At 41.5% G+C, this 288358-nt stretch overlaps 7 protein-coding genes across 16 annotated transcripts; 4 read left to right on the plus strand and 3 right to left on the minus strand.

The window, feature by feature from the left end:
* Positions 1-3267: 3267 nt before the first annotated feature.
* On the minus strand, positions 3268-7191 carry LOC127471378 (uncharacterized). Its single transcript, XM_051788213.1, has 2 exons — positions 4724-7191; positions 3268-4274 (listed from the first exon to the last, which is right to left on the minus strand). The coding sequence occupies exons 1-2, from the start codon at positions 4927-4929 to the stop codon at positions 3824-3826; spliced, it is 657 nt and encodes a 218-aa protein (XP_051644173.1). The 5' UTR covers positions 4930-7191; the 3' UTR covers positions 3268-3823.
* On the minus strand, positions 4830-10247 carry FOXD1 (forkhead box D1). Its single transcript, XM_051788205.1, has 2 exons — positions 8908-10247; positions 4830-4858 (listed from the first exon to the last, which is right to left on the minus strand). Exon 1 carries the CDS (start codon positions 10172-10174, stop codon positions 8930-8932), a length of 1245 nt encoding a protein of 414 aa, XP_051644165.1. The 5' UTR covers positions 10175-10247; the 3' UTR covers positions 4830-4858; positions 8908-8929.
* An 814-nt stretch (positions 10248-11061) lies between these two features.
* On the plus strand, positions 11062-23797 carry LOC127471323 (uncharacterized). Its single transcript, XM_051788085.1, has 3 exons — positions 11062-11122; positions 22242-23339; positions 23682-23797. Exons 1-3 carry the CDS (start codon positions 11062-11064, stop codon positions 23711-23713), a joined length of 1191 nt encoding a protein of 396 aa, XP_051644045.1. The 3' UTR covers positions 23714-23797.
* Positions 23798-24923: 1126 nt separating this feature from the next.
* BTF3 (basic transcription factor 3) lies at positions 24924-32292 on the plus strand. 3 transcript variants are annotated; one of them, XM_051788218.1, is made up of 6 exons: positions 24924-25065; positions 25403-25471; positions 28688-28801; positions 28999-29200; positions 31603-31659; positions 32202-32292. In XM_051788218.1, exons 2-6 carry the CDS (start codon positions 25403-25405, stop codon positions 32246-32248), a joined length of 489 nt encoding a protein of 162 aa, XP_051644178.1. In that variant the 5' UTR covers positions 24924-25065; the 3' UTR covers positions 32249-32292. The 3 variants fall into 3 exon arrangements, with proteins under 3 accessions (XP_051644178.1, XP_051644177.1, XP_051644175.1); XM_051788217.1 differs by lacking the exon at positions 24924-25065 and adding an exon at positions 25096-25114; XM_051788215.1 differs by lacking the exon at positions 24924-25065 and adding an exon at positions 25138-25297.
* Positions 32293-55893: 23601 nt separating this feature from the next.
* Positions 55894-64495, minus strand: ANKRA2 (ankyrin repeat family A member 2). 3 transcript variants are annotated; one of them, XM_051788207.1, is made up of 9 exons: positions 64386-64495; positions 63290-63678; positions 61146-61304; positions 59699-59764; positions 58208-58305; positions 57920-58045; positions 57460-57526; positions 57290-57370; positions 55894-56230 (listed from the first exon to the last, which is right to left on the minus strand). In XM_051788207.1, exons 2-9 carry the CDS (start codon positions 63576-63578, stop codon positions 56175-56177), a joined length of 942 nt encoding a protein of 313 aa, XP_051644167.1. In that variant the 5' UTR covers positions 63579-63678; positions 64386-64495; the 3' UTR covers positions 55894-56174. The 3 variants fall into 3 exon arrangements, with proteins under 3 accessions (XP_051644167.1, XP_051644169.1, XP_051644168.1); XM_051788209.1 differs by lacking the exon at positions 64386-64495 and adding an exon at positions 64337-64358; XM_051788208.1 differs by lacking the exon at positions 64386-64495 and adding an exon at positions 64178-64308.
* Positions 64496-64572: 77 nt separating this feature from the next.
* UTP15 (UTP15 small subunit processome component) lies at positions 64573-73005 on the plus strand. Its single transcript, XM_051788193.1, has 12 exons — positions 64573-64713; positions 65055-65147; positions 65232-65416; positions 66569-66747; positions 67501-67626; positions 68270-68405; positions 69505-69589; positions 70603-70752; positions 70935-71036; positions 71233-71366; positions 71831-71889; positions 72379-73005. Exons 1-12 carry the CDS (start codon positions 64624-64626, stop codon positions 72600-72602), a joined length of 1563 nt encoding a protein of 520 aa, XP_051644153.1. The 5' UTR covers positions 64573-64623; the 3' UTR covers positions 72603-73005.
* A 4936-nt stretch (positions 73006-77941) lies between these two features.
* On the plus strand, positions 77942-195902 carry ARHGEF28 (Rho guanine nucleotide exchange factor 28). 6 transcript variants are annotated; one of them, XM_051788153.1, is made up of 28 exons: positions 77942-78338; positions 78675-78740; positions 136479-136609; positions 139015-139280; positions 141981-142125; positions 144044-144155; positions 148930-148975; positions 149536-149659; positions 151032-151164; positions 151529-151584; positions 153050-153101; positions 153667-153814; positions 153916-154037; positions 154910-155050; positions 155511-155761; positions 156648-156770; positions 157160-157277; positions 158125-158379; positions 159289-159365; positions 160037-160215; positions 160867-160964; positions 161814-161996; positions 164480-164611; positions 165192-165277; positions 168757-168804; positions 170588-171067; positions 176011-176311; positions 192959-195902. In XM_051788153.1, exons 3-28 carry the CDS (start codon positions 136559-136561, stop codon positions 193117-193119), a joined length of 3888 nt encoding a protein of 1295 aa, XP_051644113.1. In that variant the 5' UTR covers positions 77942-78338; positions 78675-78740; positions 136479-136558; the 3' UTR covers positions 193120-195902. The 6 variants fall into 6 exon arrangements, with proteins under 6 accessions (XP_051644113.1, XP_051644111.1, XP_051644110.1 ...); XM_051788151.1 differs by lacking the exon at positions 77942-78338 and adding an exon at positions 86126-86169 and having other exon boundaries at positions 78612-78740; XM_051788150.1 differs by lacking the exons at positions 77942-78338; positions 78675-78740 and adding an exon at positions 108670-109068.
* The last annotated feature ends 92456 nt before the right edge of the window (positions 195903-288358 follow it).

The raw sequence follows: 288358 nt of genomic DNA on the forward strand, positions 1-288358 counted from the left end.
GGAGCATCCTGGCCGCTTAAAAAAGTTAGAGGACGGAGAGTCTACGCCTCCCGTCAGGAAAGCAGGGACAGAACATAACCCTTGGACAGGAAGACTTTGGCCTAGCGCCATTTTTCTGTCCTCCGTTTTTATAGCTGCGTTACCTTTTTCTCTTTTTTTTTCTTTTTTTTTTCTCTTTCTATTTTTTGGGGGGGGCGGGGGGGAGGGGTGGGGTTGTCGGGAGAGAAGTAATTCTGCTGAACAGAAAAGCCAAGCCTGGGAAGGAGTTCCTTTTGACTGCTCAGGGTGATCTATCCAGGCCCTCTAATTAGAGACGGATCCAGGGTGGCATTAGTTTCCAAACATTTTAATCGAGCTTTAAGCAGAGCTCTTTTCAATGGCAGGAGATAAATGTAGCAACTGTTACCGTTTCCCTGAATGGCCACCTCCCATGGCGGGCATTCAGCCTTCCTTTCAGAAGCCCTAAGCAGTTTAGTCTATGGACCCAGCAACACTCCACATATCTTCTAATTAGTCTAATTAGAGAGGTGGATTGATAGATACAGGGAAGACACAGTTAAGATACGAAGATGCTCAATGCACCAATAAGTGCCGGCGAATCTCTTGTTCTCAATGCGAGGAAAGAAGAAATAAAGGAAAAGAATAAAAAAAAAAGGGGGGGGGAGGATGGAGAGAGAGAGAGAAGAAAGAGAGAAAGAAGAAGAATCCCGGAGCCTGACAGGAAGAACAAGTCCTGAGGAATCCGAGGGGCAGAAGCTGCTGTCTCTTAATTGAAGGGAGACATAATTGAGGTGCCTTTCCTGGCCGGTTTTTCCCCCAGATTTTGACTGTTTTCCGTCCTGGGCTGGAAGCACTGCCCGCTGCACGGCGCAGCTCTGGGCCGGGACTCGCCGTCGGGCACCGGTCCAGCACCCGCCGTCTCGCCCCTGCGCAGCTGGGCCCCGCGATGGCACACGTGAGGAGGGGAAGGAAAAGAAAGGGAAGAGGCAGAGAAGCGGCTTCCTTCCCAGGTCCCCACTTCGGCCATCGCCTCCTGTGCTGTCGTCGGGGAGACGGCACCTGCGGAGACCCGTCGAACGGAAGCAGAGCGGCCGGTTCGAGGAAGGCTGAACATTTAAATGGGCGATAAATCAAGGAGACGAGCATAGGGCAGTGCGCGCAGGTGTCAAAACAAGAAAAGTCAGTCGGTCAGCACGACAGGGCAGGGCCTCCTCGCTCCCTCCCCCACTAGTGTCTCCCCGTTAACGCTGCTGCCCTCAGACGGGAGAGGAAGAGGACGGGTGGGGGACAAGGCAGTGCCCGCGGATCTCGAGTCCTCTCGGACCACGATAGGGAACGGGGCCGCGCGTGCGGTATTCTACTCGCCATGTCCCGGGCAACCTGTGGGATTTCCCCTCCTCTTTCTTCCTCCAGGTCGGCATAAAAGGCAGCAGGAGAAGCATGGGAAATGCCCCCACCTCTCATAACGTCAACCTGTGGCAACTGAGCCCCTATACCCCTCCCTTCCCGCTCTCCTTGCTCCTTCTTCCCCTACCTGACTTTCTCCGCACTTGCTCGATTTCTGGCAGATTAAGTTTATGGACCAAATAGTGAACTATTTCAAATTCAATACTTATCTCGGGGAAAGGGGTGTGTGTGTGTAATTAAGATCCAACTGTCAAAGTCTCTAATCAAACTGCTGGCGTAGGGGATTCGTAGACAAAAGGAAACAATGGAAGTCTCGTTAGATCATTTTTCTGGACACTGTTTATGGTCTGGAAGGGATCAATCGTTTCAAAATGTTACGAGTAAAAATGATCCTGTGTGGAATGCAGCTAATCCTTTTAGGTTCCTGTCAACTGTTTCCACTCAAAGAATCCGATTTTTCAAATCAAAGGTGCAGAACTCAATTGCCGAGGGATTTATAGCGTCGGCAGCGGGCTCCCCTCACCCCACACGCCCCCATGCGCCCCACAGTGTCTCCAAATGCCCTGCGTGGTTGCCGAAGGCAGGACCGGACCGGGCCGCGAGTTGTCCGCGTCAGGGCGAGTAATCAACCCAGGTCGCTCGCTCGACGGTGGCAGTGGTCTGCTCTGCCAGCGGGCGGCCCAGCGCAGCCCGGTCAGGACGGCAGCGTACCTGGGGCCGGGAGGAGGCACAGAACACGGTTCCTTCCAGCCGGTCTGCCGCAGGGCCCCAGGCTCCGCCCCGGCGCGGCCGCGGATTTTGCGCTGCTCACCCGGGCGGACCGCGCCGTCTTGCAGCCGCAGGCGCAGCAACATCTCTGGGACTGGTTTCAAAAGCTCTTGTGGGACCGCCAGGTTTGGCTTGCCCGCGTGTGTTAGCAAGTTTTTGCGGACTCCCTCTGGGGGGGAGGAGGCTGGAGGGGAAGGCAGTCTGTCTAAAAGCAGAAACGTTCACTCCGCGTGGCTTGTCGGTAGCTCCGCTTCGGTGTGGGGGACGGGGTACCTGCCTCATGGGCGGCCGGGTGGGACTAGGGATTCCCCCGAAAATGGTGTCCCGGCCGGCAGATGTTTGAGCACCCGGAGAAGAACCGTGGCGAGGGAAGTCGTGCTGAAAGCGATCTAAAGAGGTTAATTTCCAGAGAAGGGCCGCCCTTTGGCTTCTCGTACAGAAGCGGGAAGTAGAGGGGAAGAGGTCTGTGTTTGGTGTTAGCGGGGCCACCGGCTGCCGAGCGCTTGCGGGACAGTGCGATGATACACATTTGCGTGCGCTGCCCCATAGCCAGCGCCGTCTGCATGGAAAAAGACAAGTTACGGAATTCCAGGAAGGAGGGGAGGATGTTTGACAGAGACCACCGAGCTTTCCCAGACGGGATTTTGTGCAGTCAGAGGCAGGCTGCAATGAAAAGTTAAACTATTTTTTCCATGGTCCGTAATTTCCAATCCCGTCTACTTTAGGGCAAAGTCACCTGACATATCTGTCCCTCCTCACTTAGAGCTGGACATTATTTTTTCCTCACCAATGGTTCTTTTAATCGTGAGCTATTGATTCGAAGAGACTGTCCTCCTCTATCCCTCTCTTAGTGCAGCCGACAGGTGGAATTTCACTGTATACACGTACATTAGAAAGCTATCTGTTTCGTCTAGTGGTTGCTGAATAAGCAGACGTGACAGTGTTTATTTTACGAAAAGAAAACCCAGGGAAGACACCTCATTTATCTTGATTGTGTGTATTTCGTGTATACAGGTGTGCCTGTACTCTGCTGTAATGAAATTAGAGAAGCGGACCTACGACCACCGCGGTACGAAGAGACATATACCCGGGTTTTACAAGGACTTTCCAAAGCCTAGGAATTTGCCAGAGAGACCACTGCAGTGCTACAGTTGCTCGGGAAGGTGGCATCACTGGGTGAGGGGCACTCATGTCTGAATGTACACATGCGTTTCGATGCATGCAAATGGTTTTCTATTGTGCGGAGGGGACAGAAATACCTTCGGATTAACTGTCATTAAGGCTTTCCCCGCTCTTAGAAAACGAATTAATGCAAAAGCTGAATTATCTATTTATCCTTTTGCTTCCAACATAAATTGTATAATTTATCATCTGAATATGGTGTCCCGCAGACATCTGCATGCCGTTTGCTCCATCAGGGAAAGAGAAACTCAGAATCAATTCAACAGGTCTCTCATGACTTGGAGGAAGGGCAAGTTTAATTATTTTGATTGAAAAAAAATCCACAACTTTCCTTCTGAATTCAGCTCAGCGGTACAATTTCTGAAATCGGAGAGACTCAGCACTTAAAAAAAAGAGAAAGGAAAAAAAAAGTGCCTTTCGTACGCTCCAGTCCATATGTTTTTCTAGTTTTTGTGCACTCCGAGGCCTAGCCGGTAGGTTCCTCCGTGGAGCAGAGCGCAGTGTGTGCCTCTCTGTCCCTCACCGCGACAGTCCGCGGAGCCGGAGCTCTGCACTTAGAACACATCTTCTTACAATGTGCAGCTTCTGTGTGCCTTACGCGGTGATTCTCGCTGAGACGCCGCCGGGTGCCTCCCCGCTCCCACGGGCAGAGCACCGCCGAGGCCCGGAGGCCCTGCGCCGCTGCGCGGTCGTGCACAGCCCTCGGTGCCACCCATGCTGCTGCAGCCGGGCTGGTCTGAGGTTGCTGAGGTGTGTACCCCCCAAGCCCCACAGCCTTTGCCTCTGTTCTTCTGGAGCGTACTGGGAACTGAGCGGCGAGCTGGGCCGGGCGGCGGGGAGAGGTCCGGCGTGGCTCCAGGGCCGGTAGTTCACAGCACACCTTCGGGCGGGGGCCGGCGGTGGGGACAAGAGTTGTCCTGCAAGTGAAAAACAGGAACGAGAGGTTTACCAATTTGGGGCTCGCCTGCATTTCTCTGCCTGTCCCCAAAATCGACATGCACCCATCTGCATAAAGATGGCACTGAGATTAAAGAGGCATTGAGAATGGTTGTTGCCGCAGCATGGATCCGGCAGCAGCTTGTTACCTTCTGGAGTGACATTTGCCTGCACACACGTACACACACACACACACATACACACACACACACACTTGTGGCGAATGTCTCCTGAACATCTTGGTCGTGCCTTGCAGGGCAGGAACGGGCAGAGAGCAGAGAGCCCACGGCGGCTGCTCGACGTGGCTCTCACGGTGGGGGTTGCAGAGCAGAAAGGACTTGTGGAGAAGGGCGTAGAGGCTCTGAAATCACCTGTGGCAGATCATCGGAGCCTGGGGGTGAGGGGCGGCGGAGGCCGAGCAGACACCTACCTGCTCGGGGTGCGCCCGGCTGCGAGCACAAGGCGGCCGGTTCCTGCCCGTGCCCGGATTCCGATGGTGCGTGTGGCCGGCGCCAAGGGAAGTGGGAGGAATACTGCTGCGGATGAGGGAGCCACTGGCAACAAGCTGAAAAACGGATCTACATTGGTTAGCAAGTTCCAGAGCGGGGAGCGTTTGGCCACGATCATAATTTCCATTATTTGTGTCAAATACAATATTATCAGAGACTACTGCAGTACTTACTGTAAGTACTGCGGGAAAGTATTGCATACAGAGTGGAATCTCTGGGCCGTGCCAAGGGACAGTTAAACCAGATCTAGTTTCCAACAGATACCCCGTAGAGGCCTCACTCTCGATGGGGGCGACCGTGCGCTTTGCCCTTGCCACCAGCGCCGAAAGAAAGGGAGCAGCTGAGAGCAGGTGAGGGCCTCGCACCCCACTTGCATCCTCCGGAATCGGGGATGGAGTTGGTCCTGGGTACTTGAAACGAGCCTACAAAGACGGGGTGTGCACCAGCTGACACCTCGCTGTCCCCCCAGGGGTGCCTCTCGCGGCACCAGAAATACAAACAGGACCAAAGGTGTGGTCCGAAGGAGCTGCGGGTGGGGAAGGTTTGTGAGGAGTGCAACTTTAGGGCCGGGGATCTGTGCACGGGGGGCTCGGGGCTCGGCCGGATACCCGGGCTGTGCTACTCGCCACAGCCCACGCCGGTGATGACCGAGAGGGCACCATGTCCGGACCCTCTGTACAAGGCAGCGGGAATGTTCCGGCAGGAAGGGCACAGCGTGCAGACGTGCAAGCTAATCATCTTTGAAACCGGGAAGGGGAAACCTCTTTTATAGGGGATGTGGGAAGGGACTTAACACAGTCCTGCTTGAGAGAAACGTTATACAAGACGCTTGAAAAGAAATATTTTTTTTAAAACCTAATTAAAAATATATAAATCACCCATCAGAAACAAAGAAATATGTGGAAGGAAACGTTTCTGGATAGAGACACTGTGTGTGGCATGAAAGACGATTGAATACATAAGGGCTTCATTAAATTCCCAATAGATAACATTTGGCTAAACCTATCCCTAGATTAAAACTCCGCATAATAGCACCATAAACTAAAAAGTTTCTTTTTGTGTGGTCCTTCTGGAGGGACTGAAACATTAGCCCCCTCATAGAGCAATCCCCTCCTAATTCACATCCAGTAATTCGTGTCTCAGCCCTACTGGGATATGATGAGCAAGGAAACGGGTTAATGAATCCACACTTTTTCCGCTGGGAGGAGGAGAAGGAGGCGACACTATACTCCTTGTCCTACCAAACTGTTTATTAGGGCCCGGACTATTTCGGAGGAATTGTTCGTCCGGGCTAGGTCCTTGCGAGGACTCCACGTCCTCTCTCCCAGCCTTGAAAGCCGTGGAGACCACGGCGGGCCATTAGCATGCGAATGAGGCGCTGCGGCCCGGCGGTGCTGCGAGCTCATCAAAAGTCTGCGGGGCCGGTGCCTTTTCTGGCGGCACCTGCGCCGGGGCAGCGGCTTGGGAACAGGGACCGCCGGAACCGAGGCCGAGGACGGGCAGCTTCCCCGTCGACTCGAGGAGAACAGGCGAAAAGGTCCTCCACCAACGCCACAAACCTCTTCCCCGATCCCCTACACCACGTACTTCAAATTGTTCCTGCCAGCTTCCCTACCAGCTCGCAGGGGAAGGCCCTGCCCGTATGGGATGAAGGCAACCGGCGGAAAGCGCGGAAGAAACAAGTGGCCAAGCAGTTTGCTTGCCATGCACCTCTGAGAAGACCTGAGGGACAGGCGGCGGGCACACTCGACCCCGCGGCCCGCCGGGCCGGGCCCGGCTCCGCGCAGGGGAGTCGCTGGGCTCCCCAGAGTCTGCTGCGGGGAAGCCAACAGAAACAAACACAGGGTGGGTCGCCGGAATCTACTCTTCCCATGTAACTGCTCGTGGAGAGCGCGAGGACCCGAGAAGCCAGAATACGGACTGACGGCCGGCAGCGTCCCTTCCCGGGGAGCCGGGCATCGCCGGTCTCGGTTGCTACAGCTGCCTTCACCCCGGCAAAACCTTTTCCTGCTTGATTTTATCCGACTGTCCGAGGGGGGCCTCTGCCGAGCTCGGAACCCCGCGCTGGACCGGCCGTAGGCCCGGCGCATCCCCCTGGTCAGTCCCGGAGAAAGCGAGTTAATCGGTCTCTCGTGAAAAAGACGCGCAATCACCGGTACATACACGGTGCCTCTGGGGTATTTTCCCTTTAGTTTTAAAAATTAAAACGGACCCTACTTCGTCTTCTAATGGACCGGGGACACCCAAAAGAGCCCTCCAGTTGCAGACTGCAAATGGAGCCGAGCAGAGATCTTACGTCCACTCTTTCTGCTTTTTCAAAGCTACTAATTTAACACTGCCTTGCTACAAACCAAACAGAAAAGCGTCACTTGTCTATCTACGAAAACACTTAAAGCCAAGGCGACGAAGTATTTCGATATGTAAATGCATGTATTTACCCCACCTTTCCCTCCTCGCTTCAAAGAGCACTAAAAGGCATCCCTGCCCTTTATAATTCTTTTTATTAAAAAAATTCACATAATTGATCCCCGAGTCTCCTCAATTGTTATAAATACAGTCGTACTTGAAAAGAGCCTCCCTGGTTTGAAAAACGTGTATTCTTAGTCCACAAGTAACCACACCCCTACTCTTAAAATCTGTGTATCTCTTTTCCATGCCCAAGTTCTGAATATTTGAGTCTGGCTTTGTGGTTAAAAAATTTCTAGTCCATAAAATAGATATTGACATTATGCTGTTAAAAACGAGTGTTTGGAATCAGAAAAACTGCTTTCATGGTTTGTTCCATATACTTATATATCATTAATTCGACAGCTTATACACTTAATCAACTCATCACACAAGGATATTCCAAAGCTCATTTTATATTATATGTATTGAAAAGTAGAATCACTGGCCACTGTGATGGCCAGTGTTATCATCACAGAAATATAAGTGTCTAGGGCAAATCTGTCTTAAGTTCAGTACGTGCCTGTCAGTAGTAGTATTTTCCTTTGGGCCTCTTGGAAACAAAACTGTGATGCAGTTGTGATTTAAAACACACCCAAAAGTATAAAAATAGTTTTAAACCGGCTTTTTAATCAATCCCCTGATTGGTGCCTTACAGAGAGACCTATTTCTATTTATCTTCTCTTTTGTCCCTGATGTTTTTTGTAGTCTTTTGTTTAGGGTTCTTGTTTTTGTTTGTTTGTTTTGTGTTGGGGTGGGTTTTTTGTTTGGGTTTTTTGTTTGGGTTTTTTTTCTTTGTGGGGGGTGTCTATCATTCTCTGCTAGGGTTAACAGCGCATTGACTGCAAAGACCATATTCTGATCTTCTTCTTTATGATTAAATCCGGATGTAATGAATTTCAAGCTATAATATTCCTTGACTATTGTGCTATTAACCCCGAAGAAAACAATTATCAGTGTCTCAAAGAAATGAGAAATATTAAGGAGGGAAGGATCCAAAGCCAATTATTTGGCTGGAATCCTTTGGTCTTTGGGTTTGGTTTTGATTTTTTTTTTTTAAAATTAAAATTTTTATTTTTGAAAATGTGTAAAAATTTTACATTAAAATGGTACAATACTTGCCAGTAATTTTTAACAATATTCCTTGTAAAGAATAAGCATAAAGTACAAAATAAAAAACTCCGTAAGTCTATTATAATACAAAACACAGGTTAAAATAAGAAATGATAATCTTGACTTTCTTCTGTGTAAACACGTTAATCTTTTCTTTTATAAAAGTACATGAGACAAGTGTACTAAAATGAAAAAGTATTGCTCTGCTGTCCTCCCTCAAGCCTTTTTTTTCCTGTACATTACTGTTTTCAAGCTCCTAGACCTGAGAATCTCTGAACTTTAACGGTTTAGAGACATTATTTATCACCATTTTTTTTTTTACTTTTTAAGGAGTAACGAATAACTTTCCGATGTAGTTACCGCCTGCCCGTGCAGTATCTAGATCTAGACCTGGCTTTGCACTCGTGCAGGTCCCGGGAGGTCCGCCGCTCGCGGCGGACGCCCCCCGATCCCCGTCACAATATCCCCACGCAAAGACAGGCAGCCCCTGCGAGCGGCGTCCGCCGGGCGTCCGAGCGGCGGAGAAAGGAGATACCCCAGATCCTACCTTCGGAAAGACTCCCAAACACTTAACAGTTAGAGATCCGTGCCGCGAAGCCGGGGGCGGCGGGCAGGGCGGCGGCGGGGGGCACACCGCCCCCGGCGCTCCCCAGCGAGCGGGCCAGCCCCGGCGCCGCGGCCGACTGCGAGGCGCAGCTGCTGCCCGCGCCGGGGCCGGGACCCCCCCCGATGATGCTCTCGATGGAGAACGGCGAGCGGGCCAGCGCCGCGCCGCTGCCGGGCTTGGCAGAGTGCAGCGAGGCCGCCAGCGCCGTGCCCAGCGGGTGCGCGTAGCCGAAGGGCGTCCGTGCCAGCTCCGCCGCCGGCAGCAAGGGGCCCGGCGGCGCGGCGGCGGCGGGGGGCAGCGCCGCACCGGGGGCGCTGCCAGGGGCGGCGGGCGGTTGGCGGGGCGGCGGGGAGGGGTGGTGGAAGGCGAAGAGAGTGGAGTGGGGGTGGTAGGGCTGGAGCTGGAGACCGTAGCCGCAGCCGTAGGGTCCGTAGGTGCAGGGTGGCTGCTGCGGAGGCTGCGGCGGGGGCTGCGGGAGGAAGGCGGCGGGGTCCACGGCGCGCAGCAGAAGCTCGGGAGCCGGGAGCTGCTGCCGCTTGAAGCGCTTTCGGCGGCGCAGGAAGCTCCCGTTGTCGAACATGTCGGCAGATTCGGGGTCCAGCGTCCAGTAGTTGCCCTTGCCAGGATTGCCGGGCTCCCGGGGAATCTTGACGAAGCAGTCGTTGAGGGAGAGGTTGTGGCGGATGCTGTTCTGCCAGGCGGGGAACTTCTCTCGGTAGTAGGGGAAGCGCCCGCTGATGAACTCGCAGATCTCACTCAGCGTCAGCCTCTTCTTGGGGCTCTGCAGGATGGCCATGGTGATGAGAGCGATGTAGGAGTAGGGCGGCTTCACCAAGCTGTTCTTACCGCCGCCGCCCGCCCCACCGCCGCCGCCCGCCCCGCCGCCGCTCGCCGTCGCCTTCTGGGGGCCACCCCGCGAGGGGGGCCGAGAGCCGCCGGCACCGTCCCCGCCGCCCGCCCCGCCGCCGCCGCCGCCACCTCCGCCGCGCACGGACGATCGCGGCAGCAGGGCGGCGTCGTGGAGGTCGCCCACATCCTCCTCGTCCTCTTCCTCCTCCTCCTCCTCCTCGTCCTCGGCGTAGGAGCGGCGGCGACGGCGGGTCTGCGGCTCCTCGTCGTCCTCCTCGTCGTCCTCCTCGCCCACCACATCGATGTCGGTCTCCTCAGCCAGCGCCGACGCCTCGGACATCTCCGAGCTCAGGGTCATGGCGCGGCGGCGGGGCAGCGCATCGGTGGCGGCCGGCGCGGCGCGGCGGGCGGGCAGGCGTTCTCCCCGCCGCCGCCAGGCCTCCGCGTCGCTCCGCGAAGAGCCGCCCCGCCGCCGCCACGGGCAGGCGGGCCGCTCCGAGCCGCGCCGGCCCCCAGCGCCGCTGCCGCGCCTCGGGAGCGCTCCCGCTGCTCGCTCACAGGCGGCGGCTGGCTTGGGTTTTGTTTCGGGGTATTTTTTGCTGCTGTTTGGATTTCTCTGTCTGTCTCTCTCTCTCTTTTTTCCCTCCCCTCCCCCTTTTTGGGGATCCTTCTCCGCTTTTTTTCCGTTGGGGTCGGGGTTTGTGGGCGCAGGGGGACTGTGCCGCAGCTCCTGCAAGTCGGTTCCCCCTTCTTTCTCCTCACCTCAAAGCCCAGACATTAATGGATGGGGGGCAGGAGGGAGTGCGCCTAGTCCTGGGAGGAGGAGAGGGGAGGAGGCTGGCGAGGAGGGAGGGCGTAGGGGGTGGCTTGCCGGGCCTTAGGAAAGACGGTGAAAAGGCTGGGGCTTAGTCCCAGAGAGGGCGGCCTTCCTCCCCGCCTTATAGCGGGGGGGCCATCACATGGCTCCCAGCGTCAAAGCGCGACGGGGCGAGCGGCGCCGTGTCTCCCCCCACGAAGAGGGGCGCCTCGCGACCGTCCCGGCCCCCCGTCCTCACCCCGTCTAGGAGGGGCTCTGGGGGGCCGCGGGGCGACCAGGGCCGTCTTTAGTGGAAAAGGGGGGAAATAAAGATAACATATGACCCCTGCGGGGGGGAGAGGGGGGGAAGTGCAACTCTGTCAGAAAGAGCTGGAGCATCTTCCCAAGAACCGTTCGGAGCTCCGTGTCTTCCAGGGCTGCCCTCCGAGATGGGGTGCCGCTTCCCGTGGGAAGGAGGAGAAAAAAAAAATCAGGCCGGAGAGGGAGGTGGTGAGTTAATAAACTTCAGACTTCTGTCCGCGGAATGCTTTAGAGACATCTCTCTCCCCTCCTCTCCTCCTTCCCCCATCCAGAGTTTAACTTATTTAAGAATTAAATAAAATATCTCTCCAAGTCGACCTCACAAGCTCTCAAAGAACAGCCTCCGAATCACACCGCTATTCTCAGTATATTTGTAAGGCTTTTGTTTTTAAAGGGAGAGAAGCAGCTTTCTCCATTACGGAAAACACTAACAGAGACTTAGCTTACTTCTTTCGTTTGCAAAGGAAAACAATTCGCCGGCCTTTAAAATGCGAATTTTGCTCTAAGTAGGAGCAACATCCCTGAGAAAGTAACACAGAGGATTGTTAATTAATTGCTAATTAAGTCGCACGGGTTCCCGTTTCAGGTGATCCATGCGACGACAGAAGAGCGGGCCCCTCTTTATGTAAGGGCTAGCAGGGGAAAAAAACAACCAAAACCCCCACCAAAGAACCCAAACAAAACAAAACCCCCACAAACTTGGAGAGAAATGCAATTACTGTAGTCTTCAAAAGAAAAGCTTTGAAAAATCCCATCGTTCCCAGTTCTGGCAGGATAAACCACAATAGGATTCGATTGGGACAAAAGTAAGGGAGCATTTCGTTCTCCTGCAGAAATCATCGTGAGAAGGGTGGGCTGACGCATAGAGTCTAACGGATCAAATCTCACTTTTCAAACAACGCACAAACCCCATTTCTTGAAATACGTTTTGGATATATTGTCTTAACCCAAAATTACAAGCCACCCTGTTTCAAACCCATTTCCATGGATTTACAACATAATCCTTTCTACTATTTCCAAATAATCCTATTTACATTTTGTTCACTACTAAGACGCCTACAGGAGAATACCACCAAATGTTACAAAACAGGGGAAAAAAAGTAAAAGGGAAAAAAAAGGGAAAAAAGTACCCCAGTAATTGACTACTATTTTTTTTCTGTAGAAAAAGTGATGTCAATAGAGATTTACAGTTCATACAGTTCATAAAATGCCTCTTCGAATTAGTTTTGAGGTCTTAGGGCAAGCTACTAAAAGAAAGGTAGACAGAGGATTTTTCCTCTTCAAAAGGTTACTTCTCTTGACGAAGAGTTAGTATTTTTCCTTTTTACTCCTTCCCCCCTCTTTTATTCTTTGTCTTCTCCCAGTCTGAAGTTTAAAAACCATCTTAAAAACAAAAAGAACAACCTCTGAAAAAAAAAAGTATGAAGAACGGCGGAGTTTAAATGTCACATGGGGAAGAACCGCTGTAGCGACAAACCAAAAGAATCGGGTCTGCCCTCGGTCCCCTATTATCACCCACGCAGGATGCACGGGTGTTTCACTGAGCGAGTGGCACCGGTGGTTCTTCGGTAGCACCGGGTCTCCAGGGGCCCCGGCTGGGTGTGGTTCCTCCTGAACGTGGCCGACGGGGGTGGCCTCGGAGGATGATGGTGGGTACCCCCTTGAAAGACCTGGGCAGTAGTCCCAAGCCCTCGCCTATTGGTGCAGGGTGTGTGGTGTGTGTGTGTGCAGGGGGGGCTGCTCAGGGGATTCCTTTCTAGGGGTCAGTTGAGCCAGCCTCCAGTGTGGACAATTAAGACCTCGTGTTAATACAGCTCCTGATCGCGACTTGTCTTTGAGCATCTTCCAGTCGCTCCCGTCCCAACCCGGCAGGTGCCGTCTTAAAAGGGCAAGAAAGAGAAGAGAGAAGGCGAGCAGCGGCGGTACAACCATGAGTGGCATTTCCCGTGGTAAGACCCGCCGCTCCCGGGGCCGCGGGCTTTGCCCTGTCCCCCACCTCGCGGCCGGTCCCGCTCCGCGCCACTCCGCGCCCCTCCGCTCCCGGCGCTGCTCTGCCCGGACGGGGGATGCCATCTACCGGCAAGGAGCGCCGGCTGCGGTACGCTGTGCACCGGGGCAGGGACGTGTGCCCAAAGCAGCCCCCAGGAAGGGCAGGGTCGGGCAGAAACCCCGCATTCAGGTGCTGAGTGGGACCCCGAGAACCCTAAGGAAAAAGAAGCATTTTGGAGGGGCCCTGAGAACACCCTTTCCATGAAATGGCTGGAACTTCCACGGCCACCTTCCCACCTCCACCCTGGGGCCCTCCGTCCACACACCCAACCTTGAAAGGACCACTCGTGGCCCAGGACCTCGGGGGCTGCCCTCCGTGGCTTCCTGCTGGTTGTGAATGATGTGATGTTACATGCACTTAAAACCACAGTAGCACACTAGCCAGACCAGAAATATTCTGTTTCACATGGTATGTCCAGGGACACTGGGCAGAAGCCAGACTGGGTGGACCTGCCATGACTTCCCCTTGATGTCTCCTTTATTATGGGAGACAGCATCCCTTGGGACCCCCATAGCATTCCAGGCCATACACCTTTCTGCAGCTAGGGGGCCTGTTTCCAAGAAGGACACACAGGAGCCCGTGCTGGGACAAGGAATAAATGAGCCCATATACCTTCCCTGGTCTTTTATTCAAAATCAAAGAACACCCTGGGCACCATTTAGGGCATTTTCAAGCAGCCATACTTGCACACTGACACACTGGCTGAGGTCCTTCAAGTTTTCTAGAACTGATCCTGGCCATGCAGAAGGATGCCAAAAGCTTCTTCATCACCACATGAGTCAGGTGTCTGGTGGTGGTGTGCACCCCTGGGCAATATGTTGAGTGCTTGTCTGGGTGCAGCCAGTGGAAATCAAGCTAGAGCCTGGCCAGTAGTGACACATGCTGGAGCTGAAGAGTCTTTCCTGGGCCAACTCAGCCTTGAAAGTCTTCAAAACCAAAGGCTGCAGTTCTCCATACCCAGATCCATGTCTTACCTGCAGAACTAGACTTCCTGATATTATATAAATAATAATTTCTTTAATAATTTACTCTTTCTGTCTTGGGCCAAAGATTGGACTGAATTCTGAGCTGCTTGTGTCATGGAAAGAATAAATCTCCAGTGATGCCCTTGCAAGGATGGTTTTATCTGTCACAGGAACAATGGCAGTGACAGCTGTGGTTTTCTTTGCCCAGTATAACAGTGGACATTTTAGCTCCACTTTTTTAGGGGTTTACGCCCCTCTTCCCTTACCATGTACCTTTGGGGACGGTAACACTTTCTTTAAGGCTTCTGCAGAGGCTAGGATTAGAGTCTCTGTGTGACCACAATGCATTGGTGAGGGTTGGCAGCAGTCACCTGAAAAACTGAAGAAAAATCTGTGGCTTCCAGCCATGCCTAGTGCTGAAAAAGAGTTTGTCACCCTTGGAGATGACCCACCCCCTCTCCTCTTGTCAAACATATTTTTCTTCTTGACCAAGTTTGTTTGTTTGCTTGGTTGGCTGGTTTTTTATTTGAATTTGGTTTTTGGTTTTTGTTTTCCCTCCTTAGTTCTATAATTCTTATAGGTTGGTACATTTGCTCTGAGAAGTGAAAGTCACTTCTTTTCAGGTCCTTTGGGCTTTTAATTTCTTTTAAAATGTGTTTTAATGTTCTCACAACCCTTTTGAGCTTAAGGAGAGCATTCACCAGTTTAGACCAAGACCAGTGTAGCAGCATAAGCTGACTTCAACATCAGCCAAGACCCGATGTCTAGGGAAGAACATAGGACCAGAGTAAATGTGTAAAATTGATTCCTACTTCCAGAAATCTAGTTTTTAGATTTGGGTTTTTTTAAAGCAAGAGATAATAGCTGAATTTAACAGCCTCTGATGGAGTTTCTTCTGTGAATTTGTCCAGTCATCTTTCAAAATCATGTACTTTTACACCACTAAACATATTCTGTGGTGAAATGTTCCCCAGCTCTAACCATGTGTGGTATGAAGTGTCTCTTTTCATTTGCTTTAAGCAAGTCACCTGCTCATTTAATATGATGTGCTCCCATTTTTGTACTAGAAGAGAGAAGGAACAACTGTTATTAAACACCCTCTCCCTGCTGTTCATGACTTTGTACATTTTATGACAATTTTTTTCATTGGTTATCTCTTTTTCAGACTGAAGGGTTCTGCTTCAGAATCAATGGATTAGTACAGAAGTAATTCCGTACTCCTGACAATCCTTATAATTCTCTCTACCTTTTCTTGTTCAGCTCAGGCCTATTATTATTGCAATAATCCTTCTGAACAGCATGAGATGCCTAAATTTGCTTTTCCATTTTTAATTTCACTTTATTATTTCTACTCTTTTAAGCCAGTGCCTATGTCTAATGCTAATGGAAGGATATCAGATTTTCAAAATGGAGCACTGGCTGTCAGAACCAACATAGCAGAGTACTTTTCATATGAACAAATCATGGTTTTTTAGGTTACCTTTGATTTCATTACTTCACCAACTACCGAAAGTCTTTCTAATTTTTTCCACATAAGCCCTAAGTTCTTCTTTGTAGACAAGCTTTAGCAAACTAAGAGGGAGATCCCATAATTAATATCTAAAATATTTGAGATATTTTCCATTTCATTCTGTAGAGATGGAAGTAAGGTCCAAAGGAGTATGAACCCATTTGTAAATGCAGTGAATATTGGCAAGTATGCTCTTTTTTCACTTAGACATCCCTGGAGATAAGCTACACTGTGAATGAAGATAGAGAAGAAATTTTTTTCCATCTAGAACTAAGTGGGTGGTGGGTTCTGCCAGGACTTGAGCAGAAATAAGAGCTACCTGCTGCAGAAAGACGAAGGCCTTTGCCTTGTCCAGCCTTCCCACCTCTGGCCACTTCTGCTCACCACTTACTTCCTGTTGAGCACCAGCTGGACTAGAGACTTGAAGTCAACTCCAGAATAAATCACAACTTTGCAGCTGCCAAGGCATTAGTCAAAGCTAGCACACTGACACCTATTCTTATTCATCCTGAGGTAAATGTGCTATGCCTGAGTGGAACTATGCTGACTTTGGGTTATGTCTCAACAGCATTTCTGACTTTAAGTGTTAAGGGTTTAAAGACAATCCAAAGACCACTGTCTTAGCAGCAGTCAAAACATTTCTGTGGTAGTGGCTTAAAGGATCAAGTCCTCTTGAATTCTGTGTATAGGATATCTACAGCAATAAACTGTTTGTTTGAGTCTCTGACATCTGTGTATAAATTTAAGGTACCACCTGTTTGACAGTGAGGAATACGCTGACTTCTGGCTCTTACCTCTTTTCTAGCAAGATCTTCATTATTGTCAAAGATTAACAGGTAGACCTTTCTTAGCAACCTTTTACCAGTCCTATTAACATGAAATCCCAAGCATTCTGCAAAGCCTGTTTGAACCACGTACAGTGAAGGCAGGGGATTCTTGATATAGCACTTCCCTGACTGCTTTCCAGTCGGCCTCTGCAGGATGTTACAGAGAGAGGCATCCCACAGGTCATGAAAGGCTTGTGACGTGGCTTTAAGCCCAGTTATTTGGGTTGCTGAGTTTAAGAGCTACAGGCATGGTTGAGAAAAGGACACTGCTGAGGAGCACTCTCTCTTCCTTCACACTGCATTCTATTACAGATCACTCCATACAACTCATCAGCACAGGGTACAACATATGAGATGAAAACAGCATCGGACTTACATTCAAACTTCCCAGGTTCCTATTCAGTGTTTATATATTTAGTATCCCTTAAAAAGCTATGAATTCTTGAGTGAGTGTTATGTCCAGATATCTGGAGGTAGTTTCTTTTCCATTTGTCTCTCTCTGAAGAGTTTTGCTCTTCTTCCACATAATGCAGCTATTTTCCTCCATTAAATTACTAACATATATGGATATTTTCCCAAATAACTTAGTGCTTCTCCCCTCTTACGTCCTGTTGTTAAACACAGTATTCTTCTGAACAAATGTTTCCAAATGAGATTTTGACTATCAGACAGATTTCTCTCACTCCCTGAAAACACCTTTTTTAGTTTGTTGTCACTGGCAATCAGGACACTATCAGGACACTATCACCATAGCCCGATCACTTTTGTTTATGATCTGTGATTAGATACTAATTTAACACATCTCCTCAACATACCCTGTTGTTACTTATGCAGCACTGGCCATGGCTTTCAGAAGAGCTTTACCATTGGCATTTTGATAGCAAATGTTGTCATTCTTCTGTCTTTCAAATTTCGCATAATTTAGGTTTAATTTTCCCACTCCTATACTGCTTTTCTGCAGTTAATGAACTTTTCTTTAGCGATGTATATTCTTTGATGAGTTTGAGATCATAACTTTCACTCTTTTACAGAACTGAAAAGATGCTTACTGAGCTCAGGCTCCATTTCAGTGCTATATCTTTTGAATCTGTTTCATTTCTCAGTAGAAATTCTGCTACAACTAAATCCAGGTTTAGGGTTATACTTTCCATTATGCAGTTACACAAAAACAACTGAAGAAAACAAGAGAATACTGTTTAGCATTCTAAAATAACTTTTTCTCTGATGCAAAATTTGTTTTTTGAAGGTCTGCTGTTTGAGATCCACAAAATGTAACCAAATCTTAGAGTCTCTTGAACTGTCATTCTTGAGCTGCTTTAGTTGATTCCTGATACAACTCAGTGATGTGGTTTTCAGTATAATTTACCTTCAAAATCTTGCATGAGGGAATATGAGATCATACCTCTAGATCAGTTAATCCCAAGATGACAGCTGGAACAGCATTTCCTACAGCATCTATCTTGGAATAATCTTTCTCTGACTAATTTTCACTTCAGTATTTCAGCCTATTAAATAATTTTGCTTGTTTGTAATTATCATTTGGCCTAGTAACTCTAAAATCTTTCTTGTACCTTGATGGCAAATTGTGATAAATCAGAGGCTGATTGAATTTTACTTTCAATACCTTGCAGTGATCCTGGTTAAGTTTGGTTTTTTTTTCATTGTGGTTCTCTTCCCTTTTGCTGCAGGCACATTGCCAGTTTCATACTGCGATAAATTTAAAAGCTTTCTTTTTAGTTCATAACAAACTCTGTCTTCTCCAAACTATCCCCAAATACTCCCTTCTCTTGAATCTGTTTTTTTTTTTCTTTCTGAATTAGATACTGGGTTTGCTAGTTCAGGTACAGTAATACAGGTTTCTTCCCCCATCTTTTCTGCTCAAACTGATTCACTGCTCCAATTTTGCAGGTATGCTGGACCAAATTTTTAGAGGTCCCTAACCACCCTTTACAGTTATTTGATCATCCTTTAATTTTCATCTGTGATGCATCTGCTGGGAGGCACAGGTTGCTCTTCAGCAGCACCTTTTGAATTGTCACTTCCTTGAGATCTGTCACCACCAGATGGAGTAATTTCAGGGTTATCAAAAATTTTCAGAAATTTTGTCTCAATTTTAACACTCATCTCTGGAGCAGTGGAGAGATAACATAAGAGCAAATAAAATTTATAGGCACATAAAAAGCACTGCCTTGGCAAACCCTTGGCTCTGGGGATTACTAACAAGGGAGACTTAATATTAATCAACAAAATGTATAAATTATTAATATAGTTTTACAGAAACAAGAACAAAGAAATAGTTTATTGAGGATATTTCAGAGAAGAAGTGGTATAAAAGGCATTAAAATACAGTATGAGATGGCAATGTCAATAGTATTGACCTGGCACCTACTGATGCCAGTGGGTGCATTGATTTTGGTTGCAGTGGCGATTAGAGCAGGGTCACAGAGCAACAGATGCAACTCCTCTTGCATCACTCCGTGAGCACGTGTAGCACTGATGGGAGTGCCAGGCTTCTTCCCCCAAAAATCTACTCCTTCAGTCTGATGTGCAACAAAGGTCCAGACCCTGTAAAGACTGCGTAGCTTTGTGTTGGAGCCAAACATGCAAGTTTCTGATGACCATGAGATTAGTCCCACAAGACAAACGAGAGAGAGCAAACTCAAACACATTGGCAAACCTGTGGGGGCTGTGAATGATTGGTGCCCTGAGGAACACAGTCTGGGAACAGGATTTACATATATTCAAGTGCAACAGTACCTACTTGAGTTAGGGTCTGCGGGGGGTGTGTTTGGCTCTCAGAACAGCATTTGGATAACATAAACAGTACTGGAAAAGAGCACACTAAGGTCTCAGTGATGGAAAACATGGCTATAGGAGAATAGCTCTGAGAAGTCCAGCAGGGGCATGCAGAGGGTGTCCAGTGACCAGCAGCAAGCAGCCTGGTAACATAACAGATGAAGCAAAGCCACAGTGAAAACACCTGAGGTGGAAGGAACATGAAAGAGGACAAGGACTGACACATAAGTGGTGGTAACAGAAAAAGCCTCAGTAGTTTGGTTGGACAGGGGCAATGAGGGCGTCGGGGGGGGTGGTTCACCTAAGAGGCCCCACTGTGGATCTTTGTGATGGTTCACTGGAAGGAAGGAGGCAAATCACTAGGGGCAGTGGGGAAAAGCACATTCATGGGTTTGGGGAGGGGGCCTGCACTGCACAGGTGAGAAACACAATGATTACATATTTTCTAGGAAGAGAAATATTAATGAGGCCACATCTGGAGTACCATGTCCAGTTCTGGGCTCCTTGGTACAGGAAAGACAAGAAACTACTGCGGAGGATCCAGATGTACAAAAATGATCACTCTTATGAGAGCGAGGGAGTTGGACCTGTTTATCTAGAGAAGAGAAGACTGGGACAGAACCTCATTAATGCATATAAATATCTCAAAGGCAGGTGCCAAAAGGACAATTCCAGACTCTTTTCAGTGGTGCCCAACAACAGGATACGGAGCAATGGCCATAAACTAAAACACAAGAAGCTTCACCTCAACATGAGGAAGAACTTCTTTACATGGCAGGTGGCAGAGCACTGGAACAGGCTGCCCGGGGAGGTCATGGAGCCTTTCTCTCTGAAGACATTCAAAATCCACTCGGGCATGTTCTTGTGTAACCTGCTCTAGATGACTCTGCCTTGGCAGGGGGGTTGGACTAGATAATCTTCAGAGGTCCCTTCCAACTCTAATGATTTTGTGATGCCAAACTGGGGCTTGTTACACCTGCGGCAGGGAACTTCTCTGGCAAGGCTGCAGGTGGCAGAGCAGGTAAGAGAGCAGCAAAGTGAGGCATGGCACGGCAAGGCATGGTGAGTGCTGGATCCTGCCTTTGGTCACAATAACCCCATGCAGGCTGGGGCAGAGTGGCTGGAAAGCAGCTCAGTGGAAAAGTACCCGGGAATGATGGTTGACATTTGACTGAACAAGAGCCAGCAGTGTGCCCAGGTGGCCAAGAAGGCCAGTGGCATCCTGGTCTGTATCAGAAATAGTGTGGCCAGCAGGACCAGGGAAGTGATTGTTTTCCCTTATACTCGGCACTGGACAGGCCTCACCTTGAGTACTGTGTCCAGTTCTGGGCCCCCCGTTACAGAAAAGATATTGTGGTGCTGCAGGACATTCAGAGAAGTGCAGCAAAGCGGGTGAAAGGTCTGGAGCCGCTCAGGGGCAGCTGAGGGAGCTGGGGGAACTCATCCTGGAAAAGAGGCACATCGGATCCTCAGAGATACGAGGCCTTGATAGATACTGGAGCCCAGTGTACTGTAATGCCTTCGGAGTATAAGAGTACCGAGACTGTTACTATTTCTGGAGTGACAGGAGGGTCTCAAGAATTGTCAGTAGTAGAGGCGGACATGAGCTTGACGGGAGACCAATGGGAAAAGCGTCCCATTGTGACGGGGCCAGAAGCCCCTTGCATCCTTGGTATGGACTACCTAAGAAGAGGATACTTTAAGGACCCGAAAGGGTACCGGTGGGCTTTTGGTGTAGCCACGGTGATTGAAGAGGGGTCCAAGCAATTGTCTGCCCTTCCTGGCCTTTCAGAAGACCCTTCCATTGTAGGATTACTACGAGTTAAAGATCAAGAAGTGCCAATAGCCACAACAACTGTACACAGACGACAGTATCGGACAAACCGAGATGCTGTGATCCCTATCCACAAAATGATCCGAAAGTTGGAGAGCCAAGGGGTGGTCAGCAGAACCCATTCACCCTTCAACAGCCCCATCTGGCCTGTGCGTAAATCCGATGGAGAGTGGAGACTGACTGTGGACTATCGTGGCTTAAATGAAGTTACGCCACCGTTGAGTGCTGCCGTGCCAGATATGTTGGAGCTCCAATATGAGTTGGAGTCCAAGACAGCAAAGTGGTACGCCACCATCGACACAGCCAACGCGTTTTTCTCCATTCCTTTAGCGGCAGAGTGCAGGCCACAGTTTGCTTTCACCTGGAGGGGCGTTCAATACACCTGGAATCGACTGCCCCAGGGGTGGAAACACAGTCCAACCATCTGTCATGGACTGATCCAGGTCACACTAGAGAAGGGTAAGGCTCCCGAACACATCCAGTACATCGATGACATCATTGTATGGGGGGATACAGCAGAAGAAGTTTTCAAAAAAGGACAGATGATCATCCAGATTCTCCTCGAGGCCGGTTTCGCTATCAAGAAGAGCAAAGTCAAGGGACCTGCCCGAGAGATCCAATTCCTAGGGGTGAAATGGCAAGATGGACGACGCCAGATACCAACAGACATAATCAACAAGATTGTAGCAATGGCTCCCCCCACAAACAAGAAAGAAACCCAAGCTTTTCTGGGAGCCATAGGCTTCTGGAGGATGCATATCCCAGAATACAGTCAGATTGTGAGCCCTCTTTACTTTGTGACCCGTAAAAAGAACAATTTCCAGTGGGGTCCTGAGCAACAACAAGCTTTCAGGCAGATCAAGCAAGAAATTGCACATGCCGTGGCTCTTGGACCAGTTAGAATGGGACCAGATGTAAAGAATGTGCTCTACTCTGCAGCTGGAGATAAAGGTCCCTCCTGGAGCCTCTGGCAAAAGGTGCCTGGCGAGACGCGAGGGCGACCACTGGGTTTCTGGAGCCGAAGCTACAGGGGTTCTGAGGCCAATTACACCCCTGTGGAAAAGGAAATCTTAGCGGCGTATGAAGGTATACGAGCAGCTTCAGAGGTAATTGGCACCGAAGCACAGCTCTTCCTGGCACCCCGATTACCCGTCTTGAGCTGGATGTTCAAAGGGAAGGTGCCCCCTGCGCATCATGCCACCGATGCCACGTGGAGCAAGTGGATGGCTTTGATTACACAACGTGTCCGAATCGGGAACTTGAATCGCCCCGGCATCTTGGAAATCATAACCAATTGGCCTGAAGGTGGGAACTTCAGTCTGGCAGAAGAAGAAGAAGAAGAGCCAGTGAGCCGAGCCGAGGAAGCTCCGCCATTTGATCAGCTGCCAGATGAAGAAAGGCGTTATGCCCTTTTCACTGATGGTTCTTGCCGAATTGTAGGAAGGAACCGGAAGTGGAAAGCGGCCGTTTGGAATCCCACCCGACGAGTGGCAGAAGCCGCTGAGGGTCAAGGCGAGTCGAGTCAATTTGCGGAACTCAAAGCCGTCCAATTGGCCCTGGACATTGCTGAACGAGAAGGTTGGCCGAGACTCTACCTCTACACAGACTCGTGGATGATAGCCAATGCTCTATGGGGATGGTTAGAGCGATGGAAGAAGATGAACTGGAGGCGTGGAGGAAAACCCATCTGGGCTGCTGACTTGTGGCAGGACATCGCTGCCAGAGCGAAGAGTCTGAATGTGAGAGTCCACCATGTAGACGCCCATGTGTCCAAAAAGCGAGCTAATGAAGAACATAATAACAACAGAGAAGCGGACCGAGCTGCACAGATAGGGGTGTCACAAGTAGACCTAGACTGGCAGCAGAAGGGAGAGCTGTTTCTGGCTCGATGGGCCCATGATGCTTCCGGTCATCAAGGCCGAGATGCCACCCACAGATGGGCACGAGACCGAGGGGTGGATTTAACCATGGATATCATTTCTGAAGTTATCCATGATTGTGAGACTTGTGCCGCTATTAAGCAGGCGAAAAGACTGAAACCCCTGTGGTATGGTGGACGATGGGATAAGTATAAGTATGGAGAGGCATGGCAGGTTGATTATATCAAACTGCCACAGACCCGCCAAGGTAAGTGCTATGTACTTACCATGGTGGAAGCAACAACGGGATGGTTAGAGACTTTTTCAGTGCCCCACGCAACGGCCCGGAATACCATTCTGGGCCTTGAAAAGCAAGTCCTGTGGCGACACGGGACCCCAGAACGTATTGAGTCGGACAACGGGACTCATTTCAAAAATGGATTAGTCACCACTTGGGCGAGGGAACATGGTATCGAATGGGTGTACCACATTCCTTATCATGCACCAGCTGCTGGGAAGGTTGAGAGATATAACGGATTATTGAAGACCACTCTAAAGTTATTAGGTGAGGGGACTTATAAAAACTGGGACAAGAACTTAGCCAAGGCTACCTGGCTAGTTAACACCAGGGGTTCTGTCAATCGAGCTGGCCCTGCACAGGCAGAATCCCTTCACATTGTTGATGGAGATAAAGTTCCAGCAATCCATTTGAGGGGAATGCTAGGGAAAGCTGTTTGGGTTACCCCTGCCTCAGGCCAAGACAAACCCATTCGTGGGATTGTCTTTGCTCAAGGGCCAGGACATACGTGGTGGGTAATGAGGAAGGATGGAGTCATCCAGTGTGTGCCTCAAGGAAACTTAGCCTTGGGGAAAAACTAATTGTATGTCCTAAGTTGTGTTTTTACAGGAAGCCAGTCACCAGATGAGAGAGAGACCTGAACTAAGCTGTTGCTGGTATCCGGTGATGAGACAGTCCAGTGATGAAACAGCCATAAATCAGAACTGTAATGGTGACTGAGGAGACCAAAGACCTGGACTGAACTGACATCGGTATTGATTTTCCAACGACGAGACAACTGTGCCGAGAGACCAACAAGAACTATATATATATATATATATGCAAATGTGTATATATATGCGCGGGATGTAGACGAACGTGAGACATAGGTGTTACGTAAAGAAATAGTATGGAATAAGGGGTGGAGAATGTGGTGGTTTCACTCTAGGCCTTCCTGGAGACCAACTTGTAACCAGGAAGGAACTAGAAAAGTGATCACGGAAGTATTCCATGCTATTCCTTTACGTAACTTGAGGTATAAATAAGGCCAGCGGGAGGCATCTCGCTCTCTTCCTTTCCGGCGAGGTTCGAGAACGGCGGGTCCCTGTTTTGGTCTGGTTTATCTGGAGCCGAGGCCTACAGTGACTACCGTTATCTGCCACGCGTGAGGGGAGAGCCTTGGGCCGTGTCTAGCCATCCTGCCTGTTCGAAGGGAAGTGGTGAGATTTTTGCTAGTTTGCCTTCGGTCGGCTGGTTGGCTTGTTCGGTCCTTGCCCCTTTTTGTCCTTCTCCCTTCCCCTTCCCCCCCCCCCCCCCTTCTGTGTGTGGTATTCTCCTTTTGTGTATCTGTCTCATATGTAATATATATATATATATATATATATATATATTTGCTATAGCTTTGGCTGCTTGGTTTTTTTCTTTTCCCTCTCTGGGAGGCGGGTCCTTGTTGTCGAGTTTCGGGGACTTGGCGGGAAGCCAGCTCGAAACTTGCACAAGGCGGCTCAGGGGAGACCTTATTGCTCTCTGCAGCTACCTGAAAGGAGGCTGAAGCAAGGTGGGGATCGGTAAGTAGCCGACAGGAGGAGAGGACATAGTCTTAAGCTGCACCGGAGGAGGTGGCCATTAGGAGAAACGTCTTCACAGAAAGGGTGATTAGACGTTGGAATGGGTTGCCCAGGAAGGCGGTGGAGCCACCATCCCTGGAAGTGTTTAAGAAAAGACTGGACGTGGCATTAAGTACCGTGGTTTAGCTGACACTGTGCTGTTTGGTCACAGGCCCGGTGACCCCGGCTGCCGTTCCCACTCCACCCGCCTCCCCGATCCCGTGCTCCGGCGGCCCCGCCCCCCCGGGCGGAGGGAGCCCCCTGTCGGCCCCGGCGGCGGCGCACGCGCTGTCCGGTGCGCCGCTCCTTCCTTCCGGCCGCCATCTCGCTGTGTCCGCGTGCGAATCCCGGCCCCGCGCCCTGCCCGCCGCTCCTGCCCCGCTCCGGCGCCGCCTCCGCCCGCCGAGGTACGGCGGGGGCGGCCCGGTGGGGCGTGTGGCGCGGCCGGGACTGCGGGTCGGTGGGCAGTGGTACAGCGGCGGCGGTCGTGGTGGTTAGAGGAAAGAAAGACGGTTACGGGCTGGGCCTGAAGGGAGGCTCGGCTGGGCTGGGCTGGACTGGGCCTGGCTCGGCGGCGCTGCCCGCGATCTGAGCCCGCTCCCGGCCCTGTGACGGGGCGAGGGTGCCCGGCCCCTGAGGGTGCGTGTGGGTGTGCGGGCAGGGGCGGCTGCGGGGCCCCCTGTGCCCACTTGCCCCACCTGCGTGCCACACCCGCCTGTGCCGGCGCTCTTATTGCTTCCGCAGATGAAGGAGACCATCATGAACCAGGAGAAGCTGGCCAAGCTGCAGGCCCAAGTGCGCATCGGTGGCAAGGTAGGAGCGGCCACCTCGTCCCGCCCTGCTCTCGGGACTGCGTGTCCTGCACCCACACTGGGCCTGGCACGAGGGGTCATGGAAATGGAGTGGGAGCAGACCTGAGCATTCCCAGCTCGGCTGGACTGTCCTTAGAGATAGCGGCGCTGCTGCAGGGCGCTCTGGAGTCACATGCCTAGGGACAGTATGCAGTAGCTGAATCTCCAGCTATTTCACTTTATTTTTCTTATGTTAAAGCAGACTTAACACCCGATATTAGGGCGCACGGGAATCTCATGTCGTTTAATAAGACCAACTGCACGGTGCTGTACCTGGGTCGGGGCAAGCCCCTCTATCGATACAAGCTGGGGGAAAAAAGATCGAGGGCAGCCCTGCTGAGAAGTACTTGGAGGTGTTGGTGGCTGAGAGGTTGGACATGACCCAGCAGTGTGCACTCACAGCTCAGAAAGCCAGTTGTATCCTGGGCTGCGTCACAAGCAGTTTAGGCAGCAGGTCAAGGGATGGGGTTCTGCCCCTCTGCTCTGGTGAGACCCCACCTGGAGCGCAGCATCCATCTCTGGGGTCCCCAGAAAAGCTCCCTGTTGGAGCGAATCCAGAGGGACACTGAGTTGATCAGAGGGATGGAGCACCTCTCCTGTGGGAAAAGGCAGAGAGAATTGAGATTGTTCAGCCTAAAGAAGAGAAGGCTTCAGGGTGACCTAGTTGCAGCCTTCCAGTACCTGAAGGGAGCCTACGATAAAGATGGGGCAGGACTATTTATGAGAGCATGTAGTGACAGGACAAGGGGGAGTGGGTTTAAATTGAAAGAGGGTAAGTTTAAATTAGATATTAGAAAAAAGTACTATGGGGGTGGTGAGACACTGGAACAGGTTTGCCCTGGGAAGTAGTGGATACCCCATCCCTGGAGGTGCTCAAGGCCAGGTTGGATGGGGCTCTGAACACCCTGGTCTAGTTGAAGGTGTCCCTGCCCACAGCAGGGAGTTGGAACAAGATGATCTTTATGGTCCAGTCCAAACCATTCTATGATTTTATGATTATTGTATGGGCTGTTGTAGAAGACATGAAAGATTTTTAGTGAGTAGACCTTAGAGCAAGTGAGCTTGGGTATAGTTTACATAACAAATTGTAGAGGGATTTGTTACAGGCTCTTGTCAGAAATATTAAGGTTGCTCAAAGCTGGTTTTTTGTCTTTCAGCACAAGTTGGAAATTCTGTACTTGTCACATGCCTGTAGTTTTAGACTAATATGCTCAGAAGACATTTTCATTTTGTTAAGACATCTGAATATATGTACCTGTGTGCTTACTTATAATCTGAAAAGATAAAAGGGATGTTTAGTATAGTTGTATGGCAGTATATATTTTAATTACAGTGTGAGTCTTAATTCAGGAATTTGTCAGTAATGTTTTTATACCTGTGGGAGCATACACAATATTCTAGAATACAAATTATTCAACAGAACTCTTGCTGAGGAGTTTCCAGGAGCTTCCATTCCTGTGGGGTTTGGTTTTGTTTTTTCCTCTTTTTTGGCTGACCGCTGGAGATTTAGGCAGTCTTAAATCAGGATTAGTGTACTTATTAGTTGTCTTGGTGATTTTTGCATATTCTTTGTATGAGTTACTGGTTAATTAGAGTACTCCTGTATTATGTTGCTGATTTTGTGCATGTTAACCAGTGTATGTTGACTGTAGAGGCTTTTAATGTTTGTCACATAAGAGCATGTGTTCAGATTACAGCTCTCACAGCTCTCTGGTCAATATCAAAAAAGTCTTTTAGAGACATTAAGCAAAGCTTTGAATGGTGGTGCTGTAGTTTAGTTTTAAAATTGACCCGTGAAATATTTGGAAAGCCTGAACTAGAGTTTTTATTTTTTTTTTTTTTTATAGTTCCAGATTATACCTGGGATTCTTCATGGCATTGTTGCCATGTAAATTGAGATGGGTGTGGAGGAGGTACATGTTTCTACATAGTCCTGGAATGTTTTGAAATTTACTGAGTTCTTTGGTCCAGAGAGACTTAGCAAATACCTTATCTGTCTCAATTTCTGGGTAGACAAGGCACTAAAATGAAGCCATTTCTGTAATTTTTAATCATTTCCAAACCACTGTATGTGCTAACCTGACAGTAGCAGGGAATGAATATCAAGCTTTCTAGACAAAAACCTAAACTTCTGAGATGTAGTCTTCCAAGTGTTAGTTTCATATGAATTTGTCATTAACACTCCTTGTTATTGGTAACTGAGTTATGTTAGAGTTGTTAGTGTCCAGCCAGTTTTCTGACTTCTGACAGTAAACTGAAAAGGTATTCCAGCTATTTGTATGGCTGGGCAGCAACACATTCTCTTAGTGCTATCATGTGGCAGATGAGCAACTGGAGTAGGAGGACTTAGATTCGTAGTTACAGGATGTAAAAGAGGAGCTTAGTTTCACTTATTCCTAGACATTTTATGTCATATTTTACTGAACCCTTATGATTGTGCGAGGGAGTATAGAATGACATTTTGTGCTTTTTCATGGGTATAGTTAATCTTCTAATGTGGGACAGAAATTTCCCTGGAGAAATCTAGAGCTCTGGGTCTGTAGGGAACTTAACCTTTTCTTGTTTGGATTATAAATTGGGTTGGTCTGGAACATTTTTTACAAATGAATTTACAAAATATTTTAGAAAAATAGGTGTTCTTCAAATATGTAAGTCCATCAGATGGGACATGACTATCTGGAATAAAAATGGAGTATTTTGAGTTTTCTTATATTCATTTATTAATCATGTGTTTATAACTTTATGGCTTCTGACTATTACCAAAATTTGACTAATTTAAGAAAGATGATCTAAGGAAAAAGTAGTAAGCTTCAGAAATTACCTAAAGCTGTTCATTCTTTAGTTTTATGTCTGTGATAGCTTGGGTTAACAATGTGGTAAACTTGCAATTTCTCTTTTCTAAGATGTTGCAGAATACTGTAAGATTTGTGGAATAAATATTTTCTGGTACATTGCTTCCTAAAACCTCATGCTTCTCACAGACTGTGCAAATATTGCCTTGTAGCAAGGGAAACACTGCTGCAGTGCAGCTGGAGGGCGGGGTTGCGTGCACTGTAACAGAAACACAGTAGTAGAATTTTATATGTTGAGTTGATTTGTCGATGTTGTAAAGTAGTTACACAGCCCTGAGGATTCGAGTTTATGAAGAACTACTTAAGTTTTTGGTTTTTTTGCAAAGGGTACTGCCCGCAGAAAGAAGAAGGTTGTTCACAGAACAGCTACAGCAGATGACAAGAAACTTCAGTTTTCATTGAAGAAACTAGGAGTCAACAATATTTCTGGAATTGAAGAGGTAATTGCTTTAAAGGAAAAAACATTCTATATATAAATAGAAAATGTATTAAAATCAATTTTCTGGTAAGTAACATAGCTCCTAAACTTGTCTGTAAGATATCGATAGGTCTTCATAGGGCTTTAAGAACTTCAATTTCATGTTGAATTGAAAGATCTTGCTAAACTGCATCAAGTACTGGATTTTTTTTCTTGCAGGTAAACATGTTTACCAATCAAGGAACAGTCATTCACTTCAATAACCCAAAAGTTCAAGCGTCTCTGGCTGCTAACACTTTCACTATCACTGGCCATGCTGAGACAAAGCAGCTGACAGAAATGCTTCCTAGCATCCTAAACCAGCTTGGAGCTGACAGTTTGACCAGCCTGAGGAGATTGGCAGAAGCCCTACCCAAGCAATGTAAGTTGAAACTTGAATGCATTTCATGCTGGCAGCTGATGTGAGGCAGTGCACTCTTGCTGTTTGCAGGCATACTGTAAAATGCCTATAAAAAATGGATCTCCTTAGATCTTATTTATAGCTCAAATCCAATAACAAGTATAACTCCGTAGAGTCACCTGTTGGCATGTCTTGCAGCTGGTCTAGCACTGGAAAGCTGTAGCCAGACTTGATTTTGTAGTAGTTTACTTCTTGATGTAGGTACCATATTTTGATGTACCTTGTTCATTAAAGCTAGGTGGATGAATTACTTTTGAAGAGTTAGGTTTTAAAGAAAGATAAGCTTTGAGTATGTCTCTTTTGACACTTTGAATGGAAATATAAGTAGTGGGGAAAGGGACTTAAAAACATCTTGCAATTGCTTTTCTGCCTCACAGGTGTGGTGAAGGTATTTCTTGCGTGAGCTTTTTATTAAGTAGGAGGGAATTACACCGTATTTGTAAGGAAGTACATTGTCATTTCAGTATGCATAGAATAGTGCAGAGAATAGGACTGGCGTGAGCATCAAGCTAGATACACCAATTTCCTGTTCCATCCTTAAATTAGTAAAACAGCTTGAACGTTTGTTCTTTCTAAAACTATGTGGGAATAGTAGAGGAGGGAGTTGAGTATGTGGTGTTTGGAAAAGATGCTGCCACTAAGGATGAGAATTAGGAGTGAAAGACAGGCTTGTTGACACTGGGAACATTCCTTATGTCCTTCATGTACAGTCTTCCTACTTTCTGAAGTACCTTAAGCCTGTTCCTTTTAAGGTATGAAACATCCTAAATACAAAAAAAATTGAGGAATATAATTGTGTCCAGTTTCTGGTAATTCTAACTAGATTGTTAATTTTTTTCTTCCTCTTGCCAATGAAACCGCCTCTATTTCCATTCCTAAAGTTGGTGATCGTTCCCTCCTGTCAACTTCCCTCTGAAAAAATCCTGCTAGAAGTAACTGTCTTCAGGATGTGGGGTAAAGTGCTTCTTTCCCCATGGTCCTTGGGTCCCTTCTTCCTAATATCATCTGTGTGCAGCTTCCTTGTGATAGTAGTAGGCTTGAAAGAACTTCCCTCAAGTTCTGTCTTCTCATAACAAGGTGGTTATATTCTAAGATAAATTGTGTAGTTATAATAAGAGGGAGGTTTGTTTGAAGTGATTGCTTTGTATGACCTAGTTCTTTTCCAGTTAGGGTGGATGGCAGAATATGCACAAAACTTTCCATTCAGTATTGTCAGCTAGATTTGGAAGCCTAACATCAGCGAGTGAAACATCTGTGATGATTGCAGGTGCTAAAGTAAACATGGAGATGAGAGACAATGCAGGCAACTTAGGAGGAAATAACATGGTTTGCTTTTAAAATGTCCTGTTTGACACTAAGATGCACTTGAGATTTAAGAGCTTTCTGCTGTTAAAAAAGCAAATGAAGGTTAGTGGTGTCCTTATCCCGAGCCCTTTCAAACCAAAGTTTATACATTCATTGGCTCTGGTTGTCTAGAAATTATTGTACAGGTCTAGTATGAACCCGTCTTGTGCCTTATGCTTTTTTTGAAAACTAGGAAGGATGAATCAGAACAAAACTGAGGTGATAGAGGATATGAGACAGCTTACCCTTGGTAGTACAGCAAAGAGTAGCAGTAAAAGTAGTGGCACCTGAGATATCTGTTCTTAGTGTTATACTGCTGCAGTTCAGCAGATGCTTGTTGGTCTGCTACTGTGGATATGGTCAACTCTCTACCTCTTGTCAAATACAATGGGAATGGTTAAAGAAATTACTGAGGCAGCAAACTTGGGGACCAGAAGACTTGGTCACCTCAACCACCTAAGAAGTGTAAAACTGTGCATCCAGTTCCCTAATTCTCTGACTTTGCCAGGGAACAGTAGTGTCTTTTAAATACTTCTACGTCATGTGTGTCCCTGCAACTTCCCAATTGCACCTCAGTTTTCTTTGAATGTCTAGGATCATAAGATCCTTTCTTTTCCTTTAAAATGGATCATGTAAAATACATAAATCTTGAGAAACATGCAGTAATCAATAAACCAACCTACTTTTAAGAGAAATTGGTAAAATCAGTCTGTGCATCGTACTTGAAAATTACTATTGTGCGGGGCACTCAGTATAGTTAGATACAAGATGGTGACCAGTAAGCTGGTTTAGCACACATCTTCTGATTTCCCCGCTGGACTCTTTGAGCATTATCAGTAACAAAGGAGTGTGAACTTCCTAGGTTAGTTGAAGATTTTTGTTCAGCAGGGGAACTGGATAAAGCATTGTATCTTATCTCAGGGTCTTACATAATGCTTTCAAAAAACACAAAGCAAAACAGCTAATGAAGATGTTTATGGTGAGTTTGAATGACACTTTTGAACTTCTTGCTCTTGCAGCTGTGGATGGAAAAGCACCTCTTGCTACTGGTGAAGATGATGATGATGAAGTTCCAGGTAAGAACAAGCATGCAATGGAGGAAAAGGAAGTGAATTTTGCTTAGGGATCTCAACATAAGTAGAGCATATAAGATCAGGCTGGGGATGGTAAAAGTATTGACTAGTCACTTGCTGCCACAGAATTTCTGCAGGCAGATTATTTCCTTGAATTCAGATACCATGAGAGACTTAGTAGTTTGAGCTAGTATTTTGGTCTTGTGTAGAAGTAATAGCTATGGCTAAGACAATTATTTAATATTCCATAAGAACGGTGTGAAGAAAATACCTTCTCAGTATGATTTTGCCCAGTTGTGGGTATAGTGAAGTTAAATGCTTTTAAAATTGTGCTTTAAAATGAGTCATCAAAAACTTCCTTGGCTGAGCAAAGAGAATGAATCATGAAGCTCTTAGAGGTTATTTGGTCTGTATTTTATAAGCTGAAAGTTTTTATGTTGTAAAAACTTGATATGAAGTGGAACTTTGGACAGAAATCCAAATCCAAAATGTTTGGAAAAGGGAAAGTGGGTCAAATTTTAATTCCAAGAATCTTCTTTTTCTAGATCTTGTTGAAAACTTCGATGAAGCTTCGAAGAATGAGGCAAACTGAACTAAGTGTCACTTTCTGAATAAAACTGAAACTTGAAAAAGCTACATGGAGCTGCTGTTTTATATTGTGACTGCTTTGATTTCATTTCCTGATGAGATCTCAAGATCTGTCACATTTGGAAACTCCTTGAATCTGCAGCTCCTTAGTTAATGCTTGTACACAATATTATTTTTGTGGCCCGAACAGACATATGCTTTCAAATAAGTCAGATTGCTAACAAATTTCTGCCTAGACACATTTTTTGAGTAACTTGTATACAAGCAAAACCCTATCTTTAATGAACTTTGGCATACAATAAAAACATTAAAAAAAGTTTCTGGTGTGGCTTTTTTTCAGAAAAGCAGAAAGAAAAATGGCCCTAAGTATTAATCGTAAAAGGTTTTGCTTTTCTGCAGGGCATCTTCCTTTTGCTCTGTTAAAAAGCTGGCCTCTGAAAAAAGAGCATTCTGAAGCACTTTGTATTTAATCAATGAATTCCCAGTGTGTGCAGGTCAGAGCTACATATGCTGTAAGTCACTTTGTAACCTACTGAATTTGAGAAATAAATTTGTATTCTAGCCACAATTAGTGGTGGCTTAATATGAAGCAATATGAACTTCTCATGCAAGTTGAGAAAGAAATTTTGACCATGAAGAAGAGCAGCAAGCAATTGGCATCTTGGCGAACTTTGAGTGTTAAATTTTTATCTTCAGTGAGCGTTTAATAGATATTTGCAGGGCATAACTGTTAAATGCGTTAAACAGTACTTTCCTATTATTTTAATTTTACTTATCTGAAAATATCAGTTTTGTGGGGAATGAAGTATAGGAAGGGGGAAAAACCTTAATAAAATTAATAATGGCTCTTAATTAATTCTGTATTTATCAGCTCCAGATCTATTAACTAATAATTCTGTTTGAATGTTTCAGTAATATGTTATTGCTCTTGTGTGTTACAGAGAAAAAAATAACTTGGTTTTAGGGCACAGGAAAGACTTTTCAAATTCCATTCTGACCTTTGTATAGCTGGAGCTTCCAGGGATGAGGCTTAAACTTCATGTTTGTGAGTCATTGATGTTAATGATAGATCAGATCACTTGCATAACAGAAAGTAAGCTAGGATAGAAGAGCACTCAGCTACTGGCCTTCTAAGCTTATTTCTAGAGCAAGTACTCTTGGAAGTGGAAATTCACCCTGACTTATCCAGGATAAAATCCAGGTAGGACTTTGCTATAGCCATAACAAAAGTCTACTTGTGCCTGGGAAAAGGTGGGTCTGTGTCTAACTTGCCAAGCACGTTTATCATGGTGTAAGTCATTACTGTTGGGAAACTGGAGGAGCTTATTCAAGCTCCATAAAACTCTTGTGGTTTGAGGTCAGACACAGTCTGATGTGAGCATGACATGGCTGAAGTCAAGTGCAAGAACTTAGAGTAACAATATGAGTGCACTTGTCTCAGTTTGCAAGTACTTAATCAGTGAATTATACTTCTAGTATTGAATTAGTTAAAATTCAATTTGAATTGTGGAAGTATGGTAGAAAAACTAGACTTTGTGAATCTGTGTTTTGAAATGAGGATGGTGAATGTAATTGCCCTCTAAAAGGTAACCAAATTCTACAGAGTAGTTTACCAGACTTCCTGTGACCTGTCAAATCAATAAATGACATGCTGGGTTTTTCTTAGAAGTCAATAAATGTGTTACCTCTTTTGTGATTCAGATATGTAAGTCCTCATAAGTACTTTAAGCCACTGTAGCTGCTGTTAATGAAATACCTCATACTGGATTCCTATGAAGTGACTTAAGTGTCTTGTTTAGGTGTTCCAGACAGTGTTAGCGTTTTCCCCAGTAACAGACATACTTGATGCTTAAAAAATAAGATCGTTACTAAACCAGTGTCTTTGAAATGCAGAGTAAGGCTAATCTAGTGATAAACAGCCATGTGACATGTCTGGAAGTCTGTGTGCAAGGTATGCTCCCAGCACACTCCCAGTCCGGAAATACTGGCCTATCTGCATCCCCAGGCTCTTGACTGAGGATGGAGATGCGAGCAAAATGTGTTCTTGATTATTGCAGATTCCAACTGGAATCTGCAAGTGTGTAATAGTCTTCATGACTTAACTTAAATGCTCAGTCCTGGCCTCAATGCTGTGATGATTTCCTCTTGCTAAGGAGATTGGTTATGGTCTTCCTAGTCTGTCATTAACTGCTAGAAATTGAGAATAGTTGTCATGATGTTTCTCATCAGGTTGAACTTCTATGTAACTATAATGTAATTATGTCATTATGGATTCACATCTGTAGTTTTACTCAAGGAAAATGGCTTTGTATTTCCATTCCAAATATTTTGGACTATGGAGAAATGAAAACAGATGCCTGTGTTTCTATTGAAATAAAGGGTTTTTTGAGTTGCCTGTGTTTCTATTGAAACAAAGTTTTTTTTGATTTTTTGATTTTTTAAAAGCTAAGAGAATGTTCACGTTCTGTCACATTAAGCTCTGAAATAGCTCGATTCAATGCAGTAGTGGCTGCTAGTGAGATTTTTTTCATAATGTTTGCAACAGGTTTTTGGAAATATTTTCAAAATTGTTAATCGTGCTTCAAGGGCTTTGCACTGATTTAAAATTAGTATATTCTGATATTAAAAAAAACCAACCCTCTTGGAAGGTGGTGAAACTATGTATTTTATTAAGCTAGTGTGGTGCATATATAAAAATAAAAAGCTTCCTACTGTTGTTTTAAAATAATATTGTTTTTAAAGCTCTAGAACGCACCTTGTATTATTACAGGTTGGTTCGTTGCTTTTATTATTAAAGCCTTGTGAGTCTGTGGTTGTGTCTCTTAGGAAATCTAACCAGTGAGAATTTCACATAATTAGTAGTGCACGTTTAACATATGTGACAAAGGAAGAACACTTGGTTTAAAATATTCACAGCTCAGTACCTCAAATGCCAAATCAGTACTTTTGTATCTTATTATATTGATTTGCTGGGGATGTGAGGGAAGTTCAATGTAGTTGCTACCTTTGAAATTTTGTGCTGATGCTGTTTTGTGGGTGACACATCATATACCTGCTTTACTTTTCCTCAGATGTTTTGCTGTATCTGCTGAAAACCTAAATGTCATGTTATGGTACGGATAGAGTAATAAGCTATTCTCTTCTTGATACAAAGAGAGTAGATTGTATTTGTTATCAGAGGCAGTGGAGGAATGTAAGGAGAAATACAATGCAATCAGAGCAGTGGCTAGGGAAAAAGTTTCTGTGGTGGAAGGTGAGTGGGAGAAGTTAATATTTTTCAAGGAAGGCAGAGGAAATGATGAGAAGCCAGAACATAGAAGCTGTTTGATCATCCTGTTTGTGAGAATGGATTCAAACAAGTTAGGAAACTAGACAGTTAATATTCAGCACAGATAGGAAAGCCTATAGGGAAGTCCATGTTGATGATGGCTAAATTACAGCCTTAAGTGACTGGCGAGATGGTGGTATATGTAAAGAGGAGGGATTTCTAAGCTAGATATTTTAAAATATTAACAAATACTAACATGTCTTGCCCTTACCTAATACATGCAATGTGGCTTCTGATTTTTCTAAGCTATTCTTTATTCCTTTTCAGATCTATCATTTTAGCTGCATCCAGAAATTTGTGAGAACTGCTGAAAACATTTTCTAATGGATATGGTAATTGAAAGATCCTGACTAATAACAGAGATTGAACTCTGTTTTACAGAAAAGGAGCTGACAGTGCAGCTGAGCCAAGTTTACTTAGCTGAGGTGAACAGTCTATATCATGAGACAGTAAGATGATTAGTTTGACTGTGAGTTGAACTCAGTAACTTTAAAAATGGATAAAAAGCGGATGCACATTAAAGCTCTGAGAATCAGATGTATAACTTTCTGTGTATTCTAATTGACTTTAAGCTATGGTTCCGTGGTAACATATGATACATGCAGTCTCATAATGAAAGTTTTAATTGTTCTGTTAATATTCTGCCTTCATGCATGGATTATCGTTAGAATAAAATGTTATTGAATAGAAGGAAGGCAGCTTATGTGATACTGTTACTGTACCATCTTGCTGTAATTTTTTTTTTTTTTTTGCAAGAAGGAGCTATAACAAATATAACTTACTGCCTTTACATTGCACCAAAAATATCCTGGCAATGAAAAAGACATTCTAACAATGTTTGTGTAGTGCAGGGATTAGTACTTTTACAGACAAGTTACAGCCCAACATTTTGAATTGCTAATGAATCTGGACAAATCAGAACAGTTGTTGAACAGTTAGTGTTGTAATGCTATAAGCACTAATCATTTTTATAGCGAATGTCTATAATTTCTTACGTGGGCAGAAGGCAGAATTCTAGGACATCTTACTGCTATTCAGTTACTGGATTGGTTGAAGGTCAGTTTGATCTAGATGCAAAGTGCTTTTGCTGCTCAATAACCAACATTTGCAACATGTTTCACACAGTCAGGGATTTGATGTGCACTGCAGGATACTGGCAGATAACTGTGGAAGTATCTGCTCCACTTGAAATCCTTATTCTGCATTTCTGTTGTTTGTTTCTGAGTACTGAAAAAATATAGTTGTGGGTTGTATCCTACTCCTAATTTTTAGGACATACCTGAAGTTAAAAGTGCTTACATTCTCTATGTAAGCTGCCCCTGAGTTAATAATGTCTTTCAGGCTTATGCTGGAATCTCAAAAATTTCAGCCATGTACAGCTGATCAGTATCTTGTTTCAAAGCCAACATATAACTTGTGGCAAGTGTTTGCACCTGCATGTTATTGTTGAGTTTAAAATGATGCAATAAGATTAAGCAAGGTTTGGAGTTGTTGGAAGTATCTACTGAAACAGGAGGAGCTCTGGGTTTAGGCCGCAACTTCAGGAACTGTGGCTAATCCTGCTGTTCTTTCCTGTTATTTCCAGCAACATGCATTAGGCAATTACATAGGTAACTGAGTATGACTTGACAGTCAGATCTCCATTTTGTGGGCTTCTGTTTTGTGATGAAGTCCTAATAACTGTATAAGCCAGACTCCTGCCATCTTTAAGGGCCTAACTGAGATGCAGGAGGGCTTCCCAGGTGGCCAAGAAGGCCAGTGGCATCCTGGCCTGGATCAGGAACACTGTGGCCAGCAGGACCAGGGAAGTGATTCTTCCCCTGGACTCAGTGCTCGAGTAGTGTGTCCAATTTTGGGCCCCTCAGTTCAGGAAGGACATCGAGGTGCTGGAGCAGGTCCAGAGAAGAGCAACAGGGCTGGTGAAGGGACTGGAGCACAAGTCCTGTGAGGAGAGCTGAGGGAAATGGGGTTGTTCAGCCTGGAGAAAAGGAGGCTCAGGGGAGACCTCATCACTCTCTACAACTCCCTGAAAGGAGGTTGTATCCAGGTAGGGGTTGGTCTCTTCTCCCAGGCAGCTCTCAGTAAGACAAGAAGGCATGGTCTTAAGCTGTGCCAGGGGAGGTTTAGGTTAGATATTAGAAGAAATTCTTTACAGAGAGGGTAATCAGCCATTGGAATGGGCTGCCCAGGAAGTGGTGGGTTCTCTGTCCCTGGAGGTTTTTAAGATGAGACTGGATGTGGCACTTAGTGCCACGGTCTAGTAATCACGGCAGTGTTGGATCAAGGGTTGGACTTGATGATCTCAGAAGTCCTTTCCAACCCAGCCGATTTTATGATTCTTGTACTCTTAACTTGTGACTGTGCAGGACAAAAATAATATTAAGATCATTTTGGGGGGCCAGAATATATGCTAGATGTGTGACATTGGTGTTTGACATGACATCTGTGGTATTACACACACAATGTGACTGGGAGTCACAGTAGAATAGTGTTAAAATGCATGTGGTGATGAAGATCTTCCTTGTCTCTTCAGTATTGTTGAATGTGGAGGACTAGCGGGAATTAAAAGTGGTAATGCCTCATTAGAACCATGCAGGTGAGTAACATAGCAGTCAGCTGACTTGAGTGGGTAGGAATGACTTTTACAATACTTACTATGATCAACTACGTCTTTAGGACTTCTGCATTTGTGCTGGTTTCTAACATTATTTGGCTTCACCTATACAGGTCAGTTAACTCATTTGGTTGTGTTATAGTCGGGGAAGGAAATTCATCTGCCCCCCTAGGCAGGAGTCTTACCTAAACATACAGTGAGAGACAGCTACTGCCTCAAGGCTCCTGATCCTATAAAGATAATGTGAACATGAGAGTTTGTAGGATTCAAACGTAAACTAAAAATGAGATACTGTGAAAAAATCAAACAGTTTTGTTAGCACAGGGGTAGACTTATTGATTTGAGGCATCCAGTACAAGTTTTTGTTCCTGGGACAGTTGGTATCCAAAGAACCAGGAAGGAGTTAATTTCATAATTCATTTATTTTCCTTCTGGCTGCTTTGCACCAGTTAAGTGTTAGGAATCAGGAGATGGTACAGTTCTTTCTGGTTTAGGGAGGTTCCTAAACAGTGTGAAACCAGCATAGCCAGCTCATACAGCTGGGGTTTGCCTTTACCGTATGTTGGGGACAGCATTTGGATAAACAATCCCCATGTACATCTGCAGCATTTCATGCTCCAGTAATTACTACCCGGGGGTGATGATCTTTAAGATTTGTGTGTATGTGTGTGTGTGTGTGGTTTTTACTGTGTAGAAGCTAGAATAGCCTACAGGTCTCAGAATTCACTGACTCATCATCTTCCACCAGCATACAAAATTCAGACTTGCGTAGATGTGACCTTGTACACGTATACACTGGTGTCGAGGCTGACCTCTGTCAGGAACTGTAGTCTAGATGGATTGTAATTCTGCTTTAGTGTGTCATTCAGCCCTTGCGTTTGCAGAACAGACCCTTTACTCCCATTATATTTGGTCCTCATATTTTAGCATTGTCCTATTTTAATAATTTGTACCTTGAAAATTAGGTGATTATTTCAAAACATGGAGTTGTTTTTACTTTCCATTTTTCAATTATGTCCCACATTAATAGCACTCTGGTTTCATCAGGAAATACAGTATATTTGACCAACTATGTCAGCAGGCTGTAACTGAAATTTCAAGAGGGATGCAAGAGTTCAAGGATGCATCAGTATATTTCTCATATAGGCTGTGGACCTTCTTGAAACCTTTGCATTTTATGTGAACAGAAAACCATAACACTTCTAAACAAAAGCATTTTTGGAGACAATGGCAGTGTTGTTAAACTTGTGATCTTACCCTGTATTTGGGATAGACATGATACCACATGTGCAGAGTAGATAAGCAAGCTGGTTTTGCGATGAATTTTCAGAAACAACTGTGTGTTGAGTCGTATAGGTTGTAACATTTAAGACAGTCTAGATGTAACCTAATGGCTACAAAGGCAGGGTGCTGGGATTTATAGGGTTTAGGTAGAACTTGCCCATATTTCCATGGTTCTAGAAGCCTGAGTAAGTTCTGGCACATCAGGTTTCCCTGCAGATTGCATGTCATTCAGTGTCCTCTAGCTGACAACAACACACAAAGGTTGAGTCCAGTCTATGATAGGTCCTCCTAAAATGCTTGCAAGTGATATATACTAGAATTTGTGTGAAAATGATCCTGTCCTGTAAGCTCTAATTTCTATTTATGAAATAGAAATGCTGATGTACTAGAAAATTTTGTAGGCTGTGAAAAGCATGTGATGGTGATGTATTTGCTATGCTTTGATTTCAGTGCTAAAAAAAGAGCATGTACAGTTGATTTGCATAATGAATCAAAACAATATCTCCCACAATGCAGGTCAGGATTTTTTTTCAGAGGATTATTCGGGGATTACTTAGGTTTATTCTTGCACTAAAAGGATGAGCTATACAGTGCAGTCCCACAGCTGTAATCCACCTTGTTGCTGTGTCCAGTTCCCTTTCTGATGGGCTCTGCAACTTTCCCTGCTGATTTCTGCGTACATGGTTGGCCTCATGACTGCTCATCTGCTGAAGACTGACTGACGTGCTTTACAGTCCTATATGCCTGGAGAGTTGCTAGCTTAATTTGGTGACAAATAACCCTCAACAGAAAGATCTATTCAGACGTCATTCCTAGGACTAACCCCTAACAATATCTTTGATCTTGAAAGTTCCAAGTGACTGGATTCCTAATTCACCCAGATATACATTCATTGCCAGATGGAGCAGTGTACTTCCTGAAAGCATTATGTGCTGCACAGCAGGAGGTGCATGCAAGCGGAACTGCTATAACAATACTAATGATGATCATTCTAGTGATGGGCAGTGTCTGCACTCCAGTGATTTATACTGTTGTTGTAGAGGAAAAAAGTCTAGTCCACAGTATTCAGGAAAATCTCTGCTGGAATGTCCCTAACAATCAGCTTACTAGTGAAAAATGCAGAACATATTTGAGTCTATCATCCCAGTTAATACAGTCTTTTTTTTTTTTTCTATCCCATATTCTTTCCAGTTTCTTGAGAATATGGAGTTGCATCTGGTTGATGCTAGGGGTGGGCTAGAGCTGTGAATATGAACTGCTTAGGCAAAACAAGTTACCTTGAATTCAGATAAACTTCCATGTTTGCTCTGTTTCTGACATTTTTTGTTCCAATTAGTGTTATAAAACAGTTGTGTAAAATAAGTACTAGTTCTGGCTTTAGTTACAGCTGTCTTTTCAGGCTGAGAGCTAAGCAGCATCATCAAGGTTTAGAGAAGCAAGCTTCAAGATTGCTTAAAGACAGATTGTAGGACCAAGACACAGTGAAGTTGCTTTGGAAATGCAAAGCTGGTGCATGCCATAAGTAGAAGTTTGTCTCATATTGTTTCTCAGCTGAGTAAGTGGCTGATTTTCATCTTGGAGTTGTGTAACATTATTTCTTTCTCCAGGAATACCATTGGGATACCAACTGCTGAATTTTCTTGGGAAAAAAAGAGTGCCATGGGGCACTTCCATCATGGCAGTGGGACAGAGTTTACCTCTGGTACCAGAGTGGGGAGCTGTGGTCACCTTGCCTGGATCATGCAAAAGGTGAAGAGCAGAGGCCCCATCTTCCATCACTTGGCTCCCTGTTGTGGGCACCTGGTCCCTCTGTGGCATAAGGAGCTGTAAGATACTGATTTTTTTTTTTTTTTTTTTAATACCAAGGAAAAACCCACAGGAGGGCTGAAGGGAGATTAGGCTCTACCCTGGGAAGGTCTGGCAGGAGGTTGCTGCTTTCTGTAACTGTCTCAGAAATACAAGTGGGGAATTCAAAGTACAAGACAGATGAACAAAGAAGGCAACAGAGTGGAACTAGTAACAGCCTCAGGGAAAACCAGAGCAGACAGGGAAGAGTGTTACAAAGTGCTCATCAAATTTACATGCAAATAGTAATGCTAACATTGTACATGATTAACCAGAATCCCCTGCAAAGTCAAACAGGAATGAATAAGACAAAGACTTTGTGCAACTCTGAAGCATTTGGCTGTTACTGCTACATGAAACTGCTGGCAATCTGCTTTGTGAGCAGAGTTCATGGCATCTGTGATTACATGCTGCACATTGAATTTGGCAAAAATAATGTAGTTAATCAGGAAAAGCAACTTGTTTACTAACACTCTGAAAGACAGTATACTGTCATTCAAGTTCAAATGTAAAAGATTAACATTACTGTAAGAAATTAGATTGGCAAGAGTTTTTGGTAAAATGTTTGGAGAGAATCAGCTGGAATTAAGATGTTGACTGCAGAATTTTCAAACTCCTGGTCTTGTGGCAAGGAAACACTTGCTGCCTTTGGACACATGGGTGTGGTTCAAAAGGCAAGTCCTAATATCTCCTCACTGCCATCAAAGGCTACAGAAATCCTTCACTAAAGCAAAATCAGCAGACTGACATTTCAAAACACCAGTGCTGAATCAGGGGCTTTACAAATTTTACCACTGTAAACAAAGAAAAGTGAATACTGAGAAGTATTTACACCAAGAGAAACAAACAATCAGTGTTGTGCATCAGAGGAACACAAAGTATGTGGAGTGAAGCATGCTGTTAGTATTGCATAATCAACAGCTGTCTCTGCTCTTTTGGCAGGGATTTTTTTCCTGTGAGTGAAGCCGCTTCTTTGCATAGATTTTGTTTTTCCCCCTTCCCAGTTGCTAACTCTTGACTAAGTTTTCCTCAAGGTGTCTGAATCATATCTTATGAAATAGTGCTGGCTGATCCCTGCAGGGCCCTCACAAGACATACAGAAATCTTCAATTCCATGTTAGCAGCATAATGTTAAACTATACAAAATGGAGGAAACACCTTCTGAAAGATTACCATTTTCACCTTTGTACTCACTCTTGTGGCAGACGTGGTGATGACTATCTGACAATTGCTTGAATTTCTACAACAAAAAGATGGAAGAAATTTTACATTTTGTTTTCTAAATCTAGAATTCCTCTATTCCAATGTCTTTGCATATAATTAAAAAATGTATTTTCTAGGGTATGTTTTCAGGCAATAGTTAAGAAGTTTGATTTCTTATATGTTAACTCATTGCTGACTGAAATTCAAGACAAAATACAAAGCAGATATTGAAGGTTTATTTAGAACAAGTACTTTCCTGTAACACAAATAATTCAGAAAAAGGAAATTTTGTTCCTTATGCATACTTATGTAGCTTGTCTATATATGAGATGTCTTTAAGAAGAAATGGTTCAGGTTATGGTATTTCAAGAAAAGACAATTTGCATTTTATTTGCATTGCTTTTCAACAAACATGGCAGTTCAGCATTTGTTTTTAGAATGATTAAATCTCAGTATTTTTAATATGCAACTTTATGGTAATTGCCACTTCACGTTATTTTATTTTAAAATTACATATAAGAAAATGTATTTTTCTGGATTTTGATTATGAAACATTTTCCCTGTTGCTTCCAAGGCATGCCAGATTTGCTGTTTCTTTCATCTGATTTAATCATACAATAAAAGTGGTGTAAATGCTTGTCCTAGTTAGGACAACTGAGATCAGTTCATCATGGTGGGTGTAACCCAAAACTGTATTCTATAGCCTTCCATGTCATTTCCCAGAAACTAGACTATTGTTGTCAATAGACTATTCGCACCCTCTGCCCATAGAGCCTGACTCCTCAGGCTATAAACTAGGTGTTAAGAGGCCTGTGAGATAGGAGGATGTTTCTGTCCTCACACCCTTTGTGAAACTCCCCACCCTGAGGGGAGTACCAAGCATTCCTGCCTGAACTGGAGGATATATAATCTTGGAGTTTTGGAACATTTTTCAACCCACTCGTGGGATCCAGAGGACGGCTGCATCTCATCGCTCTCAACCAGACTTAGACCACCACTGGACTGCGACCACCAGTTCTGGCCAGACTGCAGCAGCTCTCCCACCAGCAGGTTCTTCCCCTCTCCCTTTACTTTGGACTCAAACAGGGCCCAAGGAACACCACTTTGTTCAGGCCCCAGGGTACTGGGTTATACATTTGGGTTTTTTGTGGGTTGAGACCAATTGTTTGTTTGTATTATTGTACTTACTGTATTATTTTAATAAATTGTTATTCTGACTTATAATCTCTCCTTTGAGTTGGGTTCATTCCCCCTGCTGGTTAACTTTTAAACCAGCACATTTTTGGCGCCCAAACGTCGGGCAGAGAGAGAGAAGTCAGAATCACAATTTCATTTTAAGCATTTGTCTATTTGAATATAGAAACTCCCTGATCACCATGTTGTTTGATGCACTCACATGGATGTTGTGTTTGAGCCTGTTCATATTTCCACAGATGGGGTATTATTTGCCTGTTTTGATGCTCTCTTTAAGACCAGGGAGAGGGATCCAAATTGCTTTATTAGTATATTATGTTTATGTCATTCTAACATCAGAAGCAATGAGTTTCATTGTAAATGTGTATTCAGTCCTGTTTGCCTGTCCTGGTTTGGGTTGCTACCTCTGGGGCCTCATTAAAAATCGTACCCAGCTTTTTGGGGGAACAGGGGTGGATGGTTTCCAGCCTCCCACCTCCTTCTTCCCCTTCAGACCTGCTAAAACAGTTTTTGAAAATATTGAGTTCCCTTTTGATGTTAAGGACAGCATAATGTTATTGTTAGTGTTGCTCTGTCTGCTCTGTACTGTGTACACCATGTTTAGGGTCAGAAAAGTGCCTTTTAGGGAGGTTGTTTGGACACCTGCCCTGGGAGCAGATAATGCTGAGTGGCACGGGAAGTGGGAGGACATCAGCCAGTATTTGGAAAAGTTTTCTCCTCCAATGATCTGGAAATTCACCCCTGAACAACTGCAGGATCCTGTTAGCATGATAAGACTGGTGAAGGAAAAATGCTCTGGCAGCTCCAGAGATGGCCAGCTCACAGCAACCTGCTGGGCCCTGGCCACTGCCTACCGGGCACTGCTTGACATGGTACAGCACTGTCAGGGCGAGGAGAGAAGGAGCAAATCCGCAGACACCACGTCCACCCAAACCACAGCTGAGTCAGAGGGAGAAAGAAATAAACCAACCGGCACCGTGTCCACACAAACCATCGGGGAGCCAGAAGAACAAGCAAAACCAATAGCAGTCGCCCCTGTCCAGAAAAGGAAATCAAAGACTAAATCAGTTCGCATAGCAAATGATGACGAAGAGGCGGGACCTTCACATCCACCAGAGGAGACAGAGCCAGAAATAATCACTCGGTCCCTGTCCCTGGGTGAGCTACGTGAGCTCCGGAGAGAGTTCACACGACAGGCGAACGAGTCCATTCTGACCTGGCTGCTCCGAATCTGGGATGCCGCAGCTAACGATACGATCCTAGATGGGAGTGAAGCCAGACAGCTGGGATCCCTGTCTCGAGATGTAGTCATTGATCAGGGGATTGGAAGGAGGCAGGAAACTCTCAGCCTCTGGCGGCGACTTTTGTCCAGTGTGAGGGAGAGATACCTTTGCAAGGAGGACCTCCACGTACAGCAAGGACAGTGGAACACGATGGAACAAGGTATCCGGTGCCTAAGGGAGTTAGCTGTACTGGAGATAATCTTTTCAGAGGATGAAAGATTCCCTAAGAGTCCAGATGGCGTACAGTGCACCTCCCAAATGTGGTTAAAGTTTGCACGACTCGGGCCAGAAGTGTATTCCCGCTACTTAGCAACGCTGCAATGGAGGGAGGGAGAGGACAAGGTGGGAGCATTGGTTAGTAAACTCAGGATTTATGAAGACACTGTCACCGCCCCATTACGAGCCCACGTCTCATCTGTAGAAACTAAACTGGCTGAACACGTCCGAAGCCTGGAAGAGAAAATTGAAGAGGGACACCAGAAGCTAAGAGAAGAAATTAAGGAAGGGATTTTCCATATCTCGCCAGGACAAACAAGAGTCTCTGCTATCAGGAGCCAGCGTCCCCCAGCTAAGGAGAGAAGGTACACTCCACGTGGCGATCTATGGTTTTACCTCCGTGAGCACGGAGAAGATATGAGGAAGTGGGATGGGAAACCCACCTCTTCCTTAGCAGCCCGGGTACGTGAACTGAAAAGAGGAACAAATACCATAAAGAACTCTTCAAGAGTAAACGTTGCTCCAGTCTCTCGTGGGCAAGACTCCAGACGGTACAGGAATGATCCTCTTGAAGGGACCTCCAGGTCATACCCACAAGAAGAGCACAATGAGTACCATGATCAGGACTAGGGGTGCCCTGCCTCTAGCCAGGTAGAGGAGAGGGACAATCGAGTCTATTGGACTGTGTGGATTCGGTGGCCTGGCACATCAGAGCCACAAAGATATAAGGCTTTAGTGGACACTGGCGCACAATGTACATTAATGCCATCAAGATACGTAGGGGCAGAATCCATCTCCATTTCTGGGGTGACAGGGGGATCCCAACAGCTGACTGTACTGGAAGCTGAAGTGAGCCTGACTGGGAAGGAATGGCACAGACACCCCATCGTGACTGGTCCAGAGGCCCCGTGTATCCTTGGCATAGATTACCTGAGGAGTGGGTATTTCAAAGACCCAAAAGGACTTCGTTGGGCTTTTGGCATAGCTGCTGTGGAGACGGAGGAAATTAGACAGTTGAACACCTTGCCTGGTCTCTCAGAGGACCCCTCTGCTGTGGGACTGCTGAAGGTTGAAGAACAATTGGTACCGATAGCCACAGCAACAGTGCACCGTCGGCAATACCGCACCGACCGAGACTCTGTGACTCCTATACATAAGATGATCCGTGAACTGGAGACCCAGGGGGTGGTCAGCAAGACTCGCTCACCCTTTAATAGCCCTATATGGCCAGTGCGTAAGTCCAGCGGAGAGTGGAGGCTGACGGTGGATTACCGTGGACTCAATGAAGTCACACCACCCCTGAGTGCTGCTGTGCCGGACATGCTGGAGCTCCAGTATGAGCTGGAGTCCAAGGAAGCCAAGTGGTATGCCACCATTGACATAGCCAATGCCTTTTTCTCCATTCCTTTGGCAGCGGAGTGCAGGCCACAATTTGCTTTCACTTGGAGAGGTGTGCAGTACACCTGGAATCGACTGCCTCAGGGGTGGAAACACAGTCCCAGCATTTGCCATGGACTGATCCAGACTGCACTGGAAAAGGGTGAGGCTCCAGAGCACCTACAGTACATCGATGACATCATTGTATGGGGGAACACAGCGGGCGAAGTCTTCGAGAAAGGAGAGAAGATAATCCAGATTCTCCTAAGAGCCGGTTTTGCCATTAAACGGAGTAAGGTCAAGGGACCTGCTCAGGAAATTCAGTTCCTAGGAGTGAAGTGGCAAGATGGACGCCGCCTAATTCCAATGGAGGTGATTAACAAAATAGCAGCCATGTCCCCACCAACCAGCAAGAAGGAAACACAGGCTTTCCTAGGCGCTGTGGGCTTTTGGAGGATGCATATCCCCGAGTATAGTCAGATTGTAAGCCCTCTCTACCTTGTGACACGTAAGAAAAATGATTTCCAGTGGGGCCCCGAACAACAACAAGCCTTTGAACAAATTAAACAGGAGATTGCCCATGCGGTAGCCCTTGGGCCAGTAAGGACAGGACGTGAAGAACGTGCTCTACACCGCAGCCGGGGAGAATGGCCCTTCTTGGAGCCTCTGGCAGAAAGTGCCTGGGGAGACCCGAGGACGACCGCTGGGATTCTGGAGTCGGGGATACAAAGGATCTGAAGCCAGCTATACACCAACTGAGAAAGAGATCCTGGCTGCCTATGAAGGAGTTCGAGCTGCCTCAGAAGTAATCGGCACCGAAGCGCAGCTCCTCCTGGCACCCCGACTACCAGTGCTGGGCTGGATGTTCAAGGGAAGAGTTCCTTCCACACATCATGCCACCGATGCCACATGGAGTAAGTGGATCGCTCTGATCACGCAGCGAACCCGGATAGGGAATCCTAATCGCCCTGGGATTCTGGAAATTATCACCAATTGGCCCGAAGGTGAGAGTTTCGGACTATCCTCTGAAGAAGAGGAGGAGAAGGTGACACGGGCTGAGGAGGCCCCACCATATGACAAGCTACCCGCAGATGAAAGGCGATATGTGCTCTTCACGGATGGCTCCTGCCGCATTGTAGGGACAAACCGAAAATGGAAGGCAGCTGTATGGAGTCCCACACGGCGAGTTGCAGAAGCGACCGAAGGACAAGGTGGGTCAAGTCAGTTTGCAGAGCTTAAAGCCGTTCAGTTGGCTTTGGATATAGCTGAACGAGAAAAGTGGCCAAGACTCTATCTCTACACTGACTCATGGATGGTGGCCAATGCTCTGTGGGGATGGCTGGAGCGATGGAAAAAGGCCAACTGGCAGCGCCAAGGGAAACCCATCTGGGCGGCGGAGATGTGGCAGGACATCGCTGGCCGGGTAGAGAAGCTGAGTGTGAAGGTCCGTCACGTAGACGCTCATGTAGGCAAGAAACGGGCTAATGAGGAGCATCGTAACAACGAGCAGGCGGACCGAGCTGCCAGGATTAAAGTCTCTCAGGTAGATCTGGATTGGCAGCACAAAGGAGAATTATTTCTGGCTCGATGGGCCCATGACGCCTCCGGTCACCAGGGGAGAGATGCAACATACAGATGGGCTCGTGACCGAGGGGTGGACTTAACCAAGGACATTGTCTCACAGGTCATCCATGACTGTGAGACATGTGCTGCCATCAAGCAGGCCAAGCGGGTGAAGCCTCTATGGTATGGTGGACGGTGGTCGAAGTACAGGTATGGGGAAGCCTGGCAAGTTGACTACATCACGCTCCCCAAAACCCGCCAAGGCAAGCACTACGTACTGACCATGGTAGAAGGAAGCACTGGATGGTTGGAGACATACCCCGTGCCTCATGCCACTGCCCGGAATACCATCCTGGGCCTTGAAAAACAAGTCCTGTGGCGACACGGCACCCCGGAGAGAATTGAGTCTGATAATGGGACCCATTTCAAGAATGGCCTCGTAGACACCTGGGCCAAAGAGCACGGCATTGAGTGGGTGTATCATATCCCCTACCATGCACCAGCTGCTGGAAAAGTTGAGCGGTGCAACGGACTGCTGAAAACCACCCTGAAGGCACTGTGTGGGGAGACTCTCAAACACTGGGAGCTGCATTTAGCAAAGGCCACCTGGTTGGTCAACACCCGAGGTTCCATCAATCGAGCTGGCCCTGCCCAATCAGAACTTTTGCATACTGTAGATGGAGATAAAGTCCCCGTGGTACATATGAGAGGAATGTTAGGGAAGACTGTTTGGATTAGTCCCACCTCAAGCAAAGGCAAACCCATCCGAGGGATTGTTTTTGCTCAGGGACCTGGTTCCACCTGGTGGGTAATGCAAAAAGATGGGGAGACACGTTGTGTACCACAAGGGGACCTAATTTTGAGTGAGAATGGTCTGTAATGTTTCATTGTATATATATATATATAGATAGATGTATATAGTTTTAAAGGGATATAGTTTTTAAAGGGGGTTAATTTGGGCATGACATGGATGGCATAGAATAAGGGGTGGATAATGTCCTAGTTAGGACAACTGAGATCAGTTCATCATGGTGGGTGTAACCCAAAACTGTATTCTATAGCCTTCCATGTCATTTCCCAGAAACTAGACTATTGTTGTCAATAGACTATTCGCACCCTCTGCCCATAGAGCCTGACTCCTCAGGCTATAAACTAGGTGTTAAGAGGCCTGTGAGATAGGAGGATGTTTCTGTCCTCACACCCTTTGTGAAACTCCCCACCCTGAGGGGAGTACCAAGCATTCCTGCCTGAACTGGAGGATATATAATCTTGGAGTTTTGGAACATTTTTCAACCCACTCGTGGGATCCAGAGGACGGCTGCATCTCATCGCTCTCAACCAGACTTAGACCACCACTGGACTGCGACCACCAGTTCTGGCCAGACTGCAGCAGCTCTCCCACCAGCAGGTTCTTCCCCTCTCCCTTTACTTTGGACTCAAACAGGGCCCAAGGAACACCACTTTGTTCAGGCCCCAGGGTACTGGGTTATACATTTGGGTTTTTTGTGGGTTGAGACCAATTGTTTGTTTGTATTATTGTACTTACTGTATTATTTTAATAAATTGTTATTCTGACTTATAATCTCTCCTTTGAGTTGGGTTCATTCCCCCTGCTGGTTAACTTTTAAACCAGCACAATGCTACATAAGAATACAGGTGTCAAAGCCTAGGAGACACATAATACTCAATGCAGCAAGGATTTCACCAACACCTGCAAGGCCAGTTACATTTTCTAGCTTCATCTCCCTTAAGGTTCATTCCATTTCAGATTTCATCTTCATGAAAGAAATGGATCTCTGGACTGGCTCTCACACAACCTTTCAGAGGTTAATTCTGACCTGATGTAAACTTTCTATGCACCACAGATATATCAGTACAGAGTCAGAGAGAAATTTAGCCAGAAATTCAGGTTTAATCCATGTAGGTTTGGGGTTTTTTCCCCACATTTTCCCCTATTATATATTCAATCACTCTGTTATTTCAAAGTTAACATTTTTAATTCATTATTTCTCTGGCCCTGACTCAGAGAACCTGGCTGGATTGTTCTCCAGCCTTCCAGTATCTTTGGTCAGGATCACAGTGCATGTACTTTAAATGGTACTAATTTCTTTTGGGTATGGAATGCTTTTCAAATACAAAAACAAGCAAGGCAGAGACACTATAATAGGAATATAGTAACTTGGGTTCAGTTATCTATTGTGAACTCTAAGTGAGAGCAAACTGGAGATTGGGCTCACCACCCATGGACTGGGGAAGAACGCAGGGATTCGGGGTGTATGGTTGTCAGTAGATTCCAGACCTCTAGTGGACACAATGGAGAAATGCTCATGGAAAAGTGAATACTGCATAGGGAAACCCTATGTACTGTTGGGCAAAAGCTGCCAAAAAGTATCTTTCAAAGGCTTATCTATTATTTGTGCAAAACTGCACAAATATCATGTCCCATCATTCACTGTAACTTTAAGTGCAGGGGTTCCAGAAAATCTGTTAACATTACCTGATTTTTTCAATTAATTTCAAAATCCTAATTGCTGTTTTAACTAAACAGCTATAGTGAGACATTCCTGAAACTGGAGGACAAGAAGCTGGAGGATGGCCTTGCAGAAAGAGATCTGAGGTTTTGGGCTGGGGGCAAGTTGAATATGAGTCAGCAGTGCCCTGGCAGCCAGGAGGGCTGGGGATTGTCCAGGGAGGGGATTGTCCCGCTCTGCTCTGCACTGGGGTGGCCTCACCTTAAATACCGTGTGCAGTTTGGGCAGCACAAAATAAGAAAGATATTGAGCTCTTAGAGAGTGTCCAAAGGAGGGCAACAAAGATGGTGAAGGGCCTTGAGGGGAAGCTGTATGAGGAGCAGCTGAGGGCACTTGGTCTGTTCAGCCTGGAGGAGACTGAGGTGACCTTATGGCAGCCTACAGCTTCCTCGTGAGGGGAAGCAGAGGGGCAGGCACTGGTCTCTCTGGTCACCAGTCATAGGACATAAGGACATGGAATGAAAGTGCATCAGTGAAAGTTTAGACTGGACATTTGGGAAAGGCTCTTTGCTGAGAGGGTGGCTGATCACTGGAACAGGCTCCCTAGGAAAGTAGTCTCCAAGCCTGTCAAGTTCAGGGAGCATCTGGATGATGCTTAGTCATATGGTTTAATTTGAAGTAGTCATAGAATATCTCAAGTTGGAAGGGACCCATAAGGATCATCCTATAAGGAGCAGCGAGTGTAACTCAGTGATCCTTATGGGTCCCTTAATCATATTGTATAATCCAAAGGACTACACTGTGGGTGAAGAAGGCTGGAATGCAGTAGACTGTGGCTTCTCTTCCTACACAGCTGATGCCTCCTTTCAGTCACTGCATGAAAGATATTTAGGAGCTAAGAATTTCTGTAATTGCAATTAGGCTTTCTTATACCAAGGAAATTTCTACCTAAGATGCCAGGTGTTGTCACTTTGCTGCCTTGGCCTCCAGCTCATACTGAAGTGTTGCATGTTGGGCACAGCGACACTGAGTGGAGGTGTGACTTTGTTCAGGCCATGATAGTTCACTGTCAGTCTCCACTCTCCACTGGACTTACGCACTGGCCATATAAGACTGACTATTAAAGGGTGAGCGAGCCTTGCTGACCACCCCCTGGCTCTCCAGTTCACAAATCATTTCATGGATGGGGGTCACAGAGCCCTGGTTGGTGCAGTATTGCTGATGGGGCACTGATATGGTAGTGATTGGTACCTGTTGTTCTTCCACCCTCAGCAGTCCCACAGCAGAAGGGTCCTCTGAGAGACCAGGCAAGGTATTCAGCTGTCTAATTGTCTCCACAGTAGCTATCTCAAAAGCCCAAGAATGCCCTTTTGGGTCCTTGAAGTACCCTCTCCTGAAGTAATCTTTGCCAAAGATGCATGGGGCCTCTGGACCAGTCACAATGGGGTGTTCTTGCCATTCACTCCCAGTCAAGCTCACTTGAGCTTCCAGTACAGTCAGCTGTTGGGATCCCCCTGTCACCCCAGAAATAAAGATAGGTTCTGCCCCTGCATATCTTGATGGCATCAAGCATCTTGATGGCATTGTGTGCCAGTGTCAACTAAAGCCTTATACCCTTGTGGGTCTGATGTGCCAGGCCACTGGAGCCCCACGGTCCAATAGATCCAACTGTCCCTTTCCAGTACCTGGCTGGAGGCATGGCCTCTCTAGTTCTGGTTTATAGTACTTATTGCTCACTTCTTGTAAATAGGAACTGGATGTTCTTTCAAGAGGACCGGAAATAACATCAGCCCTTCTATTCTGTCAGAGGACTTGCCCACTGGAAACTGGAGCAGCATTTATCCTTGAAGAATTTCCTGCCATAGTTGTTCTTCCTCTCAATTCATGTACCCATCTGCTAGGACAGAGGTGAGTTTTCCATCCCACTTCCTCGTGTCCTGTCCTTGGTCATGAAGATAAAAACACAGGTTACCTCGTGGTGTGTACCCACTCTCTCAAATGGGGGGTGCTTGTTCCCAGTAGCAGAAACTCTGGTCCATACCGGTGGGGCATGGGACATTTCCTCTCATTTGTGCAAGTCTTTCAAATCTGTCCAGTCTTGGACAGTCTTTCCACAGCCAAGGTACAGATTGGTAGGGAGCAAAAAAGACGATCTTCATACTGCTGGAGTCAGGTAGTCACTGGAGCACTGTTTTTCTCCTTCTTTCACTGATATTGTGAAAGATGGAAATGTTAATGGTTAATGACTCAAAACAATCAGCCATTTGTGGAGGTGGCAGGGTGTTTTGCTGGGCCTGGGTTTGCAGCTCCCTGCCGAAGGGGAGAGGAGAGTTTTGGGTGTGTAGCAGTGAAACCTCTGATGCAGAGGGCATGGGCAGCAGAGGATAATGATGACAAATCAACCTTTGTTTAGCAAGAAACAGCGTTTTAAGTCAGATAAGGGAAGAGGCTGATCCTTCAAGGTGGGATGGTGCTTTTCATCATGCCAGTGTCCTCCCTTCTACAATTGGCTCAGTTGTAAAACTCTCCCTCAGGGGAGATATTGGGGCATTCATATATGGGCCTGAAGGTATTCATCCCTTCTGATGGGGCATAATTGGCTCAAATACACTGACATGAGAAGCAGCTGTCATGTCTTAGAAGATGTCATAAACCATCAAAGACCCCTAAAGCACCCCCAGACTCATTTCTGGATCTTTCCGCCACAGGACCGCACATGATCTACACTGCTGAATCAGAGTGTAAAGCTCCACCCCTGGGGGAGTTACTAGGGCATTCCCAAGTAAACCTAAAGGTATATTAACCCGCTGAACTCTGTGTTTTGTGGGCTTTCTCCCATCCATGATGGATCAAGACTGCAACCATCACTTTGACCAACGGACACTGAAATAGCAACAATCAAGTCTTGTCACTGGATCCACGGATGGTGATATCTTTCTGCTCTTATCCTTCCTTTCTTTTCCTTATATTTTCTTAAGTGATATTTTTATGCTTTTATATTATTATATTACTTTAGATAATAATAACTAAAAGGGCTACATACCTGCTCTCCATTGCAACCAGACTGTTCTAAAATAAACCCTACATACATATATATATACCTACATATTTATAAACACTGGTCATTCAGTGTCTTTTCACTCTAATCTGCCCAAAGGGATCTATTAACTTGAATTATCCTTGTCCTCAGGGGTGGGTTGTAACAGACATGAATGCAAATAAATTGTTGTACGACAATGGTGTGCTCCATACAAACTTCCACCACATGGATTGTGTACACCTCTGCTCATTATTTGAATCTCTGTAGCTTACCACCAGCACAGCTGATTCTCTAAGGACTGGATACCTTGTACTGGATACCTTTCTTCATAGTCTTCCACCTGCTTGGGTGCACTATTAGACCATCCTTGAGAAAATAACCTTCCCTTCTGCTTGACAGGAGTTGCCTCCAGAGGCTGAGAGATTCCTCTTCCCAATCCTCTTTTAATTCCCACATCCCACGACAGGGATCCCAGTTTCCTGGCTACCATCTAGTGTCATATCGTGGGCTGGGATATCCCAGCATTGGAGCAGCCAGGTCACCAGGGGCTCACCCAACTGGTGACTGAAATATTTTTGCATACCTTACAGCTCACCCAGGGATAGGGATTGGACAGAAATCTCTAGCCCTGGCTCTTCCTCCTGTCATGAGGGCCCTGCTTCCTCTTCATCCCTCACCTTGTGAACTGATTTGGTCTTGGATTTCTTCTGTGTAGGTGGGACTGCTACCGGCACTAGTTGTTCCTGTGGTTCAGCTGCAGTTTGAGTGGCTACAGTGCCTATTGTTCTGCTTTTCCTCCTCCTCCCCCTGAGGATGCCATCTAGTGACCATCAGTGTCTGATAAATAGTATCCAGGGCCCAGCACATTGCATAACTTTGTGCCTCTTTCAAGTTGCCACAACATTTTTCCTTCACATATTCTACCACTTTATCAGGGTCCTGTAATTGGTCAGGGGTGAACTTCCAAACCATTAGAGCAGAGTAATCCTCCAAAAGTTGGCCATTTTATCCCCATGTCACTCATGACTCATTGCAGATCTCTGAATGACCTTCCTAGAAATCTCTACCTTGATTCTAAACATGATGTGGACTGCACTGAGGAGACCTGGCAGACTTAGCAACAAAACCATGCTTTCCTCAATATCCAGAGGCAATTCACAATTCTCAAAAGCTGTTGTAACAGGCTTGAAGTAGAAAAAGGGGGTGAAAAGCTGGGGAAAATCATCCTTCCCTGTTCCACCCACAGACTGGGTACAATTAGTAATGGGCTCCCACAGGCAGCACCAAAGGTAAGGATAGGAGAGCAGCACTGGATACATATCCCAAATGACCCTCACTGCCCTTGATGTTATCGTGCCATAAACTGATATCCCACAGTACATTAACAAAGCAATCCTGATCCCTCTTCCTACTCTAAAAAATATCATCATGAGGGGCACAAATGAGAATATATACAGGGTTAGGTACCCCAGCCACATGAACAGACTAAGGAATGTTGTGACCAGTGTCTCCGCACCCAATACAACAAATGCTTAAATCAATTTTATTTCCAACCTGCTCTGGCCAGACCTGTTGTTATCTCAACCCTTTGTGCCCCACACTGGGTGCCAAATAAGGCTGTCCTGGTTTAGGAAGGGTACTCCCCAATGCAGTGCTCCTGATGAGACCCTCCAAACCATGCTGCCACTCGCTCACTCCCCCACCCTCTCTCCCCTCCCTCCAAGGCCAGATGGAAAGGGGAATTGGAGGCACAAAAGGTAAAGATCACAGGTTGAGAAAAAAAGCAATTTACTAGAAACAGCAATGAGATACGAAAACGAACAGTAACAGCAACAATATTAATAACAAAAGTATACAAAAAAAGTATACATGCAAAAATGCTCACCATGGAGCTTGACCCGACTCCACCGCAGCCACACCACCGCAAGTGAAAGGAACCCCTTCTCTCTGAAAGAGACTCCCCTGCGCCCCTGGCAATGATGAAGGGTCCCAGCCATGCCCCCTCCTGCCTACTGGAAAAATTAAACCTGTCCTGGCCAGAGCCAGGACAAATATGAACTGAGAATATCACAAACTATCACACTAGTTAGTATTAATAACAATAAAGACATCTATCTTCTGTGGTGATATACCTCAATACCTAAACACATTTCTTCATGTGAATATGTATCAGTGATGTCATGAAGTAGGACACTTGGCACAGTGTCACCCATTGCATTCAGTGTAAACATTTAGATGGTCAAAACTGGATTTATTTACAAAGATTTTCATGCATGGCAACTGACTTTTTCTTCTAAAATTATATAAAATATATTAAAGAAAAGGATGACATTGCATATTTGCATGAATAACAATGAAAGAAGAGGAAGAATACTAAATAGCTTAACTAAAATCAGCAAACAGTTGAACTGAGGTAAAGTTACAAAACAACCAACCTTTGTCACCGATTACAGGGCTAAAAAGCAGTTCAAATCTCCAAGCCAAGAACTGACACCTGAAGAAGAGCCAACCCTTATTCCTTGATATTTTGAAGTAGCCTTAATAAATGAGACTCAATAACCTGTTGAACTAAAGCAGAGAAAAAAGATGAGGTTAATCAGTGTTCATTTTTTTTTCATTTTTTAGGGTTGTACTGTTTTTTCTGCCAGATGCCTGCTTGTCCTGTATAATGATTTATTAAAAGCCAGACAGGAATAATTTACTCTGTGAAGAGGGTTTGCATCCCTTCAGAAAATAAAAGCCTTATATTACGCAAAAACAATACATCCAGGAAGGCAGATGATGGGTTTTGGGGGTCCTCATCTGTTCTGTGGTTTGAATAGGTTGATAGCATATGGAAAGCAAATTTTTAGCCTACAAATGGAAAGTAGGGAAAAAAATTATTAGGAATGTCTTCTGTGGAACATTCTGAGATTGAGCTTTTGAAGCAGTCCTACATCTAGACATCTGTGAAGTTACTGCCTCATTCGTAAGCACAGGGCTCTGCTTGGAGAAGCAGCACATCCAGTGCTGGGAGAATTTTTTGGTTCAGTTCATTTCTGTGATGGCAGACATTTCACAGCTTTCAAAATGAAGGCAGCATGAGGAAAAACACCAATGAAGAGTCACTTGTTTGCTTCTGTTTTCCATAACCAAGTGAGGTAGTATATTCACTACTGATCCTATTACTATGTGCCTCCAAGACAAACTAGAGATAAAGCTGGTCTGACAGGGGAAGAAGGTTTTGCAAACTACATCATTACATGCCAGTCAATCAGAGTGAGGGGTTCAGGACAGCTGCAGGCCTCTTACAATTGTCCAGTGCAACACACTGCTTGTACAGGGATGGGGGAGCAGCTTGGCTCCCCTTGTCTAAATCATGGCTGCATCAGCCCTAAACACTGATATTTGTGCCCACTGATGCAGATCCAGGTCAGTGCCATTTTCTTACTAGGTACCTGGCTTTCTGAAAAACGGATGGAAGCCCCTACCCATTTTGGCCTGATTCATTTAGGTGTACTAAGACTTGTAGGACAGGTAACATGTTGAATGCTGCAAAACCTCTACCAGGCCATTACAGCAGCTACATATACAAGGAGCTGTAAAAACTAAAATTTTTTTAGAAGAGTTTACATTTGCAATACTCACCACTCCGATAGCCCAAGGCTACAGCCAAATCCATGGAATTATAGCCAGCATCTGTTTCGATAGTTGGATCAGCACCATTTTCTATGTAAAATAGGAACAGACTTGTATTTCTGACAATGACAACTGATAGTACATTATTACTGGTAATTCTGTTTGGACAGTCTGCTTACCAAGGAGAATTTTTACACATTTCACATGGTTCCCATGTACTGCATATAGTAAGGGTGTGCCTCCATTCTGCAAAAGCAGAGAAATGCCTTAAGACACTTAGTGATTAAACAGTCCGTGATTTTAATTCCCTAACACACCAATATGCTTCTATGTATCAGTAAGAGACTTCATAGATTTTATGAAAATGAGGTTGTTTTGGATCTTCACAACTTCCATCTTTTTTTGTCTATTTTTTAAACTTTAAGCTCACACTTCTACAAGGAGCCAGCATTAATCTCATTCTCTTTCTCCCAAGAGGTCAGACCTAGTAGAACCAACTTCTCTTATCCTATGCAAGTTTTGAAACTCTCAAATATTTCAGAAAAAGTAGAACAATTTTTAAATCCAAGCCAGTGCTATGTCCTGCTTCAGTTTTCTGACCAAAGCACCCTCTGACATAAATTTAAGCTAGAGTCTTACCCAGTCATACTCATTGACATCAACTCCACAGTCGAGCAGCATTTTGACAATATCTGTGTACCCTTTACTGCAGGCCAGTGAGAGGGCACTTTCTCGCCCCTTCCCCAGGATCTGAGGATCTGCACCCTGAAATAAAAGTATCAATTTAAAAACAAGAAGCAAATTTGAGGTTTTACATAGAACTTAAATTTAAACCATTTAACTCTATAGCAGCATTGACAAATTTAAAAAGGCAAAATGAACTAATGGGTAAATAAATTTAAAATGTAGTGTGGTTTTTTTCCTTACATTCTGGAGGAGAAATTCCACTACTGCTATCTGCCCATGAGCTGCAGCCCACATCAGAGGGGTAAATCCTTCTTCATCCTTATGATTGATTAAATTTTCTGTTTAAAGAAAAATATATAACTTAGTAATCCCTTTCACTAATGCACTGTGTGAGCTGGTGAAATGTGTTGATGTATCCATGGTGAATACCATATATTCACCAGGTACCAGGTGTGGCCTAAAAGTCATTCTCATCTCAACTTTAAAAACAAATTTCTCTCCCATTGGTGGTGGAAATATCTTTGTCCAAGAAAAAAAAACCACATCCAACTGACCGCAGTAAAATTTAAACTTTTAGTTTAATAGTTTAAAATTTGAGTTTTTAAACTTTATAAACTCTGTTTTTATTTAGAAATGTTACAAGTTCTTTGTAATCTGGGCTGTATCTTTGGAAAGAAGAGAAAGGATAATTAAAAAATAAAAAGGTACATTCTGTATTATACTGTAGGCAGTGTTTTTTTTCAATACAGTGAGCCACACAATCTTGTAAAGAATGCGCCTATACAGCAATATAGATAGAACAACTTCATTCCCCTCAAAGTTCATGTAATCAATAAGGTGGTCTTTGAAAACAATTAAGGTCTACATTTAGTGCAGCTAGGAAAAAAAAAAAAAGCTTTTTTTAACAATTGGCTGACTGAAATAGTTCAGCTGGATTTTTTAAAAATTACCTATACTTTAAAAATCTCATGCTTATAGTAACAAAATAAGCATTTTTAATAATTACCAACACTCCAGAATTGATCTGCTTTTCATATACATGGCTCATTACAAAGTATATAGACTTAGTGACTCATTATCTCCTTTCCAGTAAACACGTCAACGAGGATGCACTGAAAGTATGGCTAATTACTATCAGTACAACAAGAATATACTATTAACTAAACAGTACTAAATTCAATATGTTATCTGGAGTTGAAATTTTGTATATGTGTTGTGGACAACAAATGCCACACTGAAGACTACCACACAACTCAGAATGTACAGTACTATGACAGTGCAAGTGTGAGCCATGGCTTAAATTAGCAGCACACAGGTCTTTATGCTGATTGATTAAACAGAATTGGAAAACCATCATTAGAAGAAATGTGTTTTAAATTACAATGAAAATCTAAAAATAAAGTAAAATTAATTCCTCTAATAGAACTAAGATTCCTTTCTCATTTCCATGGATTACCTATATAGCTTGAGAGGAGTGAGAGGAAAGGATTTACCTACTACTCCTATTAATTCTAATGTTTTAATTTAAATGCAAATCATAGCACTGAGTGAATAACAGACTGATGTGAAACCACAGTCCACATCTGCAAAGCACAGATATGTCAAATATCCTTCAATTCGTACCATAACTGAGGACTTATTTTTTTAATATAGCTTTAAAGAAGGGTCAAATACAACAGCATATAAATGGCCCAAAGGAAAAAGAAGGCACTTAATCTCCCTCTGTCTTACCTTGTTCAATACGTGTGGCCAGATATAACATTTCTCCCTGAGCAGCCAGCTGATGGACTGATAAAGCTGCAGAAAAGGAAGCAAAAGCATGTGTTACACACACCAGTTTTCATTCTACTCTAACTGAAGCTGAGTATAACATATCTGTTGGCTCGAGCACTACTGAACTTGGATTTGAGAGGGTAGATAGGTTTCTCTGAACTGAAATCACTCTCTTAAAAACTGAAGTTTTCAAAGAGTTCTATAGGTTTAGGTAATTTTTTAATCATTGTAGAAGTCATACTTGAAAACAAAGATACATACTTCCCACACTGACTTTTTACAAAGCAACATGATCTCTTCTCTACTGCTTGGTCAGCAAACCAAGATCATATTAAGACCATTTATCAAATGAAAATAAATGTATTTTGATAAATTAAGGATGTGTAATTTAAAAATTACACCTAAGACACTGCATATCATCAGGAGAGCTCTCCTGCTATTCAACAGACAAAACCTCTAGTGTGACTCTCACTCACTACAATGTGGAATAGATCAGACGTTACAAAACTGTATGCAACCTGATATACAAAGGGGAAGGAAAATATTGTGGGATTTTTTTTAATTCCTTAATATAAGGTACCATGTCTTAAAAGCAGAATAATTCTTAAGAGATTATGAAGAAAAAAATCTCCAATCCCACAGCAAGCTGCATGGGTTCATGGTTTTCCTAACTGCAACTTGGAGCAGGCCTGAAAGATTCTCAAGAGGGAATATGTAATAAATTATCCACACTATATAATAATGAAATCAGCTAACGTTACATCAGTTGTAAATGTTGACTGCCCTCAATCGCTACATGAAAATTTCAGATAGACATCATATTTTATTCAGAGGCCTACACTGCAGCTCCAGCTTAATTCTTCCCATGCAAGTGGCTTTTTGAAAAAAAAAGGCCTATCATTTATAAAGGAAATAATTTACAGATAAAGTAAATTACAGCAAATTAATTTATAAAGAAAATGCTTGAAAATTCAGAACCCCCCCCCATAAATAATACTACTTTCTTGATTTTCAAGATCCATGACAATCACGATATTTGCAGTATTCTGTAGCACTTACCAATCATCTAATTTTAATAAATTTTACAAGACGCACAAATTCGGAAAACGTGTATGAGGCACATTAACTTACAGCTTAGAAAAAAATTAGAAAAATCTTTACCTATATTATTTAAATCAATAATTAGATTCTTTCCGGAAAGTAAGCTTCAGTCATTAATTCAATACAAAAGGTGGATGATTATTTTGTGGTTGAAACCATGTGATATTAGACAAGACTAATTTAAGTGTTTTCTTCCTGTGTTGAAGTTCATTGCAACACCAAAGAAAAAACTGGAAAAATCTGTCAAGCATTCAACATACAGTTCACAAAATAATTATTAATAGTAAGGCAGAAGGATACTTACAGTTTACAAGCAGAGGTGTTGTAGAGACTTCGTTTCCCCTGTGTTTGTTAGTTAGGGTAGTTGATTGTTTTATTGGTGAGAAATGCTTAGTAGTTGACGGAGTATAAACATGTCTTACTTGGATACCAGGGGAAGGAGAAGTGTGGCTGTTGCATTCGGCTACATTGAACAAAAAAAACCAGACAGGATTTCAGTACTAATAAAAGCATTAAAAGCAAACCATAGGTTCTAAGTCAAACTAGAAAGCACCAGTATCACAAGACCTTTAAAATCCATCTTAAGAAAGCTTTTGACATGTGCTTTTTCCACTGTGTATTGTGAAAGTTGAATAAAAGGCTGCATTCATTTCTAGCATAAAACAATGCTGCTACCACACACATTCAGTATGGTATAACGTCACCCAAAGACAAGTTGATCTCTAAACGAGATAAGCCTTTGTCTAGATTTTTCAACACGCCTGCATTGGATTTATCTGTAGGAGGGCTCCACTCAACCTGTCATATCCTTATGCAGACTCCAACACAATGACATGATGCACCTCTGGTCAGACATGCAGTCTGGTAACTGCTTAGATCATGCCTCTGCCTGCTCCTAACCAGTCCACTGCCTGGGTGGAGATGACCTTCACTAACTTTCTTTACCAGGGCTTTTCCCACTCCTGGGTAATATTTTGACAGCATTATGAATGCCTTATGAATACTTATCCAGCAGGAAAAGAGATGTTCCACACTAACATATAAAATGCAACGGCATTTTATGTTCACATGTTCACATAAGTTCACCACTTAGAATTCAGGAAGTCATTCAGTGCTAATGTGTTCCTTCATACTAACTTACCTTGCTTTCTCTTGGAAGCTAATGGCATTTTACTACAGAGTATATTTATATGTTGCCTTGGCTTCTAATTCTCAAAAGCTGCTTTTGGTTTTGAGAAGTAGCTGAGAAGCCAAGAAATTTTTAAGAAGCTAACTGATTAAATATTGGAAAGACATTGAAGGATTAAACTCCGTATAGATTTGACACCAGTGTGAAGAAGTAATTAATGCCTGGAAGCTAATTAACACACACACTGAATTAACACCATAGAGAACTTTGTGATCATAAACCCATGCACAAATTCTGGGAAAGAACCAACTAAAAGGAGTAGAGCTTCACAGGATAAAAATTAAATTACATTTTGTTTGCCAATCAAATAGCTACAGCTGACTTCACTGAATTAAGTGATTTTGACCTGTGGTCCCTGGATCTGCAGGACTACTTCTAAGACAGTAACCTGCTTATTGCTGACAGATCTACATTTGCCGCTCAGACCTGCGGGTCTGCTGGTGAGCACTTAGGGCCTCCAAATCAAAAAAGTCTGAAAACTACAATGGTTGAACTGCAGCCCAACAATACCAATCAGTGAAACCATCAAAATTCACAATAGGCCTGTGTTTGCATTTGTTTCAGGAAATGGGTGACATTCAACCTCATGAGAAGACACACCATTAACAGTCTGAGACATGACAGCAAGTGCCAGAAACCCCAGTTGTTAAGAGGAAGTAAATGAAAGACTTAATTTTGTTCTGTATCAATATCCCCAGCTGTGAAAAAGCATGGATCAGTTCTGATGAAACTGCCCAGCAATGGCTGGATTATCTGCAGGCATTCAGAATTGGAGCAGCTTTTGCTTTCAAGTAGCGTGAAGCTGAACTGACAAGCCCATTTCTACAATCACAGGCCTTGTACAGCCACACTGATTAAACAAGCAACCACAAGACCTACATTATTTTTTCCTCATACTAGTGAAAAGATAAAACATGCTGCTAAAAGCTACTGAAATTAAAGTGACTGCACAGTGCTTTCAGTAGTGTTTTGTGAAGATCCATACTGTTGTAGGACATGCTACACAAATGTTCCCATGATCAGCATCAGCTCTTGTTAACTTGGGCTTTTTGTGCCACTGCTTTTTCAATTTAAAAGAAAAATTGAAATGTGATTTAAAAAATAATCTTGGTGGAAATTAATTTTACATTAATAATTCATTAATCATATAATAAAAAGGGGAATACCACATATAAGGTAGTGGATTTTTTTTAAAGAAAATATAATAGTTTAACAAGATGACACAGTCCACAGATAACAATTTGTACCATAAATTCAACCTTTAAATAAGACAGATGCAACTTCAAGGTCAGAGTTGACTTGGTCTTGAATATTTTTACTGTCCTCCTCATTCAGAGATTTCACAAATCGTGAGCAGACATTCATATCAAATCTATTGGGCAAAATGAATTTCATCCCCATGGTGACACTCTGAGCTGGGCCTTCCTCTGTGCTGGAGTCTAGCTGATGCTCCACTTTAATGTCTGGCATGGGTGGCAGGCTGTAGCTCGTGGTACATTCTTCCACAATTAACTGGGCCCCAACATCTAAGTTTGTTGACGATGCCATGGCTTCAATCACATAAAAGCTTCATGCAAAATGCTTCTTCACAGTTTCCAGCTAAGTCCAATTCTGTCCGGCCAAGTCCAGTTTTTTGAACAAGCTGCAACTGAACAAACGTAACACAGGTTAAGAACGTTCTGGTGAAACAATGCATAAAAATACACCAAATTTGGCTTCATTTCATTTTATGGCATTTAGTTTTGGCAGTCAAAACATAGGTGAAATATCAATCTTGTTGCTATCACAAGCTAGTGACTGAATTCTCCACTGACATTTTATCACGTGGATGTTTAAACCAAATTCCATAATTAAGCCAGTAGAAGTTTCATCTAAGTGATGCTTCAGAATATTTGTCTGGTTGCAACAAAAACCCCCTCACCACAACCAATCTGGTTTATACCAAGCCACGAACAAGCTCATAAACATAAAGATGATTTTATTTCCTAAAAACATCAGACTTGAATGAAAAGCTAAATGATTTTAAGCCCCTTTGTGTCTTTTTGCAACCTGCGTAAAATAAACGGCTTCTACTACACACACAGGAAAAACCCCAAATCCCTTCCACACCGACGGCAGACACCCCGGGATAGCAGGGGCTTGCTCACAGGACCGCGGGAAACCTCCGATCGGGCCGGGATCCGCCGCAGCCGCGGGCACGCCTGGAGCCCTCCCTGCTCCCTGGAGGGGGGCGAAGCACCCGCCACCCAGAAACCGCTCCAGCCGGGCAGCCCCACAGGTGCCGGTACCTCCAGCACCGCTCCCACCCTCCCGCTACCCCCCATCCCCTCTCCCGCCGGCCCGTCCCGGCCTCACCCGGGCCGCGCTCCCTCGGCCGCCGCGGGGGGGAAGTGACGCGCGATGACGCGCAGCCTGTGCGCCGCGCTGCCTCTCCTCGCGGCCGGCCCGGTGCCGCCATAGCGCGCCCGCGGCGTGTCCCGGTCCCATCGCGCTTCCCGAGCCTCTCCCAGACAGCCCCCGCCTGACCCGGAGGGGTCAGGGGAGACGTGGCGGCAGCCTTCGCCGTGCCCGGAGGCCCCGCGCCCGGAGCGCCATGGCCGCGTACAAGCCGGTGGTGGTGCAGGCGTGCCCCAAGCTCGGCGAGAAGATCACGCAGGACACGCTGTACTGGCGAGGGTACAAGGTAGGAGGCGGCCCAACAGCCTTAGTTACTACCCTGGAAATTTTTTTTACCGTTTTCGTGCAACTAATCGAATTATTTTGTAAAGACGCGTGAGTTAGGTTTTTTTTGTTTTTCATGAAAACACGTAATGAATGGGTCAGTTGTTATGAGTGTATTGGAGAAAACCTACGAGAGCCGGAGTAGAGACTGGCAGAAGTGAAATTCGGTATCGTTGTAATTAAGAAGTGATTTGGTTCTAAAGGAGTTTTGAACTCTCTGTAGGAAGTAGTTTTTATTTTACTGTTTTCCTATTTGATGGTGTGGTAATGTTTTTTTCATGATCTTTACTACTGTTGTTTTAGACACCCGTTCAGATAAAGGAATTCGGTGCAGTAAGTAAAATTGACTTCTCCCCCGTCCCACCATACAACTATGCTGTCACAGCCTCCTCGAGGGTAAGTGGCTTTTCTGAGGTTTTTATGATGCTGTTCTTGTGTTGATATGATGCAAGAAAATTTAATGCCTTGTTGTTTTTCCAGATCCACATTTATGGCCGTTACTCCCAGGAGCCCATCAAAACATTCTCTCGCTTCAGAGATGCCGCATATAGTGCCACGTACAGGGACGATGGGCAGCTGCTTGTTGCAGGCAGTGAGGACAGCAGCATCCGCCTCTTCGACGTCAGCGGGAGAGCACCACTGAGGCAGTTCGATGGGCACACTAAGTAAGACAGTACTGGCTTTTCCCTCCATAACTTTCCTGTCCCACTGCCTCACCAGCATATAGTATTTATGTGCCTGCTTTGCATGTTGCTGAAAGTCTGAGTAATACTGTTACATGTTGCTTGCAACTGTCTCATGCAGATCTTAACTGAAAAGTAGATTTTACAGTTAAATTCTAACTTGGAGGGAGGTTTTTTTTTAAAATGCTAAATATGCATAGAGTATAGAGAAGAGTAAATACATTTTCTGATTCCAGTAGGTGTCTGTTAATATGTTGTGTAGATGCAGTTTTGCGACTACCTGGCACTGATAAGTATCTTATATTTGATGCTGGCAGGAAAACAGTTCTAAAAAGTGTCTAAACAAAAACAATGAAGAAATATGCCAGGAAGAGAAGGGATCCCTTAAAAAAACAAAACAAAACAAAACATAAAAAGTTCATTATGGTGGGGTGGGTAAGGAGTTAGAAGTTCTGTGTATCAGTGAGGAGAAGACAATGCTTGAACAGGTTACTGTGCTGTGGAAGACCAATGTGTATTTCGTCTATGTGGAACAACAACCCCCCTTTCAGTGGAAATCACCCAGGTTGATGTTGTGACTGTTTCTGTTTGAGGTCTGTGTTTGTAGATCAGGTGTTACGTTCTAATGACGAGGTTAACTGTAGTAAGATCTGTGTATCTGTGTTTTCCGTAAAAGTCATTCTCTGTTGGGATGTTATGTGACAATAAAGATTTAAATAGCAATTTTAAAGGATGGGAAGATTGTCCAAACCAGTTGTACTGAAATTTACTATAATAAATTTTTCTTAAAATTCACTATTGTAAACGTTTTCTGAAGGACAGTGCTAGCGCACAGACCTGTAAGTAACAAGTGCAGAATTTAGAGCTTTTGAATGAGCTTTCAAGGAGACCTGTAAAACATTTAAAGCATACCATATCAGTGCTTAGGTAAGCATCTGTCAGCATGACCCTTTTCTGCCTGGAAATACAAAACCTAAAATATTTTAACCTCTAAAGTACGGCTTTGTAACTTCTGATATAAAAAACCACCTTGCACTTCTAAGTTAACATACTTTATTAAACTCTTCATACAGACTAACTCTTCTTGAAACACACTGTATTTTGACTTTGGGTATTGTGGACTTTGTTTTCTAGACCGGTTCATCTAGTGGGTTTCCTGTCCGATAAATACAGGATATTTTCTGGTGGTGATGATTATTCAACAAATTTGTGGGATATTCCAAGTGCCACAGAAATTGTCTCATATAGTGAGCATACTGACTACGTGAGATGCGGCTGTGCAAGTAAAGTGAATGCGGATGTCTTTATAACAGGTTCAATTTTATTCTCTATCTATGCTTCTTTTGGATTGAAGAAATATGCAGAAAGAAAATTTTTCATTGTTTATTATATTTTCATAGTGGAGGGTTAGTCTTCCTACGCAATGCCTACTTTGTTGTTTCCTTTTTTTGCTTGGTTTTTAAGCTTGACACTGACGTTTTGGGGAAATTCAACATGAACTGAGTTTTAACATCTTTTGTTTTAGCCTATTAGGGTTAACAGAACTGTTCTAACTAGCTTTTGAAAGTTAAGAAAATACTGTGAATGTATCCTTTGGCTGGGGTTGACTGAGGTATTTTATCAGGTTTCCAGAGCAGGACAGTAGTTCTGGCTCCAGAATGAAAGGTCACGTGAAGAGTTCTTTGAAACCATTCCTTTTGGTTTTCTTGGCAGTAGCTTTCTATTAATCTGTGGTAAGCTGCTGTGAAAAAACCCTAATATTCCTTACATCCGGAGGCACAAGAGTCTAGGTTTCATCAGGTTGCCTAGTATTTATTGTTGTAAATACACTTCATTAATGGAAGTGAAATAAAACTAAAGCAAATTACTTTTAAGGGCTGAGATGAAGCTAGGGCTAGAATTAGAAAGTTTATGTTGCCTGAAGGCTATAAAATAACCAAGGTAAACCACATAGAGTTTTTAAGTACTATTAACCAGGAGCTCCTTTAGATTGTAGAACATGGCTGTTTTAGTTCCTGAAATAATTGAAATTATGAAATTGAAGCCGTTTATGGTGGTGTTTCTAGGTTCCTATGATCACACTGTGAAACTATTTGATGCACGAACAAAAAGTAGTGTCATGACAATAGAACATGGCCATCCTGTGGAGAGCGTGCTTCTGTTCCCTTCTGGTGGACTTCTAGTATCTGCAGGTAATTCAATAAAATGAAATAAATCAAATATCTTTTCTGTGGTCGTAATTTGAGAAATACTACAGCTACTTATTTTTTGTGTGGTGCTTTTATTTCGTAATGAAGTGGTAAGTGATGTAACAGCTAGATTTCTCAAATATCTTCTTTAGGAATCTGTGTTTATTTGGAGGGTGTGAGTAGGGGTCTTTTCTTTTTGTCTCTGTTTTGATATTCTTGTCGTAGGCCCACCCAAAAAAAGACATTTTTAATGACAAAATACAGACTTTAATTAGCCCAGTGCTGAAGTGAAGGAATAAACATACATAAGAAGTTTTGAAAAGATGGGACTGTGTCTTTCTCTTAATGTTGACGAGGTTTTTTAGTCTCTTCTTGCCACTGCATCATAAGTCCTGTGACCCAGTGGTTTACAGATTTTTGTTGTTTTGGTAGGGAGTATGTTGAATCATTCAGCTCCATTTAGAATGGCCTAAAAAGGAGGAGGCTTGTAGTGTGTCTTGTCCCAGGAGATAGTCATAATGGAAGGGATGGTGAGTAGGTACAGAAAATTGTGACATGAAGGAGGTACTGTATTATTCTGTGAGAACTTCAGAGAAGCGTAAACATGTACATATGTAAGACTGTTTTATGTGCTTCCTTTTCACAGGAGGTCGATATGTCAAAGTTTGGGATGTACTAAAAGGTGGACAGTTACTAGTTTCACTTAAGAATCACCACAAAACTGTAACTTGTTTATGCCTGAACAGCTCTGGACAAAGGTTATTGTCAGGATCCCTGGACAGGTTAGTACATTTTGTGGCTTTTTGAGATTTAAATTCTTTAGAAATTTTATTCCTTTGAAAGGAAAGGATTTGTGAATCTGTCCATGTTTTTTGGGATTTACTTGAGAACAGGTTTTGGGGCCAAGGTATGTAACTAATGTCCCTGCTTATTACAGGGGGGTTGGTCTAGATGACATTTGAAAGGTTTCTTCCACCTTGAACTGTGCTATGATTCTATGATATCCCTTAACCTTTTCTTCTTACTAACCTGAATGTCAGTAAGGATTGCATGTACCATATGGGAATGCACATGGACAACTTCTGAATAAGTGTTTTGTTTTTTTTTAATTTCTGAACTGACCTTTGCAGTCTCTGTAAAATAACTATTCTTTAATACAGTTTAAATAGCTGAAGGTGTATTAGTATTCACTTTTAAAAAGCCTGAGTTTTCTGTCTCATGCTGTTGCTTTTTGTACCTGAGATGACAGGTGAAAGATGACCTCCTTGCTTTTTTGTTTGTTTGGTTTAAGTTGGTGAATACTGATACTTGGTCTGTTGTCTCCAAAACATTAGAAATATGAAGTGGTCTGAAATGACAGTGGTCTGTTTCCCTCCTCCCTCGTGTATTTCCTAGGTTACCTCAGGCTTTATGATTACATAACACTACAGTTCATCCTTGTAAGATAATGTTTTGTTTTCCCATTTTTTAAATATTTGATACTTTCAATGAAATCATTAAGGAGGAACTGGATACAATATCTGTGGATTTACTTCCAGAAATTGCTAATAGATCTTACATTTAAAATTTAAGAACAAATTTGAAGTGATGCTGTTTCCTAATAAGCATTTCTGAAGTCAGATAGTCACTACATCTGCTTTCAGTTTCTTCTCTTGTCCTTACCCCATTTTCATCTTTTCTGGGGTAAGAGCAATCCCATCTTGACTTGTGGATATCTTTTAATAGTAATAATTAAGAAGCTCAGTGGTAGTCTGGGGAATGCATCGTATCAATACTCAGTTTTCTTAAATGATCTATAGAAGTTGAGAGGGATGAAATTCCTGTGAAGTGACTATGATAAGGCACTACTAACAATAGTTCTATCATTACTCTTCTGTATAGGCATGTGAAGATTTACAGTACTACATCCTACAAAGTAGTCCACAGCTTTAATTATGCAACATCCATCCTCAGTCTTGCATTATCGGTAAGTGCAGTAGACATCTTCCTAGATAAGGTAATTACTGATACCTTTTAAGTCACTAAAGTAATTAATTTTGCTTTCGTGGCTATTGGAAGTGTTTCAGAAGAGTGCTGTTGGATGCAAAGTGGGATGACTGATTATATTCCTCCTGAGTAATAAATACATGAGAAATTAGCTCAGCAGAGTGTGATTTCTGTGCAAGTCAAAGAATTTCTCTTACATAAGCCTGCTCAGTCTCTCTTTGAGCTTCGGCAAACTTGAAACTTTGCCTAGATTCCTTGATGAGGAGTTCCACATTTCTCATACTTGTTGTGTGAAGAATTGCTTCTTATTGTTCCACTTGAACCTTCATTATCTTCAGTTGATGCCTTTAAATGAGACATTGGCCTGCTGATCTCCATCATACCTGCCATAATTCTATAGCCTTTTATTATATCATAGTGTGGTTTGGCTTGAATGGTATCTTAAAAAATCATCTAGTTCCAGCCCCCCCTGCCAGGGGCAAGGACACCTTCCAGTAGACTAGGTTGCTCAAAGCACCATCCAACCTGGCTTTGAACACTTAAAGGCACAGAGCATCCACAGCTTCTTTGCGTGAAATTTATACCTACTTTGTTATGTAAGTGACCAGTGTTTTGAACAACTTTCAGATGTTTCTCAAAATTCTACTGTTCCATGATAGCTTTGCTTTCTCCTAGGTGGTGGTCATGCCTGTTGTATGGCATGTAATAGCCTAAGGCAGTTGTATACCATTGAAAAAAACCAAAACCTCATACTTGCAGAAGGATGTTAATGCATAATTGAGCTCGATTCACTAGTTAGTCTGTAATACTGCTTATGAACATAGCCTTGAAGCTGTCCCTGTTTTGAACAAAGTATTTGATCACGGGACCTCGAAGAGGTGTCTGTCACACTGTTATTTGAGCCTTATCACAAAGCATAAAAATTTAAAAATCTCCATGATAGAGCAGCAAATAAAATACTTGGGTCCTAACTCTGTGATTTCTTTGTTCTAGCCTGAAGATGAAACTATAGTTGTAGGCATGACCAATGGGGTGCTAAATGTTAAACACAGGAAACCTGAAGAAAGGAATGAGAAGTCACAAAAGAAGAGACAACCAGCATATAGAACCTATGTGAAAGGAAGAACTTACATGCCAAAACAGGTATGAGGTGGTAAGAAAATATGTACTGAAGCCCTTGTCAAAAATTGTTTTTTTGGAATGTGCTGGGTTGGAGAAAGGGAAGGGAGGAAATATATAAAGACATACAAGCTTGTTCATGGTAATACGTCTAATCTATTATGTGTACGTATTTGTCTAATTCTGAACTCTTCTTTGAATCCTAGGAAGATTTCTGTGTCAGTAAACCTGTAAAACGTGTTTTGAGGAAATATGACAAGCTGCTGAAGAGCTTTGAGTCTTCCAAGGCTCTTGATGCAGTCCTGGAGGTAAGGCATTGGTTTTTCTCATCAGAGTTGTGTGATATCACCTGATGTGAATTTTTCCTATATGTCAAACTAATTTTATCTTAGTGTGTAACTAGAAAGGAACCAAACTTGGGTTCCATTTTGGTTTTGCTGATATCAACCCTGTGTTGTGTGTAAAGATACTGCTTTGGTACTAAACTCTTCTATATATGTCCAGCCACCCATCATGCTTCATACTCCTGAAGTTACGGTTGCAGTTATGCAGGAACTACATCGCAGAGGAACATTGAGGAGTGCACTTGCAGGCCGAGATGAGAAGCAAGTTAATCTCCTCCTTACCTTCGTGGCAAGGTATTATTTTAACCTGAGTTCTCTCTAACTATTTTGACACTTTTATTTTCTAATAACTTGTCACAGAGTTTCAACAGATCACAGGTGGAACATTGTTGCTCTCACAAACCTTTTGCATTCTGATCGCAAGCTGGGATAGGTCTGAAACAGTTTACCGATTAGCACAGAACAGTTTTGCTGATAGTATGAGATATTCTACTTCTTTGACAGACATTCAACCCTTGATCTGTTATGTCCTCATGTACCTTAGACTTTTACCAGTCCTCCAACCCCCACTGTCTTCCCAAAAGGAGAAGGGTGAATACCACATATAGGGGTTTTTTTTGACCTGCATCTGTGACTGCTGTTCTGTGCTGTGTCTTCATGGAGAAGTTGTCTGTATGCCTGTGTGAAAAAGCTGCTTGTTGGTGGTAGAAGTGCAGTGGATAAAAGCAGTAAAACTAGAATGTCTTCCAATTTTGCAGGCGTGTGATTGAGCCACGATTTACTCCTGTGCTGGTCACTGTTGCAGATATGATCACTGGTAAGGACAACACAAAAAAGATTCTCGAAGTTATATAGCTCGCTTGGAAATAAGGTTGAAAGTGCTACATTTTAAAGAAAACAAACTTTTATGGGTTTGTTTATAAGTATGAAGTCTTATAAATGATCCAAAAAGAGTCACTGCCAGATAACTCTAACCGCAGTCAGTATGTGATTTGCACTGGCTGCAGGAAGCTCCTTGTGGTCTCTAAGTACCTTTAATACTTCATGTTTCTATGCTTACATAGTACAAGTAACTTCTTCTGTGAGGTAAAAATAGTATTAGAGGTCATAAAAACATGTTTTTATTAGTTTGACGTACTGTTCCATTGAGTACATATGACTACTGTTTACGGAACACCATTAAAGTTGTTTTATTTGTCCACAGGGTTGGACTTCTGCCAGATTCCTTAAAAGCATGTCTAACTAGCTACTATAATTTTCACCTTTTTATAAATATGTGGATTTTTAAGTGATTTTTTTTTTACAGATATTTATCAACCTGTGGTTGGGCAGTCAGCGATTGTTGATAAACAGTTCTTGAAACTTCAGGAAGCTATAGGAAAAGAGATTGACTATCAAGAGGAACTACTAGAAGTTTTGGGAATGATGGATACGCTGTTTGCTACTTTTACTGAAAAAAGAGATACATATCTAGAAGAGAACAAAAGTAATAGTCTTGCAGAGACCATGGAAACAAATAGGAATGACTGACAGCCATCACAGCAAATTGTCACAAAAATATTGTGGACTTGGAATATATGATCTGTTCTCCTTGTAACTTTTAATAGTGACTGTCAAAATAAGCCTTTCTAGGTTGGAGATCTGTCTTCCAAACTATGTTGCTGAATAGGCTTGATTGCTGAAGACAGAGAAAGAAGGAAGTTTTCAAGATTTTCCTTGCAAAATTTTTTGAACAATTGAATTTTAAAGTTTTATTCCAGAGTTATGTAACTTTTTAAAGTGTGTGTTTGGCATCCAGTACTATAATGATTTGATTTTATTTACTAGAAAATAATTGAGGTTTGTCTAATTTTAATGTGTCATTGCCCTTATTTAAGGTTAGTATCCTGTCTCACATCCTTGGAAACAGGAATAAAACAGCATATGCATTTGATACATTGTGTTTTCTCTCCCTGCTTCATCTTCATTTCAGACTTCCATGAATTCATCAGAAATCGCTAAATGACTCAAGAAGAGAAGTACATGCATATGTATATTGAAAAATATGAATTATATAGAAAGTAGATAATACTTCTAAAGGGAAATTAATTCAAATTAAATTATTGTAATAAGGAAAATACACAGCAGTGAGAAAATATTCAGTTAAATGTCAGAACTCAATTTTTGTGTAATTCTATCACTTTCTGTCTACATTGTTATCAGTATGTGTTTGAATGCTAGGGTATGGTTTATTTTAACTTCAGGCAGTGCTGTATCACTATGTACACATTGGAAACAGAGGTGTGCTAAAGGCTATTGAGTACATTTAGGATGACACTAGGCTCTTCCTAGAGCCGCTTTATTCTGTGAACCAGTATTGCTTGGAGTTGAAGGCACACATTTGTCTTGGCAGCGTAGTGTTCCATGGCTTGAAAACTACTAAGCTTGACATAAAACGTATTCTCAGTTCTTACTGACAATATTCATGTCTAAGATATGTATCTATTGTAGTGTCTCAAAGTTTGATGTGTGGCTAGCAGAAGCATAGGAAGAAGTTGGATTAAAATAGTGATTAGTTTGATCTAAGTTGGAGAGAGAGAGATTTGATGGATGGACTGTTCAGTGGATGAGAATTTGGTTAGATGGTTGCATCCAGAGAGTACTGGTCAATGGCTCAATGCTCAGATAGAGATGAATGATAGATAAGTGGTGTCATTCAGGGGTCTCTACTGGGACCAGTATTGTGCAATGCCTTCATCAATTACATTGACAATGGATTGAATGCACCTTCAGTGGGTTTGCAGATGACACAAAGCTGAGTCGTGCAGTTGGCAGACCTGAAGGATGGGATACCATCTGGACAGACTTGAGAAGTGGGCCCTTGTGAATCTCATGAAGTTCAACAAGTCCAAGTGCAAGGTCTTACATCTGTGTCAGGGCAATCTGAAGCACAAGCTGGGAGCTTTGAGTCAAAAGACTTGGAGGTGTTGGTGGATGAGAAGCTCAATGTGACTGGAGCTTGTAGCCTGAGGTGTTGGATGTGCTTGCCTTCAGCCCCTGGCCTGGGTCGCCACTCTGCACATTGTTAACAAAGCAGACTGCTGATTGAGCCATAGCCACCAATAGTCCAGTGTCTTACAGTGCCTGGGCAGTCACTATATATATGGTCAAATGTTTGAGTCAGTAATCATTAGCAGTTTGGTCTCTTTAAAGAAGGAAAAACACCAAAAAGAAAAAAAAAAGGACACATTTGGGGAAAAGAGAAAAGAAAAGGTGGATACCAGAATCTGTGTAACCCAAGACAGGTGCTCAGTGCAGGAAGGATATGGACCTATTGGAATGAGTCCAGAGGAGGACCATGAAGATGATCAGAGGGCTGTGGCACCTCTTCTAGGAGGACAGGCTGAGAGACTTGGAGGGTAGAACATTGGGGTTGCTCAGCCTGGAGAAGAGAAGGCTCCAGGGAGACCTCATGGCCTTTCAATACTTAAAAGGACAATTACAACCTTTTAGCAGGGCCTGTTGTGACAGGACAAAGGGTAATTTTTATAGTCTTAAAGAAGGGTAGATACAGACTAGACATAAAGAAGATTTTTACAATGAGAGTGGTGAAACATTGGAACAGGTTACCCAGAGAACTGGTAGTTGCTCCATCCCTGTAAACATTCAAGTAGTTGCAAGGGGATTGGACTAGATGACCTTTAGAGGTCTCTCCCAACCCGAACTGTTCAATGATTCTCAGATCTTAGAGTAATTTGATGTGTTGTGATGTTTACCATTCAGGATATTCTTCCAAGTGAGTTTGCCAAGGTAGACATGAAAACAGATGTTAGATATTGTCTACACAAATGGAAATCTGATGAAAACATAGAGAAACAAATGCTATTTAAGATCTTGATGTCTAACAAGACTAGTAAAATGAAATTTGGAAGACTTATTTGACTGACCAGTTGTATTATGAATTCTACTGGATTTACTACCTCCGCATTGAAAGCTAGTATTTTTTCAGGTGACAAACTTGCCAAAGTTGTGTCTCTGTTATTTTCTGTAATGAAAAGTAATAACTTCTTCTTCCCATTTAATAAGATTTTTTTACATTATGCAAGCTTTTCTTCAGTACCAACATAATCAAGTTATCAAGGAGCTTGCATAAGATACTGTTATTACCACTGTGGTGCCTGTTGCTCATGTTCTCATTTTATATAATACATAATAATTATATAATGCAATATAAAACTTCAATTTCTGGCTTTTTTTGACAGGTTGATGGTTGAATAAAATAGGAAAAAAAGTTCCAGTTCGTAGTGTGCTGGTGCATGTTTAAAATGCTTTACGGCAGTGCTAAGCACACACGTTTTTGTTCTACAAGTGAAAAAGGAATTTATTTTTATGAAAAAGTACTTATTTTTTCAGCAGTCCATTACCAGAATCTAATATTTTGAAGTATTTAGATAGACTGTTGTGAACAGAAATAGTTGAAATAGGTTATTGCGCATTAGATTGGAGGAGATGTAATGCTGAGTGTCCTGTTTTGGGAAAGCATATTATTCTACTTATATGGAAAAGTGGGCATTTATTGCATACGACATGTTCCTTTACTTGTGGGTCATTTGGGAATAACCAGGTTGATTTGTGTTTAAAATATAGTTAATAAATTACCTTGCCCCACAGCAGATAGTTACCTACAAAAGCATGTCTGTTATTAGTTTTTTTAATATACTTTTCCTAGGAAGCATTTTTGTTGGAAAGAGGGAATAATCACTGAATGTTGGGTTCAGGAGCACAGTTAGTGTGGAGGCTTCTCTAATGCACCTAGAATTAATAGTAAACACTTCCCTTTCCTGTGTTTGGGCACCTGAATTATGTGGGAGAAATGGAGAGATGGTCTGGTTGGTCACTGTTGATTTTGTCAAGCCTTCAACTGAACATTCCCCAGGGAAGGCATTGATCTCTCTTCCCTGGACTAATTCAGCTAATGAGTGAAACTTTTATTGCTAGATCACTTACATATTCTAACTTCTTGAGGGTAAATACCTTTGTATTTCAACAGATTTGCATGATAGAAATGCAAGAGGTGGTTTACTCTGGAACTGAGGCCTGTCAGTATCTTATGGTAATACTACATCCTGTTGGAAATTATGTTAATTCAATTACAACCTTTAGATAGTAATTTTTGTATCTTTTTCAATTGTGAAAATTTGGAATTGAAATCCTGAGTCTCCAGCTTCTGCAGATGCACCTATATTTGTCTTCTTTTCTAGGATAACATACACTTGGATAGCTTGCTATATTCAGTGGTGAGTGATTATGGCAACTGAAGTAAAGCAATCCCTCTGTATGTTTTCAGTAAAGTATGCTGGGGCTGGATGTAAAGGAAAGGTGCTCTAAGATGGTTGCAAGCCACCCTTAACCTGGCTGCACTCCGTCAACCTGTACCTTTTCCTTCTGGTATGTTTAACTTTCCAAAGTCCTGATCACACCGTAACCAGCAGGTTATCTCTGCTACTCAGAGTTGTGGACTTGTTCTGACAAGGACAGCACAAAAGTCCCTGTTTCCTTGTACTATGCAGAGATGTTTTTCTGTGTGATCAGCTACCCGGAATAAAACACCAAAACTTTTAAACTTTAGAGATGAACACACACCTATGTAAAGCCATGAATCTCTTGCTGAAACAGTCAGGGTGGTAATGGGGTTCTACTGGCTTCTGTCTCTCCTCCAGGGCAGTACCTTTGTGACCTGTGCTCTGTTACAGCAGTCTAATATACTTAATTTTTAAAAATGCTTGTGAAACTATAATGCATTTAGATGGTTCAAGGTAAGTGAATTAGCAGAGTTTAATTGTGTTAAGGACATCTGGTAAGAATATATAACTGAGAAGCTTCAATTTTTTATTATGAAATGTGAGTCAGGTTGTGATCTTGTGCTATTAACTAGGGTCTTCCAGTGCATTTACCAGCTAACATATTATTCTATGTTCAATTTTTTTAAACTGTCAACACACTGTTAATGTGCTTACTATTCTCATTGCAAGTAGTTTTCCGTTTAAAAGTCAGGAGCTGCAAGAATCCTTGTAGGTATGGGAAAAGAGTACAGGATGGAAAAGTATGGCAATAGACCTTTGATCTCAGATGACAGCACTGGAGGACTTGGATAACATTTTTAGTATTGGCTTAGTCCGTTTTAAAGTGGTAGCATTGCTCAATAAACTAATACTCAGACCTTACTTAAACTCTGCTTCTGGGCTGAACAGACCCAGCATTCTTATGCTTTCTCAGTCTCTCTCTTTCTCTGATTACTTTTAGTCTCCTGTGTTTCCCAGATATTTGGGCTACCAAGGAAATACACACCTTTGTTGTGTACCAGCCACCCTCTCACAGTAAAACACTAATTCTTTCATACACTGCTTACAGCACTTGGGTAAACCTTTTTTTCATCCCCATGACATTGTGCTGAAATGCTGCTGTTATGAAGAAAGTATGCTGTCCATCAACAGCAAACAGGTCACGAATTCAATTACAGTGCAGTAAGAGGGAGCTTGGGAAGTCCTATCCGCAACCTGGTACTCACAACCCCACATCTTCAGTGCTTCACCGTCATTACCATTGAAACGGGTTGACAGAAGAGGCTTAGGGAATCAACATAAGATGATTTTAAGAACAACTGAAATTATGTATTGCATATGCTTGGCAGCTGAAAAGCCGAAATGCGGTGTGGTTTATCGGGATCAATGCACTATGCCGCACGAAACACGCCTGGAGCGGCCGGGAAGCAGCCTGATCAGCCAGCGCCTTGCGTGGGCAGATCCCAGCCGCGTACTGCCGATTACGGGACCGCCGCCCGACGGCCGGACCGGAGCGGAGAGGACGGGAGGGGAGGGGAAGGCTCCGGCTGCCTTGAGGGAGTGCCGGGGCTGCCGCAGCTCCTGCCCCGCCGGCGGGCTCACACCCTGCGCTCCGGCCGGGAGAGGGCAGCGCGCCCCTCCGAAAGTCGCCGGGGCCTCCCCGCCCGGCACCGGGGCGCAGTCGGGAGCGCAGGGCTCCCCACCGGGCTCCCGCTGTCCCTTCGCTGTCCCTCCAGCTGCCAGTGGGGAGCTTGGGCGGCTGCCCCGGAGTCTGCTTCTCAGGAGCCGGGCACCACCCTGCCGTTGCCCGGGGCCGTCACACAGCTTTGTTCCCTCGCCCCGAGGGCTTCCGAGGCCCAGGGGCGGCGCAACCGCGGGGTCGGGCGCTCCCGCAGGCGGCTCGTCAGCGGTGGCGGCGGAGCCTCTCCCGGGACGCTCGCTGTAGGTAAGGCGGCCTCTGCCTCGGGCGGAGCGGGGAGCCCAGCCCGCGGCACCTGCTGCCCAGCAGCCCCGGGGCCGCCGCGTTGTCCTGAACCTTCGCCGGGGCGCGACGTCGAGCTCCAGGGAGCTGCGCGGATATTCCCCGGCCGGGACGGTGCGCGGCGCGCCCGGCCGGGCTCCGCCAGTGTCCTGGCAAAAAGTGTGCCTGGGCTGTCATTTGCCTTTCAAAGCTCCAAAACGGGGGAGAGGGATTTGTATGTTGTGGGATTTTTTTATTGTTGTTTGTGGGGTTTTTCGTTTGGTTGGTTTTTTTAAATATGTGTTGTGTTTTTTTCTTAAGGTCATTATTTTGCCGTAAAAGCCACTCGTGGTTTTTTTTTCAAGTTCTTGCCCCAGCGTGGACAAGGTATTCAGTTTTGATCATAAATGTGTTTGCCTTTCTCAGACAGAGCAAAAGTTTTTAACTTATTTACTTTAACTTCTTTAACACCCAAAAAATGTAAAGGAAATGAAAGCTTTTCTAATGGTAAAATAATAAGCAACTTTTGAAGCAGTTCTTGGGTGCATTTTGTTGGGACACTGGTTTGCAGAGCTTAGAGATGGACCAGTTTTCAACCTGCACAGTGATTTTTCTATAGAAAAAAGGCTCTAAAATTCTCTTTCATTTTTATGGATTTATTCCTCTCTCTGTGTCTGGTCCTGTACAAAAATGAAGATAGTTCTCCTCATAAGTCATTATAAGGCACACAAATGTGATTGAAAATCTAACAGATGTTTTCTTTTACAGAGATAATAGCTCTTCATGACATATTGTGGGAGTAGGATTTGAGTAAGAGGGATTTTTCTACGTAGGTAAAAAATTAACTGTATTCTGTGAATTCAGTATGAAAAATTGACAGGATAAAATGGTGAAAATATTTTAGTACTTAAGTGCTTTTATTTTTCCAGAGTGGTGTTTGAATATTGACTGTAACTAAGAAAGTGATTGTGCAGATGTATCTTAATAGTCTACCAGGAAACTTATCTGGCCTTCTTATTTGACTTGCAAATTAGACATTTATGCCAACATTTTCTTCTGTAATATCATGAATGAATATTCCTTTTGCTTGATCTGAAGCTGCTGCTGTTATGCAGCAGTTCCCATTCTCTCCTCCCAAGAATAGTTCCTTTGTGGGGTCATTTCAAAAGGGTACAGTGTGTAGTGGCCTGACGTTCTTCGGATCTGAATAACATGTTGAATTTGCACCATGATATAGGAAGGATACCCTATGACTGATGTAGTGACTCAGATTTGCCCAGATTTTGGCTTTACCATCCAAAAAGCAGCTCTTTGCATAGGTACACATCAGTCAGCACATACATATCTTGATTTCCCAGTTATACATGGGAATCTCAAGGCAGGAATATGTGTTCTGTGTACCTTCTGCAAATAAGTATTTTAGTTTCCAAGATGGTGCCCAGAACAGGAAGGAGAATTTTTATCACAATGCATGTTTGTGCCCAAGTATTGAGGCTGTTTGTATGTATCTTTGCTTGTATGAGGGGTTTTTGTACTTTTTGACTGAAGTGCTCCTTTTAATTTTTTCCTCTTCTGTATTGGCTTGAATATTACTACATCTGTAGCATCTTCTCACCACCTGTCTAGGAATGTTTATGGAATTTTCCTCAATGTTGTCTGTTGAAATTCTTCAAAAATTACAGAAATTTCAAAATTTTATAGATTTCTGTACCAACTAGTTGAGCTCTGTGAGTTGTATCTTTCAGGTTTAGCATCATAAAAACAAGTACGTACCACCAAACTACATGAATAGTTAGAAGAGGGCTATAAGGTGGAATAGTTGCCCTTCTCAATAGAAGCTGCTTCCTTGAATATCAGAATTATGTTTAATGACTTTTGGTATCAAAAATTTTTTTCTAGCTCTTAATGGCTTTAGAGTTTGTGGCACAGTTCTAACTGTCCACGAAAGTGGAATACAGGTTACAAAAGGGTCATTAAACACACAGAATATTCCCTTACCTTGTTAGTTATAGCAGTTTGGTGGATGGCCAAGCCTGAGTAATGATGAAGCATCACAGATAGCACTGCAGCATGCATTTGAATGCCTATGTAGAACCAAATATTTCTGATCCACTTTTCTGCCTTGCCAGTAAACTGTACAACTGTGCTACATGAACTCTGTAAAGAGTTTACTTTTCCTCTGGTCCCACAGTTTCATAGGGCCCAAACTATGGAGTACTAAATTCTAAAAGCTGTTAAAACTTTCATAATTAAATAACTACTATCTCTGTCAAAATGGGTGTTGAAAGGGTAAGGGAGGTAAGACGGTTATCTGGCAATATTATCAAACATATTTTATTTTGTTTCAGTAACCTTACAGATACATTTGGGAGTTTTTTTGTCTTTCAGTAATGTATAACCAACTTTTAAATTTTTAAGGTTTCTAAAATCTAGAGCCCCATTTCATTTTTAGTTGAAATGAAAATGCTACATTAAGAATCCTAATTCAGGAATGCATAAAGAATGTATTTTGCCAACCTCAGGAGCAGGCTGCTGTTGTAAGAGGCATTTTTTCCTAGACTTGTTTCTGTGTTTTAAAACCCAAGCCTATTTTTAAAAGGTTAAAAAATGTGATCCTTTTTTGGAGACTCTTTAAATATTTTCCCTTCTAAGGAACACAAAATGGCTGTCCCTTTAACAAATTAAAAGAAATGTGATAACCATGAATGGGATGATGTTGGTTTGGAGAAAGATCTAGGTTTCTTTTTTCCTCCAGTTGTTGAAAAGAGCGATGTTTTAAAACAGCTAAAAATGTGTTAAGCTGCATTTCTTCTGTTCCCTTGCTTCAAGAGCAGCTAATGTCTGGTGAAGTAATCAACACTGCTTCATGATAAATTTAATAGGCAAAGGCTTATTTTACCTCTCAGTTTGAATACTGTCAGAAGGCAGTAATTGAATGTGCTTGTGTAGCTACTAGCTGAGGGTTTTGCTTTGTCCTCTCTCTATTCACTATGCTTTAGATGTTCAGGAAACCCAAGTGTAAAAATGATGTAAAAAGGTCATGTCAAAATCTTTGTCTGTAAAGTTTAAAACTTTAACATTAGGAATGTGGTATTTATTATCCATGTGTTTTCACCTTGCTACTTTTTCCTTTAATTTATTTCTTCCAAAGTCTGTTAGTCAGGTCCAAAGCAAGGATCTGCACTTAAAAGAACATTCTGTACCACTTTTATCCCAGAGGCAGTTCCTGGTTCTTGGGAAACTGTGAGCGAGCCTTCAGTGTACTAATTTAATGTAAATCAGATGGAATCTGTAAACTCAGAAACATAGTTTGGTTCTGTTGCTGCGCTTGTTTAGAGGAATCTGTGGGATGAGCATTATTAATAGAAACTGGCTGGTCTTAGAAACTGGCTGGTCTGTGAGCACCACACTGAAATGTCACTGGTTTTGAAGAGTATTAAGATCTGAGAGATATAGAGAGAGTATTTACAGTAATTCGTGTCCATCTTAGAGGCTGTCTTTGAGGTTAATGTAGCACCTACCTCCTATAGACTATTGCATAGTTAAAAATAATGAAACTGTGATAGTGGTGACTGTAACACAGTCAACAAGCAGCAGAGAGCTCAGTAGACCTCTTGATATGCATGTGCTGCTAGCTTTTACAATGCACAAGACATTTTCTTAGACAAAGTTGTTACGTTTTAAAGCAAGCAGGATGCTCTGGGTATTCCTGCCTGCCTCTGGGTTCCTATTGCTTCAGATGATCAGAAATAAAGATTTAATGTGCTTGTCTTGATGGGTGTTGTAACACTAATCTTCAGTGTTTTATAGACATGAGTTTCAATGTGACCATCACCAAAAAGAAATATAATTAAAGAAAGGAAGAATTGAATTCCAAGCCATCTGTGAAGCATCACTGGTGGTTTATTTACATAATATGACATTTTTGACATTCAGTGAGTTGCTTTACAGTTTATGAAACAGCAGGTCTGTGGCACAGAGGTGTAAAATTATGGTGTGAAAGGAGAATATAGTGAGCAGAGCACGATCAAAGACCTCATGTTCTGTTATCTTTGAATTGATCCACGGAAGTATGAAATACATGTCTTGTACTGCTGCTCTTGCTTTGCACCTGCTTGCAAGCTTGCAGAGACTGTGGTCTGGTGCTGCTTAACGAGCCATGGAGGCTCGTTCTGGCAGCCACAGGGCCCTGAGTTAAGTGAAGTCTGTAGGGGTGACTGCTGGATCACAGAGCAGCATCAAAGCCAGAGTCCTGTCTTCACCTTCTCTGTCTCTTTCTCCCACAGTGATATGCTTTATTTACAGGGAAGAGGAGAGAGTCAAGTTGCAGGTTGTGAGCTGGGTTGTTGTAGGATCAAAAAGTGTTCTTTTGTGTTTAGGAAAAAGCTGATGATGGACAGTGGTTGCTAAGATAGCCAAAAAGTAGTCACAGTGTTGGCTGGAGGGTCACCTTGTCAACTGGTAGAAATGCCTTTCTGCTGAGATAATGCTTCCCCTTATCTAATTTATGTAGTAGGTACAGAGTAAAAATGTTTGATAACTCGCATCTTAAAATGCATTTAAACCAATAATGGGTGTTTTTATTTTCCATTGGTTTATTTCCATATATCCTTCTAACATATCTTGATAATCAGGGACACCATGCTGTAAAATGCTAAAATTTGTAATGTTGCAAAAATCGGATATATGACAGTCCCATAGTTGACAACCAATAAATAAATTATTGGGTGAAGAAAAGTGTTTGAGGGATTATTGAAATCTCTTGCATCTTTGATAAAATCTAAATTACATGTTGCTGTTTGTCTTAATAACTTGAGCTGGTCAGGGACTGGCAATAGCATTTACCACTAGGTTTTTGTAGATTAAAAAAATGTTTAGTTAAATAAAATTATAGATTTTTTGTTCATTTTTATATATTTACCTTTGCTTGAATGAAATGTCTGCTGGGAGTCTCTCCAGTTTGCAACACGTCACAGTAAAAGATTCCAGTAAATTTACTGCTAAACTGGATGCTGAAACGGTTTTTTTTCTGCTACTGCTGTCATTGGTAATGTGGGCAGTGCCTGAAACTGGACCTGTTTGTCTGTTAGATGCCCATCCTGCTGGTTTCTATGTCAGAGATGCATATGTGAGCGGAAGGGATCAGGTGTCGCTCTGTGAAATTACATGCACTCATGATGCCAGGAGCTCGACCCTCCCCTTGCTGTGTGGAGTACAACTACTCATTACTGGAGAGCATTTGTCTATGTGGCACCTTGTGTGCATTGTGGACCCCGCTTTTTGGGGACCTGAGCAGCATTTTGCGGTACAGAGGAGGTGAGTGGTAAGATGCATGCGATGGTGTCTCCTTCAGTCCCTCGCTCTGAAGTGGAGTTTGCACAAGAGCTGCACCACAGCCAGAGCTGAGTATTTCCTCCCTACGGGCATCCTCTTCCTACCTCTCCCAGCCACTTCCAGCAGCCAGGCTGAGTTACTGTAATCCCCAGCTGGAGGAAAGACTGAGCCATTCATGTAAATTTTTTTTCTAAACAACAAGGATACTGTGAGAAAAGCAGAAAAGACCACTCAGTGCTGTGTGTGGACGTTTTTTGATTCTTCTACAGGAAGCAATGAGTACCATTAGGTACCCCTTTGTATTCAGGAAACACCAATATAAGCTGGTTTGTCAGGGCATTACATGTGGAAAGTACTGATTGTATTTCAACATGGTTCTAGTCAGTGCTGTATAAATAACATTGAGTGCTTCTGATGAGCTAAATCTTCAGGTTATTTATCCTCTCAGGATTCACGTTTAGCTAGGCACTTACTATTTCCAATTGCACAAGCTCCAGGGGGATCCACAGTGTGGCACAAGCAAATAGTGAAGAGAATAGAAGCCAGGATGGCACCATCTCTCCAATAAGTTGTGTTTGTATTACCCAACACAAAAAAAGTTTGTTGTACTGGTGATGCAATGATTATCCTCCAAAGGAAGAGCTAAGTTATGTTTTCTTGTGAGCACTTGTTGTAGAATAGGTAGACTAGACTGATACTTGCATTTCTTATCCTTGCAGAGGAGGAAGATGTCATATGACAGAAGTAATCAGCAGTACTTCATGTTCTCTTCGCGTGGCATAATGATTTGAATGTGCTCATGATTTCTTGCAGTGGAGATGGTGGAGTTTAGTTTGCATGTGTTCCATTAAAGATTGAGAACCATTGTAGGTGAAGGGATTTTATAGAGTAGAATAGAGCAATGGTGTAAGACAGCTGACTGACATGTCTTGTTTTAGCCAACCATGAAGAGATGCCCTGTGAGTAGCAGTAATGGTGAGGTCTGGGATAGATATTAATGTGCTTCACTGGTTCTGTAAGGTAACACTTATGAAAAGCTCTACTTTAAACTACTCCTTGCAGAACTAACGTTACTGTTTCTATGAAAAGCTCTACTTTAAACTACTCCTTGCAGAACTAACGTTACTGTTTCTTAACTTACACTGTAACCCTGTTTTCTTCTGTACAGACGAGTCTGTGCTACCCGTGCTGCTGCTTTTAAGGTTGAGTTCAGGATGGAGCTGCTAGAAACTGCAGAGCTTTGTCTGGTGGTGTGAAATGCCTTGGAGTCAGCTGCAGGATACTTCCTCCCTCCACAGAAAATAAGAAACTCTTCTCTCTCAATTTTACTGCTGACTAGACTGGCTGGATTAGTGTTTACCTTGATACTCTTTTCGTACTAAATGGAAGCTTTGGGATTTTTTTGGCTGAACAATTTGTGACCAGTGATTTTGTAAAGGATTTTGCCTTCTGTTTCAAAACTGCAAGAATGTATGTCCTTGTGAATGTAGATAAATTGATGGGCACTAGGAGATGAGGATTAACAAATTCACGGTTTTAAAGGGAGTGTATACTGGGATGGTGGGTGTGTCATTGTAGGCAGGGAAATTCTCAAATCCTATCTGACTCATAGAAGGCTGTACCTATGCATTAACAAGCAATGAGCTGAACAACTGTGTTGTTCTTGGAAACTTCAGCTGTAAAAACAAGGCCATATCTGAGCTGTCTCTTAAGACAGATTTTTTCGTGGCCTGTTTTAGCAAGTAGAAGACTTGTGCATAGCTGGTGAGCTCAGACCTTGCTACTGTAAAGATGTGGAGTTTCTTCTGGTATGCTCTTCTTATTTGAAAGGAATACTACTTTTAGACTATGAATTTAGAGGATGTAGCGCATCAGAAGTATAATAGTAGAAATCAAAGTTGCTATGATGACTATAATTATATTAATTCTAGTGATGACTTGTATCAGTAGCTTGCTGTTTAGTGTGGTTAAGGCAACCTGCCTTGGGGATAACTTCTATGAAGTTGCTAGAAAACCAATACCAGACACTTAGGATATTGGTGTGGAGTAAAAGTTGCTACAATGTGTTTTGTGGTCAAACATAATTTTTTTGCCTCTAGAAATAAGAAATTATGAAATTCCCACTACTTCATTTGCTGCAACTACCAGTGTCTCATGCTCAGCCTGATCTGTTTTGTTTATCTTGTCTATTATGTGAAATGCACACAGAATATTAACTAAGACCAGCCACCCCTCCTCCAGCCATAACATAGACATTACACCAGTGTTTCCACATTCTAGGGACATCTGGGGCAACTGGGTAGCTGATAAGCTTAATATCCTTTTTTCCCCCTAAATCTGAAAGATGTTGACCTAGTTTACAGACACGAATCATGTATAATGATATCAGTACCTCCTGATGGGTGTGTAATAATTCCACTGGTTTATTCTGTTTGTAGATGCTGTGACAATTGAGTTAAACTGCGCTGAACTACCTCTTTATGTAAGTCCTACAACACTAGGCTTCTACCTGAAGAGTCGCTTTCTTTTGGGTAACAGCTCATTCAAAAGCAGGGTGAATGAAACCAAAAACCATTCTTTGTTTTTTCTGAGACTGGAGGCTGTTGAATGTTGCTGTCTGATGCAGGGATGTCTGGAGGTGATAGTTTTCAATACTGTGACTCAGGTCTCTGAAGGAAGTTTCAAATTTTTCCCTTCCTTGTGATCATTATTTTCTTCTCCTTCAATAGTCTTAATGCCTATGGATTTTTTTTTGATTTTTAGCTTTTTGTAGATTTTAGAAGTAGCTGTAGTTAGCTCACCCTTTAGCACAGTAGTTGACACATTTACCCAACCCTATTACCTCGTTTCGGATCTAACTTTCTAAATTCCTTAGTTTGTTTAGACTTCTCTCAAGGTAAGCCTTCTTTCTGTTTAAGAACATTTGCACCCTGGCTTGAACAAGATACCCCACAGACAAAGCATCCTTCAAAAGTCAGAGCTTTGGAGAAGCTTCACGGACTGGACGTGCTGTGACGAAGAGGAAAATGAGGAAGAGGGGGTCCCAGAGCCCCCTGCCTCAATTCCCAGAGAGGCGTGCCAGGGGGAGGATGTGGGGGCTGGATAGATCTGGAATTGGATGGACAAATACCTTAAATTGTGGAAGCCCCAGGACATGGGCGCGTGTGTCTGTACTCCTGTGGTAGTTGAAGGCATTCTATTAAAACTACTCTCTTATCTCTATAATAATTGCCTGGTGAGTAACTTTTTGGCTCCTGGTTGATCCTTTAAGGCAACAGTCTCATTTGCAGTTTTCAAAAGCAGAGCCTGTGTAGAGACACCTTTCACCCTCTTTCCCACACCTTATGGCTGTTTTTTCCCTATAAAATCCCAAATTACCATTCTCCCTGCTTCCACAAAACAGGAACTTGTGTGTTATGTAAAAAAAGAAGGGGAAGTTTGCAATCAAGTGGATTCTTTTTCTGCAAATCCTGAAGTGATTGCTTAAAAGAGGTGAACTCACAGTTAAAAAAGAGGTACTAACAGGAGTGAGTTTTTTAGCTTTGTTTACAAAGAAGGTCTGAGGTGACGTAAGTGCAGCAAGTGTAAGAAAGATGTGGTGAAACACAATGCCATCCAGGTTTCTTAGATCCTAACCTAGGATTTTAGGATGGGGAAGCATCCCTCCTTGGTAACCTTTTTGGAAGTAAAAGATACCTGTATGAAGAACATTTTTCTGTGCAGTAGCTTGCTTTGCTTTGACAGCAAGTGGAAGCTACTCCTAATTTGGTTTGCTCTTGGCATGCCCTATTATCAGAGAAGGTGCGTCCTGTCTCATTTACTCTTCCAAAGAAAGGAGTGCAGCTGCTTTAGATGGAGGCAGAGAGGAGGAGGTGCATTCAGTCTGCATTCACAGCTCTCTCCCCTCTAAGAATAAACGGGATCCGTAGGAACCATGCTGCCAAAGCTCAGGCAGGAGCAAAGGAGGAGGAGTGAGTGCAACCTCGTGGCCATGGTTGCCCTTCAAGGTACTCTGCTCTAAGCAACTTGAGATGACAGTGTAGCTTCCCTGCTGTTTCCACATTAACTGCTGACCCAAGAGGCTGGCTCTCATGAAAGACAGTGGGAGTGCAACTTGGAAATTAAGTGCTGTTGTGGACACAATCTGGCCACTTTTTTATCACATCCAATATACCTGTAGCCTATCCCTACAAAGGCATGTCTGTATTACAATCTCAGTTAATTGTCCCTTGGATCCACACTGTTTTATTTACTTTTGCTACTAAATAACAATTTTGAAGTTCTTTTGATCTTTTGTTACTTTTTCACAGGATATACTCTCTCTGTAGCAGTTTTTTGGGCAAACACCTGGCTACAGCCATCTTCATTAGCATCTTCGCTGTTTTCTTAATCTGTGATCTTGTAGTTTCTCAAGGATGGGCTGACATAATACCTCAGGACTCGGTTGAAAATCCACCTATGAATTCACAGGTACCTTGGGCATAGAAGGAGTTTGTATTTCCATACAGAGAAGAAAAAGTGAAACGAGGGATGTGTTTCACACCTGGGGGGTGCAGATAACAACAGCAAATTCCCGGTGTGATTTTTAATGTTCTTAAAAACAAAGCCTGCTGTACTGTTCAGCTACCATCTACCTGGATTTCCATAGGTGAGAAATGTGGTGAAACAGAGTTAATTCTAAAATGTCTTAGTTGACAAATAAGTTAATTTTATTATTCATGGGAAAAAAAAGACATAAGCCAGTTGACATTGGCCAACGAATGAAGCAAACCAGCAGCCAGAGGCCATCTTGCCTTGCCCCATTGCTGGCTTTCATGCTCCCTTAGTGTTCTGTCTGTACACTTGACAGCAGTGACATGGAAGGGGAAAAATAATTGCAGAATTCCATAGTGGACATCTGCATAAACTACTTCCAGGTCAGCTTCAGAATACAACAGCATGGCTGTCATACAGTGGAGAAAATTAAAGACGAAAGATTCAGTTTAGGAGTCAAAGTCCTGTTGTAAAGATCAGAAAGCAAAAGGTGGTAGAAAGTTCAAATTGGAAAGAGGATTTTAATGCATATGCAGGGATTGGACTAATTTGGTACTCTGTCAGTAACTTTTAGTTGTTTGGGCTGTAGTGTGATAGTCTTCCAAAGTGCTCCAAGTTGGTTGATATTGTTCCAGCTGAAGACAGGGTTAGAGTGCACTGTAATATTCATGCAGTCCTGGACTCTTCTGAATTCTTCAGTTCTGCACTGAACTCCATGCAAAAGGTGGTTAAATAAACAGAGTTTTATTTGTACTCTAGCAGTGTGTCTGGGAATAATTTGAGCATATCTGCTGAAAAATGTTCAGAGGTTCACAGGCAGAGGGACTCTGAAAACACCTAGTTAGGCAGTTAAAAAGTTGTGAATCATCTTGTTTGACAGAAAGAAATTCCAATTTTTTTCTAAAATATGTTATTTGTATGGCTAGTTAGAGCTAGAGGGACAAATAAGCAGTAATTGTTGCCTTCCTCACAAAAACATGAGAGAAACAGAATGAACAGAAATAATTTAATGATGTTATTCTGTTTTCTAAATGATTGAGATTCAAACTGATACATGATTCCAGTGTGGTTTTGCATGATTTGAGTAGGAAGTGGCAGTAGGACTTATTGGTTCTAAAGTGACTAATTGATTGTCTACCTTGCCAAGATGTTTGCCTTCCCACTTCATCCATGTTGAACTAAGAGTTGCTGTGGGAAGAAAGGATAGTTTTCCATGGTCACATACAACTCTTGTACTTGCTGCTCTTGCCATGTGTTCAGTGTCTTCTGGCCAGCCCTTTGTGGAAAGAAGACAATTTCTAGCCTATCTTGTCCATTCTGTGCTTTCATGTTCTTTGCTGTTGCAGTAGGGTTGGCCATAATTCTTAGCTCATCTGTGTGTTCATCCAGGCTGAAATCACTGAAATTACTTAGAGGGTAATTTCATAACACAGAAGAGAAATGTGGTTTAAAATGTAAATATGTGTTGGCCTTTCAGCATGCATTTGCTAATGCACAGAGCTGTGTTCACTGGCCTGATCCAGCGCTGGCTGGGGTCACGAGTATTTTGTTGCTGACCCCTGTGGAAGCCTGGTGAGGTCTGTCATGGGTGGTTTGCATGGGGACACACAGCAGAGCGTGCATTGGCTTGCTGCCAGAATGAGACTGAGGAAATATATGTGAAAGAATAGGATCTATTTTAAAAGATACGAAGGAAAAGAACAGGTGCTTCAAATCATATCCATCAGCAGGCAGATAATTTTTGTTCCCATGGTGTATTATTTCTCCTCCACTTTTTGTTTTCCTGTTCAGTCCCTAAATTGAGATTTTTCTGGGCAGGGACTTTGTGCTTACATGTATTTGTGTAGTGTCTGCAACAGTAGAGCTCTGATATCACATGGGACATGAGAATAATAGGTAGATTTGTGTATTTTAAATCAAGTCAACTGAAAGAGATAATTTCTTTTAAGTCAATGGTTGCATGTCAGAAGGGATGGTAATTTTCTATTAATATGCCTTATTGCAGAAGTTTTTTTGACCTGTGTATGTTAAGAGCTCATTCCCAAGCTTTTTAATTCCTCTGTATTATTTTATGCATGGAGATAAATTGTGTTGTTGTTGTTGACAGCAAAACAGTGAATGATATTTTTAACGACAGATCAGCAAGAATGTTAATATATGTTTTGGAACTGGGCTTGAAAAAAGTTTTTTTAGTTCTTCCTTCCCTACTCCTCTGCTTTCTGATAAAAACATGCAGGATATTTTCTCCTCATTTTCTCCCTTTGCCATATGGGAGACTGAAAACTTTTCTCCACCTTACCTGTTGTCACAGTTTGATGATGGGCTAAACACAGCTTTAAGATTGGTGGTGATAAGTTAAAAAAATAATGTCAGTTTGATGCAAAGTGCTGACTTGCTGTATGGCTCAAATTGTTTAAAAACACTGGTAGATTAATTCTGTACCAGCAGTCAGATCCATGACTGTCTCTTATCCTGCTGCTGACATACAGCAGGCATAAAAAGCACAAAGCCAGCATAAGCTCTGTATCATGTGCTAATTCAACAAAAATGAGATTGTGTTCCCAGGTCTGGCATGGGTCATTAGTGTGGCTGGATGTTGCTCATGGTGACATCTAAAAGGTCTTGCTGCCAGCTGTACCTTAAACTGAGCAAAGGGCTGACTGAGAGAGTTAAACAGAAGAAACAGGACTGAAGAGGACAATTTTTTGTGATAAGATGATGCCATAGAAAATAAGAACCTGGGCATATTGCATGTGCACTGAATGAAGTGCATCAATATGTGTAATACATGTTTCTTTTTAAAGTGGGTAATATTAGAGGCAACTTAGCCTAGAGTGGAATAGCATAGAGACTTGCTGACATATGCATGTTATTACCCGTTACTGTGGTTTTTCTTTTTAGAGGAAATATATCTATTTTGCAGTAAATGAGAAGAATTTGAAGTATTTTAAATGGCTGCTGCTGGTGTTTGTTTGTTTTTCCTGGAGGCAAATCTTGCAGTTCTCAACAAAAAACTTGTTCTTCTGCCTGTGTCTGTGAACAGAGCGAGCCTAGGTTGAGGCTAGTGATGAGGCAGAAGGTGTAACTTACTTTGATGCATGAGTTTTGGGAAAATCACAGCGTATGCAATTTCAGAAACTCCCAATACGGCACATGTATTTGAGTGTGTCACTGAGGGAGGAGTGTTGCAAGAAGCTTGACTGAAAAACCACAAGGTTTAAGGCTGATCTCCTATTAAACCCCAACAAAGTAAACCACAAGCCTTCATCTCTCCTCTCCTTCAAAACAAAACGAAAACCATCCGGCTTCTAAGTAATCAACAGGCTGGAGCTCAGCTTGTGGCTGAGAACAGCTGTGCAGAAATGGAGGCAGTGCATAATTATTTAGTGTAACATTCTGGTACATCTCTGCCCATTTTGTATCATTTGGCTACTCTGTTATCAAGGCCAAAGACTTGTTAAGCCCTTAAAGAAGCACGAAGTATGTACCAGCTGCAGAAGGTGGGAGAGGCCAGATGGGTATTGTTTGGGTGGGAGGAAGTTCCCTGTGTTGTGTGTTAGGAGACCATGTGAGGGGTGCTTTCAAACAGGGTGGGTAAAATTCATCTTTGAGGAGTAGCTTGGGCACTGTTGATTCTGCCTTGAGGCAGGGGAATCAGCTAGTTAACATGTCTGGATCTCTTCTGTCCTTGTTCATCTTTGCTTCAAGTGTGCTTTTGTCATTGGTTTGGGTCTAACAGAGTGCTTAATTTTTTTCCAGGTTATGTGGGCTACTTAGCAGTCAAAAAGATGGCTGTAGCTTCTACCAGCACTTCCTTTGGAAAAGGCACCATATCTAAACCAAAGTGAGGAACTTGCTGATATTTCATGTCAAAAGAGAGCAGCTTATCTGTCTTCATTAGTAAATTTCTCTGTTAGTGCTTTTCTCTTCAAGGTTGTGCTGGGACCTTTATAGAAGCATCTTTCAGATTATATCCTAGGACTCAAATGGTCACGGAATGCTTTTTTCTTCACTCTTTTGACATCCTCTGCATTTCTGAAAAAGCTGCTTCACACTGAGAAAGTACCTACAGGTAGTTGGTGCCTAAAGCTGATGTGTTTTGGAGAACCTACCATGGTGTATTTCCCACGTGCGGTCAGCGTCTTGTCCACAGGTTCAGAGGCTGAAGAGTGCAAAAGAGTGAGGTTCTCAGGGTGCTGCTGGAGTTTGGTAGTGTAAATGAGCAGAGGACTGGCTCTTCTCCAAGCAACTCTGCGTGTCCACTTAATTTTTATAAAAGTGCGTGTATAGGCTTTTGGGCAATATGTAATACTAAATATGACCCTATCATTTGTCTCCAGTCTGTACATGGAATTCTGCTTGCCTTGTTACTCTGAATAGAAAAAACTTTAATCATACTCAGTTGCTTTTTCTCTCAAGTCATTAAATAGGGGGAAAACCACCCTATTTTTACTTTGAATGTTATTAGCTATACCATTAGAAAGCTAATGCTTCTAGAGAAAAGTTCAGGTTTTTTCTCATATCTTTTTTTTCAGTTTTTTATTCCTTTCTTGTGTGTAGATGCTGTTTCATTGTGTGCTGAATCCCATTGCATTCAATTCCATTAGGGTACATGCTTTCTTAAACAAGTCCATTACAGTGCTTACTGCAATCTGTCAACAAGAAATGCCTAGTGGACATTATAAAAATATCACTGAACATTAGAAAGGCATGTTTAAAACTGTTTCCGTGTTATTAAGGTTTTGAGTATGGTTGATTTGTGTTTATTTAGAATTTCCCTACTGCTTTTTTTGCATCTTTTGTTTAGAAGTGTTCTAAGTTGCAGCTAAGTTGCAGCAAAGGTCATTAAAACTGTATGGCTGCCACTATTCTTGTCTGAGCACAAGTAAAATATAAAGATTTTCTGAAGCGAGACTTCTGAACAGTGAAAAAATAATGGTTAAATTGTAGTGGCTGGTAGCAGCTGACATAGAGGAAAATAGCCCCATTATTACTGGAAATACTTGGCTATTTGCATTTACTTCGATGTGTTGGGTCTTGCATTGTGGGAACAAATAAGCCATTATTTTACCTGAGCACATAAATATTTTTCATGGAGCAAGTAAATACAAATGCGGTGTTTGTTTATACCATTACATTTACAGATAATGTAAATTTTCATGGTAAAAGTTTGGGAAAATAGAATTATCCAGGCTGTGTATGCAAGAATAGAGAACAATTGTTGAAATGTGAGTGTTAGGCAGCATGGTGGCCTGGATCTGGAAGCCCACTAAAGGTCTTTTCGTACTGCCCTTGTTTTGCTGGGGCAGGTTGCTGGTGAAGAAGATGGTGTTATCTAAATGATTCTGAAGTGGAAGAAACTTAGTTTAGGTTAATGGCCAATAATTAAGGCATGGGCTGTCTTGCTTTAGAGTAGTGATCAAGCACATTGGAAGTGCCATGGTCATCTCTTCAGCTCCTCCTGCCTGCCTGGGTGCCGCCATGCTTCAGCCATGAGGGATTGCTACCTACCTATCCCTCTTCTCCTCATGAAGAGTCAGTCCCTTACTGGGATGCAGAATAGGGTCAGACTGGGTGGAGACAGGAGCTCTTGTCCCAGGGCTTTGGGGAGTCAAGTCTTTTCTGCTCCCCACCCAGGATGTGAGGTTCAGGAGACCCTGCTGCTGTGTGCTGAACACTGTCAGCTCTCAAGTGCTCTGGAGAAACCAAGAAAAAATATATCTGAAAACCTGTTTTGTTACATTAAAAGAGCTCATAGACCTATAAATTCTGTTAAAAATACAAACCTTGCTAGTCTCCTCCCTGGTGCAGTACCAGGGCAGTGTTTTCACTGGTAATAAAAGGTATAATTTACTTTATGGATCACAGAGAGGTAAATACTAACTCTTGCTCAGCCACGGGTTTAATGTTTTTAGAGTTGGTTCAGCGGCTCTCTTAATGCTGCCGTAGCTGCAGCCTCCTCTCCCTAATCCTCCAACAGCAAAGTCCTCTGGGTCCATGCTCTCCCAGCTGCCTTGTATTCAGTCCACTTGACCAGTTTTCCAAAGTCACCTGTGTGACTTATCTGGTTTGAGTTTTGGTACCTAGAGGATAACTGTTAAGCCTAAATTTTGTATTTAGAAATGCAGAAGAAATATGCCAGTTGGGATGTGTTTCCAGCTTCAGTGTCTGGAACAAACTCAGAATAAACATCACTGTAGAAGGACAGCGTTCCCGTTTCAGATAGTGTGTATATTGTAATTTATTTCTGTTGGTTTTGCTGTTTTGAACTGATACGTGAATTAGGGTTTAATTACATACTTTTAAATGCCAATAACCATAATTTTAGTTTCTTCATGCTTTTTTATTAAAATTACCTGCGAATGCCAGAGTTTTTTGCAGACCAAAGTAGCCATCCACATTATTACTCAACAGACCAAAAGGGTTATTTGCAACTAACATAAAAAGATTTTTAAGAAGATGATGAATTAATAACAACAACAACAACAACAACAACAACAATAATAATAATAATAATAATATATTCTGGTTACAATAGTGCAAAACCCAAAGAGAAATACGAGAAAACACTTAGCAATTATAATAACACTTCAGGCTACTAAAAAAGAGGTGCATTATCAGTTTCTGGGGATGACAGGTATGTTTGCTCTTGATATTGAACTCATAATGTTGTTTACACCTGTTCTTATGGAGACAATCCTATCTGAGGAAGATTCTGTGCTGGAAACTAGCCTTTGTCTCTTCACCCCAGTTCATTAGACTCACTTATATTTAAGAGGAAAACAAATGCAGGATTCACATTGTTATGAGTGACAAGAATGACGTCCTTGGGGAAGGCAGGCTAAGATGTGATGTTGGGGGGGTGGCAACAGTCACACTGAAGTGAAGTGTGTGTTTGCCATATAATGAATAAGGCAAGGACTGTAAGGACTGTCAGGGACATAAGTGGGTGTAGTGGGTTTCTGTGTCTGGGTTTTGGTAGTAGGGGGGCTACTGGCATGGCTTCTGTTAGAAGCTTCTAGAAGCTTCCTTGAGCTGGTAGAGCCAATGCCAGTCAGCTCCAGGATGGACTTCCTGCCGCTGGCCAAGGCCAAGCCAATTAGGAGTGATAGTAATGGCTCTGTGATAATATATTTAAGAACAGAAGGTTTTTGTGCAGATGAAAATTCCAGCCAGGGAAGAGCAGAGTGAGAACATGGGAACAACAATGCAGACACCAAGGTCAGTGCAGAAGGTGGGGGAGGAGGTGCTCCAGCCGCTGGAGCTGAGGCCCTGCAGCCCGTACAGCTTGATCTACATTTCCTCCCTCAGACTTGTCAGACATTTGTTATTGTTTGCTGCTTCTCAGATCCCTTTCCTGTTCCTTTTTGAAGCTATTGTATGACAGATTTTTCTTGGCTGGTTGCTTTCTATTTACTATAAAGAAACCCATAAACAGACATCTGGGAACTAGTATTCTTTGAAAGCAGCATATTCATTTGTAGAATTACATTGGTGCTTTTGTTTTGCAAACCGAGTCCAAGATCATTTAAAGCACTTTTGAATTTTTTATTTTTTTAAAACAAAACTTGCTTTAATATTTGGGTTCACTGACTGAATTATTGTGATGCATTTTAAATAAAAAGTCAGTTACATTTTTGTGGGTCAGGATGAAGGGAATTAGTTGAAAGACATTATTTAAAATGCAGTTTTTAAAATCAACCTTTGCTTGAGCAGGCATAAAACCAGCATTACTTTCTAAGTGGAAGTAGAAAACTGCAGGTTTGTCATTGTATCATAACCTCTCTGTAGTAGAGTTATAAAGGTTATAATAAACTTGCATCTGAACTGGACGTCAGTGGATTTGTTGAAGATGAGAAATTTAGTAGATGTTTCTCAATGCAGTCTCCTTTTTCAGGGACAGGTGACTATACATGCAAAATTTGACAAGGACATTTACCTCCCAGAGGACGCTGAATTTTACTTTGTTTATGGCGGATCCCTGAAAAGATACATAATGTTTGCTGAGCGATTAGTGACAATGCTCTTCAGTCCATAGTTCCAGGTGAGCCTCAACTCCTGTTTACATTTTCCAACTCTTTCCTAAACTCAAACCCCCTTTCAAAGCTGCACATAACCGGACGATTTGGTATAACTCTTTTATGGCTCTGTATTGGAGAAAATGCAGGAGTTCGAATGATGGCCTTTGGGATCCAGGGGTGATCCTGCCTGATGGCCTTTGACCAACCAGGGGTGATCCTGCCTTTTGTAGCAATCCACGCGAGTGCAGTATCAGATGTAGACAATGTTACTGGACTTGCATATTTAGCTATGCATTAAAGTGCAGTCTTCAAGGGTGGCATAATTTTTAATGCGTTAATTCTATGCTGTACCTGTTTGCCTGTGGGCATCCTAACACCTGCAAAAGTCCTGTTTTTCCTGAGCCTTCTCTCAGTGTAGCAGTCAGTCTGGCTTGCAAGATCCTTCTGCTGGAGGCTTGCAATGCTTGGAGCTCTGCTGGAGCTGGACATGGTACAGAGGTGTCTGCGAAACCATTCCAGGGCGCCTCACTGCAAACAGGGGGATATGTGTTGCTTCTCAGTTGGCTTTATGCCTTGACATTGTCTGCTTCACGGATGTAACATAAACCCTACTTGTCACCTCTGTTGTGTGCTTTGTGACCTTTTCATTTGTGTGAGTAGGTGGCTACAGATGTGATGTACCTGTGCAATAGGATCTTCTTGTTATTTGTTCGTGTGTTCTAAAGGGGATTTAGAGTATGAAAATAAGAGCAGAGTATAAAAAAGGAAAGTTCATCACCATTACGTGGTGGCTTCTTTAATCCTGTAAATGGCAAATGATTGTCATGGATTACAACTGGAGAAAAGGCAATGCTAGGCTCGTTCCAAGGCTTTTTAAATTTTTTTTTAAAGTGCCTGAAATGACATTGTTGAATGGTTGCTTCTGGGCTAGTAATAAAAACAGAGGGCTGCAGGCAACACTTAATCATGGCAGAAGGCATGAACAGATGAAAATAAAATGTGAGGTTAAAATATAGCCTGCTGATGTTAGTATTACTTTGTGGTGGCCAAATTAAACATAAGGGACCACAGAGCACTTTAAAAACAATTGCAGTTGTGGTAAGTACTGCTTCTTTCTGCAGTTATTAGATTGCACATATACTTGTAGTTATACAAGGGGTATACAGGAGTATGTTGGAAAATATAGATTTGTACCCTTAGTACATTATGGTTAGCTCTCTAGTGAGACGTACAGCTTGCACCTTTTTTAGATATATGACATCCACCCTCCCTTAGATGTCAAAGCAGTAGGAGGGAAATACAAAGTCCTGAAGAGGTTTGAGAGACAAACTCCCTCGGACTTTAAGGGTCCCAGCTGTAAGTTAGAGAGTTGATACAACATTTAATCAAGTCTGCCAAGAGCCTGAAACATGCATTAGTTAAAAGCTTTTGGGTTTTGGCCTGGATAGGTACAAAAAAGGATGTTAATAGATATTTTACTTAGAGTTCATGTTGCAGGCCACTCCCCCACTCTTCTCATGAGCATCATATTTTTCCTGATGTTTATCCAAGAACCTTCAGTTCCTTCTGTTGTAGTTAAAGAATGCTCACCTAAAAAGACTGGTTCTAGAATTAATCATGTTGGTATAATTTAGAGGAATGGCATTTCACAGTCTAGTTGAGTCCAAGTTCATTGCTAGAAATGGTTGGTGGATGTCCTATGACAAATAAATGTAATGAGAGGAAAGAATAAAATAATTCTGAATGAGCAGTCACAGCTCTTAGAAGTGAAGTGGAATAAAAAACAACATGTCTTTTCTGAACATAGTGATTTCTGAACATTAGTGATTAATTTAAATTAAAATTACAGGCCATGGATGCCAAGAAGCAGTTTCTGTCTCTATTAATGTACACAGGGAGTTACTCACCTCTGGTACTCAGCAGCTGTCCCATCACTTACAGAGAGAATCTGTCTTGCAAGTTGTCTTGCTTTCTGGTCAGTCATGCAGAATGTCTCACTGCCACTAATCAAAAGCTGTTGCTGGATAAATTTGGGCTAAGGATGAAAGATCTGCAGTTGCTGGATGGCCATTGCTTATGAAGAATTGCCATTGACCTGGAACACCCTTGGACACTGCCCAGAAGGTGGTAGGGTTTTATTTTAAGTCAGAAAGCTTTTAACAGTGGTTTGGTGCACAGTTCAGGGCAGAGTATCTCACTGTTTTATCCGTGTTCTCAATCCTTGTGCTTTATTTTTTGGTTAACATGAAAAAATTGTTCAGATGTGAGAGGGGTAATCAGAGATTTGGTTTGTGCCTAGAGAGTTAAAAAGGATAATAATGGTTATTGTAACTCTGTCTCTCCAGGAAGTTTTTCTGCCTTGACTATCTGTGAATGTAGTTCTTTATTTATAAATGGACTCTGCCTTTGAAAGGTTAAAGAGCTTTAAAAGCTTTAAAGGGCTGCTTAAAAAAAGCAAAAGCTGTAACAGTGAAGTTTTGCTGCTGTGATTCTAACCAAGTGAGATATTTTATCTACACAGACAAAAAGGAAGTGGTAATAAAAGAGAAGACTATGTTACTGTAGGCATTCTGATATACAGAGTAAATGTAATTTTTGTCACTGTTTTGTTAATGTTTATGCTTTATTTATGACTATGATCATTCTTTGGGGAGCATATCATTAAACAAGGTTTTTTTGTGGCTTTTTTTTATTGTAGAAGAATGGGGTGAAAATATATGTGAAACTTTACATTAGGGTATGCTTTTGAAATTTTTGTAAGAAAACCACGTGAAATTTTCCAAGTTTCAGGTTTCATCGCAAACAAAAAGCTGTAGTTATGGTTTGCTTAAGAGTATAATTTTTTTTGCAGACCCAGCTGATTTATAGCTGAGATTGGAAACTTGATGGCTTCACATGTTTTTCATTGAATATTTGGTGCTTTTAGCTGCTTTCCTTTTAGTATTTTAAATTGCTAAAAATTGGAAGACAGGCTGCTTCCATATGAGCCAAACAGGAATAGATATTCATGCAAGCTTTTGGGAAGTAAAAACACAGCACTTAGCCCATTTCTTTGGGTGAGCACTTTTTTTCTGTCTTAAATATTTCTAATTCTTAATGGCATATAGCTTGAAATCTGAAGGATGCTTTTTGTCTGTCTGTTGTAAACCATTCTTTAAACAGATGTGAAAACAAGTACCAAGTCTCATTCAAATATTGTTTAGACAGGAGAGAAAAAAATAAAAGGCCATTACTTGTTTCATTTTGATGTGTAGTAAATATTTGTTCACATTTAGTCAACTTCTGGAACAAGTGTTGGATCTTAGGAATGAGTACCTTAAGTCAAAGCCTGAAGAACTCAGCTGTAGTTTTGTTCACAAGCTTGGCTAAGTTCTTCATCAAAACCAGTTGAAACCCAACCCAGGTGTGGTAATGAGAGATGCTTGGGCATAACCAGCTGGGTACCTTCTTGCTTGAAACACAGGCAAGAGTTATCCTCGGTGTGTTGTGAGTGCAGAGAGTCAGAGCGCATCTCAGCTGATACCAGAGTAAGCTCTGCCAAGGCAGCTGCTATCCACATAGCAAAATTCTCTAATTTTTAGTTATGCTAATTGTTAATTTTCAGGTTTATAACAACATTTTTATGGAAAAAGAGTATGTTGCCCTTGTGAGACTTTTACAGGTCTTGTATTTTTTTGTTTCCATGTATTTTTCATACTTTTTCACTTTTCAGATTTAAATATATATATATAATATATATTACATTATATATATTTTTATATATATACATACATAAACAAAATTTGAACACAGTGAAAAAGCTGAGATGTGTGCCCCAGTTACAATACAGAGCCTCTCTGAACATTTGAAGTGTTAGATGAGCATGTCTTCAGCATGCTGCATTGGGTTTGCCTCATGGGCACTGTTGCACTTGAAGAGATGACATCTCCTTTTGTACATTGCTGTTAAATTAATGCTATTAAATGAAGGTGCAGTCTTTTGCCTTCTCTCTGAATAAAACAAAACCTGATCTGAATTCGTGGGGCCTGGAAGCCAGCTTTGCCACTATTTAGTTATTTTCAAGGGGAAGACTGCTCTTTTAGGTTTTTGGCTATTAATAGAAGCAATACAATTAGAACCTGAGTTATGAAAACAAATTGTGGATCTCAGGGAAGGGAACAGTGTCTGTACATGTTTAGTTCCCTCTAATGAACAAGGAGATCTTCCATTTTATTTCATAAATGCATTGTAATTGTTTTCTGGGAATAGATCTTGTGGGGTGAACTGAAATACTCAAAGTTGCTGCTTTATAGTCTGCCTTTGGAGGAAACCTTCCCTTTTTCTATGGCATTTTTCACTTTATAGCCCTCTCCCTGTCCTTTTCGTTGTAAATCGCATTACTCTTTCCACTTGGTGTTAACACATTCCTGCTAAGGTACATAAGTTCAAACCTGACTGATGCATGTTTTTGATGTAAATTAAAGAAAATTCTGTCTGTCTTTTCCTTAGTGAGAATTTTAGATTACTTTTTATTCCTGTGGAAGGAAAGGGAGAGGACTGCCTGTTCTCCTTCATGGAATTAGGAAAACAGTGGGAACAGTGGATAAGTATGTATAGGTCTGGTAAGATTTGTGAGGAGAGGTAATTGTTTTGTGGTCAGAATGCTCAGGGAGTTAGAGAAACAGACAAATCTTTGGCCCAGTATGAATTTGCCCTTTTGGAAGCTGTGCATGGCAGACAGAGCAGGATGCTAGCCTGTGCATTGGGAAGTAGATGAATGTCTTTCAATGCTTGCTGCTGACCCAGGAAACTGTGACATGGGGTAAGATATTGGCAAGCATGTTTCAACCTGTGGGTCCCCAGCGAGTGTATGATTCTCGTCTCCTGGTCAATGGTAGTAACAGCAGAGAGGAGGCATTTGAGGTTCCTCTGACCACAAAGGGGCTTTTTGGGAAAAGCGCTGAGCACTTGGAGATGATCAGAGTGTTGAGAGCAAGTACTGTAAGAGATACAAGAGATAAAGTTTCCTATTTAAGACCATATATAAGTAGTGGACTCAGAAGCTGGCTCTGTTGCTCAAGAGACCAGATATGAAGCTGTGGTCTGACCCAGCCTCAACTTTCAATCGGCACTAGGTTGGAGAAGCCTGCTTTTCTAGCTGAAAGGGTGTCCCCACCTGGCATTGGGTGGTGCTCAGTAAACAAGTGCTTAAACCAGACTGCTGGAGAGAGCATTTGGCTGCAGTACTAAAGAATGAGGAATACCCCTCCAGAAAGAGTATGCTGTGGTGTTTTGCATCTTTGTTGGGGTCAGTAAGCAGCAGAGTCAACCGAAACTTCACATGATAGTGTAGGTGGGGCACCACAGGCAGCCTTTCCTGTGTGGAGCTGGTGGATGGGAACCTTTTCTAACCCTCCTGCTGCTAGAACCGCTGGAGCAAAACTCCTTTAAGCCCACCTTTGTGATGGAGCTTAATCTTCCCTCATCTCCTTTTCTTCTGTAGATTGATGCCAGCCTTTGAGCGTTCACACAGGTGTGCTCTCAGATGGGCTGTCACAAACCTGACTTCACGTGTCGAAGTGGGGTGTACCGAAGACAGCTTTAAAAATAATCTCATAGCTAAGGGAAAAATGGAAAAATTAGCAGTAATGCATAAAAGTATGAAGCCAGAAAAAAATGGAATTTTTCAGCCAGCTTTGATGTCTCCCCCTGCATGTCAAGCCTTGAGGTTTTTAGTCTGCCTCCAGGAAATTAATGAGATTCAGAGCCTGGAACAGGCTTAGTCATTTCTGTCAGAGAGAAATACTTGGTTTTAGTTTATTTTTTTGGACATAGGAAGGGATTCAGGTGCAAGGAAGAACAAAAGGATTCTTTTAATGTTTAAAACAGACTGAGTTTGGCTCAGCTCTGTGTAACTCAAATAGAATGTTTTGGCTGGAGAACTGGGATGCAATGTAAAACAACATCTTGATAGTGCAATTTACAGCACCACCTGCCTTGCAGTAGTCAGCCTTGTATGAATCAGCCAGCAGCACTGGCTTTCAAATCTTAAGAATTGTTGGTTTTGTGTATTGATGAAAAATGGCATTTTATACCATATGAATATGCTGTAGAAGCCTTGTGTTTTCCTTTTTTTCCTTATTCTGTTCCAGCTTTGCAAGAGTGCAGTTAAATTAATTACATTGGATTTTTTCCACTATTGGGGGTGGTGTTGTCTATTTCTTGACGGTTTTCTTTCTTTTTGTTAGTTTTTTTTGTTTGGATTCCCCCTCCCCCCCCCCCCCCCCCCGCCGTTGTGCCACATTTGAAATCTTCCTCAAGGGAATGGAAAAATAAAGTGAAAAGTGTGGGGAAAATGCCATTTATTCTGTCACAGTGAGGAGCTATAAGAGGAGGTGATAAAAGAACTGAAACTAGAAAATGTTTTTAAGAAAAAAAGTTGCTAAACCCCTGTTATTTCCAAACTTTACCATTCTTTAATGCAAATCTTTTCTTTATAGGCAGATCTATTTAAAAAGCTTATTATCAATATCCTGTCTTTTTTGTTCTTTTACTTTGATATTGCTGATCCTGGAATACAACTGCAGCAGATTTTGGGTGAAGGGATCCCTGGTCTTATCCTCCACTTAGAGCAGGGCTTGCTTCAAGGTTGTATCAGGTTGCTTAGGATCATGTTTTGAACAATTCCACAGACAGACAGTTTGTAACCTACCTGGGTCACCTGTCCCAGCATTTGACCATCCTTGTGGTAAAAAATAGTTTGCTTGTGTTGAAAGAACATGTTTACTTTTCCATTTAGACTTCTGACTTCACAATTTGTATTTCAGATTTTAGTATCATGAAGCTATTAGTTATCGCTTTATGTCATCAGGTTCTGCTCACTCTTGGGTAAGCCATGTGGGAGTAGTAAGAAGAGGGTAGCCCAGCAAACACATCATCTAGAGAAGTAAAGTGTGGGGAGGAGTGTGAGTGCTGTTTTTAAGTTCACTAGAGGTGAAAGCAGCCAGTGAAGCTTCTTGGTGGTTTCACTACTATGTGTGTTCATCTGGTCATAAACAAATCTAGTATAAAGTTAGATGAAGGTTGTTAGGGTGGGCAGATAAAAATCAGTTACTAGACTATTTGTGGTGAGATAATAGAAATTATTGTTGTAGATGGTGTTTTCAAATGACAAAGATTAATTACTATAATTTTTAAAACTCATTTCTTTGTAGCAGGCTTATTCATACTGCCACCAGATTTGGCCACCAGAAGGGTAACTTTATCTGTTGCAATGTCAGAGCAGAGGGAAGGCTATCCCTCATCAGAGAAGGCTTCCTACAGGCTCTGTTTTTGCTGAGTGAGAAAGTCCTAATCTTATCATGCTCAGAGCAAGCTTACCTGGCTTTTTTTTGTGATGTTACAATATACGTTGAAACCCAGTGGCCCCAGGCCAAAGTTGAGAGTAAAGTTTGCCTTTTTGTTTCTGTGTTTTTAATCCAAGTATCTGCTCAGATGTTTAGTGTGTTTGATATTGGTTGATGTTTGAAGTAGATTAATTTATCTGCTGTCTCATCATTGACAATATATATATACAAATATATAGTTAATATATAGTTGGAAGCATCTAAAGAGCCCACTTTGGTGTCTAAAGTTGGACTTCAGCAGAATTTAAGTACTCCAGATCAAAGAGCAATCCTGAAATATTTTTTTTAGTGAACATTTTAATCTTTGAATGCATAATGTTTGCTCAGGGTCTTGGTTCTGGATCACAGCATTTCCTGTGTATTTCAGCTCCCTAGTGTACATATAAATGCATGCTAGGGAGTGCTAGTGACTTTCATCACTGGCTGGTGCTCTGCTGGGGTCCAGACTGGTGGCATAGAGTTGAGCCTGCTACAGTCCTTGTGAGGGATAGTCTCTGAAGTACAGAAATAGCACTGGGGCCAGTGCAAATCACAAATGGTGTTATCAGTCTCTATTCAGAAATATAGCTTGGGAAAGGGAAGACACTAACAAACATTTTCATACTGTAACTGAATGTTACGTCATTCTCTGAGCAAGTGAGACATCCAGGCTTTGAGCATCCTTTTTCACTTCTGATGTGTGTCATGAGAAAGGCATCCATGTCTAAACAGCAGAGGCTTCTCATAGCTGATTGATTGTAGTCAGTCTGCTGCTTTCTTGGTCTTCTGCTTTGCATCCCTTGGATTTCCCTCTGCACCATAACCCATTTTCAATTACTCTGCAACAGAGGGGCCAGGGTATGCTTCCACTGGAGGAATGATCAGAGGAAATTTGAAGTTGTGTGTGTTCAAATCCCATCTAGCTGAGGAGGAAGTTGTACTGAGGGCTCCCATTTTTTAAGTGGCACATCAGCCACATGTTTTGGGAAGCCTGAGCCCTGTTCATTTAAATGTTCTTCCATAGAAGAAGGTCTCAGATCCAGGCACATCAGGATGTTTGATGTGTAGTGCTTCGCTGGGCTTTGAAGCTGTGAGTTGGAGTCAAATCCTCTGGGTTGAATTTGTTCAAGGGCAGGTTGGATAGTGCTTTAAGTAAACCTCATCTAGTGGAAGGTGTTCCTGTCCTTGGCAGGGTCTTTGGACTAAGTGGTCCTTGAAGGTTCCTTTTGACCCAAGGCTTTCTGTAGTTCCATTTAGCAAAGCATTCGGCAAAGGCTTGAGTTGGATTCAGTGGACTTTAAGGTTGCACATGCTTGAAAAGTTTGAAACATAATGCTGTCTCGTTTAATAGTGGTGTAAACACTATAGTTCATATTAAAGTTGGTAACTAAAATATACCAATGATCATTGACTCCAAAAACTGAAATCAGAAATATTCTGTAGACCTTGGAGGGAAAAACCCCTGTGGCCCTGGATCATATGCCCAGTTGGATGTATTTTTACCTAGAACATGAAATGGGAAGACCGAGAAAAAATTTTATTGCCCAAAACCTGGGGAGAAAATTGTTGCATAGGCAGGCTAATGCACCAGGTCGCATGTTGGCTAGCCACAAGTAAGAATGAGTTTGAACGTGATTTTTTTTATAAATAATGACATAACATTTTGTATGTGTGTTCTAGAAATACTCAGGTACATTTTCTGTATATGTTTAGGGATATTCTGGTTTAAAGAATTTTTCCTGCATCTAAATGTTAATGTTCTGTTTCTGTTAGAACTGCAGTGAAAAATGGGTTTCAGATAATACATGCCGGTTTGCTGGCTGTTACAGTTCTGTTAGAGTCCGTGTCCTGAAGCTCCCTTTTACTCTGATGTCTGGATTTTGTTTTGTTTATTGGAGGAAGTGTGGCCTGGTTTTCTGGGATTTGACTATCTGAAACTTTTAATTACGCTTGAAATGGAAGGTAAAACATCTGGATGGCTGTCATCAAATACTCAGAGCAAAAAACTTTATCACCAGTGGAGATCCTACAGTAATTTTCTCTGGGGAGTGGTAGAGCAAATTCCTCAGGTTCCTTGCCATTCTGGCTTTATGCAATGCGGAGATAAAGGATTCTTTTGAATATAATAACACTTTAAATCCAGCATTTTCAAAAAGGGGTTGATGACTTTCCCCCTGCCCTCAGAAAGGTCTTTGCAGAAAGCAGCTCTCCTGTTAAGATGTTAAGAGGATGTACTCAGCTGAGACATGACAGCAGCCTTCAATTACGTGAAAAGAAACTGTGAAGGGAAAGAAATGAAGTATCTTTCATTCAAATGGGAAAAGAAGCAGCAGGCTTATACTGAGAAAGGGTGAGCTAGATGATTGTTGTTATGGTGAGGGTAAAATTTTCCCTGGTGAATATTGCCCAAGGAAGTTATGTTGGAAGGTGTTTAGAAGAGATGAGACAAAAATTAGGCTAAAGGCAAAGAATGGACTAAAGACCACTTGAGGATTCTTCAGGATTTTTTAAAAAATTAAATATACCTGACACTTTCAGAGGGAGTACTTAAACTGAATAGGAGTCTGCTGTAAGCTACTATATTTGAGTGTAAGTAGATGACAGCTTTGCTCAGTGTATAAGTGTTTCTGAAAAAAATGCTTATTGGCTTTTTGACTGCATAACTAGTCTCTCTGCTAGGGGATTGCATTCTGTCAGACAGTTTATCTTGTAAATATTGATGTAGAGAGGAAATTTGGCAACAATTTTGCTGTTGACTTCAATTCTTATTATTTACACCAATGTGTGCACATACCTACATATGCTTCGTGAGCTTCACCTTGCCATTGCCTCTGGAGTGTATAATTTTCAATTACTTCTTCTGAAGTGGTTGGTTACAAGGGAAGAAGAAGTCTGTTGAATAGGGATCATAAATTTCAATGAAATTTTATGAATAACTGGAAACCTAGCAGATTTCAGATGATTGTTCTAAGATCTGTAGGGTAACTCCCCTTAAATACTTGACCTTGTGGAAGCACTCTCATATTTAATTTTATACTAAAATATCAGTGTATAGAACAGGTTGAGTGGCACTTGAGAATATTTTATTTATCGCTTTTAAATTGCAGAGACTTTTTGTTTGAGAATATATGTAGACAGATAAATCTTTCTTTGAATAAAGGCCAGGGAATGGCTTGAATGGTGATTCATGATCTAGTGATTAAGTAATTGTTGTATATCTTATTTTAAGCTTCATCCCATTGCACTTCATGATTATTTGCTGAGAAGAGAGGAGAGGAATGATTGGTGCAGGAGGTCACCTTTTGGAGGGGAGAGAAACAAGAATTTTGTGGCATATTTTATGCATGTGGGTGTTAGCTCAGCTTATAGCTCTCTCTGCTCTTACCATCCTGATAAATAGCCTGCCTTTAAAAATCATACCACCTTTTTTTTCTTTTAAATTTTTTAATTTAGATACTTGGCTGTGTTGCCAGATGTTTTGTGTTGTTGAGACAATACAAAGCAGCAGGAAAATTGCCCCTTAACAGTCTTCTGCAGTATATTGGGGCATTTACTGGTGCTGAGTACTATACTATATATAAAGAAAGAAATAAATAATGGATTATCTAATTCAAACTGTTTTCTTTGACTGATGAAATTAGATGGTATTTGGATATCCTTTAGCTCCGCATACGCAATTAAGTATCTAACTGTTGATTTCAGTGAAAGACCAAAAGTGTTTCTGCTGAAGTAATTTTTTAAGTCTGAACCTGAGCTGTGATACTTCTGCGGATGATAACAAGTGTCTTTTAATGCCTCCTAGCAAATAAAATACTGGTTTTTGTTACTGATGATTTTGTTTTGCTTGCTGTGTTTTTTCAGAGTCTAAACATAAAGAAACTCTTCTCCAGCTTGTGATCAAATTGGGCTTGGTTAAGCTTTTGCTGTTCCTGGAAGCCCAGCCTGGAGGGTCATTGGCATTAGCATTATCTAGTGAGGAGGGAGCAACACCATTAGATTTAGCTTTTCAACATGAACACTCCAAACTAGTTGAGCCCTTCACAAAGTGAGTAAAATGGTTTGCTGCTTCCTCTGAAAATGTCCTGTCAGTTAAGGAATGTGGGTAATGCTGTTGTTTATCTTGAAAGAGTTGCCTATTTTGTGCTGGTTTCTGCTGCTTTTTGCCAGTATTATCATTTTAAGTGGTAAACTTGTATTTACAATTAAAGGAAGTTTGTTATTTGCATCTTTCATTACATTTGCAAGTCAATTAATAGTCAGTTAAATGACAGAGGACCAGCTGCACCATCAGGTACCTCTCCCAGAACTATTGCAGCTGAATCCTGATGCATTACAAACAAGAAAAGACATTCCTTAAAAAATATACATAGAATTCTGCTATAAGCAGAATCATAGGACCTGACTTTCATGAAATTTTGGCAGACTGCGATCTCTCTAAAGCTCAAGTTTGAACAAATAAAGGAGAGTCAGCAATAAAGACAGTGCTGCATTTATGACTGTTTTGCCAGAGAGCTGCCACACTGATAAATGACTTACAGGACAAGTGTTTTCTGGCACCTTTCAGCTGTTTGGAGTTCCGTCTGTACAGTCCTGAGGACCTGCACGGGGGGGGTGTGTGTATGTGTCTTGGGATACCAAATATTCAGCATCAGACACCCCTTCTCACTCTTGGCTTTTCTTTGCAAATAGATATACACAAAAATTGGGATACATTTTTACTCTAGTATATGGCTCTTTTGGTTCTGGCTCCATGCAGCCTACAGTTTATGTGAGGCTAATCTATACTTCAGTATGGTGCATTCTGTTATGACTGTCTCATTTGTTTGTAATGTCCAAACAATACCGTATTCCCTTGAGATACTTTGTTTTTCACTGTTATGGGATAACAAATCTGCTAGCTGCCAGTTGTGTCCTATGGCTATATATGGCAACATTTACAGGAAAAGGTACTATTGCTCACTTATAACAATCAGGAGAAATAGGTGTTGTCACAGCTTGCTCTTTCTGGCTCCTTTTACTAGTGAGTAACCATCTAGAGCTAATATTGTTTTTTCCCAGTTGTTAGCTAGAAGTAGCTGTGTGTTCTTAAGGCTCAGAGGAGTAATTGGTATTTGTTTTTCCAGCTGTGCTTTCAGTGAATGTTTCGGATTTTCTGCCTCTGGTTTTTGCAGTGGGTGTGTTGGGGTCCTGACGGGTTGTGCCGAAGGTGAGCAGGAAGCTCACTGGGGCCATGCTTTGCTTCTACCTGTGCACAGAGCACTTTAAAGAGTGATTCATTCCAGCTTCCAGGGCAGTCACTTGCTTGACATTGCAAGAGCAGAGATCTGCGATGGTGCCTGCGTGCAGTTTGTTCATGCACTGGGAGCTCTGATGCTGACATTTAGCCACACTGCACAGCACTTACTGGAGTTGCACATTAAGCTCTTCAGAAAATACTTCTGGGACAGACCTCCTCTTTACCAGGTACTATAGCTTTTCTTCATAATTTCCAGCTCTAAACTTTTCGGGCTGGATTTGTTTTTTCTCAAGTAGCCCTTTAGTTTAAGCTGCCCGTGTCACTAATCACCAGCATAATGGCATGATTAATGTTGTGGGCTTCTATTTTGTGTAAGTGTAGCACACTGTATGACTGAAGCTGGAGCATAAGAGATGTTGAAGCTTTGTCAAAGCCTCCTTTGCCTCCCAAGTTGTTTTTTAATTATGGTGGACTCTATGGTGAGTATCTTTCCCTGAAATCTCTATGTCTTCAATGGCATCACCATTGTATTCATTTTAATACTTTGAAATATTTAATTTAGTTCAATTTTTTTGTTTGGTACTGTAATGCTTGGGAACCTTGATCAAGAGCCAGCCCTGGTCTATTATTTACAGCAGAAATAGAGTATAGACTTTTGCTATAGTGTTTAGTTATGATATGGTTGGTCTTATTTCAGTGTAAACTGTCTGAAGCACTGTTATGATATCCTTCAGGACATCTCAATTTCAGTAAAATAAGGAGGAGAATGCTTGCATGTACAAGTTCTTTAATAGCAGTACAGAACTGAGATACAACTATATAAAACTAGTGAGCTAAAAACATACTAAAAGTTGGCTTTTTTCCTGGTCTTGAAATTCAGCTTTTCTTTTTCATGCTTTGCTTCAGGTTTCCTTGTTTGTGCACTGATTTTCTTGAGTTATCTTCATTGCATTCTGTATTTCTTTTTTTAAAATTAGAAAATGATTTGTATATAGTGTAAAACAGAGAAACTTAATGTGTGGTATGTTGTATAGTCCTTATGTATAATCTTGTGTAACTAAATTGTCAAGAATTTGACTTGTTCCAATACAAAGAAGTTGTTCTGTGTAACTTGCAGAATCTCTACAACTGTGTGTGGCTTTTCCATTGAGACAATAGTAAACCCCAAAGGAAAATCAAGACTATAATCAAGAATGCATTCTTATTTTTATAACTGGATTTTTCTTGCACTCATAAAAATCTTCATTTTTCCTTCAGTCTGTGAAATGGGGAAAAAAAGTGTGGTATGTTAGATATTCTCAAAGACAAAGACTCTTAAAGGCTAAAAATTCTGCACCTGGTATTTTCAGGAAAAAACCTACTGCCGTGGATTTGTGAGTTCCCCTTTTGCTAATTCCTCTGGTCACAGCAGTCTAGATTCTGTTGTGGGGACCCTGCTCCCCTTCTGCTCAGCATCGGTGTTGCACCACTTTTAATAAAGCAGAAAGAAACCAAAATAATTGGGAAGATCACACGTTTATTTAGTCAATTTCTTATACACTAGATATCATCCTGGATTATATGTGAGATGATCAAACTGTCATGTTTAGACTATGTATTATGTCCTAAAGGAAAGGTAAAATTAATTTTATCTCTATTGTAAACAAGGGTTTTGAGCACTTTAGTTATATGCAAAGCACTGGTAGGGAATTAGAGATTTTTGGTGGGCATTAGAGATTTCACAATACATAGTGTTTTTAAAATAGAGGTAGAATTTATTGCTGTACTGGAGTATTTATCTCATCTACAGCAGACTAAGGCTGTATAACTGGTATCTTGAGACTGTATAAATGACCACATTGCTATTTTATGCTTGAGTCAGAGAGTCGTGAACTTAAGCGAAGGAGCTCGTCTCATTTATGGTGGCATGCAGCTGTGGATTTGTGTGAAATGGCTGACTTAGGGAGGAGCACAAAATATTTTTGCATTTATTCCTGCAATAAAATACTAATTTTTCTCAAGTGTGTTCTTCATTCTCTGCTCTGTGGGCTCTTTTAGTTCCTTGAGTATTCCTTAGAAGTCTAAAATGGTAATGGAAAAGTTAAAACAAGCAAACTGTCAGTAATCTGCATTCACCTATAGGGGAGCCATGCCTCCACTAAACAGTTCAGAAAGGGAAAACTAACAGGTTTTGTGGCTGTGCTAGGCAATACAGAAGAGAGATTTCTGAAGATGGTGAGGAACAACGTGAAATTACTTGAACTCTGTGTGACCTCCTTGGGGCAGAGATTGCTGTGGTGGTAGTGGTGCCCATCAGTGGGGCTGTGTGGTTCATTATGCCAACCCTGGAGACCTAGACAGGGTGTAAAGGTGATCCACTTGGCTGTCTCAGCTGCTGGGCAGCACAGCCAGTGCAGGGGAGAGGTCAGAGGAAGAGAGATCTGGAGGAGAGATCTGGGGACTGATGGACACCTTTGAAATGGTGTCAGAGTAATGAAAAAACCAGAAAGGTCAAACCAGGATAACAATCTGAAATTATTAAGATAATTTATGATAATTTAAGTAATTTTATTACATGGTGGTGAACAGAGTTAGTAGTTTCACAAGGAGGAGATGACTTCTGCCTGGTAGGCATGGGAATAGGAAACTGCCTAGCACACCAACAGATGAGCAGAGAAAAATGCAACTATCCCCACTGAGGTGGGGATCATAGATAGCTTGACAGCTTCATGGCTTTCAAATCAGTTTGGCTGCAATATTCAGCCCAGGGTCATCCCTGACTGCTTCTTTTCTGGTTAGATTACCACGTCTTTACTCTGCTACTCTTGGTAGGTGGCAGATACATAGGCAACGCGCACTAGGAGCAAGCGGAGCTGTAGAGGAAACCACACAAAAGGATACATTATTTCTTCCTGTTGCCTTACTTGTAATCTCCGAGGGTAATTGCTGAAATAAGAGTCTGGATCGTAGTCCCCAGTTTCTTTTGAGTAGCGGTGATATAGGCAGTGTGCATATGAGTGAGAGGGCAGACTGGCCTGGGACCACAGACATGGGAAGAGAGTGGCTCCTGCCTTCCAGGCTGGGTTTACCATATAGCTAGTGTATAGACCTGGTTTATTCTCTTTATATTGCCTATCCATCAAAACTGCTTGAGGATGCTTTTGACATAAAGTAGACTTCTGAACAGAGCTGTTGTGCAAAGGCGCAGTGCTGCTTTTCTCATAAAGAGGTTCTAAGCAGTGAAGTACAAATGTTAAATCTGATCCTTTATATCCCCTGTGTATTGTAAGCAGGAGGTAACTTCTCTCTGTGGTTAGAAATATTTTATTGGTTTCCCTCTTGAGGAATTGCTGTTGGTTTCCCTTAGAAGGTAGCCAATAAAATATTCCTAGTGGAATCTCTATCAGTGATTTTAGTATTGCTTATAACATATTGATTTGGTAGTCTTTGATATTATTCTTGAGTTTTCAGATAATGTCATGGGCATCAAATACAGTTACTGTAATTTTTATTTTTTTTTATAGAGTATTAATTCCAACCAAGTTGAGACAGTGGAAGGTCCAAAAATGCCCTGCAGTACAACAAGCTCTGTAGAAGGTACAGATTTTTTTCTGTAATGTTGCAGTCTTTAAAAGCTCTAGAAAGTCGGCACAGATTTCTACACCATTTATTTACCCAGGAAGATCACATTTCACATGATGTTAGAGACCTTTAAGTAAAGAACAGTGGAATATGTATGTCATACATTATGAGAGTTGTGTAAGTCGTGATATTCCTTACAGAGCATCGGTTTTCCAATGTCAGACTGAAATTGTTCACAAAATATTATGGCATTTATGGTGACTGGAAAAGCCTTAACTGATTTCATTTAAAGAGCCAGAAAAATGTGAGATAGTTCCAGGAGAGGGCAGTATTTAACTGAATGAATGCTCCAGCCTGTAAATTCCAGTAAAGCCAAATAAGTTAATAAAGATAGGAGCAGAGTAACGTTTTGTATGGGTAGTTTTGGAATCCAGCCCAGACTTCTTAATGTGGCACAATTTTCATTTGTTTCCATTAGGCATTCAGTATTTTGGTGAGTGGTTTACCTCTAAGGGTTGCAGGACGGTACTTGTGAGAAAGCTCTTTCATTACCAGAATATCTCCATGTGTACTTCAGAGCAAGCATGTCTTAGATCTGAGGAGAAAATCTCAAAAAAAAAAAAGTTCATTCTTCAGTGTCAGAAGTGCGAGGCTTGGGGGTTTACATATGATAGTTAGGAATGAATTAAAAGTTTTCATCAGTTGTCCTTTTGCTTATGTAGCTGGCACTGTATATTTGGATGAAGCAACAAACTGAAAACTGAGAGCTCTGTGAGAGAGAGGCTCGATCTTGCTTCACTTACTGAGCGCAGCAGAAATGTGAGCACCTGCATAAACTACTGACAGGACCAGGACCAGACTGAGGAAAAGAAAAGTGACTGTAGATCCAGGTGTCATCAGCTAGTAACTTCAAGTGAATGGGCAAAATAGGGACATAGTCATTGTGTATTTAAATATGTATGCTGCTATTGTTAGTATTGGAAAAAGAGTTTTACACCCAACTTCTCTGGCAGTGTTCAGGCAAGTGTTCTGCCATTAGAAGTTAAATTTGCAAAGGAATGTTAAGCAACTGTTAGCAATTACATCTGTTATTGTAAGTGTAAGTGACTATTTATCATATGAGGTTTGTGAATGACTTTGGTGACACAGTGTGTAAATGCATTGATTCTGGGTGTTCATCTGAGAGCTGTGCTCTGACCAGTGTGATCTTTATGCTGCATCTTGGGGATAGAAAGTGAATGGCTTGCATTGGTAACACTATATGTGGTAGTACCTTGGCCAGTGTGACTCCTAGGTGATGATTACTTCAATATTTTTCAAAAAGCAGTTTTAATTCAGTCTGACTTGATGCAAGCAGAGTGCAAACATCAGTGAATATTCATTGCCCAGAAAGAGAATTGACAGTTCAGGATGTCTACTCTCATTTTGGGTTCTGGTTGTAAAGCTGCTCATCCTCTTTGCCAAATACATTTCTCATAGAGGATGAGCAGCAAAGATATTTGGCATAGACAGTGGCATAGGCACACCCACCTGTATGTGTTTTTTGTGGAAGCTATATGCTTTTGTGCCTTCATGCATCAGACTTATTTTGTGCCTAGTTTTAAAAAGAAAATACATTTCAATTCAACAGCAGGAAAAGCATGCCACGTTTTGTTAGTATTCAGGACCTATACAAACAAATGGTAGTAAGCATACTTGCATGTTTTACACTTTGTTATTTACTTGTAGACATAAGAAGCCTGTAACTACTGTTAGGCAATGAAGTTTTTCATCTTCTTGCATTTTAATATTGTCATAGGTTACCATATTTCTGTAAACAAGACTTCTCTCTAGCTACCACCAAATCAAAAAACTAAAAAAACCATGAATGGTGATTACTGGCAACTAGTAGCTTGTTTTACACTCTCACTGGCCAGCATTCAGGAGATCAAAAACCCCTTTGTTTGAGATTGAGTTAAAATTGTTGCTTCTAGAAGTAGACATTTTATGAAATGACTGTACTTTTTGCTATGTTCTCAGTTACATTCTCCTTTATAAAGTGACTGCTAAGCTCAGGACTTTATTTTGGCATATTCATATTATGAAAGTATCCCCCTCAGATTTCAAAACTGCTGCCATTCCTAGAAGTAGTAGCCACTCGCTTCTAAAGTCAAGATCAGCAGACCTTTAGAACACAATGCTATCAGAAGCCCTGAGCTGTTATCTAGAGGAGGTTGCTACAGCAGTATTTTGCTTCATGTGAAATGCAATCATGAAAGCAGTGGGTCAGTGTAAGGTGGTGCTGCTGGCTTAGTGGTGAATCTCCCATAGCAACTTAATTAAATTCAAATACATGGAGTGAAATATAATCCAGTGAGGATGCAGCATAAAAGGTGAAATAAGGTGGTAATTCTGTAGTTTGTGTGCTTTTTTTTTCCTGTTTTCTGAATAAATTTCATTATTTAAAATAGATTTAGTAGATAATGTGTTCCTGAAAGCCTGAGTGATGCTTTTGTTCATTTGCATTCCTGTAACCAGGTAGCCAGATTACTCCTCTTTGCTGTTTCACAGTAGTCCTTCAGGGTGCATTTGAGCAAAACTTGGAAAGCATGGGGGATTTTTTTGGCATATACTGTGTCCTTCCCCACAGCCCTTCGAAGAAACCATAAAAAAAGGGGGGCGGGGAGGAAGAAGAAAAGTGACAGAAGTGAAGTTATTTTTTATTTTTTTACTTTTTGGGGTTAAAAATACAAGGTCTAATTTCAGAAAAACTGCATGAAACCTCTGCAGAAGAAAAGCAGAGCTCATCTGCTCAGCAGTGTTGGTATAAGGCACAGCACTGGAACTGTTGGTTTTCTGAGCGTGTGGGGGTTAATCAGCAGCTGGCTGACAAATTGCAGTGCTTCATCCTTGAGACAGCATGGTTTATTACATCTGAGCAGTTAGTCTCTGAGAGAGACCTTGTGGGTAACTGTGAGTCCTTAATTGGACTTAAGTGGGAAAAATGCTTGATGTAAAAAATACGGCAGGTCCCATTGTTGGCTTCTTGGAGGTATCTAAAGAGTTTTGGGAGAGAATATATGTGAGAAGTCCCATTACAGTTAGTCAGTCATATTTGATCTCTAGTATTATATTCTGCTTTTTGTTTATAGGTATCTGTTTACAAAACCAGAAGACCTCGGTCTTGGTATTTTTTAATCACCTGTTAAAGCAGTAGCTTAGTTATTACCTGGGTATGACACTAAAATAGTAATTCAGTAATTGAGAGAAGCAAAATCTAATCAAATCTGGAAAATTTGGTGAAGATTTCTCAATACCAAGTGACTGCTGCTTTTTCTTTTTTTTTTTTTAAATGTCTGAATTTAGTGAAATATTGCTGAGTGACACTTTTGTTAGGTCATTTTTATAAATGTGGTGATGACTGTAAGGTTTTTGTTTGTTTTGGTTTGGTTTTTTTTTTGTTTTTAATTTTAATTACCACCTGTGTGGAAGATTGATCCATTTGTTCGAGATTCACGTGTTTCTCTGCAGTATGCACTCATTTTTGGTGTCTATGTTGAAAGTGTATATTGAAGCAGAGTGTTGTAGCTGAACAGTCTTGTTAGGGGAAAAGATTCTGGTTCTGTATTGACTGCCTCTTGTTTTGATCTAACAGAAAGGCTGTAGCTGACTTTGTAAAGCGTGAACTGAACTGCGACAGATGTGAGCAGATCAGGCACTGGAAATAAGCATCTTAGAAACACATTGCTGTTTCCTCCAAAGCACAGTATATTGGCTAGTCAGAGTACAATTAAACTTGTAAGAAAACAGGCTGAAAATTGAAGTTTGTGGTGCATATCTTAGAGTCTGGAAGTAACATACCATGTCAGTTGCATTTATGAAAATGGCTAAAATGAAGTGGCTGCTGCTTGACAGTGTTTGAACTAAATTCTGAAAGCCTATAGGACAGCTTACAGCTAAGCACAAATACAACTATATGTCTTCAAAGATAGAGCTCAAGTTTTCTGTTCCTAGCCTTTCTAAGACTACGTGGTTCCTTTGAAAGAAAATGAAGATCATGTCTTGTTGGGCATTGGTAAGAAAGAATTAATAATTTTGACTTCCAAAAGCATACTATGATGCCAATTACACATGAGGCAATTTCTTTAAAAGAGGTTAAGGTAATTGACATTGCAGCTTAACTTGGCAAAGGATCAATCAACTATATCTATGTCAGTGGGGGAGCATCTTTCAAACTGTCTCTAGCACACACTGGTGGTGTATCCGACAGTATCATGATACCAGGATTTTTCAGTAGTATATTAGCTGCTGTAGCAACAATAGTCTTGAAAATACTATCTGATAAAGCCATGTATGTGACTGAAGGTGAAACGAAGCATGTGGAAATGTTTTGATGCAACAGTGAGTTGTGGGGCTGGTAGGAGAATAAAGCCAGTACATATAGCCAATATAAACAGTACATTTAGAGACTGAAACTCAACTGGAAAGGTGTTTTCAAGTTTTGCGGAAAACTCCAAGAGCAATATGCAAACATCAGCTCATGAGAAGCACGAGATGGAAAAAGATGATGAGTAACTAAGCTCTGCTAGTGGGAGCTGCTGTGCCAGGCGGAGACTGACATCACTGGCCTGTGGTTCGGTGTTGAGCTTAGAAAGAGCAGCCCAAATGGTGGCATTCAGACAACCTGTACACAGACTTTAGTGCTGCAAAATGAAGATTTGCTCTGTGTGTGCAGAAAGGGTGGGATATATGTGCGTGAAGGGGGGTGGCATATGTTAGAGGGAAATGAACTGACATAGATGTAAGATAAGAAGCTGGTAGATAGTTATCTCAGTAAAATCAGCATCTATTAATCAAGTTTTTTAGTTATTATGGTAAATACTTGTACTCCAGCCATTTAATTGTGTTGTCTCAGTGCTTGTCTTACTGTCCCAGCCAGGGAATATGAGAGCTACATAAGGGAATTGGGGCTAGTAGCAAAAATGTCAATATTCACAATTAGCCTAACTTTAGTGCTTTTGAGAATAGGACACTATCCTCAAAGTGTCACAAGGAAAGAAGTCCTGTCTTGCTCCATAATGTGATGTACATGAGATGTTAGTGCCCATATGTTCAAATCTCTTTTGTCAAGCAAGACAGAAAGGATTGGCCTGTATCTCAGTGTAGGAGGGAGCCACTTGGGGGTGATTATGGTTTGTTAATCTGAAAGCCACATTTGCTTCAGTCTCTACTCCATTTATACCATCTGGACAGAACATATGGTAGCTTAGAAGCTGACAGAGTGGAAGTTCTCCACCCTGAAATTATAGCTGATACTTCTTTCTTCTTGCCCCTGAAATGCCTTTTCCTTCTAAGGCGTTATTTGCACAGCACTGCTTGTGACAGCTGGAACAGGAGCCAGGTCCCTTGGCTTCAGACCAGCTTGTTCTCTGATGCTTGTTCTCTGATGGTGGGCAGCTGCATCAGATCCCGAGTCCTCTTCAAGGAACAAGCAAGCGACTTTGGCCACAGTTCATAATGTTAGGAGTGGTAGAGTGTACATTCTTAGAGGAGATTTTTGGTAAAAAAAGAATGGTGACTTTGCCTATGACATGGACAAAACTTAGGCGCTTAAAACTTGATTTAAATATATTTTCTTAGATGTCTTAGTTATATATAAATAAAATTATAAATATATACATAAATGTGTAAATACACATGTATCTGGTTATGCACCTGTGTATATGAAATGTGTCCTGAGCACAGGATCATCTTGTATTAAACTAAGGAGAATTCCTTGTTGTAATTCCTGTATGAAAAAGAACCAACTCTCTGTCTCTACCCCAAATTCTAATTACTTTATACTACAATCAAGAAGTCGTTTGTGGAAAAACTGCAGTGAAATTTGGTTCTACTTGTTCTTGAAGCCACTGTAACCGAAAATTTGGCTGCCCTTTGTGGGGGTTGGAGCATGGACTTGCTGCTGGCTGCACCCTAGGCCCTCCTCGCCCACTGGGTGCGTACTCAAATTGGTCAAAACACTCATCACATAGACATCCAGTGGGATTTTGCTATTGACTTCCGCAGGGCCTGGAGGGCTTCCAGTCAGTACTGTGTATGAGATCTGATGGGGCTGAAGTGCAGGCTGGGAGGTAACTGGGCTGTTGGGTGTGCAATAAAAAGTGGAAGTGGGGAGGATGAAGAAGAATGGATATAGAGTTTGATGATAGCCAGAAATTTGTAAGTTGTCCAGAGCTGGTTTTACTGGGTTTTTTTGACTGTAAAAACGAGCATATATTCTAACCTGACTCGTTTAACCTTATTGCAAAATATCACGGTGCCCTTACCCTGGATTGTTTTGAACTATTTCTAAAAAATTGTTCGTTTGGCAGCGTTGTTAAATGGCAATGTTTTTGGCAGAAAAGCACACAGTGGGGGATAAGGAAAGAAAAAGAAATAGTTGTCAGTGGGGGAGAGGAAGAGAGAAAGTAGCTAAGGCGGGTTGAATGAAAAAGAATGAATAGAAACAAGCAAACTCTGGAATCTCACTGGTAGTTGGATGTGTAAATTAAAGTGGACTTCTAAGAGTGACAATGTGAATGCTCTTTGAATGGGTGCAAAGTCCCCCACTTCTGTTTCTCACTTCTTTTTCCATGTGGCTTTTGCTTTTAGATTCTGTACCAAGAATCAGTGTTGTCATGGAACGGTTTTTGTTGGCAGGGACCTTTGAAGAAGTAGTGGCTCCTGGAAGGACTCTCCTGTTCCTACTCTCTTCCTTTCAAGCATCTGGACTGTTGTGGCTCTTTCCCCACACTCAACAAAGTTTGGGGATTATCTTTGCACAGGGTGCTTGCAACATTTAGTAGGATGCTAAAAGGGCACAACTCTCCTTGCTCCTCGTCTTCTTCATCTTTGTGTTGGGACCTGGCTGCCTTAGGCATCAGATTTAGTAGTGAGTCTTGTAGTTCAGTTTTGAGAATTGTAGTTCAATTATTTGTGCAGGAGGATCTTTGGAAAGCCCCTGGAATCCCAGCCCTGTGAGTGTGATGGGCCAATAAGATACCAAGAAGATGAGGGGTTTTGGTTTTGCAGTATTCAAGAATGGAAGCAATAGGAGTGGGGTACAACAGGCTGCTAGACCATGCTAAACAGGAGGCTGTACAGAGACATCTCAGTGCTGATCACACTTGCCAGTGTTCTCTCCCCTCTCTCAGTCTCCTTTGAAAGTAGTTAGAGATCTGTTTTATGTTTACAAGAGAGAAAAAAACCAAACCCAACCCAAAAAAATCCCAAAGCTTTTTCTTTTTCATTGAAGGGAAGCATTGAGAGAAACACTGAGAGAAACCCAATATCTAGTTGGAGAGAATAAATAAAAGAAATAAGCAGAAAGCACACACAAAAAAGGATTTCTTTTCCTTTCAATGTTATGCCATATGTATTATTGCCAGACATTGTCATCCTCAGACTCAGCAACCCTGTACATTTTGAAAGAGAGTCTGGGAGGTGACAAATGAATGCTGTTACTGTTGGGCATGTGACAGTGTGAGCTGGGTATGTGTTTTTAAACATTTATAATTCCTTCCTGCTTTGCCTGGCTGGTTTGGAAAGTGGATGCCCACAAGACCATTATAAAGCTGCAAAAGTTTTTCTTTTCTGATAAGAGAAATCTAACCCCCTAACTTGTTTTTCCTCCAAGTACATACAACTTTTTTTTCTCCCCTTAAACTTCAGGAAGGCAGGATGATGATAATTTTCCAAAATATTTTCCCTGATCTCCTAGTTACAGTGCCAGTGACCTAGTGGTGTCTGTCTTAATCTATTCTGTTTGCTCTGCCAGTGGTGAAAGACTTCTGCAAGCCATGTTTGTGAGAGATAAAATTACCCATGCCAAATTTTTGGCAGTTCACTCTATGTGACCAGGCAGCTACAAAACATTTTTAGTAGAGTCTGCCCTTTGATTTTCATGGTTCCACAGAAATCCAAGTTTAACCACGGATCAGTTTAAGGAACAGAACATAATGATCATAATGATCTTCTCTGTAAACCAGTGGGGCTGTACTGTAATCTGCATAAAAATCTGGTTTTGATGTTGCTGTTTTGTTCTCTTTTTTGATTATATTCCTCAGCATGGTTGGTAAGACTTCAAAGTGGTGGGGGTTTTTTGTTTGTTTGGTTGGTTGGTTTTTTGTGTTTTGTTTGTTGGTTTGGTTTGGTTTGGTTTGATTTTTTTGTGATAGAAAAAAACCATAGTCCTGCTGCCTCGAGTCCTACCTTTGTGCAGTTTTTGTTAGGTCTGTAAAATTATTATTTTTTTTGTACTTACTGCTGTCATATCTTTTGCTCCTTTTGTTGGTGTTTGTTTGCTTTTGAGGGTTTTTTCTGGACGTACTTTCAGTCAAGTGTGGTTATATTGACATTAGAACTATAGGAAATAATTTAATGGTTATTGATAGATAAGAGTGAACATTACCTGTTAAGTGTTGCCTATCTGAGATAGTTGCAAGAATCCTGTGATTCAGGCCATGCAGATTTTTTCTTCGTGGTCATTTTTTTATTTTTCTGGCAGCTTTCAATCCTATTGTTCCGTTATGTATGCCTTGGGAGAGGCTGGGTGATCCAGCATAGCATCTCTAGTCCAGGAACTGCATACTTTTGCTTCAGTTTCTCTCATTAATGGATTTACAGCAGGACTTTGGGTATGTCATTTATCTTTCCTCTGTGACTCAGTTTTTCGCTTGAAAGAAGTAGGAGCATAGAGAGCAAGGTAATAAAGAGGCACTGCAGTACTTGGGTGATTGGAGATGTGCAAATATGCTGACTGGTTGTGCCAAAGAAGCTCAGTTTGTGGTAAAGGATGCTTTTTAAAAACTCATTTTTAGCCAAAGGGTAGATGATATGAAAGTTGCAGAGAAAAATAATAACAGAAGAAAACTGCAGGGTTACTGCTGCAGCTAATGACTGTGGCAATTGTACTCTGCCCTTTTGGGCTGCAGCTTTGACATCTTTATACTACTGCTTCTACTCTTGCAAAACCTTTGCATGGTTCCCCTCACTAGGGAGACTTAACTTGGGGTTGATCTGTCAGAGTACTGCTAGCAACAATCTTTAAACAACATTTAAATGTAACAGTAGTTTATTTCAATAGATAAAAATTATCCTTTTCTTTTTTTTTTTTTTTTGAGTGTCTATAAACAACTAAATAGTTATTTGAAGACTGCCAAATAGTTAAGAGCTACAGAAGATGTGGGAAGTAAAGTCTTCCTGGGATGTGAGCCTGAACTGAGCTTAATTAAAAAGCTGTGGAGAAATCTGGAAGAAGCAACATTAGGCACTAAAACAAGCTTGTTCTTGTTTGTTGGGGTTTCTTCCACTCTTGATTTTCTGAGACATTATAATTCAAGTTAATCTCAAAAGAAAGGCGGCAAGAAAAATGAACAAGCTACAAACACATGCTGTCTGCCTTCCCAGAACTTGTTCTCTTCCTCTGCCTGAAATCCCAAACAAATTTGCTCAACAAAATAATCCTTCAAAAAGAGGCTCTCATTCCCCTCCCAATGTTTACATAAGCTTTTTTGCTTGTCTTGTGCCCAGTTTCATTTCATGTTAACATAAATAAACAATCTGGAATATATTTAATGTCAAGTTATTCTTTAAATGTGAAATATAATCCAGAAATACATTGTGAAAAAAACAAGTTGTAGTCTTGAAAGTACACACAAGAAAACATTTCTCAACTTTCCTCCTCCTTGAGAGGCAGCCTTCCCCTGAAGTCTTCACTGAAACATAGAAAATTGAATATTTAATTAGATCGTTCTTTGGTGAACTTTTTGGCATCAGAGGCTGCCAGTGTGAGTGCAGATTCAACAACTAAGTCATTGGCACAGCTTTAGTAGGAGCGAGGTCCAAGTAAAACCTGGGTTTGCTTTTGCATGGGGAGATATGTATGCTCCCAATTGCTGCTTGCACAGGCCTCCATGGAGCCGAAACCAGGAAGACTAGCCCCTTAGTTCTCAAGCTTTTGCAAATAAACTCAAGGGAGCTTTTCATCAGGGTATTGGAAAAAAAACAACGAGCTTTCCATCAACATTTGTGCGGTATATCCCAGCTAGTCTTTTGATGTGAATAGATACTGGTCAAGGAGAGCATTTAGGCAAATTATTTCTTTATGTACTTTGTTGGAAGCACTTAGAGGTTGTTTCAAGGGTCAGGGCATACTGACCGCTGTCACGTGAAAGTAGTATTAATGAGCTTGTTATCCTAAAGTGAGCTTGCTTGTTACCCTAGAGTGAACTTGGCGTTGTATAAAAAGGAAAAAAAAAGTTAATATCTACCATCAGACACGAACCAGACATCAGAAAGGTCTGATTTGGAGGAACACTGTGAAATCCTGACAGCAGGACAGTGAACTGGACAACATGAAGAGTTTGAGACAAAGCCCGAGATAATGCAGTGTGCATGCCCACAGGATCTTTGGAGTTACATTTATGCAGGATTAGGTAGAGGTCATGTTTTTGCCTCGCTTTTGTAAAGATTTTGAGACTTTCTTTATCCCAGTCTGATGGGTGTTTTCCAAGGATCTTGTAGCACTAGTATAGTTTTTGCAAAGATGTTTCTCTTAATTTTTTAAAGATATGCTGCTTTTTAGTTTACTGAAGAAACAAAATTTAAGTACCACCACTTACTAACAGTTACTTTTCAGAAGAGATACCTATAACTGCTAGCTCTTAGTAGGATAATGCATAATTCACTGAATATCGCAAAGATCTTTTTAGCATGAAAGCATTATTCTCATTATAGCTGTTCTAATTGTAGTTGTCGCCCTGATTTTGAAGAAAGCATTAAGAGAATGGTCTTAACAATTCATTTAATAATTCACATTACAATTAGAAATATACCTGCTGGGGAATACTAAGGAGGTAATTATAAGTTTAGATAGCATGGTCTTCTCTCAGTCTGAATGGTATGCTGTAATACTGTGATCCTATGTGCCTTGTCTGGGGTTGATAAAAGGGTATATCCATGTGGAAGTAAGTGCAGTGAAGCAGAAAAACTCTTGAACTGGCAGCCTAGCTTAAAGCAATCCAGAAAGCAGTGCATACAAACTGTCTCCGCTTTTCCTGCAGCCTGCCATGACTGTAGAGTGTTTCAGTAAACTTGCTCTCTGTAGAACAGCATTTTCAGAGACTGTAGGGTGGTCTGCTCCTCCCAGCAGAGTGTCTGTGAAGGCAGCAGCTGTTCTGTGTTCCTTTCCAGGCTAGAGTCCCAAGAAATTCCACAAATAAATCAATGAAAAATTCACCCAAATTTATAGTACTGTTTGTTACATTGTATTTTTCATTAATATTTCTGTTATCTGTCTACACAACACCTGTAGAAGACACTTGTTAAGGAAAAAGGTGTCCCTAATGTGGGTGAGTTTTGTCATCAGCTATTTGAATGGAAGAGCGAAGAATGGAGTGTGAGGTGATGTATGAATGGGAGATTTGTGGGCTGGGGGTCAGGGCCATTTAATCTCATGTCAGAATGTGGCTAGGTTTGATACCTAATTCACCCAGGAGTGTGCTTTTCTGGGTGTGCAAAATTTGCTGCTTTAAACTTGTAGTTAGAGGAAGACATCATGCAATGCTGAATGCAAATGATCCTTCACTCTGTTCAAGCCTGTGGCTTCATCAGGGTTGAAATAGTAGAAAGCAGGTGTGTACTTCATTAATGTGCATAAATACCTGAAGGGTGGACGTCAAGAGGATGGAGTGAGGCTCTTCTCAGTGGTGCCCAGCAATAGGACAAGAGGCAATGGGCAGAAACTGATGCATAAGAAGTTCTGCCTTCTGAAGAACTTATTTACTGCGCAGGTGACTGAGCACTGAACAGATTGCCCGGAGAGGTTGTGGAGTCTCCCTCACTAGAGATATCCAGGAACCATCTGGATGCAATCCTGTGCCATGTTCTCTAGGGTGACCCTGCTTGAGCAGGGAAATTGGACCAGATGACCCACTGTGGTCCTATCCAACCTGACCCATTCAGTGAGTCTCTTTGCAGGCAGTACAAGAAACCCCCTGTTCCTCCTTCACCTGCCCTGCTCCATGCCGTTCCCAGAGCTATCCAGGTGATCGCCTCCAGGCGATGCAGGATGGGTAGCCTGCCACAGGTTGTTACTGAGGGAGATGGGATCCACCAAATACTGCCATAATGTTGGGCAGTGATGATGGGCAAGTGACTGCTTGCCTGGATCGTTTGGGATCTACTGCTGAACAGTTTAAATCCCAAACTGTCATGTTACTTGTGGGAGGCTTCTGTTCACAGAACAGGAAAATAATGGGCCACTTCCTTAAACTAAATATATGAATCACCCGTAAGAAATTTAGCAATAAGGAACATCGTAAAAACAAGTGGAGGACGTCATCTACCAAGATCTTAAGGATCTGGACTTGGTTCTGTGTTTTTCAGTGATCACTTTGTCAATGATTTGGGAAAGGAAGGGGGAGAGAATAGCGATGTGGCAAAGTTTTTCTGACTATTCCTGCATAAACTTTTAGTAAGAAATACCTAGGTCTTTGGCAGAGAAGCGAGGTGGTAAAAGCAGTAAAAAAGCAAGGTGGTAAAAGCTGTATGTGACAAGCCATCCTACAGGACCTATGAGGCTGTTGCCAAGCTCTTGTCTGCACAACCATCTCATCATTTCTGGGGGCAGATGGAAAGAGTATTAGAGCTGGAGGGTGCTTGGTGTGTAGGATCTGGTTGGTAGTGTTTTGCTTTTAATTGCCTTTAGTTCACATTTGCTGAGATTTCAACATGATTGTTAACTCTAATGTGGGGTAATGCAGATAGTTTGTCCAGGTATATTGGTTGATCCTCTCTGTGGGAAGAAATGCTCTAATTAGTAAGAACAGTGGAGTGAAGAAGGTAGGAAAGCCACAAGTGCCTGTGGACCACAGAGGCTGATGGTGAAGGTCACCTAACCCTTTCTATGCCACCTTACCTTGTCAGAGCCTTCTCAGTGCCTTGGAAAAGGATTGCAGGCCCTGCTGGGCGTGGGCCAGAATCAAGCTGGGGCAAATCAATTTAATCTCTAATATCAGGGGAGACCCTGCCTAGAGCAAACTGAGCAGGGTGTTTTTGGCAGGGTTGTTGCTCAGGCAGCTCTCATCCTACCTGTGACCAACGATGACCTTCCCCAGCCCCATTTCTGGGGTTGGTAACCCCCTTTTCTGTCCCTTCTCAATCTGGGGAGGTGCACTAGGCCCAGCAGGGTTGTTTCCTTCTGATCTGCCTGAGAGAAAGAGCTGCTAGCCCATGATTTAACAGTGTGGGGAAGAGGAGCTCACTTGCTTGGTAGCATGGTGCTGTCTGCTGAGCGTGCCGGGGAGGCAACAGTGCTTTTCCATAGAGACTGCAGATGCTGGTGACATAGCTCTGCTTCCTTCCGTCTTGCCACAAGCCACAGGAATGGTCAGACAATAAACAATAGACTATGCTATCTCTGAAAAACATTTAGATTTTATGGATGTGTTTTGGCAAGCATTAGGTGAAAGAATTTAAGGCATTACATTATTTATCAAAAGCATTAGCCTTAGTACACACAACCCCCCCATTTATTCATTATCTTCACATCTATATCTTGGTATATATAATTGAAAACATTTTTTCAGTGGCAAGTGAGGTTAATAATTTTCAACTAGAAAGCACCTTTTATCTCGTAAGCAGACAGATCTCTGTGGCAGCTGCTTGCAAATGCCTCAACTTTGGAAAGGAAGAGTGGAAGGTGAAAAGTGAGTTGGATGATCCTACGAAGTGCAAGAATGGGGAAGCACAATATTTTTAGCCAAAGACTGTAAGGCAAAGTCCTTCTTTGTGGCAAAGAACAGCATGATGTCTTTCACAGTTGTATAAAGGAGTTTTACAGACAAGGAAAAAAAAATTTTCACAAGGCCCAAACAGAGCAAGTAATGTGAGTGATATTCTATTAACCCTTCAGAAATAGGAGTTAAAGTTGATAATTTATCTGTACTTTCAGACTGCCATTGACAAATTCCCATGCAAGATCCTGCTCAGGAAAGTTTGCAGTAAGCAGGTGAAAAGCCTAAGAACTTAGGCAAGAAATAGATGATAAATGGCAGGAGTAAATGATTAGGTTTTTATCACTGTGGAAATTTAGTATATGGATTCTCCAAATATTGTGTAATAGGGCTGCTGTTGAAAAATAGTTTAACAATCCTTAATTACTCATTTGTGTTAGAATGTTGTAAATGAATGCAACTGGTTTAAGGGAGAGAGCAGACAACAACTAAGCAGTCAGTGAAAACATCTATGCGGTGTACAGAGGTCATTCAGCAAAGTAAATGTCTCGGCATGTAAAATATTTTAATGCCATTAAATACACTGGGTGCATTTCTGCATGGTGGGTGTTTTGTTCAGCTCTAGTTATCCCTCCCTGGACTAAACAGAAGTCCAGGAAGACCAATGGAAGTGAGTTCTTTTACTTGAATGTATAAGTGAAAAAAGCCAGAATTGGTTAATTTACAGAAAAGATGTACAAATGGAGATACTACAGAAGTAAGCAAAATTTACCACTTCTCAATAAGTAGAATAAAAGAATAGTTGATAAAATTGAAAAGTGAGAAATTTTAAAGCTCATTTAAAAAAACCCATCTCTCTCTTAAACCGCTATTTGTCCATGGAGCACTGCCATTTGTGCATGTCTGAAACGAAGACTTTTATTCTGGTTTGCATTAAATATACCAAGTGAGCAAGAGAGCACACTTGTGTAAGGAGAATTGCTGTGTAGAGGGGAAGTCTATTGTGTTGGGGCAGTTGGGAAGACATTCCTTAAGCGAACAAGTTATCCAGCAAATACGCTGTCCTTTCCTTTTCTCAAACTGTGACCATGATGGGAGGCAGGCGAGTGCCCTGGGTGGTGTGCAGATGGGAAGGTGTACGTCAGTGCCTGCGTTCCTGCATGCCCAGGAGACTTATCAGTACAATTTAACCTGACGTTCCAGGGAGTAGAGATATTTTGAAGTGGATGATTAAAGCAAGGATTTATATCCTCTCTGTATTTTCCATTGTCTGCTGTAAGTCCTGGGGCAGTTAATTATATATATATATTTATATCAATCAAACAAAGTCTAAGTGAGTGTCTAATATTTAAAGTGAAAGTCTAAGGCTTCCAGTGTCTGGGGAGAATTATTCTTTTCAGACCTAACAAAGCTGGCAGAACCTCAGTAAAGGGAAGGGCAGAACAATGATGTGTTTCCACTGGGTTTTATGTAATTTTTGCACTTTATGAAGGGCTTATATAATTATTTTATCCCTGAAAATATGATAGATATTTTTCTAATGGGTTTTGAATTAGATTTGCATTTGAATTGCATTATTTTCTTTCAACAAATACACTGTTATCTCTGACTGAAATATGGATCAAGGAATCACTTGAAACATAATACAGTAGTGCTGCAGCCCTTAGCAGCCTGAAAAATAATTGAAGTAAGGAATGTTAACAAGCTCAAATGTCATCATCTTCCAAAAACTGACATTTAAGCTGATCCACATTCCCTCTCCTCCTTTATGTGGAATACAAAACTGCATACATTGTAGGGTAGCTAAAAAATGTTTGCTGGAGTTGGTTAAGAAACAGTGGACATGTTATTTTTGTATTAGCTCTTGTATAGCCACATATGAGCCTGTTTAAAAAAACATGTAATTTGTGTAGAGTAAAGATGTTGGGGGAAGGGATAATGAGTTCCTACTGAATACTAATTGCCTACAAGTTGTTCGGGGAGACTGAACTGAATGGAAGATTTGTTGTAAATTAGTCACTGGCTGTATTGTGCATTGCAGTGAGGTTAGAGCAGCGCTGTAAAGGTGCCAGCTCTACAAAATCCTTATGATTCACTGTCTAACTTGGTGACTGTGTGAAGGAAAATATACTGTGCAGACTAAATATTATTGGAAAAAATGCTCCTCTAATGAAAGTGTAATCTTTCTTCATGACACTTAAGCTTTAAGCTCATTTGAGCTTAAAAGATGGGAAAAACAGATTTTGAGTGGATTATCTCTGCTTTTCCAGCTGCAACATCCCAAAGTCAGCCAGCGTTATAAACACTGAAAGGAGGGGTATTGCTCTGCACTTTAATATAGAGTCAGCAGATTGATTAGTCCTCTTAGCTTGGTGTTAATCTTTGGCTTCTTTAATTCCAGCATTTTGCCTGACCTTAATTTGAGGTCTTCTAAACCCCACTTTTAATGTGGAAACAAAGCTTTGCAATAGTTTGCTTTTGAGAAGTATTTTCTCATTCCTTACTCTGCTTCTATTGTTTTCATTTACATCAAAATGGAAAGGTGAGTTAATGATTCATTGGCACGCAGTGACCTTTCAAATAACTCTGGACCACAATTCAACAGCTCAGCTCATACTTTAACCTCCTTGCTTCTGCCTTGATATTTGCAGCCTGATCTGTCTACATGCCTGGACGCCTGAAGAGAGCAAACATTTACAGCTTCTCCCTCCCCTGTGTTTAGTGGGCAATTTGATCCTTCTTTGTCCATTCCTTTATTTCACATCACTCTTAGGCTTGACTTGCTATTGAGAACAACAAAGTGCAACTTTGGGAATCTGCTCTCTGTTTATTTAGCACAAAAATGGACTCAGACTCTGATTCACCTTTTAATTACTCTTGGCCTTCCTTACCTAAAATGAGGATTCGAAGAAGGGCATCCAAACCAGGTAGAAAATGTTATCTTCTTTTAAATGACTCTTGCTTTATAGCTCTACATCCTTTTCATTGTCTGATTCTGTGCAGGTGGCTGTAAATAGCTTGTGTGAGGTAGATTTTCTTCCTATCAAAAGTCCACCTCACTGTTTCTTATACTCTTTTAGATAATGGAGTTGGAATGTTTTTAAGTAAAAAGGAAGTATTTTCTACAGATTATGTATTGTTCTTTATAACAGTTTGTATTTCTTTACTCTCTTAGGGCTTTTTTCCCCCTTTTTGTTGTATGTGTAGCTCTCACTGAACAATTCTGACACCCTGAAGCTGTATGGCACGGCAGCAGCTGCAAAAAGCTCTGCTGGTTGCAGTTATTTTCATTTAGGGAGAATTTGGTAACTCAACTGCCCTCAACAACTAACAGGATTTTTTTTTTTATTATGTACAAAAATCTCACCAGAATGAAGAGAAAAAATTTTTGCTATCTTCAAAAGAAAAGGAAAAGGGTCAGTTACTAGTTTTGGTGGCAGGGTCAGTTACTGCCTTGGTTAGACATTACCCTTCTTTATGCAGAAATCTTTGGAGGTTAGCATTATAAATGTTGTTAGTATGCTAAAGGGGGTTTTAAGGAGGCTGAAAGGCACTGACCAGCAAGTTATTGTTAGGAAGAATTATGACTGGAAGCTTTAATGGGGAAAGACAAATTTTTACTACATTTAAAAGAAGAAAAATGAAGAGAAAGAATTGAAAAAAATATAATTTGTACTTCTCTTCATAGAACTGGTGTTTTTTGTATTTCAGAAAGGAAAAAAAAACAAGTCGGAGAAGTAAGATGCATCACTGTCATTAAACTCAGTAAACCAAGAGAATCATGTTTACACAGACTTGAGACTTTGACCTACTTTTTAGAGTGAAATATGTGTACAGGATGCAGGTTTTAATGTGCAAGAGATTTCCTCAACTTTTTACATTTATGCATGGGGAAATCCAATATTTTCTCAGTGCATTGGAGTTTCTGCATTATGTGTGAATGCACATACGATTTGCAAAGAAGATGAAATGAGTTGCAAGTTGCACAGTGTGTGTTCTTTCCATTTCTAACAAGGACTCATTTTTTCTGTAAATGCTGTAGCTGTGCACCCATTCTTCATTCAGTTTTGTTTAGACAGATTTTTTTTTTTTTAATACTTAACCTGTTGTAAAGAACTGGATACAGATGTGGTGTTTGCATATTACAGCATTGCACCTTGTTTTCCATCCCTGTTAATTGCATACCAATATATGTGGCTTGTATGTACAACTGAGCATATCTGTGGAGTTGTTGAAGAAAGAAAGTGCTTGTTTTAGTGGTAAAGTTCAAGGGTTCACTTGAACCTTGAAGGATTGAAATTCTGGCTGCCCGTGGGGTGGGAGAAGTGCCTCTTCAAGAAGACAGCAGGCTCATGATCTAAGCTCATGATCTATGTTTTTTTCTGGTAGGATCAGAACATGCCCAGTTGATCATGGCATGCAGGTGTGGGGCACATAGCTCATGGTTACATTTCTGTCATGTAGCGGCTCGGGTCTCAGTGAACAAGAGACTTTCCTGCACTGCTGGAAATGGTGCAGGGTTCTTCCAGCCCACTCCAAAAGCCATGAAGTCGAGTACCTGTGCTGGGTGCTCCAGCTAATCTGGACAATGACATTTCAATTGCCTCCCTTCTCTGCTGAAGCATCAGGCTGTTGGTTTCCTGGCCTATGGTTGCTCCTCATGGGAGGCAGGGGAGCTGTGCAGACTGTCCCACTCTCTGGAATGGAGAGTCAAAAATGTAAAGTATCACACTCCATTTTGTACCATATGTATCAGTGTTTTCAGATTTTAACTTCCTTGTGTGGTGCAAGGTCAGCTTTCATCCCTGCTCAGGCACCTTCCAGACTGGTTGGCGAATCCCCCACCCTTCCCCTGAACTCCTGGAGGCTGTCAGGAGCCAAGCACAGGTTTGCACCTTTGGGACATACACTGCAGATTACCCACTTCCTGCTGAAGCTGCTGTGCATGACATATTTAAGGAGTAATTGGGCTCAGCAGAGAATGTGGCCATGACTTTGTCTTAGTGATTAGGCTGGGGAGAGGACTTAGTTTTTTTCCTTGCTGCAAGACCTTAAATGCATTTATTTTGTTATTTTATGTGAAATTGCCACAAGGCACCTTTCTTCTCCCCTGCCTTTGCTCTGCATAGTTCTACCTATTCAGAGGCAGTGACTCTCGGAGCCTTTTTTGGGGTTTTAAAAACCTTTAGGAGTGCTGAGAATATCTGTCTCTGACAAGTCTGTCCCACTGCACGGGGAGTTGAGAGCTATACACCAAATCCACTCATGCGGAGTTAGGAAGTGAAACCAAGGGTCTCATATCCACAGCTTTATTTGTTGTGCTGTTGCATAAAATGAGACACCAACTTATTTCTGTTTCTATACTCATTTGTATAGTAGGTCAGGTACCTGCTTCAGGGAGGGAGTCAGGACTGTGAATCCCATGTTGGAAATGGATGCTTTCTTACAACCTGCATTTAGGTGACCAAGATCAATGTCAATGATTGACAAGTGCCATTATTCTTAGTGGAAACTTTTGGACCACATCTTGAACATGATGGCATAATTTTCTATCATCTGTATGCCTCATCCTCCTCATGCATTATAAAGAAAACACAGTACTTTGGTTTCTGCTTCATAGATTTAAGACAATTAAATTTCATTTTTATGACAATAGCACTTTAATGTCCACCTTGCTTTACCTTCCATGTGGTGTTATTCTTATGTACTTGCTTAATTTTGTTATCATGGGTAGTTGCACTGTCTGAATGAAGACCTAAAACACCTGAATTAGGGGTGCAGATCCCCCACTGAAACTGGTTGTATGATCCACATCTACAGACATGCGTTTCACTTCAGTTGTCCCCTTGCTAGGAACATGTGGACTTCTTTCGTCAAATTCAGGTAACATCTGGATTTAGAGCAGTATTTCTGCAGTCCCACATGATCCATGTGCTTAACTGTCTGTGTCTTTTATTGACTTCCAGTTATATATTAACCTCTGCTCAGATTGCTGGGGGTAAATATGATGAGCTGTCTGAAAACTATTCATTGTATCTAGAGAAGGTAATTTGTAATCTCTTTCCTGGCTCTTGACTGGATCATGTTGATGAATTTCACTGCTGTTTTATTGTGTTCTCCAATAGAAAGATTTAAGTTTTGATTTTTGTGAGAAAACAGTGAGTGTTATGTTCTTGCCATTTTCTGACACAGGTCATTCAAGGCTATACATTTTCTTATGCCAACATAAAGCATGCTTTAAATTATTGCTATGATGAGCATGTGTTTTTTAAAGTTAAACTATAAAGTATAAAAAGTTAAAGTATAAGCTTTTGTGCCTGGTAAAATGTGCAGCATTTGCTGTATAACTCCACAACATTACAAAAGACGTAGAGAACTTGTGCCTAGTTATTTGTTGGTCAAGTCTTTTATTTTATCCAAGTTTGGAGATTATTCTTCCCAACACTGCATCTGAATAACGCATACAACTTTCTTGACTGTTTATCAGGCAGATGGCAGAAAGCCACAAGCTCTGCTAAAGGAGGCATGTCTTTGTTTTATTCTTTTTCTGTGATCACAGTATAGAACTAGAAAGCCTTCAGCTCTGGCAGGAGGATCAGCTTGGTGAGCTGTGCTTGCTAGGTTGTTTCAGTAGCAAAGCCATTTCTGCTGTGTTGTGTTCAGGTAACTTTTACCTTGGTAAGCATCTTGAAGTGCATTTCCAATACCTTACAGAGCCAAAAATCTTATGGAACACCATCGCCAGTTTACTCTAGCAATCTTGTCTGTCTTTTCACAAGCTGTGTTGAATTTTTGCATCTGCAATGAGAATAAGCAGTTTGAATGCCTAGGGGAAATTTTTGAGACATTTTGTTGGAAGATGTATTTTGTTAATATTCCTCATCTTTCAGACAAGGACAATCTTGCTGTATATTATTACTGATATCCAGCACTGCAAGCTATAATTCTGCCAACGTTAACCTGGTGGGGAAGGTCTGCTGATGGTCACTGTAAGATCAAGAGAACGTGTAGTCAGCAGGGTGAGCTGGAGAAAGTTAGTGAGGCTGTAGGAATGCAGTATGTGATACAGACATTTGTGAGAGTTTTGTCACTTTTTAACCTATGTGGGCCTGTCTGGTGAAAATAAGTTACTAGCACAGTCAATGTGCAATTAATATTGCTCTCCTCTGCATTCAGCAAAGTCTTTAAATACTTCTTGTGCTTCAGAGTTAGTTTGATGTAGTCGTCCCTTCACACGTTTGAAATGGAGGGGGGAGAGTGGGAGTAAGGAGGTACGGCGGGGTGATATTGCCATTGGATTCAATGATCTTGAACGTCTTTTCCAACCTATACTATTCTATGACTCTGTGAAGCCCAAGATAACTTGCTAGCTTTTATCTGTTAATTTTAAACCCCAATGAATAAACCTCATTTAGACATCTCACTTTTAACGATAGACTAACTGGAATATTGCCAGGAAAACATACAGCATTTAACAGTGATAAGCTGTAAAGATCTACAGACCGAAAATACTGCAGATAACATATTCTGATATAGTTTGTTGTATTTGCAGTAGTTTTCTCCAGAATTTGTTACTTAGGCTGTTACTCTCTTACAGAATTTTAAAATAATATAAAATGCATTATTAGAAGTTGCTATATATATATAAATCAAAATCTGAAGTAATAGGGGAATTTGTGTTGTTTCTGGTTTGGTGTGTGTAATTAATTGAGCAGTTAACTAAGTGACTGTGGAGACCCAATGTGGCATCCCACCCTCAAGGGGAAGTGAACATCCAAGATGCTCATAGATGCTCATGGTCAAAATGAATGGAAAACCTCAGAGACTCCAAAAAAGCTTATGAAGTTTTATTAGTAAATTACAATCTTGTCATGAAATTGTTGTAAACTAGTTCCTGATCTCCTCCTATAAGTGCATAGCAGTGAGTTTTGGGTAAAGGAGTAGAGTGTAGGGGAAGAGAGAGAGAGGGAGATGAATGAAAGAGGGGGAGAGAGAAAGAAAGGAAGGGAGAAAGAGAAATTGACAGTCCTGACTTCAGAATGGATCCAACTGATGGGATGTCCAGGTTGTGGGGGTTCTTTTTTATAGATAGGTTTTTCCCCACCCTGGAGCTAAGTTTCTTACTTTCTATACAAATTAGTTATCATGCACAGTCCATTCTTCTAGACCTTTCTGGAAATGGATGGGAGGGCTTTGGGGTTCTTGGGTGGTCTTGATCCTCCCCTATGGTCCATATCTGTTTCTTAACCTCATTTCTGCATCTGCTCTGCACTGTATTGTGTTTGACTCCAGGATCCAGAATATTTGTTCCAGAAAAGTGCTGCCCTACTTCCTATGGCCCCCCTCTCCAGCCACATCCTGTTCTGTCTCACAGTGTTTATTACCAACAATCCTTGGTTGTCTCCACAACCATCCAGCTACCAGTGTTTGAGACACACACATCAGCCCCTTTATCTTCTAGGCTTCTACATCCCAGCAGTGGCGACTCTTGTTGAAGTCAAGAAACTACCTCCTTAGACTCAGATTTACACCATGATGAGGGAATCCCTGATGTTTGGGCTGTTTTTCAGGGGTGTGCATTGAAAGTTTGCAACCTAGCACTGGAGCTGTACACCACCCTTGCCAGCTGTACCCAGTGGGTTTATACACAAGTGGGAACACAGGCTAGGGTAGGTAGTAAGCATAGAAGAAGAAATGGAGAGCCTCACATTTTTTTCTGGGTGGTTTTTGGTTTAAGACCAACCCTTGGAAAGCTTTACAACTTACTGTTCTTGGGCTTTATGTGATAGCATCTTAAAATTAAATAAAAGCTGTGGTGTGCAGCACTGTAGATTTGGCCATAGTCTGGGACTTTTTTTTTTTCAAAGCAACAAATACCCCAGACCATAATAAGTGTAGTTTCTAATCCAATTCTGTTTCTTCATTATGAATTTTCTTGCAGTATGGTGGCTATAAGCATCTTGGACAGCCTTTGAGCAACTTGATCTAGTAAATGGCAGGGGGATTGGACTAGATGATCTTTAAGTTCTCTTTCACCCTAAACCATGCTATATGGCCCTGTGATCTTCCAAAAGCAGTTATGTTGCTTTAGGAATATGGTGTGGGGAAAGTCTTTAGAGGTATCTTTTCCTTTACACCTTTGCAGAAAATAAATTTCTGATACAGATTAAGAAGGATTTGTTAAATAATATTCAATAACAGATAAACTTGAATTAGGTTTATTGAAAGTTTTGATTTTAGATATTTTTCTGGGTATGAGACTTTTCTCTGTCACATCATTCTTATGCTAGTCTGTCTCAGTTCACTTCCAATTGCTATGCTTGACTTACAGCATCTTAAAATAGGCAAAAATTAGATTACAGTTGTGATTTTTTTTTAACCTGTTTTCACACAGTCTAGAATAAGACTGGTTTTGACTTTGTAAAATTTTACTCTTTTGCAATCAGAAGATAATCCAGGTCAAATGCTGAATTGGTGCATCCTCTTCATACTTACAAACAGCTTTAAGAGAAGTGGGCCTGCAGAGCAGAGGATTTCTGCTGCTCAAAGGCATTAAATATTCAGCCCATGCAGCTTTTTATAATATTTGTATTCATGAGCACACTATTGAAAACTAAACTCTGGATTTCTGTTAATGATTCTGGTGAAACTGATCAGTAGCAAAAGCAGAGCAGATGTAGCATCCATCCCAAGCATCCTGTTCATGGTTCAAATCTTGATTGATAGCAGTTATTCTGGGGAGGCAATATCAGTAGTATTTTATTTATATCCCTTTTGCAATTTTATTGGTGTTTTTTGTTTTAACAACAGTAATCTGATTTACTGGTTTAAGATTAGTATTTATGTGGCTGCTAATAGGTAGAATGCTTTAGGGGAATCATTATTTGACTGAAATCGAACAGTATTTCAGTCATATAATGTATCAGATGTTAGATATTTAATGTATAATAATTATGCATAGTTCATCCCAGCCCATAAATCTTGCCCTGTCTTCTTCTTGCAATCACAAATCTCTGCAAAGTTCTAGGTTAGGTGGAAAATAGAAGCTTTTGCTAACCAAGGTACAAGAACACTTGGTTTTATGGTATATGAATGATTCTGTGGTAACTTTTAGAGTCTTGTCAGCTAAAGGCTTCTTGTAGCAACTGTTAGGCAATTATGAAATGAGCAGGTTTTCGAGAGATCCTACCAATATTGCTCAAATTTTAATGCTAAAATTTGGTGCTTAATGTTTGACTTAGCCATTTTTATGACAGTATATATACATGAGAAGGAAATGGTTTGAGATGTAATACCATATTTTCCACATTTTTTTTTTCCAGAGCACAGACACTCTACCCTTGATCTTCTTAGGAAATTGAAGTATCCCCCTACTTTCTTTGCTGCAACCAGACTTTCTGCCATGCTGAGTGGAAGTGATGAAGTATATGCAAACTGCATGGTAGTAGACCAAGTAAGCTTATATTTGAACTTTTGGCAAATTTTTCTTCATCTTCTGTTTATTTGCATAATAGTAGGATATTCTGGATGAACCAGCAGTGGTGTGTTGTCAGTTAGTGAAATTCTAAAATAAAACCAGTAATACCTTACCCTTCTCAGCTGTATTTTGTAACCTATTTATAAGATCCCTTTTAACAATTTCAGTTGAAGACAGGAATTATTCTCCCTAGAGGGAGAACCCTAAGGCAACCCTTCCAACTCTCTTCTGTGTGTTGGTGAGCTAAACAGCGTGTGCTTCTTTCTAAGAAACATCAACCATATTACTTACTTGTGTGCACTTCGATTTCTGAATTCTATGTACATTCATAGTAGAGATAAATTTGATGTTGCTGGATAATTTCAGAAGTTAATTGTAAGCTCAGAGCAAACCTTATATGCTCAGTAAAAATAAGATATTTCTGAAGAGATGAAGTTAGTGTCCTGCAACTCTCATGGAAAAGTCAGGAGATTCTGATTTAGTATTCGTGTTTCTGATTTGTCACCAACACTGGAATGACCCAAATTGTCCAGAGCAAATTGCATTTGACATCACCGTGCTGCATGTGAAATCATCCTCCATGGTCACACTCAGATATCATAATTTGGGCAGGGAAAACTAGTCTAACTCCTGGTTGTGTCTAGCTAAACGGATGCAAGATTCTGGTGGCACATAGCTATTTTTCAGTGATGGTTTAAGTGATTTATTTATTTGTAGCTTGCTGTGGGCTCTCCCTGGGCTGAAAGATGGAATATAAGAGTAAGAAATTACCAGATCATAATATTAGAAGTCTGAGATTTTACAAGTGTGATTTTTTTCTTTCTTTTTATTGTCTCCCCTCCCACTCCCATTCCCTCAAACACTTCACCCACTGCATTCACTGTAGATCCAGTTTGTTGTGACAGCTGAGATGGAAGCTTAAGTCAGAGGCCAAGTGTGTTCAAAATGCACTGAAAGTTTTAGAGAAATGCATGTAATAATGACTGAGGAGTGAGCAACTGTCAGGAGGACTATAATGTACATTTGATTTTGAATAAGGAGGTTGGAAAGACAGAGCCACAGGACTGCATCTCCATTACAGATGCGTATGTTACCCAGGTGTATTACTCAGGGGTCCTTCAGCTTGGATTGCTAACCTTTGCTTAATATGTGGCCACATTAAACTTTGTTGGATTGCTGATTTGGGCCAAGTTCTCCCTTAAGCACTACTCAGTAGGAGCCAGAGTGGCTGCTGGAGAAGGTCCCTCTGGTGCTGAAGGGGAACACTGCCCAGGCAGGAATAGCTTTACAGGGAGGAACAGCTGCGTAAGACCTGGGAAAAGCATTTTACCATTGTGCATCTCATCTGCACAGCGCAACAGGATTATTTCCAGATCTGCATGTGCCATATCTTTGAATGAAAATGTGGGCTACTGTAAAAATGCGAGCAGGTCTCTCTGTCTTCTACTAAGAGAAACATAATTAAGATGGAGATGAAAGCACATCTCAAGAGAGATGGGAGAGGATGAAGTCAGCAATCTGAAAGACCAGGGCTTTGCAAATGCTTGCAATCCTTCCTTTATTCTTACTTTTATACAGGTGCTTTTCAGAGATTGAATGTTTTCACTGGCAGTGTGACTTTTCAGTATTACTCAGTACGGGTTTAGATGACAGTAGCGTCTACCTAAAAGACTAACAGTGAACCGTGTTTTAGTATCTTCTACAGAGTCAACAGGAGAATTCAAAGAATTGTTACCGGAGCCTAAATTCTAATCCCTGTACCTGAGAAAATAGAATTCCCAACTCTATTTTTGTCTTTGTGCAACAGGAGGGGTGCTTCATGCCCATAATTGCTTAATGGCAAAAAATAAGAGTCTTTTCCCTTCCTGCCCTGGAGAAACTCTGTTCCAGGTCATTTTTGTTTATCTCAAAGCTTAGGAAACTGGTGCTAAAACTTTAAAAGTGCTCGATTTGTAGGCTGATTTTTCCAAATAACATTGCACAGTGTTTGAATTTTTGTCCATCTGTCTCCCACACTAATGTATTATGCATATTTTTTGCTTGACTCAAGGTTACTTTTAATAAAATCTGTAAGTATGTGCATCAGTACATTTAGTAAAAGGTGTAGATATGAGGGAGAAATTCAGTAATAGCAATTCATAGTAATAGCATAGTAATAGCAAATAGTAATGCCTTGCTATTCCAATTAGGGAAAAAGGTAATGAAAGGTCTAGAATCTCTTAGCCATGTAACTTGCCTTCAATTCATGTTGTATAAAAAGTAATAGGGGAAAAACCCCACAAAACATATACCCATAAATAAAATGGCAGACTACTCTGGTTCTTGTTTCCTGACAGTACATCTTGTTATTGCCTCTTACCAGCATTCATTTTTACCTGCAGACTGGAAATTTAAAGACTGGAGATGGTGTCAGCAGTGAAATGTGTCTGAATCCCACCAGCTCAGTCCCGATGGCTAAGAGCTCTTCATCTCCCTCCCTTGAAGAGAATGATCAATATATGTATGTTCCAAATGAAGGAAGTCAAAGACCAGGATTAAGACATACCATTTCACCTTCTCATCTACATGTAGCAGATTTGTATCTTCCATTCAAGACCCATGGATTTATTAAGGATCGGGGCCAACTTTATGCTGACATGAAAAGAAGGTATGGAATTGACTTGATAATATGGCCAGAATAAGGAATATTTATAACACCTTTTATTTCAAAAGATGAAGCAGAATCTGGAGTAATAAATATTTTTACTGAGGTAAAATCGCTGTTTTGTATCACTGATATAGGGGCCCCCTGGTGGTCTAGTGGTTAGGATGCAGCACTCTCACCACCGCAGGCTAGGTTTGATTCCTGGTCAGGGAACTCCCCCGGGCAGATGGAGCTCGTCAGCCCTGTAAGGCCATCCATCTAAGAGAAGGTCACTCTAAACAAACCTACGTCCTGAGGACCTCACTGCCACTGTCCGAGCTCGCTCGGCCCCGGCAGATGAACCTCAGGATTAAAGGGTGGGCTCAGTTCAGCGCACACTGTGTCTCACCTAAAAAATCCATTGTGCAGGCTCGAAGGGTACTGACCTTTCCCAAATCTTCATCCACGAAGACTGGCCATACATCACTGATAGCATACATCACTGATATTTATTGTCCTAATGATCTGTTTCATAAAATAGCTATGAAGACATTTTTAACAAATAAAATTGTCCATACAAATGGATACTTTTATACCTTTTTTTCCTTGTATGCACGTACTCTTTACAAAAAAACAATCAACCCTGTCACTGCCATTGTGTCATTTTTGTCAGAAACCAGAATTTCACTATGGTTTTCCATAGTAATATTTTCCATTAAGAAAATAGTCCCAAATTTGTGGAATTCTGTGAGAATCTTTCTATTCTTTGCCTTGGCCTGTGGGAGGACCAAGTTATTTCTGATTGCATATATATTTTTTATCTCAAAAGACACAGTGCAGAGTACAGCTGTTTCTGATAGGTTCAGATTGTTTTCTGCTCCATTGCTGGTACACAAGGATTGTTGGCAACGGAGCCGTTTGTCTAAGGAGCCTCTTCCAAATGGCTTTAGCTTATGGTGAGAACTTGGCTTCCAAAATTCAGGGAATTTTGAAGATGAAACTATAATTTTGGTTTTAACAATTGGGTTTTAACAATTAATTTAAAATTTAAATATGTAAAAACATATCAGATCTATGTAAAAACAATAGGGAAGCAGTAGTGTCAGCCAATTGTTAATTAAAGTGGGCAATAAAATTTTCTCTACCTTCATTTTGAGTTTCTTATGCAACTATAAGGTCCCACTAGGAGGAGTCTTCAACATAGATAACACAGTAAGTGTCAGACGAAGATTTTTTCTTTCCCAGTCTTCTTTTTCTTTTTTTTTTTTTTTTGCTAGCTATAGGGATATCATGCAGATTACTCTTCCTCTAGTAATCTACATGATCTAAGCTTTCTCTGCCTCTAGTCAGAAGTGTTTTTATCCTATACTTTTTTTAGGTACTCCCACTGTTTTGAAGACCTAGATCAGGTACCTGTATCAGAACTTTAAGAGTGTATATGAATTTCCAGACACATGTAATTGGGCTTAATATGTCATATGACATGTGAGTGATACAAATATTACATATAAAATAAGACTACCAGTGTGTAATTCTATTTTTAAACCAGCTTTTTATGTCAGAAAAATTCCCTGAGTGAGTTACCTCCAATAAGTCATGAATACTTGTCTGTATTGCCTTTTCAATTTTAACTTGTGACAGTAACTGATAACGCATTTTAATAACTTGCTTCTGAGACATCACATGGGCTATTACTAGGCAACATTGTGAAATACTGTCTTTAGATTTGTAATAAGGAAGCAGTTTCAGACAGTATTGATAGATCTGTGCTTCAACAAAGTAGCGGTGTGTGAAGGAATTTTTATGCTATTATTCTTGGTAGGAACCCTGGCTATTTAGAAATACCACACATAATTTAAAGTTTTATGTTTGAAGGTTGGAATGTTATTGCAAGCAGTCAACCATTCCTTCCAGTTACTCTGATCAAGAGACCATGAACTTGGTCTTGCAGGTAACAGGACCCATCCTGGGAAACCCTGGTACTGCTGAGAAACCTTAGGACACTCTTCTGCTCAGGAACTCTTGCCAATCAAGTAGTCTCTAGTTGTTTGGTGTATTGATTTAGCCAGAGATTTTTCAGTCTGTTTGTAGTCCTATATGTTTTTAAATTTATATCTTTTGAAATGAATCTTATAAACTGTCTTAGACCCTGCTTCATCTCTGTTGTTGTTTTTCTCTTTTATCCTCCATTGTAAAGTCAGAGATGTAGAAAAAAATATGTCTGTGAACAGCCACATCATATCCTTCAAATATAAAAATGCACAAAATGTCCATCTATACCCATGTATCTTAATACTGAAATCTGAGCTAGTTGTCTCAATTCTGCTTGTTGTCTTAGTTCTTATTATCATCTATATAGAGGGGCAGGTGCATGCGTGGAACAAAACATTATATGTTAAGGGAAGTGCTGAACATGGGTCTAAAAGTCGTCCTTCAGAGATGGCTGGCTGTGGTGGGAGTCTGCAAGATCGTCGGTGATATTGTCATCTGCACTGCTGATCTACAAGACTGAGTCAGAGGAGTCCTGTAGAGTGACTGAGTACCTTGTCCAGGTGATTGCAGACCTGAGAGAGGCCTCAGAGCATGACTTAACTGACGTAATGATGATGGTTTGGATTGTCATTGATGAGAGCATTCAGCAGTATCTTTGCTTTTTACATTAAGGTTGAGATAAATTGTTTATGAGAAATTCAGGGAAATTAAAGACTTTGTTGTCTGCTTCAGTTCAAGTCTCGATGACCTCGAAGTAGATGGTGGAAGTGGAGGTGCTTTGGACAGATCCCATGTTTATTACCCTCCCCCCAGCTCTTCAGAGGCCATGGCTTCTAGCAGAGATGGATTAGACTTATCTACCAGTCTGCAGCCCAAGGTATTTGATACTGTGTTGGTTTGAATTGTTTTCCTTTTAAGTAAATCACTGAAACTATGTGAGAAATATCTGAATCTGAAGAGGAAAAATGAGTTCCCAGTTGGCACTGCTAGTGTCACCAGAGACCACTCATACAGGGTTGTGAAGCTGAAACTCCCTGATTGTGGCTGGGCTGGACAGCAGCTATGGAAATGGTGCATGAGATGTTGCTTCGAGTTCAAAAAAACCTGTCATTCATTGAAAGTATTTAAAAGGAAATGTCTCAGGTTCAGTGAATCAGCATTTCCTAACAAAGATATTTAGTGAGGAAATTTTTAACCAGCTGTAGTTATGTGAAAGAGTAACAGCTTTGTAAAGTGTAGAACTGTCCTACTGCCTGTTTTAAAACAATTTCTACACTCAGGGAAATTCAGTTGGGTTTTATACATTGAGCAATGCAAATATCTCCTCTTTGTTATGGTTTTCTGAAGTATCCTGTCTACGTTACCTTTCGTTAGACCATGGTGCCATTTCTGAGATCTTCAGACACATATAGAGTTATTTTTAATTTGTAGAGATTTTTTATGGTTTTTATAGACACACTTGTTGCCACTGTAGAACTTTTTCTGACCTTTAGCAAATGATTACATGAAGGAGAAAAAGAGTTCAGCATAAACACTGAATTCTGTCAGGGCTACTTTTAAAAACAGTAAGATGAGCACTTTACAGGAGTTTTAGGAGTAGGCTCTGTTGAAATGTAAATGGTACATCAAAAATTATGGGATTTTCTTTCAAGCCTTACTGTTGACGTATTTGGGGATTGGAAAATGTTTTCATACACAGTAGTAATAAAAGAAATCAAGCAAACAACACAGAGGAAAGGGAAAGAGGTCAACTCCTTTCTTTGGAAGCTCTGACATTAGTAATTATCAAGGCATGGCCTTAGTCTCCATGAAATGTGTTTGAGGTATTAAAGTACTAAGATTAATGCCTCCATTGGTAAAAGAAGATAGTTTCATCATCAGATATAATGGCCAACAACACTCTTTGGATGTGACCTGTCACCAAACTGGAGAAGAATGTAAGCTTTCTCTTAGTCTAACTTGCACCCACAAGTCATTTCCTCTAACATACAAAAATATATTGTGATGGAAATATGACAGACTTCCTAAGAATTCACATTGTTGCTGTAGAATTTTGATGCTGAAAAAATCTCCAGAGCAGTTAATTAGGAGTGAGATAAGAAAGGGTTTATTTTGCCAAGGCTAAGATGTTACACGACACGCGCAGGCCGTGCCTGAGAGGTTACATTTTATAATACCATCCATCCAATCCCAGATGTGTCCACCCTGTGGCCTTTACTCTGGTCCGCCCCGGGTCCACCCCCTTAAAATGGGTCTGGGGTGTATTTCGGGACCCCCCATTCATCCCATCTTCACCATCATCAGAGCACAAAGGGTACATAGTTACCTAATTCTTGACTGTATTCTGTGGTTTAGGCCCTGATATGTTGTTCTGCCAACAATCTAGGCCTTACCTTGACAAACGACTAAACATCTCTGCTGTATTCAGGAGTAGGATTGATATAGGGAGCATAGAATGGGGTAAGAGGGTTAAGGAATGTATAAACAAGGGTGCTGGAGAAAGGGAAAGGGACAAGGGACAAAGAAGGGGGGGTGCTGCTTTTAAAATCTACTTCCACTACTTATAAAACTTATAAGTCTTACAAATATTAGAAAAATAAAAAACCATTAGGGGCTTAAGGCATCAACATGAAGTCATCAAAAATTTTACTTCAACTCAAAGATTTAATGAAACCCGAAAAGTGTATGTGTCTGATCAACTGCCTTTCTTTCAGAAATTTTGTTGCTGATTTTTTTGTTTCTGTTTCTGATGCATTTCAAAACGACAAAGTTTTAATTTGTTACAATTCTTGTAGGAATGCACGGTGTTTGGGATTCGGTCACGCTCCTATTCCTGCTCCTCACCCAAAGGTTCGGTAGGAAGACCTCGTATTCCTCGGGACTTTGCAGTTCAGGACTCAAATCAAGGTCAGGTCTCTGGCACAACCTCATCCCATACCTGCCTGCTTCAGTCCCAGTGCTGACGGCTTTACTCAGGCCTGTCCTGTACCCAGCTCACCAGTGTGTGGGTCTAGTAGCCTTTAGGTAGCCCCACTGTTGTCCCTCACTCTTCTCCTGTCTACAGCCCTGTCATGCCCTCCTCTGATACATCTGCTGATCCTTGGGAGGGCACACAAACTGGGAGAGCAATAATCACAAAGAATAGTGCAGGCAAGAGCAGTAATCTTCTCTTTGGAAGATTCTCATCCCAGCCTCCTGCTGAGCGCCTGACAAAGACTAGGAGGAAGCTCAGGATGACACAGAAGAGATGTCAAAGAGGGCAGGTGAATCCAGCTTCCCAAAGACCCTAGGGACTCTCTGAGACACAGATGGGTGGTGGTCATCTCTACAGGCTGGGGAGCAAAATCCACCCTCTTCATCAAGTGGAGCCAGAGACGTCTCTGCAAGAAGCTTGTAATTTTTCACAAATTGTTTCTGACATACATTATTTCTAGACACAGTTTCATATTTAGAAGACAACCCACACTTTTTACAATGAGTGTATGTCTTATGGGTTATGTTTGAAAACCACGTGAAGTGTGAAGTACATACACTGTGCTTTTCATACAACTCACATCAGTTAAAAACCGCCTGCATTTCAAGAGGCTTGTCCTGTATAACCCTGTCAGTTGTTATACTTCCAGCTTGTCTCTCACTCCAGTATACCTTTAGTGGTCCAGTATTCCAGAGCAAGAGGTAGGACATGTGAGTTACAGTGAGTTACAGTGGACACCCAGAGAGATTGTGAATGCCCCATCACTGGAAGTGTTCAAAGCCAGGTTGAATGGGTCTTTGGGCAACCTGGTCTAGTAGGTGGCAAGCCTGCCTATGGCACGGGGCTTGGAACTAGGTCATAGAATTGTAGAATTATTAAAGTTGGAAAAGACCTCCAAGATCGTTGATTCCAACCTTTCACTGAACACCATCATGTCAACTAAACCATAACATTAAGTGCCACATCTAGTTGTATATTGAGCACTTCCAGGGATGGTGACTCCACCACCTCCCTGGGCAGCCGATTCCAGTGTTTGTCTACACTTTCAGTGAAGAAATTCTTCCTGAGGTCCAACCTGAACCTCTGTGGCACAGTTTGAGACCATTTTATCTTGTCCTCTTGGCCATTTTGTCTTATCTCCAGTTGTTTGGGAGAAGAGGCTGACCCCCACTTGTCTACGGCCGCCACTCAGGTAGTTGTAGAGAGTGATAAGGTCTCCTTTGAGCCTCCTTTTCTCTGGATTAAACAACCCCAGCTCCATCAACTGCTCCTTATATGACTTACTCTCTAGACCCTTTAACAGATTCATTGCCCTTCTCTTGACGTGCTTCATCAACTCCAATGTTCTTCTTGTAGTGAGGGGCCCAAAACCAAACACAAGATTTGAGGTGTGGCCTCACCAGTGCCGAGTACAGAGGAACAGTCACTGCCCTGGTCCTGCTGGCCACACTATTGCTGATACAGACCAGGATGTTACTGGCCGCCTTGGGCACCTGGGCACACTGCTGGATCATGTTCAGCTGCTGTTGACCAGCACCCTCTGGTCCTTTTCTGCTGGGACACTTTCAGCTACTCCATCCCCAGCCTGTAGTGCTGCCTGGGGTTGTTGGGACCCAAGTGCAGGACCCGGAACTTTGTCTTATTGAATCTCATACCATTGGCCTTGGCCCATCGATTCAACCTGTCCAAATCCCCCTGCAGAGCCTTCCCACCCTCCAGCAGATCAACGCTCTCATCCAACTTGGTGTTGTCTGTGAACTTACTGAAGGTGCACTCAATTCCCTCATCCAGATTGTCCATAAAGTATTAACCAGCATTGGTGCTGCTACTGAGCCCTGGGGAACACCACTGGTAACCAGACAGCAGCTGGGTGTAACTCCATTCACCACCACTCTCTGCGTCCAGCCAGTTTTTAACCCTGTGCACAGCCGTCCAAGCCAGTGGGATGTCAGCTTCTCCAGGAGAATGCTGTGGGAGATAGTATCAAAGGCTTTACTGTAAGTCCAGGTAGACAACGACAACATCCACAGCCTTTCACTCATCCATTAGGTGGGTCACCTGGTCATAAAAGGAGATTGGTTTGGTCAGGCAGGACCCGCCTTTCCTAAACCTGTGCTGGCTGGACATGATGCCTTGGTTGTCCTGCACATGCCAGGTGGTCAGATTCAAGATAATCTGTTCCATACCCTTCCCTGGCACTAAGGTCAGGCTGGCAGACCTGTAGTTTCCTGGATCCTCCTTGACTCTTCTTGTACATGAGCACCGCGTTTGCCAACCAGTCATCTGGGACCTCCCTGGTTAACCAAGACTGATGGTAAAGGATGGAGGATGACTTGGCAAGCAGTTCTGCCAGCTCTCTCTGTACTCTAAATGATATTTAGGGTCCCTTCAGACACGAAACATAAACATTCTATGATTCTAGGACACTGAACGTGAAAACATGCAAAATTGTGGAAATATTATCATTAACTTTGAAATCATTTAATTTCAAAAGCTGTTGTCAAGGTGAGACATACAATGACTGCAAACCTCTTTTTTCCTTAAGAAACCATGTTGAGCTGTGCAGCAAATAACTTCTTTGCTGTTGCTCAAATTCACTGTAAGATGTCATGTCAACTTGTAAGGAGGAGTATGTACTCAGCATGCAGCTGTGTTGTATTTTTCCCCGTCACCTAAAGTATATGTAAGCATTTGTATTCAGCAGATCAGGGGAGAAGTCTCTGGCAAAACAAAGCAGAAGAAAAAATAGAATGCATGTCACAGAATTAGAAGATGACAGATCAGCAAAGCCCTGTGGCACGTGCTTAAAACAGAATTCCTTTGATCCCGCAGCTAAAGGTGTCAGAACCCGTTAAGCTCCACCCAGACACCATTATCTGCCCTGGCCTGATCTGTGCTTGGACCTGTTTCCTTTTCATCCTTTCTCTCCTTCCTCCTGGGACAGTCAGTGCTGGACCTTTACATATCTTGTGGAGAAGGTGGAAACACTTTCTCGTCCATACTTTGGAACCAGGCTGTTCTGCAGCCTGCACTACAGATGTGGTGTGATGCTGGGAGGGAAGGTGGTGGTCTGCTGAGATTCCTGCTGGCACTTCCCTGCCACCAGCACATCCTACCTTGTCCAGCGTTTTGCAAGGATGGGAGCACTGAAGTGTTTGGCAACTGGCAGTGATGATCAGTGTCTGAGGCAGGCATAACTGTATTCACTTCAAGCACTTGTATCTGCATACGGGACTAGCCCAGAAGCTTGGTCCAAGAAACTAGGTCAAATAATTAATTCTGATTTCTATGGGTTGTAGTGGGATTGTGTCTAGGTCTGTGTAAGAGACTGAACACAGAAAACCTGCCCCTTCCCTTCTGCCAGTTGCCAGCACTTTTGACATCTTGCTCAGGGCTTAGCTATGCAGGAGGGAGGCTCTGCTGACCTTGTACCTTGTGATGAAACATAAGCCAAAGCAGATGGATGAAGGATGGCAACAGGATGGTGTTTTTCACACGAAGTATGAGAAAAAAGTGGGAAAGGACCATCCATTTCTGATGAAAACTTTCCAGTATGCTCAGGTCTAAAACAACTACCTGCTTTTCTTTGAGAGGGTATTACCAGGTTGTAACAGTAAAGGATTTGTCCCTTCTCTGTAAATGGTGTGCTCAAGAACAGTGGTCCATCCCTTCTTCAGGCCCTTGCACTCTCTAAGTCAGTGTCTCAGCTCCACCCTTCTAGTAAGTACATCAGTGCCAATGCCCCGGTGCTGTTTTGCACAAGACTGTCTTCATGTCCCATGGATGCTTGGTGTTGGTTTCTTATGAAAGCATCCTGTAGCACAGGTTATGCATGATAGTGAACTGAAATGCCCTTTTATTCTTGCTGCTTCTTTGGTAAATATTCTGGTTCTTACTAACCTGAAGTCTACATCCATCTGAAGAGATGCTGATTTCAGTGAAGAGTGTTTAAGTTTGTATCTAAAGAGAGATAGTCTGATTCTTTGATTTAGGCAAGTGTTTGGGAATCTTTCTGAACCATATCTGTGATAACTTTGCTAAAACTGTCTGCAAAATGGAGTGGCTTCTAATTTGAAAATAGTCTCTATAGATTTGGGCTTATTTTCTTCTAAAACAAGTCAACTGAATATCTTATCTTTTTTTTTTTTTTTTTACATTTTAGAGAGTTTGTGAAAAGTATCTCCTTGAGTCCTCTGTTTCTAGGATCATAGAATCATAGAGGATACAAACACATTAAACATCCTGTGCAGTACATAGGATAGTAGTATTCCTCTTTGCATAGAGGGATTTAAATTTTTTTAATACTGTAGATGAAGCTGCATAAGACAGGTAATTATGAATGTTAGAAGAATGTCATTAAGATATTTTACAACAAATTATGACAAAAAGCAAAATGAAGCATCAATCATTCAAGTCTGTGTTGTTTAGAGAAAAAAAATGTGTTTTGTTATTCTTCAAAACAGACTGTTTGCAGAGACTGGCATTCACTGATACCCATCTCAGTTCTGGCAGATTCTGTCAACTAAAAGCTTGTGGTATTAACCTAGGAAAAGCTGTTTCTCATGTGTGTATGTTTTTGCTTTCCTAATTTTCAAATGACATTGCGACCCTTTAATGGCGAGCTTATGGCTTGATGGAGGTTGTGAGTTTCAAATAATCTTGATGACCTTGCAGTCTGAGTGCCTGATGGCTGTTTTTGTCTTACAGAGCGAGCATACAGTCTGCCCGAGCAGTCCCGAGAGAAAAAGTACGGGTATGTGTCGCGGCGGTGCGGGGAACAAGGTGCTGCGCAAGACTGCCCTCTAGGGAGCCGTGCGGGGAAGAGGCGTTGTTGGCACCCCTTCTAGCCAAGATGTGAGCAGTGATTTAAAGGAGCCCTCCCTGTCAAGGCCATCTGCGGGCACATGCCTAAACCCTGTGCCAAGCTCAACCTGGCTCTCACTGCACACATCCTGTAGCAGGATTTGCTGTGCACCACTGTGGGATGTGCTAAGTAGGGATGGGCTCCTGTCCTCTGTGCGGCTCCTGTCCACTGTAGGAGCATCCAAACCACTGCAGTAAAAGCAACGGAGTTTTTGATACCAACTATAATCTAGGCAAGCTTGTTACACCTTGCACAAGCAGAGTGCTCCATTGGCAAGAGTTCCTCCTTTTTATAGAGGGATTGCAATTTTTTTCATAATGTCTGCTGTACCCACAACAAAACATGTAATTATAAATGTTAGGTGACACAAGCACCATCAAGATTCTGCTGTGTGTTAATAAAGGGGCTGTTCCCTCTGGAATGAGGTTTTTTACTGGTCTCTGTTTTAGGATTCAGGAGGAGGAATGGAATAAATATATTGTACCCTCAAAAAATGAGTCTGAAAAATGTAAAGTGAGTCGGACTTTCAGTTTTCTGATGAACAGAATGACCAGCACACGAAATAAATACAAGGTAACTTGGGATTTATGTTTATACTATTATGTATAACTATGCCACTGTAATTAAATGAATTATAGATGAGAATCTAAATTTTCATGTAAAGATAATTTGTTTATTACCAAACCACAAGAGTAATAGGAAGAATCTTTTACCTTTATTTTTGAAATTTAAAACATATGCAGGATACCCTGAAATTGCCTTCATATTAAAAACCAGCTTTCCTTTTAAACAATAGCCTTAGCTGAACAATATGAAGTATTTCCCCTGCCATTTTTTTATGTTACTAGTAATTTCATTTGATGATTTAGCAGAAGTTTAATTCTATGAATTGCATTTAAGAAATAATATTCTTAGTTAAATAAAATTAAGAGATATGGACCTGTTCTTGGAATTGCTCGCAACAGGTAATTAAGTACGTAATTTGTTGAATTTGACTTCTTTGAAGTTAATGGGACTTCTTGCACGAGTAAGCACTGCTTAGCATTAACAAGTTGGAGATTTGAGGCCTGCAGAGCCGAACTTACATAGTACGGAAGGTACATTAGAACATTTGCAATTTGAGTTTGAGACATCTTAGATTAATGGCATCACTTAGCAGCTTGAGAGATGGATTTCACCTACAGGCTTTTTCCAGTTGGCCTTTTGGCATTTTTACAGGCTCCCTATTATGCCCTCCTGTGCCCCAGGATATCCTAATGTTGCACGGATGTGAACATGGTTGTGTGAGGTGATATCTTCAAGAGCATCAGCACTGGCTATGAACATGCATTTCTGGTCCCGCAGCCATACACTGGCCTGTGTCTGTGTGTTCTCCTAAAGAATAACTGTCAGTAACTACAAGTAGACTATATGTATACTTATGCTAAAAAGAGTACTGTAAAAATAGGCAGAATTTATCAACTTCTTTACTGTTCATTAAAAATAGATTGTTTCTAATGTCTTCTAAGATCTAAAGACGACTTGTATAAATTTGCATAACTGTAGCTTTAACTACAGAGGCATGAGCTGTATATAGTAGGGGATGTAGGCACTGATATTTGTTTGGGTGTGCAGTGAGTCAGTAACACTGCGTTTAAATTTTATTTTCCGGCCCTCTCCTTTTTTTAGGTATTTAAATGTGTTTCTGCCAGTCTTCCTTGATAATGCTTCCTGGCTTAGCTGCCAGTGAAAGCAATGCCTATATCATTTTAGGACTTCAGCAATGTTGGGTGTAATAGTACAGTATGCTGTTGCAAGTCTTCCAGGACAGGGAATAAATGTTTTAGAATAATTTGCTCTTAAAAGGGAGTATTTTACTGGTTTGAAGATTGAGTCGCTTTATCTTTTTTTTGAGTATTTTTTTTCATTTATTTATTTTTTCCTGCTTCTGCTGTTGGGGACGAAGACAAAAAATAAAGATACCAAAGATAAAGAGAAACTTAACAGACACAATTTTACAAATGGAACCTTCCCAGGAGTTATGCCATGTATGGTCTGTGAAAAGGCCCTCCTAGGAAAAGAGTCACTGCAGTGTTCTTGTAAGTAACTGCTGGCTTTTGCATGTGAATTTACAGTGTTCTGACTGCTCTTTTCCGATCCTGGTTCAGTGTGTTGTTTGAAAAAGAAACCTTGTCTATATTTGGATGTACCTACTTTATGTATTGAGCTGAGGTTGACAAGGGAGAGGGAGAAAGGACAGCAGGTGGCAGATTCAGTCCATGTTCTAGCTCTAGCTCGTTAGGCAGAAACCTCTTCCTAGCCAGTGTCTGCACGTCAAAGTATCCTCCTGACTACTTTAGTAACTGAATCTGTAGAAGGGAAAAACTGAAGCCTCAGGGTACATTTTCTGCAAACTGGGGGCCTTGTTTGTTGCCAGGCTTTGAAATGTCCCTTCTCTTTCAGATTGCAACGTGATTGTACATAAAAGCTGCAAGGAGCACGCTCCTATGTGCACCAAGGTAACCTCCTATCTGATCTTACTGGAGCATACCTCCTTTCCAAGGGGTCTGAAAACATCACGAATGGAAAAAGAAAATACAGACAGCCTGCCCAGACTCAGTATGCAAAGGGCTGCAAGGGTGTCAAAATGTCTAATGTGAGCAAACACTGTGCTTAAAGAAGAAGTTTTAGTAGGGCATCAAAAATGAATTTGAAGAGGTATTTATATTTTTGAAGAGTTGCAAGCTCAAATTGTGAAATGGTGTGCCTGAAGGGTTACGAAAGGGATTGAAAAGAAAAGGTCAAAACCATAGAGAGATCCTTGGGTAGAAGGGGGGTCCCATATGTTTGGAACAGTGGAAAGCACAGGCGACAGGGGCCCTGGGAGGTGACCTGATCCATCTCCTCACCCTTGAGCAGTCTCACTTCTAGGTAGCAATGTAGGCAGATGTTTGTTTGACCCATTCTGGAAAATCTCTGGAGAAGGTGATTCCACAGCTACCTGCCTAGGCAGTTATTCCCAGTGTTCAGCTACCACTACAGACAGGGCAAAATCAGTGCTAGATCTGATGGATACTTCCTAAACTGTTAAGTAGAAATGCATACATGGTGAGATTATCATGACAAAGACATAATTTTAAAAAACAGATGTGTAAGGCTTCTGCCGTCTTGAAATAAAATGGGACTTGCGGAGAAATATGCCACAGTGACACGAGTCATTTTTCAAATTAGTGGAGTGAGTCTTTCTGATGCAGCAAGGTTTTGCACCATGGTGGCTTGCAAGGAGAGCATGCTTCCATCCAGATTATTCAAGACAAACAAGCCTTAAACTGTCCATAAATCAAGTGGTTTTAATTTTGGTTATACTTGTCGTGTCATAGCCTTGCCCAAATTTCTGGGCAACTTTAGGGCATTAAGACAGCTGAACTGACAGCTTTAGTTACTGGAGCTGGTGGGTTATTTGCCAAGAGGTGCCCCCACCACCCGTCAACATCTCAACAAGAATGAGATGCAGAAAATGTTCACTGACTCACTTGAAATGAAGTACATGCCTAAGCACAGCAGAATTTTTCTACAGGTTTTGCAAAAGTCCACTTTGAAAGGGAGATCGATTCTGCCTTTGCTACCCAGGCTTCCTTAGATACCATCCTGCCACAAATGCTTTGAGCTTATTTGAATATAAAGCCCTGAAGGTGCACTTTTCTTGCAGCCTTCACAAGCAGTACTCACATAGAGGAAGTAGAATGTTGTAACTCAGTGACTCTGCTCAGAATAAAGTTTTGTATTGTAGTACAAATAGTATTCTACTTCGAATATTGTTATCTACCAATAACTAATAAAATTAGTTATTGGAAGAAATCAGGACCATAATTTAGGACTACTTTTTTACAGCCCTTGGTGTGACAGTATATGGAAGAGAGTTACTGACTTAACTGTTAAATGTGTTATCAACTATACAATTTAAAAAAATTCTCCTTCTTTCAGAAATCCCAGGAGAGGTACCATAATAAAAACAAGCCCCAAGCTGGTGTAACAAGTAAGTTAGGTGTAAACCTAACCCTTCTAAGTTAAACCTTGGTTAAAAATCATGGGACTGACAGCACGGACTTTGCTGCATCATTTGTGTTTTTATTTTTCATGTCAATATCTATAAGAAACCATTTGTGCCTCTAATATGAACAGAATTTTTGAAGAGATTACTGTTGAATTAAGTCATCTCCTACTAAAACAAGTGGAAATTTACCACATTTTCAGTCAGAACAAAAATAAATGTAGTTGGTTCTGTCCGAGTATGTAATTTACTTTGTGCACAAATATTTATGCACCTGTGTTTAGATTGCAATGTTAGAGCATGTATGATTTGAGATTATTTTCTTATCAAATAATATCCATGATGGAGCTATTGCACTTTGCCTACAGGCTTATTGTTATATTCCATGAGAGAGCATTGTGGTCTTGTACCTCAGCAAACAGACATTCTTGATATCTGGTGTAGGTCAATATGAACACCAGATAACATTTTCCTGTATGAGTTTAAGTGTACTGTTGATGACATACTCTTGGTTGTTTGTCAAAATGTTGTGTTGTGCTTTGCCTCACAGATTCCTTGCCTGGAGACACTCCACAGATGGTGCTCTCCTCAGTGCATCCTTCTTCCTCTGTGCCTATTGGACTCTCTTATGGAAAGAGGGAAGCCTCACAACAGTCCTACTTCTTGTCTAAAAGTGTCCCCAGTGACAGTTTCGAAAGGTAGAGGGGCAGCTGCTAAGAGACTATGCTAAATACATTATACAGCACTTCTGTGAAAATTGAAACCACAAAAAATATGTGATTTTTTTTTTCTGCTGTAGAAGACCTACACAATTTTCTGAACAAGACTCTGAGACGAGCCCTTGGAGGTACAAGTCACAGTCTGAAGAGATGTTACAAGCATTAGGGACCTTTTCTTCAATGGATGCTTTCATGATGGAAGGTGAGAAGAATTGCACAGATATTATATCTTGTAGCCTGTATTGGAAAGTGCAAAATAGAAAACCCCTTAACTGATATAGGAAGACACTTCATCTCCTAAAAGAAGGGCACTTATTTTTGATAATTACAATGGCACTCCTCATTAAAACGATAAAATAGACATATTAGTCCTAAAATAGAACTTTTCTTCCTTATAACTATTTTATAACTTTTAGAATATTTTAGTATGTTGTTCCCATTTTAAAGTAACTGGAGTAAATGTATTTGCCATTCTTGCAGAACCAGAACAGCAATATACTTTTCTTCTGCACCCATCCAACCAACTCTTTTGACAGTGTCCATTGCAAAATGTAGACCTACAATACTTGCATTTCCTCAGTAGCCCCAAAGTCTTTCATCCTACTGGTGAATTTCCTCCTACAATAGTTACATAGCCTTGTGAAGTGAATAGAAATAGACTTTTTCTGTTGCTAGGTGTGAGACTGAATTTCAAAGCTGAAGGGAATTCAATCACATAGAATGGTGTAGATATCACTCACTGGACATCTGCTGTTGGAAATGTTGGATTTTATTTTTAAATTCTGAAAAGTTTCTTCAAGCAAAGAATTATGAAAAGGATTTCATCTGAGAAAAGAAGAGTAAAATGTTTTTATTCTCTTCACTTCCTGTCGCAAAAGCAGTTCAACACTTTGTTAATGATATTAATATCTGGTAAACTTCTTTGTTGTAAAGCCAGTGCCAATGTTTGCAGAAGCCTTACCCATAGTTCAACCCTGTGATGTGGTCCTCTTACTATATGAATAGATCTACCTGAATAGGACTTCCTATACTCTTCATATGCATGGTGTTAAAGAAATATAAATTTTGTCATAGATTACGTGGATTTGTCTCAGTGGACTGATCTCTGCACAGATGCAGAAGAGTTTGAGGCAGAGTCCTGGAGTCTTGTTGTGGACCCAATATTCTGTAGCAAGCAAGAAAAAGATGTCATCAAGCGTCAGGATGTCATATTTGGTCAGTATTTCAAAACTTTGTGTAGGTTTAAAGCAATTTGTTGTATCAAATAGAGAGGGAACCTACATGGTTTATGTCCAGAACAATGAATTAAGCTCAAAACAGTAAGAAGATTCAAAGAAAATTTTTGCCATAAAATTTACGATGTGTCTTAGAACTAAAGAAATGGGTAGTAGTGACTACTAGAGACATACCTAATCTGTTTACAGATTAGGAGTTGAAAGGTACGTCATCCAATCCCCAGCTCAAGGAGTTGCAACCCCAGCTTCAGTGGGATGCAGTTGAGAGAACTGGGCCAGAGCCAGACAAATTAAATCTTCCTCCTGACATAATCTGTTCTGTTCTAAGCTCACACAGGAAAAGGGATTATAATTGTATATTTGAATGTTACTAAAGTCTTAGAAGGTGTGCAACATATTCAGGTGATTACTACATTATTTTGTTTTCTTTTATACTTCAGAGCTGATGCAAACAGAAGTACATCACATCCATACTCTGCTCATTATGTCTGAAATATTCAGGAAAGGGATGAAGGAAGAACTGCAGCTCGATCACAATACAGTGAACAGAATATTCCCCTGCTTAGATGAGCTACTGGAGATGCACAGGCAATTCTTCTGCAGAATGAAGGACAGGCGGCAGGGATCATGTGAGGCAGGGAATGAACGTAATTTTGTCATCAGCAGAATTGGAGACATCCTTGTGCAGCAGGTAGACACATCAACTCTGTTAATCCTTTAAATGCTCAAGGTTCCCATTTTAAACAATTTTTTGATTCTGAATATTTGTGGGCAAGAAGACAGCTATAGTTGCCTCATAAAATTCAAAAACTGTCCCGTCCAGATTATTCAGGGTGGAACAGCAAAAAGTCATTGCTGTCAGGTGACTGCGATGAATTTGGGATGAACTTCTACCTATGCGGTATGAGTGACAAGGAAAATGATGAACTTAGTCCTGTTTGTGGTAGAAGGCTGCTGTCATACCAGGGACTGCAAAAAATGGATTCATTTTTTAAGAGATTCACTTTTCCTAACATCTGAGTAGAGGTGTGAAAAACTGACTGATGATGGAAAAGAAACTACCCATTCATTTCTTGTAGTGATCTCACGATACTGATCACTAGAGAAGGAGTGGTCACAATGTGTTTGTTGTGGCCGAAGAATGGCTAACTAATGGCTTGCCATTCATGCTTCAGTTCCTTGCAATAGGGAGAATGTGGCTTCTCACCTTCAGTTAGTCAGTTTTCTCTCCACTGAAATAAATAACTGAGCTGTTATCTTGTCTAGAAGCAGTGTGGAGATCAGACAAAAGCAAATAAACCTCGGAGAAGTTATGTTTGCAAAGAGGTGAAGGAAATGCTCTTATAATAACTGTTCTAGCTGTTATTGGCAAGACTGTAGTGAGGTCGCTTGTGCTTTCTCCAGCTTATATTCCCCTTCTTGCTCCTAGAAACAGCTAGGCCATTTTCATTCTGTAATGACAGAGAACTTGAGAAACAAGTAGCATAAAATTCCTTATTCATACAAAATACATTAATTTAAGGTATACAGTTTCCTGTCTGAGTCAATGTTGAGCACAATTCACTTAATTTCTTCAGTTTTCAGAGGAAAATGCAACTAAAATGGAGAAAATATATGGAGAGTTTTGCAGCCATCAGAAAGAAGCTGTTAATCTCTTCAAGGAGTTGCAACAAAACAAGAAGTTCCAGAATTTTATCAAAGTAAGTTAATGTGGAATCATGATCACTGCTGACAGAATGCCCAGGAGAAAGATACATAGGTTTTACTTGGATATAGGATTGGAATTATATTCCATACCTCAGTTTTAGTAGCTAGTCAAAATGGCAAAGGTTTTTCCTCATTAACTAGTGAGCTGATAAATCACATTTTTCTTTCAAATTTTAGAGTGCTCTGTCATCCAGCGTGTATTACACACATTCCTATTATAGTACACCTCATCCCTCAGCGCAGCAACTGTTCCTTGGGGATGGTTCAGATTACCCAGCATTTGTTTTAACTTACTCTTATGCTTTTAGATCATGTCTCTTATCAGTCAATTGGTGGTTTCATATGCGTTTACTACTTAGGGTATATATTTGTATCTGTGCAGCTGAGAAATAGTAACCTGTTGGCACGACGCCGAGGAATCCCCGAGTGCATTTTGCTCGTCACCCAGCGAATCACCAAATACCCTGTTCTGGTTGAAAGGATATTGCAGTACTCAAAAGGTGAATAAAAGCTAAAACGTTGCTTCATGTCTGAAATCCTAGTGCGTTTCTAATTTAAGGAATTTGTACAGCTACAATATAACGAAAGATTATCATCACCGCTCTGTAAAGATACAACCAGAGCAATGTAAATACCTACTGTTCAGTGTGTATGTAGGCTTTGTCAAGGTTGGGCTGTGAAGATTTCTGATATCCCAGTCAGGTAGAAGTCCAGAAGAGCATCCTCGTTTTAGGAAAAGACCTTGACTACAGGATGAGAACTAGTTCAGACACCCATCTGCACTTTTGGAATTAATTCTGGAGGAGCCTCTTGTAAGTAGGGCTAGGCAAACTTTTTGTAAATCACTTTCTGGTTTGAGAGCAGAGCTTGAATGACCTCTGGAATTTTGTAGAACAGTTTACAAATACCAAAAACTTACAGATATAGACCCCCTAAATGAGCACTGTAGAAATTCGTATGTCTGAATGCAAACCCTCAGTATTTGCAGTCCTGTTTCAAGGGTACTTTTCACTTAGCCATAAGAGGAATATACTATATGATTTACTTAGCCAGTAATTTTTTTTGAATGCTTACACCTCATAAATATGGCGGAAATTATTCAATGAGTTGTTTTGGCTGATGAATAAATCTGGGATACGTGTGATCTTTTAATAGGCAAGTCAAACAAAGGTATATGCCTCTAATATTTCTAGCAAGTTGGTTGACAGGTTCAGCTTAAAATAACATATTTACCAATATTTATCAGTTTAAGCTTTTGCATGATGTGGATTTTTCCCAGAAAGTAAGGAATTACTTCTTTTCTTGAACACGCTGACTAGTGTCATGTTAATTTTTTGTTTCATACAGAAGGAACAGAGGAACATAAAGACCTGTGCAAAGCTCTTTGTCTAATCAAGGATGTGATTGCAGCAGTAGATTTGAAAGTGAATGAGTATGAGAAAAAGCAAAAGTTGTTGGAAATTCTCTGCAGAACTGAAAACAAAACATACACAAAGCTGAAAAATGGCCATATCTTTAGGAAGCAAGACTTGATGAGGAAAGAGAGGATACTTCTTCATGAAGGTTTAGTGTACTGGAAGACAGCGACTGGTCGTTTCAAAGGTATCTCATCCAAGCAGTGAGGTCCTTTAACTCTTCATCTGCAAATAGTGTTTGAAGACTGTTTTAAGAATGAAAATACTTTATTACACTGTATTGCAAATAAGAATGTCTGAGGTAATGGTATTGCAAACGTGCCACTAATTGCTAGAAGAGTAGTTCCAGAAGCTGATGTGGTTTGTGGGTAATCTGCATAAGAAGACAAGTTCACATACAAAGCCATCTACTGCATTTCTTCTTCCAGTGGCCTCCTTTTAGTTTTTTTGTTTCTCAGTTTCATCTCATAACATAGAGTCTTACTTGCCCATTTTTGTTGTTCACAGTATTGGCCATGGAAAATAACTCATGAAAAAATCAGTGGTAATGGGACATCTGCCGTAGAAAAGAAGTTCTGAAGCCACATTTGCCTGGAGCACAATTTTTACATGCAAGCTCAGAACTGGATTTTTGGTGTTAATCACACAGTAGGGATTGGAGTTTTTGCAGCTTAGTAATATTTACTGTACAACTTTATAAAGCTGTCTGCTCATTATTATTCCAGAAATACTTTTACCACTATAATACTGTGCTGTGAGTGTAGTTACAGCATAGACAAAGTAAAATTTACATGAGAAAGTCGTTCCCAGGTGAATGGCTTAGGGAAGCTGCGCTGACATTGGTGCAAGGACTTCTTCTTTTCCTGGGCCAGTGCTCCAGCATGGTGCTCTGCCTGGGAGATACAAAGTGGTGATGTGCAAGTGCTTCATGCAGACCATTGGCTAATTCAGATATTTCCTGTTTAGTTTACTGTAGGATTCTATGAGATATTTATTGATCAGGGCTTCTTCCTTCATAAAGATAAAATAAGAAATTATCTATAATTGTACTATCTTTAATTAAAACCCATGCTTTTCCTTTTCTCAAAATTTTAAGACACCTTGGCTCTGCTTCTAACTGATGTACTATTGTTCTTACAAGAAAAGGATCAAAAGTACATCTTCGCAGCTGTTGTGAGTATATTATCAAATATTTGAATATATACATTGCACATTTATTTGTACATTTCTCAAAAGTTATGTCCTTATCTAGGTTATTACCACATAATTTCTTTTTTTCTAAAATCCTGGTAGTGTATTCGGAACTGTAATATGTCAGTATATAGAATGTTAAGTTTATTTTCAAAAATAAATAATTTTTTAATGAAGAAGGATGAAAATAACAGAATTATATTTTTAGTGTCATGCCTCATCTGATTGTGAAAGTAGGAAGTGATACAGGCTCTTTCAGTTGTCTAAAATAAGTATGAATTTCTGGTTTTGTAAAACAAACAGAAGAATAATTTTAACTGCAAATGTAGTAGTAAACACACATAAAAGATATGAAAGGTAATGAAGTTCCCAAAGTATATAAATATAAACATTATATGAATATTGTGCCTTCATATCATTAAGTCTCTGAGATCTACTTTTTAACACATAGCTAGTGCTTTATTTGTTCATAAACAGTATAACATATTTTTAAAAATAGCTTAAAAAGATGTCTGATTACTGAAAACTTTCAGTAGTCTGACTTTACCAGGACTGGAATTAGTTCAATGAATTGAAAAATCATATTCTTCCTAAAGTGCGATGTTTGATAAGAAAGTCATTTGTTATGCATATGCTGTGACTGTTTCCCTCAGGACCAGAAGCCTTCAGTTATCTCCCTTCAGAGGCTCATAGTAAGAGAAGTAGCCAATGAAGAAAGAGGGATGTTTCTGATTAGCGCTTCATCTTCAGGGCCTGAGATGTATGAGGTCCATACGAACTCCAAAGAAGAGCGTAACAACTGGATGAGGCATATTCAAGATGCAGTGGAAAGGTAGGGGAAAAGGGTTTTGGTTTTCATCCTGGCAGCCCAAAGCAGATGGGAGGTCAGTTGGATGTTCCCGGCAGCGTGCTCTTTGTTCAGCATTGCATCTGTGAGATTGGATTTTTCTCCTAGCTCAAAGTTCACAGATGCCAAAACCTCATCATCAATTCTACCAAACTTCTCATATTCCTTCTGGTTTCCTACTGAATCAGCAGATCTTTCCCACTCCTTATCAGACATCCTTCTGAGCTACCTGTACCTTTGCCTTTGGCACTGGATGTTTTCCAGAGTCCAGCAGGTGTCCCTACAACCATTTTGAGGAAATGGTGAATCATGCCTGTTATCTTGGTGTCAGTGCTTTAAGAATGATAGGAAAACCATTGCCTCTCACGGGGCCCAAGCTTCTGCTTAGGACAGCAAACCTGCATGTGGGCCAGCCACCCATTTGCTACACAATGCAGCCTTACCAGAATTAAAGAGTCAGTATGGTTTATGTCCACTTACTGCTTCTTAAAGAGGCTGACAAATGTCCTGCCTCTGGACTGTTGCAAAAGTTGTTGCTGATGTTGTGTTTTGTTTATTGTGAACATAACACTGTGTTGAAGATTAATAGATGATAGACAATTTTGCTTTGTCCACCTTTGTCTTTTATCTTTGAAGTTGTCCAGAGGAAAAAGAAGAAGAAGTAAAAATGAATGAATCTGATGAAGACAGGCGTATTGCTGAGGCCAAAGCATACAGAATTCAGAAATATCAAGGTGTAGTACCTTTCCTGCCACTCTGAGAGCTCTGGCATCCTCAGAGTTCAGGATGAATTAATAATGTGCCCAATACTGGCTGATGGGTTCAAACTGGCTCAATAGGCAGAGTCACAGCTGGGGTGGTCTGATGGTATGATGTGAGTGTATTGAAAGAGAAGCTTTTTTTTTTTTTTCAAAGGGTTTAATGTTTTTTTCTATATTACCATGACCGAAAAAGAAAAATGGATGTTTTCAAAATAAACACTGAATTTCCCAGACTAGCCTCAGGACCAGGTAGCTTTGTGTTTGTGGAAATACCTCAAATCTTCAAAATTGTGTGGCTTTGTGCTTGTTTATGCACTTTGCTGCTATTATTTTTATCTGAAACTATAGCTAATAGAGATAAATTCTGCTTCCCTCTTTCCCCTACATCTAACTCCCAATCTTTGTACTGTTGCAAGAAGAAAAATTGCAGCAATGTCTGTCCTGTAGAGAGCCACAGGGAAGGGTACCCTCTGCTGAAAGCAGGTGTTCTTTGATGTGGAGGCCCTGAATCAGTGCACCTGAGCCAAGTAATTTTCCAGGATGCAACACTCACTTGTTATTGTGAGTGCAACAATCGGTAACTGAGGGCCCAAGAGGGCAGCCAAGGCCACATGATCAGGGTAGAGCTCTGGACCTCTATCAGGGTCTGTACCAGCTTTCATTAGGATGGACTATGGGATGAATTTGGTTCCTGGCCAGTTAAGAAAGGTTTAGCTTGAATTAGCAATATCTATGTGGCATAAAGCTTAGAAGGGTGAATGAGGAATGTGTTTCCCTGCAGCATAAAAAAATATTAATACGGTGTTCAATTTTGGTTGACAGAGTTGCTGAGTAATCAGGACCAGCAAATCTGCAATTATTTGGAAGAGAAGTTGCACGTGTATGCAGAACTGGGACATATGTGTGGGTTTGATAATGTTCGTGTAGAACCTCACCTCCTTATCAAACCTGATTCAGGAGAAACTCCACAGGCTGCTCCATTGCTGGCAGCAGCACTCAGAGAAGGTGAGTTTGCATGGGTAGAGTGGATTGGTGGCTCTTCACATGGACAGTGCGTTGTGTTGCAGCTCTGTCAAGTCTCAAGAACGGGCAGTGTCAAAACTTGTCAATGGATATTGAAATTTCTCAAGTTTATTCTTGTCAGATATAGGAGATAGTATCTGCCAGATTGTAAAATAAGGGATGTTTAGTGCATAGCATCAAAAGTGAGCATGCAGGGAAATAGAGTTAGGTTGTTAGCTGTACGCCTTGCGGTACAAATCTGTGAAGCACATAAAAAGTTGCAATATGATATTGCACCTGGTCCCTGACCTTCACCTACCTGGGCTAATTTGATGACACATCAGAATCATGTATGATCATATACAGATCAGTTCAGATTTACCAAGAAACACCTGCCAGAATCACTGTAGGAACCGTGTTTTTTCTGCCTATTATCTAACAGTGAGATGATAACCTTGGACCACCTATAGTAATGTCCTCTGAAGAAAGGAAGGGAGGGAATGGTATTTGTTGATACCTTCCCTGGCTGGAACTTCAGCTAAACTTCTGCTAAACTCAGCTGAAAAGAATTCTGGTAAACTGAGCCCTAATCACCTAAATTGAGACCTGTATGCTACTAACAACATTTCAAGTGATAAAGCAGTGAAGCCTGGTCTCCATCATCATTATAAAACCAGAGTGCTTTTTATTGATAAAAATTATTAAACTTGTGTAGGGAATATAAATCTGTGATGCAACAGTAAATAGTTAAAATGGCAGCCTATACTTACACACACTATTCTGCCCACTTTTTTATTTTTCACTTTCTCTCATGCTATTGTTGATGTTGATGATGTCTTGGATTTCAGTACTCTACAGCACTCTGTAGGAGCTTACAGTTGTTTACAGTGCAGAAAATTTGTGGGGACAATTTTCCAGGACAGAAATAGTCCCTGAGCTAATAGCAGACTGTAGGAATAAAGCATTGCTCTCAGTAGAGAAGGATAGAATTACAGAGAGCTTAAGCAAATTAGATATACACAAATCCATGAGATGAGATGAGATAAATCCAAGACTTCTTAGAGAGCTTGTTAATGTCGTTGTGAGGCTGTTTTCTGTCAGCTTTGAAAGATCACAGAGATCAGGAGAGGTTCCTGATGACTTGAAGAAGGCAAGCCTCACACTTCTCTTCAAGAAAGAATATATAGGGAACTACCAAACAGTCAGTCTCACCAGCATCTCTGAGATGGTGATAGAGAAAATCCTCCTGGAAACCATTTCCAAGAACGTGAAAGACATGAAGGTGATAGATTAACAGATTAATCTAGGGCAAGTTGTGTCTGACTAGCCTGATGGTTTTCATGATGAGAGAACAAGGTATGTTGGTTACCTTGACATCTGTGAGACCTTCAACATTACCTGCACTGGCTGTAGTATCCTTACATATGAACTGTTGTGAACTGCTTAACTGGATGGAAAACAGACTGGACTGCTGGGCTGAAGGGGTTGTGATCAATCATATGATGTCTGGCCAGTAACACGTTATTAGGGGATTTCCTTAGGGATGGATTCGGAGACCAGTACTGTTCAATGTATTTATTAATGCAGCTAACTATGGGATTGAGCACACTCTTAGCAAATTCATGACTGTCATTGAATGGGGCGGGATGTTCAGTGTGCTGGAGAGACCTCTACAAATTGGGAGAATGGGCTAAGAGGAACATCTAGGCGTTTTACAAAGACAAGTGCAAAATCCTGCATCTTGGGTGGAGTAATCCTGTGTATTGGTCCAGGCTGGACACTAACTAGATAGAAAACAGCTTTGTTTAAGTGGACCTGAAAGTCCTACTCGAGAGCTGGTTGACCATGAGGCAGCAGTGTGCTCTTGTGGCAAAGAGGGCCAACTGCTTCCTTGGCTGGTGCAATAGGAGGAGAGTTGCCAGCAAATTGGGGGAGGTGCCATGAAGTAGTGCTGGGCTTCTCTGGACAAGAGAGACATTGACAAAGTGGAGCAAATCCAGTGAAAGGCAACAGGATGACTAGGGTGCTGGAGGACATGACATCTGAGAAAAGCTGAGGTAGCTGGCTGTATGGGGTCTCATTACTGTCCACAGCTGCTTAATGGGAGAATACAGAGAAGCCAGGTTTTTTGCAGAGTCATGTGATGATAAAAGAAAAACACTTGGACGAGATGCAACAGTCAGATATTGGAACACCTGCAATTCCATTTAGCTGAAAGGAAAAATTATGTGCCATGGAGGTGTTAAAAACTGGAAGAAGTTGCTCAGGGAGACTGTGAAGTCACCATCTTTGAAGGAGTTAAGAGCTTGTATTTGCAAAGCTCTGAGCAGTGCAATTTAGTTTGACCAACTTTAAGTCAGATGTTGGACTAGAAGACCTCTGAAAGTCCCTTACGAGCTAAATTATTCTATGGTTCTATGCCACTGATTTATGTATTAAGGGGCTATTTACAGGGCCTCTGTAATTCAGCGTGTTTTCCTCTTTAGTTGAAAGTCTCCGTGAAGCTGTCATAACATCACATGTGAGCCAAACAGACAGATCACCAGAGGAAAGCATTGAGGAAATAAGTGTGAAGCATAGATTTACTGCCAATGAAAACTTGGAATCTCTTCTGGATGGTGAGTAAAATTTGATACTTTTACATATTCAGAGTGCTAAAACAATTGATACTGGATTGTTTTTTTGGAAAGTTTCTCAGCCTGTGGCAGAATCAATAACAAATAATACAATAAAAATTGTCTTTAGGTAGGTGCTCAAATATTATAAATTGTCATATAAATTGGTTGTAGGTATACTTTCTTGTCATTGTTGCTCAACTCCACAGCAAATCTATATTGTGGTATAGGCCATTTCCCAGGTTAGCTACTTTTTGTCAGGAGGCCTGAAACCAGGATTGACATTCCAATAATTTCAGCTGTAAAAGGTAGCATGAATTTCTTACAAAAAAAATTGCAAATAAAGTCCTGTGAAATCGTGCTAATTTTTAAGGTAGAAAAACTGGATTATGCCATATGTGCCATCCTGGCTTCCAAATTTGTTTTTACCCAGCCTAGAATCCATTTCATGATGCCAAATTATGTCAATCTCTATTTCAGCATCCTGTAAGTAACTGTAAAAAAGGATGCCACCTTCTGTTTTTCTAATCAGGATATGCTTTGATACCTTTCTTTTACATGTTCTTGGGGCTTTATTTGTTAGATGCAGAAATAAAAGAAGCTGCAGAATCATCAGAAATTGATCTCAGTGTTGAAAAGGAAATGGCAGGTCCCAATCTTGAGAATAAGGTATTGTAATCAATTTTTCTTTCTGCATTGCACATAGCATTCTGGGCACTGGGCATGTACATGCTGTCCAAATTTTTATGGTGTATCTAAAGGCTGTTCTAAAACAGAAAGCATGGGATAGGCATATTTCACTCAGATCCAGATAATTCAGTTTAATAGAGGACACTGAAATTAATAATAAAATTTTGAAAAGCAGTCATAAACGATCTGCAGAAGAATTTGCCTGCCAGACTTACAGATCAGGGAGTTGTAATAACAGGCAGTGCTTTCAAACCACTGGTTCAGGCCACTCAAAGCCTCATCCTTGTCTGTTGTCATTCAATAGATGCATCTCTATGGAGCAGACAATAGTGTTCCCTCTTCTCCCTCCTCCTATTCATAAGACAGTGAAAGTCTCCTGCAATGACAGAGACCTCAGCTAATGCAAGGAAGACTTATGCATTGGAAGAACTTCGTTCTAAGAACAGGCACATAAAATAGGATAGGTTTTCTTACACCAGCTTGCTTCAGAATTTTGAATTAAAACAAAATTGAGCAGTTAGAAAATAGAAGAGAAATTTCCTGTTTTTCAAAGTTCTGTGAGCAGACCTGGGGAAAAAAGCAAGATCAAAAGTCAGTACTGGACAAAATTAGGAATGACAAATTTCATGTAGCAGTAGAGTGTTGGAGTAAGCAGTGTGAATTACTGTGTGGAAAAAAGTGAACTGTAATTGAGTAGTTCTTAGGTAGAGAAGAAAGACCACAAAAGGAACAAAGGGAAGAGACAAGAACAGAAGATAAGTAACTTGAAATGGAAATTAAACTTTGCTAGAAAAGGAATTACTTAGCATTAGCATACTGTCTTTTCATCAGATCTGAAAGGAGGCTTGTGTGCCTGAAACCTTGAGTTTGTTTGTTTTCTGTATCTGGAAGACTTTTGCTAATACACTAATTTCCCGATAACCTGGCCTTATTTTGAGCTCTAGATCATTCTATTTACCAGTCTGCTGTGTTAGAAGGGAGAAGGAAGAAGATTGTGAGTGGAAACAATGGGTTGAAAACAAAAATCCAAGTGAGGGAGCAGAGAAGCTAGGTGAAGAAAAATAAAACAACTTAATAGAGGGTAGAGGGGCTCAGATTGAGCCCATTAAAAGTTCCAGAAGCTTCACATGAAAACTTTGCCAATGAGGTTATAGAGAGGATAGAGCCAGACTTTTCTCAGAGTTCCACAGCAAAAGGATGAGCGTCCAAGATTACAAGCTGCAGCAAGGGAAATTCTGACTGTATATAAGGAAAAAAACGCACTGCAAGGATGAGCAAGCAGGAACAGGTTGTCCAGAAAGGTTTTGGGGGTCTCTATCCTTGGACGTTTCCTGGATTTAACTGGAGAAGGACTTGAGAAACCTCCTCTAATCTATTTTTATTTGAAGCTATCCCTGCTCAAAAAGCTGAAGGGACCTGCACTCAACTCTTCCACCCTGTCATTATCCTATTATTCCACACCAAGTCATTATCCTGTTATTTATGGCCTATTATTTGGGCAAGGTTTGTGTCACATCTTACCATGTCAGAACCAGACTTACCAGGAGGTGGCAGAATGGGCAAAGAGGCAAGGCAAGGGTTTTCCAGGGTGATGGTTGTTCTGCCCTCTGTCAGTAGCTGGGTGTGCAGTCTTGGGATTGTGGAGTGCCAGTTCTGGACTCAGCCCAGTTAGCCTGGGAAAACAGGAGCTGGACAGGTGGAGCAAGAGTTTCTAGCTTGGGGATTAGATGCTGACTAGGCACTGGAAGGGAGAACGTTGCCTCTGAAACTTGAGAGGTCCCAAGCTGGTAGCTGTGAGAGATGGTCCCCTGTCTCCTCGCTCCTGTCTTGTAAACACATCCCTGTGGGAGTTGTCCAAAGCACAATGTAACATGCTCTGGGATCTCACTGTCCTCATGTCTCTGAACCAGGGTGCTGGGGAACAGTGGCAGGGAGGTGATGATAGCCCTCAGCACAGTTAAACACCTGAAATTATTGCTTTGCTCCTAGCTTGACTTACAGGGCATATGCTGAAGCTGTAGTGGTGCAGCAGTGATGCTGCTGTCACCTGGTCAGCTCAGCTAAACCTACCTCAGCCTCATTCCCTCAGTGCTTCAGTGCTGCAGTGAGAGGACCACAGGCACTGGGGCTGGCAATTTGCAGCTCCTTGATCAAGCCAAAACCAGTTAAGGCTTCCCCCTGCTACACATTTTTTTCAAATTAGAAAGGGCTTCAAGATCTGAAAGAAATTCTACTCTTGTTCAGTGTGTGGGCTCTACTTTGTGCACTCCCTCATCCTTCCAGCATCACCCTTTTTCTCTCTCTCTTGGCTCTGCTCTGCCTCATTGCCTGCTGCTCACCGTCCAGCAAAGGGACAGCAGAGCTGCTTTGTGCCTGTCCTTGTGCTGCCCAGAGACATCTGTGCAAAATCTGCTGCTTCTCATAGCAGAGCTGAGCAGTTTTATGGCTTGTGGATGCAATGAGGAGGAGGAGATGAAGATCTGGAGGGGGAATGGAAGGAAATACTAAAGGGAGATAATGTGAGAGAAAGAAGTGGAGGAAATGCTGCAGCTGGTGTTCCCTTTCCCCCATGCATGTCTGCTTTGAGCTGTGTTTGGAAGCCTGACATTTTTCATCTTCATTTTCAATTATTGCAGCTAAACGTAGCAGTTGCATTGCTCTCTGTGGTGTTAAATCACACTCAGTAGAGAACTTAGGAGAATCAGAGAGAAAACAAATACTCCCCAAACCCTGATCTGCTCCTATGAAAGAAGAAAAACTGTGGAAAGTGTGAAGTGGCTGTACCTTGCTGCAGGGGCAGAGTAGTAACCACGCTAGTGCATTTTGTAGAACATACTGGGCAAGCATCTTGCAGAATATCTAAGGCATTTGCCATAACCCACTGACATGACTCCTGCTAGTTTCTTACTGTGTTAGTATTTGTGTTTTTGAAGAGTCTCATGCTCTCTCATCCTACTGTAAGTAACCTAAACCTACTGTATTGTATATACAGAGGTCTGGTTACTGTCTTTCAAAACTGTCAAGTAAACAAAGAATGAATGGAAATGTCTTTTCTGTGTAGCATTTGTCACAAGAGATTAAAATTGTGGATGAAATATTTTTATTTTTACAGTTGTGCTTAGAATCTCTAGTGATTTCCATGGAAACTCCAGTGTTCATGAATTATTAGCCTTCATAGGTTACTGCTTCTGTTTTTTTCACATAAAGGTTTGACTCAGCATTGCATTTCTTAGAAATATGAATGTTTCCACTAGTTTAAAAAAAAATTACCTAGATGATACAATTTTGAAGTTAAAACCTACTTTTTAAAGCAACATATTTTTATTTTAGGAAGGAAGTATGAATTTCAAAGGATATACAGGCACAGAAGTGAGTTTATTTGAACCTCAGACACAATGTATTAACTATATAGTTCACAGTGGTCAAAGCTTTGAAAATCTTTCTCTTTTATTTTCTAGATTGTACAAGCAATCCAGAACTTAACCTGTCTCTTGTACAGCATACAGGTGACTATTCCATTGCTAACTTTATAGAGTAATTAGTCTTAATAATTTACTTCTTAAGATTTGTTTTCACGTCGCCCTACTTTTAGACATTATGTCGCTGCATACTGATCTCTACTGATTGTTGCATAAGTTGTCATAGAATATATTTTTAGTCTACATCAGTGGTAGGTTTCTGTTAAGAACTGAATAGTGCTTACTTGCTTGAAGATCAGGCCTCCCTCCCAGAAAAGGATGTTTATACAGTCTAAAAATCTAGCAGGAAAATAAAATGATGACCCTAATTGAACTGATGTCATTTCACATACAGATTTCTGAAATTATAGTACAAAATATTGAAAATTTTTAGTATTTTCTTTTGAGTGTTCTCCAGGCTAGTAGTAAACAGAGGCTCTGCCACTTAGATAGGAAACTCAACACATTTTAGATATTTCAATCTCAATTAAATACTTTGTATATTCTGTAGGTCCTTAGTCTGAAGTGTTTTCCTCTTTTATGCTGACTTTGAATGTTTTAACTTACTTTTTCTTATTTAGATGCAGTTTTTATAATTTTATTTTTAAATGTTTAATTTGAGCATGCTTTAATTTTTAGACCCTATTGACATTAGCATATTTCATAATAATTCTGGAAACCTTGGGCTTAGAATTTAAGTGGATTGAAGCAATGCAAAAGCCAAACGAAAAGCTTGTAATTCCGGCAAAATTTTTGAATAACTGAGAAACAGGGATAATAAAATAAGGCTTGGGTTCGTGCCTTGATTGTTCAGACCATGAACTGGCAGTAAGGTGCAGAGAAACAAGCAGAGGATCCTGTCCTTGCCCTGTTTGCAAATCACTGGAAGTGACCTAATACTGGAGGGAGAGCCAAAGAAAGTGGGGATTGTACATTGCACAAAGTTAAAAACTTTCTGGGGTGAACAGCATGGGGCGATGGGGGTGTGTGAATTCTCTGGGAATATCTGCTGAAATAGATTCCCATGCCAGCTCTTGAAGATAGGCGGTGCAATAAGTGCTTCAGCAGATCTAGGGCTTTCTTGCTTTTCTTTCTTCTTAATCCTAGCTATTTATTTTTGTGTTATTGGAGGGTGTCACAATCTTTAATGCAAACCATGTCACAACATTCTTGTGAAGGATGGAACATAGAGCCCTCGACTGTGAAATAGAAACTTCAGATTTGAAATTACTCCTATACACCAGATTATGCTTGTACTGATACCTTGATCAGGTGTGTGTAGTGGTATGGTCCTGGTGACATGGCTCTGTTGGCAGCTGCCTGTAGGACTGATGTTAATTAGATTGTGGTGCTGCAGGTTAGAAAGGAGAGCTTTGGGGTTGGAGTGAGCTGTGCTGGAAATAGTATGGGTTTATGTGTATAAGCCACATTAGGAATACTTGGGTGAGTATAGTATTCCCAATGCCTTAATGCTCTCTTTACCCATGAAAAATCATTTTTTCTATGTGTTTTAATATCCTCTAACACAACAGGACCCCAGCTGTAACTGAAGTGCATATCCACAGCTGTAACATAAACATGTGTAGTAATACTAAGTGTAAACCAGAACCATGTTAAAAATACTCAAAACAGTTGAGCTAGAAATAGCTCTTTGTAAAGGCATGATTACAGAATATTTTGTACTTGCTTGAGGAATTACCCCCCAAAAAGTATTAAGCACTGGTATTACAAGAGGTTAAAGCATTTTTATATAATGATTCTATGTAAAAACACAGCAATGGATTAATGCTGATATTTAAACATTTGTGTCTGATTTGATTGTGGGATCTAGGCAGCACTGGCTATCCAGGACAGCCACAGAGAGCTCCATAGGTTACTCCTGCAAGAGAATGAGAAGACTGGTCGGGGCCATGGTTCTCGGCTAAACATCCTCTTGGAGCAAGAAAAATATCAGAATCTGGAAAAGCAAAGGGTGGAACTGGCCAACATACACAAATTGAAGCAGCAGTTTCAGCAAGAGCAGCAGCGATGGCTGCGTGAATGCGACCAGCGGCAACGGGAGTGGGAGGCACAGGAGGCCCGTCTGGGGCAGTGGGAGCAAGAGTGTGGGTGCAAGGAGGAGCTGCTGGAAAGGAGCCAACAGAGACTGGCACTGCAGCTTCAGGAGTACCAGCAGAGCCTGGAAAGGCTCCAGGAGGGCCAGAAGATGGTGGAGAGAGAAAGAGACAATGTGAAAATGCAGAAGAAACTCTTATGGCACTGGAAGCATGGTCAGCAAAGCAACCTGTTTTCATCCAGAGTGGTCAATGAGGTGTGTGGTTCCCAACTGTAATTGTAAGCCTGATTGCAGACTTATAGACTTGCCTTGACAAATAGGCCAGTACATCTTGGGTTTCGTTGGTTGTTAATGTAACAAGTGAGCATGTGGGAAACTGGAGATTCAGGCATATCCAAGGATTTTCTTTGAATCTCATGAAGTTTAACCAGGGAAAGTGCAAAGTCCTGCCCCTGGGAAGGAGCAACCCAAGGCACAGTAGATCTACTCCAACTGGAAATCGGCTTGACCCTCTACAACTACCTGCAGGGAAGTTGTAGCAAGGTGAAGGTTTGGCATCTCTCCCAGGCAGCTAGTGACAGGAAAGAGGAAATGACCTCAAGATTAGGAAGAATTTCTTCACTGAAAGGGTGGTCAGGCATTGGAACAGGCTGCCCAAGGAGATGGTGGAGTCACCATCCCTGGAATTGTTCAGGAAACATGGCACTTTGTGCTATGGTTTAATTGACCACATGGTGATGTTTGGTCAAAGGTTGGACTCAATGATCTTGGAGGTCTTTTCCAGCCTTAATGATTCTTTGATTCTGTGAAAAGGACATGTGGATCCTGGGGGTCCATATTTAACGTGAGCAAGCAACATGACCTTGCTATAAAGGTGGCAGATGGTCTTCAGGGCTGCATTAGACAAAGTATTGCTAGTAAGTCAAGTGAGTGGATCCTTCTTCTCTTCTCTGGCCACCTGAACTACTATGTTCAGTCTGGCTCCCCAGTACCAGAAAGAGCTATGGGGTGGAGAGGGGGGTGGAGGTGGGAGAGAAGGTGTGATGGATGTCCAGTGAAGTGCCACAAAGATGTTTGGGCCATCTCTTCAGTGAGGAAAGGCTGAGACTGTTCAGCCTGGAGAAGAAATGATTCTTGTTATTGGGGGTTCTTATTCATCTATATAAATACCTAAATGGAGGGTCTAAAGAAGATGGAGCCAGGTTCTTTCCAGTGGTGCCCAGTGACAATGGGCACAAACAGAAACCCAGAAGGTTCCTTTTGAACATCAGGAAACACTTTTTTCCTTTGAGGGTAACTGATCCCTGGCACAGATTGCACAGGGGGATTGTAGACTCTTTATCATTGGAGATACTCAAAAGCTGCCTGGACACTGTCCTGGGCAACTGGCCCTGCCTGAGCAGAGGGACTGGACTAGATGACCTTCAGAGATCCCTTCCAACCCAAACTGTTCTGTGATTTTAAGCTGGATGCCCTACAAAAACCAAGGCTGATGTTCCTTAAATTGAGGCAAAGGAAATATGAGAATCTGTGCTTTATTCTGTTTTGCTACTGTGTTTTCAAGATACATTGTGTCTCTGTATCTTGTAGGAAAGCTAAAATGTTATAATGCTTAGGCATATATGGCTTTTAGTGAAGTTTTTGATTGTTGTCCTTGTTCCTGGACCACAGCACTGTCTCTAGTGAAGAAAAGGGGCACCTCCAGGAGTAGCAAACACCAAGCTCTTGTGACCCCCATGTGTCAGGCCCTGCTGTCCTGTTCCCCTGAAACAAGCAGCCCCTCAGGGGAAGAGGTTGGTATGTGGCTCCATCCCTGACAGCATAAATCCTTGGAGATGGTCATTATTAGGGGGTGCAATTTAAAGTAGCTCTGAAGCTGCTTGAGAGTTTAACACTAAAAACAATGAAGTTTTTGTTGAAGGTGAAGGGTACAGTCTGGCTCTGAAGGCAGCTGTCTTGGTGCTCACCTGCCAGGTGGGACCTCACCTCTAATCCCCTCCTCAATGGGTACAGTCTTGGTTTCCATTACTGATCTCTAAAGCACTTGAAATTCAAAACATTTTGTCTGACTTTTGCATATACTGAAAGCTCACTGACCCAAACAGCTTCTTTTTCCCCCTCATGTTCACGTAGAGGCTCTGTAGAGCCTTTCTTCAGGCCATCACCTCCATAGTTTTTCAGCTGGCACCCATAACAGGCAGAGACCATTTGGTGTCTAAGCCTGTGTCTGCATGAGGGTTGAAGGATTGGCCTCTGACCTCCCCCTTTTCATCCAGCCTCTGTGAACACCCTGTGGACATGACTTAGCCATATATATGCTTGCCAGGCCAAACAGCAAAGACACTTTTGAATCATAGAATCATAGAATCATAGAATCGATTGGGTTGGTAAAGTCCTCCGAGATCATCGAGTCCAACCCTCGGTCCAAATCCAGTCCATTTACTAGATCATGGCACTCAGTGCCACGTCCAATCTGCATTTAAAAATCTCCAGGGATGGTGAATCCACCACCTCTCTGGGCAGCCCATTCCAATGCCTGATTACTCTCTCTGTAAAGAATTTTCCCCTGATATCCAACTTAAATTTCCCCTGGTAGAGCTTAAGCCCATGCCCCCTTGTCCTATTGCTGAGTGCCTGAGAGAAGAGACCAACCCCTACCTGGCTAGAACTTCCCTTCAGGTAGTTATAGACGGTGATGAGGTCACCTCTGAGCCTCCTCTTCTCCAGGCTAAACAACCCCAGCTCCCTCAGCCTCTCCCCACAGGACTTGTGCTCCAGTCCCTTCACCAGCCTTGTTACTCTTCTCTGGACACACTCCAGCACCTCAATATCCTTCCTGAACTGAGGGGCCCAGAACTGAACACAATACTCAAGGTGTGGCCTCACCAACGCAGAGTACAGGGGAAGGATCACTTCCCTGGTCCTACTGGCCATGCTATTTTTGATACAGGACAAGATCCCATTGGCCTTCTTGGCCACCTGGGCACACTGCTGGCTCATGTTGAGCTTCCTGTCAATCAGTACCCCCAGGTCCCTTTCTGCCTGGCTGCTTTCCAGCCACTCTGTGCCCAGCCTGTAGTGCTGCTTGGGGTTGTTGTGGCCAAAGTGCAGGACCTGGCACTTGGCTTTATTGAACTTCATCCCATTGGAATCAGCCCATCTCTCAAGTCTATCCAGATCCCTCTGCAGAGCCCTCCTGCCTTCCAGCAGGTCGACACTCCCTCCCAATTTGGTGTCATCAGCAAATTTGCTGATGATGGACTCAATCCCCTCATCTAAATCATCAATAAAGATATTAAACAGAACTGGGCCCAACACAGATCCCTGGGGGACACCACTAGTGACCAGCCGCCAGCTGGATGCAGCTCCATTCACCAGCACTCTCTGGGCCCGACCCTCCAGCCAGCTCCTAATCCAGGAGAGGATACGCTTGTCCAAGCCATGGGCTCCCAGCTTTTCCAGGAGTATATTATGGGAGACAGTGTCAAAGGCCTTGCTGAAGTCCAGGTAGACACATCCACAGCTTTCCCCTCATCCACCAGGTGGGTCACCTGATCGTAAAAAAAGATCAAGTTGGTCAGACAGGACCTGCCCCTCCTAAACCCATGCTGGCTGGGTCCAATCCCTTGTCCATCCTGAAGGTGCTGTGTGATTGCACTCAGGATGATCTGCTCCATAACCCTGCCAGGCACCAAGGTCAGGCTGACAGGCCTGTAGTTGCCAGGGTCCTGCTTGCAGCCCTTTTTGTGGATTGGGGTGACATTCACCAACCTCCAATCATCTGGGACCTTCCCAGAGAGCCAGGACTGTTGGAAGATGATGGAGAGCGGTTTGGCAAGCTCTTCTGCCAGCTCCCTCATCACCCTGGGATGGATCCCGTCTGGTCCCATAGACTTGTTAGGATCCAGCTGGCTCAGTAAGTCGCTAACTACATCCTCCTGGAATACAGGAGGGCTATTCAGCTCTCTGTCTCTGTCTATCTGCTCTAGAGGCCAGTTGTCCTGAGGGCCACCTGTCTTACTGCTAAAAACTGAGGCAAAGTAGGTGTTAAGTACCTTTTTAGTAGTGTAGCGTGTGGTACCATTTTGACTTGTTTGGCAGTGCTTAAGAAGTGGTTATGAAAGCAAAACTGAACTTGCCCATCAGCTTTAAAGGATGTGATTTCTACAATCTTTTGAGGAGAGGAAGCTGAAACTTGATTGCTTGATGCAGGATTGCACAAACAGAGAGGCAAAATTATTAAATGCTGAGTGTCAGACAGTGGTAGTTCCTGTAATCTAGTATTTAATTTGTAAGACTAGTTGTATTTTTATTTCAAGTAGACTGTGTGGCTTTGTAGCTGTTTCTTGAGGTTGTCTTTGGCCTGTGTTTTCCACTACCATACTCCTTGCTGCAGCAGAGATAGCTGAGTGGTTGCCAGTCAACCAGTATTGCCAGCCCACTGTTTTTTTATGATACTGAACCTAGATAGTTTGGGTGACCGAATGTTGCAGTAACTCACACTGCTACTCCTGCTTTTTTTGTGATCTTGGCCTTAACAAACACCTACAGGCAGAAGGTCTACAGAATTTGCATTTTCGGCCCCTGGGAGCCATGGCTTGCTTGCTGAAAGCTGTTTACCATCCCTAGGTTGACTGCTGCTGTCCAGTTCTCTGTGATTACCTGTCTATGTGAGGCACAGTGTTATTTTTGGATTGCAGAGTACCCAGATTTACATATGTGAAGTGGTACCTTGTTCATCCGTGAGGCAAAATATTAACCCTCTGAGAGTAGTTGTCAGAGCTCAGTGCATCACAGCAGCAGTAGCAGTCCTTCATTATCTGTTATTTTGCAATTATTACTTGTTTTGAGGTGAGCTAAGGTAAGATCTGCTAGGTTATTACTGTTTATTCCTGAACACACATCAAATTTATCACGTTTGAGGTTAACGTCTGGCAAATTAGGTGACTATTTGCTATGAATTCTCATTCTGTGTGGCAGTTACTTTTATGTATCTTGGTATAAGGATTCTTCAGGATGATAGTCACAGTCATACGCTTTAGTTTCAGGTAGTGAGGAGCAGGGATTTGGACCTTATGATCTTTATGAGTCTCTTCCAACTTGAGATATTCTGTGATTCTATGATTCTGTTGCTCAGCAAAGGTGAAAATGCTGTTCTCTGTTTTGTTTATTTTTATTCTTTTTTCCCCCTTCTGCAGATAATGGGACGTAATCAATTGGACAGCTTAAATGGTGAAAATGAATTCTACTTCAATGAAGCTGTAGTATGTGTGTCTTTAAGGAGTCTCGACAGATCAGATTCTTCTCTCGTTTATGAAGATGGTGTGTTTGGGCTGAATACCTCAAATTCTGATGTAGCAAGGACTAGTGAAAATCAGGCGGACCTCAAAATGGACACTTCTTGTCAACCAGCATTAACCAGTGCACTGTGGAAATCCACTGATCCTTACCAGCATGTGTCTCTTTCCTGCAAAAACAACAAGGATTCCTTTAATAATGGTAATTAACACTTTATTTAATTAAGGAGTAGTATGAGCGGTTTGTCATCTCTCAGGATGAATAGTTCTAGGAACAAAGACATTTTGATATTGGTGGAAGCAATACATTTTGATAAAAAAATTGCATGCCTCTATGCAAGCTTTTTGAGGGTAGATGAGAAAAAAAGCAGAACAGAAGTACAGAAAACTTTTGTAAGAACCCACAAAACTCCTATTTATGTCTGTGTAACAGTACTCAGAATTTTGTTCTCTGCAAATCTTTTTCCAATGCTACCTTTTTTTCCTTCTGTGAGCTGAAGTCACTCTTTTTTCAAGTGCATTTTATTGTTTTAGAGCATGTGTGCATTACTTGATGATTTCTGGTTAGAATACCTCTTGATTTACCATCCTAGAATGATAATCAGTGTTCAAGTACCCTTTTCTTTCTTCATTGAAAAATAAAAATATCTTGAAAGACTCTTAGTTGTGAACAGAAAAATTATATCACTTCTAAGGGATAATGTAATCTTTGTCAATAAGCTATGTTACTAAAAATAGCTCTTTCTGCATTACCTTTCTTTATTCTTGTATTTTATCAGAACCTCCAAAGATATGTAGGTTGCATGGCAGTTATTGATGGTGGCTACCAAAATGAGAGGAAGAGGCTGCCTATTTGAGCACTGCATTGCACTGAAAATTCTTTGAAATACTTAAAAATACACTAATGAGAAACTCTAAACTGTCTGGGATTTATTTCTTGTGTTGCACAATGTTAGTTTTGATCTAATTTCTTTCATTAGTGTGAGAGGTAGAACAGCATGTAAAAACACAACAGCTAAAAGTCTTAGGGGACAATGGTGCACTTTTGGTGTAATAGAATAAGTAATCTGCTGGGGTTTTCCTGCACAGTTGTGAAATTCAGGGGAAACATGGCAAGTCAACACTGCAACAGTACCTGAGCTCCCCTTTTTTTGCAACTGGCAGTGCAAAATAACTTCTGTTTTCACACCAGCTTCATGCAGGTCAGGTCATAGCAAAGGCCAGTGGGCAGCAGAATTAGGAGCTGAAAACATACACAGGCTCAATGGATTTTAATTGTCTTAGAGCCTTGATTAAGGAACTTGTGCCTTAGTATTCTTTGTAATGTATTAAGCAGGCATCCACCACAGCCTTATTAGTCCTTGGTACGTGGGTTGCCAAAATAGCATTTTATAATCAAAGATAGGGCAGACTAGTCACATCACCAAAATCAGCAAACCAAGCTGATTAGTAAAAGAGATTAATATTTCTAAAAGTGTCTAAATAATTAGCCTAGTGAAACTCGTTCTAGTTTGACTGAAGTTGTCATTTTAGTGATAGGTTAGCTAAGCTAGAGCAAATTTGAAAAGGAACACATATGTGGGTTTAAACTTCTCAAAAGTATCTTAGCTTGCATTGGCAAGCATTCAGATGCAAGCTAACCAATACTTTCTGTTGAGCCCACATGAGAGCATCTGGTTTAATTAAACTGGCTTGTACCAGTTTAATTGCACTGATCTTAAGATAAACTGGAGGAGCTTCTGTATATAAAGACACCTACGATGGACCAGCTTTGTGTTAAGCTGTTGTCAGTTCATCTTGTGTAGACATCCTTATCTTGCCCTGGTAACATGGCAGTCTCAGCAGCTTGGGGACCAACACTGGCTACAAAGCCTGCCCAAGATGCTAGCAGGCTAGTATAAGTCTCTGGCTAATTCATGTCAGTAAAACCTGCAGTTAGTTACTGCCTGCATGGTGCCACAAGTTGCCTTATGCAAAGGAGTGAAGCAAATCCTTGCAGCATCCTCATGGTGCAGATGATGCTGTCAAGCCTACCAGTGCATTGCTGGAGCAGACAGGGCTGGAAACCTCTCCCTAGAGGGATGTACCATCACATTCTAAGTTGCATTTGTGATTCAAGTGACAAGTATTTTATGCTCTGATTGTGCAGTGCAAGAGACTGCATGGTTCAGACTTGCTTCTGTCATGCATCAGGAGCCACTCCACAGGGAGTGGGGAATGAGAAGAATTCTAAACTTCCCCCTAAAAGACAGATGGCATACAAAGCCCTAGGAAATGGCTCTGCACATGAAAATTAAGTAGATAGCTTGTTCCTAAGCTATGTGAATCAAGTTGAACAGTACAAACATTTCATACAAGGAAGCTGATTTTCTTTTTGCTGGGTATTTTTGGCTGTGCTTTTCCCCCAGAGAGTTTAGGAGAGTTTAAGAAGATCTCTGACCTTGTACCTCCACTTCCTTACACCTCTGCAGCATATAGTCAGTTCTGATCACTGTGAAGGAAAACCAGCTGAGATCCAATGAAAGACTAGAAAATATTTGAAAGTTAGCTGAAACTTTTAATATTTTCATGTGGTGAATGTTTCATAACGTTTTCATGCATTTTTCAACCAGCTTTATTTGTAAAGTCTCGTAATCATATTTCAAAAAACATTTCTAAATAATAAGTAAAAATAGAACTAAGAAACAAATACTGAGTATGGTTTACTGTATATGTCTACATACCACATACATACATGCCAGACCCAGTATATATTTAAAGTTTTTTGTGTACACAAAAGGAATTTCTTTATTTGATTAATTTTCCCACAATTATTAGGCATTCTGTAAGAAGTTTGCCCTGTCAAAGAAACCTTTAAATTATTTATAGAGAAGCACCACCTGAACACATTTCCAAGGAGTTAATCACACTGCATTCTACCATATGTTATGTACTATTCAATTAAACTTCATAAACATCCACAAATGGAAATGGTTACATTCCTCCAGTGCATAATTTTCCATTTATATTTTCTAAGGTAAGACATATGTCTCTTCACATAGGTAACATCGTGATTATATATCATTGTTTTATGTGTATGGGAGGGAACTATACCAAAGACCTTCAGGCAAGTTCCCACAAAGCTGAAACTGGCACAAGTACACTCTCTAGAAAAGGTGTGTCAGTCAACAGGAGGAAAATATGATTGAAAGAAAAATGTGTTAATGCTTTACACTAATGGTTATGAAATTATCTGCATGAAAGAAGACAAGTACTTTGGCTTCGGGAATCGGGAAGTATAGGTTTTGTGTCAGACTAGACGGAGAATTCAATAAATTATTCTTGCATTTAATTGACATGTCGGGTTACCTAGCTGAAGTGATGCCTTAGGATTTACCTGTGAATTCACCTCTTTGATTTCAGGAATCAGTGCAATTTTAATTCTTTTGAACTTTGAAGTGAACAGCATTGTTTGCTGATGTTACCTTTAACTTCTTTTATTCAGATGCTGTAGCTACAGAAATAGAGTTGAAAAGTGATAGATCTGGAAAACTGCACTGAAACTGGATTGAGGGAGGTTTTTTTCCTCAGACACTTAGCATGAAGGATCTTTATGTGTGGTATAGTGAAAAACATAGTTTAAATCTTTATGGGGAATGTACAAAAACCTGTAATGTCCAGAAACAGCTAAATGCAAAACTAGGGGGCAAAAATAGGACTCAATTTGGCTAATATAATTTTAATATTTTTAAAGGACAGAAATTTGTACATATATGCATATAAGCAAATTAGATAGTTTGATTTTGGAAAAATAGTCAATTTATAGTGGTTTCCATCAAAGTGAGTGGTTTCTAGACATGTAAGATATTTAATTTACAATAGAAAAAACCCCCAAAATTCCAGAACAACGTGTAATATCCTATAACTCCATTGTTTTTCCTTATTCTTTATATGAAATTTCCTTCCTATTTCTAAAGGCAAATTGTGCTAATGGTGGTTGGTCTGTTGAACCTGTTCTTAATACTGTAGATCAGATTCATTTGCTTTGGTTTTCCATTGGTAATTTAGATGAGGTTTGGAACAGCACATTTTTTGTCTGTGTGCTGGTTTTGGCTGGGATAGGTTAATTTTCTCCACAGTGGCTGTGTTTTGGATTTGTGCTCAACACAGTGTTGATAACATAGAGATGCCTCTGTTATTTCTGAGCAGTGATTACACAGAGCCAAGGCCTTTTCTCCTTTTTGGACTGCCACAGGAGTGTACTGGTGAGGAGACTGGAGGTGTATGGGAAATTAGAAGGAGACACAGCTGGGAGAGGTGACTGCAACTGACCAAATATTCCAGACCATATGACATCATGCTCAATATATAATGGGGGGGAGGAGAAAGAGAAAGAGGGAATGTTTGGAGTGGCATTTGTCCTCCTGAGTCACTGCTTCGTGTGATGGAGCTCTTCCCTCCTGGAAAGGGCTGAACACCTGCCTGCTCATGGGAAGCAGTGAATTAATTCCGTGTTTTGCTTTGCTTGCTTGTGTGGCTTTTGCTTTCACTATTAACCTGTCTTTATCTTAACCTGTCAGTTTTTTGACTTTTACCCTTCTGACTCTCTTCCCAGTCCTGCTGGTGGGGGAGTGAGAAAGCAGCTGTATGGGGCTTGGTGGCTGGCTGGGGCTAAATCATGACAGGCTATCTTAACATTGGTTATGGCCTAATGACATTGTATGGAAGTACCTCCTCTGTGTTTGCATCAGGGAGGTTAATTAAGAACAATGCTGTACGGGCCTGGCTCTTTTCTCATGTTTGTGTAAGACAAATTTGTTGCAGTCAGAAGAGGTATGCAATGTAAAGCTGATTCAAGTGTCATAAAAAACATGTGAAATATGCACATACAGGCTGTTTGCACCGGAACTGTAACTCATGGACTTACTCAGATGAGCTGTGACTACTGTTGCCAGCACTGGAGGTGGTTAATGGGATCCCATGTTGAGGACTACCTGTTAAATTGATTAGGGCCTCCTTGCATTCTCCCCCCCTCCAAAAAAAAAAGTTGTTGCATTTCTGCGTACGTGACCATTGTGAAATAATTTCTATACTGAAAGAACAAGTTGATGAAATAACTCCTTCTGAGTATATCTGACTTCCTCTTCTGAGCTGGAAATGTAATTGTATCCCATATAGCACACACTTTACATGTCTCCCGTTTAAACAGCATCCTTTGTAGTCAATGACAAGCCAACCCCTTATCATCTGCAGAATGGCATGTGAAGATGCTTTTCAGCCTATTTTAATGTTTTGCTGATGTGTTTCATAATATTTTTAATACTGCCATTTTTTTCACTGTTTGTCCTGCACAGTGAAAAAATTCTTTCTGTTGTTCTTTCATTTGAGAAGAGGGAAAGAGGGAAATCTTTTAAAAGTAAAGGATGACATGACCTGTGGAGCTCCCTGTTAGTCAGAGAGCCTCCTTAGCCAGTGTGATATTTTGAGGTACTTTCAATTTTTTGTCTTTTTTAACTGAGCAGATGCCACACTGAGAACATGCAATTAATTCCAAATTGCCCCTTCTGTGTTCAACAGACGCCTTCTACTCTTAGCATGGAATGGCTATATAGGTGAGCACAGAGCCCATTCAGTGCTCAGTGTAAGTTACAATGAGAATAAAATTAAATGGAAATATATAAGAACACGAAGTTGAGCAACATCAACACCCTCATCTTCCAAGTTCAAAATCACATCCCTTCATTAGAACAATTAAGATCTTACTTTTAATTCTGCAACATATAACAGCAAATTTGCCTTTTCTCCATACCACAAAACACTTGCGTTTCATGCTCTGATGTTCCCAGACATCAGTGCCTCTGGGGTACTTGGTGGAAGTGAATAAGAAAGGAAGTTTTTTTTTTCCTCTTGGGAATCACACTTCCATTTGTTTAAATCAAATGGCAAAAGGGATTAAATCACATGGCAGTGTGATACCAAAGTGAAAAATATGTCATTGTATGTCCCCTGCAATTAGTATATTTCAAGTAACATTTGCATTTCACCTCTGCAGCACTCAGGTTTGTTGTGGTTCTGTTATTGATTTTCTCATCTCAAAACACTTTTTCTCATTTCTGAATGTAACCACAGTACTTGCAGCACTATTACATAACCCTTTAATTAAGGCAACTAATGATATTTTGGTTTTATTTTGTACACTAATATAAGTACAGAATTTCCTGTGTAATGCCTGTCTGATTTTATTCTTTCTAGTATCTTCTCATTTAGAGTCTATTCATTAGGAGGGAAGTTTAAAACAGTGCACATCTTTAAGGTGATGAATGGATTAAAGACACTGTCACTCCCTGTCTTTTGAGGTACCACTGGTGTTGGTGTAAATCTGCACACCACACTAGGTTTCATTGTCTGCAGACTTCTTAAACAGCAACAAGATGATGGGTCAAATCTTTCTTATTTTCCTCTCATTTATGGTTCCAACAACTTTTGCATAGTGGTTTTTGAAGTTGGTTGAATTACTGGTGTCAGTGAAACTGGAGTGGTTTGGACCATCTCTCTCATGAGCAGATTTATTCTTTACTTAGGTAGCATATTCCAGTGGGTGACTGTTTCAGGGAAGTAGGAGGAGGGAAAGGAGCACATTTTGAAGCAGAAGACCCTGAGCAGAGGGTCTTTAGCCAGACAGTTGGTTTGTAGCTCAGGGTTGTGTAGAGCTGTGACTTTGACAGCAAATTCACGGGAAAACAGGTGATCCCTGAGGAAAAGAGTCACAAAACAAGAGTCTTGTGGCTTGGTTGATGGCAGGAAGGTACCTTGGGAGGTCTTTGTTTCCTTGGGAAATGTGATCTGTAGGTGGAGACCTGGTTGTGTGCCCTGCTTTAGTACATTAAATATGTTTTTTTATGTGTTTTGTAATAGAGTTTTGACATAGATGCAGAAGCGTGAATAAATAATGCATCCAAATGTCTGGGAGAAGCTGTTTATGGATGATCAAATTTTGCAAGACACTGAGCATGCAAGCACACCTCCTACAATCATGTAGCTGAATCACCAAGTGTATCTGTCTGGTTTATTTTGAAAAGTACAATCTCATTTTAATTATTTAGTAAAATACTTTACATATTCCAGGAAATGGCCTGTAGCATGTTGCGTAAAAGTAATGAAGTCTTATTAATATGAAACCTCATCATCATCTGCTGTTAAATATTTACTGAGAAACTGGTGAAGATTTTCTATCTTTTTCTGGCATTCATCATGGGAGCACCCAGTTGCCATCCAAATCCTTCTCCTGATGCTGCAGAAAACTTTCCTTTGGGTGTAAATTTTTGGGGGGGCAGTAGAGGTGAAGAGCTTTGATGTTGATATGGAAGTTGTTTTCAGTTTAATCAAATAGGAAGACTTCCAACAGTCACCTGCTGAGATTCCTTGAGTGTCCCGCGGAAGTCTGATCTAGAGCTGGAACATAAATGATACGATGATAGATGTAATTGGTCCATATTTGCTTAGGGTCTGTCATAGAAAAATAAAAAATATATGCCTTTAAATATCATTGAATTTACTCTGTGATAAAGAATACATGACAGACAGGGAAGGTGGTATATTTTTCAAAGATGAAAAGAGATTTTATTTTCTTTTATTAATTGAGCTTGAAAATTGCAGGGTAATTGTTCCTGAAAGCAAAACTTCAGAGAAGGTATCTCCTGTACAGGGCAACTTGCCATTGCAGCACAATGCCACTGAGAAGGTGATGAAGGTCTAAGAAAGGCTTCAGCATTAAACACAGACAGTTTTGAACTGAAAGTGAAATTAATACAGGAGGGTGTTTTAAAACCTGTGAGGAAGGCAAGGTAGAAGAATGAGGTGATAAATTTGGGCTTAAGGATAAGACCAGTGTATCTCATAGCAGAGAGAAGTGGGAACAGAAGTAAGGAAAGTGGATCTGAGCACTCTTCATGCACTCATGCAAAGCACTTGGCTGAAGAGATGCTTATTCGATAATTGTGCTTTTTTTGACTTTGTACAATTTTTCCTTTAGCTTTTATGCAGACTGTTCTCACATCAATTACATGTTCACAGAACTTTTACCAAGCAATTAAAAAGGGCTACCATTTCAAAATATTCAATTGCACCCTCAAAATTCCTATGCTTATGATGCAAAACTTGGGGAATATGCTGCTTTTCAGTTTTTGATGGGTTTTTCTTCAATGGCTGCAAGAAGAAAACATCAGCACATATACTTCCTGCCAATCTGGCTAAAAATGGATAAAAAGGGCTGTGCTAATACTCAAACTGCAGTAGAAAATTAGCAAATATTTCCTTCAGTTTTGAGCTCAGAAGAGAACAATTACCTCTGTGATTATCAGATAAGAGGCTTCTCTCAGATGCTCACTCTTGTAGTAATGCCCATATTTTTTCCTCTATTAATCAAGATCCACAGCTCTATTAAAGGGTAAGATTAGCATGTAATTGATTTGAAACAGGTGCTTTACCTTATTTTTAATTCTGTGGCAATTCTGTATATTGACTTGGTATTCTTCTGCTACTCTCTTTAAGCTTTTATGAGTAAGAAGTAGTGGATCTGGTTTGTTGTCGGGACATTACCCTATAAAACCAAGGTGCTTAGGAGGAGACCTGAGTGTTTTATATATTACCTCCCCCTTTTGGCTTTTGTAATCCAGCTGTACCCTTCTGCTACTCAAGAAAATGTTTGCCAAACTCCAGAGCACACTCCTTTGTGTTGCACCTGAAAGACTGGCCAAATGCCAGGGACTGAACTGATTTTTTTTGCCAAGGTCTTTGATTTTACATTTATTTCAAAGTGAAATTGTAGTTAAAAAAACCCCAACAAAACAATTCACAATCAAAAAGCATCCATAAAATATGAGGCAAAGTTAATCAACAGAATAACATCTGTGTGTGGTAACAAAGAGCTCAAAAGAACAGTTTTGATGTGTAAATGTCCCCTTTTGTTTCAAAGGGAATGAATTCATGTGCCAGAGACAGTGTTTTTCCAGGATTAATATGGTAACCGTTTCTCTCTTGGGGAGGGAAGGAGAGAAGGCCTCACTGTAGTGTTTTCTTTTCAGGGTACAAATTGGGGCAGAGTGTGAGGGAGGTGTGGGGATGTGCTGGCCAGCTGCAGAAAGGGGAGCTGGTTTCATCATCTGCTGAGTCCTTGAAAGTGCTCTTTGGGTCTGTAACTTTATGGGGTTTCTGTTTCTCCAGCAAACACTGAAACAGGAGTGTTCCTCACTGATGGTAGTTTGTTTTGACTTCAGTTTGCTGGCAAATATGGCTTCTGCAGATTATGGGCTGAGAGGAAATGGTTGCAGCCCACTTCATACACACCCACATTAGACACCCGAAGTGGGAGGCTGGTTTCCAGTGCATACCACTGCTGTCAGTGGACAGGCGAGTTGCCCATGCCCCTGGAGACGTGCCCTGTGTGGGCGCCCTGGGTGGAGCAGTGGCCCGAGGCGGCAGCTGGTCACGTTCCTTGTGATCCTTTGTAGTAAGGGTGTTCTTGGGGTTTTATGGTTCTTTCCTCTTGATCATTTGAGTGCAGCTGTGTTTAATGAGCTGGAAAAGAAGTAGGTCAATAAAACATGTGTTCATTGTTAGCAGAATACCTGTTGGACCATGTGTGTGTCTGTAATTGACCATCTAAAGCTTCAAAGCTTAGTGCAAAGACAATTTAATAAGGAATTCATACCTAAATAAATTATAATTAAGCAGAAGCAGACAGCTGTCAGGCAGTATGCCCTGCTGAGGTGAGACTGTGGGCATGTAATGCACAGACAAGTTATGATTTCAAGCCAGGCCTATTTTTAAGTCTCTCTTATTGATATGCATTAGAAAATAGCATGCCAAAAGCAGCTGATAACATAGCCATGTAAGTAGGTTAAAATTTTAATTGACCCAGGGGCATGCTATGAACTTGATGTTAAAGAGGTGTCACTGTCATTGTCTGAGCTTGAGTTGTTTTTAAAATCTTTTCTTTGGTAACACCAGTGTTAGAAATAGTATATTTATTGAACTTTAATAAAAGAAAAGATGGTCGCATCATCACATTACTCCAAAACCTGGAGCTTTAAGACAAGTATGAGTTGGAACTTCATGATAAGTGCAGTTTTGGTGGAATAAATTATATTTTGTCTTAGCCAAGAATTTGATCCAAATTCTCTAGACCAAACTTTTCTAAAAAAATTATGAGGCAAAACCTGAAAACTGAACTGCATTGTTTTACCTAAGACAACAACTACACAAAGAGCAGAAACATGCAGAATAATGGCATTCCCAGTAATTTTACCATGATCAAAAATCTAAAGTACAGACGTGGAGAAGAGTTATGTTACAGACCTTATTCATCACAGACTTTGAATTCTTTCTGTTCTTTGTCTTGTAACAAAAAAATGAACCAAAAGCTGATAAGACTAATTAATGTAGGCTCTATTATGATATAATTCCTCATCTGCTTTTTGTGTAAAGACCTCTTATTCATGAAGGTGCTTGTTTGCCTAAGAAATGCAACTGCTCCTTTTTCACAGGGTTGGGCTGGCTAAAAGCAAATAACAGCATTAAAATACCCAGATTGATTTCCTGCCTTATTTAGTCAGCTGGGAAATAGATTAGGCTCCTCTTTCCTTGGTAACTTTAGTAAAAATATTTTTCCCAGTGTTTTTTGAGACCCAGTGCCAAATTCAGTTCCTGCTGTGCAGTGAGCTTTATTGAGGTGCGAAGGGCCTTGTTTGACCACGGTATGTGAGATCTCAACTCCTAGCGAAATTGCTGGGAATTCTTCTCAGATCCTCAAAGCTTACAGATGACTTATCTGTAGCAAGTGTTCTGAACTGGCACAGTAGCAGCAGTGTCCTAGTTGTTCCAGGGTGATGGCAAAGCGTGTGCATTTTGCACACGATGTTTATTCCCTTTCTCCCACCAACCATAAACGACTAAACTTGTAGTATGGAAAATCCATCGCAAATTAGGAAAGTCTTAGTAGGCTTTAAAAAAAGCAATCAAAACTGATGCCTTTCATGGTGAGGAAAGGGAAAGAGGCTGAGGTGCCTGGAGTTCCCTGGGGAATTGGCTGGCTGTCACTAATGAGTCTGCATGGAAACCACTGGGAGCATTGTTAGAGACAAGGAGGTGCTGTGGGATTTGCCGATGGGGACTTTCAGTGGAGCCCGTGGGGGTTAGGTTGTCATTAGATATTGAACAGTAATGGCAAATGAGAGCCTGTTACTCTTGAATTCCTTTGAATATCCCAGACCTGGTAGACTTAGCACTGTTTTTTAGGTGTCTGTTTTTGCTTTGCATTATGCATGAGTGCCAGTGGGGGGATTAAATAGAGCAGCTCTGCCATTTCACATAACGGTGGCCTGAAGCTGATGTGTCAGCTGTCAGTCCAGATGAACTGGGTACCAGTTATTATAAATACATGTAAAACCAAAACCTAACTTTATTTATTATTTTCAGAGGAGTAATGGCTTTGAGACTATTTGACATATTTGTTGCTAGAAGTGGCAGAAATCTCTCTTCATTTAATGAAATTTTATTTTGTAAAGAGGGCCAATGAGACACAGATCTCTGAAAGGTACAGCAAATTAATTCAGTGTCTGCAAAATCCATGTGGCGTATTCCTTCCAAACCTCCCTTTATTTTTTCTTTTTTTTTTCTTCTTTTTTCTTTTTTAAATTTTTCTCCTTTTTCTTTTTTTTTTTTTTTTTTTTTTTGGAAACAGCTAGGAAGTAAAAAAGTGTCCAGCCCATCCTGACCTCAGAGCTGACCCAGTTTTGAGGAGGAGTTTGAATCAGGGGCCTTCTAAGGTCCCTTCCAACTTGAATTATCCTATGATGCTGTGAAACCCCAGAGTCAGAGCTGAAGGAGGAAAACTGAGGGCTTTCTATTCAAAACACAGAGGCTCGAGAGAGTTTTTTTTTGCCTGGAGTGTTTCTTGCCTTGATAATGTCCTCCTGTCCTTCCCATAATCATCACTGTGAGCACTCCAGGCTTACGTGAAGAGCTCTGATCTTGGGAGAGAGAGAGGAGGGGTGAAGGGGGTGAAGGAGAAAATCTGTGGCATTTATTTGATGTGAAAGTGCTTACATCCTATGACAACAGACAGGAGGTGAGAATCAGTGTGACTAATGAGTTGTTTACTTGGCTTTTGTATCCCCCGCCCCTCCCCCCCCCCCCAGGAACATGGGCTGTGTTTGTTTTGATATGTATTGATTTCAGATTCCTGCAAATACAATTGCTTTGTCCTTCACCTTCTCAGCAGTTTGTGAGACACCACTAACCTGTCTCAGTGCTATGGAAAAGGTAGGGTATGGTAGTTAGGATGCAGAATGCTTTTTTCCCCCTTTCCCATACAACAGTAGGATGTTTTTAGCCAGGAGCTGTCATTTCTCAGAGTTTGGATCCTGAATCCATTTAGAGAACTGTCATTATTGTTATATTGAGGTTGTCTAAGAAAAGCATGGAAAGAGTGTCTGCAGTTTCCTCATGGTTGTCCTCATGATACCAGACCTAAACTCATGGAAAATGGGGAAAAAATTGGATTTGTTTTTAATGTTGGATTTGGCGGTAGCTGTGTGAATTAGACAATTTGTGATTGTTTTCAGAATTTGTTAGAAACAGCTTCTGACTCCTTTTGAGAAAATTGGTGAGGTACACCACAGGGAATGCCTGGAGTATATTTAATGAGATGGTCTTGGCTGAGATAAAAAGGACAAAAAGCTGTACTTTCGGGGTATTCTGTGCTGTGATGTGGCACTGCTGGACTACATGTGACCAAAATGTTGAAGTGCTGACTACCTAATATTACCTAATATCACAGATTACCTAATATTTGGTCTCCAGCCTCAAGCACATCTCTCTTTCTGGGGTGTTTGATCAGCCCAACATTGAAAGAATGTATTTCTCTGATTTACTGTTCACTTTTGTCTAGGGGTACCCATGGTGCAGCTGCGGATCTGGCTTGCTCTTTAGGAAAGAGTTACCTGGAGTGTCATAGGAGAAAAATATTTTACATAAGTGAGAAACAGTTAAAGGGGGCTTCAGTTTGCCCATAAACTCCAGGGTCCAGGATGCAGAGAGATACCAACAGCCCTTGGCTGGTGTAAAAGTGGGAGGAAGTAGATTGCTGTGAGTCTCAGAGTAGACTCTGTGGAAGTGTCTCAGCTACAGATCAGTTTCATTAAAGCTTTGGAAATCAGGGTATATTTCCTGCACTTACATAAATACGAAGGAAAAAAAAAGTGAGTGTAAATGAGCAAGAGAAGGGCTGTGTCTTATTCTTTCGCTTGTCCTTTCTGTGCAAGGCTGTGGGAGCCAGACAGCAGGCAGAGCCCGGCCCAGGTGGGAAGGGTACGGGTAGGGGCTGTGGGAGAGCTTTTTCCGGGCACTGGTAATGTGGGTGCTGGTCTGGTGGGCGCGCTGTTGAGCTAAACACAGCTTACCAGAGGGAGCATCCCTTGGCACCTTGGAAGGGAGCAAAAGAAAGGATAAGTAAATGCTGAATGTAAAGAAAGGGAGTAATACAAAACTCATTTTTTGGCTGATGTCGACAGGTGAATTACAGTGATGTTTAAGGAGGCTCAAAAAGGTCCTTACTTACCTGACTCTTGATCCATAGTGAATTCTGACTATCTGTCGCAGTGCAGCAGAGAATGCGCCTGGAGAGGGTCTGTGGAGTTCCCCTGGATGCTCCAGCTGCCTGGGGAGCCCAGGAGAGCTTTCTGGTTGTCATTTTTCCAGTAGCAGCCTTGATGTCTGCACAGATAATCAGTTTGGTTTGCATTTTTATTAAACATCCTCAGTTCCCAGAGTTCTCTAGAAAAGAGCAGCTGATGTTTTCAAGTCTAGTTTTGGAAGTTTCTTCCCTGTTTCAGAAGAGCATTTAAAGAGGAGAATTTCTCTCAGCATTCTCCTACTTGGTGACTAGGACAGCTTATTTCCCCCGTGCTGTACCAGAGAGCTCAGGGGAGGCTTCTTGGCTGCTGTTGGTGCTCTACATTACAAGAACAGTGCTGGCTGGTGGTTCAGTCCCCTTTCCCTACTCTTCCTTCATCTGAGACTTTTATTATAATTTCTGTCACTCCTTACACCCTTTATGTGCAGTTGTTCTCGAGCCGCATCACACTGCTGCCTGTGATAACAGCTGGTCTCCTGGCTCAGCTGCTTCCAGCATGGCACAGGGCAGAGTAACAGCAGGCGCTCTCCCCAGCGGCAGGGCGAGTGTATTGCCTTGGAGGCACATTGTACTTTTATTAGGCAGAGTCTGTGTTGAGTGCCACCTGAAGTGCATCCAAAACCAGCTCCTTCCATCCTCAGTTGGATTAAGCACAACCTTTCCAGCCTGAAGCCAATTGTCACCCCAGCAGCGGCTGCATTGTCACCTCCTGAATGCTCTTCTGCTGTTCAGATTCTCCAGATGCAACAGAATTAACAAAAAAAAAAAAAAAAAAAAAAAGGGCAGCTAAAGTAGTAATAAATCATTAATTTTGATAGTGACAGAATCTGATTTGTTTTCCCAGAACTTGGATGGTCTCCACTGCTCAGCTCTACTGCTTAGAGTTGTAACAGGTAATGAGTAATGAGAAATGGCTTGGAAACAGCTACTGTTTTAATTGGTGAAGCAATTACTGTTTAGTTTTGATGGTGGAAAATAACTGCATGTAAGGTGCTTCTCTTTCTTTTCTGTGTTTTTTTTCAAATTTGTAATTAGGCTTCTTCAATTATGTACTTCATAAACTTTGGAAACAGATCTTTCAAATAAATGTTTAGTACCTGGTATTCTTATGCGCATAACTTTGGTAAAGTGAATAGACTCACAGGACTTAAAAAGGACTATTAATGTGGGTAAAATTACCCAAATATGTAAGTGTTTAGAAGCTGAGGATCTTCCACTAATAGGGCTCTCTTTAATAAACAAATAAACTCAACGTATCCAGCTTTCATAAAGAAAAGCAGACATACTCCTGCTTTCTTCTGTTGATGCAAATTGCATTCTTTTTCTGATATGACTATCAAAAATAAAGAAATTAAGAAGTCATCTTTAAAAAAATCAAGGCTGTTCAAATAAGTTAGGGATTTAAGTTCTGCTATGTTACATATTGCAAATAACTCACCTGCAGCCAAGACTTGCTCTGAATTTTCATCGAGGCTGAAACTTAATTTGTTAAATTCAATATAAAACAGTAAAAGAAAGACATTTGGGGATTAATTGTGGTAACGTCCTGTGTCATCCCTCTATGACTAAGCACTGCTTGTTTATAATACTTTGCCCCTGCCAATGACCCTGCAGTCTTGGCAGCAATCTTTATAACGTACATGTGGCTTACTCTGTGAGCTGAAGCCCCAAAACCTGTTTGCTCCCCACAGCTGTGTGAATATCAAAGAGGAGAAGATGCTGAATGCAGAGGCAGTGATAGGATGTGTTCCCACATGCCCATCACATAACCATCTCATACTGCTCCACACACATCGTGGCAGGGAGCAGCTGGGGAGCCTCAGCTTTTCAGGGTGCCAGCAAGCTTGTTTTGCCTTAAACTCCTGCATCAGTGAACAAGACCGGTGAAAGCCACATGTGTCAGGGGAGTGCCAAATGCAGGCAGGTGGCATTTTGAATTGCCACCAGTTAGAGTGACATGGTGTGTAAAACCCCAAATAACTCCTTTTGAATAGATTTTCATTGCACATACATGTGAGTAGAAGTACGGACCAGAGCAGGCATGACATCTTCAGCTCTTTGCATGAATGATCAAGACTCAAAGGACCCCCTTTCTGAGTTTGCTTGCTTCTGGTGTTACCATGCTATGGGAAGGATTCCAAGCTCCCCTTCTTCTTGCAGTCCTTTTTTGAGACAGAAGAATGAAAATTTTACTCTCCTGATGTAATAGTAGAGATTGGTCAGGCCAAGATTACAGTGAAAAATATTGCAAACTTTTCTCATCACTGTGCATGAGGATACACGTTCCCTTGTTATGCAGATTGTTTTTATGGTAAAACTACTTTAAAGACATACAAATGTAGAAAAGCCAACTACTAAGATGTAGGGCCAGAAGTGCTACAGAATGCTGGCTAGGGATAAAACCCAACCATAGTTGTGTTGTTTTGGTTTTTTTAAGCCATACACAGATCATCACAAAAGTCTCCGTTGCTCAGTGCTGGAAAACAAGTACCCGATTCTCTGCATTTGTGGGAGAAGACTGGAAAGATAACAAATGAAGATTGTGAAATAATGTAGTATTGGGGTGCAAGTATTCTCTCCACATCACACCTAAAGGATTGAGACAAGAATAGAGTAGGTAGTTTGTGCAAATAAGCACTAATAACTTGGTAGAAAAAAAAGAATGCTTATACATCAGAATGCAAGTGCCAGCCATGTAGACTTTTAACTGGGTTTGCTCAGTTGATTTTTTCATCTGTAAAAGGAAGGCTTGCAAATAAATTTTTATGTAATGATGAAAACTGTATTAATTCTACCATTGTATTATTACTAACAAAGGCACTGGTTATGTGCTTTATGTTTCCATCCAACCCAGCTCTGATGTCATTTAAGCCTTTCCATTATTGCATATGTTCAGTAAAGTATGGCTATTAATTTTTTCAAATTATTATTATAAAAATAATGACAGTGAGCATCCTTCATGTGACAGTGGACAGACTTGAACAGATTTCAGTAAACTTGTGTAAGGTACCTCTCACCAAACTGTAGTATAACTTGTACTAGAATGCTGTTTTCCTTTCTAGACAGACGCAACAAACTAGAAAATGGTGCTAATGAAAAAGTCAGAATTCTCCCTTTGTGACGGCATTGGCATGGCAGAAGATGCATGGTCTCATGTCCTTCTCTTGTGTGTTACAGATCTGAACACATCACAGACCCAGGGTCCTGAAACAAGCATTCCAAACAAGGGATCCATCCAGTTGCCACAAGTGGACACACTGGTGCTGAGCCATCAGCCTGAGAACCTGCAGGACACAGAAAGTGGAGGCAGAGTAGAAGAGAAGATTGTTTACCTCTGATGGCTTGTCTTCTAATCTCAGTAGCACTTTGGAAATATAACCATGTTTGCTTTTCTAAGTATCTGTAGCTGCTCTCTGTATGACCAGCTGGCTTTAAGGATAGTGTTTAATATTAAATGTAAATTTTTTCCCTTGATAAATACAGCAATTAAGTTATTTCGAAGCCTTTGTTGTATAATCTTTAATTTATGATTTAATTTTAACTGCTTTGCAAGAAGCAGTGAGTAGCAGGAGAGACATTTTGGAATTGCAAAGATGCCACCAGGAATTGTGAAAACTAATGTTGATTTTCTCATGAGTCCTCTTTTTAAAAGGACAAACTAGGAGAGACAGGCCTGCTATTTGAGATTTGAGAGTGTGTATCACTAACCTTCTAACAGTTGTGATATAACATGAGAAGACAGCAATCTAAGAATGATGGTTATAGTCTTAGCTGAAATGTGCCATGTACACTTCTCTGTTGGGTCATTTTCTTTATCCTCTGGCTCAGGAACTGTTCAGCAGAAGATGTTTTTTATGCATAAGTGTAAGTGTTTGTTCATGTCCCAAAGCCTATCATCATTATGGTACTAGTGCCAGTTTCTGTGCAGAGATGCAGTAAATCCGTTTGTTATTGTATTATATCTCATTTCAGTAAGTGCCCTTATGCATTAAAATTTACCAGATGAAACCATCTCACTGGTCAAAAGACAAGAAAGGGAGGAAATAGAAGGCTTCTAGTTAACTGAACCCTTCTGAAACTCCACTGCTTTCCCATGTAGGAGCCAGGTAGCTTTCTGCTTTCAGGTTCCTGGGGTTTTCTGTGTGTTAGGCAGCAAGAAACCAGGACCTGTTTCATGCCTTTTCGTCTTTCAGAAATATTTGTACACTTCCGTCAAATTGAATAAATTTTCTGTGTGTTTCTGCAAAACTGTAACTTTGATTCATTGGCAGATTCTCCAAAGAAATAGGAAAACAGGAGGAAAATGAAAAAATAAATAAAGTTCTAACTTTGTTTGCACTCAGCTCTGCTGCAGATGTATCTGCCTTGGTCCAGTACAGCCAAAGCTGTGCTCCATGCATCTCAGCTGGCAAAACCAAGGATGTGCTTATTGCTGCTTTGTGTGGCTGATGGGATTAGCAGAGGCACAGCAGGAATGTGGCTTCACAGCTCCTGAGTCAGAGCTGCCTCACCTCTACCCTCATGGGGCAGAAAAGCACAGGATTGGTCCTGCCCACTTGTCTGGGTAAGCCCCAAATGTCATATGGTTTTCATTTTACCCTAAGCCTTGAGTTGTCCAAAATCTTTTTCAGGGAGTAGAGTTTTAGATGGTGTATGTTTGTCAGCAAGGGTTTCCTGATGCAGAAGATTCTCTTCCAGAGACTGGTGTGCTGTGGGGAATACTCAAAGGCAGAGCTTTCTGAGCTGCATCTCACTGGACTACCAGACTAGCTGTTCAGGTGGTATCTTGGGCCAACAACTGAACACCTGACTTTCTTCGTGAACAGGACCTGATTCTCGGCTGGTATTATTTGGTGTGCAAATGTCATCAGGGAAAGACTGGGCCTGCAGATGTATTTTCCAGTGTCTGTGTCCAGCCTTCAAGACTCATCCTAACCCAACAGAATTTTTATGTCTTCTTATAAGAGAAAAAACTTTTTAGAATTCCTAGAATTGTTTTAGCTTTTGTACTTTTCACAATTAGACTAAAATTAAAATGTGGATTTAACTTCTCTTAGGGGTTCTGCAGTAAGGACAGTCCATGGCCTTTCTGTTTGACTGGTCAGCACTGAATTCAGAGTTATCATCTGAACAGTTTTTTGGCAAATTTCTGAGTATACAGACCAATTTCTTGGGATGCTGTATGTCCCAGGATATGTACATTGCCCAGGGACCTGCAGGAAACTGGGGGAAAAATGAGTATTTTCTCCACAGTTACTCTCTCTGCATTTTATTGTGCCTTGGCTGAAACATCTGGTACTGGTTACTGTCAAATCCAAGCTGCTGGATGAATAGCTGCTGTCCCAGTCTGGTGTGGGAATTCCCATGTAAGGATCTTGCCACTGGGAGAGGAAGAGAGGATACTGCTTCTCTCATCAGTTTTAATTGAAGGGCTGGGAGTTGAAAAGCAGCTGGCCAGGACTTCAAATGTTGTGCAAATCTTTAAGTCCCCTAACATCACGCAGCATCTTATTTTACTCACCTGTGTTTACAGGAAAGCTTCTAGCACTTGAGGAAGGCAAAGGCAGGAAACAGATGGCCTCTAGATTTAGGTATTTTAATTGTAAAACATTTTTAAATATAGGCCAGTATGGTTTTGGCAGGTGCTCTTTATAACAAGATGTATTATGCGCCCCTGAACTCTGTCCATTATTTAGGCATTTCTTAATGCTTAGCAGAATTTAAACGCAGCCCCAGTGAGATTCAGCCATTGTAGCAGGATGCATTTTCAGTTATCATGAGGCATATATTAATGGTGTGCCTTCCTTTTTATTTAGAAAAATATATTCAGAAATTCTCTTCACCTTTTTTACATTATTTTGAAGGGGGCTTATTTGCAAGGCCTATTGTTTTTCATCACATATATTGTGGGTTTTTTTGCTATGCTCCTCAAGGCATCTTGCCTCTGAAAGCTCAGAATCTAATTTAGTCATTCATTTCAGTGCTTAAGCTAAAGGAGCAGTTGCTTTACTACAAATATCCACGGCAGTGGGATGAGCTTTCTCTTTGTTTCTTCTTTTAATTTTTTTTTTTCTCCATCATTTAACAAAAGGGGTATTTCTTTTCTGTAGTACCTAAAGTTTTCCAGCATTTTCTTCTTAATGTTGTTGTATGCTAGTAAAGCTATCAGATCAAACAACTTTGAGATATTTTTAAGGGAAACCTGCAACAGATTTTTTTTCAGCAAGTCTATAATAATGGTAAAGAAGGAATTAATTAATGGCTTAGGCTTACAGTGGCCTGGATCCAGAATCTTGGATTTATATATTCAGTCATTTGTAGGAAGAGGCAAGAGTAGAGCAAATGCTTCACTTGGCTGCTGTTGAACTATTAAGGTAAACAACACAGCTGCATTTTTAAGAGATTTTTCACAAAGGTCATCCATGTTATTTTCAAATTACTAAATTAAATACAGATTAGGCTCTCAGCAAAACTCCCCGAAGGTTATTTACTGAAGTGATTGAAAAAAATATCTGTTGATGATTATTCATGTAAGGAACACAAGTAATTTTGCTTAGCGTGCCCTGTAAGCTGCATTAATTTATATGCCACCGATTTAGGTTAAAAAGTAAGATTTTCACTGCTTCTTAATCAAGTAGGTGCAACTTCTGTAGTAATATTCCATATTGTTGCTAAAAATGTTTTCATGGCAGTGTTCATTCAAAGAAACGCAAAGAGGCTGAGCTGTGCTAAGTAAGGTACAACTTGCTCTGACTGAATTTTGAACACAATGAAGAGTTGCAGATGAGGCAGTTTTCCTTACGACTTTGATGACAAATGGGGAAATAACATGACTACTTGGATACCTTCTAATGAATATTCTGTTTGAAAAGAGTTCCAGCCCCAAATCCTTCCCATCCAAATCCTTCAGTGTGCCCAGTTTATATTACAGAAGTAGAAACAGGTTAGGCTGTGGGGCGTTCGCACACTGAAACAGGTTGGATGTGTGCTCTTTCTTATGGAATTGCAGTTGATCCGTGCCATTTTGCCAAGGTAAATGGATGTGTTTGTTATTTTCTCATCCTTAGTAAAGGTTTGTACGTAAAAACACTGCAGAAGTAGCTGTGAATATTCTTGATAATCTTAATCATAAGGATAGCTACATGTCAACCTCCAAAAAGATTTTTCTGTCTCACTGCCAGGTTCTGAGATAAGACTGTGAACTTGGCTTGAATTCAGTGTCTTGAATTTTGCAGAAAGGATCCCTTTGGCAGGCTGATGTCAAACAGAGTGTTTCAGTTCTTCAATGTAAATGAAAAACCTCAAATAACCTTCCTGGGATTAATCTGAAGTGTTCTCATCAATACAGCCCTTTGCTCTGCAAAAGTACATCAGAAAATAGACTATTAGTCTTCTTGTATCAGGAGATCATCAAAGACTAAGTGGATTGTGGAAGAACTTGCAAGAGTTTTGTGGGCTGTGGTGATGAAATGATCCAGGTACCTCATCTGGGAATGTCATTGTTTTCCACTGACATGTAGAGCAGTATTGGCAGCAGCTCTATTCAGGCCAGCAGTTGGCTCCCAGATTCCCAGAGAGCTATGTTTCTTATCTTATGGATCATCTATGCAGAAGCTTCTTCCTCTTCTCTTCACTCAGGCTCAGATCAGGATGTTCCCAACCCTTATATGGAAGGGCTCTGCCACAGGGCGGTCTGCAGCACCCACCAAATTGTGAGTTTGAGTCTTGAAATATCCTGGGTAGAGACCAGAAGAAAAGAAACATGAAAAAGGTGGTCTGGGTGTAGAGAAGACAGGAGGAGTGGTCCCCTGCCATGAAGTGTTTCTAAGCTCCTTCATGGAACAAACTTTTTTATTCAGAGAAAAAAAGTTGGTATTTATCACACTACTTATTGTTTGTTTAATTGAGAATCTGAGAACTGGTTAGATGCCACACACTTCAATTCCAGTGCCAAACAGAGTGAGGATCAGATTTTTACAAAAGGGACAGTGAAGCATGCAAGTTGAAACAAAGAATTTCTCCTATGGAGGTTGCTTACCAGACTCAAGGGAACTTTCTTATCAGATTCCTATAAAACTGCCAAACCATGACTACAGGAGCTATGCAGAGGCATGAACCTTCTGCTCACTCAGGTTACCACTAACAACAAAGCCCTGCATGGATAAACAATCATGTGAACTGAAGATGGCTTGTAAATATCAGCATGAGTCTCTGTCCCTCCTATGCAAGTAAAGAAACAGGATGTCTGCATTTCCTGCTTCCTGCTCATTGAAGATGCTCAGGCCAAGCTGTGGACCTACTTGTGCTCCTTTTGAATAGTGCAAGAAATGTGAGAAATGAGTCTTGCTCCTGGTTAAAGCAAGTAATGCTTCACCTGAAATGAAAATTTTCCTACACAGTTTTCCTAGCATTGCTGAATGAATGCTACAACAAGACATTATAGGTCAAACTTATCAAACCAAGCCCAGTCCAGATACAAAGCAGCCAAGAGGACAAAAACAACAGTGCTGACTGAACACCACCTGCTTTCAGTCAGTGGAGGGTAACCATTCCTATCCTCTGGGGCCTCTCTCCAGTTTTTAGTTAAGGAGCAAGGTTTCAGAGTGACATACTCAAATTGTCAGAGAAAACGAAAACGTCAGGGGTGAAATTGCCTCTCTGCTAATGTTCCTTTTCTTTGCAGAGTCCCACATGACCAGATGTGGTCTGATTTTAAACCTATGTCCATCGCACTAGGTGTGTGTGCCTGACAGTGTTGTCCAAACACTTCTTGAACTCTGTCAGGTTTAGTGCTGTGATCACTTCCCTGAAGAGCCTGTTCCAGCACCCAACCACCCTCTGGGGGAAGAACCTTTTTCTAATATCAAACCTAAACTTCCCCTGAGACATTTTCAGGCCATTCCCTCGGGTCTTGTTGCTGGTCACCACAGAGATCAGTGCCTGCCCCTCCTCTTCCCCTCATGAGGTGAAACTCAGGGGTACAGGAGGCAAAGCTTGATTGTGGCTGAGCCACAGATGGGGAGTGGACTCCCTCACAAATTACAGGTGCTTGCTAATGTTGCAGGTAAACTACAAGGCATATTCCTCTGTATGGCCCTTAAGAAGAACAATGGGTGCTGAGGGAAGGGTTCCAACTCTGGGGCTGGTTCATGGCCATCAGCTGAACAATGCTGGCAGCTTGGTAATCTGGATAACCTGGCTCTGCGAAGACTGAGCCATTAAGTGTCACTGAACCTGATGCCACAGGTCATACTGCAAGCTGGCTGTGTGTTCAACCCTGCTTTGCCACACAGCAGAGTGCTGGGGCCCTGGGGGAACTTGTGGATCGATCAGGTCACCCCCCTGCCTGGCTCTCAACCTTTCAATGCCTGTCTTGAGGTTGAATGGTTGTGTGCAGGTTATGAAAGGTGACTTGCAGCCTTGGGAAACCTCTCTTGGCATATAGAATAAATGCTGAGTGCTGAAGGATATTTCACACAAAGTAATTATTGACAGAAGTTAGGGTGCATCAGCTGTTTTACTGGAAATCACAGTTTGCACAGCAGAAGCAATTCAATTTCCAATTCTGATTCCAGCTGTTCTCATTTAATTTACAGCATAATTCTTCAAAGAAAGCCGTATAACAACTTTCAAGGACAAGATATGAGCATTGCACGGGAGCACTAAAAAGATGGGAAGCAGTTTAAGTTATTGGTAAGTGATTGGTTACTTCTGCTTGTCCTGCAGGCAGAACTATGTTGGAGTCTCAAAAACTAAAACCCCCATGAGATGGCTAAGACTCCAACATGCTTCTCAACTATACTGATCATGAGTAAAAGAGCATGCTTTGCTGACACCAAGCTCAAAATATTCTTCCTTCTGGGAAATTTGGAGCTCAAAACAACTGAACAACTGAAATTCACCAGAATACAGTCCTTCCATCTATACTTTCAATTAAATGTAACTCAAGTAGTGCTTACCTTTTAATTTCGTGATTGCCTTCTGATAAGCAGAAACATTTCCATAAACATTGCTCAGATGTTTCCAACCTATTATTTCTGCCATTTCAGTCAGCGATTCAGGAGTAATTACAGACATGGGCCTGAACATAAAAGAGTTCTGAAGGACATCAGATATTTGGAACAGGCAGACCTGGATCTAAGTTTGAAAGACTCAGACAAAATGCTTCCCTTCTGCACAACGTTTTTCAAAGTCAGGTTATGAACTGTCAGACAAAGTGATAGGGACTCAGAAATAAGTGGGTGGGGAAATAAACAGCAGAAGCAACAGTGGAGACTGCTTCTTTTGTACAGAGTTCAGAGAGTCATTGATGAAAAAAAATCCATATAGGTATTCTGTGACATTATATTTTTATAAAAATTATTTGTTATTGTTTGATTAGGGGTTTTGTTAACTTGGGTTTAGTATATAATCAAATTACTAGATAGCTCTAGTGATGAAAGTAAAGCTGAATAGGATCTACTGGGTTTGATATGGTGCAAGATTTCACAGTCAGGCAGTAGGAAGGCTTTTTATGGATTGAGAATCCACAGTTGGCAGAGGAGGACAGTGAGATTACACCATCTGGTCCTGCCAGAGCAGCTAAACTCTCCTGGAGAGAGTCTTGCCTCTCTGTGTCCATTGCTATGCCATGATTGCCCCCACAACACAAAACCAGGATGCTCGGGACCCTTTGCAGCAGGCATCTGGCCAGCGCTTGTCTCCCCAAGGACAGAGGTGTAAGTGTGTGGGGAACTGGCCCACAAATGTGGTCCATGGTGATAAGAATGTCTTCCCTATGCTGCCAGCAGCCCCTCTATAGTAAAATAAGTATTTTATTCCATATTGCAGAGTAGGTATGCACTGCACATATCACACAATCAACCTCTCATATATTTGGCACTCTTTGTTATGTTGCCATGTAATAAAAGACGACTGACAATGAAGTATTGCCTTCTGAAATGCAACATCTCTGTGAAAATTCAAAATTAATTCAAATTTTTGCAAAGCAACAAGGGTCAAGTATGGTTATAATAATTAACAACATGTGTGTTGTTTAATCTTCAAAGCAAGTTTTACCTTTAGACGTCCATAATTTACTCAGTAAATATTGTTCCTCTTACTTCAAAAGGAAGCAATAATTAGATTATCCTTGGACTCAGATTAACATTTAATTTGTGCATACTTTCAGACCAACATAGTTGTATGCATACGATAGCAAAATAATCCTTTATGTATGCTGTCAGTGTTTAAAGTTGTGATTTAATACCCAGAGGAAAGATATGGCAGTGTATGAGATGCAAGCACTGACAGGTTTTCCAAGCCAGTGTGCCTTCCATTCACTTCCATTCACTTGTCAGTGGCACACAGTCACAGCCTGAAGCTGCCTGCTCCTGCCTGCTCCTGCCTCCTCCCCATCCACTGTTTTATCCAAATCTCTACTTGACTCAATTGTCTTGTGAGTTTTCTTGAAGGTGTTTTGCTTTGGTTTGGTTTTTATTTTTTGGTTGGTTGGTTGGTTGGTTTTGGGGGTTTTGTTTTTGTTTTGTTAGGGTTTTTGTTTTGGTTTGGTTTGGGTTTTTTTTCAGCAAATAGATAATTTGTGAGTTTACAGGACGGTAACTGGTGCGTATGATCCTTGCGCTATGCAGCACGCCGCTCTAGTCCCACCAAGGGAACCTGGCTTGGGGGCACAGAGGTCCTCTGCTGGACCCTTCCCACAGCTGTCCCTGGGGAAGGCACTAGCTGGGCATGTGCGAGGTGGAAAACAGCAGGGGTAGCTGTGCTTCCCACTTTGAGGCTGGCATAAGAGGTTTTGCCTAAGCAGCTTCCCAGTGCTATGCTGGCTGTGGGAAAGGCAATGAGTTGCTCTGGACCTTTGGCCATCAGGACTACTTTTATGGGGGATCAGGGGCTGAGACAAGCTTTTAATTCCTGACAGGGGGGCCTGTCACCATCAGGGTGGAGTAATCCAATCCAGTGCCTCCTTCAGTGTAGCTAGGTACAAACGAAAACTGAGAATGGGGCCCCCTTGCCCACTGAACAACTGAAACAACCAGCTCTCCCTTTAGCTGAAGCAGCCGTTGCTACTCCAGTCGCCATTAACATTTAATCACTGGGGTCATACCCTGCCAAAATGTGTGTTTGGAGCCTAAGCTGATGAGATAGCAGAACTAGTAAGGTATGAAACACACCACAGAAATTCCTTTTCGCTACTGATATTTTCATAATCACTTTTATGATATGAGTTGCAGGCACAGCACTGCAAAATACTCCTATTTACTTTATGAAGCCCAAGACTTTCTTTTAAACATAAAAATGTGGTAATAGACTTTCTAGGCTTTTACAAAGAACATGTCTACTTTAATGTGACTTTGCTCAAACATCATTATACATTTTAATGAGGTAATGTGTGAGGAGGGTTCAAGTAGAGCAAGGAATCATTCTGTTTCCATCAGCACTGCATTGCTAACATGAAACTAGTTCTGTAGCTGTAATTTGAATAAAATATGTAGTGTAAGATGTTATTGAATATTCCAAATCAGACTAGTCTGTTGAGCATTGTTGCCATGGGGACTGTGTGAAGGTTGGATTAATTAAGTTCTGAGCAGATGCTGTGTAGTATGTAGTGTCATTTGTGCTTTCTGCTTGTAATTAACGTGCATGTGTATGGGGTGAGAAACAAGGGAAGAGAGAGATACCTACTTTAATTTTTGTGTGATATCTTTTCAGGTAAAGTGAATTTTTGGTATACGAAGAGTGATGCCTCTACACGGCTGAAAATACAGATAAAAAGAAGATTTAAAAAGGGACTATTAAAATCAGCATCTAGCTATTTAATATGAGAATGCCAGAGTCAAAGACACAAGCTTCCCTCCTTGTTCCTACAAAATTTAGGAATTCAGAAGAGCCAGTTCAGCTTTGAAATAGATTAAAATTAAAGAGTATCATTAATGGTAGCCTAGAAAGCTCAAGCATATCATAGATTTGAGGGGAGTTTATACAAATACAATTACATGCATGCTAGGAGAGAGGGGATAGCTTATTATGTGAGTATGTATGTAAAGTTTAGGTCTCCTTGCTGTTTTACTGAAGTCTGTTGGGAATTGCTGAGCTCTAAGGAAGAAGTGAAATATCATTTCAAATCCCTTTCCTCTTCCTATGCTTAATAAGCATTTGTTCTGTTGCTATATCAGGGCATGAAATCTTTAAGACTGTGTTAAATCTTTTCACATTTGCCTGATGGTGAGAAAGTAGTGCCCAATTCTCTGCCAGTGCTTCAGCACATGCCCTGAGCTTCGTAGGGAAGGTTTTTTAGGTACAAGGGACCACACATAGGAGCAGCACTCTCCAAATAGGGAGATAGATATGGTGGTGGACATCTGCTCTTCCAATGCTAGTCCTGTTCTCCCTCTGCCTTTGAAAGGGGAGGTGAACAGTCCCAATTTTTCAAAGCCTCATTCAAAAAGAAGAGGGAGGAAAATATTCAAAAGCTATCCCATGAAAAATTATTACGTGAACTTTTTCTTTTGGGCCTTTAGGAAGTAGGGATACATTACCTCAGAGCAGCCACAGTTGTGTGACTCCCTGATGGCACTGGGATCACTGCTGCTTGAAAAAGAAATGCAAAAAGTAGTCACAGTGTTTTCTATGAGTATTCAATTGAAAAGAAATCCACTTCTCAAAACTGCACACATTTTCTGCAGTGGAGGAAAAATCATTACAATGTTTCCAAGTGAAATTTTGCAAAAGTCCAATAGCTCCATGTTTTCAGAGGACAAGTGTCCAGCATTTCTTGATTAGAAAATGGGTTCCCACTATTCCTAGTAGCAAGACAAAATTAGACATTTTTATCTAAATAGGTAGAGGGAAAAAGCAAGGATATTAACTTGCTGAGCACTATTAAATAAAATATTTCTGCAGCACAAATTGTCATTCTGGATCCCATTTTAAAAAATAATTTTCTAAGCACTGTTGGCAAAATTTCATACCTGAGTCTGCTGCCCATATAGCAATCTGGGACTTGAAATACTTTTTTTTTTTAATAGAATTATTTGTGGTGTAAAACCCTCTGAATTGCCTGTGTGACTGCAAAATGAAAAGTGATGAATGTTTTTTTCCAGATTGTGAGAAATAACAGCTAGTCTAATGAATGATGAAGCATATCTCTTTCCCAGGTGCTCAATCCTCTCTTTTGCTCTCCAATTTGCCTGCTAAATCTGCTGCATTTTCCACTCGTTTCTTAATAGTCAAAGATTATCTCACAGGCTCTCTTGGGAAATGTGGCTTCTCTAGGGTTATGGAAATAATTAGGAAAGATTGCAGCCTGCTTTTTGAATGAGTCTGGATTTATTTCTGGTTTTCTTTTTGTTAATGAGAGACTTGCTTGTTCTTACTTTGATTTAGAAAACTTTTTTTTTCCAGAAAGAAAAGTATAGTCCAATCCACAATGTGAAAAAATTAACCTTTGAGAGAAAGTTGAAAAATCCACAGAAATGATTGGGTGGTTAAATTACATTGCTTAAATTAAACATAGACAACCTTTTAAGTAGATCAGACTGGAATAGACTGGAGATATCGATTCAGTTACCATGTCACTAGGAAAGTCAGAAAATAAGTGAACTACCTAGGAAGAATGTCCTCATATCTGTGATGAAATTCAAGTGAATTTAGTTCAAGTAAATTTATACTTGTCTCTGCCCCAGTTCTCAACCTCAAACAAATGAAACCTGTATCATCTCTATAAGTACATGTAAGCTTATCTCTTTAGACACATAGAGCAGTTTCACAAGGGCATACTTTCCTGCTCCATGCTTTTCTTAAATGAATAGTTTCAAAACACATGTATTTAGTTACCACCTGTTTGATTTCAACGACAGTTTAGATGCTTTCTTAGTTTTAGATAAATGTCCAAATACTATTTTGACCTGGTCCCTGCTCCTTGACTCTGGGGTTTTTGATAGCTGGTCTTTCAGATATTTGCCATTTTTTCTGTAAAGAACTATTTTTCCCTTTCATTAGCAATACACAGTGGGATGTTGTTATGTTTTTACAATATTTACATGAAAGCCTTCCTACAATTCCTTATTAGATCACCCTCACATACTATTCTTCCTTCCTAGCCTTCAAATCAATCTTTATTTTCCCTGAGCTCCTTATTTTTCTATCTGAATGATAACTCTTGAAATTATCTGTATCTAAAGATTCTTGGAATATGCCTGCACGAACCAACACCATTAAAAGCCTTCAGAAAGGCTGAGACACCAGACAAACCGTAGGTGTGACAACATCAGGAGCCACATGTGCCTTGGCAGGGAGAATGACCCATAGTAAGTGCTGTACAGCTGTGTCTGAAGTGTTTGTGCTATCCAAACTAATTTGCTGAAATAGAGCTTGGGTATTGTTAAGGCATTTTGCATCTTCTATGTAAAAAAAGCCCAAGGATGTCTCAGGAATTGTTTGGTGATAAAACTATGGAGTGGGGCAGGGATAGGCATTAGTGTTCTGTACTTACCTTAATTTCTTTCCCTAGCACTACTGAATTTATGACTTGACTTCTTTAACAAGGCTTTTGACACGACTTCTATTACTCCTGAAAGCAAAAGGAGAGGGTATTTGTCAACAAAGATAAATTCAAAGTCTTGCATCTGTGCTGAAATAATGCTTAACAGTAACAGAGATCTGAGACATCAAGACTCGAGAGACCTGGAGACCCAGAAAAGGAGTGGTGGGCCCCAGTGGAGCAGCCAATAGGGAGGGAAGTAATTATTTCACTCGAGTTGTTACTTGTGAGGCTATTTCAAGGATACTGTGTCCAGCTTGGGGACCTAGCACAAGATAGTTACTGGAAACTGGAGTTTGGGGATCCAAAGAATGGATTTGTGTGCCATACAAGGAGAGTCTAAGGTAACCACAGTGGCTTAGCCCATGGAAGACAGAACTGAAGTGGTATCTTAGTTCTGTTTTCATCTGCCTAATGGGAAATATAGAGGAAATGGAGCTAGAATTCTCTCAGAGTTGCTGTGTGAAAGGACAGGAGTCAGCAGATGTGAACAGCAGCAAGGGGAATTCCTACTGTGTTTAAAAAAAACCAAACTTCACTAAGGTAGGGAACACATGCTGAAACAGCTTGTACAGAGGGGCTGTGGCACCTCCATCCCTGGATATTTTCAAAATATCTCTAGCCCTAGAGTTAGCCCTGTTTTGAGGAGATTGGATCAACCACTTCTAGAGATCTCCTTCAGCTAAGATTACTCTCTGATTTTGTGAGAATTTCTGTTTAATCTATTTCATCCCATGTACCATTATATAAAAATTTTATTGTCTGCCTTGCTCCACTAGAGTCTTGATGTTTCATTCGGGTTTTACCTCCTCCTTCATTCTGATTCTGACTCAGAAGGCATGTAACAAATACTTAGGGCTGTGAACAGGTAAGTCTTTACTCTCATTTCAAATTCCATACTCTGCAGTTACACAGAATTATTTTCTATCAATACAATTCTATAGGTCACTGTTCTTTACCCTGGATTTTATTACACTAACTGATCTCTGTAGGGGACAGTATGTAACTGTGTTACCTTAAGTATAATACCAAAAGTAGTTTTGATTCTCTGGATGATTTGTTTTGTTTCACCTTCAAGCTTGCTGATCTTCTGCAGTAGATCCAGCAGGTGCGCTAGAATATTTTTTCTTAATATGTCCTTCTTGGACTGAAGAGCATAAGCCTCAGCTTCACATGCTATCTAGAAATAATATCTAAGGGAACTAAGGATCTGATACATGATTAACTTGAGTTCATATTGTTTCACAGAATAAAATGTTAGCTAACATAGACTTTCCTGCCAAAACCCTGGGATCTTAACAAGTGTTTTTGCACACAACTATGCACATATTCAAAGCAATTTGTGTCTCTTTTTTATCATTTAAATCCTAATTATTTTCAGTGTTGAATGCCAAGTTCTTTCACTTGCAATGATGTGTAGCTTTACGTTATGTATGATTTTCTTTAAGCTTTTTAAAAAAGCTATTGAAATAAAGAGGAAGAGTTTCATTGGCTTTAATGAGCCCCATACAAATACCCTTATGGGAAAGTGTCAGCCAGATACACAGTTGTCCCTTTATTTACCAGGGACAGAAGCACCAGTGGTGCAAAAGCCATTGCCAGACCACACAGAATGTCACCCACAGCAGTGACAAAGATGGTAGGGGCACTCGGTCCTTCTTCCATTGACCTTGATGGGGCTGCCCAGGACTGCTGCCTGCAGCCACAGCTCAGAGGGATGGCACGGAGATCCTACCTCTCAGGAGTGGCATGGAGATCCCTAGCTCCCTTCCGGAGCTGGCAGAAGGGGATGTAATTTAATGACCAGCTGGACAGTGTGTGAGGCCTTTCTTTCTCAAGAAGGTTAAAGGATTTGGCCACTGCTTCTGGGGTCAGTTCAGAGAAACAGATTCTGACAGCTGGATTTAGCACTAGCAAAAGGAATGTTGGATCCTGCATGCTGAGCATTAAGACAGCTTCTGGGGAGAAATTTTGCAGACTCCTCCTGCTATAGTGTGCACCTCCTACACTGTTGTACTGCACATGGACATTGGGAGATGCTGCTAAGGCTCAGGTCTTGCAAGTGAAGACTTCAGCATTTGGGTACTGCACTTTTCGTAGCTGATGGCTTAAAGAATAGGTTGTAGGAATGAATGCAACTGATTAGCAAATCATAGCAGAGAGGAGATAATGAGCTTTCTGACAGATGATGAACAATTAGTAACAGCTTTCAAAAATCAAATCACCTCTGCTATTCCTTGGTGTGAAGCGTAGTGTGTAAGGGCTGCACTGACCTGAGATGATGTATTATTTGGTATTTTCAATATATTTTTTTTCTCATTAATCATGAAAGTTTTTTTCAACCTTGCTAAAGGAAAAAGCAAAGGCTAATGGGGTATGTCTAGCATCTGTCATATCTGAGGATGATATATTCATTTGTTCAGTTTCTTAAATGTCACTGTTTCTTTTGATATTCTAGTATCAGTATCTGAGTGACTTTCCCTTTTGACAACCAGGAGAAATTATTTGGAAAACAAAAGCAATGACAAACTTTATAGATTCTTGGAAGTCTGACCCATAGCTGCATGCCCCTCCCCTTCAAGCCCAAGTGGAACTGGGATGTCTCACTGCGAAGCCCAGCTGTGTGCAACTGCAGGAGTAAGGGAAGCTCCTTTCTACTTTATGCTGAAGAGGTGAGTAAGAACTGATTTACTAAAGCAAGCAGTGACAAAGTTTTCAGCAGCACCCACGACTGACGTCAGAGGTCTGGTCATATTCATCATGCAGCCAACCATTCCTGAGCATGGGAGGCCATGAATGCTGTAAAAATCAAGGGCCTAGGAAAGTTATATTGGTGACCTTGAGGCCACAGAAGGGCTAACAGCCAGGAATTCTTCTATATGGATTTCCCAAGACTCTCTTGAAGATAGCCAAGCTCTTTAACACATGCCAGACTGCAGAAGTTTTTCGGAAAGTGCAGAGATAAGACACACTTTGAGAAACAATGAATTCAAAGTCCTGCAGCTGTGTCCTCTCACACAAACAGATGCCTTTTACTTATACAGAGGAAATCCATATAAACAAATAAACAAAAAATCGGACAAAAACCAACCAACATCAAGCCTCCCATACTTCCACTAGCTGCAAGGATTTTAGCCTGCTATTTGCATAAGAAGGCTGACACTTCTGACTGTAAGCATCCTCCACTCAGCTAATTCAGATCAGCATTGTGCTGGGGCAGCTGAACCTGCCAACAGAGAGGGGTCATGAAAATTCAGGTGCACTGCTCTATCTATCTGTCTATCAATCTATCTATCTATGTATCTCTCTGTAAACACATCTGTATGTACTTGTCTGACCGTATTTCACTGAGCAGATGTGGAACCAGTCTTGATTATGCTGGTGTAAGTCTGTAACTCTATCTCTGACCTCGGTGAGTTCATGCCCATGTACATTTCTGGAGTTGAGAGTAGCTTGGCAATGCTCAAGTTAACTCCTGTCACCTCATGTGGGAGACATGAAATAGGAGACTAGTGTCTCTGCTGTAGTTCTTTCCCTCATAGGATATCACTAGGGGAATTTATCTCAGGCTGCAGAAAAAAAAAATAACAATAATTGTTTCTGTTTTGTTACCTTTGAACTGTGTCTGGAAACAAATACCTTTCTTCTTTATTTTCCTCTTGAGACTGTCAGGAGATCCGCTTTCAGGTGGTTTAATGAGAAACAAGCCTCTGTTGACAATGTTTAAGGAATGTGATTAATTGCTTGACTCGGCAGCATGCCTCCATCTAATACCTAGAAAAGCAGAAGATGGGGTAGGGCTGTGCCCTTTCAGCAGTGGATCTGTTCCTGGGCTCAAAATAAGCCCACACATTCTCGCCCTATAACACCCCAAGCTTTAAACTGTAACACTGCAAAGAGGCAACTACTGCCCTATTCACATCCCATCTCCACAACCTTCTCTTGCAGATTTGCCACCTGGATTTTTCTGTGCCTCACAGACTCAGAGCTGCGGTTGCACACTGAATGTCCAGGGGAGGGTGTGCCAGGCGATTTGCAGCAGCTTGGCCAAAGGGAAGTGGACAGCAGTTTAAAAATCCTGTCTGCATGGAGAGTAGTCTGAAAGGCAGGAGAGTAGGCTCAGGTCAAGGGATATAAGTCTATGTGGATTCAGGGATAAACTGAGTAAGCTCGTGGTCCTTGATCATCACCAGGATGTGAGGCTGTGGGTCTGCTCAGGGCTGAGATCATCACCAGGATGTGAGGCTGTGGGTCTGCTCAGGGCTGACGCCTCCTGGCTTAGGATCTTTTCGGTTTCCAAGCAGGGTTTGGCACATTCCTACAAACAACTACCATGGCAGCAAAGAAACTTAGCAGCAATTTGCCCCCATCACCAGGATAGCTTTAGAGACTAAAAAATCATGGAAATATTAACAGTAATTTGATGATCTTTGGACCTTCAGGACATCTTTCTGCTACTCTTGTGTCGTGGTTTGAATCTTGTTTTCCCCCAGAGGCTAAATTAAGTGGTAGACCCCAAGGGGTGGAAACCCCTGGAAGTTTTGAAGTTCCGCCCGATGGGTGCTCCTGCAGAAATGTAAACATACCACAAGCTCACTGGAAGAGATGAGTTGTAGTTTGGGTTGTTGTTGGAGAGGTGGCCATGTTGTAGAGCCACGAGGAAGGGGCTCTGAGCCCCACGGGGGGGCTTTGGCCCCCAGCCCCCAGCGGGGGCCTGCGGGGACCTGGAACAGCATAAAGCTGGGCTAGGTGCCTGTGGTTATGCCGGGAGATGTTTTCTCCATGGGCGCAGAGCAGCAACCAGCACTGACCAGAGAAACGGTGGCAGAGAGCCAGAGATAAGAACCTGAACTGGAGGAGCAGCAGAAGCAACATGCAGCACCAGAGAAAGGACTCCTGGAAGGAGAGCCGGGAGAAAGAGAACCAGCAGCTGAGAGACAGAGTTCTGGGGGTAAGACTGTACCAGATCCCCTAAAACTCCTTTGAGACCTCCGAGAAAGGAGGAGTAGATGGACTCCTATTTTAGAGGAGCCTTAGAGTATGCAGCACCAGAGAGAGAGAGGAGTTGAGAAGCTCAGAGCGTCCCGGAGCTGGACTGGGACGGCCAGATGGAATGCGGGGGGAGTTGACCTTGGCTCTCCCCCCCTTGCACTGCTGCCACGGTGGCAGCCTGAGAGGCAGGGCACAGAGGCCCTGCAAGGAGCTGAGTCTCCTGGAGATACCAGACCGTCACGAAGACCCCCCTGTGTCTTCGTGATATGACGTGGTGATACGACCTTGTCTGGGGTTACGAAGCCCACGGAAGACCCCTCGGTTGGAGGCGATGGGGCCGAGGGAGCTTGGATACCTCCCTCGTGAGTGCTGGCAGAAATCCAGCTATCAGCTGCTGCATGTGGAGAAGACAGACAGACTGCTGCCTCAGAAGATGCTGCTGCTTAAGGACTGGAAGGGATCTGTCCTTCTTTCCCTCCTGGACTTTTATTTGGAGGGGAGAAGAGATCTGATCATTGTAAATACATATGTCATGGTAGAGATAGTTTGTGATCATGTGTATAATGTGATATGGTATTTATTTGTACAGTCATTGTAATATATTCCCTTTCCCCCACTTTGAGTCTGGTGTGTTTTGTCTGGAAAAACCCATCTCACATTAGGTTGAGATGTGGGAGGGGGGAATGGAGCTAGGGAATTGGATTTTGGGGCTATCTCAAACCATGACATCTTGCTTTGTTGACACATGATATTTCTGGTATTCCTGAAATGGAGGAGATTCTATGAGAAACTTAGAAAGGATCCTTGACATTTCAGATGCTTGTTTACTCCAGGAATCCACTCCCCTCAGTTCATAACAAAGATTTTCTACACACAGAAACTGAGTCAAAAGTGCTGGGGTGTGTTGGCAGGGCTTGAACATTTTCTGACCCATCTGCTCACAGCATGCATGCCTGCCTGCCCTGCACCTTGGCATTTTATTTTTGTATGAGTGAGTGCTTCTTAAATTCATTTATCAGTTTTCTCCCTCTCATGACAACATGGCTTGTATTTGCTTGCTGGCCTAGAAAAAGAATGACCAGTTATGATGCTGCTGGGTTAAAACAGAATGTTAGCAGAAATGTTGCCACTGATTTCCATGGGGACCAAGTCTTTACCATTGCCTGAAAGGGAGAGATCCAGCTTCGATCTGGGTCTGGTTGGCTCCTGTTTTTGCAAGCTGTCTTCCAGCCCTTCAAACCAGGCCAGCTTTTTTTCAGCCTGAGGAAGTGTCCCTCTCTGTGCTACTTTGAAGCTTGGACTGAATCATAGCAGTGCTTTCCAAACAAGAGGAACTCCCAAATGATGTGTGTATGTTGAGAAAATGATAATTCTCCTGGAAAAATTGGAGGGAGACACAGGGGAAAAAAAATCTCTTATAGTGCTCTACACATTGTTAAATCATCCTAAGGGAGCAGGCCATGAGTCTTTACCTCTAATATAATTAATCTTTAGTTTTCTTAGGGACAGTCTAAAGTAATTTAGTTCTTTTCACTGCACATATTCTACTTGAGACAAAAAAAAAAGCAAGCAGGAAGTCTGCAGAGATATTATGTTTTTTGCATTCGATTACTGGATGCACAACATAATACGGTGCTTAAAATGGTGCTTGACAAGCTTGAACTGGGGGAATGCATTGAAAAAAGGGCTCCTGTAAGGGCAACATTTTCTCCCTTGCGAGTATGGGCACTTACTGACATGGTAAAGCAGGAGCTGTTATGAGGGAAATGCGAAGGCTGACAGCAAGCATGTAGTAAGCAGGGTGAAAAACCCCCAAACACTACGCCTGAGGAAAAGGTGTGTCTATGACACAGTTTGTCTCTGTTGTGCTGAATTAACTTACCCTAGTGTCTTACTGCATTTATTTTAAAATTACTACTGAAGCAGGCAGTAAGTTTTTTCAGAACAGTAAATTTTCCAGAGGCAGGTGTAGAGTCTGCCTCATTCGTGGGACATTCATTAGGACTCAGGCATGTAGTGATTCTTAGTTATCTCTATATGATTCATTCTCCTTGTGGTATCATACAGAGATATTTGCACTTTTGGGAAGAGTGAGCTGTGGCTGTAAAACATGTCACATCAAATTGTTGAGGTTTTACATTCATTCTTTTCTTTCATTGAATACGGACTGCAGAAAGTTCAAAAATCACATACAAATATATACATATTCATCATCATCATCATCATCATCATCATCATCATGGCTGGGCTTCGCGAATGAAGGTAGGGAAAGGTCTCTACCCACGTTTGTCACAAGCGTGCTGGTGGCTAAAAAGGCCAATACGAGACAGGCATGTCTGGTTTTATTATTTCTGTATTAATTATATCCCCTGTAAATGCTATAGCATACTTACAAAACTTTGATTACTCATCCCACTCTGAGCTGAGAAACTGCTGATCTCCACAGAAAAAAAGGGAAGACTTTGAAGTCTTCCAACATTGGCTTGTCATGGACTTGAAAGAGAAATGTGAGCCCTTACTTCTGATATAGTAGAGAGCTGGCAAGTTCTTACAGATTTTTACTCCCAGATGACATCAGTTTCTCTCTGGCAACTTGCAGCTTGTCTAGCACTGCAAGGTAAGTATAGCCATGACAGACAGTGCTCATCTCCTCTGAGAGTGTCTTCATGTCTTCCGATTCTTAATCTGGAAAATCAGCAAACTGCAGAGCAGATGGTGTATGAACCTGCAAGGGCAGATCTGCAACCAGTGTACATTGGCATATCTCCCATGTAATGAAGAGAGAGGTTACACTGATTTATACCCTTTGAGACTCTAGCCAAAGATAATGGCATGTTCACTTCTGACTTCAATAGGAGCAGAGGATGGTGTTGGGATGGGAGTGAGGTTTCCTCCACTAGACAAAGAACACACCTGGAACATGAAGTTGAAGGGAGAGAAGCATTAAAAAGTTGCCTCAACAGCAGTGGTTAGATTTAAACACTGTGCACAATCATTAGGTTCCTAAGAGCCAGGTTTCTGATGGGTAAGTGCATTTCTTGTCTGATGCCAAGAAAACAGATGTGAGAATTATTTCCTAATAGCCAGAGGCAGCGTCACATGACTAATTCAGCATCTTCCAAAGTTGGGTGCCTGCCTAGACGTGTGATGGAAAGATGGGAGGAAATTGTCTGGCTATGTGCATTCCTTGTGGTAAGGTAAATTTAGCTCAGCAAAACCCATGACTAACAAATACCAAGCACTCAACTTCTCAAATTATAAAATCACAACATCTGAAACCTGTTGATAAGCTTTTACAAAGTTTAGAATGTTTGGATGAAAGGAGTGCATTATAGGACTGAAAAGGAGAATTTCATGGTGGCCAATAGGCGTGTAACCTAGGTGTTCTGTTTTGGGATTAAGCCACAGCAAAATCCATCTGAGAGAGGAAGTACATTCTGCCATTCTAATTGGTTTAAATAGTAATGCTTAACCCTAGCCTCTCTCTACAGGTTATTCTCTGTTTTGTAATTGCCCTGAAATGGATGTGAGGGAATCTGATGGTACCTCCTGCTGGCACGGAGCTGTGGGAGGAGGTCATGCTCAGAATAAACTACCTCACAGACCATTAAACTAAACTTTTTAATTTCAAGAAAATGTCTTAACACTAATGATGGAACTTGAACATCCTCCTCTGATGCCCTTGCAATTTGTCATTCTCTAATTGCCCAGTGAAGAACATCCAGCTGCTTCATCATCTCTCTGCGGCACCCTAAACAGCTCTTCCATTGGCTTCTTCTCATTTCTCTGTACCCCTTATCTCTGAGCAGTTCTATCCAGGAACATAACTTTAACCCTGCTAGCTCTGCAATGTTTCCTGAGCTCTGTCTGTGCTGCAGAACCATGTTCTTCAGTCCAAGCTAAAATTTTGATTAGACCTCTTTAAAACTGTACGCGATGTTGATGCGCACTATATTCTTGTTTCTCTTACCCAGCATTTATTTCAATGTCTCTTGTCTCTTGTTTATATATTTGGCTTGCTGGGTCTTTGTCATAAAGCTTGTCTGTGCTAGCTCTGCCCACTACATGGCTCTTGTTTTAGAATTGCAGTTTACAAGTGTTGCAATTAACATAAAACCCCAAATAACCATGGAGTAATATAGAGTGCAGTCCGAGTGTGTGTATCTAATCTACTTGCCAAACTCACAAAGAGAAAGTTTGTTGATCAATATTCAGGTAAAATGCAAGATATTTTTCATGACAACTTATTCCCGAAAAGCCTCACCTTTGTTATATTATGCCCATAGGCATACGGGCAAAAATATCTCATCTTAGTGCAAGGCGAAAAGTTAAATGCTTTGTCTTTGCTTCTTTTTAATCTGCAATAAAAATAAGATATATATTCATGAATCAAAAATTCACCAGATAGGATCTGACAAATCATGTTTTTTAAATGTTCCTGATCTTGTTAAAAAAAAAAATCTCATGAAAAACATTTCAGAGTCTTCAGTATTTTTCCCTGATAATAGACTACAAGTTCAGGTTCCTGTAATAGTATCTTTCAGTCAGCTAGCTGTAGAAATGCCTGTGGTGTAGAGCTGTGCTACCTTTTTCTTTATTTATTTACCATTTAGTTATATCAGACAGACTGTGTAAATCCCACTCAGGAGGCAAATGAAAAAGGTAAGCCAAGAAATCACACCTATGTCTGGAGTCTATGGCCTTTTGGGTAAAGAAACAGTTAATATGCCAGGACTGCCCCTTTGTAAGGCTGGTGGATCCACACAGGCACAATGAGATTTTTGCCCTAGAATTGCTGTACTTAGTGCTGCCTGACAACCTGCACAGACCCACAAGCTCAACCAGGTCTTTGTCAAGGCAGAGGTGGTAGTGTGAACTGTCATCACCTACAGAAGATGAAGGGCTTGGGAATGGTGTTTTATCAAAGATAAAGGGGCCTTCCTGTTGTCTGAAGGAATGGAGAAAATGAAAAATTACCAACCTCAAGACAAAGAGAGGCAAACTAAAACTATCACTGTGAGAGACACAGGGGAAGTTAAGGATGTAGGCAGGTATGGGCTTCTTGACCATACAAACTTGGCTTTGGCTATCCTTCTAACCTGGAGAAGACAGCCTCTTGTGGAGTCCCAGGGACCTTGGAAGAGAGGGTAGCTGGTTTGGGGGATTTTTCGCTTAGGGGATATGCTGATTTTTGTAATAACATTGAATCTCCAGCAGTTTATTTTTTAAGGAAACACAGTAATGTATTTACATGGTCTCTACAAAGCCTATTTATATCTGCATGTCTTCTTGCTCATCTCTGTCCAAGGCTTCAAAAAGATATTTTGTAGGACAGAAGATTCAGCTTTTTAGGAGAGGTTGTGCTTACACTCAAGGACTGCATCTGAGGAACAGAGAGTAGAAAATAGGCTGTTGGGCAGAGGCTGAACTGTGGTCGCATATCAGAGGCCTCAGGGTTAAAAGGAAGGTACTTAGGTGTGGCTAGACCCCAGATGCCATCAGACACCCTGGGAAATAGGGACTGAATCTCCTAGTACCTAGGTGACGAGCATTAAGGACTTTTGGATAGATGCCATCACAGCTGCGTCATTACTTGCAAAGCTTAATTACAACCAATCTCATTTATAAGTGGCTACTTCAGGAGCATGCCCAGCTTTACCCCATTTAAATAAACAAACTGGCATCTGAAAGGAATTGTATCTTCTTGTGTTCATGCTCTGCCACACCATTGCATACTCAGCACTATATTAACACGCACAATTCAAGTGGTCACTTGTGAAGAAAGAGACTGTATGTACTGCCCCTGAACTGTAACAGTTGTCATCAGTTAGTGGTATCTTGCAAGGCAGGGGAGACCAAAATGCAAAGCTCATCAAAGGAGAAAGGTGAATGCAGGGTTAACATTCTGCATGACTCCATTTCCTGGTCTTCCTCCTGGAGCCATCTCTTCAGAGCTACCACATCAGCATGGATGCTCTGCAAAGGACCATAAGGGGGTCTTCGTGTCCTTGTCAGATCACAGCCCTCCATACTGTTCTCAGAGCCCTGATGGGGAGGCAGCTCTTCTGCAAAATAGCCAGACAGGTTAGTTAGTTTAGTTCTTTCTGTCTTAAGCCCCTTCTAAAATATGGTGTTGGGTGATAGAACAGTAAATCACACATCTATTGTAATCCTGATGGTCTAAAGGCATAAGCAGGGTTGAGCAGAGACAATGCAGTGAGGCTGCCTTACAAGAGACTTTCAAGCGAATAATAATTTTGATTAAACACATGAGAGTTCACATTCCACTGATTTTACCAATGAGTCTGTTTTATCCCTGAAAAGTAATAGATCCATTAAGAAGCCTCTAAGTGTAACCAGTGGCATTTGTTGTATCTTGATCCAGAAGCACATTACTCTTTTTAGAGGAGATGCCTTTAATTTTGGATGAAAACTTGGAGGTTTCTTTCAAAAGTACTACAGTGCCCTTGTTTAGGTGGGAGATTTTTTCGTGTGGTATATTTCATCATTTCCGTTCTCATGCATCATTTTTCAAATCTTCCCTCATCAAATTACCACAGATTTAGGGGTTCTGAGGAAATGAGGATAATCTCTCACTGTCATTAAATGTTTCATGTTTTATTAGACACTGCATGCAATATGCTGCATGTAGTCTTCATGTGAAGACTGCTATATCTTTATATTTCTCTCTCATACACCTGATTGAATCAGTTGGTGCAAAGATTTATTTCCCTCACAACTTCTCTGTTGCAAAAATGATGCATTTTATTGTGGAAGGGAGGCTTTGTCATACAAATTGGCAACTGCCAAGAATGGCCTCGTCTGCATCAGAACATGAGGCAAAGGGAGATAACATGAAGTTATTTTATATAGACAATGGCCTGCTTTTCTTAAGATTGAGATAATAAAAAAAGGACTGAGGAAAGACCCACAAAAGTTCAGACCTTTGCCATGCATCTTGATACGATCAGCAGTCCTCAGATGAGGTTTTGAGCAGTTCTAAAAAGGAGCTTGCTTTCCTCATCCAGGACTCAGTCAGCCAAACTAAACAATAAAAATTGTCCATGTAAGTCTCAGAAAGCTGTCAAGAAGTTAGGAGTTTGGCATTAAATGATATCACTGGGAGGATTTTGTAGTCTCAGCTTTCAAAAGCTGAGGTGTCATCAGTGAATTTATGGAGGTACAGCGGATGGCAATTTTAATTGTTGAAACATGAATTATTGAAAAGCCTGAAAGAAGTAGCTCAGAAATAAACAAAGAAACCACATGAAATACTTATTCCAGCACAGAAGGAGAAATAAAAATGGAAAGAACAACAATAAAGGAGATATATTAAAAATTATCTTAAACATAATGCTGAATCTATACTACTACACTAGGTTGTTTGGGACCTGTATTTTGAGACATCAGCACGTTAAGCTCCAGATATTGCCTTGGAAACCTGAGCTAGGGCTATGTACTGGCAACTATGTCCATATCATTGCTCCGGAGGTCCAGGCTGTGCACTGAGAGAGTGAGTATTCTCCTCTTTGTGCATGGCTGAAGTTCTTAGCCATTCTTTGCAGCAGAAGAAACAGTCATCATTTAATTACAGTATGGTGCTTGAGTTGCAGATTGCCAGTATTGTTAACAAGCTGTTTTCCCCTGATACTAAAAAGCATAGTCCTGAAAACAAGGCTGAACTGGAAATAGGGAACTTGCCTGCTCTACCGAGGAATGCCCTTGACCTGTTGTGTGATCATGGACACTGTGCTACCTCCTCATCAGGATACATGCTATGACTGTGCTATACATGAAACACAGAGACATAATAAATATGCTTGTATGTATATGTACATATATATGAATGCATGGAGTGTTATATTTTTTCCCCTCTTGATGCTTAATGCAAGTTGTTTGTGTTAATGGAAAACCAAACTGCATTGTCCATTTTAATTTTTACTTTAGATTTAGTCGCTCTCGAGATCAGTAATACTCAAGAGACACCACACACCTACAGGACGTTCCTGAGATATGGTGAATCAGCCATCAGATCATGCCCTCCTGCAGTCCTTATCCATGCTTCTGCCTGTGCTAGTGCTGGCTGGAGGGGATGCCATGATCCAGCACTGAGGCCCATCTGTACCACCACAACTGGCTGCAGCAGGGAACATACCTCAGTTATTTTTGTCACTCACTCCTTCACAGGTTTTTCACTCAGAGTGAGCAGTTAAAAAGGACTAGCACAGATAAGAAATCCCATTTCCAATGTCAGTTCCATAATCAGACAGGAGAAAAAATAATTGGTCATTTCAAGCTGAGGTATGCACATGCCATTGTCACTGCCAGCAAATCCACTGTGAACAGAGACAAAGTTGCTGGCTCAGTAGGTACTGATAAAATATTAATTTTAATAGTTCATTTTTTTTAAACATTTGAAAAATACACTGGTCAGATATCCCATTGGTGTGAGAGGGTTTTAAAAAAACCTACAGCTTTGAAGCTCTTCCTATCTAATTTGCTGGGCAGGTTGAGACCTAGTCTGGCACTTGTTTTTTTCTGTGGGACAAGCACCTAAATCCAGGATATTGTATTAGAAAACTCAATTGCCTTATAGAGAAACCCTGTGAAAAGCTTACCAGAAGAATAAAAGTGGTGAAGGTGTACAAATAATATGATGAATTCATGGGTATCTTTCTTTCTCTATGTTTGTGTTACAACACACACACACAGAGACAGGAAACCACGATAAAGCGCATTATTAAGGTTGCTCTATCAATTAACTAAAATGTAGGCAATGCCAGAATGAAGAGTGCAACTCTTAGCTCTGTTGCTCTTATACCCATATGCAGCATATACAGTTTTAAGAATATCACATATTAACTTTCCCATATACCTATGCCTCATCAAGTGCACAGGGCAGCTGAGTCCTTTTAGTGAACAATTATTCAGTGTTTTAGTCTATCCTTGCTATTCAATATGAGTTTTTACACCTTATTTATTATTCATATCTATAAATCCTGAAGTGAGGATGAAGATATCGACTTCTTTACAGGCTTTTCTGTGGTACGTACTGTTATGAAGCCTGACTGTTTTGCAAACAATAATGAATATATTCTCCCACTAGCTCTGTAGGATGATGGTGAGAGTTACCTCCATCTTAAAGCTGGCAAATTAAAGTACAGAATTAGTAGGATCAGAAGTATGCCCTAAGTTTAGACACTGACTTTTTGAGTATATGAGCTACTAGATTTTTCACCTTTTTTTTTTTTTTTTTTTTTTTTTTAAATCTAGTAGAGGATGAATAGTGAGCACTTCCAGCTTAGGACTTATACCGTGACCGACTTATGCCATCTCTACTTTGGAGTCAGGGCTTTTTCCTCATACTGAAACTCCAGTCTCTCCTTTTGCAATCCTCATGCTGGCCCCATCTTTGATCAGTCTACCAATATTACTGCAGCCTACAAATGTATCCAAGGAAAAATACCTAAGCAAGAAAACCATAGTTAAAAGACATTAGGTAACTATTTGCTCTCATTGACATTTATGCTATAATTTGAAGATACTTAAATATCAGAAAAATATGGAGTAGCCTTCCACCCAAAGAATGGGCAAAGAAAGGTGCTTTTAAGATGCAGGCTAGTATGATTCCAGATGGGCAAGTGTGTATGTGGTGTCTCCAAGAGCTGGGATCCCTTTCACTCCTGTGGCTACTTGTCCCTTGTTTCTGCTTCAGCCAAAAGAGGTTCCTCAGTCTCATGAGGTCTCTTCCATCCAAGGCAGGGTGAAGCAGGTGCTAAGCTACATGCAGCTGGGTGGAGATCAGCTTTAGCTTGTATCTAATGTTGAAGGCTCTAACGCCCTGGTCATGGGGAAAGGAAGTAAAAGTGAGAGCTTTGTTCCCCAACTGGACTTGGTCACTCAGCCACTGAAGGTGGGTGGAGTGGGGACCTAAGAGGGGACCTAATATATTCTGCAAGTGTGAACACACCATGATGTGTGCAGGGCAGTTGGTAATTAAATAGTCTTCAGGATTTCATTTGATACCATTAAGGTCTCCACTTGGTGGGGGTGATTTTTTTCAACTTACAAGCTAGACTAATTTGTGAACAAATTCACAAGAAGGTGGATGTTCAGGGAGAAAGCAGTCTTATTCAGCTTGTCAATCTTGCCTAAAGATGACAGAACTCCTCGGTTGCTCAGAGCAAAGGGCTCAGGAAGACTTTTTTAACAAATGAAAAGCAATGTATCTTCCCTATTTTTGTAATTTTAAGTGCCTGAGCTATAGCTTTATGCAGTTTATACAACTGCAGAAAACATTATTGCAGAAACCTGACACAAACATCTGGCACATATAAACGTCAACTCAGGCATTCGGAGTATAAGAAATTGAAAAGAGGGTCTTACAATGGAAAGTAATCTTAAGAATGGTTGGAGCTACCAGCCCTACCTGTAGTATTAAATTTCACTGCTTTGAAGCATGACACAAGTGTTCTATGTCCTTGCTGTATGTCCTGTCATGTTGTTACACAGCAAAAACTCCCTTGTTCTCTATACGAACAAGACACTCTGATGGGGATACACACCTGTGTTTCATTTTTGGGGTGTAATTTGGCTAGTGGGGTTCACCAGCTGTGCGCTGGATCATACTTGCATGTGTGCAGAAGGAGGTGTGTGTGTGTATGCAGATACTTGCAAGCGTGTATGAGCATACATGCACACATATGCGCAAGGATGCTAGGGATACTTACCCCATGACTGATTTCACTCCAGATCTATGACTGTGTCCTGGCATTTGACAATGAGTTTCAGAGTAGGAGGTTTCACTCTGCTGTTCCACTCCCCAGTGAAGACATACCCCTTGCTGCTCATGAGAGTTTCCTTGCAGTAGCCTCCACACTGAAAGTGGAGGCATGGCCTTCGGGTCCAGAAATTTCTCCCAAGCAAGGAGGCATGGTGTGGCCAAATCAACAGTGCACTGCATGCATCAGATCCTGTCTTCACACTTGCTACAGTTCAGACAGTGTGGAGAGGAAGAGTGTGGAGACATTCTTTCCAAGGAAGAATGTCAATTTGACCACATTTTGGCATCACAGCCACTGCATCAAAGATGCAGAGATGTAGAAATCCCTCTTGTGAGCTGCATCAAAGAATGGCAGGACAACAGCATCATTCAAAGTGGTGCAGGATCACTGCCAGGCTGAGGGCATGGGCTATGTACCTCAGCAGGTGGATGTTTGTCTGATGTCCAGACAGAAGGATGAGCTCAACACCCACCAGCATGGTCGTAACACTCTTTTGTGTCTAGGGAGCAGGAGCAGCTGCTCTGCACAGGTCTAGGGTAGCAGTTGTGGGGTCCAGGAGTCACAGACCGGTGGGGCTGAGGAGCAGCCGGGCAGAGAGAGAATCACCACGTGCATGAGTCCTTGCAAGGTGGTGGTTCCTCAGACTTTCAGGCACATTGTAGAAACCATTGGAAAGTGTGATCCCACCTTTAAAAGACAAACTCACTGAGAGCCAAGTGGCAAGGACATTCACACAGGAAGGGAGGTCTTTAATATTTTCTTCACAGAGGTATGAACTTTCATTTCCCACATATCAGGAGACTGTTCCAGCTGGTGTTCCCACTCTATGCTGTTAGAAAACTAGTGACACTCTCCTCTCCGCTGTGGTTGGTGCCACTGCAAGGAAAATAAGCTTCTGGTGAGCAAGAGGAGGGGCACATGGACTCAGGGAAGGAAAAATCCTGTCTCCATTGCCGACATTGCCACTCTGTTCCATCAATGCGTTTTCAATATAAAATGCATGAATAACACAAATTTTATTTAACTTGTACTTAACTAAACTGTACCCCTTAATGCTTTTACTGGGTCTGTGTCTGAGTCATATTACAGATTCTGAACAGGTAGTGACTGGAAAACAAGTCTTTGACAGTACCCTCTAAATGCCTTTTTGAGATAAAAATGTGGGTTTTTTCCTACAAGCAGAGTAAATTACTGGGCTTTGTTCCTGGCCCAGTGACTATAAAAATAGCCTGGCCATTGTCTCACTCAATAAACCTATAGCAAATGAGAAAAAGAATTGCTTTAAGGTTGATTTTTTTTTTTTAATAAAGCATCTACTTGTGATGACCTGAAACAAAAAGGAATTGCTTTATCTAATCTTGCCAGGAAAAGCATTTCAGCACAGAGGAGTATGAAAGTGAATACTTGACCCTCCTTGGAGGCTAGTTTCCATATGGGATCAGGCAGAAAGACAGAATCTGATGATGGCTGAAGATAAATCCAGGATAAATCATGGAAGCTGACTGAGAGCTCAGGTTTTGTGGTTTATACTTGAGCCTTATCACCACTGAAAGAAAATTGAAGTGATTATATAGTACTTCGAACTTAATGGAAAGAAGAAAGATAGTGAATGGTTGATTACATCTCTTCTTGAAATCATCGAAGTACAGGCCGCTGCCCATTAAACTATTGCCAAGGCAACACTAGCTGGCAGCTAGATAGCTCAAGGTCCTCTGTCTAGCCTTCCCTGGTAAAGATTAACTATGTAGTCTCATTTGCCTTCATACTCAGAGCAGGCCAGAACAAAAGGCACTGCAGGAGGTTTCCATGCTTCTCTGGATCCAGAGCAGGCTGCAATTAAAATAGTGGGATTCTTGGGCTCCTGTGGGGATGGGAGAACCTGATTCACAGGAACATAAGAACAATGCCTCCTATATTCCTATAAAACAAGTTGCAAGCTGTAACTCCCCAAAATTTGCTTGAGAAGACAATTACCTGGAATTACTGTTGTTTTTTAGGAGACTCTCAAGCAGGGTTGAGGCTTGACTCATGACTGTGAATACTCCTGCTCAGCAGAATGCAGCACATAAGGGAACAGCCAGAGACATGTGTGTGTTGGGTGCTCTGAGATGCTGCAGGAAGGTGTTTTCCTGGTACCTGATGTAAAGATATGGCCAGGAAGAAAAGTGGCAAAGTTTTAGCCACTACTAAGAATAAGATAAGTTGTTGCACAAGTTACGTAGCTACCACTAATTCAGACGCAACAAGTTATGAACTCACCTATGATGGAATTTTGAGAGTTATGATGAAACTGTAGTAGACTGAAGAAATAGCAGAAAGAAGATGGGGGATGACAGTGACATTGTAACTGTGATTAAATCACTTGCACTTTCCTCTTGCAGGTTCATCCTACAGGGTCAGCTCAATGTCTAATCATGGTGCCTATTGTCAGCATTAACTATGTCACAGCAGAAGTCGCTGCAGCTCACCATGAGGTTTCCTCCATGCTCTGCAGGAGGATTGTATGTTGCCGCCAAAACATGTTGTCCTGGGAGAAGATAAAACTGAAACTGGAACTAGACTCCACATCACTAAGAGAAAAAGTGCTCAGGATCCATATGATGGGGAACAGAATAGCATTGTGCTGATGCAGGCAGAGCCCTAGCGTTAAAGCTGATGCCTAGACACGTATCAGAGCTTACTATGGGTGGCAACAGCAAAGATTTGAGTCCCCAAAAAGACTCCAGCTTTTTCCCCTGCCCTCCACCCACTCATGCCCCAGTCCTCCCATCTGAACTCTTTGCTGAATCCCACCAGCAGATAGCTGGGGAACTTGGTGTTCAGGTGAAATATGCCAGCTGATGGAGGAACTGGTACCCTGAAAATTTGCCATCACTGAAGAAATTAATCTTCTCCTCTACATAGATACTAATTTTATCAAAACCTTCTGTCCTTCTGACAAATGTGATTGCAATGGGCAGTGAGTCGAAAAGCTCCTATGAAAGATGGCCTAAGAAAAAGCAAGTAAAATCCAGCTTTTTTAGGAGGTTAGTGAAGTAATGGTAAAAATAATCAGTTTGCAAGCTCTTAAATTGCAAGCTATCAAATGCAGGCATACCTACTGATTTTTAGTTATGAAAAGAAGGCCATTCTTTAAAAAGGTGGAAGAGCAATATATATGCATGTGAACACATATGCACACAGGCAAAAATGGTGGAATAACTTCAAAATTGACAGATTTTGATGCCGAAAATCGGCAGGATTGCCAAGGGAAGATTGTTTATATAACAACTGCCTCACTTATCTATTTGTTTTTCTAACCTGGGAACATATAACAAAAGCATGGCAGTTCGCCCCGTTCTGGTGGGTGTTCCTGTAATTTTACTAACAGTTTTGATAGGATGTGGAACTTATCCCTTAATGGACATAGAAGGGGAAAAAAATCAATTTTTTTCCCTTCTTAATTTTGACATAGAGGGCCTGGTAATGAAAGGACCTGCAATTCTTACTAATCCTTACCAGAGTTTTCTGGCTATATTACTGCTTATAACCAATGCTCTTAAAACATTATGGGGAGTGGGGAAGGTAGTGTTGTTTTTATTGCCTTGTACTAGGACAAAACTAACCTCGAGAGAGAATTTACTGGGATGTTTTCTAGAGGGGCCAGTTCCTGGGTGGCAAGGGATGTGGATGAATTTAGGCAGGTTCTTAGGGCATCTAACACCCCCTGTTGCTTGGGACTTCACATCAGAACAAGTATTCAACCCCAACAAACTTGACATGTCGTTTGATGGAAGGATGCCTTGCCTACCCCGATCAAAACCAGCAACTTCTCATCCTGTACTGGGACCTGGCCTGTGCCTATCGAGCTGCTGTTCAATACTCTAAAAAGACTATGACTGAGCCAGGGAAAGCTGACCGAAGCTCCCAGGCAGCCCCGCCGCCGACCCCTGTGGGAGGGCAGCGGCAAGCTGGCCCGGGCCTCTCGGCACCTAGCCCGGAGCAGGCAGCAGCGGCCCCTGCGAAGGGGTGGCCAGGGCCAGGGCCGAGGCCGGGGCCGCAGAGACAGGCCCTGCAGCTCCCCCCTGGGCCCGCCCCACGAACAGCTTGTGCTGGAACCTATCCTGCCGGCTAAGCCTAGCCGGCTGGGCTGGTGCAGCCCCGCCGCCTCCCCACCATGGGCGGGGTGGCTGAGCCGAGAGACGCGGGGGCGCCGTGGCCTAGGCCAGGGAGGGAGAGTGGCCCCGCAGCCCCCGGGCCCGCCCCACGAGAAGCCCATGAGGGAGCAGATGGATGCATGACAGAAGACAGTCACCCGTGGGAGGCCCAGCATGGAGTGGGCTCCTGCAGGAGATTTGTGGCCCGTGGAGAGAGGAGCCCAAGCTGGAGCAGGTTACTCCCAGGTAAAACTCGACTCATGGCCCTGTGGGGAACCCACATCGGTACAACTCATCTGTCAAGGACTGCATCCTATGGAAAACCCATCGAGGTGCAGAGATGCCCTGCACCCCATGGAGGAATGAACTTTGGGATGGCAGATATGGAAGACCTGCGGCCTGACAGGGGAACCCACGTGGGAGAGGTCCATCAAGGACTGTTTCCCCTGGGACGGACTCCAGAGAACAGGGGAAGGACTCAGAGCTTTAGCCCCCTGTAGCCCATGGTGAAGACCGTGGTGGAGCAGGCTGTCCTCCTGCAGCCCGTGGAAGGGTGACTCACAGGACAGCAAACCTGGAAGACCTGTTGCCCTATGGATGGACTCCTCTCCCTGCACTGATGCAGGAGGAGGAGGGAGAACATGGAAGGAAGGAGAGGTGTTTGGAAAGTGTTTTTAAGATTGTTTTATTTCTCACTCTTTAGCTCTTATCCTGATAGTACTAAATTTTAGTATTATCCCCATACTGAGTCTGTCTTGCCTGTGTGACCTCTCCTAGCTCTTAGCGATTTTCATGGTTGCCTAGAATCTGGCCAAGGTCAACCCTCAACAATTCACCAATCTTGACTCCTGAAAACCAATACTTACTGTCTCTTCTGAAAAAAAAAATAGACGTTCATGAAACTGCCATGGCCTAGGGCTCCGTTCAGTTAAGCAGTGGGTTGTCAAGACCAGAGGTGTTTCGGGGTGTTATTCATGTAGCAAGAACTTCATCTTGACACAAGGGTCAGAGGAGGCACAAGAACGCTGTTGCTTTAAACAATCCTCACAACAGTGATAAGTTGAAGAAGAGGTGAAAGACACTTCCTCCTTTTCTAATGGCACCTTTGCAGTGCTGGGTACTTCTCTGCCCCCACAGAAAGGGTCCTGACTAATCTCTTCCCATCCTGGTTGTTGGATCAGACTCCCACAGTGTGAAACCTCTAAAAGCGATACCAGAAGTTCCACCTTAAGCACTCCTGAGGCTTTGATGTTGCTTTTCCCTGTGAAGTGTTCTGAGGTGAGTCTTTTTCAGTCAAACTTTGTACTCAAAAGCTTTCTACTGCCTTGAAAAATACTCTCCAGGACATGCAGGCTTCCCACCCTATCCCAACCCACCCCACTGCAGTGGCAACCTTCAGAGGCTGCTTGTGGGTGGCTTGTACCAGAGGTGTGTGTGGGCAATGGACACTCAGGGATGTTTGAAGTGCAGGGGTCCCATGTGCCTAGGAGGTACGTTTTCGCTGCTCCTTTCCCTAGGACTGCTGCATCTTTGCTGTGTGTGGCACACACTGGGGCAGCAAGGCTGGCCTCTGAATGCAGAGTAGGCATAACCCCCTGCAATATTCCCTCTTAGCGTTTTCCTTGTTAACCTACTTCAGCTTGGGTACATTGATGTATCCAACGAACTCAGAAGTATTTGGCATTATTTGGCAGGAGTTAGCTTGGCTTACTTGCTTCTTTCTTTATATTTGACTTATGTCTGGACATACAGGACTCTGTTTATCTATACATGCTGAGCCTAATTACACAAATGCAAACAGGAAAATGAGTAGGTGTATGGTAAGTCAACTCCTGCACAAAATTGGCATTCCTAGTTATTTTGTCATTTCCTAATGGGAAAATAATGAAAAGCAAACCATTAAAGATAATGAAAAAAATCAGGTTGAGAAATCAAGCCCTGAAATAGAAATGATATTTCTGAAGTGGATGTTGCCAGAAGTAAAATAATAATCTCTGTGGTATTGCTACATATAGATGATAAACACTTCTCAAAGAAAGGAGATAGATGAATGGGATGAGAATTATTTCTGCAGTGAGCTCTCTGATTTGTGAGATTTCTGGGATTTGAATGCTCTGGTTTTTGCTCTTGATGGTAGTTGTTTACTATTATTTTCCTTGTGTTTTAAAGGTGGAAGGAGGGGAAATGAACATCACAGTACATATATTCTCTTGGCTTAATCTGATCACAAAGGTTACAAGCTCCACCAACTATGCCAGAAGAGGTTGTAAATTTTTGAAGTTAAATGAAGAGATTAGATTTGCTGAACATGCAAAAGTCTATCATCTTTGCCAGTGAAGAAACTGAACTGTTAAACTATTTGATCCACAACTGTTTGGCCTGAAGTCTCTCATAGGCAGGTTGATCTTCATTCTCCATCCCGCTTTTTGCCAGGTACAATTCCCCAAAACAGCTGAACCCCAGAGGAGCCCAAGTTTTCATGACTGGGATCTTTGTGCGCTAAGGTGCACATGGTGGGATTTGTCTCACTTGGTGTTAGCTCTCAGACACAGGGTATGTAATCTAAGCTGGCCGTCCAGCTCTCCCTGTAACCATCAAAGATACCTGTGAAGACAGCAAGGTGGCCTCAATGTGGGACGTGCACACCAGGTAGGAATGCTGAACCCCTGTCTCCTTTCTCTGGTCATGGAGGCACCTGGATAACTAGCTTCCACCTAACTCCCCATGTTGATCAGGTGGGATGAATTCCACCCAAAGAGCTAACCCAAATGACAGATAAGATGTCTGGATGGGCACCCATTCCAACACCCATGTGTGTATGGGATACACTAGTTATGTCTTTACGTATAAGTCCTGTCTCTGGGAAAGGGCTAACTGTTCATTTTAATTAACTATATATTCCAGTTTCTTAAGAGAACAAGGCTCATGCTCTTTGCTCTGCCTGCCTATCTTCTCTCACTCAAGCCCTTTTTTATAAGCTCATTTCTCTGACTTCCTCTACCCCTAGCCTCACAAAGATTTAGTTTTCAGATGCCAAGTGGCATTACTTGAACACAGGTAAATTATGTCCATACCCCAGATTCACCTACATCTTATAGGTTAGAACCCCCTCTTAAGAAATGTAGACAGACAACCTTCCAGGCTGAGGAGAGTACTCAGCCCTTCTCACCCTTTTCCTGGATGAGGGGCTGGAGACACATTATAATGCTGCTTCTTCTTTTGAGAACGCACGCAGGATCACTCTAGAGGAGAAAATACAATGCAGAAAGAATCGTGTCTTGCTGATACCATGCAAGGAGTCTTTCTGCTGTGCCTTTTGCAACTGGATTTGTCTATCTCGCATTGGTCTCTTTAGCCACCATCATGCTTGTAGCAAATGTAGGTAGAGTCCTTCCCAAATCTTTGTTCGTGAAGCCTAGCCATGATGATGACTTTGAGCATGAATCTATTGCTCGCAGTAACTCCTGTAAGTGAATTACAGTAGCTGTTCTTTCTTCTTCTCTGTCACTTCCTCAGACTCCTGCAGAGATGTAGTAGTGAACCCTCAGACTACTGCAGAAAACCTCCTGTTAGATGTTAAAGGCAAGATCTTGAAATGAGCGTACTACTATTTTACAGACCTGTAGGTTATTTGTTTCTATCTGCACCATGTTCAGATGTGTTTCTGCGCCATGTTGTCACCTGCAAATGCCTAAAGAGCAGATTTCATTAACACACATCTACTTTTTCAACCATAGTCCTTTATCGAAAGAGCTGTGAAAAGATCACCTAGTTCCCAGAAAAAGCTACAAGATGTCCTTCAGCACAACCCCTTGCCATCTCACTTTAAAGCCATTTCTTACTTTCTTTCTACAATTTGTGTGTTTTTCCTTTTTCTGTTTTCCATTTCACCTAATGATTTCACACATCCCAGGTGCTTCTCAGATGTTTGGACAGCTTCACTTGGATGCAACTACCTTCCTTAAAGCAATCAACCAGCTCTCTTGAAAGCAGAGGTGTTATACTGGCCTGGTACCCTTCAGCTGGAAGAACAACAAGCTGTTGTTCTTTCTTTCATTTTTCATTAATCATCATATCATTAATCATTCCCTTCTGTTAAAATTTGTCATGTACTCTTGCATACTATTACAATCAAGCTAATGGGCCTTTAGATACAAGTTCACTTTCTTAATTAGGGTTACTATATTTACTATAGTTCTCAAGTCATGTGGATTCCTCTCCTTCACAGCTTGACAAAATTATGTGGACTGGCTGCCAGGTCTCCGAGAGTCCTGCAGTGAGGGATTTGCTCCCTGCCAGCTGAGCACATCCAACTCTCAGAGTTTTGCATCTCCACCAAGGAGGTATTTTCAATTTCCTGACACTCATCCCGTATCTGTCCTCCTTTTCTCCAGATTTTAATGTTTTTACAGAAAACCAAAGCTGAGCTTCCTTTAGTGTTTTCACACACCTACACCAACTCAAATCCTCTCAGTGTAAAAACATCACTTCTTTTCTTCTTGTCTCTAAAATATTTTTTATTTCAATAGCTAAATGACTTTTTTTATTATTTCCTTTTATTATTACTATTTAATTTCCTCTGCAAATTTCTAACTCGGTTTGACTTTTGGCAATGTTTACCCCAGCCCTGTGCTTCCTGGCCTCCAAACCAAAGTTTTCTTTGCTTATTAGCTGTGCTGGACTTTCTAAGGGGATTCTCCATCCATTTTGGTCTGTAGCCCCTTCTTGCAAGTTTTCCTCCTTTCCTCGTGAAATGAATTCCAGAGAGTTCCTTGCAGCTTTTATTGAAAATAACTGAAGTACCTTACAACTCCTTAGACTGATTGGCCTCACTAATCAGTTCACCTTCTGAACACTGTGCTTTCAGAACTGGTAATCTGACTTGTTTTCATCTATGCCTCCATTTCATCTAAAAGCTTGGCAAACGGCTCAGTTTAGCTCTGAAATTAATGTTAGTCTTTCCACTGGCTGTAGAAACTTGGATCTGTCCTGTTTAAATGTTCTCCAGGGCTGAGGGTGTAAACACAACATTATGGGCCATGGTTTCAGCTGCTTTAAATTGCTACAGCTCTGCTGGACTCTGACCAGTCAAGTGGAGTCTCCCTTGTCTCAGAAGCTGAAGTTTTCATCAAAGTATTTTGGAAGCAACTACAGTCTCTTAAATTACTAGAAAAGAGATATTTTGCCATCTTTCCACAGAAGAAACTGCAATAAAATCTGTGTTCTCACACTGCTTATAGTAGTCTCCAGATTAATTTACTATGTCTGTCACAATATATTATCAATGCCTTCCAAGTGCATTACCTCATTTGAGAGCCTCTTCTTTTTGTATGCATCAGATGACAAGAAAAAATCGATGTGGTACAAATAATCTTAGGATTATTTGCATGCCCAGACTCTCCCAGTCCTCCTACTTGTGGTGATTACAAGTTAGGGTTCAGATAACGGCAACAGTAATCAGAGACTGAGATATCAGCACCAATCTTCAGAATCTCCAGTGAGTTGAACAGGGCAGGCTACAAAGGGGCCATAGGCTAGTTATGATATCAAAGTTTGACGAAGTGGTAGCACACTGAATTGGACAGCAGGATTACACAGTCTGAGAGTGTTGGATCATCAGTGCTTCTTCCCCTCTTCAGTACACTACACCACATCTCTATCACCAGGAGCATCTAAAGATATACCAGAGGAGAGGAAGACAGAGAAGTCAAAAGGATCATAGCACAAGTGGAATGTGCCAGTTACCTATGAGGACATTTTGTATCTTAGGGCAAAATAATACACTTGTGTAAGGTTAAAGGTGAAGTTTTTCAGCAAAAAGTCACAATAATAAAAAAGTCTGTAACGGCTTTCTGCCACCCACCATACAACATTAATAATTTCCTGATAGTGTGCTGCTACTCATTCAATAATAATACAGTGTTAGCTGGTGCTAAATAGCTGCTTACATTTGACATGCTTTGAATTATTTGCATGTGTAGCTCCTCTGTATTGGCATTTAAACAAAGGGAGGCATGAATTCCAGAATTCAGCTGTTCTTTCTTTCCTGCATCTCCTAACCTATATCTATTATAAAATACATACCAATCTTGTCATGGGGTGCTTGATTCATTGTAATAGGTAGGCTAAGAATGGAAACATGGGTCTCAGGGATTACTGCCTGGTACAGGAACACAAGTTAGCAAACATTAGCCTAAGAACAAGCTACTTCATTTCTGACAGGTATTATAGACTACTGAGGAAACAAAAAATCCAGCCATCTTTCTATTTTTAGCTCTCTAATTGACACTGTGCCCACTTCAGACCGATAGCAAGCCTGACTGCTGAATGCTGTGCCAACAGAGAGGGGAGTGCTGTAGGGCAGGAGGAGGGAGCCAGAGGCAGCAGCTGAGAGAGGAAGACAGAGGCAAAGATGAGTACCTCTCCCAAAGGAAGGGTCAGCTCTTTCAGTGATGGATGCCTGCTAAAACTTTCAATATGCTTCACAGTAACATCACTGTAGTAGTGATGAATGAACTGAGACTGAGCTAAAGAGAAATAACTGAGCCTGAAAATGTGTCCATTTCCAAATTGTTCCTCTCTTGAGGTATTGAATACTGTTCGATGTTAGACTAGTGCCACTCAAACCATTTGGGCCAATCCAACACCAAGCTCAACGCTCCACAGTCAAGCAACTGGTCCATGACTTCTTAGCCTACACTATCTCTCTGGGGCCGTGGTCACACACAATTTTCTGAACATTGAAAATCCTCAAAATACATAGGAGTGTCACCAAAACTCAAGCACCCCTTGATCCTCTATAGTTTATACTGAAGTAATTTCTGACATGGATTGTAGATTATTATTGACACTGAAGAGCAAACAAACAGGAAACCTCACCCTCTCTTTCTATCTTAAGTGCAAAATATTGCTTCCTCTTTGGAGGAAAAATCCAAGTCCCATATGCATACACAGTAAGGCAAAAAACTCATTGTAATTTATATTTGTGCTATACAAGGTATTTGGGTTGTTTTTTGGGGGGTAGGGTTGCTTGGTGGGGGGTTTTTTGTTTGTTTTGTTTTGCTGTTTTTTGGGGACTTGGTGGGGTTTTTTGTTTGGGTTTTGTTGTAGTTTAGTGGGTGTGGGTGTTTCTTGTTTGGTTTTAATGATAGCACAGATGCCTACATAGTAAATTTTAGCCTGCTGACACAGTCCTACTTTTCTCAGTTGCTTTCTGCAGACTCCACATATTCTCTAGGGTTTCTGGGATCCTCAGTTTAAAGAAAGTACTCACTGTACTGTGTGGCAGCACAGAGATGAGGCTCCAGTGCACTGCGGTTCTAGACACTGTTTTTACAACAGTGTTAGAAAGTTGAATTCTAACCTTTTCGGGAGGGTAAAACACTCTGGGGAAATGGAGAAATTGACATCATTAAGGTTTATCAAACCTAGATAACTTGGGAGGGTGGGAAAGTGTGACAAAATCTATTGCTTAATCTGCTGGGTTTATGAGCTTGGCATGAGATATTTAGGGAACTCTTAGTGTGTAAAATGTGAAAGTGGGAATTTAAAAGTCTATTAGGTATTTCTATGCTTCTGTTGATCCAGTGCCTCTTCACTGTTATGCCTTGTAATTTGCATATATCTTAATGCGTGTAATATTTATGTATATTCTATAGTTTGCATGGAGTTTAATCTGGTATCTTCTACCGTTTAGATCAATCCAGTTTGGAAAAACCAGCAGAATTGCAGTTAGTTCTATGCTGGCTGTCACCCACCAACCATCATGCATTTTCTTCCTGCTTTTCAGCCAGAACAAACATTATCAATTCCTTATTTTCCCACACTGGTGCCAGCTGCAGTGCCAGAGAAACATGCAGCTCTCAAGGATAGCAAATGAGCAAATGTGTCTCCCAGGCTGGAGGCTCAGCATCAGATGATGGCTGGACAGTACTATGCTGAAAGCTTTGGGGAAAGGTTTCCCCAAATCTTTGGGAAGAAGTGAGACCATTGGGGTCTGCCAGCACTCTTAGTGGAGACTGGGTAGAGGATGCAGCAAGTCCTGGCTAGAGCAATCCTGTCATCCTCTGTTCATAAGCAACTTTACTTTTGTTCTTTCAGCTCAAACAATTGCTTATGGTTTGCAAAGACATGAAAATGTTGATATGCTCTCACATGGTCAGGAAACAACCTTCCTTATTTTACAGTTCACACACAGAGAAAGAGTTTGGAGATGGAACAAGTCACTGCAGCATAAGGCAGGTCGTGGGCTGGCAGTGCATCAGCTGCACTGGGGAAACACTGCATGCTCCTGTCTGGTGGCTGTCTGCAAAAAACAGAAGGTAGGTCTTTGCCCTGGGGAACAGGGTGCTTCTCTCTGTGCCATTATGTGGGGTCTGGAAAGCTGTCTGCAAGCTCATCTGGCCATGGTGGTAGTCTGAAGCCTCCCTATCCATTTCTGATGTCTTTTATTGTCCTTTTCCTATAGCTTGCTGTGATGTTGCCATGATGCTTTTTACATGAACAGTACTAGTGCAAATTTTATCACCTGGCTTCCCTTGATCAACTAGATGGGTTACCTTGTCATAAAAGGAAATCAAGTTTGACACACTGGACTTTCCCCTCATGAACCTGTGCTGGCTCTGACCAATAACTGCATTGTCCTTCAGGTGTTTTTCAATACCTCCCAGAATAATCTTGCCCTAATTTTACCAGTCACTGAAGTGAGACTGACAGGCCTGTAGATTCCAGGGTCACCCTTCTTGCCCTTCTTGAAAATGGGTACAACATTACCCAGCTTCTAGTCAACTGAAGAATCTGGTCCAGATTCCCAAGACCATTAAAAATCATTGAGAGAAGCCTTGCAATGACATCAGCCTGCTCTTTATTCTCGGATGGATCCCATCAGGATTATTATTGTATTAGTCATTATTAAGCCCTTCTTAGACTGTTGTCATGTTTTTGTCCCTCCAGCTGGCCACTAGAAATGAGTGCTGAGCTCTTAGCATTGAGGCAGGTCTAAAATCTGACATCATGGTCAGATGTGATTGGCCCTGACTGGTTAATGACATTGGTGTTGATGCGATGTCAGACACTGGAAAATGAAGGATTCACACATACTCACTGATGTTAACAACTCTTCAGTGGGATGTAGCTATTAAATGAGTGAAAGAACTCTGTCTTGCAGTGATTATTTCTCTCCTGGACCAGCATATGTGACTGTGTGAGAGCAGTTTACACTCATGGGGCCGTACAAGGATCTCATTCCGGCGTAAATCATGTCTGCTTTGAAGTCAAGGAAATTCCATTAGCAAGGAACAAGTCTGAGATCAGAATCAAACACCAAAGACTTGTGATCTTCCTATTGCTAAGAGGCAAGCGTAGAGACTTCATTCTTCAGAGCTTGCTGCTGTGTGAGCTGACATGTTTGCTTTGCATAATTATAATTGACTACAGCCATACCCAAGGAAGGGAGTGGTGATGTTAAGTGCAGGCGCACACACACAAAAGCCAAGGGCCAGTGCCTGCAGAATATTGATAACGGAATAATGCTGGTTGACAGAAGGGTGAATGTGTAGCAGCAAATCTCTGAATCTCATTCACATGCACTTTGAAGACCACTGGCACAGCTGGTTATGAAAATGGAAAGAATTATAACTGTGACTCCTGCCTCCTTCCTCCTGAGTTTCTCTTTCAGAACAAATACTATACATGTGCCAAAGTACCTACAACCGGTAAAGTGCAGAATGAAGAAGAGATCACCTTTTCATATTTTTTCATTTGTGGATTGTGAAAGAAAACATGGTGTTGTATGACAGCACATGAGGGAGGATCAAAGTCACAGAGGCAAAGCCTAAGATTTAGCATGAAAAGGTCAGGTGCAGTGCTGTCTGAACAGCCTGTTTAAAAAACAGCAGCTCTGGGATTATCAAAAGCTTTACACATCACTGAGTATCTAAGTTTGAATTCTCTGCCATCCTGTTCCAGCACGGACAGCTCCTGGCAGGTCTCCCACCTTTATGCCCAATGTGGGAAGTGGGAGCCCTTCAAGCCAAGACAGCATATTTTCTGGACATTTTGTAACTCTGCTCCAAGGATTCCTGGTTCCTGATTGCTCTTCTATTGTGTTAGCTGTCCTGTCAAATGTGACAGCTGGGAGATTTGAGGGAGAGTTTAGTTCTGCCTGCCCATATTTTTTTCTCTTTTCTTCTCCCAAAAACTCCAGAAAACTAAATGCTGATCTCCTCTCTCTTTTCAGATGACCAGGACCAATGCAAACACCAGATAACGGTTTCCTCAGCTGGAACTCCTCCATCTTGGCAGAGCCACGGCTGCTCGCTGATGTTCCCCCGCAGGGAGGGACCTCTCTATTTGCAGGATGTTGGTAAAGCTGTTAGGAGCACCACATGCACCTTGTTTGAACTCATCAGAAATAGTTTTTCTGTCGATGTGGGCAGTGAGTATAGATTAGATTATCCTCTAGATTGTTCTAGTGGTTTCTGGGGCTCCGGCTAAAATAGCCTGTTTCGAGATCATTTGAACATAAAGAGCTTTTTAAATATTCTTTATTTTCCTTGGTTTTGCTGAGGAGTAGAGACTGTCCTTTAGGCTGAAACATCTATTTCTATGGTGCTCTCTTCAGGAATTAAGAATGGAGATCTTTATATTATCCCAGTAGTGTGATGTAGAATTGAAGTTACCCAGCTAAAATCAGCTCTTTTTGAAATTAATTAATTAATTAATTATTTTTCTGAATTATGCTCTAGAGATCCTTGTATTTTCTTATTCCTAAACAAAGTAGTTGTACTGACACCCTCACCTGGCATCCCACTGGGGGGGTATGTACCACTTCCGGTCCTGGTCCATCCCTGGAGAGCCTCAGGAATTCATAGAATTGAGAATCATACAGTGGTTTGGATTGGAGGGAACCTTAAAGATCAACTCTTTCCAACCCCCGTCCCATGGCAGGGACACCTTCCACTAGACCAGGTTGTCCAGAGCCCCACTCAAACTGGCCTTGAACACTTCTAGGGGTGGGACATCTATGACTTCTCTGGGCAACCTCTTTCAGTACCTCACTACCCTCACAGTAAAAAATTTCTTCCTAATTACTAATCCAAAATGATTCTCATTTGTCCTATTACTACATGCCCTTGTATAAAGTTCTTCTCCCACTCTCTTGCAGGCCCCTTTAAGTACTGGAAGTTGCTACAGGATCTTTCCAAAGCTTTCTGTTCTCCAGGCTGAGCAGCCCCAACTCTCTCAGTCTGTCCTCATAGATGAAGTGTCCCTCATGTTCATGTCTGTCCTATGGACTCCTCCAATAGGTCCATGTCCTTCTTATCTTGGGGACCCCATAGCTGGATGCAGTATTCCAGGTGGGGTCACACCAGAGCAGAGTAGAGGGGGAGAATCAACTCCCTCGACCTGCTGGCCACACTTCTGATGCAGCCCAGGATACAATTGGTTTTCTGGGTTGCAAATGCACATTGCTGGGTCATGTGGAGCTTCTTATCAACCAGCATCCCCAGGTCCTTCTCCACAGGCCTGCTCTCAATCCATTCTCCATGCAACATGTATTTGTGCTTGGGATTGCCCCAACCCACATGCAGGACTCTGCACTTGGTCCTTAGTGCCTGCCAAGGCTGCGGGCCATACACAAAAGGCAGCCAACAGCCAATGCCCTGCAGCTGTGGCCAGTCATGAGGCTTATGCCCTCACCATTTTGCATCTTTTATAGCCAATGAGAGGCAGTGGGTTCCCTTGCTGAGAGTATAAATACTGAAGGGGCTGTAGGATGGTAACAGGAATGTATGGTGTGAAAAACAAGACTGTTAAATGCACTTGCAAATGGCACTGTGCACATTGCCCTGGCTTTGAAATGGGTGATGGAGCAGAGTGGGGCATGTGACCTAAGACCCCTGATGATCATTCAAAGACAAGCACTGGCAGCTCTGCTGCTGTCCTTTCTGTCACCTGACAGAGGGAAAGACAGGCAGTAGGGTGGGTCTTCTCATGGCCTGCAATGAGGGTCTCACCCATCTGAGCTGGCTGCATTTCTCTCATGGCTGCATGCAGCATCTTTTGTTGGGCTAAGAGCTGTTGGTATAGTGCTAAGGATCTGCTGTTACTTACTGGCCAAAGGCTTTGTTTCATAGAAGCCAAAGTAAGAAAGCAGGAGCTCATATTGAGAAAGAAATTGAACAAAAATGATGGATTGTATTGAATTTGGCAGTGACTTGCAGGGTTTGTCAGGAGGATGGATCACAGGGGTTGGCTGTAATTTTGTCAAATTGTCTTGAAGCATGGCACTGTGCAAATTATTGAAGAAAGAGATACTGACTTACTCCTGCTGTCACCATCCTAAAATATTAGGCCACTGAATGCTCTTACTGCAACTTATGATCCTCAAATGGAGATCAAAATGCAATTTAAAAAAGTATCCAACAACAAATCAGAGGAAAGTGAAATACAGCTGCCTGAGAGACAGCTAGAGTCTCTTTGTATGCGTCTCCCCACTTAGAGTCAGACAGATACCACAATCTCTGGCTCCTAGAGAAGGTGGTATGTTCATCTGTAGAACTCAGCTTTCCTTATGCAGGATTTTTCTACTTTTTTTCAAGCCACAAAGTTTCCTTTCCATGAACCTAGTGATTTGATATCCTACTGAAAGGGCTTTTGCCTTTAGCAAGTTTCCTTAGACCCAAGTGAAGGTTGTTTATCTCAGCCCAATACCACACAAAATTTTCACCCTCCCACATGCAGCCTCAGTGGCAAGAGAAGAGTTTCAGTGTGTCCTGCTTCTCCCAGTCCATCCATTTATGTGGAGGTTCATGGGGTATCTCACACTACTTGTTTTTTTGACTGTGAGTTTTTCTAGCTAGTAGGAGCAACAATGACAGTAACGCTGGCACTTTCCCAAATGGAACAGTGTTGTAAAATTCACTATCCAAACTACTTACAGTGACACTGATTTCTTCCTAGAATTAAAATACAATATGCTCTACAGGAATGCAGGTAAAGATGGGATTTTAATGTTATCCACTATGATTTGCTGTACAGATTATAATGAACTCCTGTTCCCAATGACTCAGGAGTAATGAAAGTTGGAGGCAGCTTTGACTGTAGTGATTATGAGATTATAGATTTCGGTATCGAATGAAGACGTAGCAGGATAGTGAGGAAGTTTACAACCATGGACTTCAGGAGACCTAACTTTAGCCTCTTTAAGGGTCTTGTTGGAAAAATCCCATGGGAACAGACAGGAAGGGGTCCAAGAGAGTTGTTCAGTATTCCAGAATCACTGCCTTCAGGCTCAAGAACGATGCATCTCAGTGAGAAAACTTTGGATCAGTGGGGCAAGAAACCTCCATGGACTAATAAAGGATTCCTGCCATTACTCAAGTATAAGCAAGAAATACACAGGAGGTGGAAGTAGAGTCTCCACCTGGAATGAATATAGGGAGGTGGTCAGAGTAAGTAGAAATGAGCCTAGAAACGTCAAGTCCTGTCTATAGTTAAATCTGGCTGAGGATGTCAAGGATAAAAAATGGCTTTTTCAAATACATCGGTAACAAAAGGAAAACTAAAGATCGTATGGGCCCATTAGTAAACAGAGAGGTGATCCTGGTAACAGAGGACTCAGAGAAGGCAGAGTTACTGAACACCTTCTTTGCATCAGTCTTCACTGACAGGATTAGCCCTAAGGAATTCCTGACCTAGGAGACCAGGGTAAATGAATGCTGAAGGGAAGAATTTCCCTTGGTCTAAGAAAATAGGTTAGAGAGCACCTAGGCAAACTTAATGTCCACAAGTCCATGGGCCCTGATGGGATGAACTCATTTGATTCTGTGTTAGTGATGTTATTCCTCAATCCTGTGTGAATGTTATTTTTTATAATGGGACACGCTTGTAAGGGGTAACAGCAGTTTTTCACAAAAGATTTCCGTATTTGGACACAGTTATTCTGCTGAAACTCCTATAAATAAGGTTCCAACCATTAAGTAGTATTACTAATGTACCTGAAAGTTTTCACTGTAAATTGCCATCCTAAACTCTTAAATGTGAGCCTAAGTGACCAGCCTGGGAAACCACTAAGCAACCAGCAACTCACATGGGATAAGAGTAGATCACATGGGATGCTGTAATTCCAGTTGCAGTCCTGGAGCAACAGTACCATCTGGAAAACACACAAAGCTAAATTACTAGCAGCTTTTCCATTTTGTGTCAGTATTTGGAGAAATTCAGTAAGGTCATCATCCTTGTGGTACTGGAAGTGACAATGTTTCATCTGGGGTGAGGGGACAGGGTTGTAAGAAGCAGTGACTCCCCAGTTGCAGTGACATTTAGCTATCCCCCAGATCAAGTGACTAATACTATTTAAAAACCAATTTACAGGTCAGCATTCCATGGTAATGCTTTATGTACATGAAAAAGTGAGACATGGGTGTGTTTTCCTTTGTTCTATTAATAAACATTGAATAGCTTTGAATTAAACATTTCCTCATACTGTGAACAATGCCATGAAGAAGCTATGCTGTTGGCCAACCTTATACATCAAAGTGAAGGTGTCTTACCTTAATTAGCACGTAAAACAGACAACAGGTGACGAGATTCTGCCTGCTTTGAAGATAATGACTGAAAATCATAGCTCTTTGTGTCAAGCCAACACCCTTCACTTTACTTCCTTATGACTCTAGTTGAGATGACAAAAGGGAAGGGTAGGGGCCTTCTACTCTGATATCTAACACTGAAGAGTGTCCCATCACCTGCCTCTGGAAGCTGAGGAGGGTGCTCTGTGGTTAGTATAGAAACTACAAGAGACAAGTTCATCTGTCCTACCTTAGGCTTTAGATTGCTCTAAAGGCATAAGATGTTTGTTTACTCAAGGGAGAAACACAGAGTCCTTTTATGTTTCATGATAGAATGCTGTTCTATACTATCTTATGAACACAGAGCTTAACTGAGAAGTAGTTTTGATCAATTATACCCACAGGGAGAGGTTTTAAAAATAGCTGAACAAAGCTGACCCTCTACATGCAATTTTCCGAAGAATTAACTATAGATAATGAGTCATGAACATCATTGCCAGGATTAGACAGTGATCGTAAAAGAAGTGATTATTGATTCCAAGTGAGTTAACCCTGGAAATCCCATGCCCATTATTTACTTTGGATTTAATTTATTTCACATCCAAAAAAGTGTAATCAAAACTCTTCCTACTCTTTGTAGTTTTCTACAAGACGGTTATAACTAGCAGGTAAAAACTGCGTCTTCCAAGCAGGCTCACACACAGCTGAACTACCATAATTGCCAAGGTTAACACATTTCGATGATTAGTAGAAGCTATCTTCAAAGGGTAAGCAAGGAGAAGGATTGTCTTAAGGCACTGAACAGCATTTTCACCGAAGTAGGACTTGACTGGTCAAATTTTCTTTGAAAAACAACCTTGAATATTAATTCTAAATATACTTTACAGAATAAATAAAAATGAATGTCTCAGATTTGTGTTTTCAGACAGTTTGTTCCATATGATGCACTTTTGCTGCAGAGTTAATAGCGTCAATTATTGTGCGGAAATTTTGGCTGGACAGGGTAACGTCCCATTTGCAACTGTTAAGAATCTGATTCAGTTGTGAGGACAGGGTAAACACTTGCATTAACACCAGCTCAAGTGAACTGTCATATACTTGGTTCTTATACCACCATAAGAACTAGGTAAATGTGTGAGAAAATATGTTGGTACCTCGTTATATAGAGTTTAACAGGAGAGAGGTACCTATGTCTATGTTAAAAACAGACCCTGCAGATAACATATGAGTCCTCCTGAAAACATTCTCTGATTATCACCTGTGCAGACACTCAGATCACATCTGCAGGCTTCTCATGGTAATACCTTCCACAAGCTCAGGTCTAGAGGTCAGGTTATGAATGTATATTGTTAATTTACTTGCACAGTCTCTGCAGTGCAGCTAAATCCACATCAGGGCCTGAAATGAATGATGTAAGTGATCACACTATATTGGGAAATTTAAACAAATGTTTTCTAAGATGAAAAATGTATATTTATTTTACTTTTTACTTTCTATGACAAATTTGTAATGATTTGTTAATGTTGTTTATTTTAGTTGTTGACTGAGTCTGTGAGACTGAAATACTCTTTGCAAGCCTAGAATTGTGAAAAAAGCGGTACAAACCTAAATCTTGACAATGTCCAGTAGTTTATTTGATTTATAAAAGGTATGTAGCATTTACAGCATATGTACAAAGACAAGGCTTACTCCGTGGTAACCTAAGATGCCTTTGATTTACAGTGGATCTATATGATCAAGCCAAAGGTGGTTGCATAAAAGGTTACTGTATAACCCATAATGAATCAAGCCAGATATTAATGTTTCGGATGCATGAGCGAAAGTCATAGATGATTAATAAGTTTAATGTCCATGTAATTACAGTTCTTGCCAGACTGAGATGTCCTAAAATGGGAAGTGTTACTTCTTTGTCACTTGGTAGATTATTATAATTAAAAAGAAAAAAATAAAAGAAAATAATAATAATAGAACAGAATTAGTTTGCTCTTTCTGGTAGCACCAACCTACCTGAAAATGAGAATGTGTGGCTGTCACGCCCACACTATGGGTTTGGTTTCAGTTTCAGTGAAATGCATCTTAAGGTTTGTTATACAAAGCCAGCCCAGGAGAATTACATATGACTGCTGTACCTCATGGCAAACCTCCAGGGACTGTTTTACAATTAGATACATTTTCAGATAAACCCAAACAAAGAAATAGGCAATTTGCTGATACTCTGTAAGGCCTTTTTTGAAATGAATGGAACAGATGCCACCTTAGGGTCTGAGTTTCATTAATTGCTTTATAAAACATGCTTTTCTTTTAAAAATACACTTTGCATTTGCCTGCTGACCCTGGCAATTCAAACCTTATTACTCCAGTTTAAACACTTGCCAGCGCATAGACAGTTAACAAAGCTAAAGCCTCCCCAGCTGAACACCAGATTCCCTGGGGAATCCAATTGGACTGCTTGGTCTTTTAAAAAGTCAGGGCAAAAAGCTCTTTGAATTGTAATGATCTCCACGTGAATTCTGGTTTTGATAGCAAATGCTGAATTCCTCTTACCTTCCAGATAGATTTACTAATTGCATATCTTCTGTCATATGCAATGCAGTGCTGCTGCTGTGCTGCTCTTTTTTTACTCACATTCAAACTTTTAATTGTGTAAGCAAAATAAATACATGAGGCATGAGCCACGCTACCTCACTGAAACTGAGTCTCTTGCTTAAAATAAAATACTAAGAGTTATGGCTGGATAGGTGGTTAAAAGGTACTGTCTATATTCATGTCCTTGTTCTGGCACAAATCAATGTGGTGTGGCTGAGACCATATGTTATTCAACACCATCTTATGTTATTCAACACCATCTTATGTTATTCAACACCAGTTTACCCTGTCCTCACAACTGAATCAGATCCTTAACAGTTGGGTAAAAGGAACTCTCTCCAGAAAAGGTCTTCTTTTCTGGCTGAGAAAAAGCATTGCAGGTGGAGGGTCCGTCAACCATTGTTTCATTGTCCCAGGCTTGGTGAGCATTTTGCGTGTCAGTCTCCCTCTGTGTACACTTTTGGTTTTAGTATTGTTGTTGTTGTTATTGTTCATTTTCTTACCTCATTGGTGTTTCTAATAAATTGTTCTTATCGCAACCTTCCAGCTGGAGGTATAGGGATGCCAATGCTGGAGCAGTTTTGGTGGGAGCACTAAACTCCCTAAACCATTCCTAAACCATGGCAACCTTAATTGGTGATGAGTGTGGGACACGAGGGTTGAGGCAACAACACATCTGCCCAGAGTGGGTTGGAAACAAATTTGATCCAGGCATTTGTGTATTAGGTATGGAGCCAATGATGACAATGTTGCTTGTTCTGCTCATGTGGGTGTGATATCTAACCCTGTATATATTCCCATATTTGCTTCTCGTGGGCATCTTTTTCAGAGCAGGGAGAGGAATCAGGATTGCTTTGTTGCAATTTCACTGTCTGTTGGTCGAAGTGATGGTCACAGTCTTGATCCATCATGGGTGGGTGAAAGCCTATGAAACACAAAGTTCAAAGGATTAATATAAGTTTAGGCTTAGGCAGAACACCCAAATACCTCTCCTGGGGAGAGGAGTTTTGCGCTGTGGATCTTGTGCAGTCCCCTGGTGGAAAGCGCCAGAAACAGGTCAGGGGACACTTCAGGGGTTCTTTGGTGGTTTATGACACCTTCAAAGACGTGACAGCTGCCTCTCACGTCAGTGTGAGGACATATATGATAAAAAACACTATCCTGCCTCCACAGGGTCTGCCTCTTATCAGCCTTCTCCCTTATCTGGCTCAAAACCCAACACACAAAAATCTCTCCTTCTCCCCTTTGGTTAAGCAGGCGTGTAAAGCTGGCCTCAGCAAAGCACCCTGCTGCCTCTGCAAATGGAGGATTCTTTTAAGTCATTAATCATTAACATTCCAGTCTATCACATCCATAGTCTGTGTGAATCCTTGGCATAGATTATTACCTCAGGACAGGGTACTTCAAGGATCCAAAAGGCTATCACTGGGCTTTTGAGATAGCTGCTGTGGAGACAGAGAAAATTAGACTGCTGAATACCTTGCTTGGTCTCTCAGAGGACCCTTCTGCTGAGGGACTTCTGAGGGTGGAAGAACAACAGGTACCAATCACTACCATATCAGTGCCCCATCAGCAATACTGCATCAACCAGGGCTCTGTGACCCCCATCCATGAAATGATTTGTGAACTGGAGAGCCAGGGGGTGGTCAGCACCCTTTAATAGTCAGTCTTATATGGCCGGTGCGTAAGTCCAGTGGAGAGTGGAGACTGACAGTGAACTATCATGGCCTGAACAAAGTCACACCTCCACTCAGTGTCGCTGTGCCCGACATGATGGAACTTCAGTTTGAGCTGAAGTCCAAGGCAGCAAAGTGGTGCCACCATTGACATTGCCAATGCATTTTTCTCCATTCATTTAGCAGTAGAGTTCAGGCCACAGTTTGCCTTCACCTGAAGGGGCATCCAGTATACCTGGAATCAATTACCCCAGGGGTGGAAACACAGCTCCACTATTTGCCATGGACTAATCCAGACTGCGCTGCAAAAGGGTGAGACTGCAGAACACTTGCAATACATTGATGACATCATCATATGGGGCATCACAGCGGAGGAAGATTTTGAGAAAGGGGAGAAGATAATCTGTGTCCTCCTGAAGGACAATTTTCCCATAAAGCAAAGTAAGGTCAAGGGACCTGCCCAGAGAATTAGTTTTTAGTAGTAAAATGGCAAGATGGACATTATCAGATTGCACTGGACATGGCCAACAAAATAGCAGCTATGTCTGCACCAACCAGCAAGAAGGAAACACAGGCTTTCCTAGGCGCTATGGGTTTTTGGAGGATGCATATTCCAGAGTACAGTCAGCTTGTAAACCCTCTCTGTCATGTGACATGGAAAAAGAATGATTTCAAGTGGAGTCCTGAACAACAGGCTTTTGAACAAATTGAACAGGAGACTGTTTATGCAGTACGTGTGCCTTATCTCTTCTGGCATTTTACAAAAGTGTTTCACTTGTGCCACCATTAAAAAAAAAATTAAAAAGAATCAGAGAGAATTAAATAGTCTCCTGCCTTATTACCAGTGTACAAATGGATTTTTACCTTCCAAGTTAGCCAGTCTGGGAGCAGTAGGATAGTCTGGACAGTCACTTTAGCAGTCATGGGTTCCTGCCCTGAAGATTTTGTTCAAATTAAGACAACTCAATTCTCACCCAACCATCTGTGCTGAATAATAGTGGCAGATGGAGAGACGAAAATTGGGATTTTTTTTCTTTCAAGGAACCACAAAAGTTAATGAGGTAATGTTAATTGTTCTCTGGCTGTAACTGAAAGAGGTCTCTGCACAGCAAGTATGTTGCTTCATCTTTCTCTTGAGAGTGAATAATGTACGAGAGAAGTGCAGCTGAGTCATTATGTTAAGTGTGATAAATCAGATGTGAAAAATCATATAGTAGGGTACGGGGTAAGGAGCAATTCTACTTTTATTTTTTCCTATTGGAATAGGAGTAGCACTGTAAGTGCTGCTTGAGTTTCAAAAAATGCCTCACATTCCAAGAAAAAAGGTTTTTTTCAGATAACATTAGTACATTTTAGGTCTTTCAAAAAATAATTAAGACATCTCAGAGTATCAGTGACATAAAATCCAGTTCTCTGCTCACTTTGGACTTGGCGCAATTTATCTGTGCAGTATGCTAGCCAAACCCAGCAGCAAATGTTATTTTGTGGCAAAAATCCTCACTTAAATAACCATTTCGCTGTCACTGCCTTTTACCATGGGTCTGTGAGCTTCTCTACAGATCCAACAATGTTCGTGCTATGGTAAATAATTAAGACTGATGGTTGTGGTCAAAGTAACATTTCCTTATATATTTCATAATTTTCTGATCTCTTTGGAGGCATGGTGTTTTATAATGGGTGAAGCGTTCACCATTAAAAAGCATTTTCTCTGTTGTTTCCTAAAGAGCCATTCACTAGATTAACAAAACAACAGTTAATCTAGTGTTAATAGATTTCCTCTCAGCTCGACTTGAGAGAAGAACATGTTAATGCCCCCAGGCAAAATGCCATTGAAACCATAGTGTCAGAACCGGTCACAAAGACTTTGACCTGTAATTGCGTCCAGAGAGTTCAAAAGCGTGGGAGTTTCCAGGGGAGGAGAAGGGAGCAGTTTTGCCAGACCATTCACTGTCTTCAATTAGGGACGGGTTTTCAACAGAGTGAGCAGGCACCCACCAGATTCTGATTGCTTCTGAAAAGCCCCCCTCTGAATGCTTTGGTGAGGAGCCATCGAAGGTGAATTTTGGAAACCCAACTCTTGAGTGCCACTCTCATATGCATCTGCAGGGCCCCCTCAGAGCTCCCCAGGGAATACCAGGAAACCAAATTAAGGATGAGAAAAGAGTATCTCTTTCCCCTCTGTGTGCAACCACAAATAATAATGGCCCAATTTGTTTTGGTTTCCTCAGTGAGAAAGATCGTATGGCATTCTTTATCACCTGACGATTTAAACTCTGGTTTAAGACCAACAGTTCCCATGGAACATACATCCAAAAGTCAAACTAAATTGAACATTAGTAATACTTTAGCACACATTAGGCTAATGATCCTGCAGTTATTTTTGATATAAAATACTTTAATCATGAAAGTACAGCCAATTCCAGCATAAAATATGGCACTACAGCAATATCACATCTGATGTCAGAAAAAAACAGGCTTAAACACAAGGTCAGAAGGAGGGTTGAGAGAAACTGCTGCTCAGTTATAGTTTAGCCTGAACAATTCTATTTGCACTGCAGGTACCCTTCAAAATGACTGCAAGTAAATAGGACCTTTTTGCTTCTCTTTGTGAAAGCTGTCACATCCAAAGCTGTGTTCACTGGCCCCTGGCAGAGATAATAGTCCAAAATAAACCTCAAGAAGAGACACCTTTTAAAGTATTCCTGCAATAAGAAATGTAATCCAACCAGGTCTGTGTTTGCCAATGTTTCTTTCAAGTGCTACATATTTTTCTAAGGCTCTTTCCCTTTATCCTAATTGTATTTTCTTTACCTTTGCTAGTTGGACTCATGATGCTTTTGTTGAAGGAGAATTGTTAAAACTCTAGATTTTCTTCTGTATACTATGCAGCACTGAAAAAAGATCTCAGGGGTGGTGTTTTTAATTGTGCTACCTATTGTCACGGAGGTTGCTGTGGATAAATCTGGCCTCTCAGCAGCCAGCCCTGGTTGGGATACACTTTTGTCCCGTTACTGCAGGTTTTTTTGTGGTGGGCAAGGCTGGAGCAAGGCTGGAGCAATCACAGTTCATCTCAAAAGCAGACTATTAGAGAAAGAGACATTACAAATACAAATCATAGTCTGTGGGATTCCCCATCTAATGTAATAGTTCCAAGACATGCCTTGGAAAATGTTATCCTTTGGACTGACAGATATTGCAGGCAACTAGAGACAACCACCTTCTGACAGGCTTTCAAGACTTTGGACAGAGTGGTGGCTGTTCTTCATTCACAGGTTTGCTAATCAGAGTCTTGTCTCAGTAGCTACAGTTGGGTATTTAGAATTACAATCTACAGCTAAGCAGTCTACTAGGAGGAGGGATAGAAATAAAAGACATATGTATTATTATGAAAAAGTTACAGACATTCCTGAGCGGAAGGTATTACAAAATTGGAGCAGAGACAGTTCAGAGATTTGCATTTAACCAGACATGCCCTAGCTTGTAACAAAATCCATTATGTACCTGTGAATTCTGAGGAAACAAAATGTTGAATCTTGGTGATGATACACACTGAAAAGCAAAGACTTAAAAAAGAAGTAGTCTTGTATTTTCCAGTTCTGCACTGGGAAGTGGTAAGCCTGGTCATTCTCCAACATGCTGCAGCACAGTCTGTATGCAGAAATCCCAACAATGAAAATGTTTGCACAGAGTTTCATATTCATAAATATTCTTAGTGCTAACCCAAACTTGGATTTTGCCATTAGATTCTTTCCACTCTGAAATGCTTGGGAAGTTTTTACCCCTATCCTCTGCACCTCCAGTCCCTGCCTCTAACACATAAAAATGACTTCCCTAGGATTTGCCAATAAATAAAATGGAGCACATTTTCTGCAGAGTGCCAGATGGTGCTTGTGAAGACCAGACATGCAGAAGGTTCCTAATTAAAGCTTTAAACCTGGAGATGAGAAATGGCAGATGCAGTCTGGTAGGTGCTCAGATAGTGGACACACAGGCGGGCTGCCTAACGACCTTTTTGAGAGCACCCTCACACCCATCCTGAGGGAACTCATAATGACAAGAGGCAGTTAATTTAAAGCTAATTGAGAAATCTCTATCCAGTCTTCACACAATAAAACAAGTTGCTGGACCTCAGCTGGCATTTGCACCCTGTCAGGAAGAAAATGGCCAGAGTGAGGCTGCAAAAGCTGCCACCTCATTCTCACCCCAGGCAAACAAAGCAGCCAAGCCCTTCAACTTTTATGGTTTCAGCAGCACTTCAGCCCATAAATAACAATTGCTGAGGGGGAGCACTTGTGGCTAGGAATAGAAATGAAGCCTTTAGCCTCATAAAGGCTGTTTCTTCAGCAGTAAGATCTCATGGAGTTGAGGAGTAAAATCAGTACTCTGAATGGGTGCCCGCCGGGACAGCCTGATACCAGCCATGCTGTAGGCAAGAGGGACCCCTGGAGCCATTGTCTAGGCTACTACAGTTCCCTCATCTACTGAAGATGTTGGGGTTTATCCTGGTCCTGCTGCCCTCTGACACCTTTCCTACCTAGCTTTTCTATGACAAACAGTGACGCATCAATTACTTCTGCTTCTACTCTTTGATGTTTTAGGGCAGCAGACAAGGAGAAATACTTGCACTATATTGTAATACACAACTACCATGTAATCCTGCAAACCCATTGTCAACGTCTCCACTGTAAAGCTGGTTCCTACACTGAGTGTAACCACAAGTGGCTGGAGGGCAGGAGATGCCAGCAGAAAGCACAGTGTCTGTGCAGCCAAAAGCACTCAGCTGGCTTCAGCTGCCCAGACATTCTTCACATCTGCTGCTGTGCCTTGCTGCAGAGCAGGTAGACAGCAGCTGACTGCGGGTCTTGACATCTCCATTGCTGACATCTGAGGCAGCTCTAAGGACAATGAATGAGTTGGTCTTACTCCTACAGGACTGTGCTCTCAAGTGTCAGGAGGACCTTCTGTCCTCAGTCTCCCACTAGGGTCCAGCCTCTGGAAGTCCCAGGTCTCCATGAAAGCCCAGCTGGGAAAAGTGGCAGCAATCAAAGGCTGAACAGCTCAGGGACTGTTGCCAAACTGCTACCCAAATAAAGTTAGACAATAAGCTCCAGGGTAATTCATTGAGAAGGTTGCTTAGGGGCATCATAGTTCTTATATCACAATGTACTTGAGGAGCCCATATAAACACACTATGTCCTCCCTGCCACTCTGGTCTCCAGTGAGTTTTTTCCCTTGACCTTGCCTCAGCTCTGCCCGAAGTCATGTGTTCCTTGCCACTATTTTGAACAAGCTTTCAGATTTCCTAGAAGAAAGTATTCTTAATACATAGTAAATATACTAGAAGAATTTCTGTATCATGATGAATCACTAGTTTCTCAGTCACAAACCCAAACATCAATTTGCCTAAACACCTCAACTTTCAAGAATATGTTGACCATTGACTCCCAAACACATGAGTACAGTGTGAGGAGATTTTTGTCACAATTTTGGAAGAGAGCAAAATTTGAGCTATATCTCTGCTTCAGGTTATGGACTAGTCATAACTACTGGATTGTGGGTGTTCTTGAGCTAAATGACCAGCACATACTCTAGTAGAGAAATGGCTCAATATAATTTTTTCAAAAGATTCCCACCTTTTCTTGCCTCTGGCCACTCATTCTGATCCCAAATAACATTTAGTCTCACTCCCTGCCAGGCCACTGATACAGTGATGTGTGGAACTATGCTCAGGGCCAGACCAGGGATTCGGATTGAAACCCAGAGCCTTCTTTCTGTTTATTTGTTTTGGAAAACACAATTTGGAGAAAAAATTTGAAAGCAGGATTTTTCTCTTTCTGAGGAAACCAGATGCTTCCAACTTGTAAGCAAGTCCCAGCTACTGCACACAGATAAAATGACGGGAGTTGCTTGAGCTTCATTTGCTTTTATTGGCTACAGAGCTGACCCTCTGCTCCCACTGAAGTTATGGTCTAGACATCAAGTGTTTTATAAACTGTGAGAAGTAATCCAAGAAGTAGGTGAATGTACTTACATCCTCATTTTCCCTACACTGATTCTTTGCCTAATGCTTATAGAATTATGGGTGTCCTATAAATACATATTACTCCTGCATAAGCACACCATAAAATATGCTGTAGCAAATGGTAATATTTATGAAATTGAGTGAGAGAAAGGAACAGTTTCAAGTCTTAGAAGTTTGAAAATCCTTAAGAACATGAGGAAGAAGATTTGCAATGTGAGTAGTTTCATAAAATTCCTATTCTATCGGAGTAAATTAGCCATGAAAGCAATATCACGGAACTGAAAAAGAGCCTGTCTCATCAGAGAGCTGGAGAAATGAACAGCAAACTAATCTACAGGGTGCAGAAAGTGTGAGATAAGTTCAGCAGAACAGGAAGATTTAATTAAAGACATATACTTTTGAAATGCTTGGGAAAGACAGCCATTAGTAAACGGTGGGAAAGAATGCATGAGAGCTGCAGAATAGCAATCATTGCCAGTTAGTGGCAATGCTGAGGGAGCCTCCAGGGGAGGCTGAGACACAGTAGAGTCAATTCAGGGTAGAAAAGGGCAACTGAGGTAAAGGAGCCTTCTTACCTGAATTTGACACTTGCCCCTATAGGGACAACCCCACCCTCTTAAGGCTGGAGAAAAGAACTCATAGGAGCAAGTAGCAGAAGGCAGCAGAATAGCACCTGGCTCCAAGCAGATAAAAAGGTCAAGACCTGATTTCTCAGTTATAGAAATGTAAGGTCATTGGTTTCAGCCCAGTGAAGAGCTATATTTTAATTCACAATATAAGGAACTGATATGTGCATTCAGATAACACAAAAATTAGCTGTTAATTCTTCCTGGTCTGTTAAGACCTAATTGTACAGTGATTTGCAATCATGATTTTCTGGACACTAATATTACAACTTCTGTGACAGCATTTCAATGTCATCCATACATGGAATATGCAGAAGCATCAATGTTTTTGTGTAAATTTACTACTAATAATTTAAATGCTAAATTCTGCAGACCTCCTTCAATACTACATGCTCCGCTGTTTCCTAAAAGAAAACAACCCTTCCGGCTATTAGACCCTGTCACCGAGTGTTCCTTAAAATTTCAGATGAGTAAGGGGGCAGCATGTACTATCTGAGCTGCATTTCAGGGTGCAGTCTTTTTTGCCCCTGACAGCTTTGCTGGTTGTTCAGCAGCAGGAACGGCCAGTAGGTCATCACAATTGTGTTCCTTCCTGAGCTGATGGGAGCTTGGTGAAGAATACTGCTGCCAGTTCTTACATAGGAAGCAGCATGTGGTAAGCTTGCCTGTGCAAAGTCTTTCTCACTTTGCAATGAGTCACTAGCTAAGATTACTAATTCAGTCAAATAGTCCTCCAGATGTCATTCTCTGTCAAGAAGAAAATAACTATGTAGTTTCTTTATTAGTGAGGAAAGAAAATGCTTGGTGTTCGCCAAGAAATCTTCATGAAGTGAAAAGAGATTTGTCACTTTAGAAACAAAAGCTCACAGCTATTTGAGCTGTGAAGAATAATCCACCCAGAAGAGAGAGCAGGGCATGTAAATGCAACAGCAAGAACACAATGGCTACAGAAAATGAAAGAGACTCAGAAAATACCTAAGTCAAATTCTTCGATGTGAGTAAAGGACTGAATAGCATACTGATGGTAAAGTTAGCTGTTTTTGTGGTCTGTTGTTGGTTGTTTTTTAGTTTTGATTTTTTTTTTTCCCCTACTGCTCAGGAAGGCAAATTAGACTTCTGCATGTTTTCATTCTCCTAATGTTTTAGTCCCAAATAATCTTATCTTATACAATATATAAAAGGTCTTGTTTCCACTCCATTGTATTACCTTGCAGTTACTGCTTTCAGTTGAATAGATCCTACTCATTGAAGCCTGACGGATCAAATGGGCTGTGTTTTGTCTGGCTGACAGAGTTCACCCTAAGCTGATGTTAATAGCGGTTGTAAAACTGATGAGTGTGTATATGTGCATAAATGCAAATGAGATCAGGAAGAATAAATATACAACTAGATAAAAAATGTAGGATTTTTTAAAAAAAACAATTCAGAAGAATCAAGAGAGAATTTGTACTGATAATTAACGATTTGAGGAGATGGTGCACCATGTGTCAACAGAGGAAACATGTAAAGGCAATAAGATAACAGTGTCAGTCTCTGTAAATTGCTGGCACATACTGGAAAGGAGAATTCATGCCAGCCCTCTGAGCATCGTCTGCCCCAAAGGGCATCAGGAAATGCTGATTTCCTGCTGGGTAAGTCCCAGCTACTCTGCTTAGACTGGCATCATGCCCGAGGACAAACGGCTTCTTGCAGGTGGAGCAGGGTAGCAGCAGGCTGGGCATGGAAATACCCACCAAACACAGTTTTGGTTCTCTATTCATCCTCCTCCTCCCGCTCCTTCTCTTTCATTCTGTTTGACACAGTCACCTCCAGCCTCAGGCTCATCTCACACACATCAAAACAAAGTCCTACTCTGACTGAGTTCTGTTTCAGCAGCTTCATTGGCTTATGTGCTTAGCTTATGTGCTGGAAGACATTTGAATTTCCTGTCAGTGTGAGTGGTGCCAGAAATTTCCTTACGCTTTTTTCTAAACTTGTAATTAAGGTGGCACAGTGGTTCTTTGTAAAAACACTGTTTTCAAGATTCTCATCAGGCAAGCAATAGAGATGGTGCCCTGCAGATTTTGGTTCTTGCAGTAGTCTAGAAATTCAAGTCCATGAACTGTCTATATATGGGCCATTTCTATTTCTTGTTAAAAATTACACACAAACAACAGTTATAATCCTAATAAATACAAATACAGTCTGTTTTTTTTAAAAAAAGAAACTCAAACTCCACAGTTTTCAACAGTGCTTTTCCACTTCTGTTATTTCCTTTTTTCCCCCCTCATGTATGTTGCAGGTACAAACTGAGTTATTTCTGATCAGAAGACCTCAACTGGAATATCATACCTTGTGTTACTTCTTTATCCACCATCAGGTAAAAAGATTATTGAGAAGGCCAGCATGACACAAAAAATTCATTAAAAAATCTGCCACTTTCCATCATCAATGAAATAAAAGAAAAAAATTCATTATACTATCATTACAATGACAAAAGAAAACTTGCCTGAGGTTTCACAGCAAAGCAGGTTCAGACCATATTCTGAAACAGCTGAAATAGATAGTTAAAGAGAGAAATTAAAATATTGATGAATATCGCAGTAGAAGTCTGAGATTGGATGGAGTAATGTTCTAAAATAAGACTGGAAAATATCAGACTGTGTGAAGCTGGCATAGCTGAGAGCTCACATCTGAACTGAGACTAGGGCCTAATCCTGTCAAAATTTCAAAATCTGTATTGTTAAATTTCATCCCAAAATAAAAATACCAGGGAAATGGTCAAATTTGTGATTACTCTGCCATCTTGAGAAGCAGAAAACCTCTTATATTGCCTTCCATTTTGGGCTGTATCTGAATGAGAGACATACAAAAAGATCAAACTGAAACCGTAAACTCAGGAATTTCTGACCCTGCTCAAGGCATATTGTTGTGTATGGGAAGAGCATTTAAAACCTGGTATTTTGGATTTGCTTGCTGAAGGAAACAGTGACAGCTGTGAAGTTCAGAACTGCATCTGGATTTTGTCCAAATAAAGCTTTTACTGGCTCATGTGGATGAAAGCATTCTTTGAGGTTAAAAAACTTGTTTATTTCATGAAATGCTATATGGGTACAAAAATGTGTATGTTTATGCATAATTATACATATAAAGGAATAATAATAATAATAACAAATATAGACATCAATGGCATTTCATATAGGATATTAATTTTGGCCATATTACTAGATAAATTAAGCCTATTTCTTACACTTTTAAAATATCACCCTTCCTTATGAAGCAGTTTAAAAAAAAAATGTTAACTCCTAGCTCAGGATAGGGCTTGTACCAGTGAACCAAACAAGAGTCTCTAGGGAAGAAGGTCTCAAAAACTTGACACCAAGATTCACATGGCTACACAAATGTAAGCATTGAGCTGTGAAACGCAGTTCATACTGTTGCTTATAAAGAAGCTATTGTTTTTACACTTTATTTCCCTCAACTTTTGATGTAGGCAGAACAATAACCTCCACACAGCTACATAATTGCTTTCACCAAAGTCTCTGAGCACAATGTCATCTGTTAATGACACTCCACTATGGGTTCATAGATGTTATCATAAAATTAATTATGTTCCCTATGAGAGCCCTTAACATTGATTTTGATGGCTGTCTTATTGATTGGCTATTGAACTCCTCATTGTGCCAGTTCAACAAGGTCCCAGTCTGACTATGCAGAGAGCTTTCGCCCTGGGCTGGCTGTCAATCTCCATGTCTAGGCACCTTGAAAAGGTCAGGGCTACCAAAGGCTGGCCAAGGGTGTACTGCCTTTAACTCAACTGAAAGAGAACTTAATTAGGACAGAAATAATATGTTTGCTGAATTTCCTTTCATGAGGATGTTGTCTAGTTGATGATGAGTAAATTCGGGAGATGGGCTGTCTGTTCTTATCCCTCATAGGGATTTACACTGAAATACCATGGCTTGACAGAGAAAAAAAAAAAAAACAAACCCAAATCATAAAACAAGGGAGAGAGAGGAGTGCTGGCAAGATGATGTGAAGGTAGAAATCATGTTTCCAGTCATTGGGTCCTATAAACAGATTTCTACAAGGGACAAAGCACTTGCAGCTCCCTCTTTCTTCAATAGCAAGTGGTTCTGAAATAGAAAGCAAAGCACAGGAATGTGGTTTTCAATGTCAGGCACAGAGCACAGCTACACTGTGAGAGAGAGGGTGGTAGGACCAGCACTGGGAAGCCTAAGCAGTCATGGAAAGCAAAGAGCGAACATAGGGCTGTGCAAAGCTGGTGCTTACTTGCTCTGCCAGTTGGGAGTTTGGAAGATAAGCCCTAATTTTTTGAATGCTTTATCAGCTTGGAACATTGCACTAGCAATCTCCTCACCTGAGCTATTGTTGAAATAAGAGCTCCAGCACCTTGTTTCTGATGCAGGCATCTATCCATGCTCCCAGGCATAGCCTGGCCTCAATCTCCCACTGCCTGGCCTCTACCGCTGTGCTGGAAAGCACTGCCTTTCAGTGCCACAGCAGGCAGCGCCATGGTATCACCTCTGCATGGGGACACTTTTAGCTCAACTACACTGAATATTGATAGTCATGGGCAAATGGCAGAGCATAATGTCCAAATGTTTTTGGCTTTGCAAGCCTGCACTAGTAAGACTATGCTGTCAGTTAAAACCTATCCTATGCTTTATATCTCAGATTTGAATATTATCTGGGGTGTTTTCCACATCATGACTTCGACCAGCTTCTTGACAAAAAATTCTCTTTCTAGCCATATCCTATAATGAGTTTGCTTCACAGAAAACTGTTTATGAGTCTCTCACTGTTAAAGGCAGGGAAAATGTTTATTGCTTTGTACATAGGTCCTCAGCACTATAATTTTCCATTAGCCCTGTTGTGTTGGCTTTCACAGGTTGCTGGAAGCTCCTGAATGAGCAGAAGACCACAACTAACCTGAAAGCCAAGCAGAAGCAGAAGCCTACCTGATTATACATGCTGATGTATGTCCATAGCCGCTCTTCCACGGATTTAGCTATTTAGGTAATGTACATTGCAGGGTCATTTGGGCCAGAAGAGTAGGTACGAAAGGCACACAAATAGAGGCTGCAAGGAGAGGGGGTGCAGGAGAGGTGCTGGGGCCTACCCTAGCAGGGGACATTGCATTACTCCAGGCAGAGGGGTTGTGGCAGAAGATTTGCTCAGTGCTAGGAAGGAAAAAAAGACTGTTGTGTGCCTATATGAGTGGATGCAGGGGTGGAAGAAAACATGTCACACATACCCTGTGCCAGGAAGTAATTTCATCCTTTTCCGGGAGCAGCAAAATTCAGTTTTTGTATGTGGTTCAGAGACCCTTGATCCATCTCTGCTAGTGTAATATAGTTAAGTTACAGCAGGCTGAGAGTGAGGTCTAGCTATGACAGTAGGACAGCCAAGTGTCATCTTTCCTTTTTGGTCCTACCACCATGTCAAAGAAGTTTATGACATCTGCTGGTCTCATTTGCAGCAAGGCGAGAGGAGAGACAGTTGGGAAGTTATTTTGTAGCAATCCAAGCAAAATAGAAAAGGACATCTCCTTAGCTGTCTTCTCTAGTATGCAGTGGTCATAAGGAACAGCATGGGGTTTCTATTCATCCCTGCATTTCTGGACTTTGACCTTAATTTCATACTGTATGGAGAGTCCTTGCAGCTCATATTTCTCTCTGCTATTGTGCCCTTTTTTCCCTTACTAAAATTAGATTATTAATTGAAATCTGAATTTGTATCTGATTGCAATCTAAATTGAATAGAGAGCTATAATTTCCCAGTTTTCCGCAATCATAAAATGACATGGCTGAGAGAGCTAAATCTAATTGTGTGGGGATTTTTTAAAAAATCTCTTCCTGCTTCTGCACTTAGTTTTGTGTTCTAATAGGCTCAAATACAGAAAGCATTTCTAATCAAATAACTAGAATTTCATGTCTCATTATGGATGCATACTTGTACGAAGAAATAACCTGGGAAACAACTGGGATTGGAGAAGCATTTCTAAATTATATGTATCTAGTTTCTCTCAGCTGATAACATTTTCAGCATTTCTTGGGTCTATTAATTTCATATTTGGTGCAAAGTTTCAGACTCTAGTGGCACAAGAGAATGCACTGCTGTTCTTACAGCAGAGAAGTAAAAATGTCAGCAGCAGGTTTGATATTCAGTACTACAAATGGTGCTCTGTGTGGAAGCCCCTGTAACACTGGGTTTGTTCCAGACAGCAGTTTGGTAAATTGTGCCGGTTTTTAAACACACAAGTAGTCCTAGTAGTTCTATGGAAAAAATGTGCTGGAGAAAATCCATAGGAAGGCTCTCAGTAGTGTGGGCACGAGGACTTGTTTTTAAGCAGCTGCTGCATCTTGTAAGATGTGAAAGACAGTCATATTACAACAACTACCTTATGTGTGCTGTCAGCTTTTTAGCCTGAATTGGACAGCAGTATTTTGGTGACAAAGCTTCTCTTGATTTCATTGGTAGAAGATGAGTTTAGGTCCTCATCTGAAGTTCTTGGAAAAAGCTTTTGTTGACTTCAGCGTATAGATGAAAACTGATCCATCTTTGCTTTGGTCATTTAACTGAGGGGCCTGATTTGGGAGTTTGGTGACTCTTGATTCTCTCTTTGAGCAACAACAGTTGTGATATGGGCACCTCTGGAATCTCCCTGAATGTGCAGCTGAGATAAATACCCTTCCATCAATGCATGTTTCTTTTGCCTGGTATGGCAGGGCTCACTGTGTGCCTTACTCAGGATCCTTGGTTTGTGGGTAGGGCAGGAGGTTAAGTGTGTATTTCGTGTGAGAATCCCCTGCTTCACTTGGTATTGGGTCAGTGGGAGCCCAGAGACTTTGGCACTTTAAAAGTCACATACAGAGTCCTCCTGGAAGAAGCTATGCTTGATTTCTAAAGGGGGTACAATGAGGAGTACTACAACAGCTTATTCCTTAATTTTTGAGTTATAAGGTTGGGAAAAAAATCATTGTTTAATGGCACATGCAATATCCTAGTATCAAAGAAAATTATCACTTCCTTGTCATTTGTATGTAAATCTGCTGTACTCCTATATTATAAAATAATTATTAAAATTTATATAAAAATAATATAAAAATAGTCTTGGGATGCTGTCTGCATCAGGTTAGAGCCTCATTTCATGCAGATTACAAAGCCACAGAATTATGTGCAGGTAGAGATGGAAAGTACTGTCAGAGTAATTCTTCCTCAAGCAAGCCTGCTGGTGGTCACAGACTCTGTCCTACCCCAGTTGCAGTTCTATATGGCTCTAAATTGGCTTTTTTAGGCAAAGGTCACATCGTGATATCAATTACTGGCTACTACCTGAAAAATTTAATTTCATGCCCTGCAGTTGGTCTGCTTTCTTCTCCACTGTGATTGGCAACTGTTTCCCTGCTGGTAACTAGAATAGCTCATTTACTTGAAGTGATTAAACCCCAGAAGCTAACTGATTTGGTAGGGCAGCTTTGGGTTGCTAGCATAACCCGGAGAGCTCTTGCACAAATGCATTTGAATGAATGGAACAAAAGCTACTTCTTGATCTCTACAAGGCCTCTTAAGAAATTGTATTGTTTGTGATTTGCATCTTGTCAATCTGCTTCTTGTCCAGTTGGTGTTTAGTTAATGTACTGGGTTATGAAAACCAGAGGAAATTAGTGAGCTAAGAAGTGCCTAATTTTAGATAATGAGACATTAAAGTCATGTTAATGCTACTTATTTTTAATGCAAACACTTTTGCTTGAAGATCAATTGTCAAATCTTTTATGTCTTTTAGAAGCCTCTGAGGAGCTTCTTAAACAGCTGGTTTGCATTTCAACAGATCTTAGTGCTATTTCTAAGATCCAGAAAGCTGGGTCTTCGTTTATTCTCAGAAATTATTTCCTTTCCAAAGAATGTATTATGTCATTTATTTTAAAGTTGAACTACTAATCAAAATAAAGGGGTATATCTCCTTTAAAATTGTTTATGCAATGTAGGCAGTGACAGACTGAATAGGGCCGTGAGCAATCTGGTCTAGTGGAAGATGTCCCTGCCCATGGTAGGGGGTTTGGAACGAGGTGATCTTTAAGGTCCCTTCCAACACCAACTGTTCCACGATTTTATGAATCTGATCCTTCTCACGTGTCTAGAAGAACTTGGTTTATGTTTTCCTTATGTGTTTTGCTGAGATAAAAAGAGTATTTCAGCTTCATGAAGAGCAAGGACTTGAGTGAAAAGATCTGTGAAAAACACAAGGAATTCTTAACTATTATTTTGGTGAAGAGTGACCATATTGTTATGGTTACTATGGTGGTAGTTTCGCTACACAAAGTACTCCAGGACTTTCACAGTTCAGATTAAAAACAGTTCAAACAGCTACAGCATGGTGACTGGAGTGGCAATCATCAGCCTTCAGGTGCACTGCAGAGGCCTTTCTCAAAGGACAGGTATTTTGGTATAATATGAAACAACTCAAAATTATTTAAAAAGTGTATATGACAGGTACAAACACTCATGTGGTGGCAGTAGGATCAGAAGATTTGATATGGCAGGAAGCTGGAGTTTGACTAAGTAAAGGATACAGGACACCGAGTTCTGGAACCCAGTGTTTCTTTACTAGTAGCCAAGAGGTTCTCATTTTCTTTGAATTCAGACTGAATTGTCTAATGACTTCCCATGCATTTTTAAGCCTTTTTGCCTACAGTACTGCTAGAGTGGTCAGCATTTTTCCCCACTCATTCTTTTTATGGCGGCCACCCTTCTGTCACTTCCAGGAGTTATTCAGTAATTCTTGCCATTTCTTCTTACTTTGCAGTCAGCATACAGATGGAAGGTGTCTGCTTTGGCAAAACCAAAGCACTGACACTCACAGAGCAATTTGACAATTTCATCACTGATGTTTACTCACTTCCAAACTGTGAAACATCCCTAGAACTACCTAAACTGCATACTGCCAGTGTGCAGTGCCTGAGATACACTACTTCAAAAAATAAGAGTGAACAACACTATAATTTAAGTACAATGCATTAAACTGCATTTATTTAGTGCAGATAATAAAAAAGCAGAGATATAATGCCATTCTCAAAATGTATTTAACTTTTAAATCCTTCATGCAGCTCGTGCCACAACTCGTTAGAGATTTAAAGTAAGAGAAGCTTTTTGTTTTTTCTGTGGAATGATATTATTTAGACTTCCTGCAAAGTGCGAGCTAGTATTTCAGGAACACTCAGTTTCTCTAGCTTTTCATAAGTGTCATCAAATCAAATGCCTGAAAACACATGGGCACCTGCCTATCAATCCTTGATTTTTCTCCCATCTTAACTTTTATAATGACTACTAAAGAAACCTCCAACCAAGTTCTACCGAGTGAGCCTTTTTCAAAGAATCCAAATGTGAACTACAAATTCAGTACTTTGCCTTTGTTGAGAATTTCTAGTATCATAAATCCTACTTCACATCTGGAAATGAGTTCTTCAGAGTTCATTTGTTATTTTTCTAAGGAGAGGTATCCATCAGCACAGAGGGGATTTAGACACTGGGTAGGAAGTAAGTACCCAATTCCCTTCTGTGTCTAGGTAAAGGTTTCCCACAGCTACCTACAATGAAAAGAACTGGAATAGCAAGCCTTACTGCATGCACTCTGTAAGGATTCTAGGCACTCCCCATATTTTTAACATCCTAACAAGATTTTCATGTGGAAAAGGAATTCTTGAATCTTGCCTCCTAAATATTTAGAGGAGATCAAGGATCGTGCTCATTTCCAAGAGAAGCAGTAGAATACTTTAATAATTTCTTTCAATTCTAGTATCTTATTTTTTTCCAGTTCTTTCACCCTGTCTTTCTACCCCCTCTTTCAAAATGAAAGTCAAGGCTCACAGCTGGAGCAAATAAAATGGCTGTATAGCAGTGCTTTAAAATTAGCATGGTTAAATTTCAGCTCAGAACTAATAGAGCTATCTGTAGAAGGCATTGAACCTCTTACATCTGTCTCATAATGGAAAGAACATAAGCAGCTCCCCTGTTGAAAAAAAAAAATCAGAAAAATCCACAATCTACCTTTTCCCTGCATCCAGCAGCTAATGTTCATTCTAGCTTGGTAATGAAAGGCGACTCCATCCGCTCCACACAACATTATCAAGTAGCTTCAGATTGTCCTTAATCATCTTATTATTTTTCTTGTTCGAGGTTTAGATTAAATGATTTAACAATGCCCGTGTGATTTTCCTGTAAAGACTGTGGAATTGGTGTCCATATGCTCTAAGTTAGGACACACCAGAATGGGAAAGCTGAACATATTTGTTGCGCTACAGCATTAACAGCAACCTTCCTTCCCTCCCTGCTTTCACCTGCCCTTCACCAAACCCTCTTCTCCAAAACCATGTAGACATATGGTCAGGGCTATAAAACATCAAGGCCTCTGTCACTATAGCAATCCCAATAAAAAAGCCCAGGTAGAAGCCTTCACAAGGCTTAACCTTCTTTTACATCTGATCCCTGGAGTGTTTAGCTCTGCAGTTTTTAAATACCGCTCATATCCCCCATAAAAAATGTTTCCTATTTAAATAGTAAAAGATTTACTACATGAACATCCTTGTCCCACTCCTCTGTATTACACCTCTCCAGGGACCAAACACCAACTGGGCAGTGTTACACCTGCCTTACTAATACCGTTAAAGAAGAAGCAATGCTGAAGAGCCTGAAAGCATACAAACACCTGGCCCCTCTTTGAAGTCAAAAGAGTCTCTGCAGGGCAAAACAGACTTCAGCTAGGAGTAACAGGTGCTTTTCCCCACACATGATGCTGTTCTGCCTTAGGACAGCACAAGAAGCCATCTGCACCTGCACTGCTCAGAGAGCCAGTACCCCTTCCCAAGCCATCACCATCTTTAAGGAGGTCCCAAGAGCTCAGTCTGCTGAGGCAATATGGGCTTATCCTCCCAGCCTAGGAACACTCCTTAGCATCCCACAACCACACCTCCTCTTCCCTGGGCAGGGCAGTAGCCTTCTTCAGGCAGACCTGAGTGGCACTGCTGGGTTACTCTGTTAAGGCCAGACCATATGTCTGTCCTGCACTAAACTTGCCTAAGCATGTGCTGTGTCTGCATTAGGGAGCGTTTTGGGCCAGCCAACATTTTCCTCTGCCACAGACTCCCCCTGTTTCTGATACACCAATGGGGTTAAATATTACAATGCTTAAGACACCCAGATGGCTTATATGGCACAAATACTTGTCCCAGGCTGCCTGCAGAGAAAGGTAGATAATTATATTTCCAAAGTGTGCTTTGTATCAGCTTGGGCTAGAAACAGATATTACGTCCTAAACACTAATGAAAGTGAAAATTAGACCCTTGTGTATATGTAGGAGCTAGGGTCCTGTGAAGAGCATTTGCTGCACCTTTAAGCCAGGTCTAAATACAGAGACCTCCAAATTGTCAAGAGGACTGTAGAAAATCTGTGGTTTCAGATGTCAACATGAAACTGTGGCTCTACTGAGGCTTACTCATTCCTGCTTTAAAAGACTAGTTGTCCATTAAAAATAGATTTTAGTGATCCAGCGCCTTTTTACATCGTATTGACAATTATATTGTTCAGTCTTCAAAATCCTCTGGAGATCTGACATGATTCAGTAAAAATCTATCTCTATTTGCTACCTATTTTGAAAACTTTCAGCATTGAAGCTCACCAGTACAGCTATAATCTTCCCCCTTATTCTCTTTACTGTAGGCAGCTTCTGCTATTTCTGTACTGCAGTAGCATTTGCTGACATTTCCATGGGGATGTCATATATTATGTAGCACTCCAGGCTTTGGTTAGCAATACATGATACATCTTGAAGCAGTTAAATTCCTCATGCCATTTTAAAGTTAAAACCCTGTTTCATTTAAAAGCCGGACTCCTAACTGGTAACTTGTCTGGAATAGTGGGCGGCAGGTCAGCGCAATTTGAAATGGCTAGGACAGGGGAGGAAACCATGAAAAATGGAGCAATTACACTGCAGGTCAAGGTTTGTTATTGGGTGGCATGGTTTCAATTTGGCACTGAAGCACGGCAACAAGTCTACAAGGCATGTTCATGCATTTTTGTTGTTTGCCATTTGTAAGCAATATTTGAGGAGGGGGAAGGGGAAACATGTAGGAGTCCAATACAGCTATCTTGAAGGCTTTGTTTACGAGACCTTTTTTTTTTTTAAGGAAAAAAACCCTAAATTTGAAGTAAAAGTATCCATGTGAAACTTTGAAAACTCTGAGCTGTTTGCCAGATTCTGGATCAAAGGTGCTTAAATAGATTGATAGAATTTTTTAAAAAAAAATAAAAAATGCACATCTGGCCTGAGAATCGGTCTGCAAAGTTTTAGCCTAATGAACTTTGAAACCAGCCTCCTACTAGCAATTCTGTAGACCCAGGTTTCTAGTAGAGCTGCTCAACAGTATTTATAGCCAGAAGGCACTTGTATAATGACAGTGTTCTGTGCTAGCAACTAATCGACAGACTCCTGATACTGTGTTGTTTTGTGCAAACAAACTGGTTTCAAGTTGTCCCCCATCATTTATCAGCTGGCGCATGAAGCTTGGATGTTAAAATTTTATCACATCAGAACAAGTTAATGCAGCCCTAAGTCCAGCAGTGGAACACACATCAACAGCAATCTGTTTACACAGATTCACAGCTCTTCACATGTTTTACTATTCCTTTTGCTTTATTATGTAGACCCAAAGTTGGTTGGAAACTTAAAAGCTTTTGCTGAAGCTGGTGTTTGTTGGAAACACTCTTTTGTTCTGCACTTTCCTGATTGCCATATGGGAGGAACTCTTGACAAAATCGAAAGAAGTAAAAGACCCTTACTATGCTCAGCCCAGAGAGCTGAAGCCCACAGAGCCAGATGCTCATGAAGAAAAAAGTCTTTCCTGCCATAACTAAAGTGAAAAGCATACTAAATAAATCCATTTAAAAAATCTGTAACCATTTGATCTCCTCTTGAAACTAGATTTCATTATAATGGCAAAAGGGTTGGAAAAAACTGATGACACTAGCTTTGCAAGCTGACACTTAGACACTTGCAAAAGCCCAACCAGAAAGGGAGCATTTAAGTGCACAATGCTTCTTTGCCAAAGCAGGTGAATATGTGGATGTCCAGTAAACCTTTTGGCAGACACCCCTTGTGTGGACCAGTAAAGGCATTTATCTCAAATCCACTTATGTGAACTCCGGCAAACTTCACGTGAGAAAGTAATTAAGCGTCAGCGCCATTTGGGATCCAGAGGAGTGATAGCACACAGAGAATTTCTATTACTAAAGGATTTCTCTTATTGCTTCTCCACCTTTATTGAGGCTAGAAATGTCTTTCTCCTGGCTCATTTGATACTCAAACTCTAGATATTCCTAATTAGTCATAATTCTGAATTTAGAGGAGTTAAAATTATTCTGATTCGGCTTAGAGACACATTTGAAGATATGATGACAAACACTTATGACTCCATCTATTGTAGTTTCCAGGTTCCCACTGACTTTAAAGGACCAGGACCCTTCAGTCAGACTCCCTGATGGATCCCAGTTGCAGATCTCTGTATCTGGAAACATCAGTATATGAACGAAGTGGACCAGGAGATTCCTACCTACTGTTACCGGTAGAAGATCCCCACAGTGCATGGTTCTTGTGTTGATGGGCAAGAATCACTGCCTCCTTGAGCACATCCAGCCTTCTCAGAGCTCCAACACTGTGGTAATTAACTCTCTCTGCATCTTAGAACATAAGCACTCAGAGACAGAAGGATTGGGGAATTGGATAATGCTGTGTTCTTTCAGAAGCATCATGCATGGAGTTCATTGCACTTTGTTTCTGCAAACTCTTTAGAGTTTGTTGATAGCGCAACGTGATACTGAGTATGCACAAGAGAGAAGCTGGGAAGTACTGTACAGGAAGATAAAGTAGTGCATCTTGGTATGTGAAATGCAGACACACCATTCATGTTTTACAGCCACAGCTTTTGCAAAGTGCTGAGTATCTAAATGGGTCACAGACTTTTACACTGGCAGTACAGTACATTCTGTCTGAAGGCATCCCTCCTTCACAATGTAGACACTGCAGAAAATGATTCAGAGATGCTGTTTCTACCCTTTTTTTAACCCCAAAGGAGAAAGAAAGATAAAAGGAGGTTTAGGAAAGGGTTCCAAAAGCTGTTATGGTTATACAACCTTGACTAAAGTAAAGAATTTATGATAGTGATTTCCACACTTTAAAAGATTTCAGCAGAATTGATTCAATTAAACAGATACTGTAACTTAAGCCAATGACATTATTCCACAAATTGTTTTTGTTAATAGATTTTTTTCTTTTCTGAAATGCTGTTGCCCTGATTCAGGGTTCACACATGCCATTGCTAACATCCACATTTTAAAATTTATGGTCTTGCCTTTAAATCAATTTTAAAACCACCAGCATAACTGAACTTCCTTGGCAGAGACTTATGGGAATACATTTTCCAAGTCCCTATATGGGAGGTAGATCCACAAATCTTGTTTATAGGTAATGGGATTTGTGCTCTCTATTACAGACAGAGAACTATGCCTTGCAAATTATATTTTTGTTGAAGCAAAAAAATTGGGTTTCATGATTGGTTGAAGTGACTGTGATGCAACAGCAGGCCATGGTCAGAATAATTCAAGCCCTTTACTTCCTTCTCCAGAGAGCCATACTAAAAATAAAAACATTTTCCTCCTTTTCTCAAAGTTATATAGTTGTGTGGGCACCAAATGACCAACTAGATGTGAAAAAGAAAAAAAAATAAATTAAAAGTTCTCTGAAAGAAAGAAAGAATATAGTCCCACTACAGGCTTGTCCAACTTAGAATAGCTAGCATATTAGCATTATACAGTAGCATTTCCTCCTGGTGCTCACTTTGCTGAATTGTAAATTGTGCTTTGCTGTCACTTTAAGTACTGCTAACTGCAAGACACTCCTGGGCTCACATCATGTATAAAATCTTCCTTGTTCTATACAGATCTAATAAAATGGATTTCTTTCAACATCATTCACTCAATAGATTTTACATTTAGATTACAGAGATAAACCTATAAATATTGCAATAAAAATCAGAAATCTGAAGGGCCATATCTTTCTATAAGAGTATAACCTACAGTGTCAGCTGAGTCTGCACCCCACCATGCTCCCAGGTGTACCAAATATCTGTGGAATTTCCTTGAAGAACTTACTACTGGCCAACAGGTAAGAGAAGCAGATTTCTGTGGGTGCAGATTACAGAGAAATGGAGCAATGATAACCTGAAAATCTGCCTACACAAATTTTCTCAGCATTATGAAAGAGTATGATAGCAAATGAGGGCTGGCAAGAGTGGTTATCATTTTTGGAAACACTTATGAACAGCTGTAGCAAGCAGGAATAACATATTCATCAAGAGAAAACTGATCCTATCTTTCAACGAATATTATATCTGTGTGCACTGAAATCCAGCATCTGCAAGAATTGTGACAATCATTTTCCAGCTAGTACTGAACTAGTTCATGTCCACAGAGCACTGTCCTGCTTAAAATCTCTTGATTTAAACACCTAGTCAAAATTACTCCTGAGAACGGAAACAACCAGTGTATGCAAGAAAGGTCTTGAGGGCTCTCCCACTCTTCCAGTCCTCACCTTCTCCAGCCCTCGCTCACAACTGGGTTATTCCCATCCCTTGTTGTATTATGTCCAATCCAGACTGGAGGTCATCTATGGTCCAGACTGGACCTTTTTTAAATTACCTGTAAAGCAACATGCACATCTCTGGCTTTTTATGAAGAACAATTAGATCATTGCATAAACTGACCATTTGGCCCTTCAAAGACTAGCAAAAGAATTATAGTTGCAAGTGTATCATTTGCATTTAGGCAGTGCCCTACGTGCACTACTGTTGAGGACCCCTGGTGGTCTAGTGGTTAGGATGCAGCACTCTCACCACCACAGCCCGGGTTCAATTCCCGGTCAGGGAACCCCTCCGGGCAGATGGAGCTCGTCAGCCCTGTAAGGCCATCCATCTAAGAGAAGGTCACTCTAAACAAACCTACGTCCTGAGGACCTCACTGCCACTGTCCGAGCTCGCTCAGCCCCGGCAGATGAACCTCAGGATTAAAGGGTGGGCTCAGTTCAGCGCACACTGTGTCTCACCTAAAAAGTCCACTGCGCAGGCTCGAAGGGTAATGACCTTTCCCAAAATCTTTGTTTGCAAAGACTGGCCATGATGACCTGCACTGCTGCTGGTATAAACCTTAATTTTTACAGTGACACTGACAGTTATCAGTACTTTCCAGGTCTTTAGGAAGAATTGTACCAGCCTGGTACAATTGAAGGCTTCCTGTCAAGGAAGGACCTTCACAGTTTCCTGGTGTGGAGAGGAGGGAACTAGACTTCCACTGCTTTCTTGTATCACTTTGGAAACCTGGGGCAAAGGGCATGTTTGGGCTTTCTCCTCTTTAACCTACAGAGCCCAGTGTCATTACTTCACGTTCTAAGTGTCTTTGAAAAAGTTGGTGGGACAGAAGTTTTTTGCTAATCTGCAAGGATGCACATGGCATTGGAAATACCTGCTTCAGAAAATTCCACCTTATGTCTATAAAATGAGCATCTTCCAAGATGAACTCCCCATAAACATCTGGAAAATGTCACCATCAACTTACATTGAAGTCAAGACACGAACCTTGGCTGACCTGCTTGTGTAGTTCTCAGTAATCCCTCACTTCCTCACAAAGCTAGGTGAGTGGTCTCAGAAAACCATGGACCTCTTGGTAAATCATAAATCTGCTGGCTTGTTAGTTTGGGGGATTTGAGGAACAGATTTCAGGAAGTAGTGAGGAATAATGATGCTCTGGGATGTTTCATCATTTTTCCATCCTCTACAGAGTTTACACATGTTGTCTGCAACTTTCCCTGTGGATTTGAAGGAAGGAACTCAGCTATCTCAATATCTAATTTTTGAGTTTTATTAATCAGAATTGTTTTTTAAATTATAGTGCTCTGTAAGGTGAGAATTGCCATATCTTCAATAAAGAAATAGGCTGTCCATACAAATAAAGTCAGATCTTATTAAGAAATAATCTGGTAGAAATACATTCTTCACTGCAGCATCATTATGTTGTTTCATTTTTTCTTCTTATGTATTCTTTCCCATACTTCCAAGCTGCAAATGGCTGGCCTGTTTCTGAACATGTGGGAAATTTGGAAAGATATACAAAGACAGACATGCTGTGACATTGTCAGAAATGTTCATACATTTAGCTCATGGCTTCCTGCTGTTTGCTACCATCCTAGGGCTCCAGGTGATCTAAACAGTAGTACTCAGTTAAACAGCTTTGAAGGTTTGTAAATATGTTGTGGCATTTGGGGGCATGTATTTGATCAAAACAGATCAAACATAGACAGTGTGAGAGTGTGTCTTTTCAAAAGTTATTTGGACATGAAGAGAGTATGAGGTAGCTTCGAATGAACTGGTTTGAAGTTGATAATAGCCTTGTCATGACAGCTCAGAGCTCAGTGCAAACTAGCGTACCCTGCTAAAAAGCAATCAAGATGCATATTAATACTTTGAAATTGTATTCACCTTTTAAAAGGCTCTCTGAATTATTTGCATCTGATTCAGTATATTTTTTTTTGAGCTGACACTTTCTTACTACCTTCCAGAGAGCAGGGTCCAGCAGTGCAATGACAACACTGGGGAAGGACTTCGCCCTTCAGCATTCACAGCTAATTAGAAAGGATCCACTGCAACATTTCTTCCCTCTGCCAGGATAGGATTATTTCTGAGGAACAGGCAAGAGCAAATGAGGAGTCCTGCCAAAATCTCACATCTGTGGAGCTAGAATTATCTGGGACCTCGTCTAGAGCTCAGGAGAGTGTTACTCATACAATGAATGTTGTGGAGAATAATGGATAGATGATAACTGACTACGGAAACACAAAGGGATGTGCTAAAGGAATATCTATCATGTTTGTAATTTTATGAGGTTATAACAAGAAGTGATGGATTTAAGATACACTTGGGAAAGTATGTCATTATTGGCCAGCATTTACAAAGCTCAATGGCTAATGCTAAGCTCCTAAATCTACTTTCAGGTATTTAAAGAAAAATTTTTCAGGTTTTCAGAGGTGGTGAAAAGTTGCCTTTCCAGCACTTCTTTCCTACTGCACAAAGCACAGATCACCTTAATCAGAAAACTTTAGAAAACATCAAAACCTTCATCTCCTGCAGATGTTTCTCTCCTTTACACTGGTAATACACTTCTCGTTCTGTCAACATTGTCTCATTAAAGGAAATTGAGCCCTTTTTAAAAACGTGGGCCAAATGTTTTCTTGGATGGCTCCTGCTCTCCAACACAAGAGCATCGGCACATGGTGTCATGACAGGCTCTGCTATGTGAGTCACACTACAACCAAGGACTGTAAACTCCCTGCTTTATAAAATCATATTCTACAACCATGTGTGTGCAATTCATGTGTGCTGTCAGATTGCAGAGGAAAGTTGGATTCTAGACCTAGCTGGAACGTAAAATCCATGGATGTATAAACTTAAAAGAAATTATGAGGTTAAAAAAACCCCACAAGAGTAGATCCAGTGTTTTCATCTGATGTAAAAACACCACTGGGCAGCCCTGGCTCCAGATCATACTGATCCGGGAGGCCTGTGAATAAAGAACTGCCATTTTTTTGCAAAAGGTGGAAGAATCTTCTCCTCAGGTTGTGTCCTGCAGAGGTGACATGGCAACTTCATGAGTACATGCTTGGAGACGAGGGAAAAACACTTCTTGATTGAAAGACCTTTCTTGTCCCATTGATATACAGCCCAAATCTAGATTATAAGATGTGTGAAGAAGTTTGCACCACCATGTAGTAAAAGTGATGAGGTGTATTTGTAGCACAGGCTAGACGAGGGAGATAGTCGAGCTGATAAACGGGAGGGCACAGCTTTCATCTGCTGGAGTGGACAGTCTGTAGTAGTTTGAACCAGGTTTTCCCCCTGAAGCAAAGTGGTAACCCCCAGGGGGTGGTAACCCCTGGAAGTTTTGAAGTTTTGTCCGATGGGCGCTCCTGCAAAATGTAAACATACCACAACCAAACGGAAGAGAAGAGTGGTAGTTTTGGTGTAGTAGAAGTAGCCATGTTGTAAGAACACGAGGAAGGAGCTCGGAGCCCCTTGGGGCCTCTGGGGCCCCCCAGCCTCAGTTGGGGGCTACGGAGACGTGGAACAGTGTTAAGCTGGACTATGTGTCTGTAGCTATGAAGGTTGGGAGTTTTCTCTCCACCGTGGGCAGCGGCAGGAGTAGCAGCAGCCAGCACTGACCAGAGAAACAGTGGCACAGGGCCAGAAGAGATAAGACGAAGCAGCAGAGGCATTACAGCCAAGCAGGAGGGAACTCCTGGAAAGAGAGAGAGAGAGAGAGAGAGAGAGCCGGCAGCAGAGCTACAGAGTTTTGGGGGTAAGAACTGAATCAGACCCCCCAAACTCCTTTGAGACCTCTGGGAAAGGAGGGACATGGACTCCTATTAAGGAGAGGAGTTTTGGAATGCTGCAGCACCGGAGAGAGAGGAGCTAAGAAGCTCAAAGACGTCCAGATGGAATGCAGAGGGGGATGACCTTGCTTTCCCCCCCTGCCATTGCTGCCAAGGTGGCAGCCTGAGACAGAGCACAGGAGCTCTGGTAGAACTCTTGAGGCAAAGACTTTCAACTGAAAGCTGCCCAAGATGTTCTGACTCAGGGGTGAATCCCCTGAGGAAGGGACTTTCACGAAGATGCCCCTGCATTTCGTGATATACCTGTGGTGAAGCGAGTTTTGTCCCTGCTGGCAGTCCACAGGTGAGGCCTTCGCTTGGAGTCGAAGGAGAGCTGAGGGGCTTGGAGACCCCCTTGTGTGTATTGAAAAGAGATCCAGCTACAACAATCCAGTTGCAACTGCTGCATGGAAGACAGAAGAGGACAGATGACTGCTGCTGTAGAAGATCCTGCTGCTCAGAGACTAGAAGGGATCTGTTCTTCTTCCCTCCTGGATTTTATTTGAAGGGGAGAAGAGATCTGATCCATTGTAAATACTTATGTCACGGTAGAGATAGTTGTGATCGTGTGTATAATGTATTATAATATTTATTTGTACAGTCATTGTAATATATATATACCCTTTCCCCCATTTGGAGTCTGGTGTGTTTTGTCTGGAAAAAACCCATCTCACATTGGATTGAGATGTGACAGGGGGCTAGGACTAGGAATTTAGATTTTGGGGCTATCTCAAACCATGACACAGTCCTACTCCAATAAATGACATTTCTTTTGGCCCCTAAGCCTTAGAAAGGCACCCACTGCTGTCTGATTGCCCTTGTGTGCAGGTGCCAAGGGCTCTTGTTCTGCTTCCTTTCCTCTCCTTGCGTTTGTCTGCCTCTGGCTCAGAGGTCACAACCCTTCACCCAAACCCTAGGTGACATTTAGGAAATGGCAAAGGTCATTTCCCTTTCCTACTCCCACGCTGAAACACGAACTGCATGGCTCACCTCTGCCTGGGATGCAGGCTGCCCTGGGGTGGGAGGGGAGCAGCCCTTGGGAAGGCCTCCTGGTGTGGGGGATGGCCACATGTTGAGGTGTCAGGCAAGAACCCATGGTGGGGCACAGCCTGCACAATCCCAGCATTCGCTGGAATACTAGGCTATAGAAAACCCCAACAAATAAGTCTTTTGTCCAGTGCATCCAACTGCTTTTAACTTTTCCAAGTGCCTGCACTTAGTGACTGTCCTTCCTTCAAGTTAAATGGGGCCTGTTCTCCACAGCTGCTGGGCTGGTGGGATCAGAGAGAAAGTACCATTGTCCAAATGCAGTAAGAGTTGAGGGTCCTGGGGAGGTGACATGTCCTTTCCTCCCTGGATCCCCCTGCAGAGAGGGTCCCACTGGTAGCACTCATGCTTCCTCTCAATAGCATATGCATTCCTTGGTTGCTGCTGCACTTCCTTTCAGAGAGGACCTGCAAGGGAGTGTATCCTGTGCCCTGAGCCATACCTCACTGGCAGTGTTTGTATGTGGAGAAAATGCTGGACAATGGGAGTGCATGAGCTTGGGGTTAAATTCTTTGTTCTGCTTCCCACAAGGTTCTGGATAGCAACAGTCTGAAAGCTTTTATGAGCTTGAAGATACTCATCTATACTGAGAAAAATGCCTGGCTAAGGACTTCTGGATAATCTCACCGGGAAACTACTAGCCACTTTAGAGGCTGAAATGCCTTTTTAAATGCCAGTCTTCAAGTCTCTGTGCTTCAGCTCCTCTTACCAGGACAAATTGCATCAATGGTTGTAAAACACTCAGATGCTCTGTAATGACAGCTGCAATAAATGGAATAGCTAACTTTGTTCCATTACATTTTCCAGTGTAAAAAATGTAGGAAGCTTTTTTTAAAAAAAATTTTCAACAAGCTGAGTTTCCTTGCTTTAAAAGGGCCAGTTTGCATGAAGGGCTGAGGGGTTATACCAAACAGAGCTGGAGCGAGGTCCAGGATTCCAAACTTGCACTTCTGCAGGTCCCATGACCAAAACAAGTGAATCAAACAAAGAGCAAGGTGTGTCGTCTCCAGCCATCTGACCATTCATCACCTCTTCCAGAACCAAGCACAGGACTCAGGTGCTCCTGTACCAGGAATTTCCCAACTCACATATTTGGATTGACTCCATAGTCTGCTGTTCTGTCTGTGCAGAGTGCAACAGCCTGCCTCTGTCAGCAGCTGCTAGGAGAAGCCAATGCTGATGAACAGTGTGAGCTCAAATACTACATACCCATCCATGAGAAGGCTGCATATACTGGCTTGGTGCCTTGGCTGATTCCTGACTTTTAGGGAATTTTCTTTGTGGTTCTGATGTTTACCACTTACTAGTGGGTACAAAGAAAATCTTTTTGATAAAAGTGAAGTGTTGCAATGACTTTGTATAACAAAACAAATATAAGAGCAATTTTGCTTATATCATTAAACCATATTTTGTTACTCATAATCACATTTTTATTAAAGGAACAAGTATCTATCTGGTTTTAGAATCCTGTTCAGTCTAGTCTTTCATTTTACCAGCCTGTAACTGATTTTAATAAGGGTGCTATAAAAAAGGAAAATTTTTTTTAGACAGATGAATATAGACACAGAAAACAAGTTAGGAAACATATACTTACTTTGGTGTCAAAGTATAAAAATGTACCATCTTAAGCAACATATTTACTACAAGCAGAAGGATAAGCAAATGTTTATTGCTTTTATCAGCACTAATGCAGAATCCCCTCAGTTATTTCTTTAATCCAAACAGCTTCCTGGTAGATCCAAGATGTGAGCCCTTTCTGTAATGACTTGGCAAGAGAAAGGGTCCAGAACTTCTCTGCAAACACAATTAAATTGTCAAAGACAAATCCTGTATTTGAATTAAAACTATAAATCTTTCATCTGCACCTACTCTACATCAAATAGCAGGAAAAGAGGCCCTCCCATCTAACAGTCTTAATTACCAGAGCATTGCAGCCTTTGAGCGTGACAGAGCCAATGATAGCTGACCTTGTGCTCCAGCCCTAGAATGGGATCAATATGATGAATGGGAAATCCTGCCTGGAATATCACAGCAAAAGGAACAGCCTCAGATGGCAAATTAAGTGCCTAGCACATGTTGGGGCTACACAAATATATAATAATACCCTTTGCTTTGATCCGCTTATACTGGAACGAACAGTATGTTGAAGGCTTCAGTGTAAACACATCAAACTTTGTCTCATAATGACCAGACCTTGCCACCTCTTTTCCCACACAAATGCACGGCAGGATGGTGGCTTTTTCCCCACTCAAATGCCACTGTGGTGTTTGAAGTAGGAGAGATAGGCACTGTGAGTTTGTTATGATTTTCTCTAGTACTCCCACATAATTCCCCATGGCCCCGAGTAGACAAGATAACTGTGGGTCTCCAGTGAGAACAGGAACTATGAGGCTTCATTTTCATTTTCACAGTCTTCAGGTAGCAGGTGAATCAAATGCTGTGGCAGCTGGGTGTTTGATTACCTTATAGCAGCAGTTCCCACACTGTATAATGTGAGTGGTGAGCAGCCCTTGAGATCCACAGTGGGGTTTTTCTCTTCAGTTCTGAATGTTTTTAGCTCAGTGGTTGCAAAGAAGAGCCGTGGTGGTCCATGGAAAATACTTCCAGTAGTTTGTTGGCCCAAAACTTGGCAAATGAATGCCTGAAGACCACATTTTCTGAGGTCATCTCTGAAATAACTTATTCTTAGGATGGGGTTGTCACATCTTCTAGTTTCCTGATACTTCTGAGAAATTTCTAAAACTCTTTCTAATTGCTGTATTAACAGCTGAACATTTCCTTCCTGACCTTACTTTTATTTCATATCTTAAGGCTTCACAGTGTATTCCTTTCACTAATGGATCTTACTAGCTCAGTTATCAATTTTTGCGTGCAGAAGATACCTTGTTGTTTGAATAGCAATATCAGTTTTGAATAAGGAGCTCCATATGCCCTGGAGAAGAATCCATCTCAGGCATAGTACTTCAAATATAAAGAATAAAATGTTTTAATTGAAAATACATGGAAATGTCTCTTCCTTTCTTCCTTCTGTTTTCTGTAAACAAAAAAGCCTTCACAAGAAAGGTATCACTAATTTGCATGTTTAGCATCATAAAGCTCCAAAAATCTGCTTGTGAAAAACTTTTGTAGCAAAAGTTTTGTCCTGACAGTAAGTTCTTCAAACAATACTTTCCAGAGGAAAGTCCAGTGTATGAACACAAACACTTAGTCACAATACATTTGTGAAGGTAAATAATTTACACCTACACGTTATTATCTTACTGTATTAAGTTTCTATGATAATTAGAATATACTGTCTTGTACTATACCAAAATGTATCTATCTATATATGCATATATTTGCTTTTCTTTCTATTTTGTATTTGTTACATTTCACAAAGTGATCAATTTGCATTTAGTCTTATGCATGGTACTTACTTGGCTTGCTACCAAAGCATTTGAAATTCCCAACAAAAGCTCATTAAAACAATGAGGAAAACAAAGAATATGAACCCTGAAGAAAATTTATTGGAGGCATATTTTGAATCTATGAGGCAGCCAGATTACGCCCACAGGCATTATCTCCATTTGAAAAGGGAACTATCCAACATAAGAGCAGACAGGAACAAAAAAAACCCTGGTGACAGTGGAGTCTGTGCTGTCAGATCTGCATTCTTCATGTTCTTTGGGAGGTGTTCTCTTCACCTGCTATGTGTTTAGGCAGTTGTGGGTAGGGGTTGTTTGTTGTTCCAGAGCTTTCCTGAAGGAGGCATCTCCTGATGGTTGCTTCATGACTACAGCCAGAGGTTAAAAGTGCAGGAAAGATGGTGAGATTCAAAGGGTATAGTCAAGCCTACTCAGTCTGAGGAGAAATGATGTGACTGTTCTAGGGTTATAGACAAACCAGGCTTTCCCTTCCAGTGCAATTAGTGGAGATGCTTCATTAGCTTGACAAGCAGAAGGGTGTGGTGGTAATGCAACAACCCAGGTGGGAACATAGCCTTCCTGAATGCCTGGGAGGCTTGCCACTAGCTTTATCAAAGGCTGAATTTCACCTTGTGAGCTTGTAGTCTCTTGACACAGAACATGAATAATAATGATGGGAACAGAGTATACATAGCCCATATTGCCAAAAAGGGACACAATCCTATTAAAAACAATCCACTTCTGATAGGAAAAGAGTTACTGTGGAATTTAAAACAGGAAGTTGTGTAATTAACTGCACATTTCAGAGCAATATTATGCTAAAGCCAATAAAAATACAGCATGAAATAAGTGGTCCAGATTCTCAGGATATAAATGCACAGAAACTCAATTTACTCTGTAGCCCTAATGGAATAAGGTTCCTTTATATTAGATGATTACATTGCCTTTATATTATTATTATTATTATTATTATTATTATTATTATTATTATTATTATTATTATTACTCAAATGATTGCTGTGTGTCCTGTCCGTGCAACATTTGCAGGACATAAAACTTGCCCTGCTAGGCCCAGCTTCATACTCATCTGTACTGTGAAGGTTATTTTTTATTTTGTCTTTCTATAGGCTTTCCCCAGTATTTTAAGGGCTGAAACAGAGGAGTCACTGAAAACAAGTGGTGAAGACATCCCTAAAGAAAATGAGTGTGACTTGGACACTGTAGAGCATAAACAGCTTCCCTCCATACTCTGTGCACTGACATGTTTTTGCTTGCACTTCTTGTCCACACTGCCTCTGTACAGTGTCTACATGTTGAGCATGAACATGATCAACATTCAATTTGTGTATGTTAAATAATATCACCTGTGCACACAGAGAGCTACTACGTGGAAATTGAACTGTCTGGGGAGAACATCCTCAAAACTGTGTGCAGTCAGTTATGAAGAGAGCTGAGATACCACAGTCAGCCTCAGACTTTTTGTGCAATGCATATACCCAGGACTGCTTTGATGGCAGGTGCACTAGGAATATTCCTAGGTATATGAATATGCATGTGTCTGTATTTGCAAATATTTGGACCTACCACATCTATAAATCATCTTGCGTCATGTACATTTTGTAAGGATGAAAGTGTTCTCTAACATAAATGAAATTTCTCTCCCAACTGTAACTCTGAACTGTTTAATGTGTTTTGCACAGTATACAGAATTCTTTCACACAGATTGCTGGTGAGCTGCCAGCTTTCTGTTTGCCTTGGGGAAAAGTTACTCAAGAATTTGTAATTATTAAAGGTTATAATTGCTCTGTAGGGTATGAAAAATTGTAGTGGTGAGGCTGGGCACTGAAAAGTTACAGAGAGGATGCAGATAAGGAAATCTGAGAGGACTGCACAAAGGGGAACTGGCACTCATAAAAGGGCAGGCTTTGCTTCTTTTTGGCTACAATCTGCAGTTCTCTTTGGCTTTCATGTGAAAGAATATTATTAAGAATGAAACTGGAGAAGGCATGAATTGTTTGTTATTTAAACCCTCCCCTAAGCAAGCCCACATATGCTAAGTGTTTGAACAGCAGCTAAGATTCTAATCCAGGCATCCATCCCTGAACAGCGCAGGAGGAGCAGGAGGATATGCTCGCAGGGCAGCAGACCTTGTGCTCCCTTTCTCCTCCCCTTCTAGTAGCAGCTAGCCAGGCTGCAGGCATCAGCTCTGCCCCCAGTTACACCAATGTGCAGGGCACTTAGCAGAAGTAGTAGACTTGATCTAGTCCAGCTTGCGCAGGCTGAAGTGTTAAGGGTTGACTTAATGTTATCAGCTTGTTGGATGGGCAAGAGGGGCCAGTAACTTCCAGTTGCCACAGGGAGCGGCAACCAACAGGCAGAAATGGGAACCAGAGTCAGGTTGTAGAAACAGGATGTGCAACTACAGATGGGATGCAAAGCTGTAAGGAATTTAAAGCCATTTACTAGAGTAAATAATATATCATAAAGCCCAGATGTAGCAAGACTACAGTTCAGGCTGCCTAAAAACCTTTCAGAAGGCAGGAAGAGAATACTCTGGCTTGAGTAAACATGTAGCATGCAGATCCAGTTGTCAACAGTCATGGCAGAGAGAGCACAAACTCCAGCAAAAATGGGATCTGGCCTATGCTAAAGTATTCTTTTCCCTAGGAGTGAATGACTAGAACAAACGTAAAAACATAAAGATTTTCACAAAGGTGCGATAGGGAGTGGGAGAGAGAGAAGTTAAAAAATAAATGGATCTTATTTATCTTTTTCTTAAAGTTGGGTATGACAGAAATTGGAAGCCCAGGCACAACATCACTGTGATATCACAGGATATTACTGTGATGTTTCCATTCACAACAGAAGGTAGAAGCCTTATCGAGGCAGGATTTTGTGTATGTAATTTCCAGCCTATTCTATATGCTCAAGAGATACTTACAATTTGTCTACACAATAGAAAAGCAGTCAAGCTGCACAAGAAAACCTTCTAACTTGCACTGAGCACTGTATACCTGTTGGATTCAGTCCCCTGGATCGAGATTTTATTAGAGCTACATAGTGAAGCGAAGTTTGTTTCATCTCTTATTTTTCACTCTGGTTGTAGTAAAAAATGCAGTGGGCAGCCAGCAGCTTTGCCCTCCTGTGCTCCTGGGGTCATGCTCTTCTCCTGCCTCCTGAAATCACAACTGGGAAGGACCGAGACTGAGCAGGAAATTGTGAATTCAGCAATGAAGGCTCTTTCATCGCAAGCATTTCTTGGGCTTCTCTTTGACTCCTGCTGGAGTTCATGTGTTCAAAGGAATATTGTTTGTCAATTAGAAAATGGGTAACGCTCACTCAGTTACTCTTAGTCACTCCAGCTTTTACAGCCACACCAAGCAACTGCAGAAACCATGTTGGCTGACAGAAAACTTGGTGAGTGAAGGGAAAATGAAAAGTTACCTGGTTCTGTATTAAAAAAAAAGATGAGTTACACCAGCAGCCTGCTTTGGCTCTGTTCTTAGTGAGACCCATCTGTTTTGAGGAAGTTGGGTATATTTCAAGTAAAAGCATTTGTAATCTCAAAAACTCCTTTACACTTTTAGGGCAAAATGTCAGATCTTACCTCAACAAATCTCTGTCCCCAGAGTCAGAACTTGAGTCTACCTGAAGGACATTAGTCATCCCATACCAAGTGCCCATAACTCAGTAATTTCCACCCAAAACAATTGATTAGATAAAATTGGATCCAGATGGAATGGGCCGATCATCTGTGATTTCTCTTTTCCTACACTTTTTTGCATTTAAAAAGTAAAATATTGATTGATACCTAAACAAACCTTCAGCTACAGCTGGTAGTCAGTTTTGGGAATAGATGATACGTGATATGCTCCACGTTTCAGGCGACAGTGCCAGGGTTTGTATTTTGATGTTATGTTAATATGATTTACAGTGTTATATTTCTAAGAGCAACTAGATCTTGGGTGCCATTTAAGCAGTTATACGCTATCTAATCATAACGTGGTAGTCTTAATACTTATGAGAGTATGCCAAGGAATAGTCCTGTTTGGTTTGCGGGAGCAAATTCAGTAGATGGTTGCTCCAAGGTTTTCCATCTAGACATGAAGTGTAAGGATCCTTAATTTTCTTCCTTTAGCAAAGAAGGAAGAAATCAGTAGGAGAAAGTTGTAAAAAAGGAAAAGAAAGTACTTTATAAAAAGAGAAAGATGGGAAAAATAGAAATTACTAAACATGTCGACTGACCTTCCCCCCCCAAGGTATCAGAATGGTATTTGCTTGTCTTGCTGGAACTGGCTCCATGCTGACACTGCTGAGCTGAACCTTTAATGTGGGAAACAGCCTTTAACACTAGAAGGAACTGAAACAGATGAGCTAAAGCAACCTGAAGGACTTTTGGAAAAAACACTACGTGTAGGCACTTGAATGAATCATTGCAGGGTGAATTAGAAGGCGAACTTTCAACGTATCTACTGACCTGCTGTAATTACTTGTGTACCATCTCCTACTCCTCAAACTGTTCTTCTACTGAAAGATAAATAACCTGCAATTATCTGCAATTTCACTGTGGACAAACAACACCACCCCCCTCCCTGCTCTGCACTGGCAGCTAATGGAGGTTGTTCTGATGCTCTGTTCATGCAGTCTCTTTTTACCACACAACTTGTTCAAGTGTCTGTACCCACAAACTAGCCATATCCTTGTGCTGAACCTTCAAGGTATTCTAGTCTTGTATACTTCACAGTAACAGTTCACAGCCTGTTCTGCCTGCTCAAGTAGTTCTGAATGAACGAATCCATTAACTGTGCGTTAATGGAGCAGGAGATTCCTGGGGGTGCTCATTAAAGCAGGCACTTTATAAATAGTGTCCCACTGGGCACTACAAGGCACTGACCATTTCCCAGGCAAATTTATTTCAGCTTTCCCAGGGGACAGAAGCTAGAGTCACTTGAACAGAGAAACCTTCTTTTTCAAAGGGTCAGGAGCTTCCGTAGCCTATGAGAGATGGTGAAGCCTCTCAGGCTTCTTTCTTTAGCTTTCTGCTAAGTGATGCAGGCTGGCAAGGAAGCAAGATGAGAGCAAGCTCCTACCACAAGACAAGCTGCAGCTTCTCTGAGTATGTCCCTATGTTCTCTGGCTGGTATTGGTTTTGTTTGTTGTTTTTCCTCCCCTGATTTCCTCTCAGGAACTTGTCTGTAGTATGTTGTCAAATGCACGACACAAGGTGAACTTGTTGCTTCGGCACAGGAAACGGGAAATGGACGGATGTGAAACCGAAAATTGGTAGTGAGGAACTTTGACCCAGAAATATGCCATGTGCCAGTTTCCCTCTTCAGTACGTGCCACATGCATACAAAAGCTCAGCAGCTCCAAGAAACAACATAAGTCATGTGATAGCAAATTCACTTGTCTTTAAATTGAGAACATGGATTAGAGTGGCCAAGCAGCTTGCTAAAATGTAAAACATTGTTCTTGCCCAAACAACTTGTTCCTCTAGGCACTCTGAGCCTAATCATGAGATCTTTACCTGTGCCCTGCACAAGTCCCTCCTGAAAACCCATCTGAAGATTGTACAATCATTTGCACAATTAGAACCATGTAATCCCAGAGAAAATTACTATCAACTTTCCAAAATACAGCCACTCTGCTTTTCAGAGAGTGGCAGGATCTCTATTCCGACAAAAGACTCATTTTTCAAGAAGTCAGGGTTTGGCAGTGTTGGCATGTACAAGATTTGTACTGATCATTGTGGTCCTGAAGGTAAAAAATGTAGTAGGTCCATAAACCTGTCTGAAGCATCACATTTGTCTGAGTTTCTTCTTGCCGTGACCCCTTGCAATCCAGCTATCTCTGTCAAGTCAGATAGTGTCTCTACACTGATTCCTTGTCAGATTATAAAAGTTTTCCTTTTCCTTCTGAGCAAAACTCAGTTCTTATTAGACAATGTTGCAATGCTGAAAAATAAACTTGGTGGAAAGAGTTTTCTATTTTGAGTGAAGATGTCAGGCTCATTTTCAACACTTTCCCCCTCCTCCTCCCCCTCTATCTTTCTCTCTCTCTCTCCTCCTGACTCTTCTAATTCTGTTAATCTTTCTGGTTTAGTCATAGCTCTTGGTAGGAAGACCTCTGAGGAGCTGAGCCTCTGGCTCAGGAGCACCTGCCATCCTTCACACCAAAAATTTCTGAAGGTTGTGCCTCATCCTGTTATCCACTGCAGGAGAACAGAGCTTGTTGCATAATTACTACTTCCAGGATAAAGTCCTTCAGCACTGTCTAATTACAATAATGTATCCGTGACAGAGCTCCTACAGTCATAGAATATGCAATATAAACAAAAGGGTATTAAAAAAAAAAAAATCACTAAATTCCCACTTGAAAGTCAAAGTGACTTCATCATTACACTAAAATTTGTGTCTACTGCAAAAAGCTGGAAAATTGAAACCGTAGTCTCCAGCTCTCCTGCTCTAATGTTATTGTGTCAAGACTGCTTGACAGAATAAAATACAGAACTTGAAATTAACAATTTATATAAAACTGTACCATTACTTATCATTCTGCATTTCAACACTGTCTTGCCTGAGTATGAAGAAACAGGTAGGTAGTGCAGGAAGATGTACCTCTGGGCCTGTGGGAAGATACGATTATCCAGATGTACTGGCATGGACAAATTACTTGCCTAGAAGTCATTTAAAGTGATAGACGTAGTAGGATTCAAAAAAAGGACAAACACATGGATTGAAGTGGTAGATCTTTTCCACATAAACAGTAAGGAAATATTGTTTATTCTTCATATTTTGTAAGAAATGGACTTTCACTGGAGACTGAAGCTGAGATTTGGGAACTTGTGATCATTGTGAATCTCATGGTGATCTATCATATGAGGAATCTGGCTGAGGCAAAAACCAGATGAGACAAACCCTTCCTATCAACTTAAGTCATTCTCTAACTAAAATTCCCACTGCAACTTCAAATGGAGGTCTTGGTTATCCTACTCTCACATCCATATGAATGCCCATCATAATAATCAAGATTGAAGAGAATGTTTTTGTTTATTTTAATCTATGCATCTAATCATCACTCCATGAGGTGAAGAGAACAGATTTTATATTTGGGGTTTTTTGTAAAATCAGACCTCAAAGCAGGAAAATGTCAGATCTCTATTTCACTATGGACAGGGAATAAAAGTTCAGAATGGCTCAGATACCAGGGTTTAGCTTTACAATGTAGCACACAAAACCCAGTGTGGTAGTTTTGAAAAAATGAATGCTATAACAGTTTTGGAATTTGAAATAATTTGGATCTTTTTAACCCAAATCGTCAAAGCTTGACTCAACAAGTGGGAGATGTCAAAGAACAGCAAGGGCTTTGGACTTGGTAAACATGTAAATGATGCAATTAAAGACAGTTAGATCAGAGTACAATGTAGGGAAGAAAAAGTCACCTGAAATTCAGGAAATATTTCTTCAGATTCGGAAGCAGTGCCATCAACCCTAAAATATGCTTTCTCCTTATGTCTAATAAACAAAGAAATAATGATGGCCCATTTCATACCACAACTACTTCTGGTGACGACTAGCAAGTGCCAAGATACAAAACAGTGAAAAAAAGTGGCAAAAATTTTCAAATATCTGTTTCAGCTCTTCAGGAAATTTCAGTCTTATTTTTAGATAGTAACTAAAAAATAGAAACCATTTATTTTAATTTCATACGAGCATACTAACCTCAGTCAAAACCACTCTACTGTCTACCCAACAGAATTAATTGTTTGGACTCAAACAGAAAATCTGAAACACTGGAATGGTGACTATAACTTGAAATGGACGGTCCTCTAAGGAGTCTAAAAAAGCCAGGGATCATAGACTGACAGTCTGTTTTGTCAAAACCAAAAGCTGCAATATTGCCGTAGACCTTTCTAGATGCCCATCTTCTTCATGGCAAGGTCATGTGCCGTTGACAGCAGTCTGTTTCCAAACACCTTTGAGGGACAGCCTGTACCTGAAGAAATTGAGAACAATTTGCCGTACATAAATATCGTTCAAAATAATCAATAATCTGAAGCTAATAGTCAAGTATTTGTGTTACTCTGTTCATCTGAGAATCTTTTTCCAATTTAAAGAGAATATAACATTAAAACTGTCAAATAATGTGGAACTAAGAATCTTTGTTAATGATGTAGAAACTCAGATTTTGGAAGGTCAAATTATTTTTCTTTTTGAAAGAATACCAAGAGATTTGTTTTCACCTAAAGGATATGTCAAGATCACTACACTTTCCAAGCCCTTACAGGGTAATATCTATCCTGTTTGATAGGACTGAATTATTTTAAATTTATGTTTTGGAACTGAAGCCTGCAGTAACACTATACTGTGATGTTATGTTGATCTATATATCCAGAATATAATGTTCTTTTACCCAATCTGAGATTTTCAATATAAAATTCAGGAAGTCTGAATACACACACCGAGATTTAATTAGAGTCAACCTAAATTGTACCATATGTCACACGTTGAAGTAAAATTCATGACAATACGGTGAGAGTAGAAAAGCCATTTCATTGAACTGTTCTTTCAATGTTTGTTCTGAAAGCAGCTCACATTATCAACCAACAGCTAGGACACTCAATAGAAATCAGTCTGTTCATCCATGAACAAATAGCACTTTAGAGAGAGCAGAAAAATTGCAAAAAGTTGATGTGCCCAGTGGCCCAAGGCATAGACTCCTGAGACCCAGGAGGCCTGGACACTGTTCTTTGACTCAGGTTCTTTAACTCGGAAGTCCCTTACACTCCATCTGGAGAGCAGAAGCTGAAGCTTGAAGCTGGTGTGTTAAAACAAAGAAAAAAGGGTCAAATCTAAATGAAGAGGAGCTTCATCTCTCTTACAAGTTTTCTCAGTTATGAAGTGTCTAATTCATGCTTATACCAGTTATACTAATTTACTACTTCCATCTATTTTCTAACCAATTTGTTTGATAAACTGATCAAACACAGGTTTTGTATACAGGAAATTCTTTTAATTTATATAGGATTAGCTAGAACGTAAGACAACATAAAATGTGACACAATGTTTTTTATAGCACTTCTTACAAGTCTTTTGAATTTTCATGAAATTCTAGTAGGCCATGCTTTTGCTTAAGTAGATGGCATGGAGGATACCAAGGGAGTCTATTGGTCACACTGACTCCAGCCCAAACAGGAGTGAAAACACATGATAAAAACAGAAAAACAGCCAGTGGGACACATAAATGATGGCTAATTTGGCCAAGGTGTTCATTTCTCCAAGTTCACTTTCCATTTGTATCTAAAGCTCTGAAAGCTCATGAACTGAAGTACTTACAAGCATTACTTCTGATTTTATACACTGAAAAGTTTGGAAGACCTTGAATATCAATTAAGATTATGTACAGGTATAACTCTGAGCTTTGTTTGTTTCTTCCATTTGAATCCTTCGGTTCACAGAAACTACAAAATGCATGCACCTGATTTATTTGCATATTATTTATATCACAGTGATGTCAGAATCTGGACTCAGTTTTCACAAAAACTGCTATATGTCAAACAATCACTTCTCCAAACAAGTATAAGTATTAATAAGTAACATAGCATATTTTTCACATTCTTTATGTATTTTTTTCTTTCACAGTGAAATGTTTATACGAAGTTTGAATAGAAAAAGAACTTCAGAATTTCCCAGAAGTATTGTGAATAATTTCAAATAAATGACTCAATTTGATATGTCTTACAAACAGTTTGTGGACAGAGAGGAAGGTGAAATACACTTTCAAGGAGTCCTTTTTGCATTCAGTTCTTCTTCATGCAGACTTGTATACCTGCTGTTAGATATTCAGCACCAAATGCTAATTTCTCACTACCATAACTTACTTTGAAGGTGTTACTTTCAAAGATTGTATGCTATCACACTTACTGTATTTGCTATCTCTCACTAGACTGACTAAATTTTACTTGCACTTAGCTTCAAGCTGTGATTTTTGTTATCATCAGATTTAGGAAACCAATTTCCTCAAACTGAATTATCTAAAAATGAAGTGTCATAAATTCCAATCTAACATTTACAACTGTTTTCTTTTTCTTCAGTGCACAAACCTATTATTCCCCTGGCACAAAAATAATTTGTAATGGACTGCTAGATGTATTTGTTAATGCATCCACTCTCAACTTAAAAAATGTTCTTCAGCAAATCCAATAGATGAAGCTTTAAAAATAAACAGAAAATGCCTTCAATAGTATTGACTTGGGTCTCGTATAAAAACAATTTGGATACTTCAGGCTGGAAATAAGTATTTTGTTACAGAAGCTGATAGTTCCCTGCTGTACCTCATGCTAGCAATTTCTTTCGTATGTGTCCTCACTTGAACATTTGCTTCAATCATATTGCACCTCCATGGAGCTCGTATTTCCTCCTGAAAGGCATCTCTCTTTGACTTGCTGTAATGCATTAGATGTCAGGAAAATAGTTAAAATCACGTGGTTTACTCATGCTTGTAATGATGTGCCCAAGTGTGTCAGCTGGTACCATCTGCAGTGCCTGAAGCAGTGTCTGGGAGACTGTGACAACTCAATTGCAGACTGGAGGTTTTGAAAAAACAGTGAATAATTACTTTTCCTGCTTAGGCAAGAGGAATCCTATGTGCAGAATTAGAGAAGCTACATCTGTTACAACAATTACTAAGTCTCTGCTGATCAACAATATTACAATAAAAATAGTAGTCAATTTGGATAAAAATCACCATTTCTTTTCAGTTCCAGCCCACTGATCTGATCCAGTTGCAGCTAATAAATTGATGCTTTGACACTCATTTCTTTTCTGTGATTTTCTTATCACTCTTATTGTTTTTGGGAACCATGCAGATCACGCCCCAAACAAATGCTTGGCAGTAAAATAAGAAGGCAAGAAAGAGACCTGCAATTACTCTTGCAGAGAGGAATTGGGTACTTAGGAAGAACATTGAATTCTGAAGTCCTAGTTCAAGAATTTTCTATAAAACCAGTGCTTTCAACTATGCCTGGTTTTTAGTTATCTTGTATAAGATTCTGACTCTTATTTATCTGGCCAATAATTACTACTTCACATTTCTAGAACAAGAATAGTTTGTTATCCAACTTAAAACTGGGAAAAATTTTGCAGGATATTTTGCTTGAGGAATCATTTGACCACGCAAATTCAAGGCTGATTTTAGTCAGCTTCATTTTACCCTAGTCTAAGACCTAACTGACCATTCATAACTCTATCTGTAGTCTTTCTTAGCACTAAGCATGTAATTTGACAACCATACCATTCTTCGTGCTTTTTGTCCAGCATTGATATGTGGAGACTTGATACTGTGATTACTAAAGACAAACCCCAAACATTCGTCTTGTGAAAATTTAAATATTGGATATGATATGGATTTCTTCCCAGCTGATTCAGCTAGTCCTTTATTTTATGTTAAGCTTACCAGAAATAACACAACAGAGCTAGGTTTCCAATCAACAGAAATGAAATTTGAGCTCTTGTGACCACGAAAGAAGGTGCATTTTGAAATGGCCAATGATGGAAAACATGCAAGAGAACTTCTTATGTTATATAATTCTGCATTGCCACAAAACTGGTAATTACCGAAGAAAAGTCTTCAATGCCATATCAGATATCTTAAAACAATGATTGCTGCTGCAGTGTTCCAAGTTTTGTTTTCTTTGTATGGTCAGACAACAGACATAACAACAGATAAATATCAGGACAAATTTGTTAATATTGCATTATTGGTAGACAAAAAAAAAGATCACTTTACACTGGAATGGTGAATACTTGCCAACGTCCAAGAAGTATATAGATAGCTTTGTTTTAGAACTTATTGCTAATGGGAAAAAAAATTCATGCAAAGAAAGAGTGGCTTACCACGCTGAAGGTGCTCAGGTACCAAAAATGGTGGCTTCAGAAGAGACAACACAGAATAGCAGAGCTGGTTTGAGAAGCCTGAGGGTCTGAGATGGAAAATTATTTTAAATATACAATTAAAGGGTGAAAACTATTTAAATTCACATTTATGTATGAAAAATGTTATAGCAATATATTCTTTATGTTGCTTCAAATATTTTGGGGTAGTGAATAGAAGGGCTTAAGTGTGAGAAACTCATAAAAACAGTGTGTCAATGAAGTAAGAGCTGAGATTCCTGCTCACGATGCTTCCAAGAAACCTGACCCTGTGAGGTTGCTGACAGTGGTTCTGCAGAAAACACACATGGGCTCTGTGGTCCTCTGTTCAGATAAGGACCTAGATGGTTTGGTGAGTTCATGTAAGAGTGATGTTAAGAAGGGAAGAAGTACTATGGAAAGGCTGTATTACTGCCATCTTCTCACAGATATCTGTTTCTCCCTTTAGGGAGGGAGACTGTCCACCTTCCAGCCCACTACGCCCTTTTTCAGTGAAGCACACTCACTGAACTTCAGTCCTTGTGTGATAATGGCCTTCATGGAAAGTGTGCTGTAACTAAAAGATAGGACTTCATACACTTCTTGCTCTAGAGTTCGCTTAACCTCTTGAAGCTGTTTTTCTGTATCAAGTTATAGACAGACCTGTCTATTACACACACTAACCATAAAGATGATGAGATAGATCACACAAAATACAGGCGTTTGCATTCCCATCCTCTGTTATAGCAGACAAACACATACACGACAAATTGCTGAAATAGATGCATTTTACAGTAATGAATGAATGAACTGAGTTATAAAGGGCCTGAGACCACCTATTCCACAGGATCTTCAGCCACCAGACTAGAGCAGCTCTCTCAGAGTGATCTCATCTCAGGGGGAATAAAGGAAACATAAGGCAGATTTTGATTGATCGCATAAATATGAATGTGGCTGGAGCCAGGAAGAATACATTAAAGAAGTGACTGATGGCCTTGATTATGGTCAGCATATTGAGAACACTGGCTTTCACCATGGCTGCAGACTGCAGCTCACTATTCCCTCACTTTCTGTCTCACACAGCTTGTGCTTTTTTTCTAAAAAGGCCTGTTGATATAACGATAGAATTGTGATCATGCTGGTTTCACTAGTGGTCAGTTGGTATTTGCACTGTCAAATTTTTCTACTAAAGACCCATCTTTACTGGAGTTCAACATACTCACATGGCAGATCCAGATGGCAATATTTATTTGAGTATATTTGTTTTTTTGAATTGCTCCAGAAAAAAAAAAAAGTCCAGTTTAATTTCTATGGATAGAAAGCAAGATATTTTCTGATCCACTGTTATTACAAAATCAATTTGCTTTAAATTTGCCTGGTTTATCCTTTTCTTTGGGTTTTTAGCTGACATGACTTTAATATAATAGTTTACAAGAACTTCTGCATGTGTCTGGACCTATCTCACCATAAACAAATTGCTTGTCTAATGCCGGAGCTCTGTACTGTAGGAGGATATTGCTGTAAGAATTCCCCTGTGGGAGTCTTTGGCCAGTGAATGCAGTAGACTGGGGAATATTTTCTGTGTTCTCAGATAAATGAATGTGTCTAGCATATACTCAGCAAGTTAAGGTCACAGACAGGCAAACTAGATGGGAAAGAGAAAGTACAAAGCTGAAAATAACAGGAATAGCATTAGCAAGGCATATGGATGGTTCTTTTCATTGGTTTTCTTCACTCTCTTGATGCCAAAAGTGCC

Source organism: Manacus candei, unplaced genomic scaffold (assembly GCF_025592945.1).
Source record: "Manacus candei isolate 608988 ecotype Guabito, Panama unplaced genomic scaffold, ASM2559294v1 h1tg000024l, whole genome shotgun sequence".
In the NCBI taxonomy this organism is placed as follows: Eukaryota; Metazoa; Chordata; class Aves; order Passeriformes; family Pipridae; genus Manacus; species Manacus candei.

What these genes read in the sequence shown, in the direction of transcription:
- LOC127471378 (XM_051788213.1), bottom strand. Translation starts at nt 4,929, where the DNA reads ATGGAAATTATGATCGTGGCCAAACGCTCCCCGCTCTGGAACTTGCTA. An exon ending in GCCGGGCGCACCCCGAGCAG is followed by an intron (nt 4,275 to 4,723) that starts GTAGGTGTCTGC and finishes TTTCACTTGCAG; the next exon opens with GACAACTCTTGTCCCCACCG.
- FOXD1 (XM_051788205.1), bottom strand. Translation starts at nt 10,174, where the DNA reads ATGACCCTGAGCTCGGAGATGTCCGAGGCGTCGGCGCTGGCTGAGGAG.
- LOC127471323 (XM_051788085.1), top strand. Translation starts at nt 11,062, where the DNA reads ATGGGGTGCCGCTTCCCGTGGGAAGGAGGAGAAAAAAAAAATCAGGCC. An exon ending in TCAGGCCGGAGAGGGAGGTG is followed by an intron (nt 11,123 to 22,241) that starts GTGAGTTAATAA and finishes TCAGTCTGGCAG; the next exon opens with AAGAAGAAGAAGAAGAGCCA. An exon ending in GACCACTCTAAAGTTATTAG is followed by an intron (nt 23,340 to 23,681) that starts GTGAGGGGACTT and finishes GTGTTTTTACAG; the next exon opens with GAAGCCAGTCACCAGATGAG.
- BTF3 (XM_051788218.1), top strand. Translation starts at nt 25,403, where the DNA reads ATGAAGGAGACCATCATGAACCAGGAGAAGCTGGCCAAGCTGCAGGCC. An exon ending in AAGTGCGCATCGGTGGCAAG is followed by an intron (nt 25,472 to 28,687) that starts GTAGGAGCGGCC and finishes TTTTTTGCAAAG; the next exon opens with GGTACTGCCCGCAGAAAGAA. An exon ending in TGATGATGATGAAGTTCCAG is followed by an intron (nt 31,660 to 32,201) that starts GTAAGAACAAGC and finishes TTCTTTTTCTAG; the next exon opens with ATCTTGTTGAAAACTTCGAT.
- ANKRA2 (XM_051788207.1), bottom strand. Translation starts at nt 63,578, where the DNA reads ATGGCATCGTCAACAAACTTAGATGTTGGGGCCCAGTTAATTGTGGAA. An exon ending in GGCCACACGTATTGAACAAG is followed by an intron (nt 58,306 to 59,698) that starts GTAAGACAGAGG and finishes TTCTTTAAACAG; the next exon opens with AAAATTTAATCAATCATAAG. An exon ending in AGCCTTGGGCTATCGGAGTG is followed by an intron (nt 56,231 to 57,289) that starts GTGAGTATTGCA and finishes TCTCTGCTTTAG; the next exon opens with TTCAACAGGTTATTGAGTCT.
- UTP15 (XM_051788193.1), top strand. Translation starts at nt 64,624, where the DNA reads ATGGCCGCGTACAAGCCGGTGGTGGTGCAGGCGTGCCCCAAGCTCGGC. An exon ending in CTCCTTACCTTCGTGGCAAG is followed by an intron (nt 71,367 to 71,830) that starts GTATTATTTTAA and finishes CCAATTTTGCAG; the next exon opens with GCGTGTGATTGAGCCACGAT. An exon ending in TGTTGCAGATATGATCACTG is followed by an intron (nt 71,890 to 72,378) that starts GTAAGGACAACA and finishes TTTTTTTTACAG; the next exon opens with ATATTTATCAACCTGTGGTT.
- ARHGEF28 (XM_051788147.1), top strand. Translation starts at nt 128,999, where the DNA reads ATGGACTCAGACTCTGATTCACCTTTTAATTACTCTTGGCCTTCCTTA. An exon ending in ACTGCATGGTAGTAGACCAA is followed by an intron (nt 136,610 to 139,014) that starts GTAAGCTTATAT and finishes TTTTACCTGCAG; the next exon opens with ACTGGAAATTTAAAGACTGG. An exon ending in ACGCTCCTATGTGCACCAAG is followed by an intron (nt 151,585 to 153,049) that starts GTAACCTCCTAT and finishes TCCTTCTTTCAG; the next exon opens with AAATCCCAGGAGAGGTACCA.